Here is a 246365-nt window from a genome sequence, read left to right as displayed (position 1 = left end):
TCGGGCCTCACCCTTACCCCAAGACAAAGATCTCCCACCCACCCACCCACACCTATCGCCTTGACAGACTTGTGGGGCAAGTTCTTAGGTTTTTGTCGGTAAAGTCACGTAGGTAAAAAATTAAAATTAATAAAAGTAAAATAAAATAAAAAAAAATCACGACGTTTCGGAGGCAACACAAGCTTTCGTCTTCAGGTGGAACCGTCACAGAACGATAGCTGTATCAAGTGAGAGAAATTCCAATAAAACAGTCATTGTATATATACTGGTTGTGGGTGGGTATATATACAAGGACTGTTTTCTTGGAATTTCTCTCACTTGATACAGCTATCGTGCTGTGACGGTTCCACCTGAAGACGGAAGCTTGTGTTGCCTCCGAAACGTCGTGATTTTTATTTTATTTTTATTTTACTTTTATTAATCACGTAGGTAAAAATTAAAATTTTTACCTACGTGACTTTACCGCAAAAACCTAAGAATATGAATCCTTGTAGTCACGAAAGCTTCAAATCTAGAATTGTGGGGCAAGGGCCGTTCTCTCGCCATCTCTCGCAGTCTTGCGTCGAGCACCTGCACACCAGATGACATCGTCGCTACGCCGTCGCGCTTGCACGGACTTTCCGACGTGTTCCCTCCTTTGGCTGCTATTCCATCCTTGGTCTCGACCCACCCGGTCTCCCATCGCTTGCCGCGAGGTGTCCCGCTCAAGCCCCGTTCCTCTTAACAGCCATAAAACGATGTCCGTAACTCGCTTATGTCTGTTTAACGCCTCGGCTTTCGCGACCAATATTATTTAACGAAAACAACTTTACTACGAATCGCTTTTGTCTTCGAATTCGCGTGGTCCTCTCAGTGTCATTCCCGGTACAAAGACAAAGATCCCCCGTGTAGCCTTAACAGCCTGTCGGGGGGAAAGTGCCGTTCTCGAGTAGCACCTGTGAAGGTCGGCACGGCACACGAGGGGAGGGGTGGCCAGCAGCTACGTCCGGCCGTCTCGCGTGTCCCGAGTGGCGATGTTTACTACACACCGCACCAGGCTATCGTTTTGAGGCTGGGTGGACCTAGGGGAGGCCCGTGGCAGGTTGGTGTAGTCGTGACCGGTGTTGGTGTGGTGGCCGTGAGCGGGAATCGAACTTCGGGTAGCCCAGATTCGTGGCGCAGTGCGCTAACCACCGCGCCACCGCTCCCCACACCCCACGCTAGCAGGCAACATCGGACTCTCCTGGTAAATGAATTCTAACGAAATGAGGAATTGTTCGGTGTCATATGCGTGGCGTTTGTGTTACCGTACCTGGTTTTATTGGAAAGCTGGTGTACAACAGCGACAATCATAATGCGCTTGTTTTGTGTCATTTTATTTTATTTGGTTGGTGCTGGTGAATTGTGACGTCGTCGGCTTGCACTCGGAAGATTGGCGCTGTGTGATTGATTATTGGCACAGTGTGATTATTGGAGCGGTGTATTTGATTATTGGCAGGGCGTGATTGATGTTTGGTACAGTGTGTACTAACGCAGGTGAAAGTAATCGTACACGCAGTGTGATGAATCCTATGGGGAGAGGCTGGTTCTCGGCAAAGTGATGTGGAATTTCCGCAACTGGCTTTATTAACCTCGAAAAGCCTCCCCGAGTCGCCAGATTCTTTTTCAGGACGACCCAACACTGGGATTGGCTGCTTATGGGCTAGTAAAGTGTAGCACCCAGAGAAACGAGGGCATGACACTCAAAACTCCACGCGGATAGATCCAAGAATCCACTGCCGTACTGCCATCCCTTGGTCGCCTTGCAGGTGGCCACGTGATTATATTCGAATCGCACGGTGCTCATTAGAATTGCACTGTGTTCTTATATGATGAACATTATCGTCATCATATGCATAGCCGATGGGAAGGTGATGCCGTCTGCTTCAAAGGGATCTCAGTGAAAACTCGGTGATATCCGCTTCCGTGGGCTTTCCACTGCTCGTTGTCCCGTGATGCGACACCGGTACCAAAAAAATCTGATAAAATCGTTGAAAATCACCCGTTTGTTTGTATTATTATCATCAATCAACGCATGCATCACCACACCTCTGCAATACAACCGCTGTAATAATATAGAAGGGTACGGGGCGTGGGGAGGAGCGTGAAGGGGAATGCGAGGCAGGGGGAGAAGAGGGCGGCCTATTACGCAGGAGGAATGAATGACCACATTTCCCAGAGCGCCCTTGAAGGACACCGCGCCGGGTTTATTTTAAGAGGCGCCCCCCTCTTACCCTTGGTGTGACTTGCAACGCCAGCAGACGATCACCTCCGTGCACACGGCAGCACACACCCTGGGCAGCGAGAATAGCTGAGCCAGGCGAAACCTCCCCGGCACAGATGTTTTATATATTATTATTTTTTGTTACAAGGTATGGGCAATACGGTGGCGGGATGTTAACTACCTCGCCTGGTATACAGGATGTCGTGGGTTCAATCTCGACCCTAACGCCTGCTGTGTCTTTGGAGTTTGCATGTCTCTCACCATCATCATCATCACGGTGGCTAGGAGATGGTAATTACCTCGCCTGGTATACAGGAGGTCGTGGGTTCAATCCAGACCCTTACGCCTGCTGTATATTTGGAGTTTGCGTGTTCTCCCCGTGGTGGCGTGGATTTTTCTCCGGCTCCTCCGGTTTGGTCGATTCTAAATTGTCTGCGATAAATTTCCACACGATACGCCACTTCGTTGAGCTGTCATTTGTGATAGCCAGGTCGCTTCTGAAAAAGAGCGATATTGCTCAATGGGCCTTACCTGTTAAAAAAAAGTCATAGTTTTTAAATATTGAACTTCTTTCTCACCGTACGTAGCCAAACATGCTCATCGGAGGTGCAATCCCACCCATCGCGCTAAAAAAAACAAAGATACATCCCAACGTTTTTCCTTCTTGGGAAGTTTTACTCTTCAGCGCTGTTCATTCATTCATTAGCAGGGTGGTGGTAGTAGTGGCGGCTATGCACGTGGCTTGTAATTTAAGCACTGTGGAAGCAGCAGCGAGTGTTGGTGGATCACACACACACACACAGATATTGTGAAACCCCCTTCCCCGTGGGCGTTGAGGAGCCACCGTGCCATGGCTCGCCAGGGGAAGGCGGCAGTACAGCAAATGGACTAATCGCCATCTGTTTCCATCTGTACGGGGATGACGCGCAAGACTTGGAGGTTTTTTTTCTGTCCAGGTGCTCCGGTTTTCTGCTTGTTGTTGTGTTTATGTTTTGACGAGGCTGGTTGTATTTACCGGCGAAACGTCGCACTCGAATCGTAAATGTTGTGGGTTTACTCCGCTACACACTGAACTAGTAACGAATTGGCACACGTTTACGTGACAAATCTCACGAATTGGCTGTGTCGGGTGGTGGCGTGTTTAACGACTCATTTATATTTACGCGATCTAACCCAACAGAACCCTCTAAATTATGGACGTGTTCAGTTTGTTGTCCTTCCGCCCCACCCCGAGCACCTCCTCGATAATTATCACGGCTGGCTACGCATACGGTGCGAAAGAAGTTCAACGTACGTGGGCATTCTGCACAGGGCACTCCCTGCCTCCTAGTGGACCAATTCACCGCCACCGGACGGCTGTGGCAGACACGAGCGGCGTCTTGGCCCGCTGTGTGTGCACGTCCAAAGGGGGCCTCGCCACTCGGCATTTTATTTTTGGGTTTTCATTTGGGCCCCTCGACCTTGAAACGGCAAAGATGAAAATCGCCCCACTCGCGGTCGTTAGCCCTTTACGCTGCCGACATTGATTGCGTCTTCATCGGGAGCCGTTTTGTGGAACGTCAAACAAGCAGGGCGTCAATCCACGGCCTCCTGATGTCAATGGCTGTCTGCACAGATATTCGATAATATGCTCACCTTGAGACGGTTATCGGAGTATCGGTACCGGGCGCCTAATACCAGACGCGAAATATTTAGAAAAAACCCCCCAAAACAACTCCACATCTTTCTTCGTTGCTGCTGTAGCTCACGCAGGATCACGGATCTCCCGTGTAAAGTAGCCGGGCAACTGGCTAACACGGGATCATCAACCTTGAAACTAATTCAATGAACTGAAACCCACGATTGTTCTGAACTACGTACTCAGAAGTCGCTCGTAAACCAATAATTATTGATAAAATTGCGCGATAAATAAGAAAGTGAATGATCAATATCGTCGACTTTTATCGCGTAAACGTGCCCATTCGTGTTGTTGCTGGCAGGTGATTGGCTGCTACAGGCGGAGTGATTGAGTAACCCGCGGCAACGGCTCTTGCGAAGAGATAGAGTTACGAGCTCACTACAATACCTACAATTACTTTGACATATACGGATGGTGCGTTTCTCTTACGCCGCAAGCGTTTTTGTTCTCGCGCCTTCCTCTGGTCTTCGTCTAGCACTCGAACATCCGATGAGCGTGGTGGGCTACGTACGGTGCGAAAGAAGTTCAACATAATACTACTATACACTACTATACACTACCTACACTATACACTACCTACACTATACACTACATACTACACTATACACTACATACTACACTATACACTACTATACACTACATACTACACTATACACTACATACTTTATACACTACCTACACTATACACTACATACTACACTATACACTACATACACTATACACTACCTACACTATAGACTACTATACACTACATACTATACTATACACTACATACTCTATACACTACATACTCTATACACTACATACACTACATAGTACACTATACATTACAAACACTATACACTACATACTCCACTATACACTACATACTCTATACACTACCTACACTATACACTACATACTACACTATACACTACCTACACTATACACTACACTACAATACACTTCCATAATGTGAAAGTCTACGTGTTAAACGAAACACGTCTCTACAATACACTATACCACGATACTAAATTGAAAAGTCATTTCTTGATAATTGCTTTTTTGTGTTTAGTTTGTTATCCCCCTCCCCACCTCCAATGAGCGTGGTTGGCTACGTACGGTGCAAAAGAAGTTCAACACACGTCCGTACAACCAATGGGGCCGTGATGCGAGCGTGCCGTCACATCACGTTCCGACGACAGCAGTTGGGGACACAAATGAACTCTTCTCTGTTGTCAAATGGCCACCCTATCAGTGCATTTCCTTTTTCACATAAATGGCAAAGAGACGTGGGACAAACGATGAAAGGTGCGCTCAGCACGTGGAGGTGTGAGCGTACTAGGAACTCCGGGGAGCGGTGGGGTAGCGGTTAACGTGCTGCGCTACGTACACAGTGACGATTATGTGAACCGGTCCTGGGTCTCCCCTAAGTCGACTCAGCTTAAAATGAGTACCTGGTGCGGTGTGTAAAATCATCGCCACTGGCGGCCGGGCGTGGTGCTGGCCACCAAACCTCCTCGTGTGCCGTTCTGGCCTTCAAAGGTGCTCGCTAACAGCACTTGCCCCAAACAGTCAGTTAATGCTACACGGGAGATCTTTGTCTTTGTACTGGGAATTGCACTGTGAGGACCACGTGGATTCGAGGACACAAGCGAGTCACAGACATCGTTTTGCCTGTTCAGAAAATTGGGCTTCGGGCAGGGTACCTCGCTATAAGGGACAGTGGCCGGCGGTCGAGACGAAGGATGGAAAAGCAGCCAAAGGAGGGGAACACGTCCCAAAGTACGTGCAAGCGCGAAGACGGAGCGACGATCTCTTCTGGTGTGCAGGTGCTCGACGCATCGTTTCACTGCAGGACTGCGAGAGATGGCGACGGCTTGGGGAAGGTCTACATTCAGCAGTAGATAGATCATGATGATGATAGCCTATTACCATGTTCCCCAGATTATAATACGCTCTGGAAAACGACGCACCCTGATTATTTGGGGCCATTTTTTTTAAAGGTGTATTTTATTTTTGAGAGTATAAACGTTAGCATGGAGCGCGATATTCCAGGAGATGTTAATGTATGTATGTTGAACTTCTCTCGCACCGTACTTAGCCAACGAACGCGATGCATTAACGTCGGTAGAGTTTAAAACGTGCCTTCTGGAACGGTGTAGTTTCTGACTTACAAGACGCTCCCCCAACGTTTGCTTTACAATACAGGTAAAAACAGCGCATCGTAATTCAGAAAATACGGGGCGTTCTTTTCTTACTTTCCTATCAGCGTGAGAAGAGGGGCATAGATTCGACTCCAAGCCAGCCACTTGTGGAGCTCAGCGGCAGTGGGGAGAGACGGTCCCTCCACATCACCTACTCCCACTTATCCCAGCTCTTCCCTGCCGCTGCTGCTGCTTCTCTTCGGATGACACCGCGAACACCGAGAACGTGAAACTGCGGCTGAAGCTCAGGCTGGAGATGGCCGGAGTGGCCGGCAGCGACGACGACGACGTCGACGATGAAGATCGCCCTTTGGCACGACACTGGCCCGATTTGTGGCCAACGGTCCCCGACCCAGTGGCGGCAACCCGTCGGGAACCCGCCCTCGTTCCCGACCTGGCACCGACTCCGCACGGCCCGAAGTCATCGGCGCCCTCGGACAAAAAGTCCCCGCCGGAGTCCGCGTGCTGCCAGGGCACGAGGTCGTTCCTCCTCCGGGCGCAGACGGAGCAGGCTAATACCGCTCGTCTGGCCGGAGCCGTCGGCTCGACGAGCCCAGCCGCCGTTTGCTTCCGCGAGGCGTTCGCACGTGGCGGGTCCTCTGGTCGCATGTGGGCGTCCGCTCGAGCCAGCGCCATGTGCTGCCGGAGGCGATCGTCACGGCCTCTGCCCTTCTTGTGCTGCGGGGAGCGACTGCCTGTGAAATAGCGTAAAATGAAGTATACGCTACTGCAGTCAGAGTCACACAGTTGTTCGGATTTTTTTTCCGTAACCAATTATTTCACTTTTAACATCTATCTACGGGGTGATTCATTGTTTTTAACACTTCTGAGAATTTGCAACAATACCACAAAGAAATGTGCCTCCAGGCTCTGGAGACCACCTGGAGAAGATTCCAGGCACGTGTTGACAATGATGGCGAACAAGTGGAGACTCTGACTTTTTGAAGCTATTAACTATACATTTGTTATCATGATACAGTGTATTTTTATCTGTTTTTTTTCCATTAGAAACGATAGTCCCATATAAGTGTTAAAAAATGTTGAAGCACCCCGTATATATTCCAATGACAGCTTGAAATTACATTGAGAAACAGGTGAACACGAGGATGAGAGAATGTACACGTGGTTAATAAACGTCATTTAAACTGTTAAGATAATACATTTTGGCTTGGGCCCTATTCGTCTTAGCTTAGAAGGGAAGGTGGCCGATGGGCACGAATAACGACAAAGTGAGAGCCAAGGAATAGAACGCGCTTAGGCTCAGCCTTAAATCGAATACCTGGCGCGGTGGGTAAACATCAACACCTGGGAGACAAAGGCGTGGTGCTGACCGCCACCCGGTCGTGTGCCGTTCCGGCCTTCACAGGTGCTCCTCGCTCACGGGACTTGCCCCAACAGTCTGTTCAAGTTTCGAGATAAAGCTTTCGTGACTGCAGGGATTCATCTTCTCGGTTCTTTCGGTAAAGTCACGTAGGAGGAAAATAACAATAAAAAAATAATAATAAAATAATTCTCACGACGTTTCGGCCACAACGCAAGCAGCCGTCTTCAGGTGGAGAACAGGTCTGTCGAGAAGGCAGACCTGTTCTCCACCTGAAGACGGCTGCTTGCGTTGTGGCCGAAACGTCATGAGAATAATTTTATGTTTTATTTTTTATTATTTTCCTTCTACGTGACTTTACCGAAAGAACCAAGAAGTCTGTTCAAGGCTTTGTGGGGGACCTTTGTCTTTGTGTCGCGGTGTCCACGGTAGCGAGGCGACGCTGAGACCCTCACCTGTGTCTCCTGGAGCTGGCGCAAGCCCTCCGCGCGTTGCCTGCGCCGTGGCGGCGGCCTCATCCCCGTGGGTCGCGATGCGCTGACGTCCCCGATCCTCCTCCTCCTCGTCGTCGACACTGCCGCCGCCTGCGCACGGTCAATGCAGTCGGCACGGCCCGTCCCCTCGTCGTCTTAAGCGCGATAAACGTCCCGTGGAATTTGAGTCACGTCCCCACCCTGTCATTCTCTTCGTATCGTCGACTGAAATAAGACGGACGTTTGGCGAGAATTGTTTGCCAATGTTGGTGTGAAGGGCACGGCAATTCACCAATATTATCAGGTCAGATAATCATTGAACAAAAGTATTTTTTTTGTAATATACCGTATAGAACTTTACATAAACAGCCAATTACCATTGTTGGTCTACTTCCAAAAACATCGAATTATTTCAGTATGCGTCCGATCACTTTGTTTAGTCGTAGGCCGCCAAGACTTTGCATGTTTCGGTAAAAAATAAAACCTTACAGATGTCCCAGGAGAGTACAAAATCCCAGCTCAGAACAGAGGTGGATCCTAAGCAAAGAGGACATCTCTTAACTTGTTGCTCGATAGTCCACTCACAGTCGTCGTCAACAGAAACAAAAGATAAGAAAGAAAAAAACTTCGGCGCCAAATAATTTTCGGCGTAAATTTCGTCGACAAAAGTATTTTTTTTTAAACTGCACCTGCGCCAAGCAGGGCCCTCTCGTGCCACGGCCGTGTCCTCCCAACATCGCCCGGCACGGGCACCTTCCCACTGCGGCCAGCGCGATCCAGCAGCTTCATGCCGTTGATGTTGAGCATGGCTGTGCGCCTCCGGCAAGTGGCTGTGCGCCTCCGGCAAGTGGCTGTGCGCCTCCGGCAAGTGGCTGTGCGCCTCCGGCAAGTGGCTGTGCGCCTCCGGCAAGTGGCTGTGCGCCTCCGGCAAGTGGCTGTGCGCCTCCGGCAAGTGGCTGTGCGCCTCCAGTCGTGCAATCGTTGTCGGAGAGAAGGGATCCTGGGCACCGTCCGTGTGCGTCTGCGCGTGTGCGCGTCCGAGCGCGTGCGTGCGCGCGTGAGTGCATCCGAGTGCGTTGCTTGTCACATGCACTTTCACTGTGGGGATTGAGGACTTCCAGGAGGCCTTGATAATTAATGAATTCGTCCGTGCTCTCATTACAAAACTGACATAACGCTGAGGCTCCTCTGATGCGCGCACAGGGAGACCTCATCATGGTTACGTGGCTCATGTTGCGTTCGCGTGTGTATTGTCACCGGCGCCGACTTAATAATGACGGTGGGTGTGATGATTCATCACCACTCACCCTTCCCGGCTCTTCCCCCAGAGATTCTAAGAACTGTCACAATGCTATTGGAGGATGAGATATTTTTGAAATATCGAAGTGAATGGCAGCACCTGTGCTCGGGGTGATGTGAACGCCATCACGTACATGAATAAACGAACACGTGGATTCTTACGCACGCTCTGTAATGCATGTTATCACCATCTTATGAATCAATATCAATAAATGAATCGATTAATAATTGACCTGTAATGCACAGCCCTTTATCAATACGCTGCTGGGTGAGAAGCTTCCCCTCACGCCTTTCAGTCACGGAGGTTGTCAGATCATACTTCACCACACTGGTCACTGCGGGTGCCGTTAAACAGGTTCATATATCGCTTGGGGTAGCAGGGTTCATGGCGCAGTGCGTGACGTCCTCCATGAGCTTAAGAATTGGTGTTAAAGAAATGACGCATCATTACACCCCGTAAATAAGGCCAATTATTTACACAGGAAAGTGTCACTGAGTCTCAATGCCATCTTTCAGAGGAAGGTCCTGCAATCTGATGTTGGGCCAAATTGACAATGAGGAAGCGTTTGGCTTGAAGGAGAGAATGGAGAAAACCCGGAGCAAAACCCCACACACGAGTGGGAGTGACACTCAGCATTGCCATCCCCTGGCTATTTCCAAGTCCTGTAGTCACGCGATGAACCCACACATGCAGAGGCAAGCTTCTCTGCATGTGTTCATGCATCCTAGGCAACCGAAACGACTTTGAAGCAATGGAGAAGACCACTGGTAGAGAGTATATGGACGTCATTCACCGCATTTGGCACTGCATACGCACGTAGAGGGGATGAGGAAATTCGGAACGCAGAGATTCAGACGGGTGGCTAGATAAGATGGAGAATTTATTCAAAGCGACGACACCAACACAAGACGGCAGACAGTGGAAGCCGTTCAAGTCAGCGCTATCGTCGCTGCTGAGTGGATGCAATGGAGCTTAAGATGCGACTCTTACTGGTAGGGACCTCCTGGTTACACCAGCCCACAGGGGATTATTGTGTCCGTTGTGCAGGGAGGGGCTGGGTGGGGAGGGAGGGGCTGGGTGGGGAGGGGAGGTTGGGGAGGGGCTGGGTGGGGAGGGGAGGGTGGGGAGGGGCTGGGTGGGGAGGGGAGGGTGGGGAGGGGCTGGGAGGAAAGGGTGGGGCTGGGTGGGGGTGGGAGGGGTGGGGCTGGGTGGGGAGGGGCTGGTCACCCCGTGGTTCCCTTACAAAACTCAACGTTTAACCTACTCACGCCGGCTTGTGCCCGCCCTCACAGTCGGACATATTTGCGAAATACACCACACCGCCGTTGACCCTGGCCATTGACCGAGAAACCCAACGTTCCTACCAGCTCCCTCCGCAGGAATGTGTTTAGACTGGGCCACGCGTGGTGGATTTCATCCGAGCAATGAGAGAGCAATTGCCACTTGCTAAATGCTCCTTAAGACATTCCGGTCAACGATCAGAGTGGCTCAAACAAGCAAACGCGTTTGGTGATGAACTCCAGTGGTGGCGCTACGGCAAAGCGAAGCAAGCAATCGCTTGGGCCCAAGTAGCTCAGTCGGCTCTTAGTTCGTGAATAAAGTCGGGTTGAACCAAATTACAGCTCATTAAAAAAGAGAAAAACTACCATTTAAAAAAGGGTTGCTTGTGTTGCAATCGAAACGTCATATTCTATCATTCAATTTATTTTATTCCTACGTGACTTTACTGAAAGAACCAAAGCGTATCTCATCTCTCTCTCTCTTCTAAACCTCCGTTGTTGTGTCTCTACATCTGTAAATCCACGTCTGTGTGTGTGTTCTCCCATTTGACTGAATCTCCATCTGGCTCACGAGTCGTTTGTCACCTCACCCGGAGTTGACAGCACAACGTGGGGGAGCCTCCACACCGAGCTCAGTGCGCTTTACCTGGTAAGATACACAAAAATGTTTTTTTTGTTTTATTTGCATATTGTTCTTAAATGATGTATTTACCTTTCATATACTCTGCACTCCGATCGTGTTGTTGTATTGTTTGTGGTTGTAACGTTCTAACATCTTGTAAAAAAAGGGCGTTCTAGCTCATCGGATTTCTCCAGCATGAACACACATTCTGATTCTGTCTCCTTAAGGGCGCCCGATGCACCAGCACCACAGCCTGGGAACGAACTCACATTCGGCAATAATACAGCTTTTAAAAGTGAAAAATATATATATACATCGGCAACGTCTCGTGAAATGTGGCCCTTCTTCACAGCACAATGGAGACCAGCTCAGTCTATAAAATCACGAGCCGTGGGGCTGGCTGGGTTTTGGGACGCGACTTGGAGTGACGCGTGTTGGGTTCCATCTCCCGGCGAACTGACACCGAGCTCGCAGTAAACTCAACACCGCACTGCGCACTCCGCCTACTCAAGTGGCTTGCTTTCTTGTCATGTCGCAGGCTTAGAGGGCATTCATTATTCACGCCGCCACACCCGTCGTGATGTCAGGATCGAGGTGGGGCGAGTGCCGTGAAGTTCAAGGCGGGCGGACGCCTTGAACCTGCGAGCGGATTGTATTCCGCGTTGAAGAGCAGGAGCGATGCACGCCAATGGGTGAATCGTGAGCAAAAAAAGTCAGGGGTAGAGTTTGTGGGGCGAAGCATGCTAACCAACCAGGCCTACAACCCAGGCGTCGGCAACCAAAATAACAAATAGAGACAATTTTTTTCGAATTTGGTAAAAACAACCTTAGTATTTCAAGAGCCGCAATGCAATTTGAATACGAGACCTGTGGTCTTTCATGAATAACGTCAACAAGCAGTCCCTAAAGTGCCGCAGGTTGCCGACCCTTGCCCATGGTAACTCTGGACTCATGGTCAACTGGACTTCCATGGTAAGCTGGACTTCCATGGTAATATTTACTTCCATGGTAAACTGGCCTTCATGGTAAACTGGACTTCCACGAGGACCTGGACTTCCATGGTAAACTGGATTCCCATGATGAACTGGTCTTCCATGGTAAACTGGACCCCTATGGTAAAATGGACTTCCATGGTAAACTGGACTCCCATGGTAAACTGGACTTCCATGAGGATCTGGACTTCCATGGTAAACTGGATTCCCATGATGAACTGGTCTTCCATGGTAAACTGGACTTCCATGGTAAACTGTATTCCCATGATGAACTGGTCTTCCATGGTAAACTGGACTCCCGTGGTAAACTGGACTGACATGGGGATCTGAATTCCCATGGTAAAATGTTCTTTTTTTGTAAATGGACTCCCACGGTAAACTGGACTCCCATCATCAACTGGACTCCAATGATGAATTGGACTCCCGTTGTAAATTGCACGAGATATTTTTTTCCACACCATTATTCACGAATGTGTTGAGTTTGTATTGTCATTCGCGAATGACATTGGTAATGACGTCACGTGTAAATGTCTAAAAAGCTCTGATGAAGTCATGATCGCGTCACTAACAAACACGTTACATGACGTCACATCAGGAGCGTGCATGGCCAACGTCACGCACTCGACGACGTCACGCCCACCCCCCGTTAACATCAACGTCCGCTGGGAGAGAAAGAGAGAGCACCGTGCGTGATGACGTCACGAGCCGACGTCTCCCCACCGCCCCTCCCGGCGTGATGGCGTCACCGGCGGTACAGTAAGGTGACGTGACCTCGTCACGCCGTGTTGTGACGGGTGACGTCATCGGGCAACATGGCGGCGCGCATGGCCGCACGTGTGGCGGTCACGGGTCTGAGCCGGGCGGGAGGAGGTCGCAGCCTCCTGGGCCCCGCGGCGCTCCCCGTCCGCCGCCTCTGCAGGTGCGAGCCCCGGGCTCATTGGGGGGCCCCAGTGTCGATTGTGGGGCGCCCCAGTGTGGATTGTGTGTGGGCAAGAACGAGGCAAAACCTAGCCCCAGAACGCTACCACACTCATTCACATTTTTTGTTTGTTTTGTGATTTCACGAGTTAAGGGCCCACTGAACTACGTAGCTATTTTTTTCAGAAGCGACCTGGCAGTCACGAGTGATATAGCTCAGCGAAGTGGCTTATCGTGTGGACATGTGTCGCAGCCACATACTGTACTCTTAAGCGGATGTTTTTGTTAAATGTGGAGGGGGAGAAAACAGGAGGACCTGGAGAAAAAACCTCCACGGGGATCACGGAGAGAGAGACACGCAAACTCCAAATATACAACAGGCATCGTCAGGGTTGGGATCGAACCCCACACCTCCTGTATACCGAGCGAGGTAGTTAACATCTCGACACCGTGAAACTCGCTCAATGTTGAACTGAGGAGGTATCTCAGCCGCTAAGTGAATGCCCCCCCCCTACCTCCCCCCGTGGTCTAAGCTATTGGTGGAAACTCCGCATTCATGTGGCGGGCGACACCGTATGTGCAGGGTAATCACGAGTGACTTGCCACACAATGGTTCTCGTTTTTCAGGGTGCTTCAAAAACATGTTAACACTTAGGAGAATTTGCAACAATACCACGAAGAAATGTGCCTCCGGGCTCTGGAGACCACCTGGAGAAGATTCCAGGCACGTGTGTTGACAATGATGGCGAATAAGTGGAGACTCTGCCTTTTTGAAGCAATTAACATGACATTTGTTATCATGTTACAGTGTATTATCCGTTCTTCCATTAAAAACGATTGTCGCATATAAGTGTTAACACTTTTTTGAAGCCACCTATATAGACATTTCGCGCGATGATGTGATGAATCATTATACCCACGTTGAAATCTCCACAAGTGGCCGGGTCATTACGCCCTGGTGGCGTGGAGAGATATCAGGCACGTCAGGTCTGTGCCGGCCTTCGTCAGGTCTGTGCCGGCCTTCATTCGGTGCTTGCAAACGGCACTTGCACCCATCAAGTCCAGCAAGGTTATACGGTGGAACGTATTTGGTTAAGGGGTTGTGTATCCTGTGCATGTGCAGTGTTTGGTCTGTGTACGGGTCTTGAGTACGAGATCTTCGGGAAGGTGTACGTATGTGCAGCTACTCAGCTCAATGGGCTTCACTCGGGAAATCAACTTCTGATTCTGTGCACAGGTCTTGGAGTAAGGAGGAGTCGGTGTGCGTATCTGTACACATCTAAGTCTAGATTGAAAACTAATTTCCGTAGAACTGATTTTTTGTGTTTAGTTTGTCCTCCGCACCTCCGATTAGCACGGTTGGCTACGTACGCTGCGAAAGAAGTTCCTACGGTACATACAAGGTTCTGTATGCGCGTGCATGTGCGTACACGTCCCCTGGGCGAGGTCTTGTGGTTTCAGTGTCTCCCCGTGCGCCGTCTCTCGTCACCCACAGGCCGTTGAGCGGCGCCAGCCCGTCGGACGACGACCTCTACGAGAAGACGACGGTGACGATGCTTCAGCGAGACTCGCCCAACACGATGTTCGTGGACAGCTACGGCCTGCACGGGTTCACCGTGAACGGCAATCGCGTGATCGGTCCGTGCGCCATCATCCCCCATGCCATCATCCAGTGGAACGTGAGCACGCACCCCCCGGCCGTGTCTGCGAAAAAGAGCTTTATAGCTCATCGGATTCCTCCAGATAAATGTTCTGATTCTGACAGAATTTTGCAGGGGGATTTCTTCTCGCCCTTTGGTTTCTCGCCACCACAGAACATTCCAGAAAATGGAACTGGTTAAGTGTCCCAATCCAGGTCCCGAGTCTTGTCAGTCAGAATGCAAAGGATTAATAATATATTTGATATTTTGCTCTTCTGCATTGGTGGAGAGCCCCCGTGAGTAACACGAACATTTTGGTTTCTTCACTCAGGTTGGAAGCTGGAAGGATATCAGTGAAGAAAGCTTATCATTGTTTTACCTTCTGGAGCCCCGAATAGGTGAGGATTCAACAAGTGAATGAAGAAATCGCTCGAACCCTTCCTTGCATTTACCTTAAGTCGTGATGCCTGCTGTTTATTACATTTTGCAGTCAAGTGTTTCTCCGCTGAAATGAGCATTGAGGTGGGGTGCACATCTCTGTTGGTGGTCCAGAGCCAGTAAAGTAAATTCTACATTCTAAAAATGGCAAACGATCTTTAGGGAGGACCACTGTTGACTCTCCACGAAGTGGCACTCATTTTATGAACTCGGATGGTAAGCTGGGAGATTCAATCCACAGCCAGAGTTTGAACTCGCAAGCTCATGATTGCAAGTCTAGCATTCCACCAACAGCTCCACCTGGCCACAGTCCAGATATCAGAGCAATGTTTGTTAAAGCCAGAACCCTTGCACAATTCACCCCGACCTCAAAAGAGCCTAACTTTAGACACTCAGCATCATCATCACCACCAATGGCAGCTCCTATTTGCAGATCCCATTTACACTTTTGTGCTCCATTCTACTCCCAAGTCTCTTGCCCGGTCTTGGCACGGAATGCCCAGCGTAGTGCCGCGTGTCGCGCGGGTGAGCAGAAATCCTCGTGTTGGGGACGGGCGACCGAGTGGAGCGTCTGGACCCGCAGCTGCTGCGCTTCATGACGCGGCAGGGAGTCGCCGTGGAGGTGCAGGACACGGTGAGTGCTCGTGCCGGCTTTCCCTCCGACTGTCACCGAGTTTCTACCGTCGTAATTTAATGACGCTTTTCAAGCAAGGTTGAAAGCGTTATGCGTTGCCGTAGTTTCTAAAGTACGATACACTCCACCACCCCCCCCTGTTATTTAAAGCAACATTTGGGTAGGGGGCATCTTAAAGTCTGGAGAATACACGTTTTAATCAACGTTGTTAAGAATCATATTCCAGGTGACAATTCCAGATAACTATTCCACTACCACTCAGAACACAGACAACTGGAAAAATCTTCTAGAAGAAATCCCCATTTTTTTAAGCAGCACGTTCATCGTGACGTATGGGTCAAGAAGGGAGTGCCACACAACCGTCACTTAGCATTGTTGGCTGTGTACGGTGTGAAAGAAATTCAACATGTCACCGACACGTAGTTGCGAGAACGGGACGACTTATGGTGGTGTCGGGGGTTTGGCGGCACACGGCAGGACACGACTGCAAGGAGGTTGAGCTTGCATTCATTCATTTGCAGCCTAAACCTAAAATGAAATTACAATTTGGGGTAGTGTTGTCAAAACCAGTTGGTGACACCACCAGAAAAAAAAATGCACAGCACGTATTCATATCGAGGCCCAATTCCTACACGCACCTCGGCACTCACACACTCTATGGCGCCGTGCAGGCCATGCATTCACAGCCGTTCTAGCTAAGGGGAAAGCTATGCCAGGACTTTCTCAGGGCCCTCCTGCAATGGTTGCGATGCACGCATCGTCTTACGCGACAGTTTCCTGCGGCACAAGCACACGTTCCCCCAAGAAACGCTCTCGTCACGGAGCATAAACCATCATGCGAACTCCGGTCATCCTCGCAGCGGCGGCTTTTGGCGAGCCATTGAACAAAGACGGTTACCGCATTGCGCGCTTTTAGATGCGCTTCTGCGGCCGTCTGGAACGCTCTTCCGATATTAGGAAGCCACTGGAGCTGTGCACTTTTTATCTAGATTGAAAACTAATTTCTTTAGAGCTGCTTTGTGTTTAGTTGGTTCTTCCCCGCACCTCTGATGAGCACGGTTTGGTACATACGGTGCAAAAGAAGTTCCAACGTATGTACACGGACACACTTCTGATCAGTCTCGTCACCTGACCAGTAAAACTGGAGGGCCCTCCTCGCTGTTCTTGTGACACGGACAGAAACGTGGCCTAGCGGTGCTCGGCCGCGTTGAGGTTCGCGGTTTGAAACCAGCGGCTGGCCTGAACCTATAAATCGGTCAAGTGAATCGATTACTTTAATAGTCAAGAGCCCAAGTGCTACTCGTGGAGCTATATCTGTGTTGACCGTGCTCGCCACTGAGAGTCAAGGGAGTGGCACATCGCTTTATGCAAATTCACTTTGTGTGACTTCGCTGATATACGGCCAACCATTTTCTACCAAAAAATTCACGATGCATTTTTCAACTCGTGCGGCTACGCTGTCAGATCATATTGTACGGTTTTGGATTTCGGTGGTTGTAGGATGTCCAGCGACTAGTGTTACCAATCCACTACGCACTCCACACCGTTTCCCCCGCATGTGCCTTGCAACACTTTGTAGAGTTTGACAGCAGGTTCAGTTCAACACAGATCACGAAAACTATCCCCTACGCAGAGTGCCCCTTCCTCAGCCACCCGATAGCGACGGTTGCTCCTCCACCACCCAAGAGTCGCTCATCCACAGTGCCGCTACAGGTTGAGAAGAGGAAGGCTGAATGGGCCTGTGCTTGGGATTCTCGGGCGTTGGGAATGGCTCCACTCAAAAAAAAAAACACCCCTTCATCCATCGTCACGGTGTCCCGCACGGAACTCCCCTGAAATGCACGCCGATGCTTCAAGAAAAATAGCTACCCCCTGTTGCATGCCGCCCAAAACACTCACAGCCGGTTGACGGGATGGAGCCCACAGCTGTATGTACGTGCTTATCGGGAGCGGAGGTTGGACTGTTCCACTTTCTCCGACGCTGCGTTCCTCCATCTCCTGATGCGTCGTCCCTGCATTGAGCTGCCCACCTGGGGTGCAGTCTCGCACTCAATAAGCCCCCAGTCTCCGTGCTGCTTTTATAGTGCTACCCCCCTTACCCAGTGACAGTCCCCCTGTCTAATGGGTAATTGAGACTTGACAGTCATTGGCTCACCTTGTGGAATGTCGGTCCATTTAATGAGAACCGAATGCCCGTTGGATTGCATGGCGTGCTTTTCCAATCACCATTTAACTGGAGCCTCTCGTACTCATTGTGTCTGTGACTTGTCAATCATCAGTCTCGTGCTCAGCTCAGACCGGTTCTCTGGCTGCCCTCTAGAAGCTTGTCAACAAGTTTTTGTCTCTTACATTGAACTACGTTAAATGTGGCTAAGGACGGGCATTCGCGCACGGCGTAACATTCGTAATCGCGTTATGGAAGACGGCTCTTCACAGTGCCGCAGCGTCCCGATTACAAAATAGATTTTTTTAAATCCCCCCCCCTCCCTCCGAAGTTTGGAAACGCTAATTAATTTCCGGGACGTTTTGTAATCCAGTCGATATGGTAGTGCCTCCATCAGCTCAGAGATGATTAGATAATGTGTGTTTGGGTTAACTCGCGTAAATATAAATGTGTCGTTAAACCCGTCACCACCCGTCACAGCCAAAAAGGTTTGTCACATAAACAAAACATGCCATTACAATACCAGTCCAGCACACCGGTGTGTTGGAGAGTAAATCCATTGTAATTTATGACCACGTTAACCCTTCCCCCCACCTCTGATCTTCGCATCTGATTGGCTAACAAGTGATGACATCACATTTACCCCCTCCATTTAAGACCGAAACAGGAGGATTTATCCACAAATCTGCCTGTTGCCTGATGATACTGGTTGTAATTACTGGCGAAACGTCGTACTCAAATTGTAGTTGTGGGTTTACTCTCCAACACACCCGTGTGTTGTACCGGTACCGAATTGGCACGTTCTGTTTACGTGACAACCCTTACTAATTGGCTGTGTCGGGTGGTGGTGTGTTCAACGACACATTTATACATTTACGCGATCTAACCCAAAAAACCTCTAATATGGTTAATATTGGTCGCGAAAGCCTCCGTGTTTAAAGCGATGATTCTGTGACTGGCTGTTGGCGCCCCCTGCTGCCCCTCCCACCCCCCGCACCGTGCCGTGTGCTGCGTCCAGGGCCACGCGTGCTCCACATTCAACTTTCTCGTCAACGATCGCCGCCTGGTGGCTGCAGGACTCATCCCGCCCACGCAGTTGGCGTGACCCGCGGTCGACGTGCGGCAAGGAGGGGGGGGAGGCCATGGGGAACCGCGGTGGCTAGGAGATGTTAATTCTAGGTTTGAAGCTTTCGTGACTGCAAGGATTCATACTCTTTATTTTTTCGGTGAAGTCACGTAGGTAAAAAAATAAAAATTGATAAAAATAAAATAATAAAAATCACGACGTTTCGGAGGCAACACAAGTCTCCGTCATCAGGTGGGACCGTCACAGCCAGATTTCCTGTATCAAGTTTAATTTCATTTTTTTATCTACATGACTTTGCCGAAAAAACTAAGAGTAGGAGATGTTAACTCCCTCGCCTGATATGCAGGCGGTCGTGGGTTCCATCTGGGGGACCCTGATGCCTGCTGTGTATTTGGAGTTTGCGTGTATCTCTCTCCCAGTGACCACGTAGATTTTCCTCCCGGTTCTCCGGTTTTTCCCCTCCACATTTAGAATCGATGTTGCGTTTAGAGGATTTGGCTGCTATACATTTCCACGTGATGATAAGCCGCTTCATTGAGCTATCATTTGTGGCAACCAGGTCGTGTTTGAAATAGAGCTGTATAGCTTTGTGGGCCTTACCTGTTAATTTTTTATATATATATATAGAACGCTGCATCACGCTGTTGGTCTGAGCCAGGTTAATTTTGGCGGGGGGGGGGCAGGGCTATTTATGGTGTACGGGGCCCCCCCTCTTTGTATTTTAAGTTAATTCCCTTGACTGTTTTACCAATACCCATGCCCCGGTGCCACACGGTTATTTCAGTTCCGGTTTTTAAACATTCATGTACAAATTGTTAAGCTAAATCTATCAACGGTAAAAGGAACAAAACTATTTAAAGTTTGGAAAATAACTTGGAGTAACACATTGTGCTCCTTTGGCTCAAATAACAAAATTACACAACAATAATTTTTCTCCGTATATTTTTTTGGGGTCTCTCAAAAGCGGAGGGCCCGGGTTGCAGCCTCGAAGGGCCAGGACTGCGATAATCCGGCCCTGGCTGCGGTATCCAACCTGGGCTTCATTGTAAAGGAAACGATCCTTGTGTGGAATGCGGGATAATACAACTGTCGATTATCCGGATAAAACTAAAACACGGATACATTGCAAACACACGTGTGAGTTAGGCTATGAGGAGGTATTCGTTGGTTACCTCTGTATAATGGGGGGGGGGGGGGTGAAGACATAATGCATCGTCTCAATTTATTGCTTCTCAAAGTGAATTGGTTCACGTGTTTGCTGTCACGTGGGCACCGAGTCTCTGACGACCCCCGACGAGTGTGGAGCGGCTGGCAGGTCAACCGGCGTGCGCGCAAAAGAAAAATGTTTCACAAGCAGCACGGTTCATTCACAACCCAGATAGTCTGCCCGCGGGGTAATCGACAAGTTGACTGTGCGTGCTACAAGCATGCGTGCGGGACGTCGCGTTCATGAAAATGTGCGGCGTGTCGATTTGAGCCGTCGAAACGCCGCGCGGTAGCGTGTGCCGAATGTTTACGACCCAAAAAAAAGCGACGACTGTGAACGGTGGTGCAGGAGTCTCGGGGAGTTTTGCGGTTTATGGATGGAACGAGTCAAGGAGCTCATCTCTGGCCGATGTTTGACTTTGAAACGAGGAGGAAATGGAGGTGATTAAAATATCTCTCGCCACACGATTACCTGTTATGCATTTTTGGTGAGGTGACGGTGTGTTGGATTGTATTCGTGTTTGGCAAGATCTTAACGTATGATCACTTTGCGTATGTATGTTGAACTTCTTTCACACCGTACATAACCAACCGTGCTAATCGGAGGTGCATATACAGTATGTGTGCATTATGGAGGATGTTTACTTTGTGTCCTTGCCATGCTCAGCAAACTCGGGGGTGGGGTGGGCCCACACATTGACATCTTACCCACGCGGTCTCCCGCAAAGATGCGTGTTGAGTGTTTTTTTTTAATTTGTGTTGTGTCGAGCGTGAACATTTAGACTCGTGGTTGCCATCTGGGTTTATGAATTAATTAGAACATTCTTGAGTTGTGAGCACGTGAAGGTTCAGCCGGTGGCGGCTCGTGGCTATGGTTTGAGGAGGCTCGGGTTACCCGTTGTTAGGGTGATTCATTCGCAGGTGTAACGTGAAGGCATCTCGTGATGGTGCTGCATCAGTGCCGGGCTCCCACCACGCCAGTTCTCCAGAAAGAGTTTGTAATCGACATTGTGGTGGTAATGCTGAGGATGCAACTGCCGCGTTCCCGATTCCAGTTACTCTGTAACCTTAAAAGAAAACAACAACAACATTAGATAAGGTCTTATTTGCAATATTCGGTCCCGTGGTTCAATCTAAGTTTGACTTCAACATTGTATGGGGAAAAAACCCCCATTAATAACACACCTTTGGATAACAAAAGCTAACATAATGTAAAATTGCACTTAAGGTCTGAGTGAATAACATAATCAATTCTCCAGAATCAGTATTAAGTAGTCACCAAATATTAAATTCGTCATAGATACAAAAACAGTTTCGACAATGTTAACGTTTCAGCAACTCGCACATTCTGAATGCCCATGCGGCAGCTGTGTTGGCCCAGTGGCACAAGAGCAGCTGGTAGAAGCATTCGTGGATTAAACTGCTTGTGTTTAGTTGCCCTTTTAGTGTTAAGTTTGTTGCGCGGTTGGTTACGTACGGTGCGAAAGCAGTTCAACACATGTATGTATAATCAGATAGTCCGGCTGTAGACACCCGTGGAAAAAACCTCGCTGGGTAGCATGACCCCTCACTCTAACCCTAGCACCCAAGAATGATATCCCGTCCGTGCTTCCTTCGGTGAATTGGGCCCCGTCACCCACAGCCCTGAGCTGCCGGGGCTCCGGTTGCAAACCCGGGAGGAGGAGGAGGTGGGAGGAGGAGGAGGAGATGGTGGGAGGAGGAGGTGGTGGGAGGAAGTGGTGGTGGGAGGAGGAGGAGGTGGGAGGAGGAGGTGGTGGGAGGTGGTGGTGGTGGGAGGAGGAGGTGGTGGTGGGAGGAGGAGGAGGTGGTGGTGGGAGGAGGTGTTGGGAGGAGGAGGTGGTGGTGGGAGGAGGAGGTGGTGGTGGGAGGAGGAGGTGGTGTTGTGAGGAGGAGGTGGTGGTGGGAGGAGGTGGTGGTGGGAGGAGGTGGTGGTGGGAGGAGGAGGTGGTGTTGGGAGGAGGAGGTGTTGGGAGGAGGAGGTGGTGGTGGGAGGAGGAGGTGGTGGTGGGAGGAGGTGGTGGTGGGAGGAGGTGGTGTTGGGAGGAGGAGGTGGTGGTGGGAGGAGGAGGAGGTGGTGGTGGGAGGAGGAGGTGTTGGGAGGAGGAGGTGGTGGTGGGAGGAGGAGGAGGTGGTGGTGGGAGGAGGTGGTGGTGGGAGGAGGTGGTGTTGGGAGGAGGAGGTGGTGGTGAGAGGAGGAGGAGGTGGTGGTGGGAGGAGGTGGTGTTGGGAGGAGGAGGTGGTGGTGGGAGGAGGAGGAGGTGGTGGTGGTGGGAGGAGGAGGTGTTGGGAGGAGGAGGTGGTGGTGGGAGGAGGAGGAGGAGGAGGTGGTGGTGGGAGGAGGAGGAGGAGGTGGTGGTGGGAGGAGGTGGTGGTGGGAGGAGGTGGTGTTGGGAGGTGGTGGGAGGAGGTGGTGGTGGGAGGAGGTGGTGTTGGGAGGTGGTGGGAGGAGGTGGTGGTGGGAGGAGGAGGTGGTGGGAGGAGGTGGTCGTGGGAGGTGGTGGTGGGTGGAGGAGGTTGCGCGCTCCGTGGATAAATCAAACGGCAGCCCCCGCGGCCACAACAAAAGCCACAAACACCGTGGCCACGAAATCCAATCGGCAAGCGGCACCGGGCCCCCACCAAGGTGATGCGGCCGTGAATTATTAAGGCCCCCCCCCATCCTCACAACAAGCCTTGGTGCCAGGAGAAAGTGAGCTGATTACCAAGCCGTGCGCAGTGGAGTGGAGGGTGGTGGGGGGGGCATTGTGACCGTGTCCGGTCGTGGGTGCCAAGCCAGAGAACAGACCTCGCAGTGTGATTCTCTCTTCTCCGTGCGGCATTCCAGTTTCCTTCCACACGCAACAAAGACAAACAAACAAAAACCCATCCTCTATAAAAGGCGATTGGACAAAACAGCCCTCTTCCCACCCCCTCGTGAATCACTTTGAATGCACTGTTGGATTGAAGGCCTCATCGGCGGGGGTTGACTGAGCCGTGACCGCATTGTTTGGGGCAGCGGAGGAGAGAAGGGGGTTTCGGGGTGACCTTCCCGCTCGTTGAGCGAAGGTCGTCGGACTCGAAGCGTCGACGGAACAGCCTTGGGGCTTGTAGAGTGGTGGAGACCCACTGATATTATAGTACTTGCCCCAGGGGTCGGCAGACCTGCGGCTCCGTAAGGGGCCGTACATAAATGACGTCACGCACCTAGGGGGGGGGGGGGGTCAGACATTTGTGACGAGGGGGGGGTTTGAGAAATGTGACGTCACATCAAAATGCGCAACTTTAAATCAATATAGACAACACGTTCTACTTAATTAAATAGACTTTTTAATAAATGTTTTCTCCTACAACATCAGAGTGCAGCGCCACATTAAATACGCACTACAATAACAATAGTTTAAAGCGATTTGAAGCATGGTTTTTTTTTGGGGGGGGGGGCAGATCTTTGTGACGTCATATTTGAGGGAGGGGGGGTCTGACTTTTTGTGACGCCGTGTGACGAAGGGGGGGGGGGTAAAAAATCGTCCAAAATCGCGTGACGTCATTTATGGACGGTCCCATGACCGCTTCGGTTCTCGTCTCAACTTGTACTCTTCTTCGCTCCCTGTGCAGCATCAGGCCGCAACGAGACCAAGCCGGACGGTCTTTAGCAGCGTCCCCTTGGGACTGCTTCGTGACGTTCTTTATCAAGGACCCATCGTCTCGTATCCACCACCACCACCACGGTACATTGCGGCTCTTGAAATTTAGATTTGCTTTTACCGAATAACGACAAAAATGTCTTATTCTTTTTCCGACCCCTTTACTGGCCCCACTGAGGTTACTTAGCAAACACTGCCAATAATCAGCCTTAGAAAAGACCAACACGAGTGAGAATAGAAACAATAACATCATGAAATTAAACTCATAATTAGATGAAACCTAAGGGGTAGGGACATTATAGTTAACTTTGGCAGGCAAGACTACCTCAGCCGGCATCTTCATTAATAATGAAGATGATTGAAGGGCATATTGGTTAAGGGACATCAATAATATGGTTAAAATACATTAATAATGAATTTCAGTCAAAAAAAGGACAATTAGGAAATAATGTAGTTAAGTAAAATAACATGAATGAATAATAAATCTCAATGCACTCTTAAATGGTTACAATTATGACGTTGATAATTATCCACAGTTCCATCCAGTGGAGGCCCTTCCACGCGCAGTGGCGTGAGCGAGCGATTGCAGGGCTGCACCTTGACCACCGTAATTCACCTTCAGTAAAGATTTATATTTCGTTAGCAGTTACTCTGAATAATGCCTAAAACTCGGAAACACCCGCTTTAGAGTGTTTGGCTGCTATAAATGTCCACGTGATTAGCCACTTCGTTTGGCTATTATTTGCGGCCAGGTCGCTTCTGAAAAAGAGAGCTTCAGTGGGCATTACCTGACAAAATAAACAAATATATAAACTAGTTCGGTTTTAGTTTAGATGCTCAGTTGAGCAAAGGAGGCCCGTGTGTTGCGATAGCCAGCTGCCCTCTATAACGACGCACGGCATCTCCGTTGGTGCTAAGATGGGGGTGGGGGGGGGGGTGATGGAAACTGAAGGAATAAGACGACGAGTCCGTATCAATTTCTCTCAACCTGGGGGATGGCGGGGTAGGTGGGGGCATCACCACGTGCGGTGTCAAATCCTCCGTGCACCGTCAGCCTCCCCCGCGGTATCCACGCGGCACCCAGCGACTCAGACCAGCGGCGGATCGCATCCACGTGGTGCGCGACCCGTCCCGGCTCTCCAGCCTGCCGGCCCGCGCTGCGCGAACGGAGAGGGCACGAGAGGACCATGGAGGCTGCTGCCTCGTCCGGCAGGGGAATTCGCGACGCCAAAAACGCAGGTGACACCGCGGTGCTCGACGCGAGCGGTGACGGAAACGCATTCCGGTATACGTGCGTGTGGTTGTGTGTGTGTGTATGTCGAATTGTTGTTGACTCGCCACACGCCCGCCGTCCAGGTCTGGCAAACCGAGCTCCGCACGTCCCTCGAGGGAGGCGCCCCTCTCTCGGCGCGCCCCGAAAGCGCGACCGCACCGCCGCCTGCGACCTGACCCCCTGGCCGGTAGACGCGCGACACGAAGAGGAGGCTGCCGCCGCCGCCGAAGTGCCGTTCGCCAACGCCGCCGCCGCCTGCGACCTGACCCCCTGGCCAGGAGACACGCGACACGAAGAGGAGGCTGCCGCCGCCGCCGGAGACGCGCCCGCGGAGACGCGAGGCGAGGAGAGCAGCGCGGGGCGGCTGTGCGTGTTCTCACCGTACCTCCATCGCGCGCGATATTTTCCCCAATTATTTTTTATTGTACGTACGTCCGTTGAACTTCTTTCGCACCGTACGTAGCCGACCGTGATCGTCGGAGGCGCGGGGGGTGGAAGGACAACGAACTAAACGCAAAAAACAGTTCAAAATAAATGAGTTTTCAATTTGGATTATTTTAGAGCGCATTGCTCCCAATGGCTTCCTAATATCGGGAGGAAGAGCGTTCCAGACGGCCGCAGAAGCTCATCAGAAAGCGCACAATGCGGTGACCGCCTTTGTCCGATGGACACCCAAAAACTGCTGCTGCTGCTGCTGCTGCTGCGAGGATGACCACCTGAGTTTTTGTGGTTTATGTTCCTTGACGAGATCAGCGCGGTATTGTGGTTCATTTGTGGCAAGCACTTTGTGCGCATTGAGTGCGACCATACAATGTGAATGTTTATCGTGACTCGCCTTCAAACACATTCCTCCTGCGGGGGGAGCTGGTAGGAACTTGGGTTGCTCGGTCAATGGCCAGGGTCAACGGCGGCGTGGTGTATTCCGCAAATATGCGGGCACAAGCCGGCGTGAGTAGGTTAAACGTTGAGTTTTATAAGGGCACCACGGGGTGACCAGTCCCTTCCCCACCCAGCTCCACCCCTCTCACCCCCCACCCTTCCCACCCAGCCCCTCCCCAACCTCCCCTCTCCACCCATCCCGACCCCTCCTATTTTTGGATGCACGACGGACGGACGGACACAATAATCCCCTGTGGGCTGGTGGAACCAGGTGGTTCCTACCAGTATAATTGGCCTAGGTAAACATAAACTTGCGTTCAGTTTATTGTCCTTCCCCCACACCTCCGGTACGGCTGGCTATGTACGGTGAAAAAGAAATTCAATACGCACGCATACATAATCTGCTGTTGTTTGTGATGGTAACTCTTCCACAATTACTTTTGTTAGATTACAAACTTGTTATTTACCTACCTGCTTGGCATACATTTATACTCAGCTGAATGCCTTTGCATCGTCTACGCATGCTTCGGCGAGATGTAATGTCATCTTATTATGCTTTTCCATGGGTATGTAGCATGCACACCTGTTGACCCACACGGTTTACTCCGTATTCTCATGCAGGGAAATTGAGTTTTCAGGTCCATACGGCGTATAGCCGCTTCAATACGGGCAAAAAAGTGTCTTTGTTTGTGTTTCTCCCTTGTGATGGGACTTTGTAGGATGAACGTTGAGATGTGTAAGGGGCACGGGGTGACCAGTACGGTCTGAGTTGGTCTGTGGCAAGCTAGGCACTGATCAGGGATTGACAGCTATGAGCTGTGAGCATGGATGTGGTCATTGTCTCAATATATCCTAATTATGTTTTGCCTGCTTATTGACATTCCTTCATATATTGATGAGCGATTGCAAGGACAATGCATAAGTTATCAAAGCATGTTCGTCGACATGTTTTATCAAAAGCACGTCTGGTTCACGCTAGACGTGATGCCTTGTGATAATTTATATGATAGGTGTCTATTTGGCGTTTGAACACCTCAACAGCTCCTGTATTCTGGAGCGGGCAGCGTGTCCTTCATTCCATCGGCGATTGCGAGATAGCACCGCGCAGGAGCCCACTTAAAAACGACGCTCCGTCATCTCGGCGCACGGGAACTCCTCATCGTGCACACACACACACACGAGTGTGCACCAGTGCCGGACGAAGCTAGTGCGGGGCCTGTAGCATATGTTGTAAAGGGGCGCTACTTGCACAGTAAAGTAATTGTATTTTTTTTATTTTCTATAGAGCAACAGATAATACGACATTCGCTGACCTTAAACACCCAGTCGTTCATGAAAGTTGAAGGCGGTATAGTACTATAGCAATAGAGCAGGTGCAGAATCACTTAACCCGAATTGATAGCCTGAAAGCATTTAGCGCGGGGCCCTTGAAAGTGCGGGGCCCGTAGCTACTACACGCGTAGCAGCTACTACACGCGTAGCAGCTACTACACGCGTAGCAGCTACTACACGCGTAGCAGCTACTACACGCGTAGCAGCTACTACACGCGTAGCAGCTACTACACGCGTAGCAGCTACTACACGCGTAGCAGCTACTACACGCGTAGCAGCTACTACACGCGTAGCAGCTACTACACGCGTAGCAGCTACTACACGCGTAGCAGCTACTACACGCGTAGCAGCTACTACACGCGTAGCAGCTACTTTTACTACTAGGATCATCCAGCACTGGTGTGCACGTATCACCCTCCACTCCGTTCCCTCCTCCTCCTCACAGGGGTACAACACAGGCAGCTGCCTCCACGCGTCCACGGCAGGCGGAGCCGTCCGCCAAACCTCGGCCGCTGCCGGGTCCGGACCCTCCCACGTGCTGCGAGCCCGGCGCCATCTCCAGCCTGCGCTTCAGTCGCAACTTCACCTTCTCGTTCTTCGAGCTGCCCTACGAGCCCGGCTTGCGGCGCGAAGCTCGACGCAACCGCGAAGTGCGGGTGCTCATGAACCGGGTGTTGCACTAGGGCACGGTGGTGGGGGGGGGGCTTCACGGAGCTGTGGGGCAAATCTGTGGACGTTACCGCGGGTCGCTTTGTTCGTCGCGTGTGACTTTGCTCGTTTTCTGGAATCCCGATTGTGGCATCGTTGGGTCCACCTGTTCGCTTGTGACTTTGCTCGTTAGTTCCTCGATTTTTTAAAATCCCGATTGTGGCATCGTGGGTCACTTTGTTCGTCGCGTGTGACTTTGCTCGTTTTCTTGAATCCCGATTGTGGCATCGTACATCGTGGGGCAACTCGTTCGCTTATGACTTTGCTGGTTCGTTCCTCGATTATTTTCTTGAATCCCGATTGTGGAATCTGGAGCAACGGAGAAAAGCAAACGGCGCGAACGAGTTGGGCAAAAATGAGACGTAAACGAGATAAAAAATTAATAGTACAAAAAATAACTGGTTCTTGAATCAGATTGTCTCTGAAATCGTGACCATACCAAACAAACCCACCAGGAAGATTAATCATTACATGTGAAAGAAGAGTCTGGCCCTTTTCTTTATGCACAAGGTTAAGGTCTTTATTTCACGGCACGGGTCCACACCTTCATCTTCGCTTTCTCCCGCAACGCCACGAACTCCGCCTCCCACTCACTCTTTTAACATCTTCCTGACTCTGCCCCTCGTCGCACTCCATCTCCACCAAATCATTGCCTCTCTTACCCTCAACTGGCCTCACCCTCTCACCTGACGCTCACCCAACCCTCCAGCTCTTTCCCCTTTTGAATTCTCCCACCAATCCTCTTGCTCCCCGCGCCCTAACGGATCAGAGCGTGGAGTGTTTACTCCCGCCTTCTTAATATCTCACAGGGATTGTGTGGGACAATCGCTACACATGCTTACTGGTTACGATGGAACCATCTTCGATTAGCACGGTTGGCTACGTACGGTGCGAAAGACGTTCAACATATATCAATAAATAATTCCTGTCTTAGATACATGCTTCGGTTGTTTTCTGGATTGTTGAACATGAGTTTAAAACGTTGTTAAAGACTCAACCCAAATTTGAACTTTTATCTTGTACGTAACTATGCCGTGAATCCTAGGGTGTCGGCCATCCATGTAAACATTTGTTCATTTAAAACAGACTAAGTCCTCATAAGATCATTACAACACTGAAGTGACATCACTTTCATATGTATTGATAATCAGTACAATGACAGCAGAGATATGCAGCAGGGTCCCTGTGAATGTATTGGTTGTCACTGACAAATATTTAAGCTCATGTTACAGCCCAGAATACAGCAATGTCTGTACCTATTAATCAACCCACACCTCTAAAATAATTACAAAAATTTTGCTTTAATATACTCGATCAATAAGTAGTAATCCTAGTCAAACTCAAGGTTATACCATTGCAATTAAAATATCAAAAAGACGCCTAATACAGTACATACAATATCAATGTTTAAACTACCATTGCAAGCCAGTGTGCTCTAGTACAATGTTGACATTTAAACAATATATTTATTTGTGAATGTATTAGTGTATTGTACCGAATGCCTAAATGTACACAAAGTTTATCACCGATAGGGTCAATGAATTATATTCTTAGGTTTTTTCGGTAAAGTCACGTAGGTAAAACATCAAAATTAATAAAAATTAAATAAAGATCACGACGTTTCGGAGGCAACACAAGTCTCCGTCATCAGGTGGGACCGTCACAGCCAGATTTGCTCCTTGATGCAGCTAATCTGGCTGTGATCTTTATTTTATTTTTATTAATTTTGATGTTTTACCTACGTGACTTTACCGAAAAAACCTAAAAATATGAATCCTTGCAGTCACGAAAGCTTCAAATCTAGGGTCAATGAATTAGTTTAAATCTCACAAAGTTAAACATTTGCGCCACCAATCCCTTAAATAAACTACTTAAGAGGATGCAATCCAAAACAATAACAGCGATGGTAAAGAACACTCTATCCTGACCTCTTGACGAAGTTTGAAGCACCCTAAGTGAGACATTATAATTTCAGATGCCCTCTGATGATGTCAGTGGTGCGACAGCGATACGTTTTTTTATTCCTTTTCATGTCATAAGATAAAGCATCCATTCTGATATTTTGCACAGCAGTGTGACTGTTAGAAAACGGCTCACTGAAGCAAATATTAAATAACTACTTGTGAAATTCTACGTGACCTCTCATCCACACAGTAGGTGGCAGCACTTTTCCAATCTATTCTGTTACAGAGCGGTGTTCATCACATGACAATCAAACCGATTACTTTCATTCTCCGAGATAGAATTTAGCCAAATTAAGTGCAGAACCAAATTTAATGTAATGCCCTTTTGTGGAGTCACTGGTGACCAGGCTGAAGATATCAACTCACTACACTTGAGCTTGGTTTGTATGCATGTTGAACTTTAGCACTGTACGGAGCCAACCGTGCTAATCGGGGGATGCAGGGAAGGACACAAACACAAAAGCAGTTCTTAATCACAAGTAGCTGCCGAAATTTAACCCTGGTTTTCAGCAGTGACAGCTTGGCACTCTTAACCTCTGAACCACCCAGGCTTCTTGGCTGTTATATTTAGAATACATTACTCGAGAGCCCGAATGAAGGTTTCTTTAGTTGTTCTATTATGAATGAAGCTTCAACTCACAAAGACACGTGAATGGAGACGCATGAATACCTAACTAGATCTGTTTGTGCTTTTGGATCCATCTTGTCTTAAGCACAATGCCTAACAACACCCTGAGCTTACAACCACTCAGTGTATTGAGCTAAAGATTTAAAAAACAATGAATGCCAGAACAAAACACTTTAAATACGCACAAAATCAATTTATTCTTTACACCACGCATGAATCGTTAAAATATAAAAACAAAAACCGAAAAAAATCACTCATTCACATTGCGCGACCTGCTTGTTCACCGTGTGGACATCAAAACAATTTGCATTTGTACAAAACTCGGCACCTGGCCACATACTATACACTTTACAATTAGTCACACGCTCTTTGCTTAGACACTGAGCCGGGCCAACACAAACGTGGGTCTTGTTACGCTGTGGTGTGCTGCAGAGTGGAATTCTGTAAATGTCAGACTGGGTTGAGTCAGAATGGACACATCCTGTCATCCAGTTCGATCAAAATCTATCAGCGTGAACATTTCACACTTTCAGGACTTTAACTAATATTTGTACAGTCCACAAGTACTTTGTGTGATGCATTAAAATCACAGCAAGGAATGTGTCCACAACTGTGAATACAATTTCAACCAATACCTATGACTTTACTGACACCATACAGCAGCCGAGCAGTGTAATTAGTGGTCTGACCAATACGACAGCATGAACATGTCGTGCGTTTGGAATTGGTGTGAATTGGAATGCAGATGATCATTCTGTAAACAGCCTTCATGTGTCCGGGGGAGGAATGAAAAACCATTAATAAAATAATGGTACATCTGCCACAATATACACACATAAATTAAAAACACTGCTGACTTGTGTACCATGGTTAGGTCACGCATTCAGAGACAATGAACCCTGTTTGTACCTGTGGGCTTTTTTTGTGTGCAACATTTACCAAAAACACTTTTACAAAACCACTTTGACAAAACCACTTGAAGCACTAAAACTGACATGTGAGTGATGAAGAAGGCAAATCATTCAGCCCCGACACTGAGCTTCAGCAGCCAACCGTTGCAAGGAATGTAATGACATTTTCACCATACAACATACAGCAAACACGACAATTGCAAAATCACATCAAAGCACCATGGGCCAGAATTGGCTTTAACTCCAGCAACCTCTGTAAAGAAAGAGCATGGAACCTTGAGCCTGCCTCCTGGGCACTCTTGACAAGTCTACGAGTAAAATTAAAACTGAAAAATTCGAATACAAATTTCCCTATTTTCACACCTATAGCTTGAGAAACTTCCAATTCTGAGAATGGAATTATTTATGAGGCCTACTGAAGTCGTGCACTGTGATTTAAGCATCTTATTTACAGTGCACTTCCTTATTAAAAGTTTCTATAATTGGATGAATTGCATCATATTTAGCTTATTCACTGCATCTGATGTGCACATATTTAAAAATCTATATAAAGGACATATACATTTGTATCCTGGCTACGAGTCGGGCAAATAATTGTTTTGGAACGACGTTTAAATTTGGAGCCATACCAAATCTGAAAGGACATTAACTTTGTATCCTTCATCAAATCCCCAAATAATTTTGAAACGAACAAATAACAATTTGAACAAAAAGTGAAATGGAAACCTTGTACTATATACTGATCTGTAAAAAAATAATTTTATACTGACTGCTGACCAACGTGTACTTGTATTTATTAAACACTCATTCCGAGCACTGTCACAGTGCCAAGAGACTTTCTTTTCAGCGGGCAATTGGTTGGGCAGGCCTTCCACCTGGAGGCTGTGGTGCAGTTGAGGTTCGTTATCGACCTTGCTCAACACAGAATGGCCGAAAATGTAAATGCCTTGCCCGTGCAAGCGTGTAGTATGAAGCATGTGTTCCTACTACAGGTGGTGAGGGTTGCAGCGTCAATACTGGCGGGGCGCGGTGTTCTCTGCTTAAATCACCCGGAAAACATCCAATCTCATCAGACCTTGGAAGCTAAGCAGGCTTGAGAGCCTGAAGAGTGCTTGGGTGACCAACACGCATGAACCGGGTGTTATATACGCTGCTATGGGGCTACAATATGGGCAGAAGAGGACAAAGCAGCAAAATCCACTGCTATGCCGTACAACGCTCCCACAATTAAGCTTCCCACCTTCATGAACCGGCACTGACCGGCGTGATAAAAGTATGGTCAAATAACCCCAAGATTTGCAAGGGGTGGAGGCCCCCATGCAGCATAGGACAGACATGTACACGGTGTGTCCACCGCCTGGCATGTTGAGCAGGCGCCGTCACTTCCACGGCTTGACGGTGCCAGCAGAGCTGATCATTGACCGTGCGCTGATACTGCCGGCCGTCGAGGGGGCCTTGGAAGAGGCGGCGCTGCCCAGGGACCTTGAGGTGGATGCGCGACTGAACTGGCCTGCAAGCACGCACACACGCCACGAAAACGGACACCCACAGCTTCGCGCGGTTGCCTTGGCAGGGCCAGACCAAATAATTTTGCGGGCCTTATACGCCCCGCGGGCCGGACGTTCCCCACCCCTGGTACTCTAGAACTACCAATGTCCCCCAGCTATCCGTGCTGTTGAGTCCCTACCACTGTTGAAGTAGAGGCTCAGGAGCCTCCATTTATTCTCATTATTTCTGTAAAAATATCGTAAGCCTAACAATTAACGTAAAATACGCAAGAGACTTACTGCTGGTGTCGGACAAGGTGAAGCCGTCATCCAGGTAGTGTCGGATGCGCTCCAGGTCATCGTATCCAAAGCGCTGCTTGTTTTCAGCAGGAACTGGGCTGTCCGGCACGACAAGGGTCACCGGGGAAGTGTAGGAATTGGAGGGGCGGGACGGTCTCGCTTTCCGGTTGGGTGGCCCCAGCAGTTGGGGCGGAAGGGAGCCGGTCGTCAGGCCTGTAGGAAACTTCTGTGCTAGCACCTTTAGACCTGTGACGGGGGGAAAAGTGAAAGGGGAACCAAGGTTCGTTACCTAAGGGAGACGTGTCTGTGACTAAATCTTCCGGTATGCACCCAATTTTCTAATATCTCGGAAGATAAGCATGCCCGAGAGCCTTGGATAGTGCTTGGATGGGCGACCAGCATGCATACAAGTGTGTAGTAGGCTTGCTTTACGTTGTCAGCAGGGGGCAGTGCAGCAAAATTTACTGTTACGTTAGACTATACTTCAACATCTATGCCCCATCGTTTTACCAACCCGCACTCGCCACCATGCTGAAGCGTGGTCAAATAACCAAATAAGCCCCATGAGCCGCACACCATATGGAGGCCCACATCCTACAGTGGCATGGCAAAAGGGCTGTACATGGTTACAAAGCAAGGCTGAGAAGCACAAGTGTTCCACTGCGCCACCCTGCCACAACCCTTCCAAAGTGGTATTCATAGGCCATCTAAAACAGGACCTGTTTAAGGCAATGTTTAGAGTAAAATCAGTACATATATCCATATTTTACATCTAAACTGAAAAACCATCTATTTAGGACTGCTTTTTGTGTTTAGTCTGTTCCCTCCTCCGCACCTACAATTAGCGTGGTTGGCTACATACGTTGCAAAATTTGTTCAACTTACACACTTGTGAGATAACTAGTATGGCAGTCACGCCACTGTGACATTGCTATAGCATGCTGGTAAGCATAGGGGCATGACCACACAAGAGAATTGTAAAAAAAAATTGGCTGCATTTTTTGTTTGATATCAGCAACACCTATTAAATGAAAGAAAATAAACCGGTTAGGCGAAACCAATTCCGATTAAACATTCATGTACAAAGCAGTTTAAATCTACACCTAAACTCGTTCGAAATCATAACCTCAAAGCAGCGTTTAGCATGATTTAGTTTTACGTTTGAGTAAAAATGAATTGTGGCGAAGCCTCACCTCCGGAAAGAACGTAGAGGTTTTCAAAACCTCTTTCACACATTGTCGTGGCTGCCACCGTCGCAATCCTCTCATCTTCATCATAAACAATGATGATTTTTCCCGTAACATTTTTCTGGAAAGAAAACGTTTAAGGAAACTGCAAGTCGCTACTTGCCTGTTTTTTATTATTACCACTTCGTTTTAACAAGGCACACAACACTTAATAGCTAAGTTTTCTGATTTGAAGGTGGTGAAATAACTCCCGCAGACAGATATGCATTTAAGGTTAGAGGTGTCTTCTAAAAACACACATTAAACGCTCTGTATTAAGTGATACAGTTACATACCTGTCAACCCTTTATCAGTGCCTACCTTGATTTGAAGCTTTCGTGACTGCAGGAGTCCATACTCTTTGGTTCTTTCGGTAAAGTCATGTAGGTATAAAATAAAATAAATCACGTTTCGATCGCAACACAAGCGGTCGTCCTCAGGCGGAACAAATATAATCCAGCAGTGGAACTGCTGAACCAGCGAGAGAGCTGTTGTAACTGTGTTGCGATCGAAACGTGATTTATTTTATTTTACACCTACGTGACTTTACCGAAAAAACCAAAGAGTATAGTGCCTACCTTATTACAAACCAATTCAGACCGTTTTGGTCACCCCGTTCCCTTATGTCAAAGTTCATCCTACAGAATAAAAACGTTTGCCCCTATTGAAACGGCGGTATGCCGAATGGACCTGAAAACTCAATTCCCCTGTATAAGAATAGGAGTAAGCCGTAAGGGTTGACAGGTATGCAGTAATATATTCGCGAACGATGCAATGGTAAACGGTTGTGTTGTTGAGCGCTCAACTACAAAATTGCAGTCAATAATGATGCAATATTTTTGTTAATTTCTTGAATTCAAGAAAATGAAAATTGTAAAACATGAGAAGATTGTTATAAAATGGCGATAAAATAAAAAAAAAGGTACACACAAGGCACACATCGTGAATAGATTTTAGGGGCTTTAATGACCACTACGAAAGGGCCCGCTCAATGTAGACGTTGCATAGCAACAAAAGGATACATATTCAAGCATCTCCTTGGTGTATTGATTAAAACTCCGGGACAGCATGGCACTTGGGTAGCTGGCCGCTGAAATGGCAGGAGGCAGAGGGAAGACAATATAAACACACACATACGGCGTTGTGAAAAGCACACCTAACAACTTGCTGTATTTTTCATGAGAGTTCAAGCTGTAAAGGCAACAGGTACACATTGTCACGGCTTTCAGTCCTTCTGTCATGGCTCAAAGAACCAGTCACTTGGCACTGCTACTATAGAGCTGCATACAATTCTGCCGCTAGATTTGAGGTTCCATAAAGCCTCATGGTTCATGAAAGTCCTACTTGTCATTTACCCATGCTCAAATTAATTTGCTTTCACACTCCCATTATTATAACATCATATGACTTTCCTGTTGTGTTCTAATGTTGTATGTAATTCTTTTCCAAATGTAGGTGCATTGTCCATTACAATGCTAGTTATTTCATGATGTATAGTGGTGACATCCTGTTTATATTTTTTTACTTGAGATGTAAATCTGTTTTTTATAATGAAGCCAAATGCTACCACTTCACGAATTAGATTTTTTATGTTAACGGTCTGGTTTGATTTACATTGCATTAACTTTATTTTCTCTAAAAATGATTTACGTGCAAGTAGGATTGCCCCAGCCTTTTGTCAAATCCTGTGTTAAAATTTATTCTGGCAGTAACATCATTAACCTTATGGGGTTTCCCATGAGAATTATTATTATCATAAAAATACTATAAGAATAGGTTTTCCCCTTTCTGGCAATAAAACAGGTGTTAATATCTTAAAACACCAAACATGATTCCTTGAAAACGGTTTCAGTTTGATGTTTTAACATCTTAACACCTGTTTTATTGCCAGAAAGGGTAAAACCTATTCTTATATTTTGATACTGGCAAGGGAGGTTCCATGATCAAAATACTGATTTACCCAGGAAAATATTCCGTGTAATTTGGCAACTTTGGAGCATGACGCCATGACACAATAGCCTACACTTGCAAATTACATCACGGGAACTGTCATGTCCACTGTGAGGCAGTTAAAACACCTGCAGTACAACCAGGGCCGCCGCTGGGTTGAACCGTGACCTTCTGCAACAAGGGGCGAATGCATTCCCTCCGCTTGGCCACGTCACTGCCCATACATTTAATTTTAACCTTTTCTGCATTTGGGCTCCTCCCTGTACATTGTCTAAATGAGATCAAAACTCTCTATACCACAATAATGGGTGACTTCATTGCACAAGTACGTAAGTGATAAGATGAGAGGACTGGTAACTTTGGCATTGGATATCAGAACAAAAGAGAATGCCTAACTACAGTTCACAGCCAGCTGGGACATCGAGATGAATACATGTTTCAACAGGAGCCTGACAATTGGACAAAGAGGAGCCTGGATATTGGACGCATGAATCGTATTATAGACAGCAAGCTCCGTGAATGATGTACACTAAGCACAACGCTGCTCACCGCCTATGATGTGACACTGCTCGTAGGCATCTCTGTCACGCAGGTCCATCAGCAGGTACGGGCAGTCAGGGTAGGGTTGATCCTCGGAAGCCTCGCTCCGCTTCTGCTGCCGAGACGGCGACAGTGGCTGCTGCTTCTCTGCGGAGCCGTTCGTCCCTGTCAGGTCCATCTCCCCGAGCCCACTGATCACACTGTGAATCCCACCACCACACAGGGCCCATCAGCTTGAGTCGATGACCACTCTGAATTTCTACACTGTTCATTTTTGGAGCCGCGTGTCGTATATATATGCATGGGCGCATATCCTTTGTTTGTGCCTGAAGGGCTGTGTTAGTATTTTCTGGAAGCTATACATTCTACTGGGTACCTTTGCAAAGATTTGTACAAAATTGCTACAATATGAATTAAACTCCTGAGGTACAGTAAAAATAAGTTGCGATGGATGGCACATATGCAGGATGGAGGAGGGCAGATTTATAGAAATAGATAATACAGTGGCACCCAGTGGACAGTGAGCAAGGAAAAGACCTAAAAAGCCAGATGGTGGAAAACTTTAAGAGCAGACCGCCACGGTCAGATTTCAAATCTGCAACAAAATGCAAGGTCTATCAGGAGCATGGCGACGATGTGAAGGTGTTGTGGTATCAATAGCATTGACCATGGTGACCTATTGACCCTATTACTAAATCCAACACTACAAATACTAACACTCGGTTCGTAACAGAGCCTCTATCTACGTGGGCTAGTGTGGGCACACTCAGAGGGCGCAGGCAAAAGCTGACCTCTGCAGAGTGGAGCGAGCAGTGACCACAACCGCGTCGCCTGCGCTCGGCGTGTCGAGGCGGTCTGTCTGAGTGCACGACGGCCCTGAGAACAAGGACCACAAAGACCGGGCAGAGTCAACCTCCTTCATCACATTCCACAACCACATAGCACTGCAACACGGCGCTAAGTAAGAGACTATACAGCAATGAAGCTTCATGTGGAAATAATTTTAACTACGTTTAATTGGTGCACGTAATTTGAAATCCAACATGTAGGCATGCAACAATGTGCCTTCCCCCCCAAGATTCGATGAATTGTCACAATTTAGTCTTGAGATTCAATCCGACAATCAATTATTATATTAAACATTGTGAACTTTGCACCTATAGTGGCTGCATTACATTATACAATTAAATACAACATATACGAGTTTAAAATAAATTATTTTTACACGCTCAATTCCTTACAAGAATCATGAGTCTAAAAAGTGATTTAAATAATGAATCGAGGCAAGATATTACGCCTATCGACATGTATATTTCACCTTCCATTTGCATGATCTCCTCCAATGTGGGATCTTCAGCAAGCGAAGCAACTTGCAGAACCTGCAGGAATAATCAAGTGGGTCAAACCTCATTGTTTCAAACCCTGGTAATGGAAGGTAAAATGTAAGTAAAGTCATAATTAAAAGCAGACTTTAAAAATATATTTACATAAAAAAAAGTCAACATTTACATTTTAGCACATAAATATATATTACACTGAATTTCAACGAAATAAAATTACACATTTCGTGTGAAATGGCAATATACTTTGACTCACAATCTGTGCAAATGTTGTGATCTTCATTCTTTTGAAAAGCTCGCCGGGGCGGTAGCGATAATCTGCACGACAAACACTGCATATTAAAATACATCATTATCACAAGAAAAAACTTTACCGCAAACGTAAAATGAAGGCGTTTGTTATCAATCACATAAATTTGGAAAGGCTTCGCTTATTGAACACACCATGCTGTTATATTATAAATAAACCCTAAACTTGAAGTAAGTTTTCGTACGAAAGTAAATATGAACCGTTGGAGGTCTTGGCAGTATCCACATGAATCGCTGACACGCAGGTTCTCTGTGTGTATCCACGAATTAGAGATACGATTTTTGGCCCAACTCACACCCCCCTTTATACTTATAAGTGATGGCGAGGTTCAACCATGCACGATTTGATTAGTCAGATAATCCTTCCTTTTTACCCTTGGGAGTCCAATTACCCTTTCATCTTATTGTTCCTGAAATACGGTTCAGATTATTATAAAGGACATCCAACCTCCTGCAGGAATGAATCCATGGGCCCCTTCTGTCCCTATTTATCTCACGTACAGAAACTCATGGAGTGCTGCATAGAGAGGTGTTAGTCTTGTGGATGCTGAAAAGTACCACAAAATGTTGTCTATGTATGTGCTAAACCATACATTTCAGTAATGCTTGGGAGCAACCACATCCATCACTGACAAGTAGCACCCGCCAAAGCCAACACATAGAATAGTGAGTGTAGTGCGGAACTCCTTGGACTACTATCTTGATAAAATTCCAAATAAGGTGGAGCACACAAGATAGCCTATAAATAACCCTACCCAAAGATCGTAAGTTATCGGCTGCTGCTATGTGTTTTCACAATTACCAGGTGTGTCTTCAGTGTCAGGTAGCATAAGTCACAGGTGGCCAACGGCTGAAATGGGTTCTTGGTCAATTGATCTATGATCAGCAGTGGTTTCCATTGTGCCACTATCATCGCTGTAGTTGAATTGCTTGTAGGAAGTGGAAGAAATAAAGTCTTTCCCCAAGTTCACAACTTCTAATCATGTCATGAATGGCACTTGCTGCCAGATGAACACTTAAGAAATTCAACTCAGCATCCTTCTTCGAAGCCATATATATTCATCCTTAGCAACCACTGACATCTCACAAGACACTGATGATCTTAAGTCCTGTCCACTCCTGGAGAGTTCTTAGCCTGCAACTGCTTAGCAGTTCCACCAGATCTTGCACATTGTGGTTGCCAGGTTGGTCATCTTAGTCCTCTTTGAAGGCAGGTACTATTTCCGGCTTGCGAGACCTGTGATATCACATTACCACGAGCAGTAGCCTAAAGGAGTGGATTTGGCAGCTGGTGAGGAAGGAAAGGCCAGCTAGCAAGATTGCCGGGACTGCTGTTGGTGTAGGTGGTACAGGAATCACCCAACATGTAATGAACACAATAAATTACAATACATAACAAACACATCATATAACGAGCAAACTTATGCATATCTGTGGATTCTGTAACGCGCGTTTGTAGGCAGTATTTAATCAGTAATAATAGTGTATGACTTACTGGTCCTCATATCTTCCAATTTCTCCATATACTTGGTGAGGCTGCTTCCTGAAAATAATAAAAAACAAAACAAGGCGAATAAGCATGATTGTGTTTCCAAAATATGCATGTACATGATGTAACTGTTCAGTACTAACCAAACCTTAAAAGTCAGATATACTTATGGATGCTTTTAGTGTCCCAATAATTTACACTCAAACATATCGTATATTGTATAATGGCAATGACATGAAATAAAACTGCGTCCATTTTAGGTGTTGGGCAATGTACCTTTCCATTCGATATTTCGTGGAGGTTTGCTGATGTATAAAGAAGAATATAGCTCATCGCCAAGTGCTGCATTTAATCTGATTTGTAAAAAAGTTACATATAATTGCCCCATATTAAAGCATTTTTCACTCACCTCTCTCATTTTGCCCTCATACTTTTTTTCCCTTCCAGTAACCATGGCCATATAATAACATAGTCAAGCTTTGCTTGAGGTGTGGGGGGGGGATTGCATCTTCCCCTTCCATGTCTGTAATTATCTACCCCATATTCTCCACAATGCTGAATGTTGCTGCTCTGTTTCAAGACCTTTCTCAAAGCCTACCTTTTCTACACTGCCAGATTTTGATTTGACGCTTTCGTAACTGCAGGAATCCATACTCTTTGGTTCTTTCGGTAAAGTCACGTAGTTAGAAATAAAAAACAATTAAAACAAATCACGACGTTTCGATCGCGACCGCTTGTGTTGAGATCGAAACGTCGTGATTTGTTTGAATTTGATTTTATTTCTAACTACGTGACTTTACCGAAAGAACCAAAGAGTACACTGCCAGATATAACAATTATCAAAAAAAAATACAAACTAACATTTATTTTTATTTCACAAGTTAAGGCCCACTGAGCTATATAGCTCTTTTTTCAGAAGCGACCTGGCCACAAATGATAGCTCAACGAAGTGGCTTATCATCACGTGGAAATATATATGCATGTCGATTCTAAATGTGGAGGGGAAAAATAGGACTCGGATAAAAATCTCTGCGACCACAGGGACAGAGACAGGGTGGGGAGGGAGGGTGGGGATGGGTGGGGGGTGGGAGAGGTGGGGCTGGGTGGGGAGGGGCTGGTCACCCCGTGGTGCCCTTATAAAACTCAACGTTTAACCCACTCACGCCGGCTTGTGCCCACCCTCACAGTTGGGCATATTAGCGGATTCATATTCTTAGGTTTTTTCGGTAAAGTCACGTAGGTAAAAACATTAAAAAGTAAAATAAAATAAAAAAAATCACGACTTTTTAATGTTTTTACCTACGTGACTTTACCGAAAAAACCTAAGAATATGAATACATATTAGCGGAATACACCACGCCGCCGTTGACCCTGGCCATTGACCGAGCAACCCAACGTTCCTACCAGCTCCCTCCGCAGGAATATGTTTAAATTTAGGAGTATACGGTACTGTACTGCATTATTATAATTGATCGTAGCATAGTGTAGCTGTGCCCAGTGCACACTCCTCCACGCACACTCTACTAACGGATCCTCGAGGCAGTTAAGTGTCAAGCACCACCCTGCATTTAATGAACTCGGTCATCTGTTCAAACAAAAACACACAACTCACTACTCTCGACATGATACCTAACTGCTGAATAGGGAAGCTGGGCATACACAATGGACCTTAGAGTTGAGAGCAAAGGAGCAGTGAAGACTCACAGTTGGGTATCACACTTAATATCGTGATTACTTTAGTTGTGCATATATATATGTCAATACACAATATGCTGAGCATTTTACCATTACTATTCAAAATATAAGAGCACACTTTGTCAGAACGTTTGTATCGCAGCAATAGAACGCAACACCTAAAACACATCGTGCAACAATAGAATTGCAGTGTGGTTGAAAGTGAAGCCGCTTGGAACGATGATTGAGGGATATTTTGCAAAAAACACACACAGCGGCTCATTTGTGCAAACCATACGCTTTGGAAATTAAGTGGATTAAGCACATCATTAAATTCTTGTACAAGCACATTTACAGTATTGAGTTAATTGCAAGGTAGTCTGTGAAGACATAACACAAAATCAATTGTTTCCAATTAAGCCCGTGTTCTCTAAACGTTTACCGTATTCTCAATGCCCTACATTATTACTGACAATTCAGACCTTATTGGTCACCCCGTGCCCTTATGAATCTCAACGTTCATCATACAAGTCCCATCACAAGGGACAAACACAACCAAATATATATATTTCAAATGCCCCTTTTGGACCTGGAAACTCAATGTACCTGTTGACAGGTTTGCGCTTCTAAAAGAAAACACCTCAAATGTTGCGTCCAGTGTCAATACGTTTTACAAACATTGGCACAACAACAACCGCCATTCGCCACGAAGTAGCTTTAGCGGTGGCGTCACCTCGGCTCTTGTGCCAGGCTAGGTGCACCTTTGAGGCCACAACGTGAAGTGTGGAAGGCTCTCACAGACCCAGGTGTTATTATTACTTGAAGGAGATATATCACTGGCACACATACACACTTAAAGGTGTATAAGACTCGTCCACAGACTTTTGTTTTAAAATATAAGGGCTAGAAGCTCGTCTAATAACCCAGATAGAATACCGTACGCATATCAAAGAGAGCATTGATTCGTGTAACATGTAACAATTATCACTTGCGCAATTAGTCTAAAGGGAGAAATAACTTCATAAAAATAAAAAAACGGTGTAACTGTCACTTGTTTAAATTGATTCGGCGTGGGTTTCTACAAACTCTTATCGATTGCATAGATACGATTTTTTTTCACGACCACCAATTATAAAAAATATATAACTTTAGGCGCAATTGACCACACAATAAACCACCTCATTTCAACGGCTCAGCACTCGAAAACTACACCAAGCCCTCTCTCGCCATGGCTAAGCAGGCATCGCACATTAACAATTTAGCCCGTGAACATAGTTCTGCCATACGTAAGGAGGCGAGGGGGGGATAATTACGAGTTAAACGCGGTTTCATCGCGTTATTTGATGATTACAACCAACGGCTATGGCGCTCTTACCCGTGTCCAGTTTAGACTTGACATTCTTATACTTGGGGTTCTGCGGCACTCGCTTGTTGAGGATCTGAAACGACAGGAGATGTGCCCAATCGTTGAAACTCTTGCACGTGAAAGGAAGGGGAAGAATAAGTAGAGAAACCCAAACAACTCAACTCACGTTCGGATTGCCGAGAGCTCGCATGGAGCCGACTCGCGACATCGTGCGGACCCTGGACGGGCTTCAAAAACCACAGCGCGGATAAGCCCCAGCCCAACCGATCCTCGCACGCCATTGGTCAAGACTCGACTCCGCCCTCGAACGAAGCGCGCGCGCCATTGGTCAATATCGAAACGCCTTCGGCGGTGCAGCCAATCGCGAGCGCTCGCACTGACGCCCCGTGCCTATGCGCACTACGGTGTCGAGAAGGATCGGGCCGAGCCGCTCGTTGCTAGGCGCCGCGCACCTCGCAGTAAGAGCGCCGCTGATTGGTTGAGACTTGCGGGGCATGCCGACTGGGGGCGTGACCACGCTTCCGCATAGCAACGGCAAGGCGCCAAGAGGCCCGCCAGTGCTGCCCCCCCCCACCAGTACTGCCCCCTCCCCCCCACCAGCGTTGCCCCCCCCACCAGTACTGCCCCCTCCCCCCCACTAATACTGCCCCCTCACCCCCACCAGCGTTGCCCCCCCACCAGTACTGCCCCCTCCCCCCCACAAGTGCTGCCCCCCCCCCACCAATACTACCCCCCCCCCCACTAATACTGCCCCCTCACCCCCACTAGAGTTGCCCCCCACAGCGTTGGTGTACGGTGATTTTTTCTGCAATATTTTGTTGTCTTTTCTTGGATTTCCGTTTGCACTTAGTCACATATTCACTTTAAGATGTTTCTTGTTTATGTTTTTTGTTTGTTGCTGTTGCACCCGATTCAAGAGCCGAATGGCTCACAGGGCTACACCAAATAAATGAACTTGAACTTGAAGTACTGCCCCCTCCCCCCCACAAGTGCTGCCCCCCCCCCACCAGTACTGCCCCCCCCCCACAAGTGCTGCCCCCCCCCCACCAGTACTGCCCCCTCCCCCCCCCCCCACAAGTGCTGCCCCCCCCCCCACCAGTACTGCCTTCCTCCCTCCCACAAGTGCTGCCCCCCCCCACCAGTACTGCCCCCCCCCCCACAAGTGCTGCCCCCCCCACCAGTACTGCCCCCTCCCCCCCCACAAGTGCTGCCCCCCCCCACCAGTACTGCCTTCCTCCCCCACCAGTGCTACCCCCCTGTTTGTCCCTTAACCTGTCATGAGGGGCCGTCCATAAATGACGTCATGCACCTAGGGGGGGGGGGGGTCAGACATTTGTGACGATGTGCGACGAGGGGGGGGAGATTGAGAAATGTGACGTCACATCAAAATGCGAAACTTTGAATAAATATAGACAACACGTTTTACTTAATTAAATAGACGTTTTAATAAATGTTTTCTCCTACATCAGAGTGCAGCGCCACATTAAATACGCACTACAATGACAATAGTTTAAAGAGATTTGAAGCATGTTTTATTTGGGGGGGGGGGGCAGAGCTTTGTGACGTCATATTTGAGGGGGGGGGGTCTGACTTTTTGTGACGCCATGTGACGAAGGGGGGGGGGTCAAAAATCGTCCAAAATCGCGTGACGTCATTTATGGACGGTCCCTTACCCCCTGTGGCCCCTCGTCTCTTACCATGCTAATTCCCTGTCATTACCCCCTGTGACCGCTAGTGCCCTGTACTGTCTCTACACACGTGCATCGTCGCTGCTTCGTCTCCTTCGTATCTGTGGGATGGCGCGTGGCGTCGTCAATTACGTTCGCTTGTCACGCTCTGCTCTGGTTGTGTGAACACCGCAGTCGCTCGTCATTATATTATTGGCTGAACACATCTCTAGTAAAAAACAACAACCCCCAACGGTAGGATCCTCTTGAAAATAAAACAAAAATAGTCCGACGACTCACAGTGTGGCTTCCAGGATTAAGATAGCTGAGTGCGTTATACTGGTAGTAACCTCCTGGTTACACCAGCCCACAGGGGATTATTGTGTCCGTCCGTCCGTCGTGAATCCAAAAATGGGAGGGGTGGGCCGGGTGGAGAGGGGAGGGTGGGGAGAGGCTGGGTGGGGAGGGAGGGGCTGGGTGGGGAGGGTGGGGAGGGGCTGGGTGGGGAGGGGCTGGGTGGGGAGGGTGGGAGGGGTGGCGCTGGGTGGGGAGGGGCTGGTCACCCCGTGGTGCCCTTATAAAACTCAACGTTTAACCTACTCACGCCGGCTTGTGTAGCAGCTACACATGTGTGTAGTAGTAGCTACTACACATGTGTGTAGTAGTAGCTACTACACGTGCAGCAGCTGCTTTTGCTACCGGGATCACCCGGCAGTGACGCCGGCGAGCGTGGATCGCGTGGGAGTAAAAACTTCGCCTGCACGGTAACCCGCGCCGCGGGCGCAGTATAAATAGCGCGTGACGCGGCTGCCCCCTCACATCGGAAGCAGGAACGGGGCAGCAGCCACAGCAGCAGCAGTAGGCGGAGCAGCAGCAGAAGCAACAACAACAACGAGGACGACTGCGGCGTGTAGCGTGCCCGTACTAATCCACACTTAGCTCTCTTTCTCTCTCGCTCTCTACCTTTAGGGAACAGCAACCTCTCGTTTTGGTTTGTTGTTTGTTTAAATAGCGGCCGCGTACGTTCGCCACGTCGCTGCGTGTGTGTACATTCGACACTCCCCCCACCCTCATCCCCTAAAAGAAACCTACAGAGTCGTTGCCGAAGCGTTCGTGAAGAAGGAGGGGGAGGACCCTGCGCTTGATGTCAGCTGTGCGCGGCCATGCGTCTGTGAGTGAACGCTTCCTAATTTCGCGAAAAGTTCGTCATCGATGGAACCTGGGCTACTACCCTCCCCTCCCCCCACATCCCTCTCGTGTTCACGCGGTGCTGGTATCGTTGTGATTATTGCACTAACGCGTTGGGGAGGGTGGCCTGCGTGTTACTCTTCAATCGCTACTGATCCACAGCGGGTGTCGTGAACTTGACTCGTTTGAGTTCACCACCCGCGTCGAAGGGGCTCTCCATCGGACCGACTCGTATCGTCTCGTCCGTGTCGTGCTCGAACCTCTCGATTGCAGGTGGCAATGGGAAACAACTTCACCCGAATCGCTCAACGTAATCGCCCCTGGTCCCCATTCACCCACACTGCGTTTGTCGCAAACACTCACTGCTCTCTTCTCCTCGCTTCCTTCTTCCCACGTGTTGCTCCACGTGTTTCCAACACAATGAGGGGTGGGGGGGCTCCATTGGTAGCCGAGACGTTCACGACCTCGCTTCGTATGCGACGAGGTCGTGGGTGCGTTTCCGACCCTGTCGTCTGCTGTAATTGTTTTAAGTTTGTAATTGTTGTAAGTTTGTAATTATGAGACATCTCCTTTTACCAGTGGCAAAATATAGTAATATGTTTTTACCCTTTAAACTGGTACAAAAACTGACACCTTTTATACAAGACATCATGTTTGCAATAACCACAGCACAAGCAGTCAAAATGCAAACAAAAATAAACAACTCTGATAATGATATGCACTGTCCTTGAATATCATTATCAGAGTTTATTTTTATTTTGCATTTTGACTTGTGTTGTGGTTATTGCAAACATGATGCCTTGTATAAAGGTGTCAGTTTTTGTACCAGTTGAAAGGATAAAAACCTATTACTAAAGTTTGTGATTGTTGTACGTTTGTGCGTCTGTCTGTCTCCCAGGTGGCCGCGTGGTTTTTCCTCCGGGGGGTCCCTGTGGGTTTCCCCACCTCCGCATGCAGAGACGTGCGAGACACGCGTTTAAAGAGTATTTGGCTGCTTTAATTTCCACGTGGCGATGAACCACTTTCGCTGAGCTATCGTTTGTGATGGGAAGTCGCTTTTGAACAAGATCCATTAACGCTCAGTGGGCCTTACCTGGTAAAATAAAATTGTTTTAGTTTTGTTATAGTTTGCAATCCCGCCCCCCCCTCTCGTCTCAACAGTGGCTGTTCTCAAATTCTTACAATCTAACTCGTAGTCTAGAAACGTATGAACTCGTCTTATTACCACGTTGATAGTGCTGTTTGTTGCTGGTAGCTTTGGCGTTTGGGGGCCTGTGCCTTCCGCAACCATTACTTTTTAAAAAAGCCTCGGCGTCACATGCGGTCTCGTGAAATGCAGAGAGTTTCTGCTAGGTGCCTAGCCGTGGTCTCTGCGTGGATGTTTTGTGTTTAACCTTCAACAACCCCAGTGCCTTGACCCGTACGTACCAGGGGGCATTGTTCGTGACTTCACGTGGGCTCAAAGTGTACCTTTAGCCCGACTCAAAAGTCGCCGTGTTCCATTCCACGCTTCCCCCCCCCCCCCCCCACTGTTGATCGTTATTTGTTTTCACCTTTCTCTCTGTCAGGGTAAACCATCATGGTTTTTTTCCAGCAATAACGCCCACGAAAACTGCAGTTAAAGTGAACCTTTTAAAAACCACCATTGCTAATTCGTCTAGCTAGATGACCGTGGTTAGGAAACTAAAGCAGATTTTTTAAAACCCTGATAGTGCTTAGATGGGCGACAACATCATGTCGTAACAAGTGTTGTTGTAGGTTACGGAGCAGCTAAGGGCAATGCAAACAAAAATCGTTATACTCTACGCATATGTTCCAGCGCCTATGCTACGCGTATTGACCAACCGGCACTGACCAGCGTGGTGAAGTATGGTCAAATAAACGTTGGCTCAGCATAACTTATCCAACTGGAATGAGCGAATATAATTTATCTTCGGATTGATTAAACATGAGGTCTCGGTCAAAGGCACCTTAGCGCAATGATGTAACTTCTAGGATTGTTTTAAATCTAGTTTTTCTAATGAAAAACAGGTTAAAAACCAGTTACTGGTTTGCCGCACTCATTGAAATGTCAATTCACGAATCGAATGGAGTTGCCCTGGTGTAATGGTTGGCACACCGGACTTACAATCCAGAAGTTTCCGGTCTGATTCGACCTCCTGGCACGGTTCACTACCAGGTTGACTTAAGTTTTATAAGCCATAAAATATACAGAATGTCGATGTACAGTCCTTTTGTTAATCTATTTTTTTTCTGGACGAGGGCTTCGCCAGGATGTGCAGTTAATTGGCCATACTTCACAACGGCAAATGCAAGCTTGTGAAAGAGGAGAGCAAAGCTGTGGTAGCATATAATTACAATACAATAATGGGTTTCGTTACAGACTTCTACTGCACACAATGTAGGCATACAACAGCCGAGAACACCTATTTTATATTTTAAAAAAATTTCATACTTTGATGCTGGCAAAAAGGTCCCATTTTGTAGCTGCTCACCCGAGCTATGAAATGCTCTGGTGATGCATTGTCTTTTGCCTTTTGGCGTTCTCTGGTCTCACTGGTGAGACGAGGTCCTCAAGAAGGCTGTCTCTGGTGTAGGCCAATCAGTTTCAAAGACGATGCTTATTATTAGAGTGTTTGTTGGCATTCTCACCACAAGTACGTGTGGTTAGTGCTGACTTGATTCCATGTAAAATGTTTCTATTTGGTGTTTGAACATCTTAACACCTGTTTTATTGCCATAAAGGGTAAAACCTATTCTTATTTTTTCATATTTTATTCATGCTTTTGTTACCCATCCAAGCACTAACCAGGCTGATGAGATCGGGCACATTTCTGGTGATTTGGTCAAAGGGGCCAGCACCATTTTTAGCGATGTAGTTCTGCCGCTCCTGGATCCGTCTGTGTACCATACTTCTCACGAGTCTCATGTGTGCCAGGCTGGACGAATGGTGGCTGCATGTGTGCTTGCTGGCTGTGCCACTCATCGCGATCTACCTGAGCATCCCAGCGCCGCCGCTCACACCGCCGCTCCTGCATTGGCGTGCTGGCGGGCACGTGTATCACCACGGCACACAGCGCATCTTCTACAGAGGTGAGCCCTCGTTCTGCTCACAGTTACTACCTCTTCATCCTCTATATAATCCAGCCACGCCAGGGCCACCTCGCTGAACCAAGCCCCGTGTGACTCGGGAGACGCCGGATTGTTTTTTTTTAGAGGTGTGAGCCATGCTGGCTACGTCACATGTGATTAATGTATTGAGACGCGTTTGAGTTACTGGCATAATGCATACTTAACTCCACCCCTGTTCCTGTTTTGCCCCAAGCCAGATTCAGATGGTGTGTGATTCACGTGCAGATAGAGCGATTTTAAGTCGCTGCCTATTTTTCATAATTTGTTTCATTTGTTGCTGCGGCCTGCGCAGATGACCCGGGTGTCTTGGGAGTGGATGACATTGTGATTCTTCTGCACGGATTTCCCACCTCGAGCTACGACTGGAGGAAGGTGCTTTTGCATCGACGCATATTCCATGCATCTACATAATAAGCAGATATTCTGAACTTGTGTGTTTGTCCAGAGAACTCCACTCGTATCACATCACCAATTTCAATGTGTCTTTTGAGTTCTGCTTATCTGCTCGACCATTTTTAATATACTTTTTCATCACAGGAACCACATTTTTAAATCGGTAGATGTGTGTGCCCGGTTGAATCTCTCACAGCAGCTTCCCATTAGTTCTCTATATGGGTTGATGGCAAGCTGCATTTGATGTAATGCCCAATGAGAGAGAATTTGGCACTGTCATGAATGGTGTTGTTTGGTAATGCAGGAAAGCCTCACGACTCAGTCTTAATACTTTCTAAAGAGGGTCCTGCGTTGGGAAATTTGTCCATTATTTTCAAGAGTGCATATGGGAGGAAACTGGAATACCTGGAGAGAGCCATCTACACAAAGGCAATAATACTCAAAAGATCTGCATACGTAGGTTCATGAGCCCATTTTGTGTACCGAGTTCTTCTCGTGAGTGAGTTTGACAAAAGCATGAACTGCCACACCCTACATAACTTTTACATGTATTGTTATCTTTTCCCCCAATTTTATTTCGAACGTGCTATAAGCATAATGTCACGAGATGAAGTTTCCATTATGGAAACTTTCTTGCCAGTTTCTAAATATAAGAATAGGTTTTACCCTTTCTGGCAATAAAACCGGTGTTAAGATGTCAAAAGTAGATTGACAAAGGGATTTACATGTACACTGTTTTTTACGTTGGTAAAATTGGTCACCGGGGTTGTTTGTAGGAAAGACCCACGTGGACGTTAAGGGAAAGCGGTCCATTGACCAATTTGGTGCCTTGTGTCTCCCCACACCTTCGTCAGATATGGGAACCGCTGACGCAGCGATTCAGCCGCGTGATCGCTCTGGACTTCCTGGGATTTGGTTTCAGCGACAAGCCGGTATTTCACACAATTACCTGCTATGAACACATGGATCGCAAACATGGACATTGACAGAGCATTAATCATCTTAATCGACGAAATCTTCCAATTTTTGAGATCAAGCCTACAAGCCCGCAAAGCCTTAGGGTTCTCGCGACCACAGTCACGAGTGTGACGTGAGCCTACCCTAATTCCCGCGCTCTCCCCGCGACGCGTCTCTCTCTCGCGCCACGCTCTCACCCTTGCAGCGCCCGCACGCTTACACGCTGGAGGAGCAGGCTGACATTGTGCAGGGCCTCGCGATGATGCTGGGCCTCGCCAACCGCCGCCTGCACGTCCTGGCGCACGACTACGGCATCACCGTGGCACAGGAGCTGCTGGCGAGGTGCTGACCGAAACGCACGCGTTCAGATTACATCGATTATTTGGCCGTTGTAAATGTCCACGCGATAAGCCACTTTGTTGAGCTGTCATTTGTGGCCAGGTCGCTTCTGAAAACGATGCTAATAGCTCGGTGGGTTTTACCTGCTAAAATAAAAAGATTGAGTGATTTAGCTTACCTTTCCCATACTTTGCACTCCTATTGTGTTTTTTTGTATTGTTTGTAACTTTCTGACCCACCCCTACTGGACATCTGTGAAAAAGAGCTTTATTGCTCATCGGATTCCTCTAGTATGAATAAATATTCTGACTCGTCAGCGATTCTCTGCCCTTCGCTGGCATTCCGTTGCTCTTCGTAGGCATGCAATGTCCCCGTGCTGACCACCACTTTCCTTTACTGGCTGCAACGTTTTCTCACCGGCTGCACCAACCCCCTCGCGTGCAGCCACAATCGAATTCTTACTAAACATGACCTCTGACCACCTGCAATCCTCCCCTCTGAGGCCCACAACCTCTGCTTGCTGGCTATAACCTCTCACCGGCTGCAACTCCCCTCGCATGCACCTCCAACGTTTCCCTCCTGCCACAACGTCGTCTCAATGACTAAAACATTTCCTCACCATTTGCAATCCTTCCTTTTACAAATACAACTTTCCTTGGCTTACCGAAATCTCCGCTGTTTGTTTTCACCACATCCCTTTACTGCCCGAGTACACGTTTACTATGTGGTCATCGGTGAGCAGTAAACCCTCGCTTTAGCTCCCTCTGGATCATTTACCCCAAGCCTGTTTCACGTTTTTTACTCTTGGGGTTGTGCACTGTCTGTTACATTCACACAAACACTTTTCTCTGTGACTGCCATTGTGGCTTTGGGGTGGTTGTTAATATCAATTGTCATTTTTATTTGTCCAAGAAAGACTCGCTGAGTCTCAATACTTATTAGGAGCATTCTGCAAATTAGCCAGTTCTATTTTAATCGATGCTTTTATCCTCATCAGCATTATTTATTGTTTATTTAGTGTTTCACACCTGCACGCCAGTCTCCGTATTGCACCTAAAATATTAAACGTCTAAACGTCCCGATACAAAATCATCATGAGAACTGTCTAAACACTCCCAGCATGCTTTCTTGGGTAAATTAAAGGCAATTTAAAAGTAACTTGTAACATGTAGATGGTATGCGTCATGAAGTCAACAATGGTGCAAGGGTCACAAATCTTCCTGGCTGTGTCCACAGAGCTGTATACATGAGCACGCTACAGTTCGTCAATTGGCAGGTCGCTTGTGGTTACTTTTACCTCTTTGAAGCGGCCTGGCAGTGTTGGCGACTAGGCAAAGTACACAAGCAGGGGTCCCCAATCCCCAGGCCGCGGACCGGTACCGGTCCGTGACCTGTTAGGGACCGGGCTGCACAGCAGGAGGTGAGCGGTGAGCGAGTGAAGCCTCATCTGTATTTACAGCCGCTCCCCATCGTTCGCATTACCGTCTGAGCTCCGCCTCCTGTCAGATCAGTGGCGGCATTAGATTCGCAACGGAGCGCGAACCATACTGTAAACTGCGCATGCGAGGGATCTAGGTTGCGCGCTCCTTATGCGAAGTCCGAATCCGACACTTATTTTAGTCCACGTGTGGCCTGCACATTATTTTATTTGCCACTTCCGTCCGCGCCTCTTTTCCGCACCGCGCTCTTGTCTCGGTCACAGTTTTGGTGAGCCCACAAGCTCTAACCCCTAGTAGCCACAATGAGTAAAAAACAAACGTTGCTGGAGAGCTTCTTTGAAAAGGGGGAAAGACCCAATGATGAACCCCCCCCCCCCCCCCGTTCCGTGAAAAAATTGTCTTCCACGAAACTGGTCCCTGGTGCAAAAAAGGGTTGGACTGCTGCTTGACTAGAGTCTCTCCAGGGCTCCCTCTAGTGGAGGCCCATCTGCCAGCAGTGGTGTTAGCAATTGCAAGGATGCACCTTTAACTTTTTTATAATGACTTGTGTGAGATAACATGTGAGTTTAATTATAGCCTTTCATTTTAAATAAGGCATGAAGATGGAACTCCGGGACACCTACTGTTCAAAAGTGTCTGCTTTTCTAATGGAGGTAAGAGTACACATTTTTACCATTCCTTTTTTCTGAAATTGAAAAGCAGCATTCCGAAGTGCCTTCAGTACCACGTTTTCAATCCTCTTATATTGCTAGCCATTACACAATACGGTAACATGGACACTCGCAAATAAAATAGCATTTTGAGTACACAAAGAAGCGGGCAGAGATGCATGCTTGTCACTGGCCTGAATGTGAAATTTCTGCTGGCTCTGAACTGCCCCATACTTGTTTGAACATAAGGTCACATTGACTCTGACCTTGGTTTCTGACTTTGACCTGAAGCATGGAGGGGGGGGGGATGCATTCTTGGAATTACACTGAAACACCGAGAGAGGATCACATGGATCAGGGAACAGACATAAATTAGAGACCTCTTATTGATTGTTGGGAAAATAAACTTTCAGCCGGACACATCACCAGCAGGAATGTAAGCCGGGGTCGAGACTAACGGATGGCATGGCAGTTAGAGGCACTGCGGCCGAGAGGATGGAAATGGAGTGAGGACACCTTATGACCAGCGTAGGTGCATCGTGAGAGATGGGGGGACAGCTTGAGTGGTGGCTCGACCATGGTTGATGATGGTGATCGATTTTAATGTCACTGGACGTATTGAAAAAGAGCTTTATAGCCTAAATTTCGATTTGAAGCGTTCGTGACTGCAGGGATTCATATTCTTGGTTCTTTCGCTTTATAGCCTCATCGTATTCCTCCAGGATAAATAAAGATTAAGATTCTGAATTGCTTCACATGATTCCTGAAGCCACTAGAGGTGTTACATTCCAGATGTGAATTGCTAGCTGATGTGTTCACTGTCGGTGTACAGAAAGGTACAGCGGGGTAACACTGCATTGTTGTCAAGAGAGCATTACAGTGGAGTGCCTGAAAGTCACTTGAAAGTCTGTCTCATTAACACCGCTTCAGTCTCATGTCGAACATCCCATGGCACACAGCCTCGGTGCGTATCGGTGTACGTACGGGAAAAGATCATTTGGTTCTTTGAGTTGCGTCTTCCCCTTCTACCTCAACACGTTCGTCAATAACGTATCATCGATGATGTTTTGGGCATCGCCAATAATTCCGCTAAACCTGAATGTCGATTTAATGCTTTCTGTTACATTTGCAACCTTTTTTTTTAATACAGTATTTATATCGCTCCGATCTTTGCACATGTACGTGATATTTTGAAAAGTCAATAAGCTAACTTCCAGATGATCCGATGTAAACTATAAGAATAAGCACTAAAGTTATACCAACGTAATCGGCTACTTAAATTCGTAAAATACAATCTCTATTTTCATTATAGTGCCTAAATTGTATGATATAGTGCCTAAAATGTGACCGTATCTCAATATTACCCAAGTTATTTGGTGATGTAGCTGCATTGATCAGTGGTGCACAAGCACAAATAACAAAATACTCAAAACAGTTACATTCTAGATTTGAAGTTTTCGTGACTGGTAAAGTCACGTAGGTGAAAATATAAATCACGACGTTTCGGAGGCAACAAGCTTCCGTCATCAGGTGGGACAATCACAGCAAAAAAAACAGAATTACTGCATTGTAAAGGTCGATCTGCAGTACAGTAATTCAAATTCTGATTTTTTTTTTTGCTGTGGTTGTCCCACTTGATGACGGAAGCTTGTGTTGCCTCCGAAACGTCGTGATTTAATTTAGTTATTTTTATTTTCACCCACGTGACTTTACCGAAAGAACCAAAGAGTAACAGTTTTACACTTTTTTTTGCCCTTTGTTCACATTGCAGGCCTTTTTCCGGAAACAAATCACCCCCGGCTATCGCAGGAGGTATGTCGCACACGCTCGCCACTGAGTCTCGCGAGAAGTCGTAACACGAATACTGGCACGCCGTGTCGTGTAGGGTCACAAGCCTGTTGGAGTGAGCTAAGCTGCTGTGGATGGTTCGACAACAACGACAAAGTTAAACAAAAATTAATTCGCCCCAAGAACGTAAAATATGGCCCAGAGTGCAGAACTTACATGGGAGGAAACAGGAGGAAACGGGAGTGGGACCGAGCAAGGGAAAAGCAGTTCAGGGAGTCTCCGAAAGCAGATTGACATTTACAATTCATTTGTGTGTATTTTTCTTTCTTCAGCCTATGCAAGATCTTGATTTGATTGACATGAGAGAAACACTCTGTACGGAACATATAAAATAAAGAAGCCTATTGCAGAAACTTCAAACGAAGCTCTGGGAGATCATATTCCAGGTTTTGTTCCCCAAGCACAGGGTGGTGCACTGCTTGCCGCAGTCACCGAGGAATGAAGATGTTTAGTTTGACGAGCTACAAATTGTCGATCCATCGCGTAAGAGATGCGTCGTCTGATTACGGATATGAGAGAACTCAAGATGGGACTCCAGTAAAGTGACGTTCTCTTCCAGGGTCTGTCCCGTCATATGGCCCAACGCATGGGAATGTTTCTTAATGCCATGACACAATTGCGGTAGGGTGCTCTGGAAATACCGGGCGAATTCAGGGGTGTGAGATGCCCTGGTATGTTCCTTTTGTCAATAAAACCCCCGTTATTTCAATTTTAACAATATAGCCCATTTCCAGCACCTAGTGAACATTTTTGAGTACTTAAACATTCATGTTATCTTTAAAACATGAATATTGTTAAACATTGAGATACAACGAAACTTACGAATTAAAATAATCTAACATAAAGACCTTTACCCTGAGGATGTGTTGGAGCAGTACTCTCCAGTAGTTTCTGAACTGTAGTACGACAGCAGGAGTGTAAGCTGGGAATGCCATTTATGCATCGCGAGGAAACAAAGCCAGGAAACAAGCCGATAAAGATTGACACGCTCTCAATGTTTAAACAGAGTGGAACAACGTGGACGTCCAGAATGAATGCCTCCATTCGCGACCCAAACATCGCACCCTCCCGGCTCTGACACTGCTCGTCGAAATCACTGCTGGAACCATCAAACGCATCAGAACACCGACAGGCCAATGCACTACATCTCTTTCATGAATGGAAAATGAGAGACAAACCGTGGGAGTGAAATGTTGGACGTGCAACCCAAACTGTGGACCATATAGTAACCCCTGTATTCTGCGCTCCTTAAACGGAGGAGGAATAGCAAAAGTTCACCAACTCTCCCCTGAAGCCCCTCTCGTCTTGGCGAGCATACCTCAACATTGCCTTTTAGCTCCTGAATGTATTGCTGCCATGTTGAAGTATAGAATAGAATGTTTAAACCTTAAAAGTGCGATGTTCAATGTTTTCCATGTTTGGTGATCGCCATAAAAAAACCCTGTTATGTGTGGCACGCGATTTGTCCGCTCGCGTGATTCCGAAGGTAAATCTGTGCTCTGCGATCTGCGCATTTGGTTCTGTTGCAGATCTTGAACGAGGGGTTCGTGCTCTCGCCGGTGCTGATGAGGTTGATGAACTTCATCTTCTTTAAACAAGGGCGAGTTTTTATTATTATTATCCGATGACGTTGAACTATGCTGCAGGACGGTGCAGTAGTTCGCACGCTGCCCTCTGAAAGCTGACGATCCAGAGTTCGATTCCGGGCCGTGGCTCCCAGCAGCGGCGTGTGAACTGGTGCTGTGTGGTCTTCCCCTCTTCACCAGCAGAAGGCGGTACAGCAATTGGATGAATCGCCGTCCGTTTACAACTGTACGGGGATAGAGTGTTGCCCCCTTGCGTGCGTGGGTTTTCTCCGGGTGCTTTGGTTTTCTCCCACTTTAATAAAAAAACAACCCATTTAACTCGTATAAAAACAGCTTAAATTTAAAACCCAATGCAGGACCAGCCTGAAAGAAGTCCTCCAACTGGGTGTGAACGTCCTGGGTGGTAAAAGAGTGAAGTATATCGCACTCGTCCGTATCCCTTTTCGCCTTGACGAGCCGCACGTCTCGGCGGGCCAGAGCTCTGTGGCCCACTTTCACAAGATCCGTTGCGGGCCGCATATGGCCCCCCATGGTCAGCCAGTTGCAGAATCCTGTCGTTGGGCACCTTCAATTTGAGGGTTGTGATGGCAGCAGGAGCGCCGCGGTGTTGAGATGTTAACTACCTCGCCTGGTATACAGGAGGTCGTGTGTTCCATCCCGACCTTGACGCCTGCTGTATATTTGGAGTTTGCATGTCTCTCTTCCTGGTCGTGTGGATTTTTATCCCGGGTTCTCCGATTTATTATTATTATTATTATTTTTTTCTCCCCCTGCGCATTTAGAATATTTGCCTACTATACATTTCCACATGATAAGCCACTTCGTTGAGCTATGAATTCTGGCAAGGTCGCTTCTAAAAAGGAGCTATATAGCTCGGTGGGCTTTACCTGGTAAAATGCAAATAGTTTAGTTTTTGCAGCACGGCAGCGTATTTACATCGATGTTATCCCACCCGCAGACTCCGGGAGGTGTTTAGCCCCTACACCCAGCCCACCGACCCCGAGTTCTGGGACATGTGGGTCGCCCTGCGCTTCAACGACGGGCATCTCGTCGTCAGCAGGTCGGTAGATGCATCCCTCCGTTTACTTTACTGTTTAATGAGGTGGGAAACCCCATTGAGATCCATGGCGAGTGCCTAGTGGTATTAGGCGACCTGGTGTAATGCGAGTTGAGTGTTTGGCGAGTGGTGTTGGGTGACTGAGTGTTTGGAGTGTGAGTCTAAGGTGCATAATGTCGGGTAGATGTCTGGTGAGGCTGTGGTGCATGGCAATGAGTCGTAATGGTTTCAGGTGAATGGTGTCTGTGGAGACTGAGGCATGTAGTGATTTGAGCAACGTTAGCGTACGAAATAAAGTGAACGATCAAATCCATGACCATGATATGTTTCTGTGCAGTCATCGCTGGTGGGTTGAGACATCAACTTCACCTTTTAAAACCTGTTTTAATCACTGGCAACTGAATCCCACATTCAAACCCAAGGATCTCAACGGTTTCGGCTCGCCGTTCTGATATGGGCATTGACCTCTTTAAGTAACCCGCCCCAATTGAGGCGCTTTCAAAGATCGGTGTTGCGAGGCAGCGGTAACAGGCAACAGCGGCGGCAGGTTGTACATTTGAGCCCAGGAAAGCACATCTCCCCCCGCACCCACCCCTACCTACATTCGTGTTAAATCTGTGCCCATTTATAAAAGGGACGGGGGTGCCCAAAACTAACTAAAAACTACGCGTTATTTTGTCGCTTAAGCAAACTAAGTAAAGTGGTTGGTCTTCAGAAGGTTAAGTCGGCTTGGGTGGTTAACATCGCTGGAAGGGGGATACTTGGCCGGTGGTCGAGACCGATGACGAAATGGCAGCCAAAGAAGAAGAGGAACGCCGTACACCGAGATGCACAGGAGAGAAGAATTGTTGCACCACAGGACCATGAGGGATGGTGATGGCATGGGGGGGAAGCCTTCATCCAGCAGTGGATAGACCATGGCTGTTGCTGCCACTTACCGCTGTTAGAATGTACAATGTCATCAACCGAAGTGACCCCATCACCCTTCTGCTTCCCCCACCCCCCCCCCCCCCCCACGTATGGACGTGCTGCCCCTACCGTTGCGTTCCTAATCTTGGCACCGCTGGAAAGTGGCGGTGCCGGGTCTGCGTGTGGTGAACTTTGACCTGCGTTGTGCCGTGTGCAGTCTGTTGCAGTACATCCAGCAGCGGTGGCAGAACCGGGCACGCTGGGTTGATGCCCTCATCGTCACCAGGGTGCCGTGTGAGTTGGCGATTTTCCACCGAACCCTGCCCTCCCCCCCCCCCCTCCCTGTTGGTGTGCACCATAGGCCACCTGTAATCCAGGACTGTTATAGGGGCGGTTGTTGGGTCACTCAAATTTGTGAAATCCCGTACCATACCCATGGGCGGTCGGTCACCATCTCTTGACTTTCCAGGGTAAAATGGCAATACACTGCACCTCCGATTACCGCGTTTGGCTACATAGCGAAAAGAAAATCAACATATATACAAGGTTCCGTATGTGCGAGTGTGCGTTTCGGTTATACATACATACAGTACAGAAAATGGATTATCTGTATATTTGTATTGGGGAGTGTTATCCCCCTCCCATGCGCGAGTTTTCTCCAGGTACTCCGGTTTTCTCCTCCCACATGTATAAACCCTCATTCCTGGAGTTGGTAAAACATCCCAATTTTGGATGGCAGAGCTTTGGGAAATGTTGACCGCCGGTTCTGGCTGCCCTCCCCGCTTGTCTGTGGCTTCCCGTGCCGCTGAATCGTGCTTTCTCTCGGAGCGAACAAAAACTGTGGTACAAAATCTAAATCGTTATTAATTATACATTTAATTTCGATTTTAAGCTTTCGTGACTGCAGGGATTCATCTTGGTTATTTCGGTAAAGTCACGTAGAAGGGAAATAATAAAATAATAAACATAAACAAATAATTCTCACGACGTTTCGGCCACAACGCAAGCAGCCGTCCTCAGGTGAAGAACAGCTCTGTCAGCATTCAGACGCGGTCTTTCCGACAGACCTGTTCTTCACCTGAGGACGGCGGCTTGCGTTGAGGCCGAAACGTCGTGAGAATTATTTTATTATGTTTTCTTTTTATTATTTCCCTTCTACGTGACTTTACCGAACGAACCAAGAAGAATTATAAATTAATTGTAATTTTTACTGTTTTCTGTGCCCTCTCACCCAGTGCACTTTATTTATGGACCAGCAGACCCTGTGAATCCACACCCAGAATTCGTCAACCACTATCGGTGAGTATGGCATTGACGGCGCAATCCACCTCCCTCATGCTCACTTACTTGCATCCTCATGCTCAGATTCCTCCGTATTGAAAAACTACAGCGTAACATTGCCCTCTGCCGACAAACTAAACCCATTTGCAGGTTGGTGCTGTGGAACACATTGTTCATTGTTCCACATCAGAACAGTTGCCACTTGTGGTGCACGAGACTAGATTACCCTTAGGGTTATGGAATAGTCGAGATGTGATGTAAAGTGCTTTTAAATATGTATCCCTGTTCTCTGTTTTGCTCTTCCCAATTTCATCTGTGCTGTCACGGGATGTACGTTTTAAACGGTTCACAACTCTTAGAGCAGTACATCACCTCCCCACGTGTTAAATAACCGGCCTCTGGAAGGAGATTTCTTAAAACTCAGCAAGATCCCTTTAAGTCACCCTTATTTATCCACAGATTAGGAGGTGCACTTTCCCATATTCCTTGCTCACAGATGAATCTTAATCACATGACAGCAAAACGGATGTTTTTATTATCAGAGCTGCAATTGTATGTGATGGGTGTTTCCACACAGCATTGGTGACTGGGCTGAGTCGTTCAACTTGTTAAACTTGATAAACCTGTTTTAATTAACGGTTTGCTGAAGCCCAGATTGATGATCACGTTGGTGGTAATGATGCCCGTGGTGGCAGTGGTGGTGCTAATGCTGAGTGTGGTGTTAATGATTAACGCTGGTGTTGGGGAGCGGTAGTTTAGTGGTTAGCGCGCTGCGCTATGAACCCGGCGACCCGAGTTGGGTTCCCGCTCACGGTCAACACCAGTGACGATTATCTGAACCGGTCTTGGGCCTCCCCTAGGTCGACTTGGCCTTAAATTTGAACCTAATGCGTGTGTGTAAACATCGCCACTGGGGAGACGAAGGCGATTGAGCGTGGTGCTGGCCACACCCACCCCCTTGTGTACCGTGCCGGCCTTCATAGGTGCTCGCTAACAGCACCAGTGGCTTCCTGATATCGGAAAGAAGACTGTTCTAGATGGCCGCAGAAATGCATCTGAAAGCGCACGATGCGGTGACCGTCTTTGTTCAATGGCTCGCCAAAAGCTGCCACTGCGAGGATGAACCGGAGTTCGCGCGACAGTTTATGCTCCGTGACGAGATTGGCAAGGTATTGGTGGTTGATTTGTGGCGAGCACTTTGTGTGTGTGTGTGACAAGCGCGACCTTACAACATGTATTCGAACTGCGGCCGTGTTGCGTGTAGCTCCATGCTGCCGGAGTCGACCGTGAACGTGCTGGGTGCTCACGTGGGCCACTACCCTCAGCTGGAGGACCCGCAGGCCTTCCTCAACGCGTACATCTCCTTCATCAACTCGTTCTGATCCTCGGCAACTCGTCCTGACCCGCACAGCTGGCTAGTGCCTGTGCCTGTGTGTGTGTGTGTGTGCGTGAGCGGACGTAATTAGGCGTGTAACGATGCATTAATTAATTAATGAGCACTTATTTCACCCACAATGCATGCGTCAAATCGCACGTAATCGGGTGTTTTTGGTTTGTCTACGTCGTAAATAATGGGTTCATGCGACCCCCCCCCCCCCCTCAAAATCACTACAGAAGTGGCTCTCAATCTTTTTGGCATGGTGGCCCCCCAAATCAAGACCGCTCCCAACCCCGTACGTGCCCCCCTCCCCTTTCAGGTTATAAAGGCCACAATACTCAAAGCTTGCGTGTCCTTGCCACTAGTCAACGTGGTTTTGGTCAAGCCTCGCCCCCATTAAAGGCTTTCGGACCCTTAGAGGGTTGTGAACTCACGGTTTGAGAACTGCTGTACTAGAGACGCTACATTCAGCACAGCATTAAAAATATTGATTAACGATAGTGAATCTTGAATTTGAATATTTGTAATTAATTTAAGTGAATCGCTACATGCCTAACAATTGTGTGTGTGTGTACGGACGTGTGAATGTATAGCGGAAGCGGTGACACATTGCTTTGTGAAAATTGTTTCCAACAATATGCAAACGCTTTACGAAATGTGCTCGGTTGTGTGTATGACGTGTACATGTATGTGTGCATTGTGGGGAGAGGTAGTATAATGGTTATCATGCTGCACTACGAACCCAGCGACCAGAGTGCGATTCCCGATTACGGCCAATACCAGGTGACGATTATCTGAATCGGTCGTGGGCCTCCCATAGGTCGACTCGGCCTCAAATGAATACCTGGTGTGGTGCGTAAACATCGGCACTGAGGAGAAAGGCAGTAGGGCATGGTGCTGGCCACCCATCGCCTCATGTGCTGTGCCGGCCTTCATAGGTGCTTGCTAACAACACTTCCCCCAAATAGTCTGTTAAAGGCTATATGGGGGATCTTTGTTTTTCTGTGCATTGGGCAGCATTTTAACAGTGGTTTGTGCACTACTACAATCCTGGATTTGATTCCTAGCCATGGATAACATCAGTGGCAAATGTTAGCATAATAATCTGTCCTGGCCCTAACAGCAGTAAACTCGGCCTGAAAATGAGTACCTGATGCAATGTGTCGGCTATCAGCTGGGTGATAAAGGTGGTTTGGTTTAGTGCTGGCCACACCATCCACCCCTCCCCCCCCATCAGTCTTACTCGATGCTTGCCAACAGCATCTGCTCATACACGTGTAATAAGGTTTCATGTGGGCATGTATTCTTTGTGTGAAAATGATTGGTTGGGGTTGAGTTGTATTTGCATTTATGCTAAAATTACCAATAGGGTGGCATTCATCTCCACTGAGGGCCTTGAGCCAGTGGTACAAATTCCACTTTTTTTTTTGTACAGGCAAATCTCTCCAGACGACAACTTAATGAAATGTACAACCTCAAACAACACATAGCCTTTGTGTTCTCAGCTCTCCTTAACTCGAAAGTCACTTTAATTTCTTACGTTCTCATGAACGAAGCTTCAAGCTCGTGTGGTTACATCTCAAGATCCACCCCCGTGGGTAAGCAGCTGTAAGATAACCAACTATTTGCTTTTCGAGATGCACCTGCCGTGAATGCAGAGTGGCACGTCCATCAGATAAAACGCACTGCGTGGCAGACCGAGAGGGAGCTATGGATAAAATCGACAAACATCTCTATTCATTCAATGGCTGTGGCAAGGATTGCCTCTCAAGAATTGGCCTAAGTCCTTCTAGGCGCTGCAAGTCTTCACAGCTGACCTCGTGAGGCGCGAAAGAATGGTCTTCCGAGACAAACAGGCCTCATCATCATCAACACTCCGATCAAATTCGGAAGAACCCCGATCGGGGTTATGAATGGAGGGCTTTACCACAATACTGACCTCGGCTCCCGGGATTTGGAACCCGGTTGAAGTCGACAGACAACACATTTGGGAAAGCTGCAGAAGGCAGCGTGACCCCTTTTTTAAGTGTGAGCATTTGCGTGAGAGTGACGCTATCTGTATCGTGTAGGCAGAAGCTGTCCTGTGTGTGGGTATAAAGGATGGAATAATACAAAATGGTGTCCATAAAGGTCTCATCCACGATTACAGAATTATTATTCTGGAGCAGTTTAAAACGTGCAATTGGAAATGTCGGCAGCATATTCCTGTTATAAGACGTAAGGTTTTTGAAAGCGCAAAGCTTCAGTGATCCTGAACGTCTCGCACGCGAGAGGCATTCGAGACGATTGCACGCGAGGTGATGGTGAACACCTGGGGCTCTCGAATCTCTGACGCGGAGCGGGTTGCCAACGCTACGGTGAAAGTGTGGAACGTTTAAAGGAGGAGACATCTGTATTTTATAAAAAGCGCCTTCCGTATCGAAATATCTCGAGTGCTGTAGGTAATTTTTTTTGGTATTTTATTGACTTGGTTCAAGCTGCCGTGTACAATTCTGTAATCGTGAATTGGTGCATTTATGGATGCCCCGTAGATGTTTGAGCACATAGTATACCTATTTGGGTTAGAACTGGCGAAAAAAAAACCTACGAGGGGTATTGCTCATCCAGTTGGAACGCGATTGTACTTGGCAGCATAGGGGGGTACCTATGTGCATCTGCGGTTACGCAAAAAGAGTTGCAAAAGCCACTTGTGGCTAGTCAACGTAAGCAAAACTCTTTTCACGTAACCAGCATCGGCTCTCGCAACACTGCCACCGAACACAAGCGTTATAACCGAATTAAATTACTTTTTTAATGCTTAATACGAAATTACGTGATTTACTAAGCTCCGTGATGGGTAGTGAGCCACCCTCTGCGCTGCCCTTGCAATTGCACACTCGGTCGCCCCACGGACTGCCCATTCCGAGGGCCCTTGTCTGCTCGTGCGAAACCTGAACTGGAATTCTTCCATAGTGTCGTAAAAAAACCGTTCCAAACCACCCCGAATGCGCCCGATCTCGCCGGCTCTCGGGAAGCCGAGCAGGCCAGAAGGGCCCCGTTAGTTACCTGGGTGGGTGACCGCCATCAGCTCGTGTGTGGCCACGTGTTGTAAGCGTGGGGTTTCGAGTTGGATTGGGAGGCTTATTGAGGGTTAACTCATTCATTGTGTGTATGCTGGGTTTTCCATTCCGGTATTCATTCTGGTTTCCTTCCACTTGCAAAACACTCGTTCATGGAACTAACAAACATCTCGATGGTGTGATCCCTTTGAAAATTAGTCTTCCTCTGACGCTTTCCTTGATACAGACTGGGGATGGAAAACCGTATAAGGTTTTTTAAATGCAAGTATTTGTTGATCACGTTATGCAAAACCAAAGAGCTGTATTTTTCTGTGTACGGGGTATGGGGGGGGAGGCATATGCGGAGACAATGTGTGACATTTGTAATAAACTCTTGGCAATTGACTGCCACTGCTGAGCTGTGCATTACCGTACACTTTTTTGTGCGAGACAGGAGGGGGCAGCACGGTCTCATTTCTTCGGCAGGCTGGACTGTGTGGTCGACTGTGTGGTAGTTGAAGTGAGCGGTAATAGTGTGGCGGTTAGGGCGTTGCGCTACGAACATTGTGTGACCCGAGTTCGATTCCCGCTCGCGGCCAACGCCACCAACCATACCCACAGGAGAATTGGGCAGTTTACTTCCCACAGCGTGACTAGTTTACCCACCCCCGAGTGAGGACAATTATGGCCCGAATCGGTCCTTCGTCAATTTTTACTTCCTGTTGCGAGTCGAATGCAAGCGCGCGTCCTCGTGTAAGTCAGTTAAATGTATTTGCAGAGTGGTATAATCCAGACTGGTGGACTGGCCCAGATACATCGGTGAAGCCAAAAATCACGGGTCGCTTCACCAGCGTGGTCGACTCCGAATTGACCGCCGGGACAGATGGACACGCGGGTGGGCAAACAGACCAACAATTGAAGGTGGACGGCAAGAGTAACAAAAAGACGAATGGGTAGAAAAAGGAATGGACAGACACCGACAAACGGAAAGTTTGACGGACAGACAGGCGGAGTTGCAGACGGATGGATGGACAGACGAAGTGAGCTGCACGCGATCAGATAGATGGAAGGAGATGCAGACGGATGGAGATACACGGATGGAAATAAAGTCGTACGGGCGTACATACAAACAGGTGGATGAGCGCGCAGACGGTTTGGGGCTGCGAAAGGCCAAACGGGATCAACAGTTGGCCCCCAGGCAGGGCTGCCCCCCCACGTGGTGCTGGTGGCTGCCAGGCTGCGTGTGTATGGGACAGACGAGTGGCTTCACGCGGCCCGTGGCCCACGCTGCGGCCGCGGCCTCGGGGTGGCCGGGACGACGCTCGTGCCGGGCAGCACCGTCACCCGCCCCCTCGCGTCCACACGTCCTGCCGGGGGTCGGCAGCAGTGGTCACTTTGTTAAGGACATTTGCGGGCAAAATGTTCTTCCCAACGACGTGTTTTTATACATGGTGCTTCAATAAAATGTTAACACTTATATGGGACTATCATTTTAATGGAAAAAGAACGGATAACATGATAACAAATGTATGTTAATAGCTTCAAAAAGTCACCGTGTGTACGCACGTGTGTACGCACGTGTTGTGATGAACCTTGACGATGATTGGGTGAAAACAATCAAGCATTGTGATGACTACCACCACCCACCGAATACGGAAACGTGATTGACTGAGACGAGACAAAGTCTAACGAGTCTCTGCGGCCGTAAGGGAAATGCTCTTCCATTCCGATGTTAGGATACTACTGGATAAATGCACTTTTAAATCATCTCGATTGAAAACTCATTTCTTTAAAACTGCTTTTTGTGCATAATCACCAATTGCCGTGGCGTCTGTCCCCTCCGTCGTAGTCCCCGCTGCGCTGGCACGCGCGCACCCCGGCCAGCGCCCCGGCTAGCGCCGCCGCCAGGGCCGCCGCCAGCGCCGCCGCCAGCGAGCTGCACGCCATGCCGTGCAGCAGCGGACGGAGCCTGTCGCTGAAGGAGTCTTGCGGAGGGCGCGGCGGCGGCCTCCTCACCGTGTACACCAGCTCGCCGCGTTCTGCGGGGATGTCGCGCGACGGTGTCACGCCAAATGTCACCCCACGATGTCACGCAACGATGCCATGCCATGATGTCACCCCACGGTGTCACCCCGTAGTTGTCACCCCACGATGTCATGCATGATGTCACCCCATGATGTCACCCCACGATGTCACCCCACGATGTCATGCCATGATGTCACCCCACGGTGTCACCCTGTAGATGTCACCCCACGATGTCAACCCACGATGTCACCCCACGATGTCACGCAACGGTGTCACACAACGATGTCACCCCACGATGTCACGCCACAATGTCACCCCACAATGTCACGCCACCTGTGTTTTATGCACGATGGTAGTCACCCATCCGGGAGCTTAACCAGGTTCAACCTGCTTATATTTTCAATCATCTGCCAATGTTTGCCACATTGTTTGATTTGGCCATAGGCCTCTGAGAGTGCGGCATTTTAAGTTACACGTGAGAAAACATTATTACTGCACGTTAACATTTGGTAAGCCACTCGATGGCGTCAGTCATTGCTTACGATGTAGTGTTCGCCCGTCCTCTATGAGAGTAGGTAATGAAAACTAATGTATAAGAACAACACATTGAAAAGAAATTAAATCTAATTATCGTGGATAATTGAGATGGGCGGGACACGTTTACAAGAAGGGATGTTGGACGATGGTCAAGACTAATAGCGGTGGCTAGGAGATGTTAACTCCCGTGCCTGGTGTACAGGAGGTCGTGGGTTCCATTCCGACCCTGACGATGCCTGTTGAATATTGGGTGTTTGCGTGTTTCTCTCTCTCATCATCAGCACGGTGGCTAGGATATGTTAACTACCTCGCCTGGTATACAGGAGGTCGTGGGTTCCATTCCGATCCTGATGCCTGCTGTATATTTGGAGTTTGCATGTTCTCCCCGTGGTCGCGTGGATTTATCCCCGGGTCCTCTAGTTTTTCCCCCCACATTTAGAATCAACGTGCATTTAGAGTTTTTGGCTGCTATAAATGTCCATATGATAAGCCACTTCGTTGAGCTATCATTTGTGACCACGTCGCTTATAAAAAGCGAATATCCTTGTGGGCCTCTCCTGGTAAAATAAAAATAGTTTAGTTTTAGTTTAGAAACGCGTCCGAGAAGACGTGAATTGGGGAGATGGAGCGATGAGTTCAGCTGGTGTGCAGGCGTTGGATGGAATTGTTGCATCGCATGATCGTGAAGGGGTGGAGGCAGCCACTTGGGGACAGCCTTCACTCAGCAGTGGATTGATCGCGGCCGAAGATGATGAAGATGACGACGCGAGATGGCCTCCCGTGACTGCGAGCACGGTTCCCATGCACGACCGTCGCTGTGACAACCACGAGGGGGGGAGGGGGGACGTTGCCACCTGCAGCCTCACGTCGCAGCCTCAGAAGCCCCTTCGCCTTGATCCCCAGGTCCTCGACCTTCATGCTGGCCTTCTGCAGGTTCTGCTTGTAGTTAAGCACCACCTTGTCGAAGGCCAGTACCTTGTCCTGCCCAATGTTCTTCAGCAGCTCTGCTCAGCCAGCGAATGAACAACGGCGACAAGCGGCAGAGCGACAAAACAAACCAAGCTGGCACGCGGGACCCATTAATTAATTATCAGGGGAGCCTCCGCGCTGTTTGGGGGTTTGATTGTGTAGGCAGAGAGGGATGCGCTCGTGAAAGAAAACAATAACAATAGACAAACGCGCGCGCAAATGGGCGCTCCCCTCGGACGGACATTCATTCCACGTGTAGTGACATAGACTCGGTCACGTGGCAGCACAGCGCTGCCTGCTGGCAGGGAAGGGGATCTGCAGCTCGCAGCAGCCAGAGAACCGCTGAACCTCGTATCTTTCTACCTGACGACGATTGCTTGTGTTGTGATCGAAACGTAATTTATTATTAATTTTTTCTACCTACGTGACTTTACCGAAAGAACCAAAGAGTATGGATTCCTGCAGTCACGAAAACTTCAAATCAAGATAGAGTGCCTCCTACTCTTAGTGTCTCCGAGTCAGTCGCTGCACTACGAATTCGAACGCTCGCGAGCGCACGGCGCCGATCTGCGGCGCCGTGTCACCGTCCTCACAAAGATGCGACGTGGACATTTTATTTTTACATCAAGGCCGCTTAGCACAGGGCCCAAAACTCCCAAGAGGGCCTGCGACAAACAGCACCGTTACAGTTGTAATAGATAAGAGTGGAACGCGCTATTGTGAGAATTTGAGGAAAAGTGACGATGGGAGGGAATTCCAAAGTGGAGCAGTGGAGGGGTTGAAGCAGACAGAGAAGTGTGTGTGTACGCATGTTGAACTTCTTTCGCACCGTACGTAGCCAACCGTGCGAATCGGAAGTGCGGGGGAAGGACAACAAACTCAACAGAAAAAGCAGTTCTAAAGAAATGAGTTTTAAATGTAGATGATGATTTAAAAGTGGATAGCTCCCAGTGGCGTCCTAATATCGAAAGGAAGAGCATTCCAGACGGCCGCAGAAGCTTATCTGAAAGCGCGCGATGCGGTGACCGCCTTTGTAAAAGTGTTGTGACCTGCAGTGTGGTGGGGTGCGTGTGTAAGTGAGGTGAGTGAGTGAGTGTGTTGCGATCGAAACGTCGTTATATTTGTATTTTTTCTTATTTTTCTATCTACGTGGCTTTACCGAAAGACCCAAAGAATATGAATTCCTGCGGTCACGAAAGCTTCAAGTCAAGATCTGCACTATGATGTTTGAGCACAGTCAGGATGAGACAAAACAGTCCATCTCGATCAGCAGGTCCCGCACCATGGGTGTAGGATACGAATGCAGTTCATGGGCACGGTGGCCATGGTAACAATGATGGAAGAGTGCATTAATGTAGATAAATTCCAGCTCTAAGAAGTACAAGCCTCGGTTTTAGTGTCATGCGATTAACAGTTCTCCCTGCAGCGTGATGGGAGAGTAAGTGCTGTCCTCCAAGTGTGTGTAGCAGAGGTCACTGGAATGGAGCTCAGAAGGAGCTCTGTGATACCCCTTCCACGGGCTGTTCCCCAACACGGAGGGTCGCACCGCTCCAGGAGAGACCTGACGGATTGTTTCTCTTCTAACGAGACACCGCCAGCACCGTCGTGTGGGGAGGGCGCGGGGAGACGAAAGCAATCAGGGGCGAGGAAGCCACTCGTGCCACTCATGGCGCCTGGGTTGCCGTGTGGAGGGAGGGAGGAGGGGAGGGAAGGGAGGTCGTGCCTATGCAGAGGTCGTGCCGCCCGGCGTCACGCAGCGCCGAGGACACCATCACTGTGCTCGCCTCCTCCTTGTGCTTCTCCCACCACTCAAAGAGGCGCAGGGGACACGGCCGCTCGTCACCTGCACGATGGAGCGAGTGGCAGAGCGAGCGGGAGAGCGAGTGGGTTGGTAGCGGTTAGCGTAGTGGTTAGCGCGTTGAGCGAGTGAGTGAGCAAGTGGATGTGTGAGTGGGTGAGTGAGTGTAGGCGAGTTGGTGGGTTGGGTAGCCAGTGGTTGGATTGACGTGTTGGTGAGTGGGTGACCGAGCGAACAAGTGACTGGGTGGGTGAAGGGGCGGATGAGTGAGTGGATGTGTGAGTGAGCAGGTTGCTTTGGTGGGTTGGGTCGTCAGTCGTCGGATTGGTGGAGTTGGAGAGTCGGTGAGTGGGTGGCCGAGCGAACGTGTAGCGCTCTGCGACGTTTCCGAACTGCCTCCCCCCCCCCACCAAATCGTCTGGAGCTCTGGCCGCCGTCGCGTACCCGTCTCGAGCTGGGGCTCCTCCAAGCTCGGGCGCTTCCCCTCCAGGCGCTTGTCCAGGGCCCACAGCAGGTAGCGGCACTCGCTGTCCGGCAGGACCTCGCCCAGACGCACTACCTGGTGTGGACCGATGTCGTCCTTCACTGCGCACGGAGACACGAGAGGCAGAGAGACACGAGAGACAAAAACACATTCGTCCAGAATGAGTTGGCGGTGCAATGTTTCCAAAACCTCTGGTCGAGAAAAAAACAACTGAGGAGTCCTAGACATTGGAGCCGGCAACTGCCAAGCACCTGGGTTGAAATCCAGGTTTTCGTTTTCGACCGCCCGCGTGCAAACCCGACAACTCCGGCTTCACGAGCCCGATGGTCTCGCCGCGGGCGCCGACTGACTGCACCACGATTCGTCTTCTCGAGCGGCGGGCCGGCCGCGGCTCGAGAGGTCGGAGACACTGAGCAGGCGCCATCGGGCTCGCACCCTTGGTCAACGCGTGTCTCTCTCTCTCTGTGTGTCCTTCTCGGGGTGGGTGTTCGATAATGACCGTGTTAGAGCAAATAAGCCTGCACCGCAGAGATCTTGGACTCAAATCGTTCGCGTGGGCGCCTGATTTTTTCTCTTTCTCTCTCTGGATGCTCAGAATAGCCATCTCAGAGCCACAACGCTGCAGCATTTCTGGGTTCACATCCAGGCCAATCACTATTCAACGATGTAGTGCGGTGCGCAAGAGCACAATTAGCACACCAAAACCTCGACACTTTCGTCAACAACACGATGGCAGAATGGGGCAGGGGGGCACGGGGGGCAGGGGGGGCCTTCTAAAAATAATTTCTGCATCGCCCCCCCGCCCCGAGGGCCATCACCACCACGGCACCCGTGACCCTCCACACCGGGGCTCCCACCCACGCCACGAGACCCCCTCCCATCTCACTTCCCCCACGTCCCCTCCACCCCGCTCCGCCGGACGCAGCGATCGCCGGGCGGCTCTCCAACCCCCGTGCGACAAACGAGCAGGATTATCTCTCTGCACGTGTCCCCCCCCCCTCCTCCTCCCCATGAAATCCCAAGTTGATGCGAAAAGCCGCTTCGGGCCGCGAGCTCATCTTGCCCTAAAGACGGCGCGTCCTGGACACGCGTGCTGGACAGAGGGCGCAAGCTGCTCAATGCTGGACAGAGTTGGAATCTCGCCCAAACTGAGTTGACTTTCGTCGCAGCCATTGATAGGCTGCTAAGCTGCGACCGTGAATTCCCACCGCACAGGGCGGCTGCTCGGATTTGAACAAAGGATCTCAGCGGTGCGAGCTCGGCGATCTTGACATCTGGTTGGCTACGTACGGCGCGAAAGAAGTTCGGCCGCACGTACGCACAACCCTAACCCGGCCACCTCAAAAGAATGGACTGCTCGAATCAAACCAAGACTCCGAATCGCAACATTCCATTGAATAGTCGTGGTACCGCGAGCAGCTAATGTTCGTTAATGCGCAGGCAGACGAAACCATGAATTAATGGCACACGCAACCTCCGGTCATATGAAGTCCGGTAACATCAACTTCAATGAATGCGCAGGCTATATTCGGGACTCTCTCATTAAAACAATTATTTACAGAATAAAACGCAGGCGACGCACGTGTGCATTTGCCAGAGTATGGCAGAACCTGACACGGACAGGAAACGTGGCATTGCGCAGGGCATTTAGAACACACTTGGAGCGCGTGTGCGCTCATGTTTCAAATTAATAATCACATTGGACAGAAAGTAAAAAAGAACGGATGGTATCATAAAAATAGTAACATGTCGTACGTGAACTTCTAGCGCACTTTGCTATCGTTTAAGGCTGAGTTGACCTACAAACCTGCCAGCCGCTGCTGTGGTAGAGCTACTGAATGACAATCAGGAATTGAGATTGTTAACAATAGCACTTCCTGGATGTATGCTGAACTTCTTTCGCGCCGTACGTGGCCAAGCGTGCTAATCTTAGTGGGAAGTGCACAGTGCCCCTGCTCTATATAACTGTGCATGTCCACCATTGGCTCGGGTCCACAGCGAATGTGCGTGCCACAGGCACTCATTTGAGGTTGGGAAATGTGTACGACGTTTCCCTTGAGCCCACGTCACGTGGTTTGTAGTGCAACTCTCCCACTAACGGAGCTACCATCAGTCACCGGGTTTACAATTCATTACACGCAACACGACTCACTCATTAACATTATACAAGTAACTCTGACTCGCTGTGACAAAAATGCATTTACTTAAAACCAGAACTAATGACGTGTAAATTAATTTGCTTTCTCCTGGTATTAAGTGGGTTCCATTATTTGCGTATTTATTTCTCCAAATTATATTTCAATTGCTCATGACCAAATCAGCTGGAACGCGTCCCTTTTCACCACATCTCGGAGGCTGGATGACGCCGACATTGTCATCGCCTCTGGGGATACATTGTGGGCAGCAGAGAGCAGTGCAGTAACAACCAAAACTCCATCGTTGTAATGTACTTCTATGCTCACTCGTCTCGGGGTTGTTAAACAACAACAACAGACAAAGCTGTAACTTTGTTTTTTGTAATCAATTCCGGCGGGATGCGATCGACGAGTGAACGGATTGGCGCTCGCTCCTGTGTGAACGTACAAACGGCACGGCGGCCCAAGTCGCCACGTGGTTACGCCACGTCCCTTGTTACAAAAATGTTTTCTATGTACAAATTGGCCTTTTGCGTTCATGAAACGTGCAACAGATCGAGGCGTGTTCAAGAATAAAGTACCCACAACCGATAATTGGTTTTTTACCCTTCTATCTGGCAACAAAACTGACACTTTTTTTTACAAGGAGTCATGTTTGCATAGACCACAATACCTGCAGTCATAATGCAAACAAAAACATAACTCTGACAATGTGCACTGTCCTTGATGTTGATCGGTCCACACCCGAGACAGCTTTCCTTAGAGCCTAGTCTCACATGGGTTGGACCAGATGACGCCAAAAGGCGCACAACTCAAGGACAATGCACTATTAGAGTACGAGAAAAAAAAAGGTGTCAGTTTTGTTGCCAGATAGAAGGGTAAAAAAACAATTATCATATTTTTTACTGGCAAATGAGGTTCCAATGGTGTAAATACCCACAACCGGTTCGTGAAAATGAAAAGCCGTGAAATGAAAACATGAACAAAGAAGCCGCAGCATCGAAAAAACGGTGCAGGCGAGACAGTAAAACAAAATAGATGGGACGAAAATAAAATGATTCCTGAACAAAATCACGACCACGAATCGTAACGTTTCATCAACCGATGAATTGGGAAGGGGGGGGGGGCTCAAGGAGAATCGATACAAGCCCTACTATGTCCAAAACAAAATCACACCACGCTCCATCACCTGCTCGATGCTCCCATCAGCGTGCTTACGGGGGAAAAAGTGTTGAGCACCTGCGCCAATTTGTTGAGCATCTGCGTGTCCTGTTTATGCACGTACGTTGAACTTCTGTCGCACCGTGCGTAGCCAACCGTTCAAGTTCATTTATTCGGTATAGCCCTGTGAGCCATTCGGCTCTTGAATCGGGTGCAACCGCAACAAACAAAAAACAAAAACATGAACAAAAAAACATCTTAAAGTGAATATGTGACTGAGTGCAAACAGAAAATCCAAGAAAAGACAGCAAAATATTGCAGAAAAAAATATTGCAGAAAAAAAAACCCGTGCAAATCGGATGTGCGGGGGAAGGACAACAAGCTAAACACCTGGGTCGTAACGGTAGCGCGTTACTCCACTCGCTGCGGAGGTGCGTGGGTTCCAACCCAGCGGCCGACACTCATTATTTTCTACTCTTTGGTTCTTTCGGTAAAGCCACGTAGGTAGAAAACGACGTTTCGATCGCAATAACAAGCGACCGTCTTAAGGTTGCGATCGAAACGTCGTGATCTATTATTTTTTCGACCTACGTGATTTTACCGAAAGAACCAAAGAGTATGGATTCCTGCAGTCACGAAAGCTTCAAATCAAGACTGATATTTTAGTCCTGCGGACGTAAAAAACCTCAATAATGCCGAGCGTTCTCCGCTTCGCAGCGGACGTTAAAGATCGCGTGACGCCGCTCACGAGAGCAGGCCATCGTGTACTCGTGTCAGGGTCCAAATTTGGCAATTTCTAGAAATTACACCGCAAATTCCTCGCTTGTGGTTGTACACGCAGCAATCACCGCCCCGTACCACGAGCAGACTAATGCCCCCGGACACTCTTGCAAATGAGACTCATCCTGACCTCTAGAGTTGTCACCCGGTGCAACAAAATGAGCTTGATGCTTCAATTAAAGGGACATTTCCCAAAGCCTGCCCGCAATTAGGGGGCAATGACGTGGCCGCTTTGTAGGGTGCAAAAATAAATAAAAAGAAAACGAAAATACGCCATCCGAGCTGACCTTTCACTTACAAACACTCCTAAGTACCACGAATTGTCGAAAGGTCACATTTCCCATTAAGGCCCCATTAAAGCGACCAGCGCGGGGCCAGTGAGAAGTTGCCCATGGATGAGATCAGTGCACAGACTACAGACACATTGCCCTTTACATCCTCCCATTGGACATACCGAATCATTATCTATCCTGTACCCGAGAGAGGTGGTCTTCTTTGCGGTGGGGAAATACACTCGGGAACGCCGGTAGAGATGAACGAGCTGATCGATAAGCTGCCATCTATCCACTGCTGGACGAAGGCCCTCTTCCCCATGCAGCGTCACCACCTCCCCTCGTGGTGCCGAGGTGCCGCAATTCATCTCGATCCTGCGCACAATTTGACCCTACTGGCTCCTTTTCTCCGCGGTGGTCATCATCCCTGGGCACAATTTCTCCTTTTGGATGCCATTTCATCACCAGTCCTGCCCACCGGCAATGATCCCTTCTCCGCTACCACGTGTTCCGCCAAAGCCCACTGACATACCTCAAGAGTTCACATGTCTACAAATTGCATTTGTTCCCTGATCTCTGAGTTCCTATTTCTGTCTTTCGGCGTAATCCCACGCACGCAACTTTTAGATCCATATTTTGTCAGGAGCCCGTGCCAAAGCTCCACATGGCTGGCCATCGAACAAAGACGGTCACTGCATCGCACCGGTTCGCATGCGCTTCTGCAGCCGTCTGGAACGCTCTTCCTTCCGATATTAGGAAGCCACTGGAGCTATGCACTTTTAAATCATCTCGATTGAAAACTAATTTATTTAGAACTGCTTTTTGTGTTTAGTTTGTTGTCCTTCCCTCGCACCTCCGATTATAATCACGCTACGTACGGTGGGGTGAAATAAGTTCAACATACGTACGTACATACGTGTCATAACTGGCAAGATGCACAGATTGAAATTTACTTTTGTAGGCACACTCGTGAGCTGATTTTTCAACATCAAACTCCGTTAAAAAAAGACACCAAACTGCTTTTCTTTACCTTACTTAATCATTCTTGATTTGAAGCTTTCGTGACTGCAGGAATCCATACTCTTTGGTTCTTTCGGTAAAGTCACGTAGGTAGAAAAAAATAAAATCGCGACTTTTCGGGCGCAACACAAGCAGTTGTCGTCTGATAACGGACGCTTGTGTTGCCCCCGAAACGTCGCGATTTATTTTATGTTTTACTTAATAATTTTTATCTTGATCCACTTTGCAAAAATTTCCACACTTATACTGAAAATATATTCAGACTATAAACACATTGGACGGCGTCCATGACTTGTCGCTTATTTTGACTCAAATCGTATTCGCCGCATCCTATATGCACCGATTGGCCAGAGCATAAAGCGCACCGACAAACCAACGCGGATGGAAACAGAGAGTTGGTGGATGACACAAACGCGTGAAACTCCCTGCCGACCCGTGGGCTTCGCCATCGTTTGGCTTGGCCAGGCTATAATTGCAGCGCAGCAAGTGGATGAGGGTTTCTCCCCGTCTTCCTTCGCCATGCATAAACACTCGTGGACGGAGTTTGCCAAACATCCAAATATAGAACCACAGAGCTTGGGGAATTGTGGACGCTGGCTCTGGCTGCCTTCCCCCGCTTGGCTGTGCTTTCCCGTGCCTCTGAATCATTCCCTCGCACCCTGATTAGTTCTCTCTCACTCTCAGAATCATTCAATCTCACGCCCCGAATCATTCTCTCTCACTCTCTGAATCGTTCTCTCACTCTCTGAATCATTCTCTCTCCCTCCTTGAATCGTTCTCTCTTACTCTCTGAATCATCCTCTCTCACTCCCTGAATAATTATCCCACTATCGGAATCATTCTCTCTCACCATCTGAATCATTCTCTCACCATCTGAATCATTCTCTTTCACTCTGAATCATTCCCTCGCTCCCAAAATCATTCTCTCCCACTATCTGAATCATTCTCTGTCACTCTCTGCATCGTTCTCTTTCACTCTCCGAGTCATTATCTCCCTCTACGAGAGTGAACAAATACTGCGCACGTTACAAATGCTAAAGGAGTCATTTTTTATCGTAAGAACTTTTTTTTACAAGTACAGTACGTATACACATTTATCCATCCTACCGATTTTGCACGCAACTTTTATCCTCATCGACCACACTTATTCAGGGAGAAAATCGTAAGAAATCCAATAAATGACACCTCACAGGCCAGACCCAAGTGTTATAGGTTAACACTTGAGGTGGAACGAGTCATACATTTATATCGATTCTTGAGGCCGCCATACACACGTGGAATGATGCGTAAGAATCAATATCACGGATTTGCATGTTGCGTTGCATCAACACATGCGTTCATATTCCTACAGACACACCACTCACTCATAGACCAACAGAGACACAAATCCCCCGTATCGCTCAACAGACTCCTGCGATAAGTGCTGAGAGCAAGCACCTACAACAACACACACTGGCACACAGATACGCACATACACACAGACGCCACACAACAAACACACCCTAACACATAACAACAACAACAACCGCCATTCGCCACTAAGTGGTCCGTGGCGTTCCCACGGCGCTCGTGCCAGGCTAGGTGCACTCTGAGGCTGCCACGTGAAGTGTCGAAGACTCGTAGTCAGCTCACGGAAGAGACCCTGCAGGTGCCACGGGTTAACAGAGACGACTAATGTCACGTGTGCACCACGTGGCTCCCGACGGTGCGCACCTGCTGCGCTTTAAATACTCAGAAGCAGCAATTAACCAGGTAATTAGCAAGCAGGCATCGCTCAGCCCACCATTGTATCTGCACCAGATTGAAATCATTTCCGTTACAGCCATGGACAGCTTAACGAACTACGTGGGGGGGGGACGATGTTAAATCGTAGTGTGTGGGCAAGAGGACCTCACTTCCATTTCGCACTTGAAGGTGAACTGGGGACGTCTCTGACTCCCGGCCATCGTAGCTTTTACACCATCAGGAATGGTCCTTGATGATTGATAGCGGAGGGGTCTAGGGACCCTGAGAGCACGAGAAATAACCCAGAGCCCTGGCCGACTGAGGGCAGGAGATGAAGAGGACGGCAGAAGGCAAGGGCAGGGGACCCCACGTGAGTGGGACAAGCGCGTGGAAGAAGGAGACGTCTTACAATTACAATTCCTTAATAGCGGAAACACATACTAATTCAATGATTACTAATCGATTGTATAATTACAATACCCCCCCCCCCCTCCTCCGCCTCTGATCTCTGCACCTGATGGGTTCAGTGACGGCGTCGTGCTGCTGCTGCTGCTCTATGGAAGAGCGGAAGCAGGTGGATTGCTTCACGATTCTGGCAAATCGGCCGATGATGCTGGTTGATGTAATTACCAGCAACACGTCGCAGTACTCAAATTTTAAATGTTGTGGATTTACTCTCCAACACACCGGTGGGCTGAAGTCGCAACTAATTGGCGCGTTTTGTTTACGTGACAAATCCCTTACTGATTGGATGTGCCGGGTGGTGGAGGGGTACGACACATTTTATACTTGGGCGATGTAACCCAACGACTTTTGTTACTAAAATAACATTGGTCGCGAAATCTTGCTACGTGTTAAACAAAAAAAAGAGATGGCGTTCGTGCAGGACTGCCCTGGCCTGAAGCCACATGGGGGGGGGGGGGGTTCCACTTAGGGCTGAACAATTAATCGATTTCAAATCGAAATCGCAATTTGAAACAATGCCATTAGCAAATCGCAAAGGCTGTGATTTTTTTCGATTTGAAAAGTCCTCTTACTTTCTTATTGGAATTGTTTTATTTGTTTATCGTTATAACTTGATTTACTTAACTTAACAATTGTTCTATGTTTGATTGTTCTATTTCAATAAAAACATTTTAATAAATACATGTTTGAAGCCATTCATATCTTTTCAGTTCTCATTATTGCATTAGAATATATAGAGCAGTTCATATTTTGATGGTATCATGTGGTAATGCTCCATCACATGTTTTAAATCTATTACACAGTGAATATTGAACTGAAGCATGACTTAAATTTAATCGCAAATCAAATCGCAATATCTGTCAGAAAAATAACAAATTAGACATTTCCCCCAAATCGTTCAGCCCTAGTTCCACGTGCATCGCCCTCGTCGTTGTGCCCGGCAAGGGGACGACGACGAGGGAGATGCCGCGGTACGAACGTTGTTGCAGTCAGTGCCTTCTGAGAAAGTGGGGACCACCAGGGCATCACCACCCATACAGCCACGACACACTGACACAACAACAACAACGACGACGACGGCTATTCTCACGACTCTGGTGGTGCCGTCACCACGGCACTTGTGCCAGGCTAGGTGCACCTATCACACTCACCGCTGAATCGTATTCTCTAGACTATAAGACGCAATTCGTCGTCTGGATTTTAAACCAAACGATGGGGCGGGGGGGGGTAGTGGGGGGTGCGTCTTATAATCCGGTGTATTTGTGACCATATTTGAAACACGTTCCTTCGGAGTGGGCAGGTAGGAACTTGGTTGGACAGCGCGGCGTTCAGGGGGGGGGGGGCAGTTGGATGAGTGGGCATGTTTACCCCTCCCCCCCACCCTCCCCGACATCGTCAACCAATCGCGGCGTAGATCGGTGTTCGGTGGGGAGGTGCATGGGTGGGCGGAATTCCGTGTATGCACGACAGACAGACAGACAAATAATCCCTGGTGGGCAGTGTGGAACCTTCTTTTTCGTTCTTTCGGTAAAGTCACGTAGAATGGAAATAATAAAATAATAAAAATAAAACATAATAAAATATTTTTACATAATAAAATAAAATATTTAATTTTATTATGTTATATTTTATGTGTTATTAAGTGTGGAACCTGTTGTTCCTACCTGTAAAACTTTACTGACACGAAGCGAGATGTTTTGGGGGTGCGTGATTTTACGACCTGCAACGTCTTTCAGTCCGGGGAACACACGGGGCACATTGCAGACGTCTTCACGAGATCGTGCACAATCACACTTGGTATATACAATGTTTGATCACGTGTTTAGTGTAACGTCTGGGTCATCGCAGACCCCCAATGGCCCATAACGACCCACGCCCAACGTCGGCACAACGTTGGAAAGTTTGCCGGATTAATAACCTAAAAAAAGACAAAATATCCCCCGTATAGCCTTGAACAGACTGTTGGGGCAAGTGCTGTTAGCGAGTAGCACATGTGAAGGCCGGCACGGAACACGAAGGGCTGGGTGGTCAGCACCACGCCCGGCCGCCTTTGTCTCCCCAGTGGCGACGTTGGCACGAGCGCACCAGGTACTCATTTGAGGCTGAGTCGACCCTAAGCCGCCACACACACACACAGCTCACGCACCGCATACATCTGGGGGCAACTCACCTTCCGCAGCAACGAGGACGAACGTGACGGCCAGCCAGGCACAGGCAGCCGTGGCCACGAGCCTCCTCCGTCCGCCCATCGCCTCCAAACCGACGAGAGCCTCCAAACAACCGCCGACGTTGTGAAAGTGGCGGTTGGAGTCCGGTGCCAGGGCCGGTGGTTGGTGGGAGGGGGGGGCGGGGGGGGCACGTGTGGGGTGAGGACCCCTCCCAGTGACCCCCCACCTCTCCCAGACGGCCCACACCCGTGCAGGCCACATGTTCCAATGTACTTGAGAAACGTTCGACCCCCCCGAGGCTCCAATGGGGGGGGGGTCATTCTGACCGTGAGACACCGGGCACCTTGCGAGATTGAATGTGATAGGTTTGCAACCGTTCACTTGTGAGCTACGGTTCATCAGCACCGCGACGGGGAGGAGTGGTAAACTTCAATGGGGGGTTGTTAGCCACCCCCCCCCCCCAGCGTCCCTTGGGGTGCTACACGACCCCAGCGGGCAGACCAGCCTCGTGCTGCGGGAGGGGTCACGGGGCTGGCGACGCGAGGCAAAGTTGCGCCTGATGAGAGAAGTTCGCTTCCTCCAGAGGCCGGTGACCCGCACGAGCGGCCGGATTAGCGCTGTCGTCTCTGCTGAGTGCCTCGTGTCTGCTCGTACGCAGTGCCGGGTGATCCTAGTAGCAAAAGTAGCTACACCTGTAGTCGCTACACATGTAGTAGCTACATATGTAGTCGCTACACATGTAGTAGCTACACATGTAGTAGCTACGGGCCCCGCACTTTCAAGGGCCCCGCGCTTAATGCTTTCAAGCTATCAACTCCGGTTCAGTGATTCTGCACTTGCTCTATTACTATAGTACTATACCGCCTTCAACTTTTACGAACGACTGGGTGTTTAAGGTTCGCGATTTGCCGTATTATTTGGCTCGATAGCAAGTGAAAAAATACAATTACTTTACTCTGCAAGTTAATAATTTGTGTTTGAATACAGGTTTATTTATTTAGAGCCTCTTTATAAAATATGCTACAGGCCCCGCAATAGCTTCATCCGGCACTGCCGGTGTTGGATCCCGACTCTGACGATGTCTGCTGTGTATTTGGAGTTTGCGGTGTCTCTCGCCCCGTGGTCGCGCGGACTTTTTTCTGGGGATCCTCCGGTTTTCCCCCTCCACATTTAGAAATCAACGTCGCACGATGAGAGCATTTGCCTGCTGCTGCTGCAGCTGCAAATGTCTACGTGGTGATAAGCCGCTCCGCTGAGCTGTCATTTGCGGCCACCTCGCTTCTGAAAAAGAGCTACACAGGCCAGTGGTGCCCTTACCTGGTAAATTAAAATGAAAGATTTAAAGCTTTCGTGACTGCAGAGATTCATATTCTTGGTTCTTTCGGTAAAGTCACGTAGAAGGGAAATAATAAAATAATAAAAATGAAACATAATAAAATAAAATTCTCCCGACGTTTCGGCCACAACACAAGCAGCCGTCCTCAGGTGAAGACAGAGCGGTCTGAAAGACAGCGCTCCAATGAACACAGCTAAGCTTGGCAGCGTATTTTAAGCTGGGTGGGAGGAGAAGAATCAGTAACTGCTTCAGCCCACACCGGTGTGTTGGAGAGTAAAACCCACGACATTTACAATTTGAGGACTCTGACGTTTCGCTGGTGATGACAGCCAGCTTCATGGACCTCTTCACACAAAGCACGAAAAGTTGGTTGCAATTAGGCGTTGAATGGCCGCTCCCTGTCCTCCATTGGCGCTCCTGAAGGCAGTTTGTAGGAAATTCCACGTTGCCATGGCGGGAACGTGTCCACCCATCGGACGGTCACTGGTTTTTATGATTTTGCATGAAGGGAGAACAATGCAATACGATACATATGCAATGGTGATCACCACCAATCTGCGCTGGTACCAGCGTGGTGAAGTATGGTCAAATAAACCCCCACGACTCGCACGTGAGGCGGGGAGGACCTCATCCAGCAGTGGATTTCCATCCAGCAGTGGCGTGAGTTCATAGTGCGGCACGTGGGCCGCGAGTAGATGAGACGGATGATGATGATGATGATGTTGTAGATGATGATGTAAATAATGATTTCGATAGATTGAACCGCGGTGATTGCAATGACGGTGGTCATGATGCTGTTAATGCCTCTGCTGCTAATGATAATGTATGTAAATGAATTACGATGTATTAATATTTATTGACTGAAATTTGATGATGACCATCATCACACTAACGATTAAAAGTGATGATGGTACAGGGACTCCTCTACTTACGAACACCCGACTTAGGAACTTTCAGAGATACGAACGAACCTGTCCGTATGTCCAAGTTGCCTGTTCGAACCGAGAGTCGTGAGTTCAACTGCCGCGCAAACATATGGCGGTGGTGGCATCTACATCTCTGCAGAAGGTAAAGAACCAGTGGTATCTACATCTACAGAATGTGAAAAACCAGTGGCATCTACATCTGCAGAACATGAAGAACCAGTGGCATCTACATCTGCAGAAGGTGAAGAACCAGTGGCATTTCTACATCTGTAGAAGGCAAAGAACCAGTGGCATCTACATATACAAAACGTGAGGAACCAGTGGCATCTACATCTACAGAATATGAAGAACCAGTGGCATCTACATCTGCAGAACGTGAAGAACCAGTGGCATCTACATCTGCAGAACATGAAGAACCAGTGGCATCTACATTTGCAGACCATTAAGAACCAGTGGAAGCTACAGGAGATTATACAACTTTTAAAGCCAATTCTAGATTTGAAGTTTTCGTGACTGCAAGGATCCATACTCTTTGGTTCTTTCGGTAAAGTCACGTAGGTGAAAATAAAATAAAAATTACTTTTATTTTTATTTTATTTTCACCTACGTAACTTTTAAATCCATTCCCCGTGTTTAGTGTACATGCCGTATAACATGTTTGGAATGGAGTTGAGTAGAGTTGGACTTACGAACATACCTCTGTAACCAAACTCGTTCGTAACTAGATGAGTCCCTTTATACGATTATGTGAATCATAAAGTCCGTGCTGCGGCCGAACCTGATGATGCAGCTCCTGCTGCTGCTGATGATGATGACGACGGAAAGAGACAGTGTTGTACTGTACCTCTGTGTGACTCCGGCCCGGCGTACACTTAGCGTCTCATAACAGAATGCGCCGTAACATTTAACGTAACACTCGGTTTATTGGCTTCACTAAATTGGCAAAGTCATATCGTGGCATGGTTTAAATTAACATCGCATATTCTTGTCATATTCATATCATAACCAGAACAGCACAATGGTACAATACGCTTAAATGTTTTGTTTTCTTCTATGTACATTTACATTCCGAACAAAAATACAGATCTCGTATAATAATAATGTATATGTTTATATATATACAGGCTTGCGACGGGGGTGGGGGGGAAGAGGACACGATCACGGTTGACTACGGTACGGTGCGAAAGAAGTTCAAGATACATACAAGGGACATGAGTGAGTCTGCATGTTGGTTACCTTTATTTCAACAGTAAGAGCAGCCTCTAGGCCGTGACGCGTGGATGTTTGTCTGTGATCATCATCTCAAACTCGGCCAGCCTATAGGAATGACCGTGATGTTATTATATTATTACATTAATATTTTCCCACGATACGATATGAAATGTCAGGGAGCTAACGATACATCGCGATGTCCGTATCGCCCACAACTTTGCGATCGTATTCGCGATGCTGTTGAACTTTGCCGTCATTGTTGTGCTTTGATGTTTTTTTTTTCTTGCCGGAAGGAATGACATAGAGAATGAAGATGACTTTAGAAGTCTTGCGACTGCGGTGTTACCGCACGTGGTCTCTTCTCCGACGTGGGGTGTGAAAGCTTGAGTGGAGTAACGCAAAGATCCGACAGAGCAAACGACGAGCAGTAGAAATGTGTTTGTTCTTAATGATGCCGTAAATGTCACGGACGGACGAGATGAATACCAACACGATGATGTATGGTGGATATCAGCAGCGTGGTGCAAACACGAGAACGTGAATAACAATTTGGAGAAAGGCGAAGTTGGAATTCTGAAACGTGCGATGAGAAAACGAGAGACTCGACTTGGGACATCGGAGACGCCGCAAGAAGCCGGGGAAGAGAGCCAATTAAGCCGCACAAGCTACTCGAACGATTTGGATGCGTCTGGGAGAATCTCAACGCGAAGTTGCTGAGCGATATCGTGGGCTAAGGCTCCATTGGCGGAATGCCACGGTCGCCGAATGGCTTTGATGACAGGCGCTGCTGCAGTCTACTTAACAAAAGTCTAGCAAGATTTCGTGACTGCAGGGATTCATCTTCTTGGTTCTTTCGGTAAAGTCACGTAGAAGGGAAATAATAAAATAATAAAAATAAAACAATAAAATAATTCTCACGACGTTTCGGCCACAACGCAAGCAGCCGTCCTCAGGTGAAGATCAGGTCTGACCTGGTGAGAATAATTTAATTGTTTCATTTTTATTATTGCCCTTCTACGTGACTTTACCGAAAGAACCAAGAAGGAAAGTCTAGCATTGCCATGTGGAATGCTCATCGCGCACATGCTGACAGACTCTGGGTTACGATTATTTAAGCGAAACTACAAATATGATGACTTCATATTTAACTATACTATGCCGTCAATTCGTAAGTTAAAATAATAATCGCTGCTCTGCAGGAATGTTACGGTTAATATCGATTACCGGAGACACTTTAATTATAAAGTTTGTAATTTCGTAAATATGTTGTCATGGAAAATTTGTTTACCTTTTTCGTTACATTTTAAGTAATGTAACACGAGCGACGGTGATCGCTGCGCTACGAACCCGGAGACCCGAGTTCGATTCCCGCTCACGGCCAACAGCGGTGACGATTATCTGAACCGGTCCTGGGCCTGCCCCCGAGGTCGATTCTGGGTCCTCTGGTTTCGTTCCTCCACTTTTAGAATCGTGTGGTTTAGAAAATTTGGCTGCTGTGAATGTCCACGTGATGAGCCGCTTCGTTGAGCTATCATTTGTGGCCAGGTCGCTTCTGAAAAAAACAGCTACACAGCTCAATGGGCCTTTTGAAAAAAGCAAAGTTTATATAGTTTAAGCGGTGCGGTGTGTAAACATCGCCACAAGGGAGACAAAGGCGGCCGGGCGTGGTGTTGGCCACCCATCCCCTCGTGTACCGTGCCGGCCTTTATAGGTGCTCGCTAACAGCACTTGCCCCTACAAGTCTGTTAAGGCTGCACGGGGGATCTTTGTCTTTGTTGCGTGGTGACGGAACAGTTAGGACGCAGAGGTTGGAAGGCGCTCTGTGCGGAACGTGAGCATATGGCCAGCAACGTGGACTTTCTATGTCGATGTTAAAACCATTACTACCATTACCAACGCGTGCATTCACAAGTGCTGATTTGATTGATGAAGGGGGTCACCTGTTACTGGACTAGCTACTGATAGTGTTAACTATTCACGTGCCGATTACAAAAAGCACGTGCTATTTTTTAGGAGACTGAAATTGACATTTTTATTGGCTGTGTGGGGTGGTGGCGGGTTTATCGATGCGTTTATATTTACGCGATGTAACCCAACAAAAACTCTTATTATGCGTAATGCTCATCTTGGCACCGTGCTGTAAACAAGTGATGACCATCCCAACCCATCTCTCTACATGCCTTTCCAGTTATGTGCTATGAAGTAGGGCCATTGCCTGAAACGTCGACCTATCACATACCCTCTATTTTACTTTTAAAGCAGTGCTATTAGACGAATACGTTGAGTTTTCTTGTGTATGTGTGTGTGTGTCTGCGCGCGCGTTAACTATGGAACGGGAGTATGTTCTAGCTACGGAACGTCGACGCATGTAACGCCACTCCGAGCCCGCATCACGCTCGCGTGAAGTAGACATCCCCTACGCTTTGGTTCCGAAAGAACCAAAGAGTATGGATTCCTACAGTCACGCAAGCTTCAAATCAAGATTAGACATCCCTTACCGTGCAACTGCCCTCCCATGTGTGAATTGCCATCGACATCCGAACCCCCTTGAGCCTTCAAACAACCCGGAGGTTTACCGCTCGTCCCACGTTTACCAAGTCACGGCGCCGACGAATGAGACGGCTTACAAGCCGCACGCGCCTGATGATTGTGAACTGCGTTCGGATGATGATGACGATGGACGCGTGTAAGCGTGTATGTGTCTTTGTTCACGTGTGTGTCACACGTGACGTGAGAGCATGCTGCTTCAGATGAAGACAGTGATCGTGTGTGTGGGTATGAATGATCAATGTGTTAGTCTGCATGGGGAGCAGGTAGCGTAGCTGTTAGCGTGCTGCGCTATGAACCCAGCGACCCAAGTTCGATTCCGGTTCACGGCCAACACCGGTGACGATTATCTGAACCGATCATGGGTCTCCCCCTAGGTCGACTCAGCCTCAAATGAGTAGCTGGTGCGGTGTGCAAAATCATCGCCACTGGGGAGATAAAGGCGGTCGGGCGTGGCCCTGGCCAACCCACCCCCTCGTGTGCCGTTCCGGCCTTCATAGGTGCTCGCTAACAGCACTTGCCCCTGCAGTCTGTTAGGGCTATACGGATGCGGGTGCCGTTGAACAACTATGAGGCGCGTGCGGCGTGCGTCGCGTGCCCGTTTCCCTTCGCTTGCACTCGAAAGGAAGAGGGCCGACGGCCGACGGCGCGCGCGTGGCTCGTGGTCTGTCGCGAGGATACGCGGGGTTCGAGAAGACGCCGTTCCACGTGGTCGACGTTTGCTGCCGCCAGCGGCGACGCGTGCGGGATGATGACGCACCGCCACACCCCGAGAGGGCATCGGGATGGCCGAGTAACTTCGCCGATGAATCGCCGTGGGCGTGTGAATATTTTTTTTCCCGGAGGAGAACGGGAGATCGAAAGAGGGGGATCACGAATTTAAAACGGTCAACGTGGTTCCATAGCATCCGAACAGACCAAAGCCGGTGGTGGAAATTCCACATTCTTATGGCAAGGCCGAGTAATTTTATTCTACAACCACAGTTGACTTCCCACAACGTGATACTCGGTGTATCGACCCTATGCGCATGGACATGAACTAATCCTTTATCCGTCGACGTTTTCATTCCACACTGATTCTTTTGGGAGGTGGGGGGGGGAGAGATGGGGGGGGGCACTCTGCTAAAACTTTCTCCGAGTCCTTTAATGGACAAGGCAGACAGGAGGTGGCGGGGCACTTCTGATGAATGGGTGAACGGCTCCCTTCCCGTCGGCCCCCTGGAGTGAATGTAGGATTAGACTACTAGAGGTCAGGGGGTTGAAGGTGGACATGGATGGAAGAAGTGGTGATGACATTTTTTTTTGGGGGGGGGGGGGGGGATGGAGGGAGACCTTAGGACTCACGACTGAGGGCCGAGTAGCCAAGACAACCCAGGACCTGGAACCTGGAACCCAGGAACTAGGATCTGAAGACCCAAGCCCATGATGAGTGTAACCAAGACAGCCCCATGACCCAGCGACCTGACAACCGTGTCCTAGGAAGAACCTTAAAACGATGAAAACAGGGCCCCGGGAGGCCAGAGAGCTCCCTCCCTCCACATCCACCAAGAATCTCCCCTCCTCCCTCTCTCTCTTTCTCCGGCGTCGCGCTTATTTCCTCCGGCCGATGCGCGCCATGAGCTTGGCGTTGTGTGCCGCCTTGGAGCGCGTGTCGCTCGCCTTGGCGTGGTCGATGAGGATGCTCAGGATGTTGGTGGGAACGTCCAGGGACAGCGCGAACTTGGCGCCCTTCCCGGCCCGCTTGCCTTGGAGGTGCGCGTTGGTCCTCCGCCCCTTCCACTGCGCCGAGCGCCACGAGCCTCCCGCCCTGAGCCCCAGCTGTCGGTCTTCTACCTCGTTCACCTCTTCCTCGTCATCCTCCTCGTCATCCTCCTCCTCCTCGCCGTAGTCGCTCTCCTGGCCGCCGTCGTCGCCACCACCATCGCCACCGCCGCCGCCGCCCTGAATGGCGCGAAGCTTGTGGTGGTAGCCAAACGAGGAGAGGAGGCGGCCGAGTTCCCCGGGCAGAAGGAAGGGACCCTCCTGGCCCGGACTCACGGGACCCGAGTTCGCGCCCCGACACAGCAGCAGGAGGAGGAGGAGCCAGCGGCAGCACGTGGGAGGCATCGCGCGGGTCGTGCGTGGAGCCAGCGGCCTTCCGCCTGCGCACGGGGGAGACAAAAGATACAAAGATCCCCCGTGTAGCCTTAACAGACTGTAGGGACAAGTGTTGTTAGCGAGCACCTATGAAGGCCAGAACGATACACGAGGGGGTGGGCGGCAAGCACCACGTCCGGCCGCCTTTGTCTCCCCGGTGGCGATTTTTACGCACCGCACCGGGTCCTAATTTGAGGCTGAGTCGACGTAGGGGAGGCCCAGGACCGGTTCAGATAATCATCACCGGTGATGGCCGTGAGCGGGAATCGAACCCGGGTCGCCGGGTTCTTAGCGCAGCGTAGCGCTGACCGCTACACCACCGCTCCCCAAACACACACGCACAGACGCGTGGCCTCCGTGGGGGGTCAGAGGTCCCTCCGGTGGTGGAGGCGGGTGGCCGAGTTGTTGGTGACGTTTTGGAGAGGAGGGCCTCAGGACACTCACAGCCCGAGGATCCCAGGCCAGTGGCGCAGGAACCGCATTTTATCAGCTCAGGGGGGTTCGGCAATCGGTCAGGTGGGAGGGGAGTCCCAATATTTGATTTGCGCATTTTGCGGAAGCCAAACGTTACCGCGCTAATTGAATTGAAATAAAACGTGGAACGTAAATGAACGCGTTTTCATAAAAAAAAAAAACAGACCGCGTTTTAAATGTGTGTGTTGTTCTTTTACACTGTGGAAAACATTCCTCATGGTGGTTGTCAAGGGAGCCCCTATCCGTAGCTTTGGCCACGTAGGGAGTTGGGGTGGAATGGGGGGGGGGCAAGGCACCCCCTGCCCCCCAGCGAGTCACGCTACTGACCTCGGCTCTTTAATCCAGGACCCAAGACAACACAGAACCTGGTGCCTGAAACCCAGCAGCTAGGACGTTCAGACTAAGGACTCAGAAGGCAAAAAACAGGACTTGGAACTCTTCGGATCGAGTGCCCCAGACGACCTACGACCCGGGACGTGCAACCCAGGTCACCTCCACACACCAAGGTGGCCTCCGTGTACATATACACGCGTGTCTATGTACACGCGTGTCTATGTACACGCGTGTCTATGTGCACGTGTGTATATGCACACACGTGCGATGCGCAGCGCCTTTGTCAATCTACTGCTGGACAAGGTCCTCCCTACGCCTTTCGGGCCGTGTGGGTTATCTGACGCTGGTGATTAGCGCGAGTTGTGGTGAAGGTGGACAACACAGACGTGAGATGCTTAGAACTACAGCGCAGTACACTACAACAATGGGTGTTGATGCGCTGCCCTCTGCTGCCAATAACCTGGCCACGGTGGTGGCCCACCGACCGGCGCTGTCCAGGTTCAACCCTGCTTAGATTATGACAGAGCGCATCGGTGGCCAGATGCTAATGACCTCGCCTGGTTTACACGAGGTCGTGGGTTCAATACCGACCCTGAAGCCTCTACGTTTGGAGTTTGCGGTGTCTCTCTCCTCGCGGATTGTTCTCCGGGTCCACCGGTGTTTCCCCTCTACATTTAGAATCAACACGCGATTCGAGTATTTGGCTGCCATACATTCGTGAGTGTGATTTGAGTGGCCTCCTGTTGTCCGGTGAGCGTTAAGGTGAGTTGTCCACGTCACCCCAGTTCGTAGCAAGGGGGCTGCCCTTTGATCTGACGCTGCGTTCCCACGACCACGATGATAGCCCCGCTTGCTAGGAGGTTTCGGGCACGTGGGCCGAGCTTGGAGTCTCGTGGCAAAGCTGCCGAGGTATGAACCGGGACGGGCTCACTTTGCTGTGGGAGCTACCCCACGGACATCTGGGCAGCCCTCTAACACACGGGGGTCAGGTCTTGATGTTAACTACCTCGCCTGGTGTACAGGAGGTTGTGCACGATCCCGACTCTGACGCCTGCTGTGTATTTGGAGTTTGTGGTGTCTCTCTCTCTCTCTCTCTCCCCGTGGTCGCGCGGACTTTTCCCTGGGACCTTCGTTTTTTCCCCTCCACATTTAGAATCAACAAAATGGGTTGAGAGTATTTGGGCTGCTGTGCATTTCCACATGATGATACGCCACTTTGTTGAGCTATCATTTGTGGCCAGGTCGCTTCTGAAAAATAGTTATTTAGCTCAGTTCGCCTTACCTGGTAAAATGAAATCTAGTTTATTTTATATCTATGGGACTTTTAACCTAGATCCAAAATGACGAAGAAAAAGAATAGGGTTTACTCTTTCTGGAAAAAAAATTGGTGTTAAGATATTCTTGGTTCTTTCGGTAAAGTCACGTAGAAGGGAAATAATAAAATAATAAAAATATAAAACAATAAAATTCTCAAGAAAGATTCGACTGCAACACAAGCAATCATCATCAGGTGTGAAATCCACAGCAAGACAATTTGAAAAAAGTGGCGGGTTTTTCTTAACTTCAGCACCACGGACAGCGATTTGCCAGTTGGTCAGATAGACGAGTCCATCCACTTTTTTCAATTTTTCTTGCTGTGGATTTCACACCTGACGATGATTGCTTGTGTTGCAGTCGAAACGTCGTGATAATTTTTATTGTTTTATAGTTGTATTATTTTATTATTTCCCTTCTCCGTGACTTTACCGAAAGAACCAAGAATATGAGTCCATCTGTGTTCGCAATAACCACACTTATTTATGGCAAAACATGCAAACATTCTCTGATAATCGATGCGCTGTCTTTGAAAATGATTGGCCTACACCAGAGACAGCCTTCTTGATGCTTTGCAAAAGATATCTCTTTGGTGACTTTACCGAAAGACCCAAAGAATATGAATCCCTGCAGTCACGAAAGCTTTAAGTCAAGATTTATACCTCTTTGGTGTTTGAACATTTTAACGTCTGTTTCATTTGCAGAAAGGGTAAAACTATTATTATTTTTCATCAGTTTAGTTTACAGTTTTACACCGGTCGAGATTGCGCAAAGTTGCGGCTCATTTGGTGATGGAGGCTGCCAGGCAGCGAACGAGGGAGACTTTCATAACGGCCGTGTCAGAGACACCAAGCCGGCACCGCCGATGAGAGCCGTGTGTGTGAACCTCACCGGTCTCTGCTCCGAGTCGTGAATAACAAATCACGTCGCTTATTGAACAGCTGGTAAGTGTACAGCCCCTGGGCCAATCCACTGCTGTGGATTGAGGCTTCCCAATGAACACCTTGTTTGACCATACTTCGCCGCGCTGCTGGTCAGTGCAGACTCGGCGCAATTGTCACACGCCACTAATGTCAGCCGTGGCCGGGAATTTAACTCTGGCGTCCATATTCGTAGGGCAGTGCGGTGCTAACCACTGCGCCACGGCCCCACCACTTTGCCGCAGTTATAGCGATTCCCCTCCGATTATTTTGCAACGGTAATCGAGAATTCCCTGTCCAGAGTGCGACATACATGTGTGTAGGGGAGCGGTGGCGCAGTGATTAGCGCTGCGCTACAAACACGGCGATCCGAGTTCGATACGCGCTCACGGAACAACATCAGTGAAGAATATCTGAACCGGTCCTGAGCCTCCCCATGGTTGACTCAGCCTCAAATGAGTAACCTTGTGCGAAGGGGCAAACATCAGTAATGGGGAGACAGAGTCGGCCGGACGTGGTGCTGGCCACACCCGCAAAGTATGTTAAGGCTATACGGGGAATCTTTGTCTTTGTGTAATGGGGTCCCTTGTACGCTGTATGTACACGTGTGTGTGTGTGTGTGCATATGTGGAGAGTGGTGGTGTAGCAGCGCCCTGCGCTACAAACCCATCGACCCGAGTTCGATTCCCGCTCACGGCAAACACCGGTGACGATTATCTGAACCGGTCCTGAGCCTCCGCTAGGTCGACTCAGCCTCAAATGAGCACCTGGTGCGGGGGGGGCAAACATTGCCAGGAGGGAGACAAAGGCGGTCGGGCGTGGTGCTAGTCCACACATACCCCTCGTGTAGCATGCTGGTCTTGTGTAGGTGCAACTCGCGAACAGCGCTTTCCTCAAAAGTGTGCGAGTGAGTGCGTTCCCTTACCTGCGGCACTTGCTCCGGTGAGCAGTAGCAGCAGCAGTAGCAGCAGTAGCAGCAGTAGCAGCAGTAGCAGCAGCAGTAGCAGCAGCAGGACTTGCGTGGCGATGGGGTTGGCGAGTCGAGAAGCGCCCTGGGAAGTCGGTGGGGCTGCTCCCCCTCGCCACAATCTCTCTCCTCTCTCTCTCCCTTCGCTCTCGAGAGCGCTGCTTTTTAAGCTTTCGGCCCCCGTCTCGAGTGATTATGAAGAACGCGGCGAGTGGGTTGGGGGGGTTTATTAGCGCCGATACATTGCACCCCCCCACCCTTCCTTCCCAAGGGCTATTTAAAGCTCAGCCTAGACGCGCGCTTTCATCCACCCAACTTCTGTGCCCCCCCCCTCCCCCGACCGCCTCTCTCTCCTCCCCTCCCTCGAACCTCTCATCTCCAACTCCTTCCCGACTCTCCCACTCCCCTTTCCATCCCCTTCCATCGCTTTCCCCAAGCACAGCCCCACCCAGGGATGGTATTTTTTCCCACTCGATATCATTCCGGAAACGCTGATGGCTGAGTGAGGTTGGCCCGGGAAGTAGGAATTATCGGCGAAAGGCACTACGACTACTACCACCGCTAGACTGCAAGGTACACTTACCGCACCTCCGAAAGAAGTTCAACATACACACCTACATGTTCACAACTATACTGCGTTATTGCGCCATGTGTTTCCTACGATTCTCATGGACAGGTTTCTAAAGTAGCGCAGATAAACTGCGGCGAGCTGGATGCGACGTGCCGACACAATATCCCGGAACGGTGTTTCTCCGCTGTTCCGGCGATAATGAAACGCGTTCTGGCAGCAACCATATCCAGGAGCTCAAGGCCGCTGTCGAGGTCCGCTGGCCACACCGCACCGCGTTCGAGTGGCCGCATCCCCGCACCCCACCCCCCCCTCCGTCCCCCCTCCCGTCTCCCAAATCTGAATTCTCGGCCCTCGAAGCATTCTGCACGGCGGAAGGCATCGGGATCTCGCCGGATTTGAGAAGCTAAGCAGGACGTCGAGCCAGGCTCGCACTGCGATTGAGGAAGGGTTGGAGCGGTGAGGACATCGCTCCCTGTCCTGCGTGCGCGATACGAACCCGGCGAGCCGAGTTCCATTCACGGCGGTGGCTATCGCCAGTGTGTGTACGCACGCACGTGTGTTGAACTTCTTTCGCACCGGTGGCGAGTGATATCTGGAGGGGTGCTGGATCTCACTCTGCCAACAACCGCCCCCCTCCGTCTTCCGTCCTCTTCACCAACCCGCACCGCCCAGCGCGGTGAAGTATGGACAACATCTCCTTCACGGACCGCAGTGCGTGAGTAGGCCTCGCCTGGCACACTGGAGGTTGTGGGTTCGATCCCGACCCTGACCCCTGTTTATTTGGAGTTTGCAAGTTCTCCCCGTGGTGCGCGTGGATCTTTCTCCGGGTCCTCCGATTTTTCCCTCCACTTCTAGAAACATCACGCGTTTCAAAGCATTTGGCTGCTATAAATGTCCACGCGATATGCCACTTCGTTGAGCTATCATTTGTGGCCAGGTCGCTTCTGAATATAGAGCTACATAGCTCAATGGGCCTTTTTAAAAAAGAAAAGTTGAAATAGTTGATGTTGGCCACCCACTCCCTCGCGTTCTGTGCCGGGCCTTCATATGTGCTCACTTACAGCACTTGCCCCAAAAGTCTGTTAAAGACCATACGGGGGATCTCTGTATCGTGTGTTATACGTGTGTGTGTTTGGGTAGAATGATTGCGCTTGCGAGATAATAATGATCAGAAGAAGCCCCTTTGTCAATCCACCGGGATGCCCGCCCTATCGACCGTGGGGTTTGTTTGACCATAACTCGCCACTCTGCACCACCACTGAATGTGCATATCTGTATCTGTCGATAGCATCTCAATATACAGAGGACCGCAGAGCTTGGGGAATTGTTGGCGCCCGCTTCTCGTGCCGCTTGTCTGCGGTTCCTGGCGCCTCTGAGTCGTCATCTGTCGATACGAGGGTGAGCGAATACCGTGCCGCCTGACAATCTGAGATTTCCCTTATTATATGAGGCGGGGTTTTTGAGCGTCATAGTAACGTGGAATGTCATTCAGCGGCTGAGGGGAGAGAGAGCTTGTCCATCGCAATTACAGTCAAATCATCACAAGCTCAAATTAGTATAGAGGCGGTTATCATGTATTAAGTAAAAGTTTTACATACAGCGCCATTCATACAAGGCCTCGCGGCGCTTCACAACATTCTGCCAGTAAACAAAAAAACAACCCTTAACATTAAAACTAAGAGGCAAACAACCCACACAGACGGATATATAAGAGAGAATAAAAGTGATTCTAGATTTGAAGCTTTCGTGACTGCAAGGATTCATACTCTTAGTTCTTTCGGTAAAGTCACGTAGGTGAATAGTCACGTAGAATAAAAGTGGTTTTCAGACGAGTCCTAAAAACCTGGAGTGACGGAGCGTCCCTAACGGTCTGGGGCAAGGAATTCCACAAACAAGAGCCAGTGCTGGAGATTCCACATTCCTATGGCGGAGGAAAGTACATCCAACCATTTTTTTTAAACTTTCTCACAAAGTGGTACCTATTGTATCGACCCCGGAGCAACGATGGTGCCGAGGCAATCCCAACGACGATTTGAATTCGCAATTTTCAAAATTGCGAGCCGCGCTCTCTCTCTCACTGAGTCATCTATGGCCAGATAATTCACATTTATAGGTGTGAGCTAATCGCAGTGAAGAAGTGTGGACATAGTCTCAGGTGGGGGAGAGTAACGTCCGGCATGTGTAGATAGGAAGCAGCGTTAAACCTCATAATTCCCCAATAACCCTGCCTCTCTGGAATATTCACGGCAATAATATTGAAAGGAAATAAATGCGTTTGCTCAGGACATAGGATTTTAATAAAAATGTTAGCGGTTGTATTTCTACTTCAAATAAAGGTGAAAATATAATTCGCGTAAAATTATTAGACGACGCTATTGGTCATATGCTACGTGGCTTATAAATGTATTAATTTAAATATATTTAAAATCATCCAGGATAATGCATTAAAGAGGGCTCTGAGAATGGTGACTGGGTGGGTGGGGATAACGACTCAAGAGGGCTTGAGTTCAACTATAAGTTTCAGCCGCCTGTGATTAATCAGAATCAGAATCTTTATTTATACTGGAGGAATCCGATGAGCTATAAAGCTCTTTTTCACAGATGTCCAGCAGGGGCACGGGGTCAGAACGCTTCAACAACAAACAATACGAAAACGCGATTGTAATACACAAACATGATCTAGTGTAGTTAGTGGCCGATCACCATTGGCTGCACACAAAATAACCCCGTCACATCCAAATGTCTTTTTTGCACGTAACTTTGGATAAAATTCCAACTCTGAAAATAAACAAAAACCATGTAGGTTGACCGTCATCTGATGAGAATTTCTCTGATCGCGGGGCGCTTGGGAAGAAGGTATTGTTCACTTCGTGATCTGGATTATAAGTCGCTGGAAGAAATCTTTAAAGTAGTTCTGTGGTCTCTGCTTCTACGGTGCCCAGGTGCGCCGCGGTATTTTCTAACTGATCAGCAGAGACACGATGAAACAATCTTTTTATTTATTAACAAACACACAGACACACGGACATCGGCGTCAACCAATTAGACAGACACAGACATTGATCCGTAATCGAGGCTTTTTGGGGTTAAATCGGCTGGTTTAGATCGCGATCCAACCCAAAACAACCTCTATTATGGATGCTATTGGCCGCGAAAGCTTACGTGTTAAACAGACATCGATATGAAACTATGAAACAGACGCACGTGCGATGCGCACTGACACACAGAAGAGACACGACTCCCTGCCGTGAATGGGCTTTATTTAAATGTATTTCCTCTGTGGTGATCACTTCTTTATACGTGCATTTCTTTTGTTTGTGTGTCATCTGTGCGAGTGACTGGCGAATTGATGCGGCAGCGTTGTGGGAAGCAATTGCGTGAATGACGCTTTTTCTATACATTTAAATTATTATAAAAGAACCCCTCGTTGAACGACGGTCCTCTCTCACCTAAGTCCCACAGCAAACTCGCAACACGAAGGGAGCATGAAACCGCCGTGTACAGACAGATGGCAAGGCAACACGCTCTCGACTGCCTTCCGCCAGATAGTGTCCCGTACACAGAGCTCCGTCCGTGTCTGTAGGTATGTTGGACTTCTTTAGCACCGTACGTAGCCAACCGCGCGAGTCGGGGAAGGACAACAAACTAAACACAAGTCGTCTTTGCGTGATCCACCAACCCCAGCCTCGGCGTTAAGGGGTTTGCTTTGCTCGGCAGAGCGATGCGTCAATCGCCAAAGACAAAGATCCCCGTATATGCTGAACAGAGAGTTGGGGCAAGCGCTGTTAGCGAGTGGTACCGATGAAGGCCGACACGGCGCACGAGGGGGTGGGTGGCCAGCACCACGCCCGGCCGCCTTTGTCTCCCGCGTGGCGATGTTTACACACCCCGCACCGGGGACTCATTGGAGGCTGAGTCGACCTAGGGTAGGCCCAAGACCGGTTCAGATAATCGTCCACCTGGTCCACCTGGTGTTGACTTTGAGCGGGAATCGAACTCGGTTCGCCAGGTTTGTCGCGCGGCGCGCTAACCGCTCCACCACCGCTCCAAACCACCACCACCACCACCACCACCACGCGACCCCAAACCCCAGATAAATCAGAACATCACAAACGAAGGGACGAGAACGCGCAGCACGACAACAGCAGCAGCAGCAATACTAATAATCATCTTCATCATCGTCGTCGTGAAAGGTGAACGCGCCTAGGCGCTTCATCTAAACGAGTGGCGCGACCCGCGTGCGCCTGCTGTATATTAACGGCGCGCTTGCTGCCATTAAGCAGGAATATGTCACAGGGCCGCTAAGAGACCCCCCCCGCCGCCGCCGCCCCCTCCTCCTTCCCCGGGGTCACCACGGTGCACAACACACGCGCAGGTGCCGCTCGCAAAATTAATGTCCCCGTCTCGACGACGGTCTCCGTAACTAAGAGGGCACTTGGCCCACGCTTCCACGCACGCTGTCCAAACGCCTCGGAAGAGGGGTGGGTGCACCCACACTTGACCCCACCACACGCGACCTGTCGAGAGACTGTGGTGTAGCCATGGACACTGCGGGTTGAACAGAGACGCGGTGGTGGGGGGGGGGGGTGTGGAATGCAACTTACTCAATGTTTCACCTGGGGAAATGAACCGGTGAGTTCTGTATTCATAGCCCGGCGTGGTAACCGTTGACATCAGTGCTTCAGAGCAGTGTTCTTCACTACTTTTCAGAGGAGGGCGTGGTGTGGGTGGGGTGGCACTTTCGCATTTGTGACCATTGGGGTTTGACAGCAGCATGACGATGATGGGGTGGTGGTGTTTTCACGACGAGCAGGGAGGGGGGGGGTCGAACGTCAGGGGCCGCACTGAAGGCCACCAGGGACCCGCCAGTTGCCCACGGGGCCTTGCAATGAAGAACGGCCGCTTCACGCAGAGTGGCTGCGCGGAGTGGCGCGTGACTTGTGTCTGGAAATATACAAACGTGGACGTGTGTGCCAAACTTGCTCACGCGCGCATCATGTCCATACGTAGCAGACATATTCGCCTCCGTAAAGCAAAAAGAAACTGGGAAAGTTGTGTTCGTGAGCTTCCAGTAGACGGCTGTTTTAAATGTTATCAGAGTATTGGATGTTTTGAAATATATATATGTATAAGGTCATGTCTGGTTGTTGATGAAGTGCATCCAATTACATTGCAATCATTTTAAAGGAGTCGTAATGAAGAAAAGAGGACGAACTCTGCGTCACTGTGAGCAGAGACCTGTGGGGTCGGCCCTAGGTGATGATGATGATGATGACGTAGGAACTATTTATGGAGTCAACCCATTAAATTAACAACACATCTCCAAACTTAATGTGATGGATGTTGTTTGTGTGTCTGTATGTGCGGAGCGATAGTGTAGCGGTTAGCGCGCTGCGCTATGAACCCGACGACCCAGGTTCGATGCCCGCTCACAGCCAACACCAGTGTGAAGATAATCTGAACCGGCCCTGGTCCTCACCTAGGTCGACTCAGCCTCAAATTAGTTACTGGTCCGGTGTGTAAACATCGCCACTAGGGGAGACAAAGGCGGTCGAGCGTGGTACTGGCCACCGACCCCCTCGTGTAGGTGCTCGCTAACAGCACTTGCCCCTGCAGTTTGTTAAGGCTATACGGGGAATCTTTGTCTTTGTGCAGTCATTACCTACCGGGCTTGCGACCACCCAACTGTGGCTACATTCGAGAAACGCGTTTTTGTCGCAAATCTCCAAAACTCAAATTTCGACTCCCCCCCCCCCCTCCCCTCCCCCCGCTGCAGAAGTTGGTCTTCCTTCCCCAGATCGTGGCACATCACGAGCCTCTTCGTGGGCCACGGCTGTTAACGACGCCGGCGATAAATTACTCCTACTGCTGCCAACGGCAGCCGCCCCCCCCCTACTCGAATTTTATTTGCCATTTAATCAGTGTCCGTGGCCGCGAAAAGGTCTCTGGACAAGGGCGAATTGTCAGGACTGATTGCTCTGCCACTTTCCCCTCCGCGTCACCCACCCCCCCCCCCACGGGCCACGCGGAGAGGCCGGCTGCCTGACGTCAAGGCGCCGTCTCTTGATTGTTATCCAATTTGGTGGCCGGGATGCGTGGAGTCGTGCGGTGCCTCTCAACTCAAGCCCAAGCCCGCGACCTCCGAGGGCGCCGGAGAAGAAATTCAATTTAGCCCCGCGGGTGCCCCCCCCCCCCGCAGTGGAGGTCTGTCGGCCAGCGGCCAGCCGCCTGAGCCCGGCCAAAGCTGTCAGTCAATCGTTCGAGCAGCCGAGTCCCGATGATACTTTTGCGATTGTGCACGAGAATGGGCGCGTGTGTAAGCAGAACTTTGTTCTCTGTCGCCACCATATAAATAACACATATATTCTTCCCCCCCCCCACCCCGAAAAAATGATATACTTATATAAACAAAAAGTGTTGCTTGCTTTTCGATGTCAGGTTGATTGCTTACGTACGGTGCAAAAGAAGTTCAACATTCAAAGATTCCCGTTTCGCATTAACAGACTGTTGGGGCAAGTGCTGTTAGCGAGCACCTATAAAGGCCGGCACGGCACGCGAGGGGGTGGGTGGCCAGCACCACGCCCGGCCACCTTTGTCTCCCTAGTGGCGATGTTTACACACCACACCAGTTACTCATTTGAGGCTGAGTTGACCCAGCGGAGGCCCAGGACCGGTTCAGATAATCGTCACTGGTGTTGGCCGTGAGCGGGAATCGAACTCGGGTCGCCGATGCACGACACAGACACGCGCCACGACCACCTCAAGCCCCTAGACTTCACCACTTTATAAAACAAAGTGGCAATTCCCATCATCGGTGAACCAAGTAGTTCGCCTGCTACGGCAGCGTGCCACTGAATCCGCCGGAGAACTGGGGCCAAGCAACAACCCCCCTTTGCTAAACCCCGTCGCTTAGTCTCCGCGTACGGCACAGGAGAAGAATGATGATGATGATACATCGCGCGAGGACTGCTCACAAGCCCCGGGCGGCTCGCGGATGAACGGGCAATTGACGGGGGCCACGTGGCCGTAGAGTCCGTTCCTGGGGACACTGCCGAGGGTAGCGCCGCGGCATCGCTCAGACGGCGTCTGCGCCGTTTGGGGGTGGTGGGGGTCGTGGTGGTGGGGGTCGTGGTGGTGGGGGTGGTGGGGGTCGTGGTGGTGGGGGTGGTGGGGGTCGTGGTGGTGGGGGTAGTGGGGGTCGTGGTGGTGGGGGGGGGGGTCTTGGTGGTGGGGGTCGTGGTGGTGGGGTCTGGTGGGGGTCGTGGTGGTGGGGTGTGGGTGGTTGGGGGTGGTGGCGGTTTAGCGCTGTGGCTCGCCGCTATTCTTGCGATGCGAAGACGACGACGACGACGATGATGAGAGCCGCTCGCTAATGGGCTGGGTGGGAATAATAATAATACAATAATAATTATTATTAAATATGAGAAAGAATAAAAAAAAAAGATAATTCTCCCGCGGTGTAACGGTGAGCACGCTGGACTCGCAAATGCACAGCCGTCGAAGGTTGCATTCGACCTCCCGGGGCGGCAGTTGAATCCCCCCCCCTCCCTGCCCCCCTCCACCTGTCCACCCAGCAACGTGAATGGGTTCCCATCACAGCGAGTCCGATCGGCAGGTCGCGTGTGTGGTGGTGGTGTAAATTGTCGGCGCTCCCACCTCTTCCAAAATGGACAGACAGCGTGGAAGAGTAGGCCAAACACCCTCTAGAGCAGTGGTTCTTAACCTGAGGTGCACGCACCCTCTGGAGGGTGTGAGATGCCCTTCCTGGGGGGTGCGAGAAATGCCAGATTATTTTTGGAAGGTAAATCATCTCAACACAAATTATGCATGGGCACGAAAGTACAACGACTTTGTTTCATCAAACCGATGTCTGTATTTACATTATAACACATTTTAATCATTGAGACGCATAGGGGTGCAGGCTGCACTAAAAAGGTTCAGAGCCACTGCTCTCGAAGGACTGTCACAGAGCGCCCTCAAGCGCAATTGCAGGGCTGCGCCTTTGACCCTCGCAAGTGCGAAAGAGCATCCGGGCAAAATCCTCCCTCTCTCTGCCGACGGACGCGGGCTCAGAGGTTGCCACCGTCAGTTGGAGCAACCCCTTTGCATCCAGAGTTCACATTTCCAAATTGCAACTCACGCCAGCCAGCACGGAGCCGCGGAATGTTTTGTGCGGAACTTGAATCGTGCCGACGGGACGCCCGATATTTCATGGCAATTAACAAAGCCAAGCCACCCGGCAGCGGGCGACGTTGCAAAGTTTTTTTTTGCATCCTGCCGAAATGCGATGTGTCATAATTACGGGCACTCTCAAAAAATGGACGAGCAATTTTCTCAAATGTGCACGGTCAATTTAAGCTTTTTCGCCCGTCTGGCTGGACATTCGGGATATAATTATTTACCATTCCAGAAATAGAAATTTGCAACGACAAAAATAACAAAGAGAGAGATGAGCGGTAGGGTGCCTGCACCACGAGCTGCCAGTGCATCACCCTGTGCCTCGCGATCCAACTGAGATTCGGTGCCTGGCCCGTAGCTCTCTTGGTTGAGCAGAGCTCAAAATTGTCATTGCCAACCTAAATCATCACCCCCATTATTGATGATGCTAATCGTGAGGATGATGATGATGATTAGCATCATTAACAGCAGCAACAGCAGCATCGGCAAAAGCAGCAGCAGCAGTCATCATCATCAGTAGCAGTATAAACAACATCAACATCATTATTTACATCGTCATAATCTGGATCATCAATCATGTGCATCATCACAATCATGACCAGAATCGGCATCGTCACCCGATTATTAATCATCTGCACCATCAGCCAACTGAATCTGCACCATCGTGATTTCCCTCCGATTAGCACGGTCGGCTTCGTACGGTGCGAAATTTCAACACACACACACACACGTCATCATCTTGCACAGTTATCTGCATCGACCATCTGAATCACCATCAGCACCATCAGCGCCATCTCCATCAGCACCATCACCATCTGCATCGCACCCCCCCGGCACCCCCCCTAACTCGCTCTCCCGCTCCCCCCCCCACCCACTGGTGGTCGGTCTTGGCGCTGCGTGAAGAGGCATCGGAAGAGCGGACACATTGGCCCCGCGAGTTAAAACCCGAAAACACATTGTCGTCATCGTCGTCATCATCATCGCTTGCATTTTTGAGAACGTTCGCAAGAGAGTTTTCGGATAAATGCTTCGTTTATTCGGTACGCGGTGAACACGTTCAAACGGGTTTTTCATGAAATTAAAATATATATGTACATTTACGTATAAAAACACACGAAAAAATACGAAAAATTCGTGTACATCCATAATAGAGGTTTGTTGGGTTAGATCGCGTAAATATTTAAATGTGTCGTTAAAACCCACCACCACCCTACACAGCCAACTAGTAACCCTTATTTTAATTACTTACTAACTTGCTGTGTCGGGCGGTGGCAGGTTTTAAAGACACATTCATATATGTGCGCGATCTACACCAAAAAAAACTTTATTATGGATGATATTGGTCGCGAAAACCCGCTACGTGTGAAACTGTTCCGTGTACAATTTCACAACTCCCCCCCCCGCCCCCCAACTTCGGCCTCTTGCCGTACAACTCGGGGCTGGGCGCAAGGCGAGTGGCGACTCGTGGCCGCGAACTCTTTTGCCCGCATCCTCGTGGGCCGACGGTCCAAATTTCTGCGGTGGCGCCTCTGCTCGGGCGTTTCGTGCCGAACAGGAACCAGGCGAATTCTTGAAACGCCCCTAACGTGACCCGGCAATGACCCCAAGCCGCACGCGCCCCGTGTACCACCAGGCTCCTATCCCAACGGCGGCCGCGTCGCTTTGGCGATGCGGGGGGGATGGATGCGTCGCGGTCACCGTGACTGCATCAGCAATTTCATTTGAAAATAGCAGCCCTTTGGCAATCCGCTTAACAACACACCATTCCGATCACGCTGGAGCGTATGACTGTGCTTCAACACGCTGGTTCATAGTATGCCACATTGGTGAAGGAGACCGGGGGGGGGGGGGTGATCAGGACTGGTTCGGAGGTTGCACACAGCTGATATTAGCTCCGGACAGGATTCGTGGTGCAGTGCGCCTACCGCTGCACCGCCACTCCGCGCCACTGAGGCAGCAATGAAGTTTAATCCCAAGCTGTTGACCCAGACTCGCGAAAGTAATCTCTGTTTGCAGAGCCTTAACTGGGTTGAGAATATTTATATATTTTGAAACCTCATTGGGGAATCATTGGCAATCATGGGAGAACTTCCCGTCTTAAGAATATAGATGCAAGTTGCCGTATAAAAGTTACGCGTTAAAATACTTCATAAACCGTACCGTGCTGTTCGCAGTGAACTTGGAGCGTTGCAATATACTTTCCGTAAAAACTGTGAACGTTATTGATGCGTTTTGCCAAACGTGTGCTCTTTAAGTCTCCCTTCATACCAGAATAATAAAATCCACTCTGCGCATCTTGGCGCCTGGAACCGGGAGGAAAAAAAAATAACTTAGTGCATTTATTGCAAATAAGGCTCCCTGCAAAATGTAAACCACAGCACAGCAAATCAAAATAAGAATAAAAAAACACCGTGGCAACAAGCTCAACGTGTGCGCAACAGCATAGAGGCTCAGCGAGGGATCCAACTCTCAAAGGCGCCTTCGCAACGCTCCGATATTCCTGAATGACGAGTGCCACGCGGGTGGTAAGGGCTGCCGATCTGGAGCTCAGACCGATTCTCACGGGCGTGGGGGGTCGTCACGAGGCGTGGTCACTGCTCGGCGATAGAGACACAACAAGCGATGACATCACTGGCCTTAAGAGCAGCTCGGCACGTGTCGACTCTACGGCTGACGAACGTCCGCCGGGTTGGTATTGGTCAGATCTGGACTGAAACTGCTCAGTTGTTAAGACAATTTCTTGTCTACGTTGCCATTCTAGAGTGGCCGTGCTGTCGGTGTCCTGCCAGTAGAGGAGGAGTAGTCAATTGTGAACTCTCGCAGGGAGATGCAACCTGCCATGTGAGAGAAACGATCCACAGAAGTGGATATCAAAGAACTCCTTCTGAAATCCCTGAAGGTGACCGCTTGACACACGCACACACACACAAACACCATCTGCCCTGCGATTGAGTCGCGATTGTTGCAGAGGTGCCAAGCCATTTTCTTATTTGTTAATTTCTCAGAGCTGGCATTTCACCGAATCATGACGCGGAAGCAAGTTTAACATGAGAGAGCTTTGTGTGCAGTCACTGGTGACCGAGCTGTCCGTCAACTCAATGCACTTGAGGAGCCGGCATAGTCAGACAGCGGCCCGCATTCACACCCAGTGTATCTGTGGTGCCGGCCTAGCGCGCTGACCTCCCAGCGACCTCTGACCGACCTCTGAGCCACCTGGTCATCTCCTAAACTGGCCGGGCGTTTTAATAAACATTGTGTCCGTGCCCGTGCAACACCTGAGCCCAGCACACGCGCTTCCACGGAACTCCTGAAACGAGCAGGTCTTTTTGAAGCCACGCCTTGAACCTGTTGGCACGCCTCACGGTTGTTGGACGTGCGCTGACTTCGGCAACAAAGTGCAGGTCTCCCCTTGCAAACGCGATTGAAATTAGCACCAGAGTATAGGCCGTTACAATCACTCTTAATAGACGAAAGCACCATAGTTCTTACAATGACGGCGACGACGATGATGAAGTGATGAAGAGGTTTACGAGGCAGGAGCAGCACCTGGAAGGAGAAGATTTGAGGTTATAGCACAGACCACGGCATGAAGCTCATGGAGCCACGAGCGAGTCGATGTGTACAGAGGAAGGGCAAGGCCATATTTCATGCTGTGAACTCATTATTTCTTGGCAAAGACTCCTAATCACAGCTGTGATGACAATCGCCTGACGTCCGTCTCTGTAAACATCCTTTTTTTCGTTTTCCGTACCCGTGCCAGACGTGAACATGCCCGCTTGCTCCCGGCTTCTAAGTTGTGTTTGCTGAAGCTGTAAACAATAATTATGGAACCCCCTTTGTAAATGCGCCGCTGGGTGAAGCTAGCCCCACACCGTGCGGTTCAAGGGTCAAGGGTCAAGCGTGGGTTTGGTGAAGGCTGTTGGGGAGAGGCAGTTCTGGTTCAGATATCACGCGCCTCCATCAGTTTGAGTTATGGCCGGGAATCAAACCCAGGTCGCTGGCTCCGGTCTCCTTGTTCTCCATACGGCTGACGTTGGTGTAGACCAACCACCGTGGCTTTCCATTGCGGCGGTTGAGCCGGACGATTGCGTCAGGAGCAGCGGAGTGCAGTGCGGAGCCGCGACTTCAAGGTGAGGATCAAAAACACTTCTATTCTAAATCTTTTAAATGTTTTTATTTTACCAGGTAAGTCCCCGCTGAGCTATACAGCTCTTTTTCAGGAGCCAATGATTGCACAACGAAGTCGCTTATCACGTGGAAATTTATAGCAGCCAAAATACTGATTCTAACTGTGGAGGGGAAATGCGGAGGGAAAAACCGGAGGGCCCGAAGAAAAAAAAACGTATTTTGGAGCTACAGGATCTAGGACCGTTGAATTTGCAGCGTTGCCTCCTCCCTTAATTAACCGAGCGCCACGGCGAAGCAACCTGGCGGCTGACCGGCCGGATGAGCGATCGCGGTTACGGAGAGCAACAGCCGGAGCCTCGGTGCCGGCGCGCCGCACCAGCTGTTGCGGGCAGCGCCGCACCGAGCCCGTGGCGGCTGCTCGCGGCACCTGCCTCGGGTTGGAGGGGCGGGCATCGGCTCGGGCAGCGCACATTGCCGACGCCGGGCGCGCTCACAAACGGCTTCGTCCCGCTGCGGAGAATTATCTCCCGCAGTGGGTTTGTTTATTTTTTAGGTTTTTAAAAATATATATATATCGCTACAGGAGCACCGAACTTTTTAAACTGCCACTTGGAAACGCTATTGTTTTATTCATGCAGTTTCAATTTTAACCGATGGAAAAGTTCTACCCAACAATTTTCAAACGTTTAATGTGTGTGTGTGTGTGCACCTGTGTGTTATAGTGTGGGGAGCGGCGGTGTAGCGGTTAGCGCGCTGCGCCATGAACCTGGTGACCCGGGTTCGATTCCCGCTCACGGCCCACAACAGCGACGATTATCCGAACCGGTCCTGGGCCTCCGCTAGTTTCGATTCAGCCTCAAATGAGTACCTGTGCGTACCTGTGCGTACCTGCGGGCGTGTGTGGGGGTACGTGTGTGTGTGTTTGGGTATGTGTGCTCTAGGGCAGCTCAGCCTAAAAAAATTGCCACAGGGGAGACAAAGGCGGCCCGGGCATCGTGCTGGCCACCCACCCCCTCGTGTACCGTGACGGCCTTCATAGGTGCTACTCGCTAACAGCACTTGCCCCAACGGGGGGGGGGGGATCTTTGCCCTTGTTATTTTGTCTGTGCACGTGTGTAGTCTCCTCCGCTACCGCCATCGTTTGGAGCCCCCTTCACCCACCAATCTGCACCGTGCACTCCCATCTCCCCCCGACTCAGGTCCAGGCTCAAGACCGTCCCCTTTATTGCTCTGCCTGTGACCAACTGCATAACTCTGAGAAAAGAAATATTCCCAGCGGTTCCGAACTGCTTCTTGAGATGCAGTCGCATTTAGACGCTACGTAACTCCACACTGCAAGATATTGTATATTGATGTGTGGGGAGTGATGGTATTGTGAATGTGTGTGTGTAGCTGGGAGCGGTGGTGTCTTGGTTAGCGCTGCGCTACGAAACCCGGCGGCCCGAGTCCGATTCCCACTCACGGCCCACACCGGCAACGATTATATTTGATCTGAACCGGTCCTGGGCCTCCCCCTAGGTCGACTCAGCCTCAAAAGAGTACCTGGTGCAGTGTGTAAACATCGCCACTGGGGAGACTAAGGCAGCCGTGCGTGGTGCTGGCCACCCACCCCCTCGTGTGTCTTGACGGTCTTCATAGGTGCTCGCTAACAGCACTTGCCCAAATAGTCTGTTAAGGCTACACAGGGGATATTGGTGTAGTGTGGAGCGGTGGTGCAGCGGTTAGCGCACTGCGCTACGAACCGGGCCACGGCCATCTCCAAACAAATCAATCAAACTTTGTTTCTTTAAGTCACCTCTTTTGAAACCAAAGCGCTTGTACATAAATTAGTAACCTCCATTAAGGCCTTAAAACCATGCAATTAAAATAGTAGCCAAGGACCATCTTTCCAACGATGTTTCTCTTGCTGCTGCTGCTGTGCTCACGCAACACGGATCATCCCACGAAAAATAACCGCCCAACCAGCTTAACGGGACCATCATCCATGAAAATCTTCAAACAAACTCGACACTCCAACTATTGTGTCTCTAAGTATCTCTATGAGTCTCTACGTACCTCTATGAATCTCTACGCATTTCTATGCAGAGTTCTACGTTGAGATAACCGGGCAAAACCGGCTGACCGGGAACCACCGTCCCGCGCAACGGAATGGAACAAACTCGACGGTTCGATCCTCCCCCCCCTCCCGCACCTGGCGGGGTGAGGCGGCACGCCCGGACGCAGCGCTCCTCGCTGTCGAAGCGGTTCTCGTTGCCTCCGCAGCCGCCGTAGATGAACGGCTGGCACTCGTCCTCGCCAAGGTGGTAGAACCACCGCACCGCGTGCTCGTCGCAATCGCCCTCCGACATGGGCAGGCGGCACGCGTCTGCGGGGACGCGTGGGCCGGAGGGGGGAGGGGGAGGGTGGTGGTGAGGATGGCCCAACGGGCCCAAAGGGACGGCGGTGACCGGCGATGTTGTTAACGAGTTAACGGGAATTGGCGGTAGACGCATTTGTCCGCGAAAGCGTTTTTTTTTCTTCTTCTTTCATTCAACGATTTTTTTTTATTTTAGCAAGTAATGCCCACTGAGCTGTACAGCTCTTTGAGAAGTGAGCTGGCAACGAATGATAGCTCGAGGAAGTGGCCGATATCATGACGTGGCAATGTGTAGCAGCCAAATACTCTGAGCGCGTCACGTTGATCCGCGTGAACACGGGGAGAGAGAGAAAGACACGCAAACTCGAAATACACAGCAGGCGTCAGGGTCGGGATCGAACCCACGTGCTCCTGCATACTAAGCGAGGTAGTTAACATCTCATAGCCACCCGCCTTAGTCGCCCTACGACGACGACGACCGTGGGTGGACAGAGATCGTCAAGCGCGGGTGCGACGAGAGGACGACAAAGTTAACGAGAGTGAGGAAAGACGCAGAAGGAGGATGGTTTGGGGGGGGGGGGGGGAAGCAAGTGCCGGCAACCACGACTGCATCTCACCTCGCTCGCGCAGGAACTGCAGCTTCTGGGAAATCTCCGTGCTGTTCCACGTGACCTCGGTGTCCGCTGAAACGACAATCGGATCGCGCTCCGTACGTCCAGGAATGTGGCGGCATGATCACACAAAAAAAACTACCAGGTAAGGCATACTGAGCTTTATATATAGAGATATATAGAGATATAAAACAATCAGAAGTGACCAGGCCACAAGTGATAGCTGAACGAAGTGGCTTATCACGTGGAAAGTATAGCAGCCAAATACTCTTAAATGCACGTTTCTAAATGTGGAGAGAAAAACTGGAGGAGCAGGAGAAACATTCAGGCGACCACGAGAAGAGAGACATGCAAACTCCAAATATACAAATGCCAGGGTTGGGATCGAAGCCACGACCGGATGTTAACTACCTCGCCTGGTATGCAGGCAAGAATTCGTCAAAACCTCAGAAGATTTAATGCAGCGTGGGGCACGGATGCAGGGCAAGGGCCCGTATCTCACAGACAGGGTCGTCCTTGATTTGAAGCACATGGCAGAATGACCAGCCATGGTTCAAGTCTCACTCGGCTGATGAGACACTGAAGGTTCAAAAACCGTTCCAGAGCTCGCTTGCATTGACCCAACGTTAATGGAATGATGAATCCCCAGAAGGCTGATTGGGATGTCCAAAATATAAATGTTTGGAGGGACAGACATGTGAAGGAAGCATATTATGTGCTCAGTCATTTTGTTACAATGCATGACAATCATTCTTGTTGTCCTTCCCACGCACCTCCGATGAGCACGGTTGGCTACGTACGGTGGTGCGAATGGAGCTCAAGGTAAGTGCATGCAGCAGAAGGAAAGCTCAGCCAGTGCGCTGACTTACAAACCTGAATACGCGCCAGAGAGCGATGGCACTGTGATATGAAAAGAAGCTTGTCGCTCAGTGGGCTTTACCTGATAAAATAAAAATACTGTAGATATTTCTTTTGTTAGTTAGTTGCTTATCTTTCCTATACTTTTCACTCCTATTGTGTTGTTGTATTGTTTACTGTTGTAACGTTCTTGACCTGCCCCTACTGCACATCTGTGAGAGAAAAAAAAAGAGGCTCATAGCTCATCGGATTCAAGACGGCCGAGTTGACGGCAACGCGAGAACCGTCGTGCGGCCCTCCGCGTTCAAACACCTTGCGGCCGGTGGGCTCCCAGCGCCGGCTGGGCCTCCGCCCCGCCCCTGTGCGCCACCACCTCGGTTCGGAAGTGCGCGCCGCCCTCGCTGCCAGCGCCGTCGTCGTTGCCGCCGCCCGTGCCCATCACCCGCCCGCGCCGGTAGTCCCCGTCCTGGTCACGCGCGCCAAGACGCCAGCCGCCTCCTCCTCCTCCTCCGCCGTCTTCTCCTGGTGAAGGGAGCCGATGTCAACGGGAAGTTCTTGGCGCACTCTCCCAGTGCCCTGACCGCCACAGAGCAAGCTGCTTTCACAGCGGAGACTCGAGCAACAATTACATTTGTCATAATAATGATGAAAATAATAATAAGCTACAGTCCCTGGTCTCTCCGCTGCCGGATGAAGGTCTCTCCACGCCATGACGGGCATGGGCGTGGTTTGATGGTACTTCTTGTGACCGCAGGAACGATACTCAAAGAGTCAACTTGGAGTTTTCTCAACGATTAACGAGCAAGAGGCGACCCTCATTATCCAATCGCGGCCCAAAGCCGGTGGTGGAAACTCCACATTCCTATGGCGGTGGCCTGTTAATCCGTGGGACGAGCAGTGGTGACTTACCGCCGCAAGCGTTTATTTATTTTATCGACCCCTCTAGTGAAGGCCCCCTTCCGCCAGGCATCGGCAAACGGCCGCAGCGGCTGCACCTTGAACGTTTGACTATCGCGTATACCGTTCACGTTAAATCAATGACGTGATGAAAAGGTCCGACGTTCATTAAAGACATTTTTCGAATGTACATTTTATTCCGTCAGGAATTGTAGCTTCTGGACACGCGTCCCATTTCCCCCCCTCCCGTCCCCTCCTTCTCCTGCCCACTTCCCACTCCCCCGGAGTCTTAAGTCCGTCTCTGGCTGCGGTGAGTCATGGTTCATTATCTCCGTGGCTGTCGCGGTGTGCCGTCGCCACGAGCAGAGGCCGGTGCGCTGAACGCAACGGCAGCGCCGCACTCCCCGTACCTCCGCAAGCTGCAAGACACGCAGGCAGAGAAACGCAACAACGGCCGTGACTCAACCCCAGCGGCGATATTTACATCCGCCTCATTCATCTCAATCGTTTCATTCAACGGGAATGGCGTACACAGTTTTAAAAATACCATCGCAGCCCGTCGCTTATATTTTTTAATGGAATAAAGGGTATTCATGCAGCCTGAATGTTCCGAAAGCGTTAGTTCTATAAATAACTATGGCACCCTTTCGCCCGTATCAAGATATTGAACGATGAAAAACAAGGCTTTAGCCTCAAAGCATATTTGTTGGCTTTTTTTACCACAAGGATGCAAGGTTGCGCAGATGGGACAACCTCTGTAATTGGTGTCTATTTGGTATAAAACATCGCCTGGAATTACCTCAGAAAGGGGTAAAGGTCTTTTTTTCAATCAGTTTATTTTTTCTGTTAATTTACAAAACTGTGAATAAGAAAAAATCTCCTCACACAAGCGCACGGCTGAGATAATTTTTCAATGCTGCGATTTTCGTGAGCGGTCCGTGTGCATCTGTTGCGCGAGTAAATTGTTCATTGCTGTGACGTCGATGGTAATGATGGTGATGTTGTCCATGGATTTAGCCAAACATCCCAATTCTGGAAGCCTTGATACTAAGCATTTATATTAACACCACTACCAGCAGATGCCAACAGTCCCCAATCAACAGTGGCAATCCCTAACAATTCAATGCCCCAAAACTATGACAACACACACACACGCACAGTTCCCCCGTATAGCCTTAACAGACTGCTGGGGCAAATGCTGTTACTGAGAATCAATGAAGGCCGGCATGGCACGAAGAGGCTGGTGGCCTGCACCACGCCCAGCCACCTTTGTCTCCCTAGTGCCGATGTTTACACACCACACCAGGTACTCATTTGAGGCTGAGTCGACCTATGGGAGGCCCTAGACCGATTCAGATAATTATCACTCGTGTTGTCCATGAGAGGGAATTGAACTCGAGTTTGCCGGGTTCATAGCGCAGTGTGCTAGCCGCTACACGACCGCTCCCCACACAACAATAACAACAACCGCCATTCGCCACTAAGTGGTGGTGACGTCACCACGACGCTTGTGCCAGGCTATGTGCACGTTGAGGCCACACACACACGCACACATAGACACATGACTCTCTCGAAAAATACACTCGTGGTCCCGATTGGCTGCCACTTGCTTTAAAAAAGACGTGATCCATCTCTCTACACTTTCAAACCTTTTACAAATACAGATATTTCGATTTAAAGCATTTCGATTTAAAGCTTTCGTGACTGCAGGGATTCATATTTTGGTTCTTTCGGTAAAGTCACGTAGAAGGGGAATAATAAAATAAAATAAATAAACAAACAAAAATCTCGTTTCGCAAATTCATTTGGTGCTAACAAGTGAAACGCTCATATAATGCATGGACACTAACCCTAGCAGCAGCAGCAGTGACATGTCGACCACGTTGAAGCTCGCGCTCAACGCCGATATCGCGCTTCTCCCGTGTGTCGCACGCCCGGCCACTGCAGAGTGAGAACCCTTCACCTACCCCCCTTCACCCCCCGGCCTTCCTTCCCCCCCCCCTCCCACGCGCGGCATTAACTTTGGCTGTGAACGAAAACCGGGGCCCTGTAATCGGCGTGCAATAGAAGTCATTAGTCAGGGTCTCCCCCTCCGGACGCATTAGGGCGCTAATTGGATGATATTTAGCGAGCGGCACTCACGCATCAGTCGCTAATGGTGCCAGCGCGGGGCGGGCGCCTCTCGCGTCTCGGTCCCCGCGAGCATCTCAAACAGCCGCGCAAATTAACCCCCAACCCCCGCGCCCCCCCCCCCCCCCCAGCGGGGAGAGCCGATGTCTAAAAGCCAAAACAATTAGGGGCACGCACCCCTGTGGCCCACGAGCCCGGGCCACGCGCCGCGACACGCGCGTGCCCGTGCGCGTCAAGGTGGGGGGCGGCGGAAGGGGGGGGGGGCTGCTGCCTGCCTGCGTGCGTGAGCACGTGCATCACGTGTGCATCACGCGTGATGCACGTGCGCGCTATGTGTCTGTGTGTACCTGCGCGCATGTGTGTGCGCGCGTGTGTGGGGGTGTACGTGTGTTTGTGTGTGGGGGTGTCTGTGCTCGAGGTTGACTCGGCCTCAAAAATGAGCCACTAGGGAGACAAAGGCGGCCGGGGGGTGGGGCTGGCCACCCACCCCCTCGTGTGCCGTGCCGGCCTTCATCGGTGCTCGCTCGCAGCACTTGCCCCGACAGTCTGTTAAAGGCTATATGGGGGATCTTTGTCTTTGTGATGTATGTCCGTGCTATGTGTCTGTGTATACCTGTGCGTGTGTGTGGGGATATGTGGGTGTGTGTTTGGGTATGTGTGCTCAGGTATGTGTGCGTGAGTTCAGCTGTGTGTGGTTATGTCGGGAGGGGAAGTGTAGGTTCACAGCTTCATAGCGCAGCGCGCTATCAACCTACACCCGTCATTACGAGTTCGATTCCCGCTCACGGCCAACACTCGTAAAAAATATATAAACTGGTCCTGGGGCTCCCCGAGGTCAACTCAGCCTCAAATGAGTCCCACTACGGAGACAAATGCGTGTGGTCCTGGCCATCCACCGCCTCTCATGCCGTGTCGGCCTTCATAGGAACTCGCGAACAGCACTTGCCCCAACAGTCTATAGAGGGGATCTTTGTGTCAATGCGTGTAGTGTACATGCCAGTGTGCTTGTGAACGGTGTGCGTGTGCTGCATGTGCGCAGGGTGTATGCAGGGGGTGTGCGCGAGCTCGCGTACGTACTGCAGCGTCCGCTCATCTCTTCACGAAGAATGGAGCGAATCGCCTCCTTCTGCAAAGAGCCAAAGCAAAGAGCAGCAGCAGCAGCATCACACACGGGGGGATTCTCAAAGCGGGCAAAATAAGCACAGCGAGCAAATTGAATCCCGCATCACAACAACTACAAATCTCAGGGATTTGTTGGAGGTCAGAGCCGAGGGAGTCGAGTGGGCGGGCTTAAGAGGGCGACGTGAGCGGCACTAACCGGCAGCAGAAAGCTCGAGAGGTGGGCGCCAAACGGCACCTCGACCTCATCGTGGCTCATGGCATCATTTGTGTCGGCACCGGGACAAAACCCCGGGGAGCTTTTTACACCACATCCGCAGAACTCTCGGTCCGACGGCCGTTGAATGTCTCCACATTGGACACGCGACGAATGCCGCGTTGACGAGCGACGCCGTCTCGCGGACACCGATCGCGCGCACGCACTCACCGTGATCCCCACTTCTCCTTTGTAGCCGCGATTTCCCACCTTGCCCGAGCTCCCCTTGCATTTGCGACGAGGGAAGAAGGGAGAGGGAGAGAGAGGCGACAAGCAATCGGCAGCTGTGCTCGTTACGAGTCGAAGGCAAATCGCCTCCCGGCTCAAACGGGCGGTTGGGCGGCGACCCTGAGACCGGCGAATGGGAATTCCACATTCCTATGGCGGGGGGGGGGGTCAGTCTTCCCGCACGACGACCAAGCGGGAAGTTTTTTCCGGCACGAATCTGCAGCTGTTTATTTATTTATAATAAACGTTTTTGGGTTAGACCGCGTTATTTATAAATGTGTCGTAACCCTCCACCACCCGACACGGCCAATCAGTAAAAAAGTGTCACGTTGGTCAGAATGGCGAATTGCCCGATGATGCTGGATGTAATTACCAGCGAAACGTCGTACTCAAAAATGTTAAATGTTGTGGTTTCACGCTTCAACACACCGGTGGGCTAAAGTAGGGAACTATTTGTCTTTTTTTAAGGTGACACTTTTTTGCTAATTGGCCGTGTCGGGTGGTGGAGGGTTACGACACATTTATAAATAACGCAATCTAACCCAAAAACGCTTATTATGAATAATATTGGTCGCGAAAGCCTACGTGTTTATTTATTTGTATTTATTCATACCTCACCTCCCCTGTAGCGGATGTCTAGCCACCGTGACAAAAGGGTGTTCAAGATAATTACTCAGTCAGGAAGCGATTGCAGAACGAATATGAATGTCCGACAAATGCGCCGTAGATGATATACACGACAAACGAGAATAAATTAACGCTCACGAGAAAGCTCACTGATGAATGAAGACATGATAATTAATGGTTATTCATGGGTGATCAATTATTGTTGATTGAAGATAATGGCAATTGATTATGATGAATAATTAACAGCAGCAATGTCAAAATTCGTAATCATACCAATTCTCATCATCACCATCATCATGAGACAATGCATATACTACCAAAGAATGTTTTTTGTTTACATGATCACCACAAGTATATGTGGTTAATGCAGACATGATTCCTTGCAAAAGGTTTCAATTTGGAGTTTTTACATCGTAACATAACTGTTATATTGCCAGAAAGGGTAAAACCTATTCTTATATACAAGAGAGTGATGTTCACAATAACGATGATGACGACGACGATGATGATTATGATGATGACTGATGATGATTACAATGATGACTGATGGCCATTCTGTTGATTCTTGACAACTGATGACTACGACGGTGATGACGACGACGACGACGATGATTACAATGATGACTGATGGCCATTCTGTTGATTCTTGACGGCTGATGACGATGGTGATGACGACGACGACGACGATGATTACAATGATGACTGATGGCCATTCTGTTGATTCTAGACGGCTGATGACGATGGTGATGACGACGACGACGACGATGATTACAATGATGACTGATGGCCATTCTGTTGATTCTAGACGGCTGATGACTACAACGGTGATGACGACGATAGGAGCGCACCTCGTGCTCACCTGTTCTCCCTTGCTGCCAGGTTCACCCGGCAGGCCGCTGGCTCCGGTCACGTCCATCCCGGGGGGCCCCACTTTGCCCTGCAGGCAGCGACGTACATCAGCATTCACACCATGGTGCGCAGCACGAAACCAGCAAACAAAATAAGCACAAAGACAAAGATCCCTCGTATAGCCTTAACGGACTGTTGGGGCAAGTGCTGTTAGCGAGCACCTACGAAGGCCGGCACGGCACACGGAGGGGTGGGTGTGGTCAGCACCACGCCCTACCGCCTCTGTCTTCACGGTGACAATGTTTTTACACACCGCACCAGATACTCATTCGAGCCTGAGTCGACCTAGGGGAGGCCCAAGACCGGTTCAGATAATCGCCACTGGTGTTGGCCGTGAACGGGAATCGAACTCGGGTCGCCGGAGGAATCCGATGAGCTATGAAGAACGTTATAACAACAAACAGGACGGCAAAGACGACATTTATCGCAGCCAAAATAAATAAAATAAAATCCCATCTCTACACATGTTTCTGAACACGCAGAGAAGCCCCCACGTGTAAGTTGCATGCAACCCGGTTGCACAACGTGTCGCGGGGGCTATGCCCCGCCAAGCGGCCGTGTGGAGGCCCTCACCTTCTTGCCCTTGGGGCCTTCCTTCCCGGGCGGCCCCTCGAGCCCCCTCTCTCCGACGCGGCCGACCTCTCCGACTGGCCCTGATGGTCCCGGAGGGCCTAGCAAGCCCGGGTGGCCCTGCAACAGAGAAGGCCGGTGAGGGCCGGACCGTAGCGCACATTAGACTCGGGGGAACACTTTTGTTGCGTCCTCCATTCTCCGTATTCCTCGATCCACTGCTGGATGAAGGCCCCGTCCAGCTGCCACTGTGCCACCTCTCACGGCCCCGCGATGTAATAACAATTCACGTTGCACCCCAGCTGACTTTCATTGCTCCGTAATAATTTATTCTTGACCCTCATCCACCCTCGTGCCCTCGTAGTGATGTGCCCTGTCCAAGCCAACTCGCCCTTTCTCACGAGTTCTGAACGATGTCTCTCGATGTAGTAATTCCAAGCGCAAGCCATGCATCACTCCAACATGCGTCTAAGCCAAGAGGTAGCCGGCTTGCCCGTAATTAGCCATGTAATGATGCATCATCGGTTAATCGGTGAAAATGAAACATAACACAAATATTTTCTACTCAACGCGTGCCCCGGCACGGAGCGTCGATCACAAAACAAGAATGGGGGGGGGGGGGGGGGGTGCGGGAAGGGGGGGGGGCAAAAACTCCGCAAGCAAAGGCGAGATCGACGCCGCAGCAGGGCTTGTGGTGACGAAGGGGGGAGGGTTGGGCCTCACTGCTACCAACCAGGTGGGAGGCTCCAGCGGAGAAGTGAAAGTTTATGTGGGGGGGGGGGGGGGATCGGTAAGGGGGAAGGTAATTAACTTGCAAGTGGAGAAGGGGGATGGGAAAGAGCGGGGGGGGGGTACAAAGGGGGGGGATTTTAAAAAATTGCCTTCGTCCCACATTCACCGCGATTGTGCTAATGGCGTCGTACCATGCGATGACTTTTCCATTCGGATCTATAGCGGAGATATAGTTGCGACACTTTGTGTGAAGATAATTCCCTAAAAAAAAAGGCGGGCATCACAGAACTACCACCTGAGATCCCTCCGAGTGACCTTTTGCACCCAGGACTTTTCACGGCCCACCCAGCTACGAACAGTGATGTTGGTGGCACGTTCACAGTCAAACGGGTGTGACTCCCACAGAGCCACGCGCTTTCTCCGATCGTCTTTTCTTGTGAGCACTCATTCAGCGGCGCAGCTCAAGTCCATCAACTCACAACACTGGAGAAGCCGGTTTAATCAGAGACGGCCGAGACCTGGATTCAAATCTGCGCTGTCACCTCGGAGCTCTCACCTCCGAGTCACCCACCCACCTTTCAAACCGATCTCCCACGTGATACACAAATCAAACCACGCACGCACGTGAGATTCGAGTCTTTTTTTGTTACGGTTTGTGCACGTCGCATGGAATTAGTTTCATGTGGCAATAGCAGTCAAGAGATGCACTACAACGCATCACATTCAAGAAAACAAAAACCTCACAGATTCATGGCATTTCATCGAACTGTGGCATGGAGAAATCGTTGGATGCCTAACATTTAGCGCACTGGTTGCTTGTGGCGTAAGGCATACGAGAATGCCACCTTAGTTTAACAAGTAGGCTTTCGCGGCCAATATTATCCATAAGGGGTTATACTGGGGGGTTACACCGCGGAAGTGTAAATGTGACCGCTTTCGAGTGGGGAGGGGAGGGTGCGGAGGGGCTGGGTGGGGAGGGTGGGGCTGGGTGGGGAGGGGCTGGGTGGGGAGGGTGGGGCTGGGTGGGGGAGGGGTGGGGCTGGGTGGGGAGGAGCTGGTCACCCCGTGGTGCCTTTATAAAACTCAACGTTTAACCTACTCACGCCGGCTTGTGCCCGCCCTCACAGTCGGGCATATTTGCCGAATACACCACGCCGCCGTTGACCCTGGCCATTGACCGAGCAACCCAACGTTCCTACCAGCTCCCTCCGCAGGAATGTGTTATGTGCCTCATGGGCAAACCGCAGCCAATTGCCACCCCCCTGCACCGCATAGACCACCCCGCCTCGAAATCCAACCACAGTGCACGCCACGGAACCGAGCGACTCGCAACACCCGTGGCAGATGCAGCCACCATCGATTCGAGTGGGCAAACAGTGGCGTGTGGCTGTGTGGATAATCATTTAGCAGGCCGTGGACGGCATCGTGAGGCATTGGGAACCTCGGTTGTGTTCAGCGGAGGCACTTAAGACGCCATCCGTTTAGCTTCCCCCTCGAGGAGGCTGTGCTTTTGGCCGTCGGAGCAAAACCCACGAAACCGATGGGTTGCCACACACAAATTGGTACAGAGGAAGAAGAAGAAGAAGGGGTGGTGTAGGTTGCTGGCGCCACTTTCTTTGCACACAGTGCCGCAGAGAGCAGCTGATATATATATTAAAAAAGAATCCCGGTAAATATTTAAGCACTATAAATGGACTCGAGGTGGGGCGGGGGGTGGTGGCGGGCGTGAGGGGAGAGACGCGAGAAACGTCCGGATCGTTTTAATGAGCGCCCAGCGGTGGTGGCGACGGTGGGCGATGACGCTCGCAGCACCGGCACGCTGCTCGTGCTGCAGCGAGACTCGGGGCCCGCGTCTAAAACGGAAAAACCATTAAAAGAACATCTGCCGACCGGAAAACGCGCTCCGACGCCCGCAACCGCCCGTGCCCGGAAAAAGAACACCGGCCACAAATTGCTCATCGCCACGAGCCTTCATTTCGTTTCAACGCAACCCCTTTCAACCACAAGTTCAGGAGATTTAAGCGAATGACTTGAATTGAGTAAAAGAAGCCCTCGCAGTCCTTGCGGTCCCCCCCGCGCCGCTCCCTTCCGCGGCTTCGCCGCCTCTGCCGCCGCGTCGTCGTGACGGGCGAGGCGCCAGCTCTTTATTCCGCAAGTAGATTAACAAAAACTTACATTTTTTTATTTATTTAACCAGGTTAAGGCCCACTGAGCTCTTAGCTTATATATTTTTTTAAGAAGCGACCTTGCTGCCATCACAAATGATAGCACAGGGAAGCGGCTTATCGTCGCGTGGAAATTCATCGCAGCCAAATACTCGGAACGCACGTTGATTCTAAATGTGTACAGAAAAACCGGAGGACCCCGATTAAAACAAATCCAACGTGACCACGGGGAGAGAGAGAGAGAGAAAGACACGCAAACTCCAAATACACAGCAGGCGTCAGAGTCGGGATCGTACACGACCTCCTTGTACACCAGGCGAGGTAGTTAACATCAAGACTTGACCCCCGTGTGTTAGAGGGCTGCCCAGATGTCCGTGGGGTAGCTCCCACAGCAAAGTGAGCCCGTCCCGGTTCATACCTCGGCAGCTTTGCCACGGGACGGGATAAAACCCACGGCCACCTGTATACCAGGCGATGGAGGTAACATCTCCTAGCCACCGCAGCACCCCTCGTTAGAGCGGGACCCCCCCCACCCCCCACGGAGCGGGGTTAGTCCCTCGGCCTGCTCCCATCGTCCCACCGAGCCAAGTTATGATGCATGTTGATTACGGCCTCCGTGATCCCCTATCACCCCCGCAAAAATGTCTATGTTCGTAAGAACCATTCCCCCTCCGTACGCACGCACCCACACTTCCTCCTCCTCACCCCCCCCCCCCCCCCCCCCCCCGGGGTAGAATCTATTTTTCGTAATGAACGACACCTGCGTACGTCGGTGAGGGCGGGCGGCTGTTTTTAACCATCAAACTGCCGGCAGGAAGTACATTTTTAACAAGGGCCCCTGTACAGGAAACATATCGGCGGCGGAGACCTTAACGTGCGCCGCCTTCGACTCCACGAAGGAGCGTGCGGTGTCGTGTCCATCTCTGTCTCCTTGCTGCTGCGGCTGGGGCTCACCCCGCACCGCAGATCTCCGGCGTAGAAGGGCCCCACAAAGGGCTACACGCAACCACTGTCCGTCCGACGAATTAAGACTCGAACAATTCACACTCCCCGGTTGAGATTTCGTGTTTTTTTTTTGTTCTTAGACTCTGGCCCAGGGCAAACGGCATCAGCGAGTACGTGGAGGGGAACACGCGGACTCCAAATATACAGGGATCAGGTGTCGGGATCGAAGCCACGACCTCCTGCATACCAGGCAAAGTAGTTAACATCTCACCGCCACAAGTGCTGACGGCTGGCACGGGACATGAGTAGGCGGGTGGCCAACACCACACCTGGCCGCCTCTGTCTCCCCATAGCTGATTTTTACACACTGCACCAGGTACTCATTTAAGGCTGAGTCGACCTAGGGGAGACCCAGGACCAGTTCAGATGTTCTCCACTGTTATTGGCTCTGAAGCGGAAATCAAACCAGGGTCATGGGTTCGTAGGGCAACGCGCTAACCGCTGCACCGCCGCTCCCCGCAATGCACGCGGCACACACGGACAGGCTCACTGTTGAGTGTGCCCCACGATTCCCTCAGCAGTCAAAGCAGCGCTCCGCCACACCGTGACGCGGTCTAAATATGCCGTCCTGGCTGCGGCTTACGGTCGTGTCTACGTAATGAGCGCACGTGGAAAAAAAAGGAAAATCTGGCGCAGGCTAAAACAACAAAACGAAGAAAAGAAGCGCACAGCGCAGAGAGAGCGAGCGAGCGCGCACGACAAGGGATGCGGATCTGCGTGCAGGTTTCTTTGGCGAAACCGTCTATAAGAGAAAAAAATAATAATCACGCCGCTTGCGCCCATTACGCAAGGCGTCGTCGGTTCCTTGCGGCACTGCCTGCCTTGAAACTAAAGCTCATTATCCGGCAGGTGGGCCAACAGACCCGGCATTATTCTTTCGCGGACACCGAGACACGTAACGACCGAGGACTTAAACAACTATCGGCACGCGGTACCCGTCGCAGCGGAACCGAATCGGAGTTGAGCGTAACGGCGATCGGAAGCAAATGAGAGAGAAAAAGAGAGCGAGCGAGCGAGAAAGTGCGAGAATGAGCGAGCCCCTACGGCAAGATAAGTGCACGGTGACAAATGAAGGGTGGGGGGGGGGAGAGCACGACCTGCACGCGCGACAAAGGAGAGGCGACAGAACTGATGACGAGAATTAATTCTCGACGATGCTGTGGACCCCCCCTGCCTCGGACGGCTTAACCCTGGTGGCGACGCTCGCGCTCTTCCGGTTTGTAAAGAAACCTGTGGCTCTCCCGTTCTTGAATTTAAAACGAACAAACAACAACAACAAAATTGATTCGAATTCGAGGTCCGCGGGGGCCAGAAACATAACAGTTGGGTTCCATTCAACGTTTGCGGGGGCGGGATGAAAATAAACAGCCGCTCTCAACTACAACGCTTCCCCGAATGCCGACCACCCACATCAACGCGGGTTAAGAAACTTACAAAAAAGAAACCAGTCTTGGATCGGACACGCCAGGGAAATTACGGCGGCTGTCCGTTCAACGTAATTATCGCGCTTTGCCACGGTGTCCCGCAACGCGATTAATGGGACGAAATGACTGGAGCTCGACTCCCCCCACCACTAACGAGAGGGAGCGGGGGCACGTGGGACACAGCCGTGTCTGGAAATGGCAGAAGGGGCCGCTGCTGCTGCTGCAAGTGTCACTTACCCTTTGTTAAACAGCGGAGAGAGTTATTTCATTCGCTTAATGAAGTTTGGGTCGCACACGGGGTTGGGGAAATGGCGAGAGGCTGCACGGAAATGACGCTTTTAAAATAATGTGATGAAATTGTACGTTTGTCAAAAAAATACTTCTTTCATTGACTTAATTGAGTTTGGATCGTGAGGTTGAGACTGTTGAAATATTCCACAGTCAGTGTCTGGACGGTCATTAATTAATTACCCTTTTATTGCCACCAATCTCTTTTTTTTTTAACACGACTGAGTCCAACTTAAAGTTCAGTTATTAAAAGCGCCACCTACGTGGCCTGCCATTCATAACGAAAAAGGAAAGGACTAAGATGTGAAGGTTCCATGCTAGTGGTCCGTAGTGGCACACCAGTCACTTATTTTCATTATTCTATACGTTTATTTAATTAAAAACAGTGCTCGTGTTTAAACTGATTTGAACACTTTCCATATTGCGATGGCAAACTCAGACAGAAGCGTGCGTGCAAGGGCCGCTGTCTCGAATAATATGACCACAACGCTTACCCTTTTCAGACGAGTCTGCCTTCAGCATTGTCTGCGTGCATTATTATAATGATGATTATATTTAGCCGTGTGTCCCGGGTGGCAATCGCTACGTACGTAGCACAACATGTAATGACGCGTTTACAGACTATTCCAATTCGACAAAAGGGCTTAGTTCCTCATGGAATTCTCTCCAGAGGCACTGCCCCCCCACCCACCAGATCGTGATCCTCCCTCCCCCCATCCCTACCCTCTGACAGCAGGAGGAGAGGGGGGGGGGGTCAGGGATATTTTTTTCCGGAGTTCAGGCGCAAAAAGCACAAACTAAAATAAAGCCTTGGTTATACGTGCAATTTTGCTGACGCCATTCGACACGATCGCAATCAGATCTCCGTGGCCACAATTATCTGTCCAGAAAAATCACCCAACGGATGCACGACTACTTTTATTTTTATCTTTATTATTTTATTACTTCCCTTCTACGTGACTTTACCGAAAGAACCAAGAAGACGACTACTCTATTTGTGAATGACGGGCTTACGCGAGCGCTCACAATTCGTGGCCGTGCCACCCCCTCTGCCAACGCGACGGGCAGCCAAACGCAACGCGCGCGATTTTCAGACAAAGCCTGCTGCCACTGCGTGTGAACTGCCGTGGCGGCGAGTCCAAATTGAACCAGACAAACTCCTGGATTTGCAAGCCCAGCGAACCGCGACTGCGATGTCGCCGCCGCCACGTGGCAGCGTCCGTCGTCTGAGCGGGCGACCGAAAAAGAAATCTGATGGGGGGGGGGGGGGGGCAGGGTGGGAGGGGGCTCACGCGGACGTGAGAGATCCGTAGGTAGCTCTCACCTGCAGCCCCTTGTCTCCGAAGGATCCCTTCCTCCCGTCCACTCCCGCGGTGCCCGCCTCTCCCTGCCGACAAACAAAACGGAACTTGACGAGCGGCACGCCGCTCCGGACAGCGCGAGACGCACCACCGAAACTTGAGCCCGGTGTCAATAAAGTTATAATAAAATCTTGTCAACAACAACAACAATAACGTTTGTATGTTTAACTTCTTTCGCACCGTACATAGCCAACCGTGCTAATCGGAGGTGCGATGCTACAATAACACCCGAATACGGTGCGGAGTTGGAGCCGTTGGGGTCTTAAAATATCTGCAACATTTCCTCCCGTGTTGAAATATTTGAACGATTGTTTCTGAAATAAATTTCAACTATTCGTGCACGGCTGCTGACGTGTATGCTGGTTCGTCATAAACTCCTAGGCTTATACTTTATTATTGTTACAATTTTTTTTTATCTAACACAAAATCCGACTATTTAAAATCAGACAGTTACTTATGGCCCACGCTGTATAGGTGGCTATGCTGAATGCTGTTTACTTGTATGTGCATGTATGCGTGTCCAGAAAAGTCCTTCTAGGCCGCTTAATCATTTGCAATGAATGAGGAGTTGCTTGAAAGCTTACGATACGCTATTTATGAAAACATGGTTTGCACATCCGAGTAGGATGGTTGGCTATGTACTGTGCGCAAGAATTTCAACATACATACGTACTCGAAGAAACTTGACACTTGCCCTGATTATTTGGCTTATTCAGCCAATAGGCTCCGATGCTGTTAAACCCATCTTGTTGTTTCTAAATATTTGTATTCAGTGCAAACCGCGTTTCAGAACCATACAGCAGATAGGAGTAACCCAGCACTATTGAATCTGAACAGGCTTCGAACTGTGTTAATATCTTTCCGGCTGTTGTTGATGCGGTGAGCGTTTCGACAGAGTTGTGTTAATAAAATATTCACTGGCCGGTGTTCAACTTCAATTTATGAACCTCTTGACCTCTCACCTTTGGTCCTGATGCCCCTTGTTGCCCGGGTGTTCCCGGAGTACCCAGCATGCCTCGCTCACCCTGCCAAAACACACACACACACAACCATAAAGATCCCCCATATAGCCTCTTACATACTGACTGTTGGGGCAAGTGCAGTTCGTGAGCACCTATCACAAGCTGTCACGACACCCGAGGGGGTAGTGCGGCCAGCACCACGCCCGGCCGCCTTTGTCTCCCCAGTGTTGATGTTTCCTGGGCCGCAAGGGGCTTGGCTCGGCACGGCTCGGCCGTACCAGTAATCGGCCTGGCAGTTTAATTGTCTTCTGTTGATGCGACGGTTCGTTTATCTGGCCGTTACGACGATTTGTCAGATTCCACACGGCATGCGTGCGTGCGTGCGTGAGACCGTGAAATGCCCGTTGGCACGCGGCTTAACCGGCAGCGACAGCGATCGCTCGTGGCCACGGCTGCTGGGGGGATGCACGGCAAGGCTGGTGGCAAGAGGCGCGATAAGACGACGAAGATGGTATTTAAAATGCACGCCGTGTACCCCCCGAAATACCGAGGGGGGCACCCACCCGGCACAATCCGCTCTGTCAACGGAACCCCCCGTTATTTTTCATGAAGAGCAAATTTAACCGATGTGTGTTGAACTTCTTTTGTGCCGTACGTATCCAGCCGTGCTCATCGGAGGTGCGGGAGGAAGCACAACAAACTCAAAACAAAAAGCAGATCTAAAGAAATTCGTTTTCAATCTAGATTTTAAAGCGCATAAGCTCCAGTGGCTTCCTAATATGAGCAAAAAGAGCGTTCCAGACGGCCGCAGAAGTGCATCTGAAAGTGCTCGATGCAGTGACCGTCTTTGTTCGAGGGCCAGCCTAAAACTGCTGCCGCGAGGATGACCGAAGTTCGCGTGACGGTTTATCCTCCTTGACGAGACCAGCAAGGTATTGCTGTTTGTTTTTGGCAAACGTCTGTGTGTAATGACTGCGAACGCAATGGGAAGGTGCAGCCGGGCAATTGCCTGCCTACGCTACTCTTGGCAGAAGAGCTTCCATTAGACGGAGCCCTGGAGCGGACCTCGAGAGTAATTTTGGCTTCCTCTTCACCAAGCGCAACCTACAAATAGACTAATCGTGGAGAATCAATTTACACCACTGCTGGGCGCCGGGAGATCAAATCGAACCGGCCACCTCTGGCCTGCGAGTACCCAAGCCTCACCCTCTCTCCTCTCTCCCCCGGCGATCCGCGGCCTCCGGGAAGTCCAGGGTCTCCCTGCACGCAGAGCGAGATGGTGGGGGGGGGCGGTGAGTGGGGTGGGGGGGGGGACCGGGTGGGTGGGGTGGGGGGGGACCGGGTGGGGTGGGTGGGGTGGGGTAGGACCGGGGGGTGGGTGGGGGGGACACGGCCGGATTAACGGACCTCGCCGGAAGCTCCTCCGTGGAGAGAGCGTGCGCCTGGCAGTGGCTGTGCGGTGCGGTGCCGGTGCCAGTCACGACGGTGAGGCGGCTACAAACCTTGGCTCCCTTCGCTCCATCCTCGCCGCACCGCCCTTTCATGCCCACGTCGCCCTGCCGGCAAAGACCGCAGACGGTCAGCTCCCGTTGCCGGCGACCCGAGCGTACGCCGCAGCAAGATTATTACTCGAGTACAAAATCACCACATGCGACGATCACAGCAAGCGGATCACTGGTCCCAACCTCAGCCCCCACGAACACGGGCAACGTCATCGAGGCCCATTTCATTTAAAAACTCAATTTTCTGCAACTGCTTTTTTGCGTTTAGTTTGTTGTCCTTCCCCATCGCCCCCCTCCACGCTGCCGATTATCACGGTTGGCTACGTGACGGCGCGAAAGAAGTTCAACGTACGCACGTGCAACATTCAACAATTAAGACAGACACACATGCAGCGACACACACGCACCGACACACACAGAAACACCCAACCCCCAACCCCCTACCGGGTGAGTGACGTAGGTATGTCACGTACGTATGGACAAGGCTACACGGCAGAATGAGATCGCAGGTCCACGCCTCTTGTCCACGCGGTGTCACGAGCGAGGCGGCGTGAGTTTCACGTCGTGCGTCCGTGCAGTGCCGTGTTTGACGTTTCCCGTTGCGTGCATAAACTAAATATATAAATCGTACTGCACGGCATCCACGCCACATCCTGCCAAGTTGCTCGGCACGAGGTGCGACGTTTCACTCCGCGCGCTTTCTTGCGGACGACGCACGCCGGAGTGCCGAGCGGCGTTTTGTCTTCGTGTGCGAATTTGCGTTTTGCCACTCACATTTTCACCCTTTTCACTGTACATTCCACGCTCCCCCTTCATGCCTTTGAATCCGCTTCGTCCCCGCAGACCTGGGGTTCCCTGGGGAGCGAAGTGGAGGGAAGCAGGGCACACAGGAGGAAAGGTGACGTGCATCAACGGAGAGTGATTTTTTTTCTCAAAAAATTTTCATCACGTTTCTCCAGGGATGTGTGGTACGTAGAGAGTGTGTGATGCATGTGATGCGTGTGGTTCGTGCGGTGCGCGAGGTGGGTGACATCGTGACTGTGAATATGAAAACTCACAGCAGTGCCCGGCATTCCCAGCTCTCCCGGTTCACCCTGTCGAAAATCAAGAAGAAGGATGTGAGCAGTCAGTCCTCCTTCTAAAATAACCCAGATTAGTATCAATGTCATTTCAGGCAGTCGCCTGAATTCTCTGGGTCAATGTCACCTCTCTAGGCCGAGTGGAAACAGGTCACCGCGGTACAGGCCGATCAAAAATGTTATGGACGGCAGGTACATTTAAATTAACACGCACCTTTGCAAACAATGCAGTTTTGGTATTTTACTCACAAGCATTCGCGTCGTACATGACCAACCGTGCTAACTGGAGGTGCAGTCTCACACGGAAGTATTTCTGAGAAAGGCGTGCCCTGACCCGCATCACGAATGGAGCAAAAGCCCGGAAAGCCACGGAAAGGCCCGCTTCTTAAACCGCCTCGAGTCGTCCGTCAACCCGGGGACGGTGCGAGTGAGGCCACCTCAAGCCGAGCCGTGAGTCCTTGAGTTGGCGTTTACCTTGGGACCGCCAACCCCCGCCAGGCCGGGGATTCCTCGCGCTCCCTTGTCTCCAGCCTGCCCCTTGCTTCCCTGTGGGCAACGGGTGTTGGCCATCACGAGCCAAGTTCACGTCAGTTCGGCTATTGAGCATTTACAAGCACAAACGTAATTTTTTTTACAGGGACTCCTCTACTTACGGACGTTCGACTCACGAACTTTCATAGATACGAACAAACCTGTCCGAACAGTCGCAATAAATGGCGGTGGTGGCATCTACATCAGCAGAAAAATTAAAAACCCAGTGGCATCTACACCTACAGGAGATGATACAACTTTTAAAGCCATGCCGTACAACACGTGTGGAATCGACAGCAGTAAACTCGGACTTACGAACAGACCTCTGGAATTTTTCGATTTAAAGCTTTCGTGACTGCAGGGATTCATCTTCTTGGTTCTTTCGGTAAAGTCACGTAGAAGGGAAGTAATAAAATAATAAAAATAAAACATAATAAAATAATTCTCACGACGTTTCGGCCACAACGCAAGCAGCCGAAACGTCGTGAGAATGATTTTATTATGTTTAATTTTTATTATTATTTTATTACTTCCCTTCTACGTGACTTTACCGAGAACCAAGAAGAAGACCTCTGGAACCTAACTCGTTTGTAAGTAGAGGACGACGACCCACCCACCTGCGGTGCCACGGCTCCTTGCTCGCCCTTCTCTCCCTTCTTCCCGTCCAGACCTTCGGGGCCGTGGTCGCCCTGCGGCATTTAGAGGCAGAACCGAGGGGACACCGACTGGGGTGAGTGAATGAGCTGAACGAATGCATCCAGTGAATGAGATGAGTAGCCAATGAATGTGCCGAGTGAATTAGCTGAACGGATGTGTCCAGTAGTGAAGGAGTTGAGTGGAGCGAATGGGTGAGCGAACATTGTGGGCGAGTGAGATAGGTGGGTAAATGGTGAAGGTGAAACGAGGTGAGCAGGCGGGGAGTGAAAGAGGTGAGGTGAGTTGGGGGGTGGGGGGCGCTGACCCTGTCCCCCTTGGCTCCTCTCCTGCCGGGCGGCCCAACCCCAACGCCGTCTCCCTGTCCACACGGAGAGGAGGGGGGGAGTGGGGGGGTGAAGGGAGGGGGTGGGGGGGAGGGATGGGATGGCAGGGAGGTAGGTAGGGAGGGAGGCAGGGAGGGAGAGTGGGGGGGGTGAAGAAAGGGGGTGGGGGGAGGGATGGGATGGCAGGGAGGTAGGTAGGGAGGGAGGCAGGGAGGGAGAGTGGGGGGGGTGAAGGGAGGGGGTGGGGGGGAGGGAGGGAGGGAGGCAGGGAGGGATGGAGGGAGGCAGGGAGGGAGAGTGGGGGGGGTGAAGAAAGGGGGGGGGAGGGAGGGAGGCAGGCAGGATTACTTTGCGTTGTGCACAACCCAGACTAACACCGACTTCCATCAACGTGGCATCGTCCCGTGGGGTGCGCGCTTTCTTCTCTGTGGGTATCAATCCACCCCCACCGCCATCTCGTTTGCATAGTTTCAATTTATATCCAGAATCCTCCATAATTAGTGTAAATTGTAACTACTCAATTTAAATTTAGAAAACAACAGAATTAAAATGATGTTTTGACTTGGACAATTAAAGGTATACCAAGTGCTGTGGAAGACAGCGAATTAATTTAGATATGAAATTTGTCCAATTGGATGTATGTAACTGGAATTAATAAGCACCAGTGAACTTAACTCAGCGATTCCTCCACCCATGGTGTGCACTGGGCCGACCAGACCATGCCATCACACTGTGTTCTATCAGCACACTGCAGTTCAACACTCACCCACCCACCCTCTTACTCACGCACCCACCCTCTCACTCACCCACCCACCCTCTCACTCACCCACCCACCCTCTCACTCACCCACCCACCCTCTCACTCACCCACCCACCCTCTCACTCACCCACCCACCCTCTCACTCACCCACCCACCCACCCACCCTCTCACTCACCCACCCTCTCACTCACCCACCCACCCACCCTCTCACTTACCATCTCACTCACCCACCCACCCTCTCACTCACCCACCCACCCACCCTCTCACTTACCATCTCACTCACCCACCCACCCACCCACCCTCTCACTCACCCACTCACCCTTTCACTCACTCTCTCACTCACCATCTCACTCAACCACCCAACCACCCTCTCACTCACCCAACCACCCTCTCACTCACCCACTCACTCACCCAACCACCCTCTCACTCACCCACCCACCCTCTCACTCACTCACCCACCCACCCACCCTCTCACTCACCCACTCACTCACCCTCTCACTCACCCACCCTCTCACTCGCTCACTCGCCACACTTCTCCATCTTCTGCAGCCCTCTCACTGAAGAGCGGCACGTAAGTGGCCAGCTCACCGCGCGCGAGCAAACACTGAGAGGGTGCGCGGAGAGACGTGGCTACGGGATAACGACCCGGAGATGACGTGGTAACGAGGAGGTGCAGGAGGGACTCACGTCGTCGCCCTTCGGTCCAGGACTCCCAGAGTTGCCCTGCGAGGGGAGGGAACAGAAATGTTTGACGACCAGGGAAGTAATAAAATAATAAAAATAAAACATAATAAAATAATTCTCACGACGTTTCTGCCACAACGCAAGCAGCCGTCCTCAGGTGAAGACCAGGTCTGTCTCCCCGACAGACCTGGTCTTCATGTTTAATTTTTATTATTTTATTACTTCCCTTCTACGTGACTTTACCGAAAGAACCAAGAAGATGAATCCCTGCAGTCACGAAAGCTTTAAATCGAAAAATGTTTGACGACGCCAAAGAAGCAGTCGTAGAGAAAAAGTAACGACCCGACCACACGTCGGAGAGCCGGATACAGCAGCGCGGGAAGTTGCTTCGGGAATTCCGATTGTCTTCAATGCGGGACGAGGAGAACAATGATGATGGTGATGATCGAGGTGGTGATGATGATGATGAGAAACGCACCTTCTCTCCCCGGTAACCCTTGCTTCCAGACAGGCCCTGCACACGACACAAGAGCACAGCCCTCTCATCGAGCTCACACGCCCGGGGGGAATGACAACGACGAGAAACTAAATGTTGAGGGTATCAGCGAGGATCAGCCGGCGGACGTCGTCGCTGAAACTCACCGGCTCTCCCGCTGGCCCAGGCAGCCCGGGCGTTCCCGGTGCACCCTGGGAAAAGAAAACGAGGGGAGTTGAACAGGTTAAAAAATAAGTTTCCTCTCACACTCTTTTTATTTCACGGGATATGTGAAGTTCATCATTAGCGTGGGCAGAATGAGGTAAACTTTAGGAAATGTTGTGTGTACTAATTGGAATGAAGTGAATGTTATTCGGCTCAGAAATAGGAAAATAACAGGATTTAAATAATTAATTACCCGAGCTCCGCTCAGACCCGTGTCACCCGGAGGTCCCAGGGGACCTGCTCCACTCTCGCCCTGCGATGATGACGCGTGCACATTGAGCAACACACACAAAGACAAAGATCCCGGTAAATAGCCTTAACAGACTGTTGGGGCAAGTGCTGTTAGCGAGCACCTACGAAGGCCGCCATGGCACACGAGGGGGTGGGTGGCCAGCACCACGCCCGGCCGCCTTTGTCTCCCCAATGGCGATGTCTTACACACCACACCAGGTACACATTTGAGACTGAGTCGACCTAGGGAAGGCCCAGGACAGGTTCAGATAAACGTCACTGGTGGTGGCCGTGAGCGGGAATCGAACGCGTGTCGCCAGGTTCGTAGCGCAGTGCACTAACCGCTACACTACTGCACCAGTCACACACACACACGTGCAATGCACGCACACAGGCACATATGCCCACACACACACACAATCCCATCAGCCTACACGGGTCTAACGAAGCCCCTAACGCGACTGGAGAGGCCTGTCATGCCCAGCTGATTGGATGGTTTCAGTATCGTGCTGGAGACTTGCCTTGACACCTCTCTCCCCAGGGCCTCCCCTTGAGCCCTGTCAGAAGACAAAAAAAACACGAGAAAGATAAACCTCACTTTAAACGTTTAAAATGACAAGACAAATTACTACTAATAATGATGAGCATGCAGCGTAAATAATTTTATATAATAACAATAACATAATAAGAGTGTGAAAACTTTGGTAGGGGGTAGGGATTTGGATAGTAATTGTGAAAATTATCATTGTTAACAGAGCGGAGAGCAATGATTGCCTCTCTGACAAAATCAGCTGTAATGCGCCCGATGTGTGAGATGAACTTGGTTCCACGACGAACAGAGAGGGTCCTTGCCTACAAACATCGGGCCGTTTGCCAGCATTCATTCAAGCAAGCCGATGATGAGCCACTGAATGTCCAATCCGGTCCTGAGTTTTGCTCGTGTTAAACCGCCGCTGTTGCAGAGACGCACTCCTAGAAGGCCGTGCGGGCCAATTGGATGTCGGAAAGATATATTATTTTTTTCTCCATGGAGAGACAAAATGTAAGAAAAATGGCATCTATGTGTCCGCTGATTGATTTTGTTACGTTTTTGACGAGATGTGTTGCCTCGTCAAACAGAGTCTCTTGAAATGAAAGCAGGAGCTCACCGGACGCCCCGACTGCCCTCGCACTCCGGCCTGCCCCGGGCTTCCATTCTTACCCTGGGGTCCTGGCTCGCCCTAAAGAAAGTCACACACACACACACAACGACAAAATCCCTCATATAGCCTTTTCAGGTTGTTGGGCTAAGTGCTGGCATGGCAAAACCATCACAGGGTGGCTCAGTGGTCGGAGCCCTGGGCTGGCACAGCCGAGATCCTGGATAGTATGTATGCATGTTGAACTTCTTTCGCACCGTATGTAGCCAATTGTGCGGGGGTAGGACCACAAACTAAACACAAAAAGCGGTTCTAAAGAAATGAGTTTTCAATCGAGATGATTTTAAAGTGAGTAGCTGCAGTGGCATCCTAATATTGGAAGGAAGAGCGTTCCACACGGCCGCGGAAGCGCATCTAAAAGCGGGGCGAGAACGACCAGAGATCGCGTCATGGTTTATGCTCCCTGACGAGATCAGCAAGGTATGATGGTTCATTTGTGGCAAGCACTTTGTGCGTAATTACTGCGACCTTGTAACGTATTCGTTTGGCAACCGGGAGCCAATGCAGCTCGGCGAGCACTGGACGGACACGTTCGGATCGAGCCGGGTTCCCAAGCGTAATGAGCTGATGGTCTCAGCCCGGTCACCAATGACAGTCGCACACCAACCATCGCCACACCAACTCAGATTCATCGTCGCCGGGATGGCCTCACCCGCTCGCCCGGGGTTCCCCGGGGCCCTGGGTTTCCGCCGAAACCTCGCGATCCCGGTGTCCCCACGGGGCCCGGCTTGCCCGGCCGCCCCTCCTCGCCGGTGGGGCCCGGCAGGCCAGCGCCACCCTGTCAGAGGGGTCACGGCAGGGGGCGGCACACGGAGCGACAAACGCACGGCTCACCTGCGCACTCACTCGCTAATTTACTCACTCGCCTGTTCAATGTCTTCATTCACTCACTCGCTTGCTAGCTTCACTCACCACTTCACTAATTCGCTTCATGACTCACTCACCGCTTCACTCACTTGCTAGATCACTCACCACTTTACTCACTCACTGCTTCACTTACTGCTAGCTCACTCACCACTTCACTCACTCACTCACTTCCTCATTCATATGGTCACTCACCCACTCCCTTCACTTGACCAATTCACTCATTCACTCTCACTGTTCCCTTGCTTTACTTGCGAGCTCTCACGCTTACTCATTTGCTCATTCCTTCACTCACTCATTCAATTGTCTGCCCATCGCCGAATTCGCCTACTTCACTCACTCACACGTTGACTCATTTCACCACACGCACTCACTCACTCACCAACCATCACACTAACCACACGTTAACTCATTCACCAACCATCACACTAACCACCCATTAACTCACTCAGCCACCAACCATCACACTAACCACCCATTAACTCAGTCACTCATTCACCAACCATCACACTAACCACACGTTAACTCACTCACTCACCAACCATCACACCAACTACCCGTTAACTCACTCACTCAGTCAATCGCTCCTGCAAACGTGCCTAGAATGATTACTATTATCCGTCGAGGCTTATCCCCGGGGCAAACACGTGCCCGTCTCGTGAATTTGAGGGCCCTGTTGTGAACCTCACCTTAAAGCCAGCAGGGCCAGGGAGGCCATCCGGTCCAGGTTTCCCCACGGCTGCGTCGCCCTGTCTCAAAAGAAAATCAACGCGAAAGAGTCGGGTTTCATTCCATACGTGGGCTCCCAACCCGCCCGTATTGCAATCGATAACTGGTGTCTTTTTTGGGTGACATCGTCACGTCGGTGTAATGTCAATTATTTGTTGTTGTTGTTGATCGTAACCGTCCGCCACCCGACGGAGCCAATCAATTCGAGTTGTCACGTCACGTGGGCAAATGCACCAACTTGATTTGGTTCATGAGCAGGACCGCAATGTTGAAAGGCGAGCACGGTTTGACAACTTTGTACGACAAGCAGAATGTAACAACATTTGGAGGGACATATACGCAGTGCCTGAATATATTCCGGAGCTCAGTCCCATAAAAAGTCCAGCAGAAATGAAGCCTTGCCTCCACCCCTTGTTGAGGACTTGGGTCATGCAGGCTGAATTGTTTAGACTCAACAGCACCACGGCTCAGCCACACTGCAGGTCGCAACACTCCAGCGCTTCTTGCCTCGCACCCTTCCACTTTGGAACTCCCTCCCGTCGTCTCTGCCCCCTCCCCCCCGAATGAAAAATCAACATCAACTTGTATCGATAAATTATCACATCAAGAGTGCTGATTGTTGCTCGCCGCTTGGACCTGCGCCCAGACGGTCAGGCTCGGCGCAAAGCGGGCTGCGACGTCGTGCCCAAGGTCATCGCGACCGTCAACAAGGTCATCGCGACCAAGGTCATCGCGACCAACAACAAGGTCATCGCGACCAACAACAAGGTCATCGCGACCAACTCCGCCGGCCCTCGCCGCAATGCCGCGTCACTTCCACCCTTGTGCAAGATCCCGCGGGTGCGGAGTCAATTCCTGCCCTCCAAGGTGCGCTCATTCCGCTGTGCCACCGTCTGCACGCGTGGACGGCGTTCTCCCCACCATCACGCGGCTGACGCGTCCTTCTCAGGGCCGCATCGTTTCGATCTCCTGGGCGACGTCATCTTCCGCAAGTGTCCGGCCCGTTGCAACTCTCTGCTCTCTTGCCGCAATTTTAATTTTTCTTTGCGGGCGGCTTTAATGATGGCACCGTAAGCTTCCTAGATGGCCGCTGAGGCCTTTGATTAAGGTAGGCCTCGGGAGATAGTTGAGCAGTCAATGCAAGGGGGGTGGTTGTGTGTGGGTGGACGTACCCTCTGTCCCCTCTCCCCGTGGCTTCCTTTGGGGCCCTGGAAAGAGACAAAATATTCAGGGGATCTTTTATCGTCGCAGGCTGGAGGTTTGTATTTCCAGGCAAAGTTTGAAAAGGTTCGGAAACACAGTTCGTGAACCAATAATTAGTGACCACACGAAGAAGAGTAACAAAATTTATTTTAGAAAATAAAAACACGCACACGCTAACATCATCATCATTAAAACTGCCTTCCGTAATAAAGATATGCAACCGACGAATGTGTCGGGCAATGACCCTCAATGATTTATATCGCACTTACCACCGACCCCGTAAGCCCGGGTGGTCCAAACTCGCCCTGTGACACAGACGAGGATGACGACAAAGATCAGAATGCGTGCGGCGTCTCGTGCCAACAAATACACGTGAGAGTGGCACCAGAAATCCAGAAAACCTCAAATTCTCAGAACAAACCTCCTCGCCTTTCTTCCCCGGAGGGCCCCGGCTGCCTCTCTCCCCCTGTCGAGAGGAGGAGGGAGGAGAAAAGTCAGAAGAAAAAAACCCATGCCGCAACAATGAGAATAACATCGCGGGAGTGCTTAGCAGGTAAAGCGGAAACCCACGGCATTTCACGCTCACACCACAGCTCGCAGAAGAGCCTATTCCACTGGGGGGATCAAGCTCGCCCAGAGGCTTATGTCGCCTACTTTGCCCACGCCGGCCAGACGTCACCTAAAAAGTGGGAGCATCCACACTTTGATCATTGTTTTTTTACCCTTTTATCTGGCAACAAAACTGACACCTTTTTTTTACAAGGAGTCATGTTTGCATTGACCACAATACCTGCGGTCGGAATGCAAACAAAAAACACAACTCTGATAATGTATGCACTGTCCTTGAAATTGATTGGTCCACACCCAAGACAGCTTTTCTCAGAGCCGAGTCTCACATGGTGTTGGACCAGATGACGCCACACTTTGCCCCACCGTACGCGAACCTGCCGATCGACCGCGGCGAACACGTTCCGCAGAGAACGCCCAGTTCGCCAGACTCTGCTCGTGCCCAGAATGCTACTGTGGCAGGAAGACTCCCCGATGACTCACCTTGTCCCCTGGCACCCCCTTGATGCCCGTGCCACCTCCTTCAATCTCAGCCGGCTCTCCCTGAACAAGAAAACAAACATTGCACACTACGTCACCGCACGTAGCCTTGTACATCGCACACTGCACACTACGTCACCGCACGTCACGCACCACGCGTTCCCACTACCACAACACTGAGCTACATCGAAACTGAAGCAGGTGTGCAGGCGCGCGTCTCTGATCCAGAATGATCTGGACACAAGGGTCGGTGGGGCTCTCGTAAATTTGACGAACCCATGAACCTGCTAGGCTGGATGACTTCACAGCGAGTGGGTCTATAAACCTCCGTGGACCTTTGAGTGTTATCCCCCTCGTTATGTGTAGGTTTCTCCAGCTAATCCAGTTTCCCATATCCTTAGAATGGAATTACCCAAACATCCCAATACGGTCCCCTACCTGAAAGAGTTAGAAACTCAACGAGGCTGTCATTTATAATTGACATTATTATTATTGCACGACACATTAAGTCACCACATTCTCGCACAACATTGCATCATTATGACAGTTAGACCTGTGCCTTAGCCCATCACCATCCCGTCGGGGTCAGAGTGCCACTTTTGAGCGATGCTAACGAGGATTGTACTACAGATGAATGGTCTCTGCCATAGGAACATGGAATTTACAACCACTGGTTCAGGGCCACCAGTGGAGATGAGCACCGTCTTTTAAAAAATCAGTCATGATCTGTACCCTGCTGGATGAAGGACTCTCTGAGCTGTCGCCATCTCTCGTTGTGTCACGTATATGTGCCGTGTGTTGAAGGTCTTTTGCATCGTATGTAGCCAATCGTACTAATATGAGGTGTGGGGGAAGGACAGCAAACTACATGCAAAAAGCAGTTCTATGGAAATTAATTTTCAATCCAGTGACTTCCTAATATCGGCAGAAAGAGCATTCCAGACGGCCGCAGTAGCGCATCTGAAAGAACGAGCGATGCGGTGACCGTCTTTTGTTCGATGGCCAGCCAAAAACACAAAGTGAGTTTTCAATCGAGACGCAGCAATCCATCCAGCTCCTGGCCACGAGCTGGGGTCGTCGTTCCATCTCTGTGGTGGGCGTCCTCTTGGGGCCGTGTCCCTCGTCGGCTGCTCCCTCCGTCGTTCGTCTTGAACACCGGCCATCAACTCTTCGGGCGACGTGCCCGACCCAAGCCCACTCACACTCCGACTGATGCTCCTGCTGTTGTGGAGTGGCTCATGCAGCCAGCTATGGCTGCAGAGTTTGGTAGTACATGTTGTTTACGTCGTTTATTGTGAAAATTCGGTCACAGTTGCTATGACCTGCACTGTTTCATTGCTTTTATGGCTTTATTTTGGTGATTTTCGAAAAGTTTTTTGCTTTGGCTAAGTTTGTTTGTTGTAGTACAGAGTTAGACTGATGGCCTTAATATAAGTTGTCTTGTGGTTGTTGTTGTTTGACTTGCATCCCACTGGGATATTTGCACAGGGTTGGTGTACGGTGATTTTTTCTGCAATATTTTGCTGTCTTTTGTTGGATTTTCTGTTTGCACTCAGTCACATATTCACTTTAAGATGTTTTTTTGTTCATGTTTTTGTTTTTTGTTTGTTGCGGTTGCACCCGAATCAAGAGCCGAATGGCTCACAGGGCTATACCTAATAAATTAACTTTGAACTTTGAACTCACACTTTTACGAACGGCCAATACGATGTCTCTAAACTTTCGCACGTTCCATCATCAAATGTGGCTCCTCTTCCTGTCACTTGGTGTCATTTCAAGTAGGCATCCTTCTCCATGCTTCTTTGCGCACTTTTTCACCGTTGATTGTTGGGGTTTTTTTCCATTTGCTTTGTCAATGTCCCTCCGTGTATCCGAGCCACGTCATATCGGGTGGCACAACCTGTGACAAGCACCACACCCGTGGCGTAAACTGCACTAAAGAGGAGTGATTTCCGAATGGGGTTGAATCGTAGACTCACGATGACCGTGATTAACAAAATATGAAATTCACAAGCGAACGTGTGTGATGTGAAATGCGAAGTTGTATTTTTACCTTCTCACCCCTGGGGCCTTTTCTTCCAGGTTGTGACTGTAAAAGCAAAAATAAATGTTCAACTTACAGTGAATATAATAATTACAACCCACAATGAACACGCACATGCGCCGTTACGTCAGCGTGCTTTGGCTAACAATGCCACGTGCATTAAATCACCGTGCAGAAGAAGCATTCCAAAAAAATGCCACGTGAAGATAACGATAATTTAAAAAATCTGAACTAAAATAACTTTTTTAAAAAACGCAGATGCTGGGGCGGTTCGTTTTTTTTTACGTGCGTGCAAAACTCGCATCCAATTATGAGCACCTCATTATCGCACACGTGAGGACAGCGACTAACAAATGTTATCGCGCTAATTACAAATAATTTCTGCGGGTGGGCGGACGGAAGGACGGGCGAGCGGGCGGGTGGGACGAGAATGGAGTGGCGCGAGGTCACGGCACTGCCTCTGGGAACGCGATGGGATTGTTGTAGATTTTGTTGTTGTTTGTTAGCCCAATACCCCCCCCCACCACCCCCGTTCGCCGCCAACTCGGTTAGAAACGCCGGTAGATTTCGTCAAAGAGACAGCGAGGGGGTCGGTAGCTTAACTCGAGGTCACCTGTTGGTGCAGTTCCCCCCCCCCCCTCCTCAAGATCCCGAGGGTACGCTAAGGAGCGATCAATAATGCGGCCATCCAGAGCACACTCGTCCAAACAAAAGCAGGCAATTTAACGAAGTTCGCGATCGAACGGCGCGCCCGCGCTCACACACGGCGCCTTCTCTGCAAATGAACTGCACCGTGTCCATATGCGCTCGCCCGCAATGATTAAGTTAGGGAGAAAAATAATTGTGTTTTTTATTTCTAATGTTTTATGCGCCACGACTACAACTCGGAAGTAATGAGCGGTGGCCAACTTCGTAATTATAGTCACGCTATCTTGCGACTTTTACGAAAGTCAATTTGAGCTACCGCAAGAAGGTCGGGCAAGACAGCGAATTAAGTATAAGAGCAATTTTGAAGATTATCATGCTTCTGGGAGGGAGCATCCAATGCTAAATTGGTGAGCAAATCTCACGGACAAGAGCTAAACAGAAGCACGGGTGACAACGTTGTGCAGCTTCAGGAGCAGCTCCAAGTTGGTACTCGGCATCCTGCGTCAGTTTGCGATGTGCAGTAATACTGACGGCTTGAGGTCCACCTGGCAACATCGAGCGACTCGCTTGAGGCACGCTTGCCAACGCTCCACTTGAAGGCGTTGGCAGCGTTGGAATGTAACGTCCCTGCGGTGTGAGTGGCCACTGTGGATAATGAGGTGTGTGGGCCTATGCTGCCGTGCAGTGAAAGTCTGAAACTCACAAAGCCAGCGTCACGGCTTCCCTTGCACTAAAGAGGGATTAAGGCAGTTGGGCGAGGGTTGGCCACGTTGCTGGCAGCACTTAAATGTTTGATGGATGCTCCAAAAAAGTTTATGCCTCCAATTTTCTTTTCGCAATCCCTTTTTATGGGACTGATATATAAAATATTTAAACAAAAAGTGTAATATTTATTCATGGGAATATCACAACAGTTTTTGCTGTTTTTCCAAGACAGTCTCCAGCCACTGTGGGCGTTGCTAGTTACTCGGTAGGCGTCTGGACATCTTCAAAACTATAATTATGAGGCCAAGAGAGACACCCGCAAAAATGTGGACGAAATCCGTCGCATATTGGAGTCCGAATTTTCTTCCCTTGAAAATGGTTACACGCATGCCGATTATGCTGACGACGGAACATTTAAATACTTTACACACAAGGACACTAACAGGCGGCTCAGCATCGCCAATAATTGTGCAACTTAATATAATCACAGTGCTGTAGAGCTTATTTGATTAATGACGAATCGGGAGGCAAACTACGCGAATCATATCTGCATTCTGACCAATAGCCACTGGGAAACCTAATCTAACTAAACTATTTTTATTTTACCAGGTAAGGGCCCACTGAGTTCATTGGTTCTTTTTCAGAAGCGACCTGACCACAAACAAGAGCTAAAATAAGTTTGCTCATCGTGTGGAAATTTGCAGCAGCCAAATACTCTAAAACGCGTGATGTCGATTTTAAAATGCGGAGGGAAAAACCGTAGGACCCGGAGAAAAATCCAGACGACCACGGGGAGAACATGCAAATTCCAAATATACAGCAGGCGTCAGGGTCTGGATCATACCCACGACCTCCTGCATACCAAGCGAGAGAGTTAACATCTCACCACCGCAGAAGCCACCCAGCGAATGAATTTCGCCACCGTGGCAAACCATTCGCTAGATGGGCCCCCAACAGCTTCCACGGTGAGGCTGTGCCCTCTACGTGGGAGATAACGGAACGGCGCGGGGAAGGTGCGTACCATGCCGGGTGATCCGATGGGGCCCATGTCTCCCTTGGGTCCTCGTAGTCCAGTGGGCCCTGGCATGCCCTGAAAGAGAGATGACCGGCACAGTGAAAACAACAACAACCAACAAAACTCAGTCGACAAGTATTTCCCGTGAATGTGGCCGCCTGGCTTAGGGGGACAGAACCATGAGTTGGCAGCGCTGGGAAGTTGGGTTCAAATCCGCGGTTCGGCTGTGCCCCTGATAATACCGGGTTCTCAAGTGCATTGAGTTGGTGGTCTCAGCTCTGTCACCAATAAGGCCACAGAGCTGATGGTCTTAGCCCAGTTACTACTACTGACTGCACACACACAAAAAGGTCACCATGTAAAGTGAAGTTGCTCAAATTGATTTGTTCGCCAAATTTGGCAAACTAATTATTATCTAACGCTGATAATGCAATGATATAAATGGTGGTTCGGCTGCCGTTTGGCAAACACTTGTACAGCAGGGCACGTGGGCGAGTGTATTGTCACATAGTGCGTGGATATGACAAAAAGACACTCAAATTAATCTCAGTAGTACTCCTGTGATATCATCTTCCACGGGCTGTTCTCTACCACACAGGGCTACTGCCCTGCCAAAAAGATTCAAATGGAAGCATCTTCCGAATCCTGACACAAGAAGCCCGTGGCACAATTGTAAAAAAAAAAAAGACGGGAAAAATTTCGTTGATGTCACAATTCACAGAAAATTTACTTTCAAATAAATCTACATCTGCTTCCGATGCCGCTGGTTGGCGGTGTGTCCGGTAGCACCAACAAAAACCTCGGAGTCCATCGCCCGCCCCCCCCTCCCCCCCACGATGATACGAGAGAACTGCTAATTATGCGGCATTAACATCTGCCCCCCAGCGTAAGAACAATTCCTCCTGTCTTTCTGTGACAAGTGAAAACAAAAGTAGAATCTTTAAAAGGTCCTCGTGTGGTCACGCAAATGGCAAAGAACCGGGAGGTGGGGGGGGGCGTCAGGTCGTAAAAAATACTGCGCATTGAACGTTCTGTTACAGGGCATTACGATCATTAGCTCGGACAATCTCTGCTCCGCGTGGGAATAAAGTCTGAACTCATTGAACTGGGATCTGGGCCTCTAAGATTGAGCTTTGGCCTCTGCGCCACGAATTTGAATGCCGGCTGAAGCTGCAATCACGGGAAATGGTCCACGCATTTAACGAATAAAGTAAACGTGATTGCCGCGTAGTGTTCTTAATGCTCTACGTTGTACAGAATGGAACACATGGCTGAAACTCGATGTAGATTTCCCACTTGAGCTCCGGTTAACCGTCGGGAGCTGGTGCTGACATTTCTGCACGAAGCAATTCCGCACACGCAGGGCTGCACTTTCTCACTGCGCTCTTTCCGGCTCGCCGGTAGGCTGATGCAGGCAAGTGACTCGTAGCCACAGCCATGCAGAGCGAGAGAGGCATAATCGACGTTGTGTGCCGGATTGCGGAAATATTTATTGCGGGTCTCTGATCCGGACAGGTCCAGCTGAAATTGAGCGTCGCACACAGTATATCATTACTTTATGAAAATGGTCAGGATGTAACAATATGCCGGCCAGAATGGGAGCTCGCGAGTAGCACTATCCCTCAATAGTTTGCGACAGCCTATATGGAGAATCTGTCTTTTTTCCATATGTACACATACGCATGCTTCTATACGAGCGTGTACGAGTGTGCGGGGAGCGGGAGTGTCGCGGATAGCGCACTGCGCTATGAACTCGGCGACTCGAGTTCGATTCCTGCTCACGGTCAACACCGGTGACGATTATTTGAACCGGTCCTGGGCCTCCCCTAGGTCGACTCATCCACAAATGTGTACCTGGTGCGGTGTCTAAACATCGCCGCTGGCCACCACCAACCTCGCTCACAGGACTTACCCCTAAAGTCTGTTCAGGCTTCATGGAGAGTGTATCTGAGCTTGTGCGCGAGTGTATATGTGAATATGTGTGCGTGAGCATCTTCGTTTGTGTCAGAGTGTATGTGTGTGTGTGCCATGCATCACCATTCGGCCTGGTATCCCATCCTGCCCTCTCAGTCCGGGGCTGCCATCCCTTCCCGGAACTCCTGGCTGTCCCGGTTTCCCCTGACACACAAAAAAACACACGGCAAACACATGGCACACACGAAAGACAAAGATCCCCCGTGTAGCCTTAACAGACTGTTGGGGCAAGTGCTTTTAGTGAGCACCTATGAAGGCCGGCACGGCACACGAGGGGGTGGGTGGCCAACACCACGCCCGGCCGCCTTTGTCTCTCTAGTGGCGATGTTTGCACACCGCACCAGGTACTCATTTAAGGCTGAGTCGACCTAGGGGAGGCCCAGGACCGATTCAGATAATCGTCACCGGTGTTGGCCGTGAGCGGGAATCGAACCCGGGTCGCCAGGTTCATGGCGCAGCGTAGCGCGAACCGCTACACTACCGTTCCCCACACAACGCACACACTTACACACGCACACTTACACACGTACACACACACGCACACCCAAGCAGCCGTCAATCTGCCCCGTTCGTAATTGGGTCTGGCCTCTGCTCCCGCTCGTTTAGCCAAGAGCGCTCGCCCTAAGTGTTCCCTAGGAAGCTCCCGTCCGCCTGAAAAATACTCGGCGGGGCCGGACCGTGGAATGAGTTTCGATGGGATTAGCGTCCCAGCGCTCGCCTCGTGATGTTCCCGACAACGCCAATGTACTGGCGTGCGGCTTCGGCGCTGGCGCGAGGCTAGAAGGAACAAGACATGCGCGATGATCAGATGGCCGAGGATTCTTCTAAACGTCATCTATCTTCGGCTTTTATTTATTTAGTCGTGCATCCATCTATATATTTATTTATTTATTTCAATCTCACTTGCACTGTCGAGTCATCTCGTACAACGAATGATTTGATGGGTTAGTGCAATGCTCTCTTTGTGGCAGACAATGGCCCATGGAAGCGGACATCGCAGAATCAGATTTGAAGTTTTCGTGACTGCAAGGATTCAAACTCTTTGGTTTTTTCGGTAAAGTCACGAAGGTAATTTTTTTAAAATAAATTCAATCACGACGTTTCGGGCGCAACACAAGCATACTTCTTCAGGCGGGGACAACTTAACGAAAGCACATTGCTTAATTTATTTAGCGAAAGCACACCGCTTAAGAGTGACACACTTAAGCGTCGTGATTTAATTTATTTTATTTTTTTACCTACGTGACTTTACCGAAAAAACCAACGAGTATCGCAGAATCACGTCTGAGATCCCCTCTCGCAGTGACCTCTGATCCACACAATCAGCGCAGCACTTTTACAACTCCCTCGGCCACTGGAGAGTAGTGTTGTTTTTGTTGTTGCATGACACCCAAACTGATATTTGCTGTATCTCTGCCAAATTAAGTGCGTAACCGACTGAACGTGATTTCTTTTGACGCGGTCATTGGTGACTGGGGTGAGACCATCAATTTACGACACTTATCGTACTCCCACATGATCCGATTTTATCACTCGATCTCCACCAGGGACATTATCTCAGGCGCCTGTTACTTATTCTGGCTGCCATCATCCGCCCTCGCGATGTATCACACCCAAGCACAATATTTTTCCCCTTAGCGGTTCGTCACGATGATCATCATGATCATCAGCAGCAATGTTTACTACACACCGCATCCGGTACTAATTTTGAGGCTGAATTGACCTAGGGGAGGCCCTGGACCGGTTCAGATAATCGACACTGGTGTTGGTCGCCGGGTTAGTATAGCGCGGCGCGCTAACCGCTAGCAATCCACACACACACGCGCGTACGCTGACCTAGCAGAGCTGGGTCATTGTTCCAACACGGCCAATATGTGTCATTTGAGCAACTCAGTCACCTCCGACCTTTACTCAATGCACGGACGGGTAATCTTTGCATCGCGAGCCTCCGCCCTTCTGTTGGGGTGTTCAACAGGCCTGGGGGTCGAGTCGAGGTAAGGCCCATTTAAGCGCAAAGGCCAATCGCCATCAAAGTTGGCTCCTTAGAAGTGTTGGCTCAACGATGTCAGATTTTTCTGGACAACGGAGCGCTATGCTTTGCCGCACAAGGTGAAGTCAGATGGCACGTGACCAAGAGGCCTTTTTTGTTGTTTAAATACGTACGTATCATAAGAAATATAGGCACATATATTTCTTATAATAGCACGTGGATATTTTGGTCCCAACATAATTCAAAGCCTAGAGGCAAGACGTTGCAAAAGGAAGGCTGTTAGTCGCGAAAGAAGGCAGGAAGCATCATAATCAGACAAGGCAACAGCATATCTCGAAAAACTAAAATAATATCAGAGGCCAAAGAATAAAATGACAAGAATGGAGGAAGGAGAGCCCTAACAAGCCCGCTCAGATTTACAAAAAGCTAAATTCGTAGTGACCTTTGCTCCAGGCGCGCCGCTTTCACCGCTGGGTCCCTGCGCAAAGAGAGAAACAAAATGAAGACAACAAAACCGAGACGTGTCGCGGCGAGGCCACGCCATCGCTAACATGTAACGAAGGAAGCGTTCTCGCCGATGATCAGTAACGGAACGCGTGGCGGCGGTGGCGACGGTGGCGGCGGCGCTGCGGTGGCTCGTGTGGGACCTACGGGCTGGCCCAGCATCCCTGCCGCGCCGGGGAGGCCTTTGGGTCCCTGGGCCCCAGGAGGGCCCTGCCGCCAAGGGGAGAGAAAAGAAGCGTTAACGGATCCATGCACGCCGCTTGCACAGAGAGCACCCGTCAGGGTTAGCGAGCGGTGCAGTGCGCGAAGGAGGTGATGTGAACAATTGAAACATTGTTTTCTTTTACCAGGTAAGGCCCACTGAGCTATATAGCTCTTTTTCAGAAGCTACCATCCCACAAATGATCTGCCAAATACTCTAAACGTATGTTTCTAAATGTCGGATGGAAAAAAACAGAAGACCCAGAGAAAAATACACACAACCACGGGGAGAACTTGCAAACTACAAATATACAGCAGGCGTCAGGGTTAGGATCGAACCCACGGCCTCCTGTATACCAGGCGAGGTAGTTAACATCTCGCCACTGCTGCGTGGAATGTATCACACCTGGTTGCCCTTATCTCCCCCCCCCCCTCCCGTACCGATGTTTACACTGCACCAAGGCCAAATTGGCCTCGGGGTCAAAACCATGTTACTTGGTTTGTAGTGTAGTCCATTATCCCACAACAACACCACTAGCCACACAAAAGACTGCCCCCCACGTAGCCTTTCCCACATTGTGTTGCCACGTGCTGTTAGCAAGCAACTGTTAAACTAAACTCTTTTTTAAATTTTACCAGGTAAGGCCCACTGAACGATACAGCTCTTTTTCAGAAGCGACTTGGCTACAAATAATAGTTCAACGAAGTCGCTTATCATGTGGACATTTATAGCAGCTAAATGCTCTTAGGGATAACACGCCAGCTCCAGACATACAGTAATCGTCAGGGACGGGATCGAGCTCACGAACTCCTGTATACCAGGCGAGGGAATTAACATCTCCCACCGTGGCACCAGAGCCGCACGGCTCACGATGCGGTAGCGTGGCGGGCAACCGCCCACGCCTGGGTGCCTTCATCCTCCGTGTTGTCGCGCTGACGCAACGCACTGGGGACACGCTTATGAAGATAAATTTGCCCAGGACGAGTTCAGACTCCCACTGGCCCTAAGGTCAAATTGCTAGACTCGATAGAATAAAAACAGGAATACAATTGGTGGTTTGGCCCAGTGGCTATCAGGCAGGGGAGAAGAGGAAGGTTTTCAGCCTGGACCTGAATAGAGGGAAGGGAGTTCCAGACCAGAGGAGAGAGCAACCCGCACCCTCCCCCCCTACCACCCACAACTAAGCAAAGGTAGACTGGGGGCTTGGACAGAAACAGGACATTTCCCCTTGTGCCAAGTAGTCTCTTGAAAGGATAATTTACTCAATAAATAAATAACATCGGCAAATCCAAAGTTATTTCCAAGTCAAAGTGATTTCTTTTTGAGATGCGCTTCGGGACACTGCTGATCTCTTGTTTGTAGCCACTGGGAGGCAGTGGTGGAAGTTCCACATTGCTATGGCGAGTGCAAGTCTCCCCCACAGGACAACATACTGTTGACCTATTGTATCAATGCCCAAAAAAAGGATAATGGGCTGAGTCAACTGCACCCTCCCACCACCATCCAGGATTTGACCTCGCAAACCTTCGGATTGCGAACCGCTCGCTCCACCGCTGGAGCACACGTGCGTGGATCTCATTTTCTCATTTACGAGCGGAAGACGCTAATGTGGGCTCAGATGCAGGCAGAGGGCAGAGGGCAGAGGGTGGCAACGGCAGCACACCGCTCACGTCTGCCAAGTTGGCACCTACCGGGATCGCCGGTCCAGCCAAGCCTTCATCTCCCTGCACACGTCACGGGAAGCAACGGCGGGTTTTGTTAACGAGCTTACAGTCCCGTCTGTCTGTGAAACTAGTTAGGGGATTTTGTTTTTCGTTATCAATTTTTATTCCGCCCTGAGACAAAGTGTCCATCCGCCTCCCTCCCCACCACCAAACCCCACCCCACTCACCCCACGATTTCTCAAAGCCAGAATTTCTGCCAAATTATACTGAAAACTCAAATAAACCCTTATGGTATTTGTGTGCAGTCACTGGCCACTACCCAGGGTTGAACCCAAGATTGTAGCGGTGCCAGCCAGTGGCTAATCCACCGGGTTGGGGGGCAAACGTTACTGTGATCATTCACGTTACCTTAGAACAGTGGTTGTTAACATTTACTGCAGCCTGAACCCCTTTGGTTCTCAGATAGGGCATCTCGCACCCCCAGGGGGTGCGTGCACCCCAGGTTAAGAACCACTGCCTTAGAACAAGAACATTCATAGGCTCATGTAATGTTTTGGGCAATAGCCATTCTTCCTGGTCTGAAGAGAGGCCACTGGCAATCAATGTTATGCGATGAAGCTATTTCCATTCAGATCTCATCCAGGAAAATTGCTCTGAAAGCTAGAGTTGCAAAGCCCATACAGGCATCTTTGCCACAATGAGGGCAAGCACTTTAAATGCCCCGCAAAGAGCATCTGTCGCATGGCGATGTCTACCCATCAGAGCCGAGGCCATTAATCCGCGATGATTGAGAATGCACTTGATTCGTGCGTGGCTGTAACACTGCCGTAGCAGAGGCGCTGCTGCCTGAATGTGAAGCCGAATTATTTGGAATGAAGCAAACAGTGGCGGCCGTTGGCTCGAAGGCTTTGGTGCCGTAACCGTGACAAAATGTGTAGTAGCCACGGCTCTGGGATGAAACCCTAGGCCTGAGTTTGGACCCAGGATCTCCACCGTTTGTGCTGTGGTCCCTCTTCAGAGGGCAAAGCATGCAGGGTTCCAGTTCATCACCTTTGCTCCAGGAGGTCCCTGAGGTCCTTTAGTTCCTTGGGGGCCCTGAAAACAAAACATAAGAAATGTTATAAGAAATGTTATTCAACTGTGAAAATTGCACACACACAGCCCTTTTGCCGATCTGCTGCCACCCCAAGCCGTGCGGGTCTTGGTCGGTTATTTGAGCATACTTCACCATGCTGGTGAAGGCACGGAGCAAAGTACAGCACGACAATTGATTTCTCTACTGCCTTGCCCCCTAGCTATGCGGCAGTCTCCACAAGCCCTGTCAAGCACGGTGGTCGCCCAAGCCAGCACTTCTCAGGCTGCTTAGCGATTGGAGATGCGACAAAATCGGCGCACTCTGGGCGTTTTAGTTATCGGCAATGAAAATAAGAATTGCTATCTAATTATCCAACGAAGAGGCCCTACTCTTTAGACTGCTGGGCCAATCCACCCCCCCCCACCCTGAGCACAAGCCTTTTCTTTTCCACATGAAGCCAGCCCGCTAATTTATTTGGAGTTTGCATGTTCTGTCTCTCCCCGTGTCTCTCCCCGTAGCCGCTAAAAATGTCTACGTGATAAGCCACTTCGTTGAGCTATCATTCGTGACTAAAGGTCGCTCGCTTCTGAAAAAGAGCTATGCAGCTGAGTGGGCCCTAAAAAGTTGTTTAGTTTTCAGATAAGTTTAAGGAATTGGCGAAAAAAATCCCAATGTAGCGGGACACCTCGTGAAAAAAAAAGCCTTGCTAGACTCGGTGAGGTTTTTTTGCGCGTATATAAATTAAAAGCCACGTTATTCCAGCCTTTGCATGGTGCCAGTAATAGCCCTGTAGAGCGCATACATCTCCAGCGGTAGGCGTAGTGGAACGGAAAATCAATGCTTCCACATTACGGTGTAAATGTATTAATCAGCGGCAGGTACAATTGACGCGTGTTTTGCTCGTACCGGGATGCCCGAGGCTCCGGGATCTCCCTGGGCTCCCTGCGAACAAACACCGACCACAAATCACGCGCGTTAAAGGACACCCATCCGGCCCATCCGCCCACTCAAGCGCGAGCACCGGCGTCACTGAGAATCCAACTCGTGGGTGGGTGCGTGCGTGCGCGCACAGAGCCAGGCCAGACGACAGGACGATTGAGGGAGGGGGATAAAACTTTACTGGGCCCTAAGCTCAGAGGAAAGGGTAAAAATAAAAAAGAAAGTTCAATGCTATTTATTTTGGGATGGCCTCCCCCGCCCAATTAAAGTTACGTAGCAGGACCCTCACATTTCTCTCGACGTGGCCCGCCCACAATGCAGTGCGTCACCGAGGCATTCGTGTCTCTGAAGTAGCCACTGCTGGATGAGGGCCCACAACACCCCACACCACAACACCCCACACCACAACACCCCACACCACCCCACAAGCTGTCGACCCAACACATCGCTGCATCTCCGCCTCGGACATCCTCTCCGGCGCGTTCCCTTCCTTGGTCTGCCACTCATTTGCAAGTCCTATCCTTCGTCCAGAATCCCTCCTATAATTATTGACCATGTCCTGGCCAAATCCTTTAAGATTCCTCAACAACTGAATACGATGTCTCCACACCCGTGTTTGTTCTCGAATCCACGCGCCCATCTATCCGTCTCCGAGTAAAAATTCCACGTACGCTACGTCCCCACACAACTTTGGTAACTTTTAATCGGCTTGAGCTCGCTGACAGCAGGTCTGAAATGCCTTGGGGGGAAAACTGAGCTTTGCTATTGGGAAGCGTTGTACCAATTTGCGTGCGACAAGAACGTGTTTAATCAGGTTATATTACCTGCTCTGTCGACAAGTTGTAGCAACCGGCTTCTGAAAAGCCACACCAACCTAAAGTTGGAATTATGCCTCATTAATTTATGCGTATGCATTTAACTACTCTCAGAAACATTTTAATAAAAAAAACTAATTTCGAAGAATACAAAGCAACTGCTGTCACCGCAAACTTCTGGATAATTTGTTTACACAATTACGGAAAGAGCACAACGCCAGAAAGAAAAACGCAAAACCCACCCGAGACGACTCAGCAACAGCAATGCACTATGAGCAAAAAAAAATCGAAAAACACTCTTTCCATTTCCGTTAAAGTTGGCCCTAATAAGCTTTGTCCTGCAAGCCCTTAGCGTCCACGGGAGACCAATTGCTTCCGTTCCACCTCATCCTATTTCCTGACGCCCACGAAGCCTCGCATTGCTCGCGACTGCGGCTCTAAAGACCTCTGGGGCTGCAAGCCGCAGCGGCTGATTTGAAGACGGAAATCCGACGAGCGACGCAGGGAGGTGAGGAGGCAGCCTCCGTTGGATGTTTGTGCCCACAACAATCCCCACTTTCGTTGCAAAGATTTGTGGCTCTGCGTGGGGAGGCGGGCGGCGTTCTCACGTCAGACGCCCAGCCCATTCCGCGGAGATCACCCGCGGCCCGGTGAGCCAAGCGGTAGTTTTTTTTGGAGGTCCGTCGCTTTCGTTGAGCGTGCGATCCATAAATAATAATGATTCCCAGCAGGGAGGGAGGTGGGGGGGGGGATGTGTTTGGTGGTTAAGAGGAAGGGGCCGACTAGAGCTATTCTCCGAGGATATTGGCAGACAGAGCCTTGCTGGATGGCCCGGCAGGCTGGCAGGAGGCACCCCAAGGGCGGGTACCGTTCACCTGCTTCTGCTTGATGTCTTCTGACACTTGGCTCGGGCGGCGGCGAAGTGGGGGGGGGGGGGAGGGTTGGGGAAACTGGGAATCAAATGCCTCTCCTGTGGTTGGCTGCTCTCTTCCACGCACCGTGGCACCAAGACCCAGTTGCGCTCCTCGCTTCAAGCCGATCCACCTGGTGCGAAGCCGCGAGGTTGCATTCTACGATTTCAGCGGCAGCTGGGAAGGAATGTTTAATGGCTTATTTGGGATTGTTTAGGCTCGAGGTGGGCAAGTAGCCGCAGGGGGTCCCCGTGTTGAACGGAGAAGGGAGCCTTGTGAAGTTTGTTTGTTATCAACAGAAGCAGACAGCATACGGCTCGACCCCTGTGTGTGTCAAAAAGTTTGGGATGCAGCTGGCCCACTCGCCTCACGAGTGTCCACTCTCACGATTCAAACGCTGCATACTTCTCTTTGCCACAGATCGGCTGGGAGGAGGGAGCGGTACTCACGGCAATTCCTTGCAGGCCCCTTTCCCCGCGTGCACCCTGGGGTTTGTGGAGTAAAATGAGAAATCAGAACAACAAAAAGCACACACGCGCAGACGCACATATACGGATGCACAAAGACAAAAATCTCCCCCGTATAGCCTTAACGGACTGTTGGGGCAAGTGCTTTTAGCGAGCACCTATGAAGGCCGGCATGGCACACGAGGGAGTGGGTGGCCAGCGCCACGCCCGGCCACCTTCGTCTCACCAGTGGCGATGTTTACTACACACCGCATCAGGTACTCATTTAAGTCTGAGTCGACCTAGGAGAGGCCCAGGACCGGTTCAGATAATCGTCACCGGTACTGCCCGCGTGCGGGAATCGAACTCGGGTCGCCGGTTTCGTAGCGCAGCGCGCTAACCGCTGCGCCGCCGCTCCCCATACGCGCCCGCACGCGCATTTGCACCAAACATTCAACTCCATCAAATCAAATGGCTCAATTAGATCACATCAACGTTTGTGAAAATTTGATCCAATTTCCCAATTTCCGCGTGTCGTCGCGAAGACAACAGACGGTAGCGATTTTACAAAATAACAATTACGGAGCGGCGTGTCGACGCGGCTGCAATTATCCCTGTCGCCCCGCGCCTGACGCGACACCCACGGGGGGCCGCAGTGACGCAAGGGGGCGGAGAGGGGGGGGGGGCAGGGGGCAGGGGGGGAGGCGGGCACCAACTCGGGCGATGATTTTACAATTTTATAAATAATTCATCTCCCAGCCGCTCGCAGCAGCAGCAGCATCAGCAGGTGTTTGTTGGTGCGAAGCTGCGAACGATGAGCCGAGGAGAAGCTGGCAGAGGCGCAATGCTCATCGCTCACTCTGAGCGCCGTGGAGCAGAGAAGGTGAGATGTTTACCGCCTCGCCTGGAATGCACGAGGTCGTGGGTTCGATCCCAACCCTGACGCCTGCTGTATAGTTGGAGTTGACGTGTTCTTACTCTTAGTTTTTTCGGTAAAGTCACGTAGGTAAAAAATGAAATTAAAATTAATAAAAGTAATAATATAAATAAAATAATAAATAATAATTATTTACTTTATTTATATTATTTCCTTTATTAATTTTAATTTCATTTTTTACCTACGTGACTTTACTGAAAAAACTGAGAGTATGAATCCTTGCAGTCACGAAAGCTTCAAATCTAGAATTTACGTGTTCTCTCTCCCCGTGGTCGCGTGGATTTTTCTCCGGGTCCTCCAGTTTGTCCCTCCACGTGGAAAAGCAACGTGCATTACGAGGGTATTGCTGCTACAGATTTACACGCGATAAGCCACTTCGTTGAGCTATCATTTGTGGCCAGGTCGCTTCTGAAAAAAGAGCTATGCAGCTCAGTGAGCCTTAGCTGGTAAAATAAAAAATAGTTTAGTTCATAATTTAACTCTCACCGATCCACCCCCCAGCCCGCCCCCCTCTCTCTCTCTGCTTTCAAGTTCCTCCTCCAAACTTTCAATGTCATCCACGTTACGATCGGACGCCCTGAAACCTCTCCGTTTCACTTCTACTCTCGCTCGGTTCGCTCCCGTGTGTCCCTGCGCTCCGAGACGCTCGTCGCTGTAGTGATCTACGTGGGCAAGGTTCAACTCCTGTGCCAGTGCGGCGAGGCTGCCCCGTGCCCAGGCGGATGCAAGCAAGGGAATCAGCAAGCAGCGTGCAGGTGAATTCATAATGAACGATGAACGGTCGAATTAATGAAAGCTCCTGAGGGAATGAACACGGAACACAAACACCAAATGTACACATACACACTCGCACACGAGATCACGTTTACTCCCCGTGTGGCCTGTAATGGACTGTTGGGGCAAGTGTTGTTATAGCAAGTAACTATGAAGGCCGGCAGGGCACACGAGGGGTTGGGTAGTCAACCATCACCGCACGAGTCAACATCGGGGAGGCCCAGGGCCAGCTAAAATATTCGCCACCATTATTGGTCTTGAGCGGGAGCAGAACTCGGGTCGCCGGGTCCGTAACGCAGTACGCGGACCACTACACTACGGCTCCCATCATATACACACACACGGTGAAAATCTGGGATCACAGCAAATAAACTGAACAGCGCCAAACGTCGGCTGCGGCTCTTTCGAAGCGAGGGTGGCGGCGGTGGTGCGCCAGTCCACACCACGGGCAGGCTGCGACCTGACCCAAGGCTCGCGGGACCGTCGTCAAGCGCAGGCGGGAACAAGCGGCCGTTCGTCCAGCTCACTTGAGCCGGAGCCGGAGCCAAGCGTGAGCCGAGCCGTGGCTATGAGAACGGGCGTAAGGATGGCACGAGCGGCACACGGATGAATTTGATCTGAGGTGAGTGTCCCGCGGTGGCTCACCGGGGCTCCATCCTTCCCTGGGGTTCCCGGGGCTCCTGGGCTCCCCTGAAAGCACAAAAATGCGATCGTTCAGAGGTGACGATTCAGGTGAGAAGCACAGATGTGGCAGCATAGAACTACAGTACAACGGGGGATTTTGTCAGGATCGCCAATCGAAGGCATGAGGTCGAGCGCATTTCAGGTGATTTGGTCAGTGTGCTAACCGCTGCGCCACCACTCCATAAGTTATGTTAAGGGAGCAGCTATTAATGTCAGAATGGTGAGCAAGGGATAGACATCTTTGAAAAGAGCTTTATAGCTCATCGGATTCCCCCGGTATAAATACATATTCTGATTCTGAAAATAACACCTGGTCTGCTTCATCTCCCCAAGCGCTGACATTCACACAACGCACACTCGTTTAAGGCTGAGTCCACCTAGGGGAGTTACCAGGATTGGTTCAGATATCACGCAGCCACCAATATTAGCCATGGCCGGGAATCGAACTCAGTTGACCGGGTTCGTGGCACGACGTGCTCACCACCGCACCAACGCCGCCCACTGTCCCCTCACCGCACCACCAACCACCAGCACGCACGGAGCACCGGGGCGCCCACACTCACAGCCTGGCCGTTGCGTCCTCGTGTTCCCGGGTCGCCTCTCTCCCCTCTGTCTCCCTTCGCGCCTGCGTCTCCCTGTGGCCAACACAGAGCAGGAGACAAACACAAAGATGCCGCCGCGTGGCCTGTGAACAGGCTGTTGGGGCGTGTGCCGTTCGCGAGGCCATTGCCACGCCTGACCGCCTTTGTCTGCCCAGTGCTGATGTTGATACACTTCACGAGGCACTCATTTTTAGGCTGGGTCGACCGACCTCAGGGAGGCCCAGGACCGTTTCAGATAATCATCGCTGGCGTTTGCCGTGAGCGGGAATCGAACTCGGAGCGCCCACATTAAAATCCCGCGCGGAATCTGACCAAGTTAACGGGTACATGTTTGTGAATGGAGTCTTTCGGGGCAAGGAGCGCGAAATCTGTAAACCCGTAATGGTGGCATTCCCTTATTATAGCCAGCAGCCAGGGTTTCAAATGCGAATTCGACCGTACCTTGTCTCCTCTCGGCCCGTAGTCCCCAGTGCGACCACGATCTCCCTGGGCGAAGAGACACAAAAGGGGGGGGGGAGGTGGGCGTCAGTCGAGCGCGCGGTTACCGTTCACACTTCGCTGGGCACTCACTTTGTGAAGTCGCCCCTCATTTGCACCGGGATCTGCTTGCCGCCGAACAGGTCGCGCGCAGGGTCGCGTTAAGTTTTGACTCTGCAGAGCAGATGGGAAACTTTCCTTCTTGTTGTTGTTGTTGTTACGCTGGGCAGCGACCGACTGGCTCGGAGTTATTTTTTAGCGCGCGGACGCACGCACTGTGCACGGACGAAACAGGAATTTAAATTAAACGAGCCCCACGTCTGTAACGATGCCCGTTAGGCACGGGGCCCTGAAATGCGGTCGTTATCTCGGCTGAGCCTCGCAGGATTTGAGGTGCCGGCATCCGGAGAAACGGACGTGCTGACCGGCAGCAAGGCAAAGTGACGTTTCCACCGCACCAAGGGCAATGATTTTGTTAATCTCCAATTTTATTTCTGCTTGCGCGATTGGCGCCATGCCACAAGAACCATAACGATCAGCAGTGCATCACGGTGTGTCAAGAAACAGCCCCCTTGCAACGTGATGTCACGGATTTTTTTTTAACCATTTCAATACAATTTGGCCTATAAGCATCACTCATCGCTCCGTGTTAAAGAATGGCCTGCAAGAAAGTGATATTACCCAATACACTTCTGAGATATCTTATCCACACTCACTCTCTCACGTGCCCCGCTGTGAACGTGTTTGTCGCATGGCGGCCAAACTGAAAGTCCCAATTACTAAGAACCAGAGATTTGGCAAGTCAAGTGAAATAATTGAACGTGGATTTTTCTTTATTTTTGCGTGCAATCATTGGTGACCAGGCTAACACCATCCACTCGGAAAACTTAACAATGTGCTACTGAACTCCAGATTTGAATCCAGCTATCCTAAGCTGTTGGTAGGCAGGCAACAATGCAACATAATGGAGGTTTTTTTGGGGTTAAATCGCGTAAATATAAATGTGTCGTTATACCCATCAGCACCCGACAATTCGTACTGTTCTTCATGTAAACAAAACATGCCAATTAGTTACTCGTTCAGCACACCCGTGTGTTGGAGTAAACCCACGACATTTTTAATTAAGAATACGGCATTTCGCCAGTAATTACAACCAGCCTCATCAAGCGACAGCCAGAATTGTGAATACATCCTCCTGTTCCCATTATGGATAACATTATGGATAATATTGGTCGCGAAAAGCCTACGTATTAAACTAACAATGCAACCATTCAAGGATGAAAACACATTTTCACACTCAAGCTCGCCACACATCCACAAAATCTCGTGCAAGAGAACTGGCTGTTATCATGTTATTCAAAATGACGTAACGCTACATCCAGGCTCGTGAAGCAAATGCAACTGTGCAAAACGAGACAGAGGAGTTCAAGGTGAATGTCTCGCTCGCGCCACTGATGATTAGAAGGGCCTCCACCAGAGTGAGCTCTGGAGAGCCCCTCTGAAGCGGTGGGCAGAAAAAAGGCAAGCATCGATACAGACTGAGAGAAAAAGACAATCGAGTTCTTGCAGCGAATCGCGTCTGGCTCTGACGACACGGCGATTAAAGAGCCGGCCAAGCCGCTCGCCAGCGGCTCCTCAGCGGCGACAGCAAGCGTCCGGCGGGCCGAGGGGCATCTCACCCGCACGCCGGGTCGTCCCGGCGGTCCAACCTCTCCCCCCTTGGCGCCTCCGGGGTCGACCGTGCCCTGGAGGGACGACACGCCGCCAGCGCCGCTCTTGAGACACTCTCTCGAGACGCCGGCGCTGCGCAAGACAACTTGCACGGCGTGGAGCACGGACTGACGGCAACCAGTGGCACCACGTGCTCTGTGCAGTACCAGCCCTACAGGATAGGGTGCGGGGGGTGCCGGCCCTGGAACGGGGTGTCAAGGGGCCATGGCACTCTGGTTGACCCCGGAGGTCACGTGACCAGAGGTGTCTAGCAGGGGATCCCCAAAGGGGGGCTTGGGGGAACCACGTGTGTAGTTTGGAGATCCTCCTCAAGAATTCGAGAAGGTGGTTGTGGCTAGGGGCGGAGCGAGCCCCGCCACACATAATAAAAAGCCGGGTCCTCAGTGGGACCGGCTGCTGTTGTGATCCTCAAGAATCTACGTTCTACACCCTACGTCCGAAGACAAGACCAACATGGGACCCGGACCCAAGCTGGGGTCCCGTCCATCATAGCTACTCCCAGTGTAGTTAGCCTGGTGGACCACCACCATAGGTTATTATCTGGTAAAGGGGCAGTTACCCCTTTGTGTTAGTGCGTTGGTATTAATAAATGTGTTGCCTCCAAACAGTACGTCTGAGTCTCCGTTTGAGCCCACTACACATACGTAGCGTAAACACAACCATTGTTGCAGGGAGTTCTTCGGACGCCCTCACCTTTCGGCCGGATGTCCCACGGGGTCCTGGTGGTCCTGGTGATCCAATGGGCCCAGGAATTCCGTTCCTGCCCTGAGCGCACAGAGCGGAGAGAGGCCTTGACCGCGAGACAGAGATGCCAGCAGCGGAAGGAAGCAGCTCGGTGCACAGCAGAGGTGAACCAACGCATCGGGTTCCCTCATTGATAGCAAATGATCCTTAAGCTCACGGGTGCATGCTTCGCGTTGCTTGTGTCAAAACATACGATATTGTATTGGATGTGATGAGTTCAGATGACCCCTTGCAGCCACTAGAGGCCACAATGTTGAACAAAAAAAAACCATTGAATCAACTCGCAGCCACGAATTGAGAAAATGCATCCAATTGCCGGAGGTGAATAATTAATCAATAGCCATGATCATTCCACTGCTGGATGATGGCCTTCCCAAGCCACCGCCATTTCTCACGATGCAACGATTGTAACAACGAAGTGGCAGCCAAGGAGTTGGATGCGCCCGATAGGACGTCCGTCCGTCCACTCAGCAGACTGAGCAACGAAATCAGTTCGTATGCAGGTGTTCGGTAGATTATCACATCGCAGGAGCGTGAGAGGTGGCAGTGGTCTGGGGAGGCCTTCATCCAGCAGCAGACTGACCACGGTTGATGATGATGATGGTATGACAATCATAGTGCACTGCGCTCGGCGTCACATTGCGCAAGCGTTGACAGTCCGTACGCGCGCAGCGCTCGACACACGCGCCGGTGAATGTCTGTTTTTTTTGTTGTTTGGAAAACGAGTGAGAGACTCCATCACAGACCTCGGAGAAAACCTCCCCCCGCCGGCCGTTCATGCCGACGTGCGAATTCAGCCGAGCGGTTTCATTACCGAGTACGCAGCGCTGGAATTCCGCTACGTCGACCAAGTCGCCTGCAGCCGTCCTCAGAAACAAGGCCATTGCCCCCTGCCCTCTGACACTACCCACATGTGACGGCGTTACTAACCAGAGTTCAACAAATCCCGGCCATCGCGCTTGGGCCCGGCTGTTGGAATTTGGAGCAATAAATCGCGGCCGATTTGGTACTGCGGGGACGGCGCGGAGCGAACCGCTCGTTGACGATTTACTCACGGCGAAGCCTTTGCCTCCTCTGATGCCTTGATCACCCTGCGAAATGAAAAAAACACAATTAGAAAGTTACTTTTCGATGATTTATGCATCGCTGAGAATCCCCAGTAATTTTCGGGGGGGGAAGCAATTCTTGGAACGTTTGGCAAACGACTGCGATTGTGAGTTTAATTTTGGCCGAAATACATTTTGCGCACCAACGTCGCACGGAGTATCGCATTCGACGTCGACTAAATTGCTTTGGTGAAGGATTTCACTCTTAGTAGCCGTGAGTCACTCTTTTAGCATTACTTTAAAAACAGCTTCAGATATTTCATTTTCTAAAAAGTCACAACTTTGAAACTTGTATTAAGCGTTCACTTTAAAAGAAACAGTTTGGTTGAACACACGGTGATTCATTTTTGTTGCAGTTTGAGCTTCTTAACTTTAGTTAAAGCGGTTCATTAGCGGTGCTGAATGACGCATTCATACGCTCACGACGATTACGTCTGTTACTAAAAATAATACACACACATTCAGTGCAAATTATGTTGACAGTATGAGTGGGCTAACGAAACAAATCTTTACAAACGAGACGAGAATAAAAATGTAGAGCTTTGCACACTGGGAGTTAAAAACAACACGAAATTATTTGTGTTGTTTCTTATGCCATTTATCCACAATATATGTATGTTGTACTTATTTTGCACGGTACGTAGCCAACCGTGCTAATCGGAGGTGCATGGTAAGGACAACGAACGAATCCCCATTGTGCCGAAGCAGACGGCGAGTAACGCGTTACGGCCACTACGCCCGCCGCAGTATTAACCGGGGCGGTCGCGGGGCTTGAAGCGCGACGCTCTGAAACAACGAGCGGCCAGGGCCTCACCTTCCCTCCCGGGCTGCCCCTCTCGCCTTGCTCGCCGTCCCGGCCGGACACGCCGAGCTTGCCCGCCTCTCCGGCGTCGCCGTTCTTCCCCCTGGGCCCACGGGGGCCTCGTACCACCCGGACAGGACCCGGGATCCCTGGGGGGCCCGTCTCCCCCACCATTCCAAGCTCCCCCTTGTCGCCCCGTGGCCCAGGAAGGCCCTGGGCCCCCTAGAGAAAGGCACAAGTGCGGGACTGAAAGAAAGATCTGAGACCGGTGGGGGAAGAAGCCACGAAGTTCACAAATAGTTTTATGAATATAGCCGCGACGACTTCCATAAAGTTGGCCCATCAACTAAAAATTGTAATCGAATTATATTTTTATTTTATTTTTTTGCGGTGGATTACTCGGGCCTGGTGAATGCGGGGGGCGTAGACGTGCAAGAGTAGGATGTGAAAACTGCACAGAAACAGAATCTCATTATATATATTGGGGGAATCCGATGAGCTATCAAGGTCTTTTTTCACAGATGTCCAGTAGGGGCGGGTCAGAAAGTTACAACAACAAACGATACAAACACACGGCACGAGTGCAAAGTATAGGAAATGTAAGCAAATCACTAACAAAAAACTTTTAACAATTTTAATTTTACCAGGCAAGGCCCACTGAGCTATTAGCTTCTTTTTGTAGAAGCGACTGTGGCCACAAATGATAGCTCAACGAAACAGCTCATCACGTGGAAATGTAAAGCAGCCAAATATTGTACATTGCCCTGCAGTTGCCTATAACACCTGTTTAACGAACGGTGGGCACCCCTCTATTGACGATCAATCGTGCTTAGCTTCTGAGCTCTGATGACATCGGGTGCATTCTAGGGGATTTGATCAGAGGTAATGGGGTTCTCTCTCACCTACACAAAAAATGAATGAGTCTACCTCCCTCTCTCCTCCCCAAAGTGGTAAGACTTCACATTGATTAATTACACGATAGGTGGTAAGACAGTGGGGTTATAGGGGCTTTTACATTAGCAATCAAGGTGTGTGTTATACAAAAAAAACCATACTAATAACCAAAATATTTATCTTACCATAATAAGACACCATTTAACGACCGGGAGGTCGTACGTGACAGGGTAAAGTGTGGGCACTACCACCTCTTCCAAGATTCCTGGCCAGCGTGGAAGAGTAGGCCAAGCATCCCCTCCGGCGGGGCTCTCCCAAGCCACTCGCTGAAGCGGAGGCCCTTTGGCGGGCGACGGCGGCGCAAGCAAGCGAACTTGCGGGGCCTGCACATTGGCCCCCGTACGTGCGGTGCGTCCGTTGAACTTCTTTCGCACCGTACGTAGCCAACCGCGCTGATCGGTGGTGTGGGCCGGGAGAGAGAGGGGAGTGGGTAGGGGGGACCGACCGCGTACCTCCCTGCCGGGAGTTCCGACTTCGCCAGGCAGTCCGCGGTCTCCGCCGATGCCCTTGGGGCCTCGTCTCCCGGTGAGCGGCCGCCCCCCGTCGCCGGTGCCGACGAAGCTCTGCTCGATGAGACGTCGCAGGGCGCCGATCTGGTGCGGGGGGTGGCGGTAGCGACGGGCAGAATGCGCTCGCATTACCGACCGCCACCAGCGTCACGTAGGTCGGTCACAAGTTGCCAGTTAAGCGCGCGGCGTGTAACTTCGACGAAGATTACCAGTTACCTACTTGCTTCTTTCGGTAAAGTCACGTAGAAGGGAAATAATAAAAATAAAACATAATAAAATACAATTCTCACGACGTTTCGGCCACAACGCAAGCAGCCGTCCTCAGGTGAAGAACAGGTCTGTCAGAAAGATAGCGTCGGAATGAAACAGGTCTGTCTTTCCGTCAGACCTGTTCTTCACCTGAGGACGGCTGCTTGCGTTGTGGCCGAAACGTCGTGAGAATTGTATCTTATGTTAAATTTTTATTATTATATTTTATTATTTATTATTATTATAATATTATTTCCCTTCTACGTGACTTTTGCCAAAAGAACCAAGAAGATGAATCCCTGCAGTCACGAAAGCTTTACATCGAAAATTACCAGTTACTTTGAGGTGTGTCACTGAGATACCAATTTACAAAACGTAGTGAAGTTACAACAATATCAAGTACGTGTGATTTAGACACCACCTATCTCGCTGTCAGTGGGGGGCACTAGATGCAAAACTATAAATATCACAGTCGCTCAAGTACAGGACCCATTCAGGCAAATCACCGCCGACGTTGACCGTGGCTGTGAATTGAACTCGGGTAGCCGGGTTCACAACATAATGCGCTAACCAAAGAAAAATATCCGTCGTATAGCCTGAACAGACTGTTTGCTGTTTGTGAGCGCCTATGAAGGCCGGCACAGCACACGAGGGGGTGGGTGGCCAGCACCACGCCCGTGCCGCTTTGATATCCCTTGTGGCGATGTTTATACACTGCGCCATTTGAGGCTTAGTCAACGTAGGGGAGGCCAAGAACCGGTTCATATAATCGTCACCGGTGTTAGCCATGAGCAGGAATCAAACCCGGGTCGCCAGGTTCGTAGCGCGGCGCGCTAATCGCTACACTGCGGCTACCCGCTACACTACCGCTCCACACACACAGCAAGCAGCAAGTGAACCAAGCAGGTTTGTATGTTTTACGTAGTTGCAGGAAACTGAGTTACTAAATCTCACCCGGATCCCGTACTGGTCGAGGATTTTCAACATATTCTGCACCGTGGGAAGAAACAAACAAACAAACACACACACACACACGAATCGTTCAAATTCGCAAGAGAAAAACGTCACAATGACAAACACGAATAAAAATAACAGGGGGTTAAGAAATGGGCCGGTGTAGCGCTGGTGAAGCAGCCACACCAACACTACGTAGCGGCACGTCTCGTAGCGGTCGACACCTAAATGGGCCACGGGCCCAGGGCAGACACCTCACCTGTCGGCACCAACTCAGGTGGCATCTCTTGGGCCGGTCCAATGTCTCGATGTGGCCGTCGTTGATGTTGTTGTGTGCACTGTTTGTTGTTGTGTGCACTGTTTGTTGTTGTGTGCACTGTTTGTTGTTGTAACGTTCTGACCGCGAGCACCGACTGGACATCTGTCAAAACGAGCTTTATAGCTCGTCGGATTCCTCCGGTACGAATAAAAATTCTGATTCTGATGAGCGATTTATCCGATAAGCACTTGAAATGAGTGGCATCAAGTAATTCACTCTGTCTTCTTGGTTCTTTCGGTAAAGTCACGTAGAAGGGAAATAATAAAATAATAAAAATTAAACATAATAAAATACAATTCTCACGACGTTTCGGCCACAACGCAAGCAGCCGTCCTCAGGTGAAGAACAGGTCTGTCGGAAAGACTGCTGTCTTTTATTTTTATTATTTCCCTTCTACGTGACTTTACCGAAAGAACCAAGAAGATGAATCCCTGCAGTCACGAAAGCTTTCAATCGAAATTTTATTCACTCTGGTTGGCCACGTATATAAATTGGTGCCACTTAAAGCCGTGCTTCCTCGGGCGGTACCGATGTTTTCCTCCTGGGAATTTACTTGGCCATACGGCAGTGAATGTGGGCTGCAGGATTCGTGTATGTACGTTGAACTTCTTTCGCACCATACGTAGCCAACAGTTCTAATCGAATAGGACGAATACCGCTACTCCTGCATCACCATTTATAAGTACTAATATAATTTTATCAGCAGGAAAATAAAATGAATCAAATACAGACAGAGTTCAAGTAGGAATGGCTCTCAGCGAGTCTCAAGACTCGTTATTGAGAGGATCCTGTTGGGATTGTTTGATCAATCTCTTGGGGTGTTTTTACCTCCAACGTGTCTTTGTTTTCTGTTATACATAACACATGCCAATTGTCTTTGTGCCATAAAAAGAAAAAAATTAACTTATCATTTTCAACTTATCAGTGCGCTACCCTGCGTAAAAGCACGTCCCCAGAAGATGATGTCGCAGAACTACTTGTGAAGAGGCACTTCAACAGACCTCTTAGTGCCTTGCAAGCGTTGTTTGTCACGTGCCAATTAAATTGATGTTTCAATTGATCATCCTCACAGCTGTAATTCCAACACATTGCACGCGATTTAAGTTTGTGCAGCCATTGGAGACCGGACTGAGACTCTGAACTCGTCCTACTTGTGGACACGTAATAATCACCGACTGAAACCCGGACTCAAACCCAGGAACTCTGCGCCACTGCCTCCGTGTCTCTGGTTTATTGTTTCTCACCACTTTGGCTCCAGGGTCTCCGGGCTTCCCAGAATCCCCCGCAAACCCCTGAGATCAGAACCAAAACGGCCACAAAGAAATGTTAGTCTCGGACAGGAAACGGCGTACATAATAACAACAATGATTCACGTTTGTAAGGCGCATTTCATCCGTAGATCCCCAATGCGCAGGAAATAAACCACAGAACCTGTGGGCTAATCGGCCAGAACTAGTTGGGGGTAAAGAAGAGATGAGTTTTCAAGATGGGACTTAAATATATCTCACGGCTCTGAATGCCTTATTAGCGAAGGCAAAGCGTTGCAAAGCGTGTGGGCTGCACTGGCAAAAGCCCGATCACACCAGGGTACTTTAACATCATCACAGGTACTGGACTGTCGCTGTGGGGAAACACTATCTAGGCATCGATGTCTGAAGAAATCCTGTTCTGGACAAAACATTGAGACATTCCTTCCCTCTCGGTGACGATGAGGAACCACAACACACTCAAGCACAACTTCGTCTAAAGTGGAGGGGGGTCAATAAAGTGGAGCACGACACGACCAACGTTGAACCAACTCGCCGAGGAGTGAAGCGACGTGAGAGGTAGCAGAGTGCGTGTGGAGGGGACTGGACTAGGACGATGGAGAGATAGGCAGGGGGGGCGAGTTCCACATTCCTCTGGTAGGGCCCAGCCTATCAGCGTGCTGACCCAGGAGTTAACTCCTGACGAGGAGCCTAGCGCCAGACCTTGACGCAATCGGCACGAGCAAATTCGCCGGGCAACAAACGACTCGGCCGTTGACTCGAGCGCCGCTGCGAGTCAGAGGGGGCAACTTTTGACTCCGGGGCGAATTCCACTGCCGTAGGTGCCTCTTGGAACCGTCTTTCACACGTCGGCGCGCGGCGGAGACGCGAGTTTTACTCCGACGAGGGTCTGCACGCGGCTCAAAGCCCTCGACCGATCACTCACCCTGGCGCCCTTGTATCCCGTGCCACCCTTCAGTCCCTGCGCGAGACACAAACGGGGGGGGGGGGGGGGGGGGCACATCGCGAGAGTAAAGGTCGATGCTTCGGCAACGGTGTGGCGTTCACGCCGACCTTCCAGCGCGAGGGCGTCGCGAAGGCGCGATGCTTCGTAGACGAGTCGAGTCCAGGACGCGGCTTCACCCAGTTGGTTAACTTGCGAGTAATTTCACATCCAACAGATTTTGACACCAGGGTGGCCCACTCTTTCTTCATCTCTGAACGTCCACTGTGACGCAGTGTTAACCAGGGTGGCCGCTGGGGGCTCCAATTGCTCGAAATGCCACGAGTTTCAAACGCACGCTCGACCACGCCAGGCAGCGCTGGATCGCCACCAGCAACACAGGCGAACAGTGGTCATCGGGCAACGCTGCCAAATTACCTCTCCACCCCGAATCAATGTCACTTCGTCCTGCTGCAGAGGAGTTCGTCACATGGCAATCAAATCAAACATTCATTTTACGGCTTCCAAGGTGTGAATATACTAAATGAAATGATAAAAAAGGAACAATTGTAAAATAATGGAAGTGTTTTTTTTTTTCGCCCAGTCGAATGGAGGCATCATCACTGCCACTCCGCTTACTGCCGACGTAATTGTCTGGCTCGACCGCCTGCATGTGAAGTGCCCGGGCCGAGAGCGTCAGCTTGGCGTGCCCGAGCTCCAGGTTTAATCAACGGTGTCGCGCCGATTGCAATCCGAGGTCTCGGTGATGCTGGGCCAGTATTAGCGCTCGGCTGAGTCACCCAGGGCCACTTCTATTCCGGTGCTCGATGCGACGGGTCATCTTTACACGCCGACGACGATAGGTCAGCCCCCCCCCTTCCCCCGGTGTTAAGGTCAGTAGGGTCAGCGAGGGCTTTGTATGGATGTCACAGCCACGGCTGGGCTCTCTCTGTTGGTTGAACGCCGGTGGGTTGCGCACCCCCCCCCCCCCCCCCCCCCCGGGGTCATCCCATCTCTCTGTGTATCTGGCGCCGACGAGACTGTAAATTGCGTGCGCCGTGTACCTGCTCCCCCATCGGACCGGGAACTCCGGGCAGCCCCTGCAAAGACAAAGCGGCGCAACTCACTTCTCTGGTCAGAGCAAACCACGGCAACGAGCTCCTCCGGGTGAGATCACTGTTAGACCTGCAACCTCGTTAATGTGGTTTGACATCTGGGCGGGGGGGCGGAGGGGTGAATCTTGATTATGATGATGATCATAGGCGGAGTTTCACTTCTCTATTTGTGCGGTGGGGGGGGAAGGTTCGATCAGGATTCGCGAGGTGCATATGATTAATAAATTGGTGTTTTTAATCTTAATGATAAACTACTGATAATATATTAATCAAGGTGTCCAGTTTGGGAGGGGCTTCCCCCCGCCCCCTCTTGCCCCCCCCCCCCACAAACTCCGCCCACGATGATGATACGTCCAGCAACGCACGTCCGTCAGTCACCGTCTGAGAGTCGTGGTCTACCCACTGCTGGACAAAGGCCTCTCCGTGCCGTCACGGCCGCGTGAGGCCGCGACCCGCCTCGCTACCACGCGGCCACCGATCCCGCCGCCCCGCCCCTGCGGTGGACGTGGCCCAATCCCTCCTTTGGCTTCCGCTCCATCTCTCTGCTCGAGCGTCGCCCCGCCGTTGCCCCTCTGGCCACGAGGCGCCCTGCCCGAGCTCCCCGTATCTTTCCCAACAAGTTTGGATGTCGTCATTAAAAACCCCTGCGCCACGGTCCCCCCGTCCGCGCGCGTTCCTCTCTCCGCGGCTCTTCGCGAGTAATTCTAAGCAAGCATCCGTCCGTGCTTCCTGCGCGCCACTTCCACTTGCGGAGGAAGAAAAAGAAAAAACGAACCGCCATCTGCCTTCCCCTCGCAATTAAACCACATCGATGGCTTTTGGAAATAAACACAGTCTTATTAAGGCTGCAGGGGGGTTTCTACCCAGAATAGAATGCTTAAAGACCTGGGTAAGTAGTTATCGCTCAGCCCCAGGGGTCCAGCCGCACTGTGGAAGTTGGAGGAGTGGGTGCCCTGAGAGGGAACGGCTCCCAGTGGTTATTGGTTAAATTACAGACGCGCAGTGCCTCTTACTTGCTCGTGCTCCCGTTACTTACTGTTGCCCCGCTCTGTGCCGTACGTACAAACCCTCCAGTATAAATAAACATTCTGATTCTGAAGTTGTTGGTGTCTCTTAGCTACATCTAAATGCTTTGTGGGTGTCACCATCACACTGTCGTCGTCATCAGCCATGATCAATCCACTGCTGGATGAAGGCCTCCCCAAGCTGTCACCGTCTCTCACGGTGCAACAATCCACCCAGCACCCGCACACGAACTGATTCCATCGCTCCATCTCCTCAATCGACGTTCACTATCGAATGCGTTGCATTCCTCGGCTGCTCTTGACCGTTGTCCATCGTCCCTTCGAGCTACATGTCCTGCCCAAGGCCACGCTGACCTTTCTTCATGGTTTCGATGAGGTCATTAACCTGAGCGTGTGCTCTCTAAAGCCACGCATTCCTCTTTTGGTCTCTCAGCGTTAATTTCTGGCATGCATCTGTTCACGATTCTTCGCAAGTTTTTTACTTTTATGTGAAAAAGTTTTTATTTGTCATGAATGACCTCGGTGTTTCTGACCCCCGGTGTCAAAGCAGGTTGTCCTTTACACTTCAACATGAAGTTCGTCTGCTGCCACGTCCATTGCCACCGCTCGTCAAGCGGCCCCAAGTTTAATCACCAAACAGCGCCCAATTCAACCAACGAGATTGTCGGTTTCACCGCGACGACACCGCGAGGAGGTTACCGGCAGACCGGAGGGGCCAGGAATTCCGGTGATCCGTCCACCGCCGGTCGGTCGATATTCAGCCGGCTGCCAAAACAACAACAATCACTGAGAGAGGTTTTTATGGGTTAGATCGCGTAAATAGAAATGTGTCGTTAAACCCGCCACCACCCGACAAAGCCAATTAGTTCGGTTTGTGACATAAACAAAACATGTCAATTCGTTGCTAGTTCAGTAGTGTGTTGGAGAGTGAACCCATAACGTTTACAATTTGAGTACAATTATGGATAATAATTCTTTCTCTATTATGGATAATATTGGTCGCCAAAGTCTACGTGTTAAACTAACAATCACAGTGCCACCCATTCTTCAGTGTCAAAGAAACATTATTTTGTTTTCACTTTTTCACAATCTCGTGTCAGTTGTGCTTCTAAGCATGGCCATGACAAAGAAGTGTCGCAGAGCATTGCACTGTGTGTTCGAGAATGGCCTGTGGAAAAATACTTCATAGAACTACTTCTGAAATCTGTTCACATGGGCTTCTTTTATCCGCATTACAAAGCACGCTTTGCCACGCCGTGCTGCGTGGAAATATTCACCGCATGGCAATGAAACTGATTTTTTGTTTTAATTCTCAGAGCTGGGATTTAACCAAATTATGTGAGAAACTAAATTGAATGTGGTCGGGTTAATTTGGTGGAGTCATTGTTGATTGGGCTGATGCTATCAACTCGCATGCACTTGAGAACCCGGCTTATTAATGGGAAACCCGGATTTGAACCCAGGTTTGTGAGCGTTGTCAGCTCAGAACCACCTGTCCAGCAAGAAAAACTCTCATTAAAAAAAAGGTCATTACAAAATATCATCGTAACCTAAACACACACACTCACCTTCATTCATATAGAACACTCTTTGCACGTATCGTTTTAATTAAAAAATATATCAATATTTTTTCTCCCACAGGGTATTTGAAATGCGATGGAGATCGTGTTTCTCAAGGCCTAATCATGAAAAGGCTCTGCGAGTTTCATGAAAGCAATATTGCTGTGCGATACATCAAAAGTCACTTTCATTTTCAAGCAAAACGCTGACCTTTGACCTGTACTAACGCCCACATTTATTTACCGTAATTCCCAATCCTTGCCTCAAGCCAGACTCATATTTCTCGTGTGCATGCGCAGAAGGCATCATTATGTAATGCACTATTTACGTAGTTTATACTCACCACTTTCTCCTGCTCGTACTTATTTCCGACGTAGCGATGACTGTCGCTTATAAGACTAAAAACTGGATTTTTTTCCAAGATATATTCAGACCTGAATTTTGCATTGTTTTATATTTGTATTCTTAGCAAGAACTACCAATTATACTAAAAAACATTTCGACTTTCAAAATTGCACGAACGATACGCTGCAGTTACAATTTTAATGCGACCGAAGATCGATTAGCACCTCCGATTAGCACCGTTGGCTACGTACGGTGCGAAAGAGGTTCAACGTAAAGAGAGGGAGATGCACATTATGGAGCTGGACAATGTTTACTCTTCAGCGTCGCAGGGTGGTGGCAGGTTTAACGACACATTTAAACATTTACGCGATCTAACGCCCCCTCCCCCGTATTATGGATGATATTGGTCGCGAAAGCCTGCCGCGTGTTTAAACAACAAAACTGCGGCCATACTCACTGCTCCGGCGGGGCCTCGAGCTCCCAGGGAGCCTTGCTTCCCGGGCAAGCCGTGCTCCCCCCGGTCTCCCTTGGCTCCGTCCCTGCCCTGCCATCGACACGAGCAATAACATCGCCCCATCGTCACTCGGGAAGAAACAAAGTGCAGCACCGGAGCCCCCGCGGCAAGGTCAGGGAGCACCACGTCTGTGCGGTCAATTAGAGAGAAGGGTCAGAAATCGGAATATTTGGCTTTACTGGAGGAATCCGCTGAGCGATAAAGCTCCTTTCTTACCACAGATGTCCAGCATCTCAATCTGTTTCGCACAGGATGCAAGGACGCTGACTGAACACGTCCACGTTGATCTCAGTTGTACTCAGATCGCATTTTCAACAAACAACGACGGGTTTAGAGTATACACCGTGCCCACTAAACCGCTGTGGTTTGTGACTTTTGCAGCACCCAGTCCAATGTCTGCTGCCACACAGCCATAGGCAGCCATGTAGTGCTGGGGGATAGATGTGCAGACTGCGTGGTTCGCACCTTGCTAACCGGTCATTAAGCACCTCGCGGCTCCATGTGTCGACGGGACAACCTCAGTGCCGGCTTTAGCCAAGGAGCCTGCTGCCACCTTGTGGAGACTCAGGCAGTGGTTGTGCAAGGCATAAACACACCAAGCAAGAGCCTGAGGGCTACGAGCAGCCAGATGGGCCTCGAATGAATGAACAAAACACATTCCTGCGGAGGGAGCTGGTAGGAACGTTGGGTTGCTCGGTCAATGGCCAGGGTCAACGGCGGCGTGGTGTATTCCGCAAATATGGCCGACTGTGAGGGCGGGCACAAGCCGGCGTGAGTAGGTTAAACGTTGAGTTTTATAAAGGCACCACGGGGTGAGCAGCCCCTCCACTCCCCACCCAGCCCCACCCCTCCCACCCCCCACCCAGCCCCATCCTCCCCACCCAGCCCCTCCCCACCCTCCCCTCTCCACCCAGCCTCACCCCTCCCATTTTTGGATGTACGACGGACGGACGGACGAACACAATAATCCCCTGTGGGCTGGTGGAACCAGGTGGTTCCTACCAGTAATAGGGGTGCACTAAATCTCAGCTCGAGTTCAGGTCACCGCGTCGCACACTTTCAGGCGCTCTTCTGCTGCCGTCCGGAGCACGCCTCTTCCTTCCGATGTTAGGAAGCCGCTGAGAGCTACGCACTTTTAAAGCATCATCGTCTAGATTGAAAACTCGTTTCTTGAGAACTGTTTTTTGTGCTTAGTTTGTTGTCCTTCCCCCGCACCTCCAAATAGCACGGTTGGCTACGTATGGTGCGAAAGAAATTCAACATACATACAGCAAGCGAGTCAACACATCAAGCCAATTCATCTCTCTCATCTCGATCTTGTCAGCATCTGTCGTCTCTTCATCTCACTACGGGTCTATGTCGTCCACATTTCTATAAGGATAAGAATCTCTGTTAAAGGCCTGCCATGGGCCTCATGAGCAGCCTCTGCTTTTCCAAGCGGAGCTCGTGACGCGTGTGGCTGTCGTGGGTCGTACTCACATCTCGACCGGACCGGCCCGGGTCCCCGGCTGAACCCTGCACGAGATCGCAAAAGGCAACGTCGCTCATCAGCACCGAACGGCACGACGCAGCCTGACCAACACGCCACCAAAACCAGCAACATTTACAAATAACAACAATATTTTATTAAAAACATTTGGAAAAGGCACAGCCCTGCAATTGCTTGCTTCGGCCACTGCTGGCGGAAGGGTCTGCACTCAAGCGAGCTCCGGAGAGCCCCTCGAAAGGTAGCTTTGGTTCTGTGGCTGATTCACTCTTCCATGGTGGCCAAATGTCTTGGAGAGAGGTTGGGGATCATCCACCTTCTGATCGACGAACTGCTGTCGTGCGGACAGAGGCTGGGAGGGTTTACGAAACGTGCGAACATTGTGTCCACGGCCTAGAAATGTTCACTGCATGGCAGTGAAAACAATATTTCCATTGATGGTTTAGCCATTGCAGCGATTTGTCACTGGGTTGAGACCATCAACTCGCGACAACTTCACACCTCCGATTAGCACGGTCGGCTACGTACGGTGCAGAAGAAGTGCAACATACATACACACATACATACACTCGAGGACCTGAATTCAATCGTTGTTTGTTATCCCAGGGTTTCACCAGTGCCGACTCAGTCTCTCTGACCCCTTAGTCACCCGGCCCCACACACAACCATTCAGTCAAACAGCGCCCATGGGGGGGGGGGGGGGGGGCGTGCCAGTCGACGTGGCCACGTGGGTGAGCCCTGGTTGTGCCTGTGGCCGCACCTTGATGCCGTCTTCTCCCGGCACTCCGGTCTCGCCCTGAACGCCACCGACAGAGGAGGGGCGCTTTAGACGCCGCGACTCGTACGGCGGAACAAAATAAATCAACGGCAAGCTCGCAATAAAAAAACCTGGCTGTGGTGTCGGGCAGCCCAGGGTCGCGGCAGCCAATGGTGTTGGTTATCCACACTCCTCTCTACCACCGACTTCTGATAACCACCATTGCTGCCACACCGTCAACACGCAGCCTGGAAGGTCTGCTCTTTACCAAGTGCCATCACCACCGGAATGGCTTCACATCCTCCCGCTTGATGCAACGGAATTATCTTGGGGTAACGATTAGCGGCGTGTGAGCTATTGATCCGTTTTCACGTTGTGGAACAAAAAAATATCTCGGAAATGAATGACAGTGCCGGTGAAGTTTACGGACAAACCTTTCTTCCTGAAAGGCCTGGTTTTCCATCTGTGCCTGGCTTGCCCTGCGAACACACAAACGCGCAAAAGTGTTACACTCCACAACGATTACTGATGATGGATGTGAAAATTACACATTTTTATTGTAATTTTTAAAATTATAAAATAACTCAAAATCAAAACAATAAGACGACAATATCTGGATCTTCAGCACTAAATCGGAGTGCATCAGTGTCAATTTGTTGCTCATTTATTCGTCCATATATTTACGCAAATGACACATCGTTGACACGGTTTGATCAGCTGGCGCGACGGTTAGTGCGCGAAGAAGCCATGAACTCGAGTTCGATTCCCGGCCAATGAGCGGTGAACAATATCCCCCTTCCCCATTCCCCCAGCTTGCACTGACAGGCGTGGTGAAGTATGGTCAAACAACCCCACGACCATTATCCAGCAGTGGATTAAGAATTGGCTGCAACATTTTTAAAATAGTCTTTGTATATTATTTACATTCATTTAAGCATTCACAGCGTTCACATTAATAATTAACAATTTCAATTGTATTATTATATTTAAAGACTCTGCTCGTATGGGTATCAAGCACACGTTTGCCTATCTGACCATATTCTGTCGATGGTGACGTTGCTGTTGCATTGGCAGTGGTGAGAAAGCACCGTCAACAACAACAAAAACTCAACACGCTCCCAGTAAATAACACTTTGTGGCCTTGACTCGAAAAGTATATGATAGGTGATGTTTCAGGCAATGGCCTTTTTTCACATCCCATGATTAGCGAGGCCCAGAGCGGTCCGGCCAGGTAGCACATCGGCCAATAGCGCGCGACTCACGGTCAAAACGATGAAAGGTCAAATGTCACGTTTACGAGCGTGTGTTCTACCGGGGTGCCGGGGTTTCCGGGTGGCCCAACGGGGCCCCTGAGTCCCGAGTCTCCGCGTGCTCCTGCCTTGGCCTAGAGGGATGAGACGAGGCCAGAATGGCGCACAGAGCGCGTCACAACAACGACAACAACAACAACAACCACAAGAACGACAACAACAAGCGTCATCATCGACCAAACGGGTGGCAAGAGTGAAGTGACTACCACTGCATTGATAATAATAGATGTCAGAGCAGTAACTCAAGATGATTCAAAATGGAAATGTCGAGTAACTCATCACTCACGGTTGAGTTTTGGGTTAGAACCACGGGAGTAACGATATGGGCCAAATTTTCCGTCGCAAGGCCCTCCCCACCATCACTCGACACAGCCAAACGGATGAAAGCGTCTTGGTTCGGCACAAGTTTAACGATGCACCAAGCACCGTTGTTTCCGCTCAACGGCGAGCCGAAAAACAATTCTCACAACCACATTCAGCGATTGCCGTGCTGTGGATATGCATGATGTGCGCAGGTGGCAGTTTAATACGTTTGGCTATGTCCGGCGGTGGATGGCCTTACGACTGAAGTTCAACCGGATCATTGTTACGGCCTAACCTAAACATCGATTAAAAACCGACGTTTCGAGCCACGTACCGTTCCCCTAAACAGAATCCTTTCTACATAATGGCAGCTCATGGGCTCGTGTGCTGTAATTGATTCATCGCTCTTACAGCGACATTCTGATTAGAACTGTCTCGTCATCGGATCGAGTCTTTCACGTGTAGATTATTCGCAGCTCAAAATGTATTCACTGCACCCTAAATGTATTTTTTCACCAGAGTATAAGGGAAGTTCTATTAACACTAAAACATTTTTTTTATTTTACCAGGTAAGGCCCACTGAGCTCTGGCCACAGATGATACCTCAATGAAGTGGCTTATCACGTGGAAATTTATAGCAGCCATAAGACTCTTAAACGCGTGATGTTGATTCTAAATGTGGAGGGCAAAAACCGGGGGACCCGGAGAAAAATCCATGCAACTACGGGGAGAGAGACACGCACACTCCAAATATACAGCAGGCGTCAGGGTCGGGGTCGAACCCACGACCTCCTGTATACCAGGCAAGGCAGTTAACATCTCGCCACCACGTGGGATGGATAATCTTGGAGGAAGTTGGTATTATTATCCATCCTATAGATATACGTTAAAAAAACGATTTCATGTTAAATAAATGACAGATATTCGAACGAAAAAAGTGAATTGTAACATCTGGTAATTAGTGGGTAAAAACATTGAAAAGCCAATGTTAACATTAAAAAATTCTCCCTGCCAAGCCCTCTTCTCAAAGGGCCTGTGCACTTGTTAATTTGCTTGACATTAACTCACATTTAGACAAGTCACAACTTCCACATTTTACTCTCAAGTATGGCCTCAAAAGCACGTCTCGGTCACTTTGTTCATTTGTTGAAAAACTCCTGGCCCAGTCATCTGTAGAATCAGGCCGCAGTTGTATTTCTAAAAATCATTGTACGTGAAACAAAAGAACACTTACGTCTCTTCCCGGTTCCCCGGCCTTTCCCGCTTCACCCTGAAACGAGCGGGAAACAAAAGCAACGAAATTAATGCGCAAATAGTGATGGGTGATGTGGATGAAATGTGTGAATGGTGTGGGTGTGAGTGATGGAGAGATGGGTGGGGTGGGTGACGTGTACATGGTGAGGGTGTGAGTGATGGAGAGATGGGTGGTGTGGGTGACGTGTTTCTGGTGTGGGTGTGAGTGATGGAGAGATGGGTGGTGTGGGTGACGTGTGTTAATGGTGTGTGAGTGATGGAGAGATGGGTGGTGTGGGTGACGTGTTCATGGTGTGTGAGTGATGGAGAGATGGGTGGTGTGGGTGACGTGTGTTCATGGTGTGGGTGTGAGTGATGGAGAGATGGGTGGTGTGGGTGACGTGTACATGGTGTGTGAGTGATGGAGAGATGGGTGGTGTGGGTGACGTGTTCGTGGTGTGGGTGTGAGTGATGGAGAGATGGGTGGTGTGGGTGACGTGTACATGGTGAGGGTGTGAGTGATGGAGAGATGGGTGGTGTGGGTGACGTGTTCGTGGTGTGGGTGTGAGTGATGGAGAGATGGGTGGTGTGGGTGACGTGTTCATGGTGTGTGAGTGATGGAGAGATGGGTGGTGTGGGTGACGTGTTCATGGTGTGGGTGTGAGTGATGGAGAGATGGGTGGTGTGGGTGACGTGTTCATGGTGTGGGTGTGAGTGATGGAGAGATGGGTGGTGTGGGTGACGTGTTCATGGTGTGGGTGTGAGTGATGGAGAGATGGGTGGTGTGGGTGACGTGTACATGGTGTGTGAGTGATGGAGAGATGGGTGGTGTGGGTGACGTGTTCATGGTGTGGGTGTGAGTGATGGAGAGATGGGTGGTGTGGGTGACGTGTTCATGGTGTGGGTGTGAGTGATGGAGAGATGGGTGGTGTGGGTGACGTGTTCATGGTGTGGGTGTGAGGGATGGAGAGATGGGTGGTGTGGGTGACGTGTTCATGGTGTGGGTGTGAGGGATGGAGAGATGGGTGGTGTGGGTGACGTGTACATGGTGTGTGAGTGATGGAGAGATGGGTGGTGTGGGTGACGTGTGTTCATGGTGTGGGTGTGAGTGATGGAGAGATGGGTGGTGTGGGTGACGTGTACATGGTGTGGGTGTGAGTGACAGTGGTATGGGAGGTGTGGATGCCATGTAAACACAATGTAGTTGCGGCCCTAAGATGGGTGGTGTTCGCATGGTGTCAGACCCGGGCTCCTGGGCTGCCGGATAATCCAATCTTTCCATCCTTCCCGTTGACTCCGTCTCTCCCTGCGTAACCTCGATCTCCCTGCAGGCACCAACACCCATGGACATCTGCGTGAGCTCATCGCGATCAAAGTCGTCGCCATCAATGTCACCACCAATACCTTTTGGAAATATCATTTAATGATGGGAGTGCTACATTTCGTAATGTTTACAGTCTTAAGCATATCCTTGTAACAAATAGATTGTGAATAAAGCTACCAGATGTCCTGATCTGGTGGAATTAGTCTCTGCTTCAAAATATCTGTCCCAGTGTCCCCCCAAAGAATTTGTAAAAATCTGCATTTCATCAACCGGATCATGCGGGCAAGGGGCGGTCTACCAATTGAGTGGGTGGGGCCCATGATCAGTGGGTGGGGCTACCTGTGGAGTGGGTGGGGTCTATGATCAGTGGGTGGGGCTACCTGAACAGTGGGTGGGGCTACCTGTGGAGTGGGTGGGGTATATTATCAGTGGGTGGGGCTACCTGAACAGTGGGTGGGGCTACCTGTGGAGTGGGTGGGTCTATGATCAGTGGGTGGGGCTACCTGAACAGTGGGTGGAGCTACCTGTGGAGTGGGTGGGGTCTATAATCAGTGGGTGGGGCTACCTGAACAGTGGGTGGGGCTACCTGTGGAGTGGGTGGGGTATATGATCAGTGGGTGGGGCTACCTGTGGAGTGGGTGGGGTATATGATCAGTGGGTGGGGCTACCTGAACAGTGGGTGGCTCTACCTGTGGATGTGGGTATGGCCAATCATCAGTGAGTGGGGCCCGGCATAAGAAAGAGGCAATTCGCTGTACGGGCGGATGGAAATGTTGGCTGAGTGGGCATGACTATGTAAAAGTAGGCGGGGCTGCCCGAGAGAGGGGCATCCACCTCTCCGTGTGTCCCAGACACATGCAACTTCACGTGTGTATTTCTTCCTTCGGATTTAACTCTACAGTATCAACATTAACGAGCTCGTGCCACGACAGCCTCCCCCGCCTCTCCCTCCCCGGTGTCTCGACGAGCATCGTGTCGGCGCTCCAGCGCAGCGTGCCCGGTGCCTGGTGGACTTCATCCGACCGGAATCTGGCGTGGGCCTTGCGTGAACAGACTCCGGTGGAATGAAGGGCAACAGAGCTCACCGGAAACCTCTCGGGAGAAGGCGGCAATCTTCTTCGAGTGGGCTGGCCACCAGTTCACGTGCCTCACTTCCCGCACTCATTTCACTACGTTTTGTTGTTTTTTACTAAAAACTAAACTTTTATTTTGCCAAGTAAGGCGCACTGAGCTCCGTAGCTCTTTTTCAGAAGCGTCTGTGGCCACAAGTGATAGCTCAACGAAGTGGCTCATCACGTGGACATTTATAGCAGCCAAATACTCATATATTTCTCAATGTGGAGGGAAAACCCGGAGGGTCCGGAGAAAAATCCACGCGACCACGGGGAGAGAGACACGCAAACTCCCAATATACAGCAGCAGGCGTCAGGGTCGGGATTGAACCCACAACCTCCTATATACCAGGCGAAGTAGTTACAATCTCCTAGCCACCGTGGCACCCACAGTTGCACACAGTTGCTGAGCTCACAGGACACAAAGGCTTTAAAAACACCAAGCGGTCAGCAACAAAAAGCACTTATGAAAGTTGTAATCGATAAGCGCGAACGCGTTCATGAATTGAGTGATGTATAAAGAGTTTTGGCAACAGTGTAAAGGTTCAGCCCTGCAACTGCTTGGTCACACCACTGCTGGCAGAAGGGCTCCCCCCAATGCACGGGGCCTGGGGCGGTCGCCCCGATTCGCCGTGTGCTCCTAGGGAGGGCTCTGTGTGTGGGTTTTCTCTGCGTTCCCCGTTCTCCTCTCACACAAAACTAAACGCTCGTTCATAATTAAATCGGCCACAGACACCAGTGCGAGGCCCTCGTGAAAGAGAGTCTTTCGACGAAGGGAGGCGTTAGATAGATAGATATATAGATAAATAAATCACATAATTACGGTCAATGCTATGAAAGAAATGCCTATAATGCACGTAAATAAAAGACACACAAACTCACAAAATGGATGTGAATCACATCACTGCTACAACAGATTTCAGGAAACCTACCTTCGGCCCTGCAGTACCCTTGACTCCTGGGTTTCCCTAGGGAAAAAAGAAAAATAAAATTGAACATTTTTGCATAATCCCATCGAGTGCCGTGGCATTTCTCCAGCAATTGCTGAAATGTTCAAGCAGGACTTCAGCTGACAACTAAATCAGGACCCTCACTGAGTCTTAGAGAGATACAGAGATATAGTACACACACGGGACATTGTGGAGCTGTAGCTGTGCAGAACAAAACGTAGCAATGACTACAAAAGGATAAGGTTTTGGCATTTATAGGGGTGCAATTTTGCTAACTTTTTTCTCCCTCTATCTTATTTTATTCCTCTTTGTCGTTTTGGTGAGCCAAGTGACCTCTGCACTCTGCCTTGGTCTCGTGAGTTCTCACCGAGTTGAACAAAAAGACACTCAAAGTCACTGAAATGCCTCAGCAAAGTCCAGAGCACCTCACATTCCCTCTCATCTCAACCATTCCAATGCATTGCTGCGGGCGAGCCAACGGGACTCCCCCCCCCACCGCCCAGGGGTAACTGTCCCTCAGGCCTACGCAGTGCCCGGGCTGCAAACGCGGCACGTCTTCCAGTAGGAGGTGGTGTTGCTACGTGTACACAGTACTCACTCGCTGGCCGTATGAGCCGGGTGTGCCCACAGTCCCCTAAAGCAGAGAGAAAAACGACACATCTCAAGTGGAGCATTTCGCGAGGGTGCGTCAACCATCATCAAACGAAATGTTGGATTTTTGTGCGCCATCATCATACATCCTTGACTGCCAATATATATGTTGTAGCATTTAAATAAAATATATATTTGTATAAATATATAAATATGCGTGTGACCATTCACGACCCAGCCTTCCTCTTCACATGGCCCTCCATAATCACTCGATGAGTTTTTCACAATCCGGGGCTGTCACTTTAGTCTATCGCCTGTTCTTTGTCCATATTCGCCGTCTCACTTTGTACCGTTCATTTTATTTTTCAATCTCACGTATACGGTCTCTCTTTTTGTTTCTCATTAGCCTCAACAAAAAATTAGCGCGTCGAATAACGTCAACAATCGACGCTTTCTGACAGACCTTTTCTTCACCTGAGGACGGCTGCTTGCGTTGTGGCCGAAACGTCGTGAGAATTATTTTTATTATGTTTTATTTTTATTATTTTATTATTTCCATTCTACGTGACTTTACCGAAAGAACCAGGAAGATGAATCCCTGCAGTCACGAAAGCTTTAAATCGAAAACTAATGTGCAGCCACCGAACTGGACATACGCTCTACATTGTGTAAGTGCCATACTTGCACCACTCGCGCACTCGACGCCACCGGCCAGGAGCGTGTACCGCCAGCGCCGCCGCCACGGGCCCAGCGCGGTGCGAGGAATGAAACGTGGGGCCTTAACCTAGCCCCCGCCCCCCCCCCCCTTGCCCAAGTTCAGCCCTCTCCCTCGCGGCCCGGGAACGTCGGGGCCGCTCCCAGGAACCGCGGTCCCCGGTTGCAGCTGCACCGCCTGCACTCGCAAAATCGCCACGCCACCGGCCAGACGACTCGACGAGGCCCTCGCCGCACCCCCCACGGGCGCACGCGGCGACCGTTAGGCCGGGCAAGCCGGAGCGACGCGTGCGCACGCGGCACGGCCCCGAGGTGCCGTGGGCGGGTGCCGTGGTGGCGGACCACTCACCCGCACTCCGATGAGACCAGGGACTCCGACTTCCCCGGTCGACCCGGGTTTTCCGTTCGTGCCGGCGCGCCCCTTGGCCCCCTACGTGGCCGAGAAGGAAAAAGGGGCGACGACGGTCAGCGACAAAACGACAGCGGCAGCGGCCGAGGTGCATAACAGGGGGCCGTGCGCGACTGCCCCCCCCCCCCCCCCGCACGATGTCGGCTGTTCGTGCTTGTGCGTAGAGGCCTTGCCTTGACTCCTCTGCGCAGAGTCCCTCTGTCCGTATCGGGCACCTGCAGGTGAAGGGAGGGGAGGGGGGAGCACATCGTCGAGAGTGACCGCGATTGCACGCTGACTAACGACGGCGCTCACGGGCCCACCCACGCTCTGTTGCAGCAGCAGTGGCTGCCGAGTGAGGTGCAGGCCGTGGCTTGTACGGTGCAGCTGCACTCACGTATTGGGCAGGACGGCCGGGGGATCCTGGTGAGCCCTGAAAGAACCCAGCATCACGTCCTCGTCACGTCACGTTACGTCACAGTGCAGACAAACACACAGTGCACGGCAATTTGTACGCAACGCCTTGAATAGTCACGTGACACGCGTGACTTTGCAGTGAATTTCGATGTAAAGCTTCTTTCGTGACTGCAGGGATTCATCTTCTTGGTTCTTTCGGTAAAGTCACGTAGAAGGGAAGTAATAAAATAATAAAAATAAAACATAATGAAATAAAATAATATAATAATATAATATAATAAAATATTTTATTATGTTTTATTTTTATTATTTTATTACTTCCCTTCTACGTGACTTTGCAGTGAATGTTACGATTTATGAATGATTGGTGGGTTAAGGCCACATATCGATCTGGCCAAATTTTCGCCGTTAAGCACCCTCCACATCCACACTTAAATGGCATTCAGTGGGACTTACCTAGTAAACCAAAAAAGTTTAGCCTCATAAGAATCATAAAAACTTATCGTGTGTTTAGTCAGCAACTGTTTTGTAATAATTGTCGATTTTGTTTTAAGCGTCGAAGGGCAGCCGTGAGGTTGTGAGATGTAATGCCGCGACACCCTGCCAGGGCGGTGTATCCCTGGGACGCGAGGACACTTGGCCCGGCGGGATTGTAGGCGGCTTCGCACTCCCTTACCGTGTCTCCCTTGGATCCCCTCGGCCCAGGCACGCCCGGTGTTCCCTGGACACAAGCACAAAGATCGCCCACGGGTCACGTGCACCGTCAGGGCGAGTGCTGTTAGCGAGCACCTATTAAGCGTAAACCATGACCACGCCAACTCTGGTCACCCTCGCAGCAGCAGCAGCGGATTTTGGCTCGTCGTTGAACAAAGGCGGTCACCGCATCGCGCGCTTTCAGATGCGCTTCTGCGGCCGTCTCTAACGCGATATTAGCTATGCACTTTTAATTCCAGATTGAAAACCCTTTTCTTTAGAACCGCTTTTTGTTTTTAGTTTGTTGTCCTTCCCCCGCACCTCCGATTAGCACGGTTGGATACGTACGGTTCGAAAGAAATTCAACATGCGTACATAAATCACGGATTACAGGCGTGCGCCACCGCAGGCCGGCTAATGATTACCCCAGGCCGGCTAATGATTACCCCCAGAATGGCTTCGTGTGAATGTTCACAGTTCAGAGTCACGATTCAATAAAAAAATGGTTTCGTTCGTTAATTTCTACGACTCATTTTTATCCTTTCCCATTCAGAAAAAAATAAAACTGCATCGGTACCGAGGCTCCCACAAGGCCATGCGGGAGGGCATGTGGCACAGTTTGGCGCCAGCTACACTTCTCTGCGGTGAGTACAATGTCTTTAAAAAGAAACAGCGGCGCCTACGCCTCTCTGAATGAAATTAAGGCTGAGCGGCAAGCGTGTTCAGAGATTCAGCGGTGAACGGGACACCCACCCTGCAACTTGCAGAAGTCTTGGAACGGTAAACGGTTAACTGTGTTTGTAGCCTAAGAGGTGAATGTCATCATCAGCCATGATCAATCCACTCCCCAAGCTGTCACCCTCATGGCATCTAATAATGCGGACACTCTAAATCAGTTCGACAAATGCATTTGTGTGCCACTGTGTTATTCATGACATTAATATGCATATTTGTGCCCATACGATGCGTGAATTTTGAGCATAAGAATCAATTTCAATGGGCGCATCATTGTTTGCCCAGTGTACCATGGTGCACATTTTGTTAAGATTATCACGTTTAATGAATGGCCTCAAGATCACTTAATTGAGGAAATCCACGGAGCAACATCGACCGCCCCCCCCCCCCTGACGGCAGACCAATGCCCCCACTTGCAGGCCGGCGCTTGACACACCCACGGTTTGAAGCTAATTTTAAGTTGTCGCACAGACGATCCCATTTAGCCAGCACAGCGAACATCGATTAAACAAAAACGTCAACGATGCAGGGAGCAGGGACAGCTGCCACTGCGGGTCCCCTTGGCTGCACTGCAGCAGGGCTCAGGGATGATTCGGGTGATGGTTGCTAGGAGATGGTTGCTAGGAGATGCGATGCAAATCGCTCTTTGCTGCCGGGGTATTTAAGCGCCCTATGATTGCAGATTCATTATCCTTACAATGTTAGTAACGTAAAGCAGGTCGGGCAGGGGGGTGCGTTTGGTTTGTGTATTTGGTGAAACGATTTAAGCGGCACCTGTTTCCCCGATCTGCCGGAGATTCCCCTGTCGCCGGGGTCACCGCGGTCCCCGTCCATTCCCGACGGACCCTGCAAGAAAAAAGGCATCGCAGCCGACCGCCGTTAAAAACACGCGGCAGGCGTGCTGACGTGTGGGTGTGCTGACGTGCGGGTGTGTGTGCTGGCGGGCGTGTGGGTGTGCTGGCGGGCGGTTTGCTAACAACGCCTGTTGCCGATGACGTTTGTCAGTGGCGAAGTTTTTTTTCTTTCTCGCAACCGTTTAGCTTCGATGACGGCGAGCGGACGAAGATCGCGGCGACGCGACAGAGACTCGAGCGCAAACGACTGTGACGGTGAACGTCAACGGGGGGCTGGGTGAAGACGCAGGCTGGGGATTGTTTAGGGACGTGGAGAGAGGCGCACAGAGGAAGACCAAACAAGTTCACTGCCTCTGTGCGCATGCAAACACGTGTACCCAGTTCACCGACCTGGTACTACTCAGAGGGGGGTGAGGAAATTGCACACCCCTCAAACCAACATTTAATAACTCAGAGTGTCTCGCTCAGAGGGCTTTCGTCGACGAATTTGTGGATCGGGCATTGTTTCGTTAAATGTGAGTAAATCTTCTCTCGTACGGCTCATGTAGATGCCGGGCCACAACTACAATGTCACATGCAGGTGATCAAGCCAGGTAACCAGGTGATCAAGCCAGCTAACCAGGTGATCAAGCCAGCTAACCAGGTGATCAAGCCAGCTAACCAGGTGATCGTATCGTCGCTGTGGTGTCTCGTTCGAATTTGTGGATCGGGCATTGTGTCGTTAACTGTTGTACGGTCCATTTTGGATGACCACAGTCTCACAGTGGAGAGTTTTTAATTTTCCATTCGTGCATCGGGTATCCCCGTCTGCATGGTTTGTGCGGATGCGGTTTAGGGCGGACCATGAGCTGTTCGTCGGCGGTGAAGATGGGCTGTTCGTTAATCGTTTATTTTCGATGACGATGGCCGGACGAAGACCACGGCTCCACGACGAAGGCTCAAGCTCGACAGACCGGCTTGACTAAAACTCCACGCCGCGTGGTCGTCGACCGACCAATTATTGATTCGAGTCACACAAGAAAAAAAATTGCCGATTAAAATAACACCGGGGTGGGAGGGGGGTGGGTGGTGCGTAAAACGATCGTGGCGCAACGTTTACCGATGCTCCTCGCTCGCCGGCAGCGCCCGGAGTCCCTGGCTCCCCCTGGTGACACGAGGAGCACAGAGGAACGACGCTCAGACACTCCGGTCAACGCGGTCAGCGCTCGCGACGAGTGCGGGCTCACGTAGGCACGGCAGCGAGAAAACCCAGCACGCTCAGCCACCACGCAGGGAGCCCATTCATTCGCCACGCTCTGTTGCGATGATCATTACTCTCGTCACGCTGTTCACTCTAGGGGTGGCCCTCTTGGGCTCCCTCGAGGCGCCGGTGAGGTTCTGTTCGAACCGCCCCCGGTGTGACCGGGGCAGGACGGCGTGCCCGCTTGCGAACATCGACGGGGCATCGTAGCTACTGCGCGACAGCCCCGCTGGGTGAGTGCGCGGAGCCAGGAGACCGCGGCCGCACATCGTCTCCGGCTGCGAGGTCCGTCACGGCGTGCCGGGCCGACTGGCTGCCCTGCACGTGCTGGAGGTCACTTGGCTCTGTGGCCACGTGACGTCCACTCATACGTAACATCGACATACATGAGTATTAATTTCATTCTTATATCTATTATTTTTGTTATTGTGTAACTCGTGCTCTGTGTAAAAGCAATCGCTCAATAAACAAGTGGAGGCCCTTGCACCAGCTGTGGCGTGCGTGGGAGGTTTCCCGGGGTGCACCTTGACCTCGTGACTGCAGTGGAATGTTTCTTACCCTCTTTGATGTTGATGGGGGGCGCCGACACACTTCAACTTCGGACCGCGTCGCCGGCTTTTCATATCAATGTCTACGGAACCCTAAATGGGCGAGTTGGCAAGTTCCAAGTCGATTTTTGCGGAACCAGCTGAGGACTCAGGAGGCCTGGGTGAGTCTCACTTTTTCAAGAGTGACCCTGGATCATTCGCCCGCTGCCAGTGAAGGGGCCATGATTACCGCCGTGTGTATAATCACAATTGTGTCATTTGCGGTGTGATTGTTCGAGCTTGTCAAAATTTGGACCCTGATGCCGGCACACGATGGCCCACTCCCGCGAATGACGGCATGGGAACTTTAACATCCGCTGTGAGGCCGTCGGCGTATCAGTGTTGTCGTGGTTAGTACACACCGCGCAGTAATAACCGGGGTGGCAGCTGGATTTCGAAGCGCGAACGCGCGACGGCGAGCCTACGTCACCGGCCGTGGCCACGTGACCACGGGGGGGAGGGGGGGTGACGCGTGGGGAATGTATCGTCGAGTCCAATGGCCAAGACGTGCAAATGGAAAAAAATCCACGGATGAAATTTAAACTTCACCAAGAGGGCAAATGTCTACAAAGTTCCCCCATGCCCCCCACCCTTATGTGCAGACAATTCCCAGCGCCTAAAGCATGCCACGGAGCACAAAGAGCTGAATGCGAATAATTACACTGAGTGACGGGAACATGAACGCAAGGGTTTGCGAACGTGAGAAAGTTTTGACGCAAGATGTTGACCGTCGAAGAGAGGCGAGTGGCGTGAAGCAGGACGACGTCGCTCGAAGGGACGATGGCCGGTGGCCGAGACGAATGGCTGAGTGGCAGCCACAAGGAGGGAGCGCACCTAAGCGTGGAGATGGAGCAATGCAATTATCTCGTGTCGAGGAGCCAGATGGATCGTTAGTTTGCGAGCTAATGAGGGGCGGCCTTCATCCAGTAGTGGATAGATGATGGCCAGTGATGATGAACGCCGATGACAGGACCGGGGCGTCTCGCGTGTGTGCAGCGAGAGGGGGCATACTCGACTTGTCCAGGGGGTGTTGTGAAGGCGGGGGACTCACCAGGGGTCCAATCCTTCCTCTGCTGCCTCGGATGCCCTGCCGTGAGCACACAACAGCATTGTGACCTCGACCACGTCCGTATATCACGCCCACTGCCGTTCAGTGCGCTCATCTCCTGTGGTTGGCTACGTACGGTGCGAAAGAAGTTCAACATACGGCCGTGCAGCCCAGTAGGTTCTGGAGTTTAGGATATCCCACAATCCTCACCTCCACCGTGCTGGATCGCGGACGTTAAGTGATGGTCGAGACGGTCGCTTTTTGGAAGCCACCGGAGCTATGCACTTTTAAATCTAGATTGAAAAACTAATTTCTCTAGTACTGCTTTTTGTGTTTGGTGTTTTTTTCCCCGCACCTCCGATTACGTACGGTGCAAAAGAAATTCAACGTACATACTTACATGCCCGTTCACATCGCTTATCCTAGGATATCTACGCACGCCTGCGGCAGTGCGGCAGGGGGCTCCGTGGAGTTGTGTGGCCAGTGGCTTGGCTACTGAGAGTGCAGACGGTGCAAACTGAAACCGGGGACTATGTATGTATGAACTTCTTTCATACCGTACGTAGCCAACCATGCTAATTGGAGGTGCGGGGAAAGAACAACAAACTTAAACGCAAAAAACTGTTCTAAAGACATATGTTTTCAATTTTGATTTAAAAGTCCATAGCTCCAATGGCTTCCTAATATCAGAAGAGCGTTCCAGACGGCCACAGAAGCGATTCTGAAAGCATGCAATGCAGTGACCCAGGTTCCAGACCACGAAGGAGAAGGGTGGAATTTGGACAGCGGGTAGGTAAGGCCCCGTTTCAGCTCGTGCACCACAGGGCCCACGGTTTACGGGGCTTAGGCCGCCGCGTGCGGCGGTAACACGCTCCTGGCCGTGCCGTCGCCACCGCGTCGAGTTCTGACCGCGCCCGATCTCATCAGCGTGCCGGGGGCGTGCGGTGACTTGCGCCGAAGCACGCTGCGTACGTTATCTCCGGTGGGACCTTGTGGACCCGCCAATCCTGGTGGCCCGTCGTTCCCGCGGTCCCCGCGTCGCCCTGAGTCTCCCTGGAAAGCACAGCAAGGGCAACTCAAGACTCGGGTAACGCCTCCTCTGTAAGGAAAACGCAATGCTGTCACTGTCAAGCAGCAGTAAATTGCAGGGTCGATTTAGTTGTTAATCGGCGTTATTTCTCCTTACCCTGTCTCCCTGGTTTCCGACGGCCCCCACGGCTCCCTGTAGATACATGCAAACAAACAACCAACCAAGTTCTTTTAACTCGGAAAACATGTTCAGGAAGTTAAATCATCGCTTTATTCTTATTAATTGAAACATCTGCAAAAAATATCTAGGCACAAAAATCATAATACCTCTTTTCTTCTATGCTCATGAGTTCAAAACATTGGAAATAATTTCTTGACATAATAATAATATAATCTGAAATCACATCCCACAGTTGAAGCGAATCTTGGGTTACTTTCATAAACGACAGCAAAATTCGCAATGCAATTCTAAAAGCAACCATAACGCATATTGCTTTAAACGAGTGGGGCAGCACCAGTGTAGAGTTCAAAGGTCACCTTTGTCCCAGAGTCGCCCCGTGGTCCTGGAGGCCCAGGAGGTCCCATCCCCGGGGATCCCTGAGGGGGTCGGTGGGGGGCGGAGTGGGGTGGGGGGGGGAAGTGGGGGGACGTAGGTGGGAGGGGGTGGGTGGGGGCGGAGTGGGGTGAGGGAAGTGGGGGGACGTGGGTGGGAGGGGGTGGGTGGGGGGCGGAGGGGGGGGGGGGAGTGGGGGGTCGTGGGGGGGAGGTGGTGGGTGGGGGTCGGAGTGGGGTGGGGGGGGAAGTGGGGGGATGTGGGTAGGAGGGGGTGGGTGGGTGGGGGCAGAGTGGGGTGGGGGAAGTGGGGGGACGTGGGTGGGAGGGGGTGGGTGGGTGGGGGGCGGAGTGGGGTGGGGGGTAGGGGGGCATTACGAGGACACAATGGTGCCACGGTCGGTCTGCAGTCTGAGAGGGCCCTGGATTTGATCGACGAAAGAATCCGCGATGACGGAACGCGAGCGCGATCTGAGCGCCGCGTAAATTGCAAAAGGCAAGTGCGGTTTACGTGGCGACGCAATTCAAGCGCTCTTATTTTAGCCGACTTTGCATTTTTCTTCTTGGTTCTTTCGGTAAAGTCACGTAGAAGGGAAGTAATAAAATAATAAAAATAAAACATAATAAAATAATTCTCACGACGTTTCGGCCACAACGCAAGCAGCCATCCTCAGGTGAAAACCAGGTCTGTCGAGGCGACAGCGTCTGAATTTCTCAAGCAGTGATTTGACTGATGAGTCTACGGCTTTATGTATAATTCGGCTTGGATTTAAGCAGCGTCTAAACGTTGACTTAAACAGAGGTTTGGAGGCAGTGATGCAGACAAGGAAAGGCCATTTGAGGCAACTGGGGTCAGCAGATGAGAAGGAGCGACCCCCTCGTGAGCTGCGATCGACAAGTGAGTTCATCGGGAGGCACTGGTCGATGGAGTCAGGGGGCCTCTATAAGGGGGGAGAGTGAATTAGGGGGGCGGGGGGGGGGAGGCTGGAGGAAGACCGTGATCCTAATTAAGGGGAGGGTGCGGTGGCCGGGCGACTCAGGGGTCACGGTGCCGGGCTGGCACAGCTGAGATCCTGGGTTTGAATCGAGGCTTCAGCCACCCACGATCAAACCGTGCTCTCAAGCGCAGCGAGACGATGGGAGTCAGCCCATTCGCACCTCCGATTAGCACCATTGGCTATGTGCGGTGCGAAATAAGTTTTCAATAAACATGCAGCCACCAATGGCCGAGCACAAAACCATCACTTTAGAGATGTGGTACTGCACAAGTTGCACAATTGACGGTTGTGGGAACGAAAGCCATTGGTTTGGCTGTCACACAGACGAACGTTGCTCTCTGTCGCAGGATCGGTGGGAAGAGTGCTGCCCTCTACTGAGGAGAACACGGCTTGCTCAGAGGTAGCTCTGTAATATCCACCTCCCTGGGCCTTTCTCTAATATGGAGAGGGTTACACTGCTTCTTCGTGAGGTCCGAATGGACACCTCGTCTCATTCCATGATGCTGACAGCACCATCAGGGTAAATGTGGGGTGGGGGGGGGGGAAACTGAAAGGAAAAGCGGCGAGGAAATGATCTTCAACTGGATGAAGGGTCACATGATGAGACCTGAGGATCAGAGCGATACAATCCTGTTCACGTGTGCTGGATTCTCGCGAGAGAAACCCGAATCACCCGGAGGTTTACAGAGAGGGAGCTTGGGGAAGCAAGAGTTTGGCGTGATGCAGGTCCCCGTCAGGTGAGCGTTTAGCCGGCTGGATCAACTCTCACCTTGATGCCCTTCTCCCCAGCGCTGCCTCTGTCGCCATTCTTCCCGGCCAGGCCACGGTACCCAGCATCGCCCTGCGGGTGGACAAACGGCACATCTGACACCGCCCGCTTCACTGGACACGTGTGAAGAAGAGCTTCGTAGCCCATCGGATTTCTCCTCCAGTCCGAATAAAGATTCTGATTCATCTTCTTGGTTCTTTCGGTGAAGTCACGTTGAAGGGAAATAATAAAATAATAAAACATTATAAAACTAAATTCTCACGACGTTTCGGCCACAACACAAGCAGCCGTCCTCAGGTGAAGACAGAGCTGATTTATTTTTATTATTTTATTATTATTTTATTATTTCCCTTCAACGTGACTTTACCGAAAGAACCAAGAAGATGAATCCCTGCAGTCACGAAAGCTTTAAATCGAAAGATTCTGATTCTGACACGCACGTTCGTCACTCGAACAAGGACACCGATTGCGTACCCAGCAAGACCTCCACTCGGATACGACTGCGTGGGCGTTCACGCTAGAAGCTCTCCGACGCGCGTTCGGGTCGTGCCGCGCGGAGTTGTTTGGCCCAATGTCCGACGTTTCGCTCGTAAGCCCACCCCCCACCCCCCTTCCCGAAGAAGCTCCCAGCACGAGGTGTGTGCGTCATATCATCATCATTATTATTACATTTTTCTCTCCCAAATAATCTCTGCCCGAGTCTCAAGACTATATTTTTTTCAGAAGCGTCCTGCCAAGATTTCCGCAAGAGGAGGGTGGGGGGGGGGGGCGGTGGCGGCGATGTTGCTGTGCGTAAACCCCAGTGAGTAATTTTCAGATAATCTTGCAGCATTGGGATGTGTGACCAATACCAGATGCATTGTACACGTATATATATTTTCTTTCAGGTTTGTTAGGAAACCAGAGAACCCCTGGAGGGTACACGCACACACGTGCACGCGTCGTGAGCGCTCGAACGCAGCGCGTGTTTCGCAGTGACGCTGGTGGTTGGCACTCACCGCCTCGCCGCGGTATCCTGGCTCCCCGGGACTCTGCATCGCAATCGACAACGACAAAAAAGCAAGGTCATTCGCGTCGGGGGGTAGAAAAATTGAAAAATTGAACACTGTAAGTTTTCCCAGGGTATATATATCGCGGAATTGTACGCACGACGTCGAATCGTGCATTGCGAGCGTTGGCAATTATTTGACGAGAGCAGATCGCGCGTTCCACCGCAGAGATGGAGCGACGAAATCGGGCCCGCGTGCAGCCGATAAGACGGACTGCTCGCGGTCGCAGGACCGTGAGGAGATGGTATTGACGGCTTGGGGAGACCTTCACCAAACAGTGGATCGATCACGGCCGACGACGTTGATCAATCGACTCAAGGCGTGTGCTCTAACGCGCGACCGCGCGTCGCGTCTCCCTACCGAAGGCAGAGTCCCGCCGGGGGGTCCAGCATCTCCCTAGGGGACACGACACCAGAATCCCAGCAGTGCGATGTTAAAAACGCAGCATGCACCACACCACACACACACAGGTCCAGCTTTAGCGGTGGGCAGTCAGGGCAGCCGCCCAGGGTGCAAAGCTGAAAGGGGCTCCGAAATGTACAAGAACTGCGAATGGGACCGCTTCTAACACATTTTACGTATGTGGGCAAAATGACAAATATCCCCCGTATAGCCTTAACAGACTGTTGGGGCAAGTGCTGTTCGCGAGCAGCAGCTATGAAGGCCGGCAACGGCACACGAGAGGGTGGGTGGACAACACCACGGCCGGCCGCCTTTTTTACTCCAGTGCTGATGTTGACACACTGCACCAGGTACTCATTTGAGGCTGAGTTGACCTCCTAGAGGCGGCCCAGGACCGGTTCAGCTATTCGTCACCAATGTTGGCCCTGAGCGGGAACTGAACTCGGGTGGCTGGGTTCGATGTTCAACGCTTTAACCACCGCACCACCACTCCCGACATACTAAATAGCACACATATGGGTCGCACAATTGATCAAGAAATTACAACAAATGTTAGGGCTAAATTAGCAGAGACTTATTTTTAAGGGGTGATACATTGATAGGCTTCCCCAGGGTGCCGCTAATGTTAAGTTTGGGCCTGCACGTACAAATACACAGCAACGAAGTGCCACAGTTGCTGTCTTGTTTACAGGCATCACGTGGCACAAATAGCGATGAATGTGTTCTTACCCTTTGACCTCTCGGGCCAATTGGTCCAACAGTCCCCTGGAAGAGACAAGAAGCGAACGTCATTGAAATATATCGTCTGTAGTATAAGCGACTGTCTTTTGTCTGCAGCATTTTTAATTCTCATCAGGCCCCAATGTGTAAAGTGCAGACTCCAACTCTGATAGTCCACTCTGTCTGGCCTCTCTAATCAAGTACGATACAGAGGGCCACTGCCCCCAGGCCCATCGCCCATGATATACTCTTCCTGATTACGGCCAAGGTGTTATTGACGGATGTGTTGACATTTTTTTAGTTATTTATTTTATGTTTTTGTTGCTACTGGCGCTCGTGCACCATTGCCAACGCAGCGGGGCAGCGTCACCACATGACGCGTGTGTACGATGGGCAGGTGTGCGCCGTGGGAGTGAAGTGTGTGCGGGCCCACAGCGAGCCGCTGAATCCTGACGGGCCCCCCCCCCCCGACGAGTGTGACGCACGTACGTTGACCTTCCTTCGCACCGCACGTAGCTAACCGTGCCAATCGGAGGTGCGGAGGGGGGTGGGAAGGCACGTTCGTAGCGAGGGGGAGCGAGGGGGAGTGCGTTTGTAAGTGAGCTGCAGAAGGTTGAAGCTGGTGGCAGAAAATGCACGAGCGAGGAGTAGGCAGAGGATGGCACCGAGAAGGAGGTCGGAGCAGTGCGGAGCGGTCGCTGAAGCCACTCACCGGCACGCCCTGAAGCCCTGGCGTTCCAGACGCACCCGGGCTTCCCTGCGTGAAGACAAAACGGATGGGGAGCGTCGCGTTAATGTGCGCAGCGTTGACTGGGGCTCTGCGAGACGCTGCGGGGAAGGACCGAGGGAACGCAACAACACGATCCAACGGTCGCGCGACGTGGAACTGTGAGCAGTGGGTGCGCGCGCGTGTGAGCTCGTTACATTTGGGCCTGGGTAGCCGCTCGATCCTCTCTCGCCCTGCAACACAAAGCACGCGAGAGATTTGATGAATGAGTGAAGGGCCTGTTTCATCGCAGCGTTCGTTTAAGGCAGTGAGCGGTTCTCATCCCTTCTGAGATGGTGCCCCCCAGCTCCTCCACCCCCCGCCCTCCCTTGATCAAGACCACCGGTACCCAACACCCTCCCACCCAAAAACACAACGAAGGCTCTCAGGCCATGATACAGAGTGAAGAGCCCTCCACACCTCTAAGCGGTGTTGGTGAGGCATTTATTTTTCTTGTTGCATATTGGCGTTTTTTTGTTTTTTTCTGCAAGTGGAGAATTAAATACAACCCACGGTGTGACTGCGGCCACCCGAACTACACGATGGACCACATCGCAAACAACCGCATCCTACGCCCGCTCTCCGGCGGACTGAGCAGCATTAGTCGCGCTACTCCCGAAGCTATCACGTGGCTCGCAGACTTAAAGTTGGACGTGTGATTTGCACACATATTTGCTATACGCTAGAGCGAGAGAATTATTGGCGTGTTTTGTTTTTGTCGCCGCAACGTCGCTCGTGCAACATTACTCCTGCACGGTAGCCACGCAGCAGCCTGTGCCTCACCCCCCCCCACCCACCAGCCCTGTAGGGCACGCCCCACAGGTTGAGTAGCGCTGCTTTAAGGAGCCATATTCTTCAGTCCCAGCGTCAGGGTCTGGCTCGTGTAACGTCACAAGGTGTGGCCTGGCAAACGGGGCACGCTCTGCTGACGACACCCAAAAGGTAAAATCCAGCGCAGAGTTTTCCTGCTTGACAAATGCTGCAAACAGCGTCTCGCAGCGGTATTTGATTAAGTACGGAAAAGCCACCGATTGACCTCAGAGCGTTGAGGTTGGGTGTGGAGGTGCGGAATTGGATGGGCAGAGCCCACAGGAGCCACGCGGCTCTTGAAAGCACTGGGGCCAAGCGGTGAGCTTGTCATGGCCATTCTTGCGATAGTCCAGCACGGCTTGCGTCGGCATTCTAGTGGTCGTAGAAACGTCGCTTAAAAGACACTGCCAGGAGAGGCCTCTGTGCTACGTAAGGTATGGCCATTTTGTTACTTGCGGGCCAAAGTGTTATTGAGGAACGTGTTGCGTTTTCGTTATTTGTGCACCACTGTCAATGCAGCCATATTTTACTTTCACTCACTCTCCTGCTCGCTTACTCATTTACTCACCAACTTATTCACTTGCTCACTTGCCCATCCATCGACCCATCCACCCACTTATTAAATTAAAAACTCACCCTCCAACTCACTCTCCCACCCACTTGTTGTGTTTTATCATCATCATTATAACTACGACTACTGCAGTACTGCTATTGTGTTGTCAATGCCTTACCGCCTCTCCCTTGGTTCCTGGTTTTCCCGGAACTCCTCTGTCACCCTGTCCACAAATGCACAGAGAGTATTTACACAACACACGAATATCGACTGCATACCTGTTAAGTGTCATAAACAAGTACAGTATTCCCTCCTTCTTCGCGAACTTGCTATCTGTGATGTTGGCTATCCCGCAAATTGCATCTGGAACTCTACACGACTGCATCAAGACAGAGAGATAAAGTGATAATTAGTAGCATCATAATTTAAGGGAAGTTCATTTGTAAACTATTCTTTTATACATTAATGTTTATTATTATTCACTCTTTTTTATTATAGCCAATTAAATTTTTTGTGTTATGATAATTTTCATGTATTGAATAGCTTAATTATGCCTTTATTTACGGAATTCATTTTCAAAGGCCAATATCATTATCCGCGAAATCTGCTGTTCACGAGCATCTCCGGAGCGTGTCCCTCGCGGTTAACGAGGGAACACTGTGCACGCGAACCGCGAGAAACACGAAGCAAGAAGAGATACAATCGAGGTCCCTATACTTTGCACTCCTATCGTTGTTTTGTATTGTTTGATGTTGTAACTTACTGACCCCGTGCTCCTACTGGACATCTGTGAAAAATTGGCACGTTCTGCTTGCGTGACAACCCTTACTAGTTGGCTGTGTCGGGTGGTGGCGGGTTTTAACGACACATTTATACATTTACGCGATCTAACCCCAAAAAACCTCTTTTGTGGAAAAAGAGCCTCATAAGCTCACCGGATTTCTCCAGGATAAATAACCAGACACTGGTTGCGAATTATCCGATCGAGAGTGCCGTTCACAGGCGATGCGTGCGGTGTACTTACGTGCAGACCAGTCTCCCCAGAGGAGCCCCTCTCCCCCTGAGAAACGCAGCACACGTCGGTCGGTTGGCTACGTACGGCGCGAAAGGAGTTCAGCGCACGTGCACACAGACATTGCTTCGGCGTTATTTTAAATCCGTCCGTCCCTCGCGATGTTATCCCGGTTGTGCGGCGGGGAGTCGCGTCGCGGGACGAGCGGCGACGGTGCAATAAGTTCGCCACTTTCACCAGTGATTGTTTTTGCATGCGGGAGGAAGCTCGCGCACCAGCGAAAAAATGTCCGCACGTACACAAACTATTAAAGTTAACCAGTGGTTCTTAACCTTTACTGCAGCCTTGCAGCCCTTTTGGTTCTCAATCGTTTAAAAAAAACCACGCGCCACGAGGTGACAGAGAGAGAGAACACGCAGACTCCAAATACACAGAGCACCGTACCACACATGTGTGCCACCAAGCCCGGCATACAGAACCTCGGGGCAAACCGGGTGTGATTCCCAGGCGGATGCGACAGTGGGATTCAGCTGAAGGTGGCATCAACAACGATTACCTGGTCTCCTGGAGTCCCCGGCTTCCCCGGTTGCCCGGCTTTGCCGCGTACCGAGTCGCCCTGCATATGTGCAAAGGCACATGGTCAGCGGGGAAGAAAAATAACGGTGTTCGTGAACGTTATTTGACGATGAACAGGTTGTACGGTGGAATTAAAGCCTCCCCCGCCATGATAACATGGAATTTCAACTGCTCGCTCAGGGTTGTAAATCGACCTCGATGGCGGACACTGACCCTCTCGCCCCGAGTTCCTGGCGGCCCAGGATCCCCGGCTGGGCCCCGTGGGCCGATCGGGCCTTGCAATCCCTGCAATGAGAACGCACCTCGTCAACAAACTCACCCGCTCGCTCGCTCGCTCATCTAATCACTCACTCGCTCATTGCTCAATCACTTTCTCACATGCCCATCCATCGACCCACCCACTCACTTAATTACTAACTTACCCTCCCACTCACTCACCCACTCACTCACCCACCCACTTACTCAATTACTAACTCACCCTCCCACTCACTCTCCCACCAACTTACTCAATTACTAACTCACCCGCCCACTCACTCTCCCACCAACTTATTTAATTACTAATTCACCCTCCCACTCTCTCTCTCACTCACCCACTCACTTATTCAATTACTAACTCACCCTCCCGCTCACTCACCGTATCTCCAGGTTCTCCTCTCTGTGCCTCTCCTCCACCAGACCCTGAAACTCCCTGACACAGAAGACACACAACGTCACGACTGCATCGAAGCTCGTTGGTCACTCCGTGAATTTATTGACTCTGAGCTGCACAGGAGACAAGATGACGCATTAACATCTCAATATCTCAACAATTTGGACCAAGTAATCATTAAGTATTTTGTCACGCATTAATTAATTGATATTGAAGTGAATCAACAAATTGATGTAATATTTGATCACAATTTGTTTGCTTTGTCAATGTTTCAAAAGTTATTTTTTATAATTTTATAAGTGCTGTAGAATATTATGTATACAGTACAGTATGTGTAAATACTCATCCATACTGTTCAACTACGACATCCATCGCAGGGAAAAACAACACTCACCCACCCACCCACCACACTGCAGATCACAAAAACACTCACCCACCCACTCACCATACTGCAGATCACAACAACACTCACCCACCCACTCACCACACTGCAGATCACAACAACACTCACCCATCCACTCACCACACTGCAGATCACAACAATACTCACCCACGCACTCACCACACTGCAGATTATAACACACACACACCCACTCACCCACCCCCTCTCCCACTCACCACACTGCAAATCACAACAACACTCACCTTCTCACCCACTCACCACACCACAGGTCACCTCAGCTCTTTCTGCTTCTTCCCTCGCATTGTTCCACTTCGGAATTCCCTCCCATAATCTCTTTCTTATAATTATGAGAATATGGCTCTGACAATAGAATAACCATATTCAGTTCAACAAAAACGTGACTCTCTCATCCATCACAACTACAATCGTGCTGTCTGTTGCTGGCCGTTTGGCATTTTTGACCTTTGGGCCTCGTGATTTAGGAAAAGAGAAAAAGGTAAATCAATTAACAACGAGTTCACTCACTCGAAGTCCACGGTCTCCCTTGTCTCCCTGCAGTCGCCGCACGCAGAGACAAATTAACACAGGAGAGAGAGAGAGACGGATCAGTGTGTAAACAACATCACAAGGCAGAGGCGGCAGTGGAGGATGAGGAGAAGATAATTTGAGAATTTTGCCTCCACTGTTTCACCTGCCGAGCCAGGAGGTGGAATTGAACGTTAAAGAGACGGACTTTTTTCCGCATATTTATATTTTTGAAAATGTCCACGAAAAAAATATAACATCGAGCAAGGCCTTCGCGACCAATATTCTGATTCCCAATTGGACGCTGTGTCAGATTGCGTAAGTAAAATGTTGCGTCGTATACCCTGCTCCACCCGACACAACGAGTTCATAAATGTGTCACGTGATGAACACACGTGCCAGTTTATTGCTGCTGCGGTTTCAGCACCACCCTTGTGCTGGACAGCAATCTCGCAACATTTCAAGTTTCGCTGGTAGCCACAACCAGCATCATCACGCAGTTGCCAGATTTCAAGTATATCCAAAGAATGTTCAAGATTTAAGTCTTCCCCCCTTCCAAAGACTCAATTTGACCCTCACACGTCCCGCATTTTTGCTAATTTTACAAAACAATTTCCCACCGTCCACTCAAAACAAAAATAAGAAGGGGGAGGAGAAATGTTTAATATTTAAAATCCCCATAATATTAGCATCATGACCATCTTCAGTTTTGTGTGTTTTTTATCCAGGTCAAAGGTCAGAGGTTGTACATAGCTCATAATGTGCATATCTAAATGCCATTGGGGTCTTCTTCCTTATGGTCGGAATGAACCCTCAATCAACTCTGTCCAGTGGAAATCACTCGAGTGAGTCCTGTGACTGACAGATTGACCCGCAGAAAGTAAAATAGAGAACGTTTCCTACCATGTGGATTTTATCACCCATAATCCTCCACAGGAAGTGCGGAGCTCAAGGAGAAATGGGAGGAGGCATGCGGTAGAAGGAGGGACGGGGGGGGAGTGGCAAGATGACATGGGAGGAATGAGGGATTGTCGGCCTTACCTTGATGGCAATGCCGGGAAGTCCGGGCAACCCTGGGCGTCCGCGAGGACCCATGTCGCCCGCAAAACCCTTGGGCCCCATGGTCCCTGGGAGACCCTGAGAGACGGAAGATTAGAAAGAACCTCGGCATCGCAATGGTAGACAGGAGGACAATATTCTCCTGAAGTGCGTCCTCAAAATACGGGGGCCCACTTGCAGGCCGGTGCTGCGTACAGCCTGTACCACCACGCATGGACAGCTGCCACTGGGATACCCTTTGGCTAAGACTGCAGCAGGCGCATTGGAGTGGCTGAGGGATATACGTGCCCTGTAAATGCGAATCTGTACCCTAAAAATGGGACTGGGTTACTTTGGTGCATACGTTCCCTCAACAAAACCTCATTATGTCTGTAAGACCAAATGTAGCCAATTTATAGATCGTGAATGTTATTTCAACGGTTTTTTCCCCACATATAATTTACACATATATATACACCAGGTATTTACATAGCAATGGGAAAACAGCCGAACAAAAAATTCCACTGAATCCACCGAAAACCACGGGCGCCAATTCTGGGATGGCACCAAACCGGTGCTTGGCCACGGTTGGACGCAGCGCAGAGACCCAGCGAATGAGCTGCGTGACGAACCCCAGCGGCTCGAGTTCGAGTTACACTCACGGCCATCAACACACCCGTGACGATTATCTGAACCCGGTCTCGGGCGTCTCCTATGCCGACTCAGCCTGAAATGAGCAACCGGTGCAGTGTGCGAACATCGGCAGCAGCCTACAACACGTGTTGTATGCGCGGTGATCGCCCATCTGAGCATTATCCAGCGCTCAACCCGGCTTAGTTACGGAGGTCTGATAAGATTGGGTGTATTCTGGGTAATTTGTTCACAGGCAGTCGTGTCTCTTACCGATCTCCCACGCTCCCCGGACTGCCCAGGCAAGCCGAGACCGTCCGTGATGTAACCGGGCTCCCCCTGAAAACAAAAACAAAAAATACCCCGCGTTTAGCAAACACAGCCTGCTAATACAACACCGTACCAGGAGGGGGAATCGAACCCGTGACCTCTCGATTGCTAGTCCAGGGGGCTCACCATTGCACGACGGCAGTTGTGTCTCAGCTTCAAAGGTAACGATGTCATGCGTATTGATCTTCATACGCGGCAAGCTGGTCGCTGGGTGTTTACAGTTTCGTCTACGTGGCTACCGCTAAATCTGACTTTTGACAAACCAAAGAAAAAAAACCCCCTCACACTCATGGTGGAGAGCAAAGTCACACCACACCCGAAAGCCTCTCAGTAACCTACTTGCTCTCCTGCCTCTTGCCGGCACCACCTCATTTCCCAACCGGTGGGCGCCCCGCTCCCCGCGGCGTTCTCCATCTCTATGTGATCCACCAACCCCAGCTCCACGTGACCGGATTATCTCAGACGCGCGACCACCACGCCGCCCCTAGCGCCACGCCTGCTGGCCGCTTGCAGGGCCCAACTCTGCGTGCGCTCTGCTAATCGCCGACTGCGGCGGTTCTGTGGCGAGGTGCAGGCGACGTACCCTGTCGCCTCTCATCCCAGGGCCACCGTCTCTCCCGGGGAACCCCTGCAGGAACACGCAGAGACACGTTTCCAATGCAGAGAATCGCAGACTTCATCAGCATCAGCATCAGCCATGCTCAACCTACTGCTGGATGAAGGGCAACCGCCACAAAGGTGCTGCCACCGACTCTCACAATCTCCGTGATGTAACAATCCACACGGCACCTGCACACAAGCCCATTTTACAATTATGTTTGCAACATTATTGTTGTTGATATTATTGCTATTATTAAATAATTGCCACAATTATTATAAAAAAAAAAGTAATAATCGGCTGACATAATTGCGACCAATCTTCTGGCCGTCCGGCCTTCAAGAAAGACGCAGCAAGGGGTGACGTGGATGCATTTTGTCCTTCAAAAGGACTCATCAGCAAATCACGGATTACCAAGAAGAGCCCCAGCGCGGTTTTGACGAAGGGATAAGAGACGTCATCAGAGCTACGGGGCTACTGAAAGTTGCAAGGTAAGAGAATTTTGTTACAGCATAAAGCCAAATAACAATTGAAAAATATCTGTGAAAAGAAACAAAAAACCGGATAAGCCTCCAAGGATTTTGCAAAGAGTAGGCAGACAAAGTGGATGAAACAAGTAAGTTGTTATGAAGTGCATGTAGTTTGTTTAAATCATAGTTTCCTGCGTGCATCGGCATGTAATCACGAGCACGGTCGTAGATTTGCATCGATGATTCGGCGAACATTTGCTTGTCCGTAAATATTTTAACGGTGCCTCAGTAGTACAAAAACGTATTAAACATGCGAAGAAGTAACGCCAGAAAGTAAACCAAAACATCCACTAAAATACTCATACGAGGAGCACAGAACGATGAATAAAGAGCTGACGTGAAATAAATGGCAAATGTGCTCATGCACAGTTTTAATTTGTATGTTGAACTTCTTTCGCGCCATACGTAGCCAACTGCTAATCGGAGGTGCAATTTGCACGGTCGGCTATAAATAGATATCCACATGCTATAGGTGTTCTGTGTCGTGAATTGAATGCTGATTTACTTACAGGCTGTCCTGGGGGTCCCGTTAAGCCTTCAAGGCCCTGAAAAAAAAGACGAAGACAAAGATTATCCATTGAGCCTCTTCAACTGTGGGGTCGGGCGCTGTAAGCGAGCACCGAAATTCGGAACTCTCCCACCCAATTATAGCACGGAAACCGGCTCAAACTCCTGCTTAGCCTGCGACATCGATCGTGTTGGGCGGCGTCGCGCCCTGCAGCGCCTCCCCAGCACCGGCTCGTCAGCAGGACAGCGGTGGCTAGGGCGAGTGAGGCTACACTTACGGGAGGGCCACGGGGACCGGGCTGGCCAGGCTGTCCGGGCTGCCCCGGTGAGCCTGGGATGCCGTCCCGCCCAGAGAAGCCCTGAAATCACAAGCGGGCACCAGCAGCGAGATCATCACCACCACCACCACCACGAACATCATCGTCACGTGATAATCACCGTCAAATCATTCACACATTCGGTATTTGCGTGATTCTCATAGGCTTTGTGTGGTGAAGGCGCTACGTTTTTGAGGACATTGCATTTCCCAATTGGGAAATTTGTACGACAAGTTTTTTTTTTAAATGAGGGAAATGTCTGAAATTAGGGAAAATTAAAATACTAAACGCGGGCCTATTTTTTTTTTGCGAGTAGCGTCACGGGATCTTTAACGTGCACGATCCACTGGTTAATGCGCCCGCAGCGGGGACTCACCCTGTCACCTCTTGCTCCTTTCTCGACGACCACAAACCTCCCATCCACAGAGGCCCCGGGGTTGCCGGGCGGGCCCTGGCAAGGCACGAGGCGAGCGTCACACAGCGGACAGACAGGGTGGCCACCTTCTGAGGCTCAACAACACCAGCTTCATATCATGGACAGAAGAAGAAGATGATGAATCCCAGATGAGAGGAGAACTCCAAGATAAATTCGTCACCTTTGAAGCACATATATCCAAGGTGGTTACAATTTCCTTTTTTCACCGAAGAAATATTGTCAAAATGCATCGCTTTCTGTCACCCGCTGACTTGGTGACTTGGAGAGACTGGTCCATTGTGTGATCTCGACTCCACTACCGCAATGCCTCACTGGTTGGGATTCCGAGCAAAATCCTGGGTAGACTCCAGCTTGTTCAGAATGCAGCCGCTAGAGTGCTTACACCACGTACGCCGTTACGTGAGCACATTGCACCAGTCCTCTTATGCTGCTATTAACCTATAAGGCTTTAAAAGGGCTCACCCCACATTACTTGCAGGAACTAATACATGCATATATTCCATCAAGGTCCTTAAAATCTTCTGACCTCCAATTGTCCAGCACTCCCCAGGTCTAGGTTGCGCTCTTTTTGCGATCGGGCTTTTGTTAGCATGGCACCCACGCTATGGAACGCCTTGCCACTTGAAATCAGAAAATCGGAGTCAGTAGATAGATTTAAGTCTGTTTTGAAACCCCATCTCTTGAAAGTGGCCTTCACTCTCTCGTTTGGTCGCTCGCCCCCTGGTTCTGTTTTTGTTTCACTGCTTGTCATGCATTGTGCATTGGGATCCTGGGATGGAATGCGCATGATACATTTGAATTGTTATTTATTGTGACACAACTGACAAACATATGGACGTTTAATCCCGAAATCTTCTTGTAGCTTCGGCTTAAAAAAAAAGATTCCAGCAAATGCACTGCGTGCAATTCTTTGCCTGGACACAGACGGCCAGCGTATCCCGCTCCATTTGGGTTAAGTCGGCGAAGCACGTGGCGATTGCCGTCAAAGAGTCCTAATCCTATCCGTGGCCTTCACCTGTCTGAGCTGACACGTGACAAGCATAGTTGCCACCTCTGAGGTACAAATAAGGGACACATCATGAAGGGGGGGGTGGGGGTGGGGGGGGAGAAGAAGGGTATCCCACAACACCAGGGGAGAACTCCACACGAAAGCATCAAGTCGAGCGATGTATTGTCCCGCAAGTGGCAAAGCCCCGTGAAATTACTGCCCTGTGAAGACAACGACCGTCACTGAGCCATGCTCTTGAGAGCTACTGTCGTGGCAGGCAGTAGCAGCCTGAAGATGCCTCCACGTCGCGAAGGAGAGAGTGGCGGCTCTCCCCACGGCTCTCCTGAAGGAGCATTTCTCATCCATCGAGCCGCGATCACCTACAATCACTGCAATGCCTATTACTGTCCTGGGGAGATAACAATCAAGTTCCTTGAGTCACACACGGGAGACCGACCTGGGGCCCCTGCTCTCCCTTGTCTCCCGGGTATCCTGGCGGACCCTGTGGCAGAGAGGAAAGGGTTTAATAACTGCGCGAGTCGTCGCTATCCGACCAGGTGGTACCGTGACAGATGATACGATATGATATAATACAATGCAACACCATGCAGATTCGCAATCGCATCATCTCTCAGCTGTGCCGAAACTGTGGACGTTGTTTATTTTGAGAGAGAGAGCGATGGTCAATCACTCAAGATTGAAAACTCATTTCTTTTTAACTTTATTTTCGTGTTCAGTTTGTTGTCCTTTGCCCCGCACCTCCGATAAGCACGTTTGGCTATGTATGGTGCGGTATAAGTTCAACTTGCATACACACATACACACATAGACATATCACATAGACATATCACATATCACATAGACATATCACAGGCACAGGTAACAAGGGAGGTCTTGGGCCTAAACTTGAAACATGGGCAGGAAGTTCCAAAGGTAACGTTTGCAAGCGTTGCTGACCTCAGAATCGATTTTAATCGATGCGTAAGTAAGCCATTTCATTGCACATAAACACTGCGCAACAGAATAAAGTTTGTAAGTAGGACAATTTAAGGAACGTGGTTATCGAGTATTTCCTGTTGAATGTACGTGTCGCCTTAACGTTAGCTGTGGCTTAACTGCTGCGTCACTGTTTTGGTACTTACAGGATCTCCCTCCTCTCCCTGCGAAAGAAAAAGGGGAATTGAGATGTATGAATGGCTCAGGATATAGACATTTGTACGAGTTGAAGCAGCGTTCGTGTGCGCGAGCAGACATGCGCGTGTGCGTGCACCTGTGGTAATTTACACAGGTGCAAGCATAGTGTGCATGTGTGTGTGCCTGTGTGTGCGCCTGTGTGTGCGCGCATGCTGGCGTGTGCGCAAGTGCGTATGCGTGCATGCGCGTGTGTTTAAAAAGTTGCCTTATTGGTTAGTGAATTGCAATACAAGCCCAACTACCAACCAAGGGGTATAATTCCCGATAATTCACGATAGCAGATGCAGCAGGTTGTCTGAATCGCACTCATGACACACAAAGTGCTTGCCACATATGAACCACAATACCCTGCTGAGGATGACCTCGAACTCCGGTGATCCTCCGCAGCAGCGGCTTTTGGATAGTCATCGGATAAAGAGGGTCACCGCATCGCGCGCTTTCAGATGCGCTTCAGTGGCCGTCTGGAATGATCTGCCTTCCGATATTAGGAAGCCACTGGAGCTATGCAATTTTAAATCATCTATATTGCCAAAGTCCTTTCTTCAAAACTACTTTTGTGTATGGTTTGTTGTCCATCCCCGGCACCTCCGATTAGCATGGTTGGCTACGTATGGTGCGAATAAAGTTCAACATACATAAGTAGAACAAGTAGTACCTCTGTTCTGTGTCTCCACATATAAATAAAACGTAGTTTTAGTCCATCAGCCTATTGGCTATGCAGACATACTGTCAAGCAGCATTTGCTTAAGAAAACAAATTCTTGACCCATTTTAATTAACTTGTGGATTTCATCAGCAGGGTCCAGCTTGTTAAACCAAACATTTCTGGATTAACAGATGCAATTGGCAAGAAGACTCCAAATAAAATGCGGGTACCCCTAAAAGCGAGTCCGCGGCTCGCTTATATTTCACGTCAGCCGCAATGCGAAAATTGAGTCTGTGTACGCGTCTCCTAGGTCAACTCGGCCCAAAACGTGCACCCGGCGCGACGAGCCAAACATCGGCAATGGGGGAGACAAAATGCAGCCGGGCTGCAGCGTCGCTGTCGCTGGCGACACCACCCCCTTCCCGTGTGGCTTCACAGGCGCTCACTGAACATATTCTTAGGTTTTTTCGGTAAAGTCACGTAGGTAAAACATTAAAATTAATAAAAGTAAAATAAAATAAAAATCACGACGTTTCGGAGGCAACACAAGCCTCCGTCTTCAGGTGAAACCGTCACAGCCACGACAGCTGTATTAAGTAAATGAGAGATTGCAGGAGCTACCACTCCGTTTATATAATGGTTGGAGAGGGGGGAAGGGGAAAGTGCAGCACACTTTTTATTCATATGGTAAGGTGAGGCTTAAGAGGGGTGAGCCTTTGTTATGAACATCATCGCCTGTTGTGACTGCCGATGCGGGATGGGTGGTGGATTCGCGTCGCTGAGCGGCGGTCTTACCGGCAAGCAGGCGGTGCACTCGCCCGGGTCTGGGTTCACAGGAGGCTTCAAAACAACAACAACAAACGCAATGCCATTATTATAAATAGCGTGCTTTCTGGGTTATAATACGTACTTTCCATCCCCTCTCCATGCCCCCCCCTCACCCATATTTTCCAGCAAGAGTTGGGGCTGCATCTTGTAATGTGGTAGGTGTGCGTGTGATGGTGCGTGAGACCGGATTTGTATAACTTTATTGCCACCAGGCACAAGGTTTGGGTGAGTCTCACTTCTCCGGAGCGTCTTGTACACCGGAGAGAATACGGTATTGCGGTTTTGATACGGCACCTTCGCACTCACGGGCCTCAAAAGTGCTTTGCTTAAGTGATGTAATTAGCCGACCGCGTGGTGAACCGAAAGCGCTGGGGCATTGGGGGTGGCTCGGTGGCTGAGAGGTCACAGCGCTGAGTTGGCGCTGCTGATAATCCCAGATTCAAATCCAGGTGGCCGCCTCAAGTTAAACTGGGCTCTCAGGTGCAGGTAATGCATCACCAGTGACGCATTACCTCCGACTTCTTTCAGTAAGTCTCAAACGACGCACAAAAATGCGTAAAGGGCACAAGCGTGCTTGCGAAAATCCATCAGCATTTCCCGAAGAAGTGCATTGTGGTCCTTTCGTTTAAGGCCACCATCAGCAAAAATCTGAGCAAATGTGACCGACTTACAGCAGCAGTTGAACACATAGGCTTTCCCGACCAATATTATCCATCACTAGTTTTTTTTTGGATTCGATCGCGTAAATATAAATGTGTCGTTTACCCATCACCACCCGACGCAGCCAAATTAGTAAGGTTTGTCACTTAAACAGCAGCAACTATGAAGGTGACCAGTTGACACGGGGGTTCCCCCTCGGCAGAAAAACTACAACCGGGCATCGGAGCAGTGGCAACGAGCTGCCGATATACGGCCGGGTGCAGGACAACAGTGGGGGCATCTAAACGCGCAAGCTCCAAATATACAGCAGGCATCAGGGTCAGGATCGAACCCACGACCTGCTGCATACCAGGTGCGGTAGTTAACATCTCCTAGCCACTGTGATGATGCTGATGAAAGAGAGAGAAACACGCAAACTCCAAATGTAAAGCAGGCATTGTCAGGGATGCGATCGAACCCAAGACCTCCTGCATACCAGGCGAGGTAGTTAACATCTCCTAGCCACTGTGATGATGATGAGCGAGAGAGAGAAACACGCAATCTCCAAATGTAAAGCAGGCATCGTCAGGGATGCGATCGAACCCAAGATCTCCTGCACACCAGGCGAGGTAGTTAACATCTCCTAGCCACCGTGATGATGATGAGCGAGAGACCCACGCAAACTCTAAATATACAGCAGCAGGCGTCAGGGTCGGGATCGAACCCACGACCTGCTGCATACCAGGCGAGGTAGTTAACATCTCCTAGCCACCGTGATGATAATGAGCGAGAGAGCCACGCAAACTCTAAATATACAACAGGCGTCAGGGTCGGGATCGAACCCACGACCTGCTGCACACCAGGCGAGGTAGTCAACATCTCCCAGCCACCGTGGCCCCCACCTGCGGGGGGTCGACAGGGCCCGGCCCGGCGGTGGCGACGGCGCACATGGTGTCCACCAGGTCCTCCTCGATGGAGCGGAAGGCCTCCAGCGTGTCGAGGTAGAAGACGCGGCTGCGGCCTGGCACCGTGCTGGGCTGCCTGCCGGCGATGAGCTCCAGCTGCCGGCGGTCGGCGTCCGCCGTGCCCACCGCGAACACCTGCACGCCTGTCGTCGTCATCGTCGTCGTTAACTTCGTCATCGTTATCATCGTCGTCAACGTCGTCATCGTCGCCGTCGTCAATGTCATCGTCGTTATCATCATCGTCATTGTCATCATCATCAGCCGCCACGATCGATCCGCTGCATGGTCCGCGGTGATACTGGTGGTGGTTAGCCCAGGCTGAAGCTCGGATTAATGCGAGAGCTGTGGCTAAGGTTTGGACTATAGCTAGGCCTAGGGCGAATGGGTTAAGAAGACTAGGACTAAGTTTAACACGCAGGCTTTCGCGACCAATATTTCCCATAATAGCCTGAAACGTCGTACTCGAATTGTTGTAAATGTTGTGGGTTTTACTCTCCAACACACCGGTGTGCTGAAGTAGTCACTAATTGGCACACTTTGTTTACGCCTCAAATCGCACTAATTGGGTGTGTCGGGTGGTGCCGGGTTTAACAACAGATTTATAATCGTGCAATCTAACCCGAAAAAACCCTTTATTATGGACTATGACTAAGCCTATGGGTATAGCTAGGGTTAGGGCTATAGCTTGGGCTACGTCTCAGGACTTTGGCTAATTCCATGGCTGGAGCCAAGGCCGTGACTGGGAGTCGAACCCTGCGCGGCGGCGTAGGCGGCTGGGCCCGAGAGGTCGTCCTGCGAGCGCCCGTCGGTGATGACGACGAGGATGCGTGGCACGCCGGCACGGGTGCCGCCCCCCGGTTGCAGCACCGACTGCAGCGCGTACTGGATGGCGCGGCCTGGACATCGCACAGAGACAAAGGTACCCCGTGTAGCCTTCGTCCAGGCAGCTTGGGACAAGTGCTGTTAGCGAGCACCTACGAAGGCCGGCACGGCACACGACAGGGAACGGGTGGCCAACACACCGCACCAGGACGCTCTTTTTAAGGTCGAGTTGACCTAGGGGAGCCCGAGGACCGGTTTCAAATATTTGTCACTGTTATTGGTCACGTGTGAGAATCGAACTCAGGTCACCGGGTTCCTAGCGCAGTGCACTGACCCCAAAAATCTAAGAAAAAAATCCCCCATTTAGCCTTAACAGACTATTGGGGGAATGTGCTGTTAGCGAGCACCTATGAAGGCTGCCTTTGTCTCCCTAGTGGTGATGTTTACACACCACACCAGGTACTCATTTGAGGCTGAGTCAACTTAGGGGGAGGCCCAGGACCAGTTGAGATAATTGTCACCGGTGTTGGCCGTGAGCGGGAATCGGGAATCGAACTCGGGTCGCCGGATTCGTAGCGCGGGGCACTAACCGCTACACCAGCGCTCCCCATATGCACACACACTTACAGGCACACACATGCGCGTACCTGTGTAAGTGTTTCCACCAAGGAACGGGATGGCTCTCAGCGTCTGCAGCAGGGAGTTGCGGTCCCTGAAACGCGTCAGTGGAATCTCCGTCTGTGGGCTGTCGCTGTATTTCACCACCGCCATCTGCACGCGCACACAAACAAGAGATGGTCTTTAAAAAAAAAACAGTTCCCCCCCAGTTTTATCGCGATTGTGCTATCGACGGCGTCTCATTCTTTCACATCCCTCGTGGAGCAATGCAACCCGTCTTGTCAGAGGACGGCCCACCGAAGCGGATATCACAGAGCTACCTCTGAGATCCCTGCAAGTGACCTCTGGTCCGCGCAGCAGAGGGCAGCCCTTTTCACTCGCGCTCAATGTACGAGTCAGGTTCAGTTCACGTCAGTGAAACCGTTACTTTGAATTCTCAGAGCTGGAATTTAGCCGACTTCAGCGCGGAACCAAATTTATTTCGTGTGACGGTATTTCGCGTGAGCAAAATGCACTGCACTTGAACACCCGGTGTGATCACAGGCGGCTGTCTGGATACGACCCCAGGACCTCAGCTGCTCTGACCACTGAGCCACCTCCGCAGAGGGTTCCAAAACAAGCGGAGAGTATTGGGTGTCCCGTGCGGTGTCACCCCCCACCCCGTCCCCCCCCCCCCCCTGCCCCCTGTCACACCACATCACCTGCGTGGAGTCTGGCCCAATGCGGGGAAAGTAGGACACCACGCGGAACACAAACTCCTTGATGCGGTTGAACTTTCGGCCGATGCTCCCGGACCCGTCCAGGAGGAACACCATGTCCGCCCGGGCGCGGTTGCACACTGCAGGGAAATCGCACGTGACCACGGTCTGGTTTTCCCAGGGTCGTCCCCTTTTCGAGGCTTCCACAGACATTAAGAGTCCAGATTTGTTTCGTTCAGTTACACAATAATGACTCAACCGCTCAAGGCAACGGCGTTTCAGAATCAGAATCTTTATTTCAGAATTTTTTATTTGTCCTGCGGAAATCCGATGAGCTGTGGAGCTCTTTTTCGTAATCTAGAATTTCGGCAAAGGGCTTCTAAACGCTTCGTGTCGTGCTCGCCGCGGACCGACCGAGCGAATGCATTCAAACGCTGTCAACCTCAGTTTGAGAGAGCGCTGACAAATCGAGTCGCCCAAACGTGGGTGGCGTTGTCGCGGCGGAGAGACGGCGGTTCCGCCGGCGTACCGGTTCTCTCGGTGACGGCGGTGGCTGGGCCTTGGCGCTGCCCAAAGAAGGGCTTGATGGTGAAGAGGTAGGCGCGGCCGGCCTGCAGGGAACCCGCCTGGTACGACTCCACCTCGGGGGGCAAGCGAACCTCCCTCTGCCCGTTGACGCCAGCGCTCGCTACAAACGGCACGGTCGGTGGCGGCGGTCAATGGCGGCGGTTGTCGCCAAGTTGGACAAGATTCAACGAGATAGAGTAGAGCGGACGAAGCGAACAAGACGTGGGCGAAAACGCGAACAAACGACGACGTCACGGGCGGCGGTCACCTGACATGGGGCGCCAGCTGAGCAGGTAGCCGGTGGCCCCGGGCAGGGAGCTCCACGTGACGCGCACCGCCTCGTCCGTCACGTCCGACGTCTGCAGGAAGCGCACCTTGGGCAGGTTCACTGCGACGGGAGGACGCCAGGGGGTTAGACGCGTGGGAGTGAGTGAGGGGAAGCGTGAGGGGGGGGGGGGGCGAGGGGGAGCGGGAGCGCGAGACTCACGTGTGCGCAGCGTGACGCTGGCGGCGCGTCCCTCGCGCTCTTCGAGCAGCGCCGCCACCTTGACGACGTAGTCGGTGCTCTCGCGCAGCTCCTCGATGGCGTACGTGCTCACGTCCGCACGCACGTTACGCGTGATCTCCAGCCCGCCTGCCACAGCACCGCGTTACTTCACACGCTCAACAACGCACCGCACCACGCCACACTCCACACTGCACTACACCGCACCACACTCCACACTCCACATTGCACTCCACCGCACCACACCACATGACACCGCATTACACCACACTCCATACCACACCACACTCCACACTCCACACTGCACACTGCACCACACTTCGTCACACCACTCCACACTGCACTACACAGCACCACACCACACACCACACCACACTCCACACTGCACTACACAGCATCACACCACACACCACACCACACTGCACACTCCACACTGCACCACACCACACTCCACACCATTCCACACTGCACTACACAGCACCGCACCACACGGCGTCACACCACACCATACCACACTACACTACACCGCGTTACATCACACTCCGCACCGCGTTACACCACACTCCACACCACGCTACACCACACTCCAAACCGCACCTAACCGCATTACACCACACCCCTTAAATGCGAGTCGGACTCACGGATCATTCACTCGTTACGCGGAGAGACGGACAGAAAGGGAAGGGTGGAACGATGGGTGTGAGTAACGGAACAGTAACAAGTCGGTGCGGGATTTGTTTCGTCACCATAAATTAAAATGACATTTAGGCCCCATCAGTCATAAACTTTCGCGAGCAACGTTTTCCTCCTGGAATATACTGACCCACATTTTCTTGACGGCACGTCACGCGGATCTTAAAACTTGCACAACGTATAGCCCTTTGTCAATCCACCGCTGGATGGAAGCCTCTCCACAAATCTGTCAGTTATGACGGTTGGTTGACCAGACTCGGGCGGCTACAATGAAACTCGCGAGCGTGAGCATTGAGCCGAGTTTCCACCACATGCTTCGTCGTGAGCTGATGGTCTCAGCCCAGTCAGCAATGATTGCACACACAGCAACAACAACGTACGTACGTTGAACTTCTTTCGCACCGTACGTAGCCAACCGTGCTGAAGTGCGGGGGCGAAGGGCAACAAACTAAACACACAAAAGCAGTTCTCCAGAAATTACTTTGCCGACCTAGATTTCAAAGGGCATAGCTCCAGTGGCTTCCTAATATCGGAAGTAAGAGCGTTCCAGACGGCCACGGAATCGTCACACTAAATCTGCTTTGCCACTCAACGCCTTTGATGTCTGACAAACGAATTTCTTTAGGAACTGCTTTTTTGTGTTTAGTTTGTTGACCTCCCCCCCTCGCACCTCCGATTCGCGCGGTTGGCTACGCACGGTGCGAAAATAACTTCAACGCACGTAGGCACGTGCATGCTGCGAGAAATAACGAACACCGTGGCGTGCGGGCAACAACAACAACAAATAAACATGGCCTCTCACCGGCGACGGGCACCCAGGTGACGGCGTAGCCGCGGACGCGGGGAGAGCCGGCCCAGGTGACGCGAGCGCTGTCCCGCGACACGTCCGACACGCGCAGGTCCCGCACCACCTCCTCGTCCCCCTCAAACGAGCCCGACGCTGCCAAAGTGGACGTCGGTCATCGTCGGCGGCGAGATGTTGACTACCTCGCCTGGCATGCAGGAGGTCGGGCGTGGGTTCCATCCCGACCCTGACGCCAGCTGTATATTTGGGGTGTCTCTCTCCATGTGGTCGCGTGGATTTTTGCCTACGGATCCTCCGATTTTTCCCTCCACATTTAGAAACAGGCGTTTTAGAGTATTTGGCTGCTATACATTTCCACGTGATAAGCCACTTCATTGAGCTATCATTTATGGCCAGGCTGCTTCTGAAAAAGAGCTCTACAGTAGCTCAGTGGGCCTTACTTGGTAGAATAAAACATCATGGGACCTCCTTTGCCAGTTTTCCCCTTTTTTCTGGCAAAAAACAGGTGTTAAGATGTAAAAACACCAAACTGAATTCTGACCACAAGTATTGTGATTAATGCAGACATGAATCCTTGTAAAAGGTTTCAGTTTGGTGTTTTAACATCTTAACACAGCTGTTTTGTTGCCAGAAAAGAAGTGGAAAACCTATTCTCAAAATCAAATCGTTTAAATAGTTTTAGTCATCGTCATCATCATTACAATCACCATCACCATCGTCAGCAGCTGTAACAAACACACTGCTGGATGAAGACCACCCCACGCCATTGCCGCAGTTTGTCTCGCACACGTGAGCCTATCTCGTCCAGTGGGTTATTTTTATTTGTAGAGATGCTTTGACGCAGGCACTCATAGAGATACAGTGAAGACGTGAGCCACGGCGGTGCGACCGTGGTCGTGCAACCCAAACTGTGGACCCTAGAAGTAAAGCCATGGGGAGGACGGCTCACTCTGGGGCTCAGGGGTCACATGCTGGCTCTTTAAGGGCTGCCTCGTGACGTTCTTTACGAAGGACCATAGCGTCATATTCACCGTATCGTATTTACCTTATCGTATTCATTGTCTCGTATTCAGTCTCCGAATTCACCGTCTCATATTCACCGTATTCACCCACAGTGCACTGCGGCTCTTGAAACGTAGACTATTTTACTTGACCAAATTCGAAACAAAAAATGTCTGCTCCTTGTTATTTTCGTTGCTGACCCCCCTGATCAAGCCCCTTACAACAACGGAGGAGTCGGAGGAGTAAGCGAGACGATACGAACTCTCTCCCTCACTCTCTCTGCTCAAGGCCCCCACGTCGTGGCCAGCCGGGTTCTCACCGGTAGACTGAGTGATGACGAATGAGGGCCCGTCCAGGCGGCCATAGATGCCCAGCAGGCTGATGGTGTAGAGCGTGCCCTCCCGCAGGCTGGGGATCCGGAACGACGTCGCACTCCTCTCCAGCAGCACACTGTCCTCTGGGCCCATCTCTGCCGAGTGGACGGACCGCCAATGTCATCGTCATCATCGTCGTCGTCGTCGTCATCATCGATGATCGTCGATATTGCCGCGATGAATGCCATGATCGGTCAGTGCCGTGATCATTACCAATGTCGCAATGATTATTGTGGTGCGCGGCACATCCAGAAGACGCAACGCAGACGCCACTGGCCGCACTCACCATTCCTCACCAGTCACTGGCCACACTCACCATTCCTCACTCGCCAGATGCACGTCGCCCGTGGTGCTGCCACCCCCCCCCCCCACCTGTGTACCTGTGCCCCCCCGTGTACCTTTTCCCACCCCCCCCCCCCCCGTGTACCTGTGCGTCCCCAGATGAGGCGGTACCCCGTGACTCCGGCAGCGCGGCTCCAGGCGAGGCTGATGGAGTTGCGAGCGGTGTCCACGACGCGCACGTCCGGGACGTACAGGAACCCCGCTGCCGGGAACACGCGACGGCAACGACGACGAAGATGACGACAACGACGACGATAGTGATGACGACGATGATGACGACGACGATGACGACAACAATGACAACGACGATGATGACGACGAAAATGATGACGATGATGACGACGATGACGACGACGACAACGACAACAATGACGACGACGAGGTTCGAATACGAACACGGGCATCGAGACGCCTCGCATACAACGTTGAGATTGTCATCGGCTTTACCCTCCTGAGTGAGTACGCACGCAACGTGTGTAAGTCGAACTGCTTTCGCGCCGTACGTAGCCAACCGCGACGTATGGGGTGACATTTTTTTTTTTATAATTTAATTTCTATTCTTGTGTATGATGGCAGCAATGTTGTTCAGGAGCTCGATGGCAGCGTTGAGGTCTGCTGGCCACGCCGTGAGGGCTTCAGGGAAGAGAGTTGGTGAAGTGTCGCTGTTCCTCCTCCTCCGCCGTTGAAGACGCGCAGACCACAGAGGGTTTTACTCCGTGGCCCACAATCGAGGTTGCATGGCCACAGCAGCATTACTGTGGCTTGTGTAATGCAGCTCTATGGGTCTCCGTGTCTCCATGTATCTCTCTGAGCAGTGACCGACTGTGACCAAAAAAAAAACAAATTTGTAAACACACCGGCCCAAAGTCGTGACCCGGAGCAGCTGCTCGATGTTACGATGTGACGACGTGTGAGCGTGGTTTTTGCCGTGTGATCTCATTGGCCCATTTGGGTTGGGTCCACAAAACAAATGGGCCGGAGAGGATTAATCATTTTACATATTTGTTTTTTAACACTGATCACATTTGCAATTTCCCCCACAAGGACCGGCCCACCAGCCCTCGGAATGGACCGGACCACCGGGCATTTGCTCCACGGTGAGGCGAGATGTCGTCTGCCAGCATCATCAGGCTATGGCCAGAATTGTCGTCTGTCTCTGCCCCCCCCCCCCGCATCCTGCCACTCCCCCCTCCCCCCGCTCCCCACCCGCCCCCGCTGCCCCCCCCCCCCCCCCAGCTCACCGGTGGTGACGATGTTGGTGACGGAGACGCCCTGGAAGCCGTCGTAGATGGGGTAGAGCGACACGGCATACTCCGTGTCGTGCACCAGGCCCGTGATCTCGTACGAGGTGGTGCCCAGTGCCAGCGTCACCTCGCGCGCCTGGTCCCGGCCCTCGAACTCTGCCGCACGTGGGCGCGCGAACGCAAACATTCCCCCGTTCAGCCTCTCAACAAACAGATGGCGATGAAAAAAAAACTGGGCTTTACCCTATTCTTTGGTTCTTTCGGCAAAGTCACGTAGGTAGAAAAAAAAATAATGAAGTGAATAGAAATACCACGACGTTTTTGTTCACTTTATTTTTATTACAATTTTTATTACATAGGTGCTCGCTAACAGCACTTGCCCCAAAAGTCTGTGAAAGCTATACGGGGGGCGGGGGGGGAATCTTTGTCTTTGTTACCTGGCGTGGGTGCCCAGATGAGTCTGTAACTCGTAGCCCCTGGCACCGCGTTCCAGGACACGCGCACGCTGCTGGCCGTCGCGTCGAAGAGCAGCAGACGAGCAATCTCGCGCAGGGACACTGCCCCACGCGCACGCGCAACAAACAACAACAACAACAACAACAAACGACGGCCGCCATTCGCCGCTTAAGTGCCGGCGACGTCACCACAGCGCGTGTTCCAGGCTGGGAGCACTTCGATGCCACGTGAAATGTCGACGGCTCCCTGTAGTCAGGAGGTCACGGGACAGAACCAGGTGTTATCGGTTGATCGCCTGAGATGACTGACGGATGCACCACCCGTCCCCCTAACTGTGCCGACACAAGCGTATGTATGCACACTCCCCCGTGTAGCCTGAACAGACTGTATGGGCAAGTGCTGTTAGCGAGCACCTATGAAGGCCGGAACGGTACACGAGGGGATGGGTGGCCAGCACCACGCCCGACCGTCTTTGTCTCCCCAGTGGCGATGTTTACACACCACACCAGGTGCTCATTTAAGGTTGAGTCGACCTAGGGGAGGCCCACGACCGGTTCAAATATTCGCCACTGGTGCTATTCATGAGCGGGAATTGAACTCGGGTGACCGGGTTCATAGCGCAAAGCGCCGACCATTACACTACCGCTCCCCACCCTGCCAACGCCCTCACCGACACACAGGCGGAAACACACCGCACACACACGATTGATAAGGATGTTGACAAACACTCAGACAGAAACCCTCGGAAACCAGCACCACCACCAGCACCAGTACTACCAGCATCACCACCACTACCATCACCACCAACAGTACCACCATTTATACCACCGCCATCACCACCACCACCACCAGCAACATCAATATCATCATTACCACCATTACCACCACCAGCACCAGCACCAGCAGCACCACCACCAGCACCACCAGCACCACCAGCACCACCATCATCACCACCAGCATCAGCAGCACCACCACCACCATCACCACCACCATCACCATCATCACCACCAGCACCAGCACCAGTAGCACCACCAGCACCACCACCAGCACCACCACCAGCACCACCACCAGCACCACCACCTACCCGATCCCCCGACATCAAACGTCTGGACGTCGCTCTGCGTGGGGTCCTCGGCCCTGTCGGCCACATGGACGCCCTGCCGCTCCATCCTCCCCGTGGCGCCGTCGTCCCGAGCGCCGTCGCTTTGCTCTACAAGGGAATCCGGCGGCGGTGATAGTGGTCAGAGCGCGGTGGCTGCGCTCGGCACGAGCTCAACCGAGCAAGAGCGCAGGGCCCCTCCCCCCCCTCCCGCCGGATTCATGACCAAAATAAGGGTGCATCAAACATCATCTCGACGTCAAATTGTCATCAACATCACATTGCAAGATAATTACCATCAACAGGCCAATTCATATTTTCCTTCTGTCGACAATCCCTCTTCTACACAATGAGACCTCCTTTACCAGTGGCAAAATATAGTGATAGGTTTTTACCCTTTCAACTGGTACAAATATAAAGGTGTCAGTTTTTGTACCAGTTGAAAGGGTAACACCTATCACTAATCCCTCTTTTGTTCGCTACCGTTGTACCCCGATTATAAGTTGCACTTTTATTCCACTTTTTTTTCTAAACAAGGTTCGGGGGTGGCGGTGGGATTGGTGGGGGGGGGGGCATGCGTCTTTCAATCCGGTCTGTGTGGTGCACGTGTGTCCGTGCGTGCGTGGACGGTTTCTGTGAGCGGGCACGCGTTTGGGGTGTCGCCCTACTCGCCGGGGTAGGTCAGGATCATTGGGGGCAGGGGGTGGGCGGCAGAGGGGGGGGGGCAGGGGGGGGCGGGGGACCGGCTGACTCACCGGATAAGGCGGCGTGCAGCGACCCGCCGAGGTGCATGCAGACGCGCCGCAGCAGCGCCGGGACGGTGGCCTGCAGCGCCGCCGCGTCCCTCCGGTAGAACGCGTCCTTGTGGCCCGATGCCACCGAGTCCAGCACGTCCTTCTGCGCCTTGCGTGCTCCTGTGGTGGCGAGCCCGAGTCATTTTGCCCGCTCGCACTGAACCGTCAACGGTCGCTCGCCACAACAACAACAACAGCAACGACAGCGACAGCCGCCGTTCGCCAATAAGTGGCGGCGATGTCGCAACGGCGCTTGCGCCATGCCAGCTGCACTTTGAAGTGTCGAAGGCTCGCTGGTAGGAGGTCACGGGACAAACCCAGGTGCCATGAGTTACTGACTGAGACGACTAGCAGATGCACCATCTGTCTCTCCGGCTGTGCCAACTTGCTGTGTTTTAGCCGCCCGGTCCTCTCCGCTCGTTGTTGTGAGCGTTGCTCCTCTGCGCTCCGTTGTTGTTGGAGGGCGACTGCCTCCGCCTGCCCAGTAGCAGCGTCCTTCACGAGCCTCCCCTACGGGAGCAGCAACCCGTGCACGCACACACGCCATGCCTTGCGTGCGCGTCACGTAACCGCCACGTTGAGTGATCGATCCTCTCAGCCTTGTCATTGACAGATGCCGTTGGACTTCCATCAAATCAGACCGTGAGGACATTTGGTACTTCGCGCCATAATCAGGGCGCAAGGCGACGGCGTAGGAGCCGCGCTTCACAGGCGAGTAGAATCTCTAGTGCACAAAGACACTTTTTCAAACCCACTTGCTGTACCACCATCTCCAGGTCACCTTGCAGAGGGCTTGGGATTTCCTCCAATCTTTGCTATGTGATCCACTGACCTTTGACCCCACAGAGTGAGGCCACAGGCACGCGCTACCATTCTCATTCTCAAAGGAGAAAACCTCCTACATGGGTAACCGAGCTTGCCCGCTCTGGGTAGCGAATCCACGCGCGTGCCCTCATCGCCGCAGCACAGCGGCTCCCCCGGGGTCCTCACTGCGCCACGGATCGACCCCACGGTGTCCCGTTCTGCTCTCTTCTCGCGCGTGATGGCAGCAGCAGCAGCAGCAGCAATACGTTTCGGGAGCTCGATGCCGATGTCGAGGTCTGCTGCTGCTGGCCACGAGGAGAGGGCTTCAGGAGAGGGAGTGTCGTTTGTTGTTTCTCCTCCGTTGAAGGAGCGTAGACTGCAGTGAGTTTACCGTGTGGAGCCGCAGCAGGCAGGGATAACGGCGGAGAGAGCGGGAGGAGATGTCCAACCCAACGGTGATCAACCCCGAGCCGGTCACCACACGACAGCGACCGCTTGCTCGGCTCGCAGCGCGGTCAGATCCCCGCACCTCCGATTAGGCACGGTTGGCTACATACAGTGCGAAAGAAGTTCAACGTACGGACGTACGCACGTACAGGAACTCTTCATCTTCCCAGCCAAAAAGTCCCAACATTTGACGGGGTCGGCTGCTCGCAGGATATTTCTCCACTCGCTGCTATTCTGTGTCCAATCGCTGTCCAAAAACCTCCTTCCGATGGTTCCTCCCATCTCACACCCTCGGTCTCGCTCTACTGCTCCTTCTGACCTTCACAGGTATCATCTTCACCGCTCCTTTAACTGCATCTTATTTCCCTCCTCTCAACCCATGCCAAGCACTTCTAATTCTCACCTCCCTTACCTTCCCTTGAACACTCGCACCCCCCGCTCATGCTCTGATTCATTCCTCCTCCTCCTCCTCGCTGAGATGTATTCCTTCCCATCCACCTTGGAATTCTCATCCCTCGCCCTTCCAGCACCCTCCCTCCCTCTCTCTCTCCTTCCGTCCTGAGTGGCCAATCACGACTCTGGCCCCGCACGACAGGATCGAGAACGAGGAGACGATAATAAGAAAAGAAACCGGAGGGGAAAAAAAAATTGGACGCGGGACTCCTTGGGTGGAGCACAATTTATGTCCCATGTGGTTCTCATCGGCTTTGAAGCGGAGATGAAACCGGCACGCGCAGGCACGCAGCGCAAATGGGGACCGCCTGCGTGCATCGACGCTGCTGCGCGTACAGCGATTGAAGCTAAAGCTTGGGTCCATCCACACCGCCCCCACCCAAATAGCTCAAGGGGGCCTGGATTAATGAAAAAGAGAGGAGACGCACCAAATATCAGCTCGAATTCCGAGGCTGTTTGTTGTTGTTGTTGTTGTGTTTTTGAGCTGGCGAGGATTCGGCAAAAGGATGTCGGCCCCCTGTTCACGCAGGCGGCCAGGGAGGCTTATCGCTCTCACAATAAACAATTACAGATTTTGTCAGGACGTACAACTTAAAACAAATGTTCAATTAAGCAGAAGAATACAAATATTATTTCGTTCAAAATTAAAATCTAATCAATGATTCTCTTACACTAGTAAACCAAAACAATTCACATTAAAATATTATTCATCTCTGTCACCCCTATCCAGTCTGTATCTCTCAACTCACTACATCTCCATCTTTTTATCCCCTCTGTCATCTCACGTGGAGTTGAGAAATTAAAAGTGGGAGTGGTTGGTGCCAAAATCATTTCTGCCGAGGGATCCCTATGGGCCCCACTCCCCCATTGCGCGCTAAAGACGAAGATACCCCCCCCCCCATAGCCTGAACAGACGTGTTGGGAGGCACGTGCTGCTAGCAACCACCGATGAAGGCCGGAAGAAGTTTGCCTGTCACTGACTCGGCCAAGAGAGCCGCAGGAGAGAGAGAGCAGCACCTCGTGACCCACAGTGCCGATACTTCCACTCAATGGCCGGGCTCTCGGGGGTGGTGGGAGGTGAGGGGGGTGGGGGGTAGGGGGGTGAAGGGTGGGGGGGGGTGAGGGGGGGTGAGGGTGGTGGTGAGGGTGGGGGTGAGGGGTGGTGGGGTGGGGGGGTGAGGGGTGGTGGGGGTGGTGGGGGATTGAGAGGTGGGGGGTGAGGGGTGGTGGGGGGGGTGCTACGGTTTGAACCCCGCCGGGATGCTTGAGGCACGCGCGGTGCTTCAGACCCCGGCGTGGCCTCTCTGACCTGACGGAGCGACGCGCGGGGTTCCCATGAACCGCACTCTCGTCCACCTCACCTCTTGGTTCCCATGAACCGCACTCTCGTCCACCAGTGGTGGGTGGGGGGGGGGGCGAGGCCACGAGAGCAAGGGACCGGGGGAGTAACGAGTGCTTTTTATTTTGCCAGGTAAGGCCCACTGAGCTACATAGATCTTTGTTTCAGAAGCGACCTGGCCACAAATGATAGATTATCGTGTGGACAATTATAGCAGTGAAATTCTCCAAACGCGTGACGTTGATTCTATATGTGGGTGGGTGGAGGGGAAGCCACAGGACCCGGAGAAAAATCCACGCGACCACAGGGAGAGCGCGCAAACTCCAAATACGCAGGTGCCGGGGTCGGGATCGAACCCACGACTTCCTGCATAGCAGGCGAGGTAGCTAACGTCTCGCCGCCGCGGTGCGTGACGTGTCCCCGCACGGATGTGCACAGTCATCTCGTCGATCCGCTGCCGGATGAGGCCGGTCTCCACCGCGCCGTGCGGGTTGTGGAGCTTTATCCACTCGAACTGTACCACGCTGGTCAGCGCTGGGTGGTGAAGGCGGGCAGCATAGACGTGAGGGCATGGTATAATACAACGCAGTTTGCTGCACTCCGCTCGAAGTAGCACCTTGGATGGTGCTGACAATATATTCTAGGAAGTGCATTCAGTGGCCTGCCAGCTCCATTAACAAGAAAAGAACGAACGGAATGAGGCACCTGAGCAGCAAACTTAAACGCAAACCAGTCGAGTATACTCCTGCTGCCCAACTGAGCGCGGGGCCAGTGGCGTCGCGATCGAGTGCGCAGGCGGTGCAACTGCCAGAGGTGGGACAAAGTCATTGTTATGCAAGTCACAAGTAAGTCTCAAGTCTTTGCTCTCGAGTCCCGAGTCAAGTCGAGTCAAAGATGAGGCAAGTCCAAGTCGAGTCTGAAGTCATCAAAATCATGACTCGAGTCTGACTCGAGTCCAAGTCGCATGACTCGAGTCCACACCTCTGGCAACTGCACTGGGGCCCATGGAGTGGATGGGCCGAGGCGTCGGACTATGAAGGAGGGGTGGGGGTGGAGGGTGTAATTGGACACAGGCAGTGTGGGAAGGATGGTGGGGGGGGGGGGGTCCACTTAATTCCTTGCACCAGGGCCCCGTGCCCCACCACGCTGACGCCGCTGCTGCTCAACTCGTTTGGCAGCCCCTTGAGCCGGCGGTGGAAATTCCCCGTTGCCATGGCAGGGGAGAGTCTCGCCACAGCGCGACCACCGCGGGACGCGCGCGACTGAGCGACCACGCGGTGTGCTTGGTACGGCGGAGGAGAGACAGCGAGTCGACCCCACGCTGAGATCTCGACGAATAGCGGTACCCATTTCAATCGACCGTGAAAAGACGCGATGGCCCGAAGTTGATCGACCTCCCAACCGAGGTTTGAACTTTTGACCTTTCGGCTGCGGGTAAAGCGCTCTCACCACCGCATCGCTGGCCGCGTAACGGACACCGACGGGGCGTTCCCTACCTACGGCGATGATGGCGACTCCGGACTCCTTCAGTTGCCCGGCAACGGCCGCCACGTCGTCACGGAGCTTCACATCCGTGAGCATGACAACCACCTGCGAAAACAACGGGCCCAAAAAACATCAGCGCGTTGCTCTTCACGTTCGGCAACGTCGGTTCCAGCCATCCATCCCTGCACGCTTCTTTGCGCAACTTTTCAGCTACTTTGCTCCATTTACCTTCCCAGCGACCGCGTGCCCGCTCCGCACGTGATACCACAGCTGGCAGGCGGTGCAGCCAGGGCTGGATCGAGGCGTGGGGGCGTTAGGGGCTGTAGCCCAGGGGCCCCCGCCAGCTTGAGGGCCTCCAGAGATGAAGTGAAAAGTGATTTCACTTGTGAATGCTGAATTTTATTTGTTGTTAGCCTTGTAAAAATTATTTTTATTTTTCCTTAACTTTGTTTTCCTATTACTGGAGGCCTCACAGTACCTGTAGCCCAGGGGCCTACAAAATCTGAATCTGGCCCTGGGTGTATCGCCTAATGTGTTACACGTGTTACGTGTGTTACGTGTGTGTGTGTGCACGCGTTTAACGCGTAAAGGACGCTGAGAGGTGATGCCGATTATTTCATGAATTCACGTCGACGCTCACGGCGTGGGTCACCGGCTCTGCCCTTGAGACTCCCATTGGCTCAGCGGCGAGCTGGCTGGTCGAGCGAAGCAGCCAAGGAAACTGAACGGATGTGACACTCGGGTCGCCGGATCGGCGAGCGGCCCTGGGATTGGTGGGAGGTGGTGGTGGAGGTGGTGGTGGGATTCTAACTAAAGAAGGCGGGAGAATGATGTGAACCGGGTCAACGGAGGGGAGAAGATTCGGGTAAACGCTGCCGTGCGAGGCACTCGAGGCTGCGGAGAGAGTGAATAAAGCAGCTGACTCACGACACGGCCACACGCGTGTGCTGGACTTGTTCTGTTGCGGCTCTACGTACGTATCCATGTGACCAAGTCGCTTGGCATAACGATCAGAATAATCTATTATCCAGCAGGGCCACAATGGGTCATGGGACTCTTTTTTTGCAGGAGGGGCCTGTATTGGGTTTTTACCTTAAAGATGTTTTCATCTATTTTAATGAGCGGTGCACCGCAAGAGTTCCCAACGGGCCCTTCTTTACCCAGCGACGTGACGCTGATGGTTCAGCTGGAATAACCTAAACTACTCAACTCAACTATTTACCAGGTGAGGCCAACTGAGCTGTATAGCTCTTTTTCAGAAGCGGCTTGGCTACAAATGATAGCTCAACAAAGTGGCTTATCACTTGGACATTTATAGTCGCAGGCAAATACTCTAAACGCACAGCGATTCAAAATGTGGAGGGAAAAAACCCGGAGGCCCTGGAGAAAAATCCACGTGACCAAAGATACAGACGTCGTCAGGGTCGGGATCAAATCCACGACCTCCCGTACACCAGGCGAGGTGGTTAACATCTCCCAGCCACCGTGATGATGATGACAGTGAGATGCATGCAAACTCCAAAGATACAGGTGTCATCAGGGTCGGGATCAAACCCACGACCTCCCGTACACCAGGCGAGATGGTTAACATCTCCTAGCCACCGTGATTATGATGACAGTGAGAGGCATGCAAACTCCAAAGATACAGACGTCGTCAGGGTCGGGATCAAACCCACCACCTCCTGTACACCAGGCGAGGTATTTAACATCTCCTAGCCACCGCGGCGAACAGCAGCCCGCGTGCCACAACGAACCGCTCTTGGCACGCGCTTGCGGATCTCTCACCCTCCCGGCGCTCGCGGCCTTCGGGGGCGTCGTCTTCTTCGAGGGCCTCTTCTTGACTCCTCTGTGGGCGAACTCGGGGGCGTTGCGGAGGAACGCGAGGGCCCTGGACGTCGACACGGAGCCCGGGGCGCCCAGCGGAGACCCGTCGCTGGCGCCCGCGCCGTGCGGTAGCTCCAGCAGGCGCAGGCGGGACCTGCGCACGCGAGAAGACGAGCGGCGGGCAGGCCCGGGTCAAGTGTCCGCGTCACTCCAAGCAAAGACAAAGATCCCACCCAATAGCCTTTAATGGGCTGTTGGGGCAAGTGCTGTTAGCCGACCCCGGCACGCGAGGGGGTGGGTGGTTAGCACCACGCCCCGGCTGTCTCCTCGGTGGTGATGTTTCCACATCGCGACCAGGGTACTCGTTTTGAGGCTGAGCTGACCGGTTCAGACGTTCGTCACCGGTGTCGGGCAGGAGGGGGAATCGAACTCGGGTGGCTTGGTTCGTAGCGCCGTGCTCTCACCGCTGCACCACTGCTTCCCAACATACTGCGCACCACTCACACACCACTCACGCCGCTCGCAGCACCAGCCTGCGCGTCCGTACCTGTAACATCCAGTGCCGGATTATATTTTATCCTAGTAGAAAAAGTAGCTACACATGTAGCTAAGGGCCCCGCACTTTCAAGGGCCCCGCGCTAAATTATTTCAAGCTATCAGCTCCGGTTCAGTGATTCTGCACTTGCTCTATTACTATAGTACACTACCACCTTCAAATTTTATGAACGACTGGGTGTTTAAGGTTAGCGATTTGTAGTATTATCTGGCTGTATAGCAAATGAAAAAAATAGAATTACTGTACAAGTAAAAAAAATTGTGTTTTTATATTTACGTGTTCTTTTTTATTCAGGGCCTCTTTATAACATCATGCTACAGGCCCCGCACTAGCTTCATCCGGCACTGGTAACATCTCATGCCACTCGTAAGCCATCGCTTACATCACTCACGCCACACTCAACACATTCACGACACACAAACACACACATACAGCACGGCACCTTTCACCCCACCGCCCCACGCACCTCCCGCACATTCACCGACACACCACCCGCACATTCACCGCATCCACTGGCACGATCAGCGCTCGCTCGGCACACGCACACACGCGCACGCACACACGCGCACACACACGCACACACACTCGTACGCACACACACTCGTACGCACACACACTCGTACGCACACACACACACACACGCGCACGCACACACACGCGCACGCACACACACTCGCACGCACATACACTCGTACGCACACACACTCGTACGCACACACACTCGTACGCACACACACGCACGCACACTCGTACGCACACACACTCGTACGCACACACACTCGTACGCACACACACTCGCACACACACACACTCGCACACACACACGCACACACACACACACGCGCACGTGCACACACTCGTACGCACACACACTCGTACGCACACACACTCGTACGCACACACACTCGCACACACACACACGCACACACACACACACGCGCACACACACACGCGCACACACACACGCACACACACACACGCGCACGCGCACACACTCGTATGCACACACACACACGCACGCACACGCACGCACACGCACACTCGCCGCCCTGGGTGCCTGGCACGGCATGCTTCGCTGGGCCCGGCATACTTTCAGTTTTTTGTGTGTTGTTGTTGGGTTAACTGCCTCCGATGCGACGTGTCCGAGATGTGAAAAAGTTCAGCCGTGCGCCTCGTTCGAGGGCGTTGGCACGGGGACGCGCGCACACAAAAGACAAAGATCCCCCATAAAACAGGCTGTTGGGGCAAGTGCTGTTCGTGAGTAACACCTATGAAGGTCGGGACGGCACACGAGGGGGGGGGGTGGCTGGCACCACGCCCGGCCGCCTTTGTCTCCCCAGTGACGCCGGTTTACACACCGCACACGGGTACACATCTGCGGCTGGGTCGACCTAGGGGAAGCCCAGGACCGGTTCAGATAATCGCCGCTGTTGTCGGCCGTGAGCGGGACGCTGGGTTACGTAGCGTGGCGTAGCGCTACGCCGCTCCAACGCACGCACGCGCAGGAGGTGGTGGCGGCGGTAGGCGGAGGTAGGTGGAGGTCGGCACCTGTGCTCGGCGCTGGGCTGCAGCAGAGAGCACCGCACGCCCGCCTCTCCCACTCGGACGCCGCAGCCGACGGCCACCGTCAGCGCCTCCACGAGCGCGCGGAGCTGCGCGGCGCCCTGCGCGGCGCCCTTGGAGGTGTCGAGCACGAAGGCCACGTGGCCCGCAGCGGGGGCGTTCGTCCTGCACACTGCGGCGGATCGGAGCGCGGAGACGCGCCGGGTTTGACGGAGGCCCGGTGCCGTTTCGCGTCGTTTGCCCAATGCTTTTCGGGCGCAAAGTAGCGGCGAAGCACGGTAAGGGTGACGCGGTGGCTAGGAGATGTTTACTACCTCGCCTGGTATGTAGGAGGTCGTGGGTTCGATCCGGACCCTGACGACGCCTGTTGTATATTGTAGTTTGCGTGTCTCTCTCTCACAGTTGTCGCGTGGATTTTATCCGGGTCCTCCAGTTTTCCCTCCACATATAGAAACGTGCTCTACATTTCCACACGACAAGCCACTTCGTCGGGCTATCATTTGTGATAGCCAGGTCGTTTCTGAAAAGGAGCTATACAGCTCAGTGAGCCTCACCAGGTCAAATATTTTAGTTTAGTTTTTTATTAAAAAAGTTTTTGTCTCAATTGGATTTTTTTCAAATGTAATATTATTCACGTTATTTATTTATGTTTGTTGTCTAATTCTCAGGGAACCTGGCCGACATGCCCCGAATTACAGCTTTCGCCGAGTCCAGCATCAATCGGGGATGGCTGGAGCCCAGCGATGTGCCGCCGAGATTCAGACTCATCCATAAAATCAAGACTACACCGCGCCGAGATACAGAATGTGATGCCACAGGATTTGACTTTGCTCACGTGACCTCACACCGCAACAAAAGTGCCCTCGCATGCCATCACGCGACACAATTGTAATGATTCGTGAACGTAAAAAAATTGCTGAAATTGTCCTTAACATTCTGTTTTTTTCATTCAAAACACATTCTTACTGTTACCATATTATTATGTTTTAAAGCACGCAGGGGTTACCTTTTACAGCCACGTAATGTAATTGCTCTCTCCCCATATGCAGGGGTCGGCAAAGTAAAATAACAAGAAGGGACAATTTTTTGGGGGGGGAAATGCTGTCGTAAGAAGAATAAAAAAAACACAACTCAACATTTCGATCGCCGCGCAACTTGCACGTGGCGAATACGAGACGCCGCTCCTCGATCAACAACGTCGCGAAGGAGTCCCTTCTGCAAAGAGCCGCGGCTTCTGACGACCGCGTGGCAACCGTGTCCGTCCGCTCACCTTGCACCGACGGAACGAGCCCGGCGGCCCGAACGAGCAGCAGGCACAGGCACAGCGCCGCCGGGAGGACTCGGCGTCGTCCCTCTCGTGCAGCCATCGCCTGCCCGGGGATGACGACTCTTCCCCCACCACCACCACCAGCAGCAGCAGCAGCACCACCACCTCCCGCTTGCTTCTGTCACCTCGGACGCCTCGGCACGACGCCCTGCTGCGGGGCAAGAGCCAAGGTCCACTGCCATCGCCGCGCAGAACACGCCGAGGGGAAAGCAGTCGGGCGGTTGCCCCCAGGGGTTTGTGTTTTCTTTGCGGTAACTTAGAACGCTAATTGGATTAATGTTACAGCCCGAATGGTGGCTTTCATCTCCCTTAACTGGATACACCCTCGGTGTTTAACACACGTATGTATGTTGAACTTCTTTCACACCATACGTAGCCAACCGTGCTAATCAGAGGTGTGGGGGAAGGACAACAAACGAGTCAACACAAACGCATCAACACAAACGCGTCAACACAAACGCGTCAACACAAACATCAACACCAACACGTCAACACCATCACATCGTTCCCAACGCTTTACGCCATCCTCTTTTCTGACGATTTTGTCCCAACCCGTGCCTGGTAATTGATTTATTTATTTAGTTTAGCCTCTGATACAACCTTGCATTGACAACTCCACTGCTGTGCTGCAATGCTGCCACATCTAAACGCCCTTTTGTAGAGAGAGAGAGACAATTGGTTAGAGGCAGAGAAGGAATGGAAACTCTTGAACCTGGGCTGGAACAAACTTGCACCTCCGCATTAAACGGTCACCTTGGCTCACCAGTTTTCCGCTACTCACTCAAAAAACTCACTTTTTGATAACCCCTTAATCTCCCCCTCGTAACCGCCACCGTTACTATTTCCCTCTTCATAGTCTCGTCATATCGCGATCACTCATTCCCCGTTCATTCGGTCATTCGTCCGTCATCATTTACTGTCATCAGTTTCGCTTTCGCCGAATTCACGCGTCGCAGAATCGCCACCCATTTGCTTCCTCTCATCCATTTCATTCACCTCCCACCTCCACCAGCACATTCTTATGTTGTGCCGCTGTTAATTCTCCGTCAAGCGCCTTGGTTCAGGCGCTATATAAATTACGTTAAGATAAGAAGGCACAGATGGCCGGTGAGAAATCAAATTCTAGACGATGTTGGCAGCTTCAGAGAACCAGCGACCTCCCACTGCTTACTCGCGTGGAGAGAGAGAGAAGTAGGGTGAGATGGATGGGAGCAGGGTAGTCAGTCCAAGAGCTATCTTGCAGACGGTGAGTGTGATCTGAACACTTTGCCGTTCAAAGACATCTGCAAGTTGCAGGGTAGGTCCCGTTCACCGCTGGATCTCGGAACGGGCGAGTGGCTCAGCGTTAATTTTATTTAGAGAGGCATAGCACCGTTGTATTTAAAGACGTTGTACTCACTGCAGAGAACTGTAGCGACATGACCGCACTCTACGATAGTCGATGCCAAATTGTGCCGTACGATCTCCCACAATGCCTTGTGGGAGCCTCCGTTCTTTTTATTCCAGTTCCGTTCCGATGCCGTATGTGTACGGAAGAAAATCTGATGACGTACACGTACATCATAAGAACGGGAGAAGTGTAAAAGACACGCGAGGGTGGATTATAACTCGGTGTTAAATTCATGAATTGTGGCTGCATTGATAACATTACGCAATACTAGTGCCGTAACGCCAGATTACCAGCACAACGTAAGTACGTACGTTGAACTTCTTTCACACCGTACTTAGCCAACCGCGCTAATCGGAGGGAGGTACGGAGTGCTGAGCGGAGGCGCGATCCGCAACCCCCCCGCCCACGTGCAAAGCGCCATCGTCCCACTCCCCGTCTCTCTGCGAGCACGAACTGCCTCTCGGCGAGCGACTCATCGCCATCGAGTCCAAAGTCGATCGCGAAGTCGCTCAGCAAGCGCGCGTCTCCCGCGCACAGAAACGAAGTTTCGACGCCCAGCTGCTTCCACTTACGGCGGGCCGGGTGCCTCCACCGCATTTCGGTTCGGCCCGGACGCTCCGGCGGCGTTCCAATGACTCGACTTCGTTCCGCTGAGAATCAGCGGCAGCACCTGAGCCGAGCGGGCAGCCCCCCCCCGCTCCCCTTCACTCGGACGGAATGAAATACCAGCGCCCCTGCTTTCGTTTTTGTTTCAAGTCGGGCTCAGGCTGGCAGCGTTGACGATAAATTCACTCGGCGGCCTTGAGATTTGTAGATAACGCAAACCGTGTGCACGGTTGCGTGGATTTTGTAATTTGCTAAAATGTCACAGAATGCGCCCAATTTGCGCCGAGAGACGGGCCGACCGTCTCAAATAGACTCCAGGGAGAGCTAAACGAATGCATTCACACCAGAGTTGATGTTGCACTATTTTAGAATCCACTGATAGGCACAGAGTGATATCCAGCTGGTTCTGGCCATGACATCAGTTCCACGTTGTGTAAAGTTGCGACATGTCTGGGAGGCTCACGCGAGACACGTGGTGAGCTTGGCAGCTCCTTCGTCTGCCAGCCCCTCCCACGACTCGGGTAGCCCCTCCCACGACTCGGGTAGCCCCTCCCACGACTCGGGTAGCCCCTCCCACTACTCAGGTAGCCCCTCCCACGACTCGGGTAGCTCCACCCACTACTCAGGTAGCCCCTCCCACTACTCAGGTAGCCCCTCCCACTGCTCAGGTAGCCCCTCACGACACAGGTAGCCCCTCCCACTACTCCAGTAGCCCCTCCCACTACTCAAGTAGCCCCTCCCACTGCTCAGGTAGCCCCTCCCACTACTCAGGTAGCCCCTCTCACGACATAGGTAGCCCCTCCCACTACTCAGGTAGCCCCTCCCCCTACTCAGGTAGCCCCTCCCCCTACTCAGGTAGCCCCTCCCGCGACATAGGTAGCCCCTCCCACGACACAGGTAGCCCCTCCCACTACTCGGGAAGCCTTCTCACGACTCAGGTAGTCACCTCCAACACTTCAGGTAGCCCCTCCCACTACTCGGGTAGCCCCTCCCCCTACTCAGGTAGCCCCTCCCACTACTCAGGTAGCCCCTCCCACTGCTCAGGTAGCCCCTCCCACTACTCAGCGGTGCTGAGTAGTGGGAGGGGCTGAATCAGCTGGTTCAGCAGTTCCACTGCTGGACTATTTTTTCCGCCTGAGGACGACCGCTTGTGTTGCGATCGAAACGTCGTGATTTATTATTTTTTTCTACCTACGTGACTTTACCGAAAGAACCAAAGAGTATGGATTCCTGCAGTCACGAAAGCTTCAAATCAATCAGCATCACAATTTGCCCGTGACGTGAATGGAGCACGACGCCAACAATATTTAAACAGAAGACAACATCCAGAATTTTCTCAAATGCTTTTAGGACACCGGCATAACCTTTTTGAAACCACCCAGGACCGTCCCGGCCAAAGCAAGACATTTGATAGCTTTAACTTGGTGTGAAGTCAAGTGTGGTGTACCTACAGTATGATTTTATGACTATAGCCACATGAATGTGTAACTTCCACCACTAACTGGGTTTTTAACAGCGAAAAGTGCAGCCCTGTGGTTGCTTTAGCACAGAGAATGCTTTGGCCCCAATTCCTGTGTCAGCTGCATGTGACATTTCGCCTGATATTTTGCTAAAAAAAGGTTTGAATGGTTCCACCAAAAACGACGTGGAAAATTGCCCAAAAAATAAACGTGTTTAGGCCATTTAAAAAAATTTGCCTTGTGTAAAATAATATTTTAAAATATAACCAAGCACAAATAATGGCCATCCTGCAGGGTTATCTTGCCACCACATGTAGCGGCTGGAGAATCTAAACAACTTACACCAAGTCAATCGGACAAAAAAGCACGTTTAGTCTTGAGAGGTCACCGGGCGGCTCAGAGGTCAGAGCGCCGATCAGCTGGCACTGCTGAGATGCTGGGTCCCAATGCAAGTTTTAGCCGCCTGCGATGAGTTGACCGTCTCAGCCCTCTCTCCAATTGCGATACAAAAAAGAGCATATCGCGTTAAACGTCTCTGCACTTAAGTTTGGAGAAATTCCATCTCTTAGAATGAATAAAATACATGCCGTATAGAAATTGATTTGACGATCAGGCGCCAACTGTTACTTTAACAGGGTGTATGGGGAAATTATGTCGCCCAGTGCAGATAAGAGATTCGCTTGTAGGTATCTCAGAACTCCATGGTTTTTTCGATAAAGTCACGTAGTTAAAAATAAAATACAAATCAATGCAAAAACAACTAAATTAAATCACGACGTTTCGGAGGCAACACAAGCTTCCATCTTCAGGTGGAACCGTCACAGCAAAATTAGTTCCACCTGAAGACGGAAGCTTGTGTTGCCTCCGAAACGTCGTGATTTAATTTAGTTGTTCTTCATTTATTTTATTTTTAACTACGTGACTTTACCGAAAAACCCATAGAGTATGAATCCTTGCAGTCACGAAAACTTCAAATCTGGTATCTCAGAACTCCTTCTGGTATATCCGCTTCCGTGTGCCATTCTCTACCATGGGAGGTAGCCCTGCTCGGCAAGAGTTCTGAATGGATTTTCCGCTTCATTAAACGGCACCGTTAACACAATCAGGATGCAATTTGGGTGGTAGTACAAAGTAAGTAAATAAACCAATTTCTCAAAGAAAATCATCCTTCGCGGCATGCGTGCGATCTCGCGCCTTTGCCCTGCGTAGCCTCTGCCGGCCACGTGTTCTCTGTAATAGAAGCAAGATGCCGCGGCATGCGAGCGCGGCGCAGATGAGAGAGAAACGGGGCCAGGGAGGGGAAGGGGATGGAGCAATGAGTATTTGAGGGTGTTTTTTTGTTGTTGTGTCTGTGAACACAGTTCACAATGGGGGTCTGTTGCACGGGAAAAAATTGTGTAAATGTAAAAAAAACTATCGTATTAAAATAAACAAAAACCGACACGATGAACACAAACAAAGTGCCGAACAAGCGAGCATTTTTTGTGTTTCTTCTGATCTAAAAAACTACGAAAAATACAAAAGAGTGCGGTCACATCAAGGGGACTCGCCGCTGCAGAGACCACGCAGCTCGCCGGGAGGACGGCGTGCGGTCATCGCAGCCGTCGCACCGACCGCGGTTCAACCCAACGAGGTCCAGACCTCAACGAGGGCTGCCAACTCCATCGAGAGTCAGGCCCCAACAGGGGCCGCCAACTGCACTGAGAGTCAGGCCCCAACGAACGCTCCAAACTCCACCGAGGGTCAAGCCTCAACGAGGGCTCCCAACTCCACTGAGGTTCAGGCCTCAACGGAGGCTGCCAACTCCACCCAGAGTCAGGCCTCAACGGAGGCTCCCAACTCCACCGAGGGTCAGGCCCCAACGGAGGCTGCCAACTCCACCGAGGGTCAGGCCTCAACGGAGGCTGCCAACTCCACCCAGAGTCAGGCCTCAACGGGGGCTCCCGGAACCACGCGGGAGGAGCACAATGGGTCGACTCCGAGCCACGTGCGTCTGCCCGTCTGATGTTGGGTTTGTTGTTGTGCTTCGTCTGCCTCTGTGGGAAGTGGGTGTGGTTGCTTTGACACCATTGTCGCGGTAGGGAGGGGGGGATTTATTGCTGCAGAATCTTTGCAACAACCCCGGGTCTTTCATTGCATTGTGTTTTTCACTTACGTGCGTTAAATACGCATAAATGAGCGTGGTAGATTTTTGGTTTGTTTTAGAATGCAATCGTAAACAAATCAAATCGGAAATGAGGATTCGCTGGTTGCCGGCCACCGAGAAGAGATGGAGCAATGAAATCAGTTCATGTGCGGGTCCTGGGTGGATTGTTACATCGCAGGATCGTGAGCGGCGGCGACGGCGTCTTATGGAGGAGGCCTCATCCAGCAGTGGATTGACCAGAGCTGACGATGCCCACCGTTTGTGCACTGCACGACGAATCCGGGGGGCCTGTGTTCGATTCCCAGCTGGGGCTCACATCAGTGGCGACATCGGGCTCCATCCTCGTTCCACAACTCTTCACCAGCCGATGTTGAGCAGCGGTGGTTTTGAAGTGTGGTCAACAGGATCGTCAAAATGCAAACAAAAAGAAACAACTCTGAGAATGATAAGTGCATATCATTATCATTATCAGAGTTGTTTCTTTTTGTTTGCATTTTGACTGCTTGTGTTGTGGTTATTGCAAAAATGATCCCTCGTATAAAGGTGTCAGTTTTTGTACCAGTTGAAAGGGTAAAAAGGAGGTCTCATAGTGTAATACGATTTAACTATAATTTTTATTTTACCAGCTAAGGCCCACTGAGCTGTATAGCTCTTTTTCAGAAGTGAACTGGCCTCAAATGATAGCTCAACGAAATGACTTACCATCTCGTGTGAATGTATAGCGGCCAAACACTCAAAAACGCCACGTTGTTGAAGCGAAATTTGGAGGAAAAAACCGAAGGACCCGGAGGAAAATCCACGCGGCCATGGAGAGAGAGTCATGCAAACTCCAAATATTCAGGCTGTCAGGGTCGGTATAGAACTCACGACATCCTGTATACCAAGGGAGGTAGTTAACATCTCGCCATCGTGGCACCCCTAACCCCACGGCGTGAAGGGCACGGGGCCCCTTGTGTGAATGTCCTCTCCTTGCACGACGGTGCCGGCTCTCACACTCGAGCACAATCACCGAGGAATTGTTTCTTTTTTTTGTTGAAGAGGCAAGCTGGCACGGTGGGGCCTTTTTAACCGCGAGAATGCGAAAGGCTTTTTTGTCTGACTTGAACGCTCCCCGATACAGTACGTCTGCCCGTCTTCCTGTCGCTAACGTATGCCTGTCCGTACGCAAGTGTGTGTATGTGTGTGTGTGTCCTTCTGCCTGTAAACCTCTGTGCCTGTCGGCCTGCTCACTTGCGCACCTCTCTACCGGGATAGTCTGCCTCTCGTTCCTCCCTGCCCGCATCCCCGGTCACCTGCCACTCCCCGATTTGTGATTTTAAAAAAAGGTTTACTTCACGACCGATGGAATTTTACCGGAAATCTGGACAGGCTGCAGGTCGCAAAGTGCCCACCCTGGAGTTTATGGGCTGTGGGAGCTTCAGAGAGGAATTCAAAATGACAGGGGGTGCTGCAATCACTCCGACACCGAGGGCGTGTGAGGAGGTTGCAGCCCCACCTCGTGTGAACGAGAGGCAATTAAAGGGGACCTCAGCAGTAGTTCTGCGATATCATGTTCCACGGGCCGCTCTCTAACGTGGGGTGATGTTACACTGCCCTCTGCGCGAGCTACGAATTGGCATTCCTTAGCCCCGTGACGTGACGCCGATAGCCCGAGAGGAATGCGATTGGAAAAGAAAGATCGTTTAGAAGTTTAACAGCGTTTTACAAAACGGGCACACGCGCACGTGTCTGTGTGTGCGTGTGTACGGCATTTCATGCGTGAGCTCGGCGGTTGAGAGAGGTCAGAGGTGACTCGAATCCTGCTCGCTCGCTCGCTTGCCGCCTGGGCTGCGCTCGCGAAAACGACGCCGCCCCGAGTGTCGGCCGCTCGGTCATGCATGGAGCCGCACGAAATCATCCCGGGCGACGCTTGGGCCGCGGGGTCACGGGCGACGCTGGCACGAGCCGGGCATGGAAGGGCCATCAGCGGCAGGAGGAGCAACGATCCGATAAGCAGCCGAGTCGTCGCCCATGCGGTCTCGCTCGCTGCGCAGGTTCGGAAGTTTGTAAGTTCAGAAGTTCACCAATTAGCAAATTGGCGGGTTCCAAGGTTCGCAGGTTCTCGTGTTCGAATCTCCCTGTTTTGCAAATTGCAGCTGTTCGACGCGAACTAGAACCGGGGCTTAACATTTTCTCGCTCGATGTTTTTCCGGAACGCTTATAAGCTTGTTTGTAGTAAGGATCATCGACACAAGGCACTACCACTCCGGTGCAAGGTATGCCTGTCTATACTAATCCTGTATTATTGTACCCGATTCAGCTGAATACTCAGGGCATTCAGGACATCTGGTGAGCCGAAGCACTATTATCACGTGTGTTTTTGCACTCCACACACACACTACCACAGAGACAAAGATCCCGTGTGTAGCCTTAACAGAGTGTTGGGACAAGTGCTGTAAGCGAGCACCTATGAAGGCTGTAACGGCAAATGAGGTGGGTGGGCAACACCACGCCCGACCGCCTTTGTCTCCCTAGTTGTAATGTTTAAACACCGCACAAGGTACTCATTTGAGGCTGAGTCGACCTAGCGGAGGCCCAGGACTGGTTCAGATAATCGTCACCGCTGTTAGACGCGAGCGGCAATCGAACTCGCGTCGCCGGGTTCGTAGCGCAGCGCGGCGCTAACCGCGGCACCACCGCTCCCCAAACACCGCCAAAGACAAACATCCCCGCGTGCAGCCTCCACAGACTGTTGGCGCAAGTTCTGTAAGCGAGCAAACCACCACCAGGCACACCGCTGCGGCATCAGGATGATAAAATAAGGCGAGGTTGGAGGCTGCGTGCCAAAATAAATTTCCGGAACGGTGCCCGCGACTGTTCGGGGTGAAACGAAGCGATGCCTCTTCTTGGTTCTTTCGGTAAAGTCACGTAGAATGGAAGTAATAAAATAATAAAAATAAAACATACTAAAATAATTCTCACGACGTTTCGGCCACAACGCAAGCAGCCGTCCTCAGGTGAAAAACAGGTCTGTTTGTTTACTTATTTTGGTGTTCACCGTTGCCCCCGTCCCATTGCAGCGCTCGGTTACTTCGCTTGGCTGACCTCTTGTGCGTTACCTTCGGGGGATTTAACGACGGTGCTACACACGGTGGAGATGGGGCGAAGGAAATGGATGAGAGGAGGCAATGGGTGGCGAGTCTGCGACGCGTGAACTCGGCGAAAGCGAAATTGATGACAGTAAATGACGACGAATGGATTGAATGAATGGGGAATGAGTGACCGCCATATCATGAGAATCTGAAGCGGGAAGAGGAATGAATGGTGGTGGTTACGAGGGGGAGATTAAAGGGGTCGTGGGGTTAGTGAGGGACAGTAAGTGAGTTTTCAGTGTGGAACATGACAACTAGCGAGCGAATGTGACCGCTTAGTGTGGAGGGAAGTTTGCTCCAGTGAAGGGGGTCCCAGGAGAGAGAAAGAGCGAACGCGTGGATTGAGCTCAAGGAGGGAGGAGGCCGTGTGCTCGGTGGCAGATGACGGGGAGCTCTGCATGCAGATATGAGCTACCCGTCGGAGGCCGTCGGACTGCGAGAAGGGCTGCGTGCAGAACGAGAGAGAGCGAGAGAGAGAGCGAGAGGTGGGGGTTTACATAAAGCAAAGTTATTATTTAAAAAAAAATTACGAAATGATGAACGAAGCAAAGTGCCAACTACACCGAGCATCTTCTTGTTTCCACTGATCGTAAACAATGAGGAGGAGCAGAGAGAGAGGGCAAAGACTGAGAACGTAGAGGACGACGAGGCGACACGTAGAGAGAGGCAAGCGTGGCGAGAAGCGGTGGAGGCGATTCCAGGAGGGGATTTGTAGACCCCAAGGGGGAGTGAACTTCTCTTGATCAAGCTCCAAGCAAGCGACGCTACGCACCGCACCGCATCACAGCCTCGTTTCACTTGCGCCGACGTTGCTACCTCAACACACAACGGACTCTTGGCAAGATAAGAAAGAGTCGCAGAGTGATTGACGATGAACAATCGGGATGGAGCGGCGGTTCAATTGGTAACGCGCCTCTCCACCTGACGATCTGAGTTCGATTCACGGTCACGATTATTCGAACCGCTCCTGGGTGCTTCCAGCCTCCTCCTCCCCCGCCCCCCCCCCCTACCTTCACCAAGAGGCAGTAAACCAAAGTGGTGAAGTATGGTCAAACAATGCCCAATGACCGACACGGCATGTGGAGGAGGCCTTCATCCAACGACGGATATGCTAACTTCGTCATTATTATTTTATCCAAATATTCATCGCCCTTTCTGTCAAGTCTGCAGTGCCATTGTGGTAATTATGTGGCTGACAGGCAAATTGCGTGCAATAACATTGGCGTTGTGGGTTTAACCTGGGCAGGTAAACTGCTGTTTCTACTCGTACTACTTTCGCGAATTATCTTAAATTCGCAACATCATCCAAACCTGTCAATCAATACGGTTTGCCCGTATTCTTGTACAGGGAAATTCAGTTTTCAGGTCCATAAGACGTACGTACAGCCGTCTCAATACGGGCAAATAAAAAGCAAGCAACAGCATCAGCATGCAAGATCTCAGACAGTAGCATGATACGTCGCATCATTGACACCAATCATTCAAATTAATTCATACAACTGTTTTTGTTTCGTAACATATTTTTTTATCTATTTGTTTGTGTTTCTCCCTTGTGATGGGACTTTGTAGGATGAACGTTGAGATGTATAATGGTACGGGGTGACCAATTGGCCTGTAATAAAGTAGGATACTGATAAGGGGTTGGCAGGTATGCATGAACATCACAATCATCATTATTGCTGCCATTATATTCTTTAACATTTATATTGGCGCCGGTCACAATTTTCATACCATGTTAATCCTAAGTATCAAAGAGCAAATGCTGTGTATCGTATTAAATCCGGTGTGGTAAGCTCTGGTTTCTTTATAATCGGGGGTGCGTGTTTCTATCTGCAATTGACACTTGGTTGAGAAACACCGCCTAAGCATAAAATATTGTGCAAAGAAGCAGAGGGATATATATATGCATGCTTGCAAGGACTGCACATCTTGTGACAAAGAGCAGCAAAGCTCATCGGATTCCTCCAGCCGAAGCCAAGATTCTGATGCTGAATTCCACCGAGAGCCATAGAAGAGGAACGCGTGGGTTGTAGAAGACGCGCGGGTCAATGCCGTCAACAAAACTCCGGATTCTGCATCCAGCAAAGTGTGCGGGATTGGGCAGCACACGTGGCTAGGCAGGGGGGTGGGTTGCTGATTTCATGCAGGATAGGCAGGAGAAAGCGAGTGGCTGAGTTAGCCTCCAAGGGACGGAACGCTCCCTGGCGCTCCATCTCCCCACGTCCAACGGGGGAGATGGAGCGAGGAGGTCAGTTTGTGTGCAGGCTCGTAGAGAGATTGCGGGCGGTGGCTTGGGGAGGCATTCATCCAGCAGTGGACCAGCCATGGCCGATGATGCTGCTGCAGATGATGATGATGCTGCTGATGATGATGATGCTGCTGATGATGATGCTGCTACTGCTGATGATGCTGCTGCTGATGATGATGCTGCTACTGCTGATGATGCTGCTGCTGATGATGATGACAGCAAGACGGAGCTTCACAACTCACGCGTCTTCCTTTCGCAAACAACGGAAGAAACACTTCACTCGCTGCCAACAACCGCACGAACCCAACGACGAATTCTCTCCCGCGTGGCGATGATTACGCAGCACGCGCCGGTAACGTAAACGCACACAAAAAAAACCTCCACACACAAAGCAAGAGGCTAAACTGAAAGGGGCTGCGGACAAGTTCTGTTGCAAACTCTCTAGGGGGGGGGCACGGGGGGGGGGGCGCTCACCATGCGAAGGGACAACAGCTAGGGACGAAGCTGGCAGGAGGAGGAGGAGGATGAAGAGGAGGAGGCGGTCGAGTTGATCTCGCAGTCCGCGCGGTGCCGAGCGAGCGGCGCTCCTCCCGCTCCCCTCTCGTTGCTGTTTGCCGAGTTGGAGTCGCGGCTTCCGAAGGGAACAACCCCAGAAATGTTGAAAGCGCCCGGGGCTGCTGCTGCTGCACCTCCCCCCACCGCGAGCGAGAGACGGAGTCGGCGCACCCCGCACGCCCTCGGCGGAGCCCGCAAGGCGCGGCCGCGGTTCCAATAACAGAGCGCTCAGCTCACTAAATCCGTCGCCTCCGCCGCTGCCGCCGCCGCTGCTTCTGCTTCTCCTTCTACCCGCGGGGCCTCTCTCGCTCTGCCGAGCCCGCCCGGTTCCACGTTTCCCGTTGCTGCCCCAATTAGGGCGCGCGCAGGTCCGCAAGTGACCTGGACCCCCCCGCCGCACCCCACGCCCCCAACCGCCCCCCTCCTCCCTCCAGCGGCAAGCGCAGTCGTGCTGGGATTGCTGCTCCACATGCGGCCAATACGGAGACGCTCCAACCCCCCCCCCACCACCACCTAGACCCGGCGGCTTCCAACCGACGGGAGAATCTAGTCTCGCACTCACTCCACCAGGCACGCACATTCACCCACTCACTCACCAACCCACTCACTCGCTCAGCAACCCACTCACTCACTCACCAACCCACTCACTCGCTCAGCAACCCACTCACTCACTCATCAACCCACTCACTCGCTCAGCAACCCACTCACTCGCCAACCCACTCACTCGCTCAGCAACCCACTCACTCACCAACCCACTCATTCACTCACCAACCCACTCACTCACTCATTCACCAACCCACTCACTCACTCACCAACACACTCACCAACCCACTCACTCACCAACCCACTCACTCACCAACCCACTCACTCACCAACCCACTCACTCACTAACCAACCCACTCACTCATTCACCAACCCACTCGCTTACTCACCAACCCACTCACTCACCAACACACTCACCAACCCACTCACCGCACGCACGCACATTCACCAACCCACTCACCCGCATGTACACCCGTTCAACCAACCCACCCACGCACTCGCACGCACACTCGGAATCACCGCTGCATCCCCGGAAGGAGCTGAGAGGCGGGATCTGGCATACCGGGGTGATGGGAGTGCTTTTGAAGTTGGCTGGCTGGCTTGCCCGTGTACGCGTGTGTGCATGCGCGTGTGTGGGGAGCGATAGAACTCGCTAGCAAGCACTTGCCCCGACAGTCTGTTACAGGCGGGGTTTATCGTTTTGACATTTCTAGCAGTAAAATCATCTTAATAGTCTAAACGCATGTTTTGTGAATGTGGAGGGGAAAACCGGGAGGACCCCGAGACAAATCCACGCGACCACGGGGAGAGAGACACGCACACTCCAAATACACAACAGGCATCTTCAGGCTCGGGATCGAACCCACGACCTCCTGTATACCAGGCGAGGTAGTTAACATCTCCTTGCCACTGTGCTGGTGATGATGAGAGAGAGACACGCAAACTCCAAATACAGAACAGGCATCTTCAGGGTCGGGATCAACCCCACGACTTCCTGTATACCAGGCGAGGTAGTTAACATCTCCTTGCCACCGTGCTGCTGATGATGAGAGAGAGAGACGCGCAAACTCCAAATACACAACAGGCATCTTTCAGGTTCGAGATCGAACCCACGAACCTCCCGCATACCAGGCGAGATATGTGGCGCCTGCTGTGTGTTTATAGTAGGAGGAGGATGAGGAAGGGGGTGGGTTGCGATCTGCCGCTGCCCTCCAATAAAGAAACCCGAACCTGCCTTGCCCATTCCATTCACGATCTCGTCGCTGGTGCCACACGGGAGCTCAGCCCGCGAGATTTGGCGATGCATCGGGGATGCGTCCATTGATCACGGAGTGTGACTCTGTTATAGCCTGGACGTGCACGCGTGAATGGCGGTTGTAGCCAGTTTGAGAGAACGATCATTTAATAGATTGCCGGTGTGTGCGCAGACGTTTGCCTCGAACTGACATCATTTCCAGTCCCTATCGACACTTGTGCCATTAGACAGGCATCACGTGACGGTGTGTGGATGAAGGTGACTTGTTGCAAATGCGATTCAATTGGAGAGATTATCTGTGTGCGCGCGTGTGTGTTTCACTTGCAAACTGAGCATGTTTGAAAACACAACGATTCAATCTTGATTTGAAGCTTTCGTGACTGCAGGAATCCATATTCTCTGGTTCTTTCGGTAAAGTCACGGAATGTTTATAGAAAAAATGATAGAATAAAAAAACCCATCTACTTTGGCTCAAATTTTCTATGCGAGGGAGACTCTAATAGTTAAATTGTCCCAGCGACAATTGTATCGCAGATGGAAGAGTTACAACACATCAAAGACAAAGATCCCCCGTGTAGCTTTAACGGACTGTTGGGGCAAGGGCTGTTAGCGAGCACCTATGAAGGTCGTCACGGCACCTCAGGGGGTGGGTTGCCAGCACCACGCCTGACCACCTTTGTCTCCCCAGTGGCGATGTTTACACATTGCACCAGGTGCTCATTTGAGGCTGAGTCGACATAGGGGAGGCCCAGGACCGGTTCAAATAATCGTAACCAGTGTTTGCCGTGAGCGGGAATCGAACCCGGGTCGCCAGGTTCATAGCGCAGCTTAGAGCTAACCGCTACACTACCGCTATACAGCCACACACACACACAGACACACACAGACATACACAGACACACACAGACATACACAGACATACACAGACACATACGCACACAGCGCTGGGATCCATTCAAAGAATGGCACGTAACATCCAGGAAGGGACATTGCAATTTTTTTTTTATTAAAGACTGTATTTGCCACTTGGAACAGAACAAGAAAATATCTCGATTTGCTTTAAGATCAAATGTTCCTATGAATAGCAAGTACAGTCACGCTGCTTTGGACGCTCATCAAATAAATATCTGTCCGGCGAGTGCGTGCGCGCGTACGCTCATTATACAATGTCGGGACTTGCGTTCCGAAGTTTCACCGCAACACATGGACCACGTCTGGGATGTGGCCACCTCGATCGTGCTGTGACTTGGCTGCTCGACCTCACAGAAGCTCCCCATTCCCCCTGTAAAGGTCTCCTTCGACTCGGAAAGTTTTCTCGATGCCAACGGGGGAACCGATCTCTCTTGCACCCACCCTCTCCCCCCACGACGGCTCGTGCTGTGCAGGGAAAACGGAGGCACTTCGCCCTTCGGTTTAACGCGTTGGCTTTCGCGACCCAAATGTTGTCCCTAATTTACGATGGGGTTTTTACTCTCCGACACGCCGGCGCGTCGCTGTACCGCTGACCAATTGGCGTGTTCTGTTTACGTGACACACCTCACTTATTTGGCCGTGTCGGGTGGCGGCGGGTTTAACGACACATTGATATATTTTACGCCATCTATTTTTTTTGCGGGGAGCCTCGACCGTGTCCTTGTCGCCGTCCGTAAGCGCGCGTCTCGTCGCGTTGGCACGGGACGGGTCCGACGTTTTTCTCCCGCGTGGCTGGTAGCGTCTTTCGTGGGACACACGGACACATTCCCGACAAGAAAAGTGCGAAGCCTCACGTGGTGGCCGTGCCATGCGGGCGTCATCCCCAAGGCGACGTCGCCGTTCGCTCAACAACAACAAGAACAAACCGAAGCCCAGCAGCGTGAAGACTGAATCAGAATCTTTGTTGAGACTTGCGGGAGGAGGATGAGGAGGAGGAATCCGATGAGACGTGAAGCTCTTTTGTTGTTTTTGTTGCACAGATGTCCAGCGAGGGCGGGTGAGCGAGTCGAGCACGACACACTCACGGTCGCTGTGACTTCAGTCGACACTCGGCATCGAAGTCGGAGCGGTGGTGGCTACGCCATGGTCGATCTACTGCTGGATGAAGGCCACCCCAAATCCGCCACAACATTCTCACACTCCTAACATTGCACAATACACAGAGCGCCTGCACACAAACTGATTCTGTCAGTCTGTCTCCTCAGTGGCGGATATCCTCGATGTGTTTCATTCCTTGGCTCCCATGCAGTCCGTCATTAGTATGAGTATGCCCTCTATAATGTATATAAATATAAATAATAATCAACCCAATATTATTCCAAAGTGTGTGATGCTGCAAATCGCTGCTGCAGTTGCGGCCTTTTGCGAGCTTCGTCGTCGCTCTCACACAATGTTTTCAATCCCAGAAGTTGGTAAGCAGGGGCGATACTCGAGACGAAGTAATGAATGCGTGTGACCTTTGGCTCGTCGGCGGACGCCTTATTCCTTTTGCCGTGAATCTATTTCCTCCAAATGTGGAAATGCCTGCGACACCGTCGCCAATTTTTCGCTGTCAAAATATTCACGACGAAGGCGGCGCTCGCAAAAAGAAACGCAAGCGGCTTTCCCCTCCTTGGCGTGTGGCGAGCACGCGTGCAGGTCACGCGTCCAAGCCCAAGTCTGTGAGCCATTCGATAGCATTCGGGAGTCAGCCGCGACTAATCCCGCTCGGTGCGCCGGAGAGAGCGCGCCAGTCGGATGCGGTCGCCTGGTCCTGGTGGGCCGCATGCCGCACCGCGTGGGTTGCCTTCAATCCCACACGCGTGCCGTGGGGGGGGGATGCGTGCGTGGCGCGGTTATGAGTTGCCGTCCTGAAGCGGTGGATGGAAGCTCCGTTAGGTTTTCTCGAGAGGTCAAAGTCGCAGTGGTGGGGGTCATCGATGAGGTTGTTGTTTTTGTTCATTGGGAACCTCCGCAGCACTCCACGGTGTTCGCCAGCGGTCTCCGTTTGACCTCGCGCGCAAGCAGCAGGAAGGCACGACCCCCACGTCAAGCCTCGCACGCAAGTCAGCATTGCCGTGACCACCAACTCGGCAGAGCTGAACGTGTGGCCGGGTTATCGTAGCGACTTTTTTGGCTGGCCATCGGACTAAGACGGGCAGCCTCGATGGCGCTTCTGCGGCCCGTCTGGAACGCTCTTCCCTTCCGATATCGGGAAAGCCACTGGAGCTATGCGCTTTTAAATCTAAAATAAAAACTGATTTCTTGTGCTTATTGTGTTTAGTTTGTTGTCCTTCCCTCTGCACCTCCGATGAGCATGGTCGGCTACGTACGGCGCGAAAGAAGTTCAGCGTGCGTACAGACGGTAATATCGTTTAACGAGGCCACCGAGCCAAAAACAACAACTCGGGCCATACCGTCAGGCCGTCGGGGCCTACGCATACGCAGCAGTGTGGCGGCCGCATGGCCACGCACTCGCGCTATGTCCTCCTGCCGTCTGTGAGCAACACGCACGCGCTAAACTATACACTTTATACTTGTTGGTGTTGTTGTTGGTGTAGAGCTCTTTTTCAGAAGCGACCTGGCCGCAAATGATAGCTCAACGAAGTGGCTTTTCATGACGTGGAAATTCGTAGCAGCCAAAATAACTCTAAACTCTAAACGCGTGATGTTGATTCTGAACGCGGAGAGAAAACCCGGAGAAAACAATCCTCGTGGCCACGGGGGGAGAGAGAGACACGCAAACCCCAAATCTGCAGCAGGCGTCAGAGTCGGGATTGAACCCACGACCTCCTGTAGACCAGGCTAGATAGTTAACATCTCCTAGCTACCGTGATGATGATGATGATGAGAGAGACACGCAAACCCCAAATATACGGCAGGTGTCAGGGCGGGGATCGAACCCACAACCTCCTGTAGACCAGGCGAGGTAGTTAACATCTCCTAGCCACCATGATGATGATGAGAGAGAGAGAGACACGCAAACCCCAAATGTACAGCAGGCGTCAGGGTCGGGATCGAACCCACGACCTCCTGTAGACCAGGCGAGATAGTTAACATATCATAGTCACCGTGATGATGATGATGATGATCAGAGAGAGAGAGACGCAAACCCCAAATCTACAGCAGGCGTCAGGGTCGCACAACCTCCTGTATACCAGACGAGGGAGATAGCACACACACGCACGCACACACACACGCACACACGCCGTTGCGTGCTGCTATGTAAACGTGTGCCCAGTCTGGCAACGCGTTTCCCAGTGGCGGTGGACGACTTTTTAGTCGTCAGCGAGGACAAGGCGGCGTCGGACTTGAATGAGTCGCAGCTCAAGCGAACCCCGGCGGGCGTGGCGCTTTTGGCTCGGCCCTGCGCGGCAAACGTGGCCGGGGAGGATGAGGAGGAGGGGCAATCGGCTGACATCTGCAAGCCATTATGTCCCCGGGGTCTTGTTTACTCTTCCGAGTGGCAGTCGATCCGAGGCGAGGCCACGTGAAGCAAGGCAGAGTGTGGCCTGGTCGCCGGCTACTAGTGCAAGGGGAGTGTCAAACGCGTGACACGGGGATACTACGACTACTACTGTGCGTAGCTTGGCATGTTGCTGCATGTCAAGCAACTGATGTTATGATCTGGCACGAGCATCGTCACGATGATCGGCAGCTGCAGCAGCCGTGAGCTGTCTTCTGTTAAATGGAGGCGTCCCGTAGCCGTCGCCATATCTCGTGGTGTTGAGATGAAGCGATCCGTCTGGCTCTGGATGATTTTCATTGCTCCGTCTCTGCGGGAGGGGCGACTTTCTCGAGCGGGTCGTTCCTCCGTGGGCTGCCACTCTATCGTGGTGTGACGGTTCCACCTGAAGACGGAAGCTTGTGTTGCCTCCGAAACGTCGTGATTTTTATTTTACTTTTATTAATTTTAGTTTAAATGTTTTTACCTACGTGACTTTAACGAAAAAACACCCATTCCTTGTTTGTAAAAAAACAACATTTTATCTTTTGTTCTGCTTCCCTCATATTTATTCCATTGGCAATAAGCCACCCCAACAACAACAGCACTTTTACGTTACAAAACAAATAACTGCACGAACAATTTTCTTTAATGAATTAACCATCATTGTCTTCCTATAGTAGAGGCAATAGACATACAGCGCGTTGTCAATTCATTGCTGGATGAAGGCTTCCCCATGCCGCGTGAGTCACGGGGGTGATATGACCACACCTCGCCACGTTGGTGATTTAGATTATGGTTCGGATATCCATCTCCACCGACGTGTACTGTGGCTGGGAATCAACTCTGCTTCGCCGGGTGTCACGGCACTGTGTGCTCACTACGGCGGCACCACTGCACCCCCTAACAGCCCAGGCTGCCACGAGCACCCGACTGCTGACACCATAGCTTCACCGCAGCACCGAAACACTTGAGATAAATTTATCAAAGCGAGATGATGCATTCGCGCATTTTTTATCCGAGTTTTCCATTCGCGTTCTAACAACTTTTGCGGGGGAGAGAGAGAAAATAAATGTTAAGGGGGTAGCGGTGACGGTTTCTTTGGCGAAAAACGGCCACTCACGCACCAGACACACGAGAGAGAGCAAGCGAGGCAATTCACTTCTCGAATAAAATTGGGATGTTGAATAATGGAGAGAGAGAGGAGAAAAAAGAGGTAGCATTTGTCTCAGCTTTTGGCCAAAACATTAATAATTCGAAGCGCTGCAAATATTTCAACCAAGTGGGGGCGATGCATTATTTACGAGGGTCATCCCAAGGAGATTCAATTTCTCACACCCGCCTCGCTCAGGCGCTCTGCGGAACAACAGCCAAGGCGGTAAAGACCTGCACGGTGAAGACACGCATGGTCAAGACCTGCAAGTGGAGGAGGAGGAGCGGCGGGGCGCGGCGATACCCAGCCACCCTTGCGTGGCCTCTAGCATCCTTGAGATTTCTAAAGAGATTGACTGCGGTCGTGCCGGGCTCACTCCCCAGATTCGAGCGGGCGAACCTGGACCCCGGGGGTGATCGCTCTGAGCCGGTGCCCGTTCGCCCGCGACGCGCTTCGCGTCTCGAGCGAGCGAGCGAGAAAGTTGCGGCGGGAGGCGGGGAGGGGGGTAGGTGCAGGGCCGGATGATCCTCGTAGCAAAAGCAGCTGCTACATGTGTAGCAGCTGCGGGCCCCGCACTTTCAAGGGCCCCGCGCTGAATGCTTTCAAGCTATCAATTCCGGTTCAGTGATTATGGGTTCTATCCCGACCCTGACGCCTGCTGTACATTAGGAGCTTGTGTGTGTCTCTCTCATCATCATCACGGCGGTTAGGAGATGTTAACTGCCTCGCCTGGTATACAGGAGGATGTGGGTTCGATCCCGACCCTGAGGCCTGCTGCTGTATATTTGGAGTTTGCGTGTCTCTCTCCCCGTGGTCGCGTGGATTTGTCTCTGGGTCCTCCGGTTTTTTTTCATCACATTTGGAATAACCATCACGCGTTTAGAGTATTTGGTTGCTGTAAACTTCCACGCGATGACAATCCACTTTGTTGAGCTGTCATTTGTGGCCAGGTCGCTTTTGAAAAAGAGCTACATAGCTCGGTGGGCCTTACCTGCTGCAATGAAACTAATTGTTGTTCTCGTTTAATAGTAAATGTAATGCTAGCAAAAGTAAGGCCAGCAAACATCGGCTAATGGAATTTACAGAGGGAACAAGGTGATAGAGAGAAAAAAGAGAAAATATATAAAACGTAGCAAACTTAGAAATGTAATGCAACTCAGAGAGTCGGCCAACACAACAGTTATCACTACACCTGGTTGATCAACGTCCTTCCAAAGATTGCTACAATTTTAGCATCCAAGTTTGCTAAGTTTGATTTCTTTTTTCTCTCTCTCACCTTGTTCCCTCTGTAAATTTCATTAGCCGACGTTTACTAACCTTACATTTGCTGGCCTTGCATTTGCTTGCAAATTCCATCCCTAGCCCCGCCCACTTACTCTTGGGTTGTACCCACCACAAACGTCTATAACCTCTGGTGGCAGCAGTTCTCTCGCTACATTTCCTCCTGCCTCAGCAGTCCGCCTGCTGTGTTGTTTCACCTGAAGACGATGGCTTGTGTTGCTATCGAAACGTCGTGATCTTTTAGCTTTTTTTCTACCTGCGTGACTTTACCGAAGGAACCAAAAAGAGTGTCGTTGAATAGTGTCAATCTGCTTATTACAGCCGCGCCAATAATCAGGGCGGCTGCTGGGTTCGAACAGCGGACCTCCGCAACAACAAGAGGCGAGCGCGCTACTGCGAGGCCACGTCATTGCCCCACTGAACGCGTGGAGCGAAACGTTAGACAACACGCGGCGGGTACAACCTGAAAACTTCACGCACGCACACACACACGCACACACATACACGCACCGACACGCACACACACACAGACACGCGCACACACACACACACGCACGCACACACACGCACACACACGCACACACGCACGCACACCTACACACGCACACACGCTAGAAGGACTTGTGTGTTATTACAACTACCCACGGACTCATGGGGTTGGGGACAGATGAGATGGAGCCAGCTGTCAGACGGCATTCATTCAGCTTGACGCGGAAGCCGTGGGTCTTTCCTCTCTCTCTCTCAATAGCCCCGTTACTGTGGACCAAGTAAGGACATGTCTCCTCCTTGCAGAGACACCTGTGGGTCACGTGGGGACATGTCACGTGGCTTGCAGAGACACCTGTGGGTCACGTGGGGACACGTCACGTGGCTTGTAGAGACATCTGAGGGTCACGTGGGGACATGTCACGTGGCTTGCAGAGACACCTGTGGGTCACGTGAGGACACGTCACGTGGCCTGCAGAGACACCTGTGGGTCACGTGAGGACACGTCACGTGGCCTGCAGAGACACCTGTGGGTCACGTGAGGACATGTCACGTGGCCTGCAGAGACACCTGTGGGTCACGTGGGGACATGTCACGTGGCCTGCAGAGACACCTGTGGGTCACGTGGGGACACGTCACGTGGCTTGCAGAGACACCTGTGGGTCACGTGGGGACATGTCACGTGACCTGCAGAGACACCTGTGGGTCACGTGAGGACACGTCACGTGGCCTGCAGAGACACCTGTGGGTCACGTGGGGACATGTCAGGTGGCCTGCAGAGACACTTGTGGGTCACGTGGGGACACGTCACGTGGCTTGCAGAGACACATGTGGGTCACGTGGGGACACGTCACGTGGCCTGCAGAGACACCTGTGGGTCACGTGGGGACACGTCACGTGGCTTGCAGAGACACATGTGGGTCACGTGGGGACACGTCACGTGGCCTGCAGAGACACCTGTGGGAAACGTGGGGACATGTCACGTGGCTCCCTCGCTCCCTCCCCGCGCCACCGGTCTAAACCGATCGTGCCCTGCTTGCCTGTACCTACAGCACGGCCCAGCCCCCCCCCCTCCCGGAAGAAATGTTGTAATTGTTGTTGGGGGCCGTCCATAAATGACGTCACGCACCTAGGATGTAGACAACACGTTCTACTTAATTAAATATACTTTTTAATTAATGTTTTCTCCTACAACATCAGAGTGCAGCGCCACATGAAATAGTTTAAAGCGATTTGAAACATGTTTTATTTTGGGGGGGGGGGGGGGGCAGAGCTTTGTGACGTCATATTTGTAGGGGGGGGTCTGACTTTTTGTGACGCCGTGTGACGAAGGAGGGGGGGGTCAAAAATCTTCCAAAATCGCGTGACGTCATTTATGGACGACCCTCTATGGCTCCCCACCTCCGCGCGCTCTCTCCTCTCAGCCTTCCCCGACCTGTGCGCGCGCTGACCAGCGTGGTGAAGTATGGTCGAACGGGACCCCCACGACTCACGCGAGGTGGGGTGGGTGGGGCGCTCATCCGCAGTGGATCGACAAACGTTGTACTTGTACCCCAAGTTGAACGAATTCAATATTCTCCGAATTATAAGAGGCACTCTTCCCCCCTGGGTGTGTCTTACAATCCGGTAGGGGTGTGCACACGTGTGTGTGCGTCTTACAATCCGGTAGGGGTGTGCACACGTGTGTGAGAGCGTCTTACAATCCGGTAGGGGTGTGCGCGTGACCAGATTTGTATAACTTCGTGTGACACAAGGCACACAAACGTGGGAAGGTAAGGTCGCACTTTTCGGGCCGTCTCGCAGTGTGTGCTCCCACCAGCGCACATCCTCTCCGGCGCAGGGATTAGGGGCATTTGCTTTGTTTCGTAAAACGCAAGGAGCAGAGGGTGCAGTATCGCCACATTCTTAGTTCCTACTAGGGCGGGAGAAGAGGGGGGTTGGAGGGGGTGAATTAATCTTCGCTTCCTGGAGGGACACAACAGTCGCTCGCCTCTGTCCGACCGACAGACCGATGCCAAGGGGGGGAGTTCGTGAATTTTTTTCTCCCAAAAAAACCATCCTGCCAATGTCAAAAACGACACCAGGACAAGGTGTGAGTCTTTTCGATTTAAAGCTTTCGTGACTGCAGGGATTCATCTTCTTGGTTCTTTCGGTAAAGTCACGTAGACGGGAAATAATAAAATAATAAAAATAAAACATAAAATACAATTCTCACGACGTTTCGGCCACAACGCAAGCAGCCGTCCTCAGGTGAAGAACAGGTCTGTCGATAAGACAGAGTCTGAATGACACGTCCTGGGCTTGGAGCGTCTATTTAAGCTGGGAGGGAGGAGCAAGAGCGCCTTGACAAAATAATTTGCATATCAAGATGAATTTTAGCATATTTACGTAATATTACACTATGTTCTAGATTTGAAGCTTTCGTGACTGCAAGGATTCATATTCTTAGGTTTTTTCGGTAAAGTCACGTAGGTAAAAAATTGAAATTAATAAAAGTATTGCTTCCGAAACGTCGTGATTTTTACTTT

General features: G+C 51.0%; 9 protein-coding genes and 1 long non-coding RNA gene across 12 annotated transcripts; 3 read left to right on the top strand and 7 right to left on the bottom strand.

The window, feature by feature from the left end:
- Positions 1 to 9971: 9971 nt before the first annotated feature.
- NDUFAF3 (NADH:ubiquinone oxidoreductase complex assembly factor 3) lies at positions 9972 to 19144 on the top strand. Of its 3 annotated transcripts, XM_078874173.1 has the most exons (6): positions 9972 to 10192; positions 11055 to 11129; positions 14508 to 14691; positions 14984 to 15050; positions 15624 to 15724; positions 17626 to 18496. In XM_078874173.1, the coding sequence occupies exons 1-6, from the start codon at positions 10161 to 10163 to the stop codon at positions 17743 to 17745; spliced, it is 579 nt and encodes a 192-aa protein (XP_078730299.1). In that variant the 5' UTR covers positions 9972 to 10160; the 3' UTR covers positions 17746 to 18496. The 3 variants fall into 3 exon arrangements, with proteins under 3 accessions (XP_078730299.1, XP_078730300.1, XP_078730298.1); XM_078874174.1 differs by lacking the exons at positions 9972 to 10192; positions 11055 to 11129; positions 17626 to 18496 and adding exons at positions 12863 to 13013; positions 18907 to 19144; XM_078874172.1 differs by lacking the exons at positions 9972 to 10192; positions 11055 to 11129 and adding an exon at positions 12863 to 13013 and having other exon boundaries at positions 17626 to 18486.
- A 5698-nt stretch (positions 19145 to 24842) lies between these two features.
- LOC144945731 (uncharacterized) lies at positions 24843 to 29307 on the top strand. The gene is made up of 3 exons (XM_078874302.1): positions 24843 to 25061; positions 25179 to 25461; positions 27752 to 29307. Exons 1-3 carry the CDS (start codon positions 25010 to 25012, stop codon positions 27987 to 27989), a joined length of 573 nt encoding a protein of 190 aa, XP_078730428.1. The 5' UTR covers positions 24843 to 25009; the 3' UTR covers positions 27990 to 29307.
- Positions 29308 to 30673: 1366 nt separating this feature from the next.
- Positions 30674 to 43436, bottom strand: CEP41 (centrosomal protein 41). Its single transcript, XM_078874170.1, has 11 exons — positions 43365 to 43436; positions 43208 to 43271; positions 40165 to 40212; positions 38617 to 38678; positions 38339 to 38399; positions 37812 to 37896; positions 37030 to 37220; positions 35553 to 35620; positions 34498 to 34612; positions 33305 to 33550; positions 30674 to 33027 (listed from the first exon to the last, which is right to left on the bottom strand). Exons 1-11 carry the CDS (start codon positions 43404 to 43406, stop codon positions 32897 to 32899), a joined length of 1113 nt encoding a protein of 370 aa, XP_078730296.1. The 5' UTR covers positions 43407 to 43436; the 3' UTR covers positions 30674 to 32896.
- Positions 43437 to 45705: 2269 nt separating this feature from the next.
- On the top strand, positions 45706 to 64469 carry MEST (mesoderm specific transcript). The gene is made up of 12 exons (XM_078874169.1): positions 45706 to 46036; positions 48992 to 49146; positions 49478 to 49557; positions 50433 to 50510; positions 50741 to 50877; positions 52908 to 52966; positions 54735 to 54775; positions 56341 to 56411; positions 57356 to 57457; positions 58581 to 58657; positions 59599 to 59662; positions 60909 to 64469. The coding sequence occupies exons 1-12, from the start codon at positions 46029 to 46031 to the stop codon at positions 61024 to 61026; spliced, it is 990 nt and encodes a 329-aa protein (XP_078730295.1). The 5' UTR covers positions 45706 to 46028; the 3' UTR covers positions 61027 to 64469.
- Positions 64470 to 101548: 37079 nt separating this feature from the next.
- LOC144945730 (collagen alpha-3(VI) chain-like) lies at positions 101549 to 109579 on the bottom strand. Its single transcript, XM_078874301.1, has 4 exons — positions 108779 to 109579; positions 107615 to 107680; positions 106833 to 107006; positions 101549 to 104059 (listed from the first exon to the last, which is right to left on the bottom strand). Exons 1-4 carry the CDS (start codon positions 108903 to 108905, stop codon positions 104040 to 104042), a joined length of 387 nt encoding a protein of 128 aa, XP_078730427.1. The 5' UTR covers positions 108906 to 109579; the 3' UTR covers positions 101549 to 104039.
- Positions 109580 to 109678: 99 nt separating this feature from the next.
- On the bottom strand, positions 109679 to 146080 carry LOC144945697 (uncharacterized). Its single transcript, XM_078874264.1, has 33 exons — positions 146075 to 146080; positions 145421 to 145453; positions 143675 to 143737; positions 143466 to 143501; positions 141097 to 141177; positions 139066 to 139134; positions 136701 to 136736; positions 134651 to 134710; positions 134022 to 134066; positions 133870 to 133905; positions 133570 to 133605; positions 132358 to 132417; positions 131457 to 131582; positions 130754 to 130825; positions 130127 to 130162; positions 129568 to 129627; positions 129317 to 129361; positions 129153 to 129188; positions 128678 to 128713; positions 127213 to 127266; positions 126869 to 126940; positions 126195 to 126266; positions 125700 to 125735; positions 125416 to 125496; positions 124642 to 124695; positions 124346 to 124399; positions 123140 to 123202; positions 122141 to 122203; positions 115206 to 115322; positions 114583 to 114660; positions 113040 to 113093; positions 112571 to 112619; positions 109679 to 109782 (listed from the first exon to the last, which is right to left on the bottom strand). Exons 1-33 carry the CDS (start codon positions 146078 to 146080, stop codon positions 109679 to 109681), a joined length of 1923 nt encoding a protein of 640 aa, XP_078730390.1.
- A 386-nt stretch (positions 146081 to 146466) lies between these two features.
- Positions 146467 to 149592, bottom strand: LOC144945630 (uncharacterized). Its single transcript, XR_013639698.1, has 4 exons — positions 149583 to 149592; positions 148232 to 148263; positions 147375 to 147410; positions 146467 to 146488 (listed from the first exon to the last, which is right to left on the bottom strand). It is a non-coding gene; the product is annotated as an uncharacterized LOC144945630 (long non-coding RNA).
- A 2184-nt stretch (positions 149593 to 151776) lies between these two features.
- On the bottom strand, positions 151777 to 178180 carry LOC144945696 (uncharacterized). The gene is made up of 25 exons (XM_078874263.1): positions 178172 to 178180; positions 177736 to 177771; positions 177533 to 177574; positions 177300 to 177380; positions 176244 to 176279; positions 175628 to 175663; positions 173504 to 173584; positions 172261 to 172296; positions 170726 to 170797; positions 169848 to 169892; positions 169417 to 169452; positions 168650 to 168685; positions 167114 to 167200; positions 165451 to 165516; positions 163676 to 163711; positions 162615 to 162650; positions 161666 to 161713; positions 160103 to 160138; positions 158843 to 158983; positions 157449 to 157658; positions 156562 to 156619; positions 155478 to 155544; positions 154733 to 154856; positions 153018 to 153062; positions 151777 to 151980 (listed from the first exon to the last, which is right to left on the bottom strand). Exons 1-25 carry the CDS (start codon positions 178178 to 178180, stop codon positions 151777 to 151779), a joined length of 1704 nt encoding a protein of 567 aa, XP_078730389.1.
- A 247-nt stretch (positions 178181 to 178427) lies between these two features.
- LOC144945695 (uncharacterized) lies at positions 178428 to 191615 on the bottom strand. Its single transcript, XM_078874262.1, has 15 exons — positions 191585 to 191615; positions 190739 to 190783; positions 189356 to 189391; positions 189144 to 189188; positions 188441 to 188476; positions 187670 to 187705; positions 187259 to 187291; positions 186261 to 186332; positions 184479 to 184538; positions 184099 to 184134; positions 183885 to 183965; positions 182916 to 182951; positions 181137 to 181181; positions 179958 to 180029; positions 178428 to 178476 (listed from the first exon to the last, which is right to left on the bottom strand). Coding segments are annotated over exons 3-15 (603 nt in total). The 5' UTR covers positions 189358 to 189391; positions 190739 to 190783; positions 191585 to 191615.
- A 483-nt stretch (positions 191616 to 192098) lies between these two features.
- Positions 192099 to 223263, bottom strand: LOC144945693 (collagen alpha-1(XIV) chain-like). Its single transcript, XM_078874261.1, has 31 exons — positions 223131 to 223263; positions 221846 to 222032; positions 219703 to 219895; positions 217929 to 218022; positions 213351 to 213509; positions 212581 to 212706; positions 211478 to 211597; positions 211038 to 211196; positions 209882 to 209998; positions 209400 to 209549; positions 208076 to 208213; positions 206563 to 206709; positions 206344 to 206463; positions 206038 to 206196; positions 205512 to 205648; positions 204840 to 204963; positions 204123 to 204266; positions 203308 to 203513; positions 201734 to 201778; positions 200242 to 200259; positions 199557 to 199601; positions 198052 to 198126; positions 197637 to 197717; positions 197361 to 197396; positions 196307 to 196351; positions 195667 to 195732; positions 194767 to 194862; positions 193726 to 193752; positions 192783 to 192836; positions 192362 to 192433; positions 192099 to 192188 (listed from the first exon to the last, which is right to left on the bottom strand). The coding sequence occupies exons 1-31, from the start codon at positions 223225 to 223227 to the stop codon at positions 192099 to 192101; spliced, it is 3327 nt and encodes a 1108-aa protein (XP_078730387.1). The 5' UTR covers positions 223228 to 223263.
- Positions 223264 to 246365: the final 23102 nt, after the last annotated feature.

This window comes from Lampetra fluviatilis, chromosome 38 (assembly GCF_964198595.1).
Source record: "Lampetra fluviatilis chromosome 38, kcLamFluv1.1, whole genome shotgun sequence".
Taxonomy (NCBI): Eukaryota; Metazoa; Chordata; class Hyperoartia; order Petromyzontiformes; family Petromyzontidae; genus Lampetra; species Lampetra fluviatilis.
This window is presented reverse-complemented; position numbering and strand designations above follow the sequence as displayed.

Excerpts from the sequence above, each read along its gene's own strand:
- NDUFAF3 (XM_078874173.1), top strand. The coding sequence starts at position 10,161 with ATGCAATGGAGCTTAAGATGCGACTCTTACTG. Across the intron at positions 15,051-15,623 it reads CCTTCTGGAGCCCCGAATAG|AAATCCTCGTGTTGGGGACG; the intron begins GTGAGGATTCAA and ends GCGGGTGAGCAG. Across the intron at positions 15,725-17,625 it reads CCGTGGAGGTGCAGGACACG|CCGGTTGACGGGATGGAGCC; the intron begins GTGAGTGCTCGT and ends AAACACTCACAG.
- LOC144945731 (XM_078874302.1), top strand. The coding sequence starts at position 25,010 with ATGGAGGCTGCTGCCTCGTCCGGCAGGGGAATTCGCGACGCCAAAAAC. Across the intron at positions 25,062-25,178 it reads TCGCGACGCCAAAAACGCAG|GTCTGGCAAACCGAGCTCCG; the intron begins GTGACACCGCGG and ends CCCGCCGTCCAG. Across the intron at positions 25,462-27,751 it reads GAGAGCAGCGCGGGGCGGCT|GGGTACAACACAGGCAGCTG; the intron begins GTGCGTGTTCTC and ends TCCTCCTCACAG.
- CEP41 (XM_078874170.1), bottom strand. The coding sequence starts at position 43,406 with ATGTCGCGAGTCGGCTCCATGCGAGCTCTCGGCAATCCGAAC. Across the intron at positions 40,213-43,207 it reads CAAGTCTAAACTGGACACGG|GAAGCAGCCTCACCAAGTAT; the intron begins GTAAGAGCGCCA and ends TATTATTTTCAG. Across the intron at positions 37,897-38,338 it reads GGAGATCATGCAAATGGAAG|GGCCGTCGTGCACTCAGACA; the intron begins GTGAAATATACA and ends CCTTGTTCTCAG.
- MEST (XM_078874169.1), top strand. Across the intron at positions 49,558-50,432 it reads CGAGCTACGACTGGAGGAAG|ATATGGGAACCGCTGACGCA; the intron begins GTGCTTTTGCAT and ends CACCTTCGTCAG. Across the intron at positions 50,511-50,740 it reads TTGGTTTCAGCGACAAGCCG|CGCCCGCACGCTTACACGCT; the intron begins GTATTTCACACA and ends TCACCCTTGCAG.
- LOC144945730 (XM_078874301.1), bottom strand. The coding sequence starts at position 108,905 with ATGGGCACGGGCGGCGGCAACGACGACGGCGCTGGCAGCGAGGGCGGC. Across the intron at positions 107,007-107,614 it reads GCAGTTCCTGCGCGAGCGAG|ACGCGTGCCGCCTGCCCATG; the intron begins GTGAGATGCAGT and ends GCGTCCCCGCAG. Across the intron at positions 104,060-106,832 it reads GTGCCGCCTCACCCCGCCAG|GTGCTGCTCCTGCCTCGTAA; the intron begins GTGCGGGAGGGG and ends TTCTCCTTCCAG.
- LOC144945697 (XM_078874264.1), bottom strand. Across the intron at positions 126,941-127,212 it reads GAGGAGCCAAGGGGGACAGG|GGCGACCACGGCCCCGAAGG; the intron begins GTCAGCGCCCCC and ends TAAATGCCGCAG. Across the intron at positions 125,497-125,699 it reads TGGGAATGCCGGGCACTGCT|GGAACCCCAGGTCTGCGGGG; the intron begins GTGAGTTTTCAT and ends TTCGCTCCCCAG.
- LOC144945696 (XM_078874263.1), bottom strand. Across the intron at positions 167,201-168,649 it reads CGGGCCGGTCCGGTCGAGAT|GGCAGGGACGGAGCCAAGGG; the intron begins GTGAGTACGACC and ends TGTCGATGGCAG. Across the intron at positions 161,714-162,614 it reads CGGGATACAAGGGCGCCAGG|GGGTTTGCGGGGGATTCTGG; the intron begins GTGAGTGATCGG and ends TTCTGATCTCAG.
- LOC144945695 (XM_078874262.1), bottom strand. Across the intron at positions 184,539-186,260 it reads CTGGGGAGAAGGGCATCAAG|GGATCCCCGGGGATGGGACC; the intron begins GTGAGAGTTGAT and ends CGACCCCCTCAG. Across the intron at positions 183,966-184,098 it reads TCGGAAACCAGGGAGACAGG|GGAGACTCAGGGCGACGCGG; the intron begins GTAAGGAGAAAT and ends TGTGCTTTCCAG.
- LOC144945693 (XM_078874261.1), bottom strand. The coding sequence starts at position 223,227 with ATGGCTGCACGAGAGGGACGACGCCGAGTCCTCCCGGCGGCGCTGTGC. Across the intron at positions 206,710-208,075 it reads CACCTGGGTGCCCGTCGCCG|GCGGGCTGGAGATCACGCGT; the intron begins GTGAGAGGCCAT and ends GTGCTGTGGCAG. Across the intron at positions 206,197-206,343 it reads CAGCTGGCGCCCCATGTCAG|CGAGCGCTGGCGTCAACGGG; the intron begins GTGACCGCCGCC and ends TGCCGTTTGTAG.